This window comes from Erpetoichthys calabaricus, chromosome 2 (assembly GCF_900747795.2).
Source record: "Erpetoichthys calabaricus chromosome 2, fErpCal1.3, whole genome shotgun sequence".
Lineage (NCBI taxonomy): Eukaryota > Metazoa > Chordata > Cladistia > Polypteriformes > Polypteridae > Erpetoichthys > Erpetoichthys calabaricus.
The window spans coordinates 320,040,489-320,328,846 of NC_041395.2; the positions used below are offsets into that span (position 1 = coordinate 320,040,489).

The 288,358-nt window shown below is 38.5% G+C and overlaps 4 protein-coding genes and 1 non-coding gene across 9 annotated transcripts in view; 4 read left to right on the plus strand and 1 right to left on the minus strand.

Annotated features, from left to right (window-relative positions):
- Positions 1–15,957: 15,957 nt before the first annotated feature.
- Positions 15,958–78,779, plus strand: LOC114647280 (protein transport protein Sec24A-like). Of its 2 annotated transcripts, none has more exons than XM_028795944.2 (21): positions 15,958–16,292; positions 27,727–27,777; positions 30,310–30,395; positions 37,481–37,617; positions 39,702–39,804; positions 43,163–43,286; positions 43,813–43,919; positions 47,703–47,815; positions 48,051–48,169; positions 52,542–52,588; positions 55,592–55,798; positions 56,763–56,886; positions 60,214–60,327; positions 60,953–61,126; positions 64,272–64,382; positions 66,989–67,164; positions 70,847–70,984; positions 73,482–73,583; positions 73,866–73,952; positions 78,101–78,204; positions 78,319–78,779. In XM_028795944.2, exons 1-21 carry the CDS (start codon positions 16,235–16,237, stop codon positions 78,431–78,433), a joined length of 2,397 nt encoding a protein of 798 aa, XP_028651777.1. In that variant the 5' UTR covers positions 15,958–16,234; the 3' UTR covers positions 78,434–78,779. The 2 variants fall into 2 exon arrangements, with proteins under 2 accessions (XP_028651777.1, XP_028651776.1); XM_028795943.2 differs by having other exon boundaries at positions 15,959–16,292; positions 60,169–60,327.
- A 10,016-nt stretch (positions 78,780–88,795) lies between these two features.
- si:dkey-228d14.5 (uncharacterized protein LOC796266 homolog) lies at positions 88,796–153,802 on the minus strand. 2 transcript variants are annotated; one of them, XM_028793091.2, is made up of 7 exons: positions 153,543–153,789; positions 111,753–111,800; positions 106,393–106,464; positions 102,744–102,811; positions 95,470–95,600; positions 92,126–92,303; positions 88,796–89,539 (listed from the first exon to the last, which is right to left on the minus strand). In XM_028793091.2, exons 1-7 carry the CDS (start codon positions 153,605–153,607, stop codon positions 89,352–89,354), a joined length of 750 nt encoding a protein of 249 aa, XP_028648924.1. In that variant the 5' UTR covers positions 153,608–153,789; the 3' UTR covers positions 88,796–89,351. The 2 variants fall into 2 exon arrangements, with proteins under 2 accessions (XP_028648924.1, XP_051779472.1); XM_051923512.1 differs by lacking the exon at positions 111,753–111,800 and having other exon boundaries at positions 153,543–153,802.
- Positions 153,803–171,736: 17,934 nt separating this feature from the next.
- Positions 171,737–198,054, plus strand: zgc:110319 (uncharacterized protein LOC796111 homolog). Its single transcript, XM_028795945.2, has 8 exons — positions 171,737–171,896; positions 173,534–173,631; positions 182,971–183,106; positions 186,599–186,665; positions 186,756–186,867; positions 188,683–188,746; positions 196,341–196,515; positions 197,411–198,054. Exons 1-8 carry the CDS (start codon positions 171,775–171,777, stop codon positions 197,480–197,482), a joined length of 846 nt encoding a protein of 281 aa, XP_028651778.1. The 5' UTR covers positions 171,737–171,774; the 3' UTR covers positions 197,483–198,054.
- An 11,682-nt stretch (positions 198,055–209,736) lies between these two features.
- Positions 209,737–288,358, plus strand: part of ccar1 (cell division cycle and apoptosis regulator 1) — a 96,179-nt gene continuing 17,557 nt past the window's right edge. Inside the window, exons 1-20 of one of the 3 annotated variants that reach the window (XM_028795946.2) lie at positions 209,737–209,836; positions 210,517–210,663; positions 246,402–246,577; positions 247,312–247,386; positions 247,683–247,715; positions 248,351–248,541; positions 254,229–254,355; positions 254,461–254,659; positions 260,393–260,522; positions 263,368–263,523; positions 264,034–264,259; positions 264,465–264,578; positions 268,176–268,342; positions 268,973–269,183; positions 270,153–270,236; positions 272,835–273,023; positions 278,085–278,276; positions 281,184–281,444; positions 284,230–284,356; positions 287,112–287,200. In XM_028795946.2, coding sequence (XP_028651779.1) covers positions 210,561–210,663; positions 246,402–246,577; positions 247,312–247,386; positions 247,683–247,715; positions 248,351–248,541; positions 254,229–254,355; positions 254,461–254,659; positions 260,393–260,522; positions 263,368–263,523; positions 264,034–264,259; positions 264,465–264,578; positions 268,176–268,342; positions 268,973–269,183; positions 270,153–270,236; positions 272,835–273,023; positions 278,085–278,276; positions 281,184–281,444; positions 284,230–284,356; positions 287,112–287,200 — 2,850 coding nt within the window. In that variant the 5' untranslated portion in view covers positions 209,737–209,836; positions 210,517–210,560. The remainder of the gene's footprint in view (positions 209,837–210,516; positions 210,664–246,401; positions 246,578–247,311; positions 247,387–247,682; positions 247,716–248,350; positions 248,542–254,228; positions 254,356–254,460; positions 254,660–260,392; positions 260,523–263,367; positions 263,524–264,033; positions 264,260–264,464; positions 264,579–268,175; positions 268,343–268,972; positions 269,184–270,152; positions 270,237–272,834; positions 273,024–278,084; positions 278,277–281,183; positions 281,445–284,229; positions 284,357–287,111; positions 287,201–288,358) is intronic. The other 2 variants (XM_028795949.2, XM_028795948.2) reach the window with 2 other exon arrangements.
- On the plus strand, positions 264,664–264,729 carry LOC114647474 (small nucleolar RNA SNORD98). The gene has a single exon (XR_003715535.1). It is a non-coding gene; the product is annotated as a small nucleolar RNA SNORD98 (small nucleolar RNA).

A 288,358-nucleotide genomic window follows, 5' to 3' on the forward strand; every position in this document is an offset into this window, starting at 1 on the left:
CTGGGAGGAGAGATACACCAAAAATAACAAAGCCAAAAACATTCAACAAGCTTAAAGTAGAGAGGGACACAAGAATTTCAAAAATCAGAGTTTGACAAAGAAAATAAACACATACAATATTTGTTAAGGAAGTTTATCCAAATCATGGATGACAAAAGATGTGTCAAGTGCCAGTATATAACGTAATGTGCTAATGACATCATACGTTGCTTTGGGCAAAACTATACCCCCAGCAACTGAGAATCGTGCCTTAGTGACAGATTCACAAAATGGCAACGGATTAAATAAAGTGCTTAACAAAAATAAAATAAACCTTTCTCTCCTGTATAGAAGAAATTTACAAAACAATTGCCACAACATACTTCATATGAAAAATGACTACTTACTTGTATAATTTGGTACAGCTTATCTATTAGCTGAACAAATGGATTTGATGGTCTCTTCTCATTTCTTATGTTCTTATAAAACTCCAGTGGGTCAAGAACAAAATTTTAATAACCTGTAATTTCATAACAACAGGGGCAATAAAAGTAAGCCGAAGCTGGCTTTTAACTACAGTAGACTGCTGCCAGCATTAATCAAGCTGTTATTTCTCAGTTTCTACCTTTTTTGTGTCATTACAAAATGTGCTTATTAAATTTATATTAGGATTGTAGCAAGCACTTGTGTGTAATGCTGAGATTAATTTTTTGTTATTTTCCTGCTTCTTAACTGTTTTCTCTTTTTTATGTTCTAATTATTTAAGTCTTTCCCCTCTAATTAGCACACAAGTGAATATTTCACTGAAGTAGCTTCTCCTCTTAGCTTTCAGTGTCATTTGCAACTTTCCATGCCCCTTCAGCAATTGTCAGTATTTTAATATAATTAAGGGACAAACCTTGACAGAAATGGGTGAATTAAAACAAAATGGTAAAATAAAGTTAGCATTTAAAATTAGGGCACAGAATTCTAAATTTCTTTCACATGCAAATATAATACAAGCCCATTTTTCTGAATGCAAAACAAAAGAGAATAAAAGCCTATCTAATGAAATAATTAGAAGTAAGACTACCTATTAATTTGTGAAACTGGATGGAATAAAAACCTGCACCCACAGTGGTACCCTAGTGTAGGACAGACTGGCATTATACTTTGCTTAACTTGTCTGGAACAAAGGAACTTGGTTTAGAAAGTCAGGTATGCACTCTCTTAATGTCAGCTAAAAAGTCTCGGTTTCCAAGAGAGGGCCCCTCTTCAGAATGCAGCCTCTGCAGAGACACCTCTTCAAGGCATGATCTGGACATCCAAGCTCAAACAAAGAGCCATAATTCAACAATTTTTGCAACCTTGATGGAGGAACCTTTGCTGAAATAATCAACCAATGAAGATGGATTTATGTGCACCTAAGAAACCAATGGCAAGACATCTGCTCCTTCATTTAAAAATCCTTTGCACAGCCCAAAACTGCACTCTTCTCATCAAGCTCACTGCTCTCAACCTGGTTGTTATTTTGGCTGTCCAGAGCTAGACACTAAAGCCAACAAAAAGTGTGGTCTTAACAGAGTTTGGAGAAATCCGTTTTTACTCTGGTGGGCAACTGTGTTGGACTGGGAAGGGTGGAAGGCTTGTCTGTATTGGAGGTAAACATGGGTGCCAATAGTCCAAACCTTGCTGAGGAATGGCAAGTGAACCGAGACAGAGAGACATTTATGGAAGGCCACACGTTTGTCTTGCTGAATATGGTAGTTGACTAATCACCAGCTTACCCATCAGATATTTATTTTACTGGACCAACATGTTTTTTTGAACACAAAGTGAAACTGCTGTAAAGCTCACAAATAGATGGTACAACTAAGGCAAAGAAGAAGAAGACCTCCTGAACAAAGAAAGAAAGCATTGTGTATATTAAACCATAAGTACACGTGCTTTGATTCAGGGAACTATTACTTGTAACTTAATAAATAGAATAACGCCAACTAATGTATTATGGTATTGGTGACCTTGTGAGGGATAAGTTCTAGATTTTATATTTTTCTTTCTAAATCCAGTAAGAAAGTGCAGAGCAACATCTCTCACACACACAGAAACTCTGTTAAGTAAGATTTGTATTTTCTTCAAACGGCTTTAACCAGACATTTAATTTCACTTAATAAAACTAGGGGAGTCTAAGAAGATTATAGCAACTGTATTGTCATTTGTGATATAAACAATTTCATATGGGATATGTTTTAATTATTTGTCTTTGCAATTTTACTCACAGCATTCAAACATGACACAATTTCCTTGCATTATAAAACGTAAATAATTTCTAAAAAATATTGACAAATAATTTAACTTGGATGAAAAGAGTGACTTCTTCTTATCCGCACACATTTCAAAAAATGTTTATAATTTTCAATAAAATATTCCTTTAATTCTGAAATGAAATCTGAGCTAGACATGTGAATAGTGTTGAAAGAGCTGTGTTGATCCTGTAAACTGGATATAGCCAGATTAGTAGTTAGTATATCTACCTTACAGATCCAGTTTCCTAGGTTGGATTTCCAACACAATTGCTGTCAATTTGGAGTTTCTCTAAAGAAGTAAGTAATGTGTATTTGAGTATTTACCCATATAATTGATAGAGGGAAAACCGACACTGCCTGGGTGGAATAAAGTGCAGACGCCTCATTTATAAAGTTTGCATAGACACAAAAAGAGAGTTGAAATGTGCGCATGGAATTTCCCACGCAAATGTCTGGTTTTATAACAGAAAACCTGACACAAAAACTTGCGTACATTTACGGCCACTCTGACTCATACATACACAATACTTCGGAGAAACTGGGAAATGATGGTACCCTTGATCTAGTAGGGAAATGCAGCCTAAATGACAGCTCGCATGCATAATAATTCGTATCACCAAGCCATTATTATAATGTGTGTTGACCAGACAAACGTATTAAATCTCAAAAGTGAGGACTATGATGTTCAGACTCTATTTTAGTCCATTTTAAGAGGGACAATGCTGTGTATTTGCACTGAAGAACTCTTTTGGTTTTCCATCAGTTTATATTGACTACTTGTTGTCACTTCTCAGGGAACTGGCCAACAGGTCAGGACTATCTCAGCCAAGCTTCATTCCATCATACCTGCTGAAATGGAAGACATTAGCTGACTGAGAAGGTGCTATGTACAGTTTTCGTATAGTGTGGGTGTACTTACATAAAACATAATATATTTTTGCCAACATAAAAAGGTAATCTGCAGCAGAACCTGGTTCTCCTAACCTAAGCGGATCACTTTAGTGCACTCATAATGCAATAAGAGCATTTAACGAGAATGAAGTTAACCATATGCTGTTACATTACAATAATGCACAAGTCATGGCATTATGGCCATGTGGCGCGTTTCCACAAGGGTGCTCCAGCTCGTAAGATCCTCATTGTTGGAGACCCGAGTGGCTAAACCAGGCCAAGGGGTCGCCCACGTAACACCTGGCTGCGGCAGATAGAGGGTCATTTCCAGAGGGTGGGACTGGACCGCGTGTCTGCTTGGGGGGTTGCCAACCAGGATCCCAAGCTGTTTCGTCGTGTGGTGGGTGCGGCAACGCACTGTACCAGTGCATGCTCCCCAACTTCATTTGACTTGACATATGTGATGTCAAGATAAGACTGACAAGCATCATGTCAACATGGCCTAGGTCAACCCATGATTCATTTATTTTGAGGCAAACTAGCTTTGGCAGATGTGACGGTGCAGTACGTGGTGGCTAGCTTGCTGGTAAGGTAACTGGCGGAACTCTCAGTTTTTCAGATGCTCTATACTACTTATTGTATTAACAATCATGTGCCAGGTGATAGTTGGCACCCTACACCTGTCCCAGACCCCCAGAACTCAGAGGAGAGGTGCAATAATGCTGTGCATGATCTTGCATGCTCAACTGCAGAGTGCAAGCAGATGCCCTCAAATGCAGATGGCAGGCTCTTGACGTGCCTTCTCAACTTCCCAATGAACATCTGCAGCATCGTGATTGCATATGTATGAGGCTGATTAGTACAGAGGCGTTTTCATGAACGCACACGTACAAGATCATTGTGATTTATTAAAGTAAATTGTGTATACATGTGCATATGCCAGGTTTTATAATTCTATTTTTTTAGGGCAAGTATTTTCTTGATTTTTGGCATTTGCATATTTTCATGACCAAACCAAAATTTCATTGACTAAACTCACGGTGGAGAGCAAACTGGAATGCCTGTTCCAAATCCCAAAAATCCCTCCTAGTGCCATTTTCCTAATAAAGTGCTGGTGCAGTCCCCATAGATTTTGTTTCATTCTGAAATTCTTCCCTATGATCTTCCTCTGTACAAATAAGGAATACTGACCTAAACCACTATATGCAGCATGTTTCATATCTGCACAAAAATGCCTCCTAGGGGCACTTCAATATCAATCATAGGTATGGTCACTAAAAGAAGTTACACAAGGGGGAGAAGTTTGAAAGAAAACATAGCCTGAAGTCTTCTTCTGTTCAAAATCTGCCGGAAATAGATTTAACTGAGTGAATTTACATACTGGATAAGCACACAAACACACATTCAAGCTTATATATTAGATATGTAGGAAATATATGTGGCTTAATTTGGTAATTTTGCTGCTTTCTTAAACTTCTGTTTGAGCTGCCTTTATTCTCAGCACTAGTTTATGCTGCTAAAAATATTTGTTTTAACTCACTTTTTTTGTTATTTTTTAACATTTACCTACACACAATGTTTCGTTACAAATCAAAGTTTTTTAAATCATGCTGAACACTGTCAATAAGTGGTTGTTCTTAGTCTTTAGGATTGGCACTAACTTTTGTCTAAAATATGAGTAATGCTGAAAATAAATAGAATCGAAAGGACACTATAAAGTGAATTTAAAAATGGTGCCATGAGAAACAATTATATGTGTATAGGCCTGTCACAAGTATAGCAGCATGAGTTGAAACCAATTAAAGATTATGGTGTCACCATGGCCTTGTTGAGGCATTAACATTTTTGGGATGACAGGGTTCCAAAGTCGGAAATAATCTAGCCATGAAATTTTACTTTTGGTTGCAGGGACATCATAAAGACTGTAACTGGAAACATAACTGCCTAGTTCATGACAGTAGTGGTGAAAAGACCTTAATTGGTATGGTACATATCTGTGAGCAGTGAAGAAAGGTTCAAGGCTAAATGCTATTTGTCGTGGCTGTAGGGTGTGGAGAAATACACCTACAAAATTAATTAAATAAATCTGAAAATAAATAAAAGTACTGTGAAATGTGACAAGAAATAAATAATAACAACATAAAAGTGAGAATAAATAAATGTGTCACTAATTTTTGTGTTGCTTATTTCTGTATGTATTTATTATTTCCACATTTGTTTATTTCGGGGACACCATAGGCAACATGAAAAGGTCACTTCACTTGTCAAATTTGAGAGGTCTAGCATGTACTGTTTTTTGATTGGTGAATCATCGCGAGAGCGAACATAAACCTTTGGCCATCAAGTGCCACGTTTTTAAGAGGACACTTCAGATGCAGACTCCTAATGATGATTTTGGAGTTCCTTGAATTAAAAGTGCCCACTTCACACAGTAATTCTGGCCAGCTTTTTCTTGCATTCATATACACCAAGGACATGTAAAGTCATAACTTTGAGCATGCACATGAGCTAAAGGATTTCTAAGTCAAGCAAAGCGCATATGTCCACTCTGCCGGTAATTCACCAACCAAAAAACAAAACGTGTTGGAGCCCGCTCTCTTGACTTTAACAAGTGAAAGTGACAGTTTTTATTTTATTAGGGCTTATATCATGTTCTGTGAGGTGTCACTGAAATAAATAAATGAAGAAATAATTAAATACATAAAGAAATAAGCAACAATATATAAAATAAGGTGAAAGATGACCCAAAGAGATTTGTTAAGTATTTTAGTAGTAAAAGAACAGTTGAGGAAGAGGTGAAGTGCATCAGGAATAGTAAAGGGATATTAAAAAATAAACAAAGCGAAATAGTGAATGCTCTAAACTCGCATTTTTCTGAGGTCTTCACATGTGAAAAAGCAGATTACCTCCCAGCAGTAAAAAGAACTACTAAGGAGGTACTGACGGATTTTGAAATTGTAGAGGGAGATGTACTGCTTAGATTAAATAGGCTGAAATCAAACAAAACACCAGCACAAGATAATAAATATCCTCAAGTTCTTAATGAGGTTAACAAGAACATATATAAACCCTGGACTCATATTTTTAAGAAATTCTGAAGGACTGGAAAATGGCAAATATTATCTCATTACATATAACGGGTGATCAGGCAGATCTGAGCAACTATATGCCAGTAAGTTTAACATGCAACACAGGTAAATTAACAGAAGGTATTATTAAGGGTAAGATTGAGAAAAACATGGCAAGAACTGGCGCTTTACTGAAGAGTCAGCATTGATTCAGAAGGGTGAGGTCATATTTCACCAACATGATGGAATTCTATGAGGAACCAACAAAAGGATATGTTCAAAGTGGAGCATATGATATTTACTTTTACTTTCTAAAAGTATTTCATAAGGTGCCACATGAGAGGTTGGGCATCAAACTAAACTAGAAACAGGAGTTTAGGATGTTGTATAGATTCGTGCAAAACTGGCTAAAACACAGGATGCATAAGGTTATGGTGTTTGGAAGCCATCAGAATTGGCTGATGTTAAGAGTGGTGTTCCACAGGGGTTAGTGATAGGGAAGATGCTATTTTCAATATACAGTATATAAATGAATTAGATAGGAATATAAGTAACAAGCTGGTTAAGTTTCCAGATGATACCAAGAAAGGTGGATTGGCAGGTAATCTAGAATCCATTGAATCATCACAGAGGGACTTGCAGAGAATACAGGCTTGGGCAGATGGAATTTAATGTAAGTAAATGTGGAGTATTACACGTAGGAAGTAAAAATGTTAGGTTTGAATACACAATGGAAGGTTTGAATATGAGAAAGATTTAGGAGTCATAGTGGACTCGACACTATCAACTACCAGACAGTGTTCAGAAATCATTAAAAAGGGTAACAAAATGTTAGGTTATATTGCGCCTTGATATGTAGAGCACAAGTCAAAGGAGGTTATGTTGAAGCTTTATAACACACTGGTTAAACCTCACCTGGAGTACTGCGTACAGTTTTGGTCTCCAGGCTATAAAAATGACATAGCAACACTGGAAAAGGTCCAGAGAAGAGTGACTAGACTCACTCCAGTGCTACAGGTGAGGAATTATGAGGAAAGATTAAAAGAAATGAGCCTTTTCAGTTTATACAAAAGAAGATTAAGAGGAGACAAGATTGAAGTGTTTAAAATTATGAAGGCAATTAGTACAGTGGATGAAGACTGTTATTTTAAAATGAGTTCATCAAGAACACAGGGACATAGCTGGAAACTTGTTAAAAGTAAATTTTGCACAAACACGGGGACATTTTTCTTTACGGAGAACTACAGATATGGAATAAGTTATCAAGTAGTATAGTAGACACTTAGAAATTAAGGAACCTTCAAAACTAGAATTGATTTTATTTGGAAGAATGAAGTGGATAGGGCTGGCAAGCTTTGTTGGCTGAATGGCCCATGCTTATCTAGATTGTCCTAATGTTTTAATATACATATATATTATGTGACACATTTAATTACTTATACTCACATTTTATGTTATTATGATTTATTTATTGTTACATTGCACAGTATTTTTATTTATTTTAATATTTTTTTATTTAATTTTGTCCATATTCCACCATAATAGGGATCTCCTTGGGTTTATTTCCCAGTACACTCATAAATTGTGAGGAACCTCAAAGTGTCTGTGAGGTTTAAATCCCACATTTTAAGCGTATGTCTGCAAGGTTCATTCTTCACCACTATGTCAAGGTAAGCACTGCGATATACAGACCAAAAAGTGGGCTCAGAGCAGTGCAGATGGAGCAGTTGCACCTGGGTCCATGGTGACTGTATACTTGGTGTTTTGCTAGGCTTTGCTAGTAACATGCTGGCCTACTTAACACTGAAATGAAAAGGCCAATAGTGTTATAATTTCAACAGCTCAATAAAGCTCAATTACGACTTACTTAATTGTGACTACCATTTATGTATGGCCAGATGGAAACATGAGGGTGACTTAGGTGCACAACCTGGGGCCCAGATCATGATATGGCCTTAGCAAGTACAAGAAAAAAAGCCTAACAATAGGAAAAGTCTAAGTTTTCACTGACAGTTCAGGCACTCTCAGCAATTCACCATCCAGTACACACCACTATCCTACTTCTATCCTCACGGTTAAAAAGCTAACAAATCTAACCTAAAGAAAAATCTTTAAAAGAACAATATGAGTGAGTAATGCACAATCAGAGCAGGAGTATAATAGGTTCCATTTTATGTACAGAAAAAGACAAATGGATGGTTATACAAAGCAAGAGCTCAGTGGTGCAGTAAAAGGAAAAATGAACGAGAGGTAGAGAAGCAAAAGAGATGTTTTGCCGTAAAATATATAAATAAATAAATGATGATTTGAACAAGCCATAAATACTGCAGTTAAGACTAATGATGTTGACCTTGGTGAAATTCAGGAAATAGCTAATACCACTGCTTCCAGCCGATTGCATCCTGATAACACGAACATACATGTGAACAACAGTGTGGAAGATGATAAAACCACTGCAGGAGAAAACACACACCCAACAACACCAAACCTGAACAAAGGAATCCCTCATATGGTCTATTACTTTATTTGGTGCTAATACTCATATGTGAAACCAAAATACTCAGATATATGTTAACCTTTTACCACAAAATGACATAAGCCTTTTAAAACTGTGTAGGTGATCTTCATTAACTATTCTATAAGAAGAATGTTGATTTTCTGTGGTGTTTTACTCATCAATTATTTTTTACATTCATTGTATGCCCAAATGAACAAAAAAGAAAAGTGAAGCTGACCTGATATTTTATTTTTTTCTACTATTTCCACTTTTAACACTGACATATATCATGTTCATACCGTTATGTTCATTTGCCTAATGGGTTGGTGAAGTGAATTTTGAAACCCTGGGGCCCATGGGAGACTTAATCTGACCTTGCTTATAATATTTTATATATTTTATATATATTATATATATATATATATATATATATATATATATATATATATATATATATATAGTGATAGATAGGGGACGCTCTCACTCCCTTGAACCCTCGGACACCACGCCAGACACCAGGTAAAAGTCCAAATATAATATTTATTTAGACAATAATGCGCACCAAGCACCCTCCTCTCCATAATACTCGTAAATAATAAACAATACACTAATCAATAACACCCCACCACTCCCAGACACGTTGCCACCCTTCCACCCAGCTCAGCTCGTCTGTCTGGGATTTCCCACAGTCCTTTATAGTCCTCAACCCGGAAGTGCTTCTGAGCCCTCAGTCCATGTGATTATCCAGCACTTCCGGGTTAGGTAAAAACTTCTCTTTTTTCTTCAGCCCGGAAGTATATCATTTCTTCCATTCCCGTGACTTGGAAATACTTCCGGGCTATACGGAAAATATAAATCTCTGGGCCCCCATGGTATCAAGTAGGGCTGTGCATTAAAACTCCAATGTCCATGAGGCCCTGCTGGAATTCGGGGCACCTCCATGTTGCAGGGAGGGCTCCATCTGGTGGCCTGGGGGTATTGGCCGTGATGAATGGCCGGCCATATCCCACAATATTATATATATATAATTATATATATATATATATACATACATATATGCAAATGTATATATAGTGACAGTAGGAGGTACTATACCAGTGCTTAACCCAACACAGATGCAGGAGGCACACTTATAAAAACACAAATGTTCTTTATTTTTCTTCACTCGTGTAGAACGTCTTCCCCGCTCCCACGAACCCACAACACAGTCCAAGCACCAAACACAATATTTTACTTTGTCCTCTCTTTCTCTCTTTTTTCTCTTCCACGACAAGCTTTGTCTCCCTCCTCCCGACTCTGGCTCACTGAGCAGTCTCTTCTGGACCCTTATATAAGTCACCTGGAAGTGCTTCAGGTGCTCATTGCCCCACTTCCAGCTGCACTTCCGGGTGTGGTGGAAGAACAGCCAACACGGGCTCAGGAACAGCTGCAGTGCCCCCTGGCAGCACCCCTGGATCCCAACAGGGCTGCAGATAACTCCATCTCCCATGAAGCCCTATGGAAGTCCGAGGCACCACTGCAACCAATGGGGGCTGCCATCTATCGTCCCGGGAAGGTACTGTTCTGCTCACACTTGCTTCCCCAGTCCTCACAGTAAAGAGGCGTCCCGGCAGGGTAAGGACCCTGGCTGTCTGCGACAATATATATATGTTTATATATTTGATGTATGTCATTTATAGAGGTAATGTGTTAATTGTATTGTGTTACTAATTAAGAACACATTGAAATCACTTTAGTTTTTTTTTGTGCGGTGCCTCCGGACTCATTGGTGTGAGAAACCCCCATACCATTCAACTCATCTTAATGTCTAGTTAGACAAGATGTTGAGCTTTGGGGAGTTAATCCTATTTTTGGCCCTCTATACCTAAAAAAAAAAAAAAAAAAAACTTTGTTTTTAGTCCATTTTGGACCATATTTTGCATAGCAAATGACAACCTTACACTAAAGAGTAAACCAATAGGACTCTTCAGCAAATATGATTGGAAGGACTCTGTAATGCGATACAAGGGGTCAAAGTTACTCGTTTTTACAAAACTTTGAAACAACGGAGATCGGTAATATAAGTGGAGTGACGTTTTATGTGATTTTTGAGGTTGGTGAAAATGAATGTGATAATATTTGATTCTTTACCGGTAATCGCAACTCTTCCTAAGAACCATTTCCTGAAGATTAAAAAAATGACAAATTTCAAACATAAGCATGTAGGTTATCATTTTAGATTATTACATGGTCAGTGATTCTGAATGGAATATTATTTTTAATTCTTTACTAGGGATCAAGGTTCCTATGCACCTCTATCAAACCGTGAAAAATTACATTTTTCTATTACAATTGAGAATACTTTGACTATAAACATTTCAATTGAAGTACACACATTATAAATTTCCAATATATGATGCAACTATTTTTATTACTTCTGCATCATGAAGTAAATAATTACATTTCTTATGAACACCCTGAATTAGGACAGCCTACACTGATTCAAAAGTTTTATATATAATTTTACATGGGAGGGTGTGCCTAATTTTAAAATAATAATAAATAATTTTACGCTGTGCTGTGTTGAGCTAATAACATCACTTCAGGAGAGGCTTGCTGAATCAACAAGTTAATCAAAAGGGCAAGCTCAGTTATAGGCCGCACTCTGGACCCCCTGATGATAGTAGCAAAGGAGGGGATTAAAACAAAAACTGAGGGACATTATGAGCAATGCTGCACAACCTCTCTCTGACACACCAACAATGAGGACTTTCAGTCAAAGAATGATTCAGCAGAAGTGTGTCAAGAAACGCTACTGGGCTCCTTTATGTCAACAGCAATGCACCTGCATAATGAATACCTCATTGGGACTGGGACATCCAAATCAGAAGTTTTCTTTCTTTTAGATTTTCTTGCTTTATAGTCATTATGTTGTACGGATGTTGTTGCCACTCCTCCCTGTTAACAACACTTTTCGCAAAATTCGCCTTAATTCTACACATTCTTACGCTTGTTTTATTTCTTTTATTGTACGTATAGTTCGTGGATACAGCTGACTCGAATTGTATGGATTTGGCTTAATATTTACAGATTTTATGGACTCTACTTTGACTGGGAACAGCTGAGTCTGTGGATCACGGGACGAGAACCTACGAACATTTCTTTGTACCTGGCAATCTAGGACCTCGGGATGATCTGTCTCCATGATTATATTAAATTTGCTATGCTGATCTGCTCCCGTTTCATCTTACAGTACTCTACGACTGGGAACTGATCTGATGTTCATACTAATCTGGCTTTTGGCTCCAGGGCGATCACGCCTGAAATTACCAAGCGTTACTGTTTGTGGCTGTGTATTGGAACCTCCAAACCCTGCTACCTCCTCCTGCTATGCTTTCTGCTGCTTGCTATCGCCGCTCACCTACGCTACCACACCCGCCTGTCCTACCGGTTCCGCTGTGCTGTACTGCTTCTCCACTACTATTCAGATAAGTATTGCTCAGTATCATGCTAAAATACTCTCATGACAAACTCCTTCTTATTAAACAGTTTGTCCAGAGCAAATGGTCTGACTGGAACATCCTAAAGGACGCCGGTATTATGCAGCGCCCGAAATATATACACCGTGGGTCAGGTCGCCGCCACCGCCGGGCTGCGAATGAAAAGACCAACGGCAGCATTTGCTCAGGAATACACTGTCCTTCTCATGACCCTGGAAATAGAATTGTCAGTGTGCCAAATTTACATTATGTGGAAATAAACCCTGATCACGGCTCTGTGCAAAAAGAAGCCTCATTAACTAATATTGCACTGTTTAATTCGAGGTCTCTTAATGGCAAAGCATTGGTGCTGTCAGAACTCATCACTGACACCAAACTTGATATTCTGTGTTTAACGGAGACTTGGCAAAAACCAAACGAATTTGCGCCTCTCACAGAGGCGACTCCAATTGGTTTCACTTTCCACACAGAGCCTCGCAGCTCAAGACAAGGCGGTGGGCTTGCAGTAATTGTCAGAGCAGACTTAAACATCAAACGAATCCCAATTGACTGTCCATTGTCTTTTGAGTGCCTGGCTCGTAAACTAATAACGAAATCAGGTCCTGTCTCACTCATTGTTCTTTATCGTCCCCCAAAATACAATGCATCCTTCTTATCCGATCTGATTGAACTTTTGACCCACCTAAGCTCTTACTCTCATAGAATTATCCTTCTTGGTGATTTCAACATCCATATTGACACCCCCACATCTAAACTGAGAAATGAATTCCTATCCTTACTGGACTGTTTTGACTTGACACAACATGTTGATTTTCCAACCCACTCTGGCGGTCATTTATTGGATCTGATCTGCACTTCTGGACTATCTGTTGCCAACATTTACAGCACTGACTTGGGACTCTCTGACCATAAAGCAGTATTTTTCACTGTTTCACTACCTTTCCCTCCTCTTACCTGTAAACAACAAATTTCTTACAGAAACCTTAAAAATATCTGTCCCTCTATCCTTTCTGGACCCATTTCTGATCCTTTACTGTCTTCAGCTATTCTATCAACACTAGATAATCTTGTTGACCACTATAACTCAGTCCTTCATTCAGCATTAGATAAAACAGCTCCTTTAAAACATAAGGAGGTTTCCTTTAAACGCTCAGCTCCTTGGTATAACTCAGAATTGCGATCTATGAAAGCAGCTGGCCAACGCCTTGAGAGAATGTCACGTAAGACTGGCCTCACCGTGCACATCCAGGCTTTCTCTGACCACCAAAGAGCTTACAGAGAAGCACTAACTTCTGCCAAGAACACCCATTACGGCAGAATAATAGAAAGTGGCCATGATAACCCAAGGGTTTTGTTCTCTGTAGTTAATAAACTACTCAAACCCGCATCTGGCCCAACTACCTCTTCTACTGAACTCTGTGAGGAATTCCTCCACTTTTTCCGTAACAAAATTAACAATCTAAATAATTCAACTAACATAAATACATCATCTGTTTATATCTCTCCTTGTTTTCCCACTCCATCCTGCTCCTTCTCTAAGTTCTCACCAGTCACATCTGCGTTTGTTAATAACCTGCTTTGTAAGATGAGGCCGACTACTTGTGTACTGGACCCCATCCCCACCACACTACTTAAATCCTGCCTTCATGCCATAATCCCGACTGTTACAACAATAATAAACTCATCCCTTGACACTGGCTCTGTGCCACTCACTTTTAAAATTGCTTCTGTAACCCCAATGTTAAAAAAGTCTGGTCTTGATGCTGACAATCTTAACAATTTCCGGCCTATTTCCCACTTACCTTTCCTGTCAAAAGTTCTTGAGCATGTTGTAGCTTCTCAACTCACCAAGTACCTAACCTCTAATAATTTGATGGAACCCTTTCAGCCTGGTTTCAGGGTGCGGCACAGCTGTGAAACTGCTCTGCTATGGGTAACCAATGATTTGCTTATGGCAGCAGACTCTGGACAAACCAGCATATTAATTCTGTTAGACCTCAGTGCAGCATTTGACACTGTCAGACATGACATCCTACTGTCCAGTAGGGAGAACATGCTGGGTATCTCTGGCACTGCCCTCCAGTGGTTCAAGTCCTATCTGACTGATAGGTAAGAGTTTGTTAGTCTTGGCAACAGCAGATCCAGCTCAGCGCCGGTCACACAAGGAGTCCCTCAAGGCTCTGTCCTCGGTCCTCTGCTTTTCTGTATTTCCATGCTTCCCCTTGGCCATATTATCTGTAGCTATGGACTGGGTTATCATTTTTATGCAGAGGATACTCAACTCTACTTCAATGTTAAAAGTGGAACTTCATCAGAACTTTCTCAGCTCACAACCTGCCTTAGTGAACTTAAAACCTGGATGGAGCAGAACTCTTTAAAATTAAATTGCAATAAAACTCCTGCAAATTGGGACTAAAATGCAACTTAATAAAATGAGCTCCTTCCCAGTCTATCTTGGCGGTGATCTCATCAGACCTGCCTCTACTGTAAAAAATCTTGGTGTCATTTTTGATTCCTCCCTCTCTTATTTCGCCCACATAAATCACACTAAGAAACTTTCTTACTTTCACCTCCGTAACATATCCCGTGTTCGCTCCTTCCTCTCCTTCTCTAATGCTGAGAAACTTGTCCATGCTTTTATCACATCCTGCATCGATTATTGTAATTCCCTACTGGCAGGTGCCCCTTCTAATCTTATATCACAGCTCCAGCTTATTCAAAACTCAGCTGCATGAGTCCTTACTCGAACCAGAAGCAGCGAGCACATCACACCCATCCTGCTCCGTCTTCACTGGCTCCCTGTGTCTTACAGAATTGAATATAAAATCCTACTAATAACCTACAAAGCCTTAAATAACATCGCGCCAAACTACATCAGTGACCTTCTCCATCATTATGTGCCTGCCTGCCCACTAAGGTCCTCGGATTCTGGCAATCTTGTTGTACCCCTCACTAATCTACACTCCATGTGTGACAGGGCCTTCAGCTGTATAGCACCCAGACTCTGGAATGACCTACCAAAATTAATTAGATAAGCTGACTCCATGAATTGTTTTAAAAAACAACTCAAAACTCATCTGTTCAGGAAGGCTTTTAGCTCTACTTGACTTTATTACCCTTCTCTCAGTTTACTTCTCTGTCAAGATGCTAATGTAACCTGTGTGTGTGAGAGACCATCAATTATGTTGTCTGATTTTTTTTCAGAATTCACTGTCGTAATCTTCTTTGTTTATTTATCTGGTTTGTACAATGCTATATACAGTACTGTATACGCTGCCGCTCTTTATTATATTCTGTAAGTGCCTTGAGCATGGGAAAGGCGCTATATAAATAAAATGTATTATTTATTATTATTATGGTGTGTGCTCTGACCAAGATGTGTGTGTATATTTATTTACCTATTTATGTATTTAAAAAGCTTCTGTAAAAAGCCAACATTTTCCCCCTGGGACAAATAAAGTTCTATCTGATCTCAGTTATTTTTGCACTAGCGCCCATCAAATTCTGCTTATAGCACAGGGCCTCGGGGAATAAACGAATAGTTTTCGGACCTCTTGGTGTCAACGAGTCCAGGAAACATAAAATCAAAACTAACTGATTAAAAGAACCTTTTGTCTGCGCGTGTTTTTAAAGAGTTATAAACTCTTAAACTCGCACATTTCTAGTTTAGAAGCTGAAGCAGATACAGAGAAAGGTCTGATGAAGTTTCTTTTTCTATGATGAGGTGCGCCCACGTCGAGAGCATCGTCGCTAACCAATAGGCTCGCCTCTTAAGGCAGCAAGAGAAAGAAAAAAGATGTGCAATCTAATCTGTACGAGTGAGTGTTAATGCCACAGTTCCTTGGAGGTCGTCATTAGCGGAGGTAAATAATGTACAGTACCTGATAGCCGAACAAAAGAAGCGTGAAACTGCCACCTTAGCAGAAAGTGAAATCCCTCTCCGGCGTGTGCAAGCGCAGCCCTCCCCGAGGAGACGCCAGCAGCGACAGACATCATCAGCTTGGATTCGAGTCTCGCGCTGCACACCTGGCCGTCATGTCCATCTTCCCGCTCTCACGTCCACGCAAACAGCGTAAGAAGAAAGTGCACCCAGGTGAGTTGCTCGTGGGCGACGGCTTAGCGCGCGTGACTGTGAGGCTGTCACCCTGGAAGCGTGTGAACGTTTAATTTATGTTCATAACGACCGCTTAGACGAGCTTTGAAACCGCAGCATGAAAACCGAACGAGTACCTGACAGCGCTAGACTTTCTGTCCACCGTTTGCAGCCTGTGGATTGTATCAAAGAATCGTTGCTATCGGCAGTTATCGGTAGAACGTAGCAATGTAAAGTGTTTGATGTTGCCAGGTTGATAGAGGTCGATCGAGGTAAAAGCTGTTGCAAGCCTTTTAAAATCCACGCGAAAACAGCACTGAATGATCTCTCTCTTGACTTGCTTTACGGCGGGTGCCGCAGTGACTGCGGGTGTTCTTTTCGGTTGGTTTTCTTCATTAGAAGTCACTGTCTGCTGGTAATGGAGCGTTTCGAAAAAAAAAAAATCATTCATTTCAAAGTATTGCCCTGCCTTATGCCTCTTTGGCACGTATCTGCTCAGTGAAGGAAGTTACTTGTTACATTTACATCCTTCAGTTCCCTTGGGCTGTGTTTCTCAATGTGGCGTCCGTGATAAATGTCGAGACGGTCGGCAAAATAACTTTTACAATTTGGTGTATAATTAGTAAAATCACGTATACTTGGTACTAACGGTCCGGTTATTCTCTTGTTTTAAACAGTCACCACAAGGCATCCGATTAGAGTGCAAAAATAATGCCCTTTATTAAACACTATAAAAAAGCGTTCACTGCGGTGGGTTGGCACCCTGCCCGGGATTGGTTCCTGCCTTGTGCCCTGTGTTGGCTGGGATTGGCTCCAGCAGACCCCTGTGTCCGTATTCAGCGGGTTGGAAAATGGATGGATAGAAGAAGCGTTCAACATCGTACAGACTTTCCAGACTGCGGGGGCGCGTGTGGATGTGGCGGCAGCAACGTATCTCACAAAATTGCACACCATAGTGTGTGTGTGTTTATTTATTTATATATCTGTAAAAATCCAAATTTCCACCTGGGACTTATATCTATCTATCTATCTATCTATCTATCTATCTATCTATCTATCTATCTATCTATCTATCTATCTATCCCAACAGCAACACGTCTGCATAATACGACACCGTGACTGTGACAGCCAAGTTAGAACTTTTTCCTTCTTTTAGGTTTTCTTGCTTTATAGTCGTTCTGGTGTACTGTATGTCCGACCAAAGTGTGTGTGTATTAATTTAGTTATTCATTTATCTGTTTATTTATTTAAGTAGCCTCTGTAAAAAGCCAAATTTCCCCCTGGTGACAAAGATCTATCTATCTATCTATCTATCTATCTATCTATCTATCTATCTATCTATCTATCTATCTATCTATCTATCTATCTATCTAAACACCGACAGGCAATCAAAACCAAACCAGCTCTGTCTTGCACTTCAGGTTTTTAAAGGGGAATACAGTCATCTGGAAGGCTAAACTTTTTAACACATGCTGAGACCCCTTGCACCAAGCATAAGCATACAACGCTTACATTCTGAGCCAATAAAAATGATTGTGAAGCCCCGTGTCTCTCATTTTGTATACTGTTGTCAGTCACCTGAGTGTCAGTCACTCATGACTCTGCTCAGTCGCACAGATGCTAGTTAGCTGGTTAGCTAGGCCAAAAAAAAACTTTTAAGTAACTGCTAGATTTTTATGTCAAGCATCAACATTGTCATGTGAAAATAAGTCAATATCTACTAAAAAAGGAAAATATAATTACTGAGTATAGAATTTGGCTTTGTGAGTCCTCATTCTCAGCACTGACTGTTATCAAGACAAAGTACAGGGGTCGATTGCATGTGGAGGATGGTCTCAGAGTCTTCCTATCATCCATCACTCCCAGAATTGAGAAATTATGCAGTCAGAAGCCAATGCACCCATCTCACTAATTTACCCTGTATTTGATAATTGAAGGTTTATAAAAAATGTAATGTAGTGCAGGTCTAAATGTAAACAATCTGGATAGGTGTTTTACTTTCAAGAGTTGCATTTTATGTTAATAAATGATTTGTTTGGTGTTTATAGAGGGGGTCCATCGTTTTTTTTTCCCTTCAAAGGTGTCCCTGGTCTGAAAAGTCTGAGAGTCCCTGCTCTAGGGTCGATTTGAAACTACTAAAACTAGTTCAGGCATTTAAGACTGAAAATGTAACTGATTCTTTTGTTAACTAGCTCTTTATAAACATCCCTCCATTTGTGTTACTTGCTTATCCAGAGCAGGGTTGTGGAGCAACTGGAGTTTATCTTCTCCTTCACCAGATACAGGTCAGGAACAACACCTGGACATGGTCACAGTCCACCGTAGGTTGAGCACACACGTACACTGTGTGGAGAATTTATCTATGCCAATTCATCTCACCTCGGTATTGTTGGACTGTTGGAGGAAAGACATGTAGACACATGGAATATGTGGGGAACACCCAGGAAACTAATTTCAGCCTTCTTATTGCAAGGCAGTGTGGGAATTTGAACATGAGATGGCTTTTCCAGGTTGCCCACAGAGTAGAGTAATTATAGAGTGGTTACCCACTAGAGTAATGGGAAAGAAGACCCTGCTGTAAAAAGAGCAAAATGTCTGATAATGCAAGCCAAACCAATAAGTCAAGACCCTTATCTTGCTATTTTTTATTATCACAACACACCATTGTAAGTCTTAGACATCCTGCACAGCTGAGTAGGAGGACAAGAATACTTCCACCTATTACAACATTAAACTCAAAAAATCATTTTAATTGTGAATAAATATTTCTATTTGTATTAATGAACACAATAAAATTTATAGTTAGAACATTTCCGTCTATATCAGATCTAGCAAAATGCCCTCTTTAAATTTAGCTTCACACAAACCCAGATATTTTTGGCACAAATACATAAACTAAGCTTAATATGAAGCAGTGGTAGCAGCACTTTATCTAGATCCATGATGATGTTTTCGTAACTAAACTAGCTTTTTTTTCCAGCTTCCCATTTTTTCTGAACTGAAAGTAAGTTCTTGGCTCTGCTGTCCCACTCACAGAGAAAACTGGAAATTTTACATGCCCTGACTGCTGACCCAGTAAAATGCACAGAATGTGCAGCTATACTTGCAAACTTATTAGCAAATAAAATAATTGTTTTGCTTTAAACATAGATTTTAGTAGCAGTATATATTGCATTCTAACATATTATCATTAAAATAATTATTGCTAATTAATTATAGTGCAAGAACAATAAAAAAACTATATTTGACAGCTACATAGTTTTTATTTTTGAATTCACCACTCAAAAATATATAAAACTAATATAATAAAAGTTTACATTTTTTTCAGTGTATATCTGTGTGATCTTCTACAGTCAAAGGTTAATCAGATTGAACAAGGTCTGATCGAGAACCTACAAGGACAAGCAAAATATTACAACAGGAGTACAAAGGTCATGGATAAGCTAAAAGAAAAGGTGACACTGTTATGTTGTAACCTGTTCAACCAAATATGATCTGGAAAAAGGCTACAGTCTTGAGGCCTGTCAACAATCGTTCATATGAAGTTTGGCTTGACACTAGAAGCATTCTGAGGGGAAGTCGTTGCCACCTCAGATGGGCCATAACACAAACATAGAAGGCCAGTATGAGATGGATGAGTTAAAGAGATGAACAGAGACCATAGATTGTCAAAAGGTTCAAGGCACAACACAACACTAAAACGTTCACCCAACAGTCTGAATCTTACTATCATTTCATGTGTATTATTAAGCCCCTTAAGTGACATGGGTGAGAAAATCTTGATGAAAATTCTTGATGAGAGAATTTTTTTTTATTGGAAAAAATAAAAATTTGGTGGGAGGGGTAAAATCAATATGACACACTTCTTTCAGAAAAGTATGTCCAGTTTAGTGTAGGGATGAGGAGACATGAAGATTGACAATATTATAAGAAGATACACAAGCCTGCGGTGGGTTGGCACCCTGCCCGGGATTGGTTCCTGCCTTGTGCCCTATTTTGGCTGGGATTGGCTCCAGCAGACCCCCATGACCCTGTGTTTGGATTCAGCAGGTTGGAAAATGGATGGATGGATGGATACACAAGCAACCCACATGACAAGCTGACCGAGACATGGCACATGAATACAGTAACTGCATAATGCTGACACCCAATCACCTTATGGTCATTCTAAGCATACCTTCCAGCGGTCCGCAGCCCACAGCAGAGCTGTATGTTTGAACCCGGGTTGGGTGTTTGTGACTCACAATCACAGTCTCAGACATTCTCACAGCAGATACAGTTTTTCAGTCAATTTGATGCTGTGTTTACATGTTACTGTATGTTTCAGTATCTTTGTTGTTTGATTGTGCTGTCTGCTGTGAGGGTTTGGGGGAAAGGTGGACACAAGCCACTGCATATCAGCAACACAGGGCATTAAACAGTACTGGAAGGGATGCCAGTCAGTTGCAGGGTTAATTTACGAAGAGAGGGAACATTTAAGATTGCCTAACAGGGAGTATTTGAGAATGTGGGGGAAAATTAGCATATGCACATAAATCCATCACAGACAGGGAATGAGCAATTGTGTTATTAAAAACATGAGCAATGAATATGTGAAGCAGCAGTGCTAATGATTGCACCACCAGGCCATTTCATTCTAAGCATAGTAGTCTAATTACTTCATTTGTCATTGGCCCCTTGCTCTTAAACACTCTTTCATTTTTTTAAATTATAGAGATATTAAATTAGTTAATATAACCCTTGGAGAAATGACTGTATTTGATTAAATTAAAAAAATGCCTAAAGTTGTCAGAATTCTAGTTGAGTATGGTGCATAAATATTTAAATTATTCTTGTGTAACACACAAAAAGGCACAACACTGACAAAAAGCAGTCTAAAAGAAAGGAACCTGCTTAAACTATTTTTTCCCAGTGGTAAAGGGCAAAAAATAACCAAACTTACTTTTAAATCTTTTTATGTGGCATAAAGCAGAAAGATTTAGAGGAGTGACTCTGAAGCTTGGACATAGGAGACTAGCAGGCCCTAGTCCTTATCAAACATGCCATTGCAGTGTTTGTTACTTTATCTTTTTAATAATATAACAGTTTAACGAGTATTTGAGTGTTATATACACAAAAGGTATTTAGTTTTCCTAAACTAGCTTGAGGACAGCACGGTGGCACAGTGGTAGCACTGCTGCCTCACAGTAAGGGGACCCGGGTTCACTTCCCAGGACCTCCCTGCGTGGAGTTTGCATGTTCTCCCCGTGTCTGCGTGGGTTTCCTCCGGGTGTTCCAGTTTCCTCCCACAGTCCAAAGACATGCAGGTTAGGTGGATTGGTGATTCTAAATTGGCCCTAGTGTGTGTCCTGCGGTGGGTTGGCGCCCTGCCCGGGATTGGTTCCCCGCTTTGCACCCTATGTTAGCTGGGATAGGCTCCAGCAGACCCTCATGACCCTGTGTTCGGATTCAGCGGGTTTTAATTCCTGTGTTTTTATGATGTGCATTTATTTATTATGAAAGGTTTTGGCATATTATTAGCAAGTTATTGTTTCAAAAGATCATGTGTATTTAATGCTTAAATTAGCTTCTCATTTTTAGCATTATGTGACTGTGTTATTTAAATACAATGTAAGGCACAAGCCTAATTAAGTTAATCTTTTATTGCACATTCCTTATTTACATTGTTATGTAATGGGATGCTAACGCTGCACAGAGTGCCATATCACAGGCACAGTCAAATGGCTGCATTCACACTACATGTACACTTTCTCACACATGGCTAAGTTAGAGATGCTAATCAACTAAACCAGCACACTTTTCTTATGTGAGTGAGAAACTGTAATTTGTGGAAAGGTGTCAAGAAAAGACACCAAGAAAAAAGTGATAGTATGTAAAATCCTCACAGACTTTGAATGAACGAGGATTCACATTACTAATGTATGAATATGAATACATAGTCACATGAAAAAGTTTGGGAACCCCTCTTAATTCTTTGCATTTTTGTTTATCATTGGCTGAGCTTTCAAAGTACCAACTTCCTTTTAATATATGACATGCCTTATGGAAACGATAGATAGATAGATAGATAGATAGATAGATAGATAGATAGATAGATAGATAGATAGATAGATAGATAGATAGATAGATAGATAGATAGATAGATAGATAGATAGATAGATAGATAGATAGATAGATAGATAGATAGATAGATAGATAGATACTTTATTAATCCCAATAGTATTTCAGCAGTGACATTAAGTTTATTGGATTAACAGAAAATATGCAATATGCATCATAACAAAATTAGACAGGTGCATAACTTTGGGCACCCCAACAGAGATATGATATCAATACTTAGTTGAGCCTCTTTTTGCAAATATAACAGCCTCTAGATGCCTTCTATAACCTTTGATGAGTGTCTGGATTCTGGATGGAGGTATTGTTGACCATTCTTCCATACAAAATCTCTCCAGTTCAGTTAAATTTGATGGCTGTCGAGCATGGACAGCCTGCTTCAAATCATCCCATAGATTTTCACTGATATTCTAGTCAGGGAACTGTGACGGCCATTCCAGAACATTGTACTTCTTCCTCTGCATGAATACCTTTGTAGATTTTGAACTGTGTTTTGGGTCATTGTCTTGTTGGAATATACAACCCCTGCGTAACATCAACTTTGTGACTGATCCTTGAACATTATCCTGAAGAATTTGTTGAATTCATCCAACCCTCGACTTTAACAAGGGCCCAAGTCCCTGCCCCACACCATGATGGAACCTCCACCAAATTTGACAGTAGGTAGCAGGTGTTTTTCTTGGAATGCAGTGTTCTTCTTCCGCCATGCAAAGCGCTTCTTGTTATGACCAAATAACTCCATTTTTGTCTCATCAGTCCAAAGCACTTTGTTCGAAAATGAATCAGGCTTGTCTAAATGAGCATTTGCATACAACAAGTGACTCTGTTTGTGGCGTGAGTGCAGAAAGGGCTTCTTTCTCATCACCCTGCCAAACAGATGTTCTTTGTGTAAATTGCGCTGAATTGTAGAACAATGTACAGATACACCATCTGCAGCAAGAAGTTCTTGCAGGTCTTTGGAGGTGATCTGTGGCTTGTCTGTACCCATTTCTCACAATCCTGTGCATATGCCACTCCTGTATTTTTCTTGGCCTGCCAGACCTGCTGGGTTTAACAGCAACTGTGCCTGTGGCCTTCCATTTCCTGATTCCATTCCTTACAGTTGAAACTGACAGTTTAAACCTCTGAGATGGCTTTTTGTAGCCTTCCCCTAAACCCTGAGACTGAACAATCTTTGTTTTCAGATCGTTTGAGAGTTGCTTTGAGGATCCCATGCTGTCACTCTTCAGAGGAGAGTCAAAGGGAAGCACAACTTGCAATTGACCACCTTAAATACCTTTATATCTCATGATTGGACACACTTGTCTATGAAGTTCAAGGCTTAACGAGCTCATCCAACCAATTTGGTGTTGCAAGTAATCAGCATTGAGCAGTTACATGCATTCAAATCAGCAAAATTACAAGGGGACCCACATTTTTGCACAGCCAGTTTTTCACATTTGATTTAGTTTCATACAACTAAATACTGCTTCACTAAAAATCTTTGTTCGGAAAAGACCTCAGTACTCAGATGTTCCTAGGAAATGAAAGACATACAACTGTTATCTTTTTTATTGAAAGTAAATTATTATGCAGGCTGAGAGGGGTTCCCAAACTTTTTCATATGACTGTGTGTATATATATATATATATATATATATATATATATATATATATATACTGTATATATATATATATATATATATATATATATATATATATATATATATATATATAAAATACATATTGTATTGTACATTTGTTTGGGTATAGGTTAAACTTATTTGTTAGCATCATCTGGAATACCACCACATGCATATTTAAGCCTGGCAGAGAGAGGAATGTTTCAGTTTGATAATATTGTTCTTGAAGTAAAGATTCTTTGTAAGTACCGGATTTTCAGTTATGGATTATTGTGGCTCTGCTTCTTGACTAAGGATTTTGATTTTGGACTAGCTCTGTTTATTCTGGGTGGAACATGGGAATACCCTTTGCTCCCTTTTGTATGCTTTCTGAAAATATTTATGTTTTGCAATAAATGTTCCTTATTTTTTAAGAAACCTTTGATATTTTTTTTGGAACCTGAGGATTTTAACAGTTTCCTCTTCTGCCTTCTGTTTTCTCCAATAGTGTAATGAGGCATGACCTTATCTGACTATTATAGTTCCTGATGCCTATAGGCAGAAAAGCCTGAAGCTCCATTATGGAGACATAGGCCTTAGGTTGATGGTAATAAAACAGAAAAAAAACGTGAACAGAGTGCCAGTCCATCATAGGCCTCACCTGCACTCACTCTTGCAAGAGTTGTCACCCAAGGCAAGTTTTTAAGGTATACACAACTTTAGAGGGAGTTTCGGTTTGATCCACTTCAGTTATAGATTGTGTTTGAGTGTTGTCATATCAGAGAACTAGTTTGTTTCAGTCATATTACATTTCAAGGAGAATATTTCACAGTACCTTGTTCCTTTGTTTTTTTAATAGTTGTTTAATCAGTAAAAAAAAAAAAGTAAGAAGAGTAATACTTATTGTTGAAGATCAAGTGTTTTCTTTCCTTTCCTGAAAAGCATGGTCTGCATTAGTGCATTCCTAAACCCAACTAATTCTTAAAAGTAAAACCATTAAATTACACAGCTGAAAAAAGGCAAAACACACTTGAACAAAAAATACAGGAAGGATGAATGATGTTGAAAATACACAAGCACAAAAGGCAAATGTACCTCAAAATGTAAATAAATTGGTAGTTAATAAGAAAACCTATAGCGATTCCTAATTGGTCATGTAATGATTTTTGATGTTTTGTGCGTATTATTATTAGTTTAGGATAATTTGGAATATACAAGTGATTTATTTTTTGTTATTTAAGATCTATTTTATAACGTGGTTATTGTTATGAAACTTGAGAGTTCAGAAATATCCCAAAAATGCCCATTAGAGGGGATATTACCATTTAACCTTGGCTAGTTAGTACTAAGGACAAACACAGGATCTTTGTAGATAAAAATATTTATTATTCAGAAATATGCTTGAAAAAAAGTAAGCTCTGTGGAGCACAAAAGGCAATAAGGAGTTGCCAGCAAAGGCAATTAATAAAGTCCCAATACAAAATCCAAGAGTCGAATGTTACAGAAACAGAGTACAGGTTCAAGAAATCCAGCAAATCACATTAGAAACATTCTCCACACATTCAAACACATCAACTGCAAGGGACTGCGGGATGGCCTCGCCATTCTAAGTTGCCTTGTGGTGATGGGTTGGTGGCTCTGCGCTTCAGGGAAGCACCCACAAAACACACAGTACAAAGGACAAGATGTTTTAACATAAGGAAACTACATCAACAAAGGAATTAAAAATTAGCAAGACAGACAAAAATGTCATTTAATCCCCAGCAAGGGGAGAAACCCTGGCTAAAACACAACATATTTTTGGTTTCCATTTTTGTTACCCCGTGCATTTTTTTCTAGCAGTGCATTCCGTTGCCATCATGTGAATCCAGAAAGCAAGTCATGATCTTATTAACCAGAAAGTATTTAAAGTGAAGATGCACTCCCCTGGCATCCAAGACTCAGGAGTTCAAATCAAAAGATTTCATGGCGGTAGGAGTGTGTGTTTTATATAAATTTAGGTAAAACAATTTCTCTGTCAATTCTTTTTTTTTTAACTTAAATGTCTGGTTGACGTATTAGGATTAGTTTCCTCTCAATTTTGTTTTGGTTAATGGTCTGACCCCAGGTTTCCTCTGATAAAGACTGTTGCTTGGTCTTTTCCAAAAACACAAAATTATTTACTGCATTCCTTTGAAGCAAAACAGGTCAAAAGTGCTGATGATCTTAGCCATGTTCAAGTAATCCTTTGGTAAGGGAAAATGTTTACTATGACATTGTGACCATGCCTGCTCGGTGGCATGAGTCTGCAGTCTTAGAAAAAGGTTGATTTTAAATGTGAAGGAGATTGTGATGGTATAATTTTAGGACTTTAGTGTTGCTTAATAAATAACTGTGTTATTCTTATATTCTGGCACATCCAATGGATAAGCCTAGCTAATGAGGACACACAAGCAGCAACAAGGGGTAGGTGTCAAAGTGCTTTTATTAAGACCATCAAAAAAAATCGTCCAATTAGTGCAGTGCTCAAAAATGCTCAATAAATAATCCCAGAAAAACGTTGAACTGTGGAGGTTAAAAACAAATAAAAATCCATTAAAACGAGGTTAAACATTCCCAGGCAGGCAACTGTCCTTTCAAACTCAATGCTGGTGCACCCTTTTAAAAATGGACATCACTTCGGCTAACCCCAAATGGGACCTTGCAGCTAAAGAGAAGACTAATCAGCAGTTCAGCCAAACTTCTACGCTTGCTTCTAGGCTTGGACCCCTGTGCCATCCGTGGTCCCGGCAGGGCACTATGCTAAATCTTTGACTCCCGCTGCCATGCTTGTGCCCCTGCAGTCTATGGCTACCTGCTCAGGACACCTCACTGAGCCATCCAATTCCCCTGTAACCCCCTTTGCCTTTCTCCTGGCCTTACATGGAGTCGATCCAACCAAGCAGCGTGTCAGTCACTCCAGCTCCCTGATCACTCAGGTGGAGGAGCCTCCTTCAGCCCCTGAGCTTCTGCCGCATGTTTTCTCAAGGGACTTCCTCCCATCTACCTGCCTTCTCTCACTCTGTCTCACCCACTCACACCAGCTTCCTCTGCATCCTGCCTTCTCCTCTCCCATGTTTTAGTCTTCGTTCTTTTGCCTATTCTCTGATCCCCTTTCTTCTTGCTGACCCCCCCTTATATGCATTTGTGGGCACAGCATCTCAATCGCACACTGCAGAAATCAGATGAAGCAACCGAGACAGACCGCGCACCCTCACCTGCAGATGCATCTCGCTTCAATTACCTCACCAACCTCCCACAGCTGTGCGAGCATCCACCCCCATGGAGACTGAACTGGCCATTCAATTATTTATTTAAAATGGACCAACTACTTAACTACAACCCGCTATCCCACATTTGGTCACAGGGGTGCAGAGTTTTTATTATACAATAAATGAGATGTGTCATTCCCATATAGTTCTTCGAAGTCTGTGCCTAAAAAATTAAGAGAGTATTGATTTACAAGCATCCATCACTAGGAAGATTTTTTTTTAATTGTCATTACTAGTTTAGTTTATCTTCATAATATAAAAAAGCATAGTATGCCCAAAGAATAGCCTGAAAAACATTTCAATATTTTTTACTGTACTACTGCTTTACAGTTAGTTACAGCAAATAAGATTCTAGAATATATTGATAATGTCTAGTAATTTGTGGCTTTAATTTGTTGCTTGCATGTTTTTATTCCCTGCCTTGCAGGATTATTTCAGGCTGGAGATCTGCATACTACTGACAGCACAACGCCTTCAGGTGAGAGATTCCATTTTCAGAGTGTTGCTATGGTGCAGGGGACTCCTCTTTTGTAAAGCACACTTTCGGGAATTGAGAGCAGCTAAAGTAGAATGACACATAAAGTCCATCCTTATTACTTTTTTCAATGGCCTCTTACTAATTATAAGAAAAAAAAAATAAAACCTCTCAAATCTCGGCTATGTAGTAATATTTTGTTTTCTGAAGAATTCAAAGCTTTGTTAAGCTTAATTATGCAGAAACCCATCTATCCAAGTATATGTTGAAATGAAAAAGGTTGCATTTAGTTGATAAATTTACATCAGGTTTAACTAGCTTTTATATAAGCTTGCATGTTCATTTGAAATATATATTTCTGTTATTAGGGATTTTCCTGAGGAACTTTGTTGTTTTATAATGAATAGCTATGTATGATGTTCTGTAAGCCTGGAAATTTAGAGTACTGATGTATTACTTTATTGAAAGCAAGGATTGTCAAAGTGCCTAAATACAGTTGCAAAAGTCAGGTTTGTCCTTTTGAAGATTGACCTGTTTTCAAAATAATGAATAATTAACAAACTATCGTTGAAATGAAGATAGCTGTTGATGTTATTACTCATCAGTTGTTGCTGCACCCATCTGTCATATTTCCAGTAGAAGGGTCATTTACTCTACTCCAGGCTTGTAGAAAAAAACGTTGTAACCTTGCTTGTTATTCAATAGCATAATAGAGTATAACCAAAGTTAACTTTCCATTTCAGTGCTACTGTTGTGCCAGAAAATACAGTTTTACTTTTTGAGTTACTGTGTTGTGTTGGCAATATAGTTCAACTAAAGACATTTACAGTATATACAATGGTAAAAAGCATTTGTGTTTATTAGTGTGGAAGATGAATTCCAGTTCAGCAGACTTATTAGAATGGCAAAAAATGCTTTGATAAATGCATTTTTAAGTTTAATTGAAGATTGTGTAAAAATCCAAAAAGAGATCAATTGCAACTGAATAAAAAATGATCAAGTATAGTATGAAGAGCAAAATGAACATAGCATTTAAATAGAATGGGCAATAACCCAGTGTTTGTATTGCCAGATGTGTTTTTTTCCTTCTTTCCTTCTTTCAGACATGCATCTTAAAAAGCAGTGCTATGAAGAAAATGAGTAGGGTTACATCCTGTGAAGCACCCATTATTTGAGAGCATATCTAAAACAGCTAGCATCAGCTAAGGCATGATGAAAAGTAGCAAAACAATTGATATTTACTTAAAGTCCATGATTTGTAAACATTCTTGTAAAAACAAACAGTAAGCCATACACATAAAAAGTCAGCAAATGGTATCTAAAAAGTGCTTAATAAAGACAGATTATACATAGCAAATTACCAAAAATAATAAGTTACTAAACAAACATATAATTACAAAGTACAAACATGATGGTTAAAGAAGACTAAAATCACAATACTGAAGGGACTCAGATGATGACTTTTGCAAAGCTCGGTGGTACTCATACTAGAGTGAAACCACATGCTGAGCTCCCACTGTTTGTTTCCCCAGTTCCTCTTATCAAATGATTACTGTCTTATTAGAGAGCTATATAGCACCTGACACAGACAGTAGAGGCCTGGATCAAATAGCAGACAAAAAAGGAATTGGAACAGTGGCCCAAACCAATTCCTGACAACTTTGGATTCATGTAATAAAAACTGGGAAATAATTTGTGAGGCAGATGTTAATGTCACCTTTGAAGTCCATATAGGGCTTAATTTCAGTATGGGATATAGAGAATTAAATCTATTGTAAAATTGTACCAATATCTAGATTGCAGGGATGATTAAATGAGCTGCTTTTTATCATTACAAAATATTTTTCTAGTTAGTGTTCGGAAATTGTGTTGCCCTGATATAGACACACATCTCTCTAAACATGCAATATGTAATGTGCTACAGAAGCGCATACTTACAGGGGCTGTTGAAACAATACACTTCATTGCTGAAAATGACTCAGCAGCATTGTTAGTAAGGTTTTTGAAGCAAAAAGCAATTTCCTTAGTATAACAATTAAATATGATGAACATAAAATAACAAATCACACATATTTATTTGATATGGTAGCAAATAAGATGCAGTCTTCAATTGTCAGTAATTATTGCATTTAGGGTCAGTTCAGTTGAATGTAAACAGACATCAATGATAGCTAAGTCTGATGACCTACATGATTCACCTTGAAAACAGAACAAAGGTGTTTTATAGTAGTTAAGAAAAAATGGTTTATCTTCAGATGAAAAGTTTGATTTCACAAAGATAGCCTTAAATTTGGGACAAATAAAAAAATAAAATTAATGATTCGAAAAATTAAAGCATTAGTAATTTGTGGCATTTTAAATTTGAATTTGACTTAAATATTACTCTTCTTTAAGTGTGAAACTTTCTCCAGTAAGTAAATTAACTTTATTTAAATGTAAAATCTTTTTTTCCTTAAGTTAATTTTAAAGTGGTATTTTTCATTAATTGCATGTCAGTTAATGCTAATATTATGTCTTTTTCATTGTATTTTGTAGAATTCTGTAGCTGTGTTTTGCTTCAGGCATTTGAACATACAGACATTTCAAAAGCAAAGGGCTCAAGTCAGATCTTTGGAAAACAGGTTTGTGAAACAGAAACTTAATTTCAACCACTTAATTTACTATTTCTTTCTTTCTTTCTTTCTTTCTTTCTTTCTTTCTTTCTTTCTTTCTTTCTTTCTTTCTTTCTTTCTTTCTTTCTTGCTTTCTTGCTTTCTTTTTTCTTTCTTTCTTTCTCATACTGTATGCTTTGTTAATTGTTGATTTGAAATCAACCCTTAATGCATGACCACCAGTCTGAGCAGAAGTATGTTTTTAATGGAGTGGTGTCCTGCACAAGGCTAGCTACTGCTTTGGGGCACATGATTCCAGGTTAGCTTTCTACAATATTTTAATTGACAGATAGATTTAGAAAAATGCATTAATGTATATTTGTTTTACTTTTTAACATATACTATTACAACAAACAAATGGATATTGTATTTTATACAAATTGATGTTGGATAGAAATAATTATATCACATTATTTTATTTGTTTCTTTCTTTACTATATTTATAAAATTATATTGCAATAATTTTAATACAGAGCAATTGAGCATACATTCAATAAAACTATATTTTATATCAAATTTAGCTTTATCACCCTTCCCAGCACTTCTGGTGAGAAATGAATTTGAAAAGCACAATATATAACTACAGTTAATCAAAAGACATGGAAGTTTCTAAAAGTTAACCAGAGACCTTTATGCTTCTTTAAAGAGGACATTAGTAAACTTTAAATAAACTTTAGGGAATTTCTCTGAAGGACAGAAAATTGTGTTGGCTTTTTTTCTCATTTTTAATAGTAGATGAGGTCCTTTTCCTACAGTGATATAGTGAGTGGTTTTTCTGTTAAGTAAGATAATCCTACCAGTGATCAATACAGTGCTGAATTAGTAGTTTCAGTGCTATCTGGCAGACAGGAAAAAGTTTTTTTTTCTCAGCATGGTTTGAATGTGTGACAAGTAGTGACAAGACAGCTATGCTGAATTCACTTTGTCTTGAGTTTGGCTAAAACACTGAAATGTTGGGAATTGTAGCACACTCAGCAAAATGCAATGAAGTGAATGGGGAAGGAGAAACTAAACTAGTTCTGAGTAGATTATAATGGTGCAATGTTCTTTTAAGTGTCCATGAGGGTTAGAGAATCATCTGCAAACTACATTGGACTAATTATTGTGGCCAAAAATGTGACATTAACTGAGAGGCAGCAATGCTAATCATGGTGCCAGCATGCATTCAAGAGTTAGGTTATACTCTTTTTGTCTCCTGAGCTCTTATTCCTATGACTAACTAACACCCACAGAGCCTGTGAGGTAAATGAAATACATTATATACTTGGCGCTGGCTATTCCTGTCACTACCCAATTTGCATTGCATAGTGAGGAGCATAATCCAACAGTTAAGATATGACGTACAATGAATATCTGCACAACAACAAAGTATTTTCATATTTCTCATTATGGTCAGCTAATGTATCCCTCAAATATAAACACTTTTTTTTTTTAAATACTTGTTGATTCAAATCTGGCTGGAGTACTGATTGGGTAGAGACATCATGTGTAAATTATTCATGCATGCATGTCTGAGTTGTACAATATTCATGCATTTATGAAACAGATCAATCAGCGCTTATAAAGTGTGTGGAGGAATATGCTTACAGTACACATACGTGAAAGTTCTGTGCATCCTCAATGAAAATCGGCCAGGTAGTGCAGTAGTAATAAAGTAGTGAAATCTCCATCGAGCATGGCTACTACAGCTCTGTGATGCCAGACTGGCCTTGTAAAGCATCATGGGGCACTGGGGAAAAAAAGTTTGTCTAATCCAGCGAAATTAAGCAAACTAGGTCTCCAGTGATCCCAGTAAATTCTCTTCAAACATGCTATGGCAAATTTCAGCAATCAACACTAACAACAACCCAAAAACATATGGCCAAGTAATACAGGTGTTTGACAATATTACAATTATGGTCTTGGCCAGGATATATTTTGAGTATCCCAAATCGAGACAAGTACATATATTACACAATTTTTTCTTAAATTAAAGCATATTTTGCACAGATTGATGAGAAATGTTTCTTGTTAGTGTCTGGATTCTATTTTTCTCTGAAACTCTGATTGAAATGTCTCTTTCCCAACACTGCCTCAGATCATCTGTGGATGAACATTTTGAAAAGCATGGTGCCTTATAAACATAATGAATCTGTCTTTGTTATTGCATGATTGTGTAGTTTCTACCACCAATATTGAATTGAATTAGAAAAGCAGGTATATAAGAAAAATAGTTGCTGGAAGACTGAAATTGAGATGTAGATTTTCAAAGGATGCAAAAATATTTCCAATATACAGTAGATATATGTAAAAGGTTCCAATAAAAAGAATCCTCCATGTGTTGAATACTATGTATTTAAGGACATTATGACAATATTATTGTCATGCACATTTTACAGTTTCACCTCAGATATGTGATTCACACAGTTTGTAAATCCAAAAATCACAAAAATATTGTTTCACCATCTAAACTTATTATAAGCTTATGTTTATTAAAAAGTGCTTATAATTACTAATAGAAAATATATCACTATATAAAATGTACAAATACAATTGTGAACCCAGCAAGATTTGTTTTGCCACAAGTCTTTTCATTACCTTTTATATAGCTGAGTTTCGACAATGTTAAAAATACAATCAGAGAAGGCAACTCAAAATGTAATGCAAGCAAGTATTGTGTATTGTTTGTCCCAGTCATTTAATAGAGGAAATAAAATTACAAAAGAATGAAAGACAGATATTGAAAAAGCAAATGAAAAGAAAAAAATATTTAATTTAATGTAGTCTTGTATGTCAAAAGAGTGCTGTTTACAATTTACATGTCAAATTCCATTACAACGAATATATTTTACGACGAAATTTTCATTACAACAAAGTATTTTTACGGTCCCGACAGTTTCCCCATAAGACAGTGTCTATAAAAATCGCATTACTACAAAATACATTCAGCAGATACTTTCATTACTACAAAGTGACCTTGAAATGCTTAAATGAATCATCCATAGAGCAGTTAGTTCTGTGGTTGCAGCTCAGTTGTGCACAATGATCCCCGAACAGAAACATTGTACATTTTTCTGTCTTTGACCTTTCCTCATACTGTTTTTTTGCTGTGTTTGTTTTCTATGGTTTTCAGTGATACCTTTTGCTTATTGCTCTTCAACGTTTGAAAAACATCCATTGGAATTTAACTCACTGTCACCCTCCTATAGAAATGGCAGACATGAAAAAACAACAACAGCTCACATTAGGAAAAAAAGTGACATTTTTGCAGCTCTCGATTCTGGCAAAAAGAAAAAAAGATGTTGCCGGTGAATTCAAAATTTTGCCATTGACACTGTCAACTTTCTTGAAAGGCCGTGCAAAAATGGAAGAAAAATCTCGAGTTGCACACCTTGGGCCTCAGTGCAAATGTTTGTAAAGTGCTGCATATGAAGATGTTGAAAAAGCAGTTTTTATGTGGTTCAGTGATGCTTGTTCAAGAAACATTCCTATCAGTGGGCCACTCATTCAAGAAAAAGCAAAGTAACTGTTGTGAGGTTTTTAAACTCTTTTGGGACCTCCCCCAGTGGGACGACACAACGAAGACCATCCCGAAGCGTGATGACTGCGTCTGTCAAAGACTGTTTCTCTGTTTATCCTCACAGCGCTGCAGCGGCTTGCCGCCAAAGCAACTGTGAAAAGATCTCGATGGGTGATTTGGGCATCATTCGCACCATTTCTTAAGGAAATGCTGTGAAATATTTTCATCAGCATAACTTGTAGACAGGAGTAGATGAAAATTAATGTGAAATAATTGAAATAAATACAAACACCTAGACACAAGTTAAAGAAAGCACTACAGTGACAAATTCAGAATCTCATTACAACTAAATATTTTTTAGGTCCCTGGCACTTCGTTGTAATGGAATTTGACCTGTATTTGTATTTTATGAATTCAATTAAAAATGTGTTAATGAATTGACATTATGATAATGTTCTGCATGGTTTCATAAAATAAGGTTTTCAAAAAAGCATGCTGAACTCTGATTATGTGTATATAGGCAAACTCAGTTCAAATTAAACTTCTCAGTGTTTTATTATATAGCTGAATTTTACAGTCTTGTACATATCAGTAATACACTTTCTTCACTCTTTTTTGTCAGTGTCTTATTTAAAACAAAATTGTCAACACTAAGATTTTTCTATTGAGTTCAAGAATTTATGATGATCATAAGTAAAGCTCCCATACAATGATAAATATTTTGATAATTCTCCCACATAGAGATGGGGAAAATATGCAAACCTTGGACACGTACCCTAGTCAACTTACTGTGAGGCAGCAGCGTTATCACTGCGCTACCATGCCATACATATGTTTGTTCTCCTTGAAAAAGACAATAGCGAAGCTGCCGGCTGTCTTAGACTGCTTGTAAGAAAAATGTTAAGGAATGTGGCTTCTTAGTGGATAAGGACTCAGTGGGTGCTTAGACCTTATATGGGATTATCTGCTCCTAGCAGTTTGGAAACAAAAATAAAAAAAAGTTGTTTGGCTGCTAAAGAAATGATGGCTTTTTCAATGATCAAGACATTCTGGCAATTTAGACCATAGCAAAACTGAGATTAACAAGGTAATATTCATATTTAGTATGAACACATGATTTTGTTTACTGAATGTGCTCTTTCAGTCTGAGACATGAAGTTCCACTTTTGTTTACTAGCATTGTACCTTTGAGCTGTAATGAACTAAATAACTGAGGAAAACCAAAATATGTCTGGGATATCTGAGCATCAGCCATCTGGGAGAAGGTTTAGTGTTATCCCCACTTGCTTGCTAAATTGATATTTATTAGATTTACATGCTTTATTCATTGCGGATATCCATTTTTGTATGTTCCTACCTCCTATCACTATTTTTTTTACCCTCCAGAATTGTCCATGTAAAGTTGAGACCATGTAAGTCAACTATGTGTATGAGGCGCATTTTCTGTACTTTTTAAACTGCACGTTTGTCATACTAACTTTTTTTCCATCAATAGAAATTAAAGTTAATACAACGTGTTTGTTTTTAATAAAAATGCTGACATGGTACAGCATGGTTTGTGTGATTTTAATTGTTCTTTTGCTGATTTTACAGTTGACTCTCTGTTAACATTATAATTGTTGTCATGTGTATAGCTAGTAATAGTGTCCAGCATAAGTTTGTAAACTGCAACAAAATACTATTCAAGTATTTAAATTAAGTGCACAATATGAAAAGGCAAATACTGTATGGTAAATAAGTTAATGCCAATGTGGAGTCCTGAAACAGGGGCACAGTAATATAGCTGTACACACAACAAATGCAGGAAGCAAGCAGATAGATCTAAAAGTATACCTAAATAAAGTTAGTGCTTTATAGATGAGATTTTTCAAAATGTTTTTATTCACAGTATATAAACTGCTCAAAAAAATTAAAGGAACACTTTGAAAACACATCAGATCTCAATGAGAAAAAAATCCTGCTGGATATGTCTATTGCTATGGACTGGGTAATGTGTTAGGAACGAAAGGATGCCACATCGTTTGATGGAAATGAAAATGATCAACATACAGAGGGCTGAATTTAAAGACACCCCGAAAATCAAAGTGAAAAAATGATGCAGCAGGCTAGTCCATTTTGCCGAAATTTCATTCCAGCAACTCATAATCGTACTGTTTTATGCTCCTGATGAGATGACAGATGGTGTCCTGGGGGATTTCCTCCCAGATCTGGACCAGGACATCACTGAGCTCCTGGACAGTGTGAGGTGCAACCTGGCGGTGTCAGATGGACCAAAACATAATGTCACAGAGGTATTCTATTGGATTGAGGTCAGGCGAGTGAGCGTGGGGGCCAGTCAATGGTATCAATTCCTTCATCCACCAGGAACTGCCTGCATACTCTCGCCACATGAGGCCGGGCATTGTCGTGTGCCAGGAGGAACCCAGGACCCACTACACCAGCATAGAGTCCGACAATGGGTCCAAGGATTTCATCCGATACCTAATGGCAGTCAATGCGCCATTGTCTAGCCTGTAAAGTGTAGAGGTCTGTGCGTCCCTCCATGGATATGCCTCCCCAGACCATCACTGACCCACCACCAAACCAGTCATGCTGAACAATGTTACAGGTAGCATAATGTTCTCCACGGCTTCTCCAGACTTTTTCACGTCTGTCACATGTGCTCAGGGTGAACCTGCTCTCATCTGTAAAAAGCACAGGGTGCCAGTGGTGGACCTGCCAATTCTGGTATTCTATGGTAAATGTCAATCGAGCTCCACAGTGCCGGGCAGTGAGCACAGGACCCACTAGAGGACGTCAGGCCCTCAGGCCACCCTCTTGAAGTCTGTTTCTGATTGTTTGGTCAGAGACATTCACACCAGTGGCCTGCTGGAGGTCATTTTGTAGGCTCTGGCAGTGCTCATATTGTTCCTCCTTGCCCAAAGGAGCAGATACCAGTCCTGCTGATGGGTTAAGGACCGTCTACAGCCCTGTCCAGCTCTCCTACATGAACTGCCTGTCTCCTGGAATCTCCTCCATGCCCTTGAGACTGTGCTGGGAGACACAGCAAACCTTCTGGCAATGGCACGCATTGATGTGCCATCCTGGAGAAATTGGACTACCTGTGCCACCTCTGTAGGGTCCAGGTATCGCCTCATGCTACCAGTAGTGACACTGACCGTAGCCAAATGCAAAACTAGTGAAAAAACAGATGAGGAGGGAAAAATGTCAGTGACTTCCACCTGTTAAACCATTTCTGTTTTGAGGGATGTCTCATTGTTGCCCTTCTAGTGCACCTGTTATTAATTTCATTAACACTAAAGCATCTGAAACTGATTAACAACCTCCTCTGCTACTTAACTGACCAGATCAATAGCCCAGAAGTTTAATTGACTTGAGGCTATACTCAGATTAAAAACGGTTCCTTTCATTTTTTGGAGCAGTTTATAATGTATAAAGACCAATTTAGGATCCTGTCCCTTTGTTTTGTTGTAGAAAGGCACTGGAAATGCAGGGAAACATTAGTTTTACTTGGATTATCTTCTCTTACTAATACTCACTTTATTTACTTGGATAGGAAGACGCACTACTAACAATTAACAAAGAGGCACTCAAGGAAAGAATCCAGCCTGTTAATCTTCTGCAAGACAAGTCTTTTCTTCCTGAAGACCCCATCTTACTCACAGAAGTGAAGGAAACGAGCTGTGAAACTGAGTAAGGATTACATAGAAAGTGATAAATTACTATAGCTGACAGTCATCTAATGACAAAACACTAGAATAATGAAAGAATATCCTAGGCATCTTATTTTACAAGCAGACCTGTGGCATAGAGGATCAGAAACAGACATGAGGCCTTTGTTTCCAAGATGTCTCTGATCAGAGAAAAACGGTGTTATTAGTGAAATGTATTCCTCATTAGCATATAAAAAGGGAATGGGAACATACAGAGTACCTGTGTTGCCTTGTAGCTTAACATAATATAAAAATGGGGAGACACACGTAGAAGTTGAAGAGTAGAGTGTTATCTAAATAATACTGTACTTCATAATTTGTAGCAAATACCTTTACCAGTTTACAGTACAAGGAATAAAATCACATAAAAAAATGAATAAAATAGCCTCCCTTCTTCTGAGGAGTGGTGAGTTGTTTTGTGAAAAGGCCGCGTCAGAAAGTAAATTCTTGATGTCATTACATGTTATTTATTAATAGCAGACACAACAGAAGGACACTTTAACATTGTCTACATTAATTATGTACCTTAGTTCATGCACATGAATCATGTGCATATGACTGCTTTAAATGGTTATGTTTTATACAAACCTGTCTGAAAGAGAATTTACTATAAATGTCCACTCCATTAAAAGATAAGAAATATCCAATTTTTGAAAACAGTACCATTTTTATTATTGTTTCAGATTTCTTCTCTAAGAACAGCAAAACAAATGGATAGCATTTGCCTTATAAATGTGTTTGTTGGCTGCAACCTTTAGTTACACAAAATAGGAAGAGTTTTGGAATATTACATGAGACAAAAATAAATATGTAAAAAAGCAATACAGTACCTGGCATTATCATATAAAACTGATGGCTGCAAAAATTAAATGAAGGTAATTTAAAGTAGCTCCAGAGGGCTTCAAATATGCTAGTATTCTGGCCATTTCTCTGAAGTGTTTGAGTGAAAGTGGCTAAATTCATTTATTTTGTGATACTGATTTTGTGCATGTCTGTCTTATGTGTTGATGGATTTTAAAATCTAACATTGAGTTCAGGGTACATTACCCCTGTGTGACTAGTGCTTCTGGAATAAATCCCACAAGCCTGAAATGGACTAAGTGGATTCAAAAATGGTTGCATGTATGGATAACATTATTTTAAAACAATATGTTTCTGGCTAGTAGGCATTTTTATTTGTGATGAGGCTATGCTGCTTTTCTGCACGGATACCAATAGATGTTTGTGACTGAATATTATTGTAATATATAAAATCTATATATAAAAAGAGATTTCTACAACACTTACCAATACAAATTGTCAGTAGTTAAACTATTTTGAATAATGCTGTATTTTCCGATTTTAGCAATCACAAGTTTTGATCGCTGTTACGCAGCTGCCCTTTTTTGTATGTCTGTGTTCTTCCTGATATTACCTAGGGTTGCATCATTACTGATGTAAATATTTTACTAAAAAGAAAGTATGTCTCTCAAGTATCTTAGTTTGTTCCCAGCTAATGTTGAAGATTAAGAGAAATTTTAATAACATTGAAATTTTAAAAAGCAGGGTCACATTTATATGGATTGTTATTTGCCAAACATTGTGCCTAATGTGAACTAAGCCTTAGATTGGATGTGTTGTTTGCCTCTTGCTTAGGTCACATGGGAAATTACAGTTAATTGGTACTTCAGATGAACCAGTACTACCATAATTAGAACAGTGGATACGCATGCTAACAGAAGCAGATAAGGCGAGAAGAAACTGCTTGCTTGCGGTGGCTCTTACTGTATGTGCAGAAAGATGCAAGGACTCATATAGTGGCTCTAAGGTTTTAGCCTTGGCACCCTGGTGAATTTTGCACAGTCTAGATAATAAATAAGCATGTGTAATATAGGTAAAACACCCCAAGAAACTTTTGTTAGTATTCTGTTTGAAAGTATGTAAGCAGGTAGATAATGAAGAGATTCCCCAGTTTCCTTTGTCATGATTTCAGAGTCCTTTGGGAAAGATAACGTTTAAGGAAGTGTAATTGAATCAAGGCTTTATATTCTAACCTTCCTTGACATTATTATACTGTAATTATAGAGTCCTTCGGTGTACGTTGACAAGAGTCCCAGACACAGAAGAACTTCTGAAAAAAATAAAGATTCCTTTGGGATTTATATTTTTTCCATTTCAAAATTCAACGGTAAGTATTTCACCCCTTAATACAATTACGGCAAATTGAGACTTTCTCCTGCAGATCAGTCCATCCTTCATCCATTTTCTGATTTCACGTTAAATACAGTACACGCTTATGACAGATAGAGTCTACCTTGACAGGGATGAAACCTGAAATGCCAGTTGTTCTTATGTATCATCCATTTATTTATGGATTTCTGTTCCAACATGATGTACACTCTGGTTGTATTTTTAAAGTCAGGGTTATTGTTTTTAAGTCAATCTTTGCGCAAGATATCTAATTCATGTCATCCACTTGTGTTTTAAACAAGAAAAGTGATTTAAAATACAGGTTACTGTAAGGCGGCATGTTTAATTCCACTTTATGGATGTCCCTCGGTGCAAGCAAAACTTACAGAAGTGAAACTATATATGGAGCAATATCTTGTTACATGGATGAAACCATATGTGTACTACCAACAAAAACTTCAAAGGGCAAAAAGTGCACATATGGTATATTGTTAGTTTGTGTAAACATATTGTCCATATTCAGTGCTCTTCATTTTAGAATACTGGCTATGTAAATGTAGCAATTAGATATAGAATGTATACATATTTACATGTAAAAATGTATTTGTCCCATTTGACTTTGTGCCATAGTACATTAAATGGATTTTTTTTTATAAATCTTATTAAGCATAAAGATTATGCTACTTTTACAATAAGTAAAACAGAATCCGCTTAAAAAACAACCAACACTTGAAACCCCACGACTGTTCCACTTTAAGAGTGAGGTAAACATAAGGCCCATTATAAAATAGTCCCTCATATATTTTTAAACATACATAAGAAAACAGAACAGAGGCCGAGGCTTGTCTGGCTTATTTTAGAATAGTGTTAGAACAACATTAGTAAGTTCTTGCCAAATTCCAAAAAAGGTTTTTCAATGTCCCCCTGCCTTTCCCATTAAGTTATAGAGGGTGGGTTAGAATTCTTCCCATTAACAAAGTAATTTAATATGCGAGTAATGTAGTTTAGATCAGGGGTAGGCAACGTCGGTCCTGGAGTGCCACAGTATGTGCAGGTTTTTGTTCCAACCCAGTTACTTAACGAGAACTCAATTATTGCTGATGAAGCACATATTGCTTAAGTGACATTTTAATGCTTCATTTTAGTGGTCTCGCTTGTTAAGGTTCTCCAACCTTAATTGCTTATTTCAATCTTAAACTGCTGCATTCAGTGTTTTAATTGCTCCTTATTAGCAATAAGATGTAAAACAGGGGTAGGCAATGTCGGTCCTGGTGAGCCGCAGTGGCTACAGGTTTTCATTCAACCCAATTGCTTAATTAGAAACCAATCATTGCCAATCTCAGACCTTATTTAATTTTATGGCTTGTTAGTCTGTGCAATGTAAGGCTTTTATATCGTAGATTTTTTTCCTTTCCAAGGATATCATCCAAATGATTTGAAGCCTAAAACAGATCATTTTCAGTCTGTCACATTTTTCTATTAAGTGTTTTATTAAATCAAACAGTGCATGATGAACACACACAGATGTAATTGGAAAAAAGCTAGCTGGAGAACTGCTGGCTGCTTTGTCTTTTACATCTTATTGCTAATAAGGAGCAATTAAAACACTGAATGCAGCAGTTTAAGATTGAAATAAGCAATTAAGGTTGGAGAACCTTAACAAGCGAGACCACTAAAATGAAGCATTAAAATGTCACTTAAGCAATATGTGCTTCATCAGCAATAATTGAGTTCTCGTTAAGGAACTGGGTTGGAACAAAAACCTGCACATACTGTGGCACTCCAGGACCGACGTTGCCTACCCCTGGTTTAGATAACAACACTGAATTTATCATTACAAAACCATAACTCATCCAGTTTTTCTCAAGACAGTACCATTAAAGGATTAGGAACAATTTTAAGTCCAATAGTATCTGAGAAAGATTAAAATTTTCACATAAAGTGTTGTTCATTTAGGAAAATCCCAAAGTATATTACCTAGCAAGGCTGTGCTTGATGACATAATTCATAGTTAGGTTCTAGTACCTGAGATATTTTGGGTAATTCAATTGAAGAATGTGTATTATGGCTACATTTTATTCCTTCATTAAGATATTGATTGAGAGATCTTTTTCCCCATCGTTGCCAAAGATCATGTACAGGTACACAGTGGGAAATTAGATGATTAAGTCTAAAAACAATACCTATATTCTTCCAATTCGTATCAAATTGTATTCCAGATACTGACTGAAGTTTAGAAAAGTTAGGAAAGTCCACAAGTTTCTAACTTGTAAATAGAAACAATTGTGTTATGTAAGCAGGCTAATTTCTAGCATTTTTGGAGACATAAGTAATAGTTATATTTTGGGCATAAACCCACTTCACCCTTTCTCTGCGCTGCATGTGTAGGTATCCCAACTCTAGGGATCATAATTACTTTCTAACTTTTTAGGAATTTGTCTCTAAGGTAGATTTTTTCAGCTCCTGCCCTGAATATTTGGATAAACAATAATGAAATACTTATTATTATTATTTTTTATTATTATATCGGGTAATGCTGCTGCCTCACAGATCTTGTGTCCCGCATTCAAATCCTGGGTGTTCACCATATGTAGTCTTTCTGTGTCTGCATGGTTTTTTCTAGGTACTCTGTTTTCCCTCCCGCCTCCTGTAAGACATGCATGTTTTTCTAATTGCAGATGTGAGTTTGCCCTGTATATGTCTATGTATGGGTACATGCATGATTGGGTCCTCCCGGGTCCTCCCTGCGTGCAGTTTGCATGTTCTCCCTGTGTCTGCGTGGTTTCCTCCGGTTTCCTCCCACAGTCCAAAGACATGCAGGTTAGATGGATTGGCGATTCTAAATTGGCCCTAGTGTGTGCTTGGTTTGTGTGTGTCCTGCGGTGGGTTGGCACCCTGCCCGGGATTGGTTCCTGCCTTGTGCCCTGTGTTGGCTGTGATTGGCTCCAGCAGACCCCCGTGACCCTGTGTTTGGATTCAGCGGGTTGGATAATGGATATATGGATGGATGATTGGGTCCTTTAGTCAAATGGCTCCCTATCTAGTATTGGTTCTTCTTCTGTGCCTGATGTAGCCAGGGGAGGATATGGTCCCTCATACCCTTGAAATGGATTAAGTGGTTTTAAGAATGTTTTTTTTTCTGCAATGAGCTACAGTTGGACTCCTTGTTAACAATGAATGGCCAAAAGCAGAAAACGCCAAATCCCAATAGTCTTGGACTATTCACTTTATTAAGTTATCAGTTGAAACTAAATTTCTAATTAAAAAATTAGACTACTTAAATATATTTTCTATATATTATCACATATCCCTTGTTTTTTGTGTTAATTTTAATTTATGTATTCTTCTCTTTTTAGTCTACTCTGGTCACTGATCAGACACTGCCACAGTGTCTTGCCTGCCATACCTATATTAATCCATGGGTCACTTTTGCAGACCATCACTCCTGGAAGTGTAGCAGCTGCATGAAACTAAACATGAGTATGATACCTCCTAATCTGGAAGTTATGATAAACATAATTCTGTTGACTGATTGTTTCTTTTACAGCCTTTGCTGCTAATGTTCTCTAATCCTTAAAATGTTAAATCTTGAGCATTGATTTTCTGCATTGTTTTATGTTATGCTTGTACTTCACATAGTTTTTAGAAATGTACCTGTTTGTTTGAAATTATGATGTTACTTTTTTGTTTCATCAGGAGCATACATGTTTAGTATCTGGTTTAAGTTGTACTTAGGAAGTACTACAACACAGATACATGCTAAACATATTAGAAACTGATGAGAATTGCAGTGTATAGTGGCCTGCTGTTTTCAGAGAATAAATGCATTTCTAAATGATAGCAAAACAAGGTTAATATCCCCATTATGTGCTTTTAAATTGCTCATTTCAGATATTCTAAGAATAAACTGTTTTGTCAAAAGTGTACTGAACATTTAATATAAATAAATTATATTTAAAAAATTAAACTTTTTTTTATCTCCAAATACTTGATTTATTGATTTTAGGTGCACCGGAGTTGCTCCATTCTTTTTGTGGCAGCATCCAGGACTCCTCCACACTAACTGGGATGAAGCATGTGGCTGTAGACTTTCCTGCACCTCCTGACTCTGTGGTACTGCTCTTCTGTATCTTATTTGGACAATGACACAATTTACATAATTTTGGCTCTGTATGCCACCACAACGGATTTGAACTTAAGCAATCATTATGTGAACGAAGTGTAGACTTTCAGCTTTAATTCAAGGGGTTTAACAAAAATATCATACAAGCCATTTAGGAATGACAGACATTTTTCTGCATAGCTGAACCAGTCAAAAAAAAATTTCCAGGGGCTCAAAAGTATATGGACATTTGACTAACAAGCTGTTTCATAGCTAGGTGGGAGCATTTCCCTCATTATTTAATTGACTATTAAATAGGTAAAAGGTGTGGAATTGATTACAAGTGTGGGATTTGCATTTGGAAGCTGTCACTGTAAACTTAATATGAGGTCGAAAGAGCTGTCCATGCAACTAAAAATGGTCCATCAGTAGGCTGGTGAAACAAAACAAACCCACCAGAGAGAGAGAGCAGAAACACAAGGAGTAATCAAATTAACCATCTGGTACATTCTTAACAAGAAGGAACACACTGGTGAATTCCGCAACAACAGAAGGTCTGGAAAACCATGGAAGAAAACTGTGCTGGATGATTACAGAATTCTGTCCTTGGTGAAGAAGAACAATATTTAGCTAAATCATGAACACTCTCTGGGAGGTAGATCTATCATTGCCAAGGTCTACAAGAAGACTTCATGGAAGTAAAGACAGAGGGTTTACCAGAAGGTGCAAACCACTGGTAAACCTCAAGCATAGGAAGGATATGTTAGATTTTGCCAGAAAATATTTGAAAAAAACAGTACAGTTCTGGAACAGTTTTCTTTGGACAAAAGAATCTAATTTCAATACATACAAGAATGTTGGAAAGAGAAGAGTATGGAGAAGAGAAGAAACAACTCATGATCCTATAAGTACCACGTCATCTGTGCTACATGGTGGAGGCAATTTTATGGCGTGGTCTTGCATGGCTGTAAATGGAAGTGAGTCACTTGTGTTTATTGATTATATGACAGAATATGGCAGAAGTAGAAGAATGATTTCTGAAGTGCACAAGACACTTCATCTGTCTACTCTGTCTTAAATCTGTCTACTCAGATTCAGCCAAATGCTGCAAAACTGATAGGATGAAACTTCACAGTACAGGGTGACAGTGAGCCAAAACATACTGCGAAAGCAAACCAATTGCTCTTCAAGGCAAAAAAGTGGAATATTCTTCAATGGCCAAGTCAGTCAACTTACCTCAACCCAACTGGACATGGATTTCACTTACTGAAGACAAAACTGATGGCAGAAAGTCCAACAAACAAGCAGCAACTGAAGGCAGCTGCAGTACAGGCCTGGCAAAGTATCAGTAGGGTGGAAACCAAACACTCGGAGAAGGACATGGATTCCACACTTCAGGCAGTCATTAAGTATAAAGGATTTTCAGATTATGTTAGTTTGTCCAAATACTTTTGAGTCCCTGAAAAGGATTGTGTATATTAATGTCTGTTTTTTTCTAAACAGCTCATACAATATTTTTGTTAAACCCCTTGAATTAAAGCTGATAGTCTACACTTCAGTCACATCTTGATTGCTTTGTTTCAAATCCACTGTGGTGCTGTACAGAGCCAAAAGTATGAAAATTGTGTCACTCCAAATATTTATGGACCTGACTGTATTTTTAGAGAAAAAATTCTTTAATGTCCCTTCACACCGTCAAACTCCAGCTAGTGTCATACAAGCAAGCAAAATTTACTTCTAAATAGTAACCTGAGTGAGATTATTAATTTTACTGTCTCAGCAAACATCTAATACTTTATCAGCTTTCTTTCAAGTCTCAGCCTTGCTAGGTATCGTGTATCTAGTCTGTGGTTCTACTTTGTGCCTCTTACTCTTACCTACGTCTGCTTTGTAACTTTGCCAGTTAGCTTGTTATTTTCCACTTTGACATTCTCTTAGCCTCTTTATAATTGTGTCCTCAACTATTTCTTTTGTTTTTCCCAATTAATATTGTGATTTTTGTTTGTTTGGCTAATTTTTTACATATCTCCAACAATATGTCTGATTATATAAAAACTTAAAATAATGTTGAAAATACCCTAAGCCTATAGGGTATGGATGACCTTTATCTTTAGGGCAGCTTCATTCGTTTAAACGTTATCATGTAAGTCCTAAACTAAGACTAATAGGATATTACATCATTCTTGAAGAAGAAAAGCCTATAATTCTTTGAATGGTTAAAGTAATTGAAATCAAATCAAAGCTCCAGAGCTTTCCACTCTTTATATATAGTGTTCCTGAAACAACTCGTGAAATAGCTTAGCACTGTGTATTGGAGGCATGATCATCCTGGAATACAGGAACATTATGAGGGAACCATGTTTGCACCATACAATGTAACTGATTCTGTGAAATGGCCTCATATTCCTTGTCCAATTTGCAGCTCAGTTCAATCATTGGATCGAATGACATTTAAAAGATAGCTGTTATTCCATTTTGCTTTCCCTTCATGTTTAATTGTTGATAAAAATATTGTAGGTTGAAAGCTTCTCTAAGTATAAACCTGTCTGAATGTATAAAAGATGACTAATAAGACCATATTGCTTTTTTCCATTGTGATTCTCATCATGTTATGTGTCTTTGTGTTTTGGCCTTGGATACAAGTGAAAAGGTAGTCCTGCTCTAAATTAGAACAGATTTTGATGAGAGCAGTGGAGGTGCCGATTCACTCCTGTGGCAATCTTTGAGGCAACACATTTGTTGCATTTAACAACTGTCCTGAGAAGCGTCTATCTATTATTGGCAGTGAGCTTTGACTTGCAACCACCATATACATTTAACCATATATCACTTGGCATATGCTGTCATTATTTCTGAGATGGTTTCCTCTTGACACATGAAATAGTTTTGCAGTTATTTGTGACTGATGCACCCACATTTGGACACCAACTATTTGGCCTCCCTGTAACTATGTTAGTTGCCTCGTGTTCCTTTGAAAACACAAACATCAAATTGCTAATTGTCAGACCTCTACTATAGCAGACACATACTGTATTGCTAATTGGCAGCCAGCCCAATAGGACTCACCTTTAAAGCTGCATTTGCAATTGTGATTATTTTTTACTTCAAAGTTAAACTCCTTTTTTATAGGCTCATTCTGTTATTTTGTCCAACTCGTGTAGGTGTGTTGTTATGTGACACTTCATTAAGTTGTATTAGGATTATGTGTACAGGAAAACAATGGTCCCACTGCTAGTGTGCCACTTGTCACTGCTTATTTTCAAGTTCCATTTTCAGCTAGGAATTTTTGCTAAAAATGTGAATGTGTTTATTTCTGTTAGTGTGGGATTCTTACCCAAAGCTTTTAGATTGAATGTTGACTCATACTTGGCTAAGGGTTAGTGGAGTGTGTATTTACATCCCTTCAAGTTATAGTAATGTTTTAGTGTTGGTGGGATATGCTATACTCCTTGTAATCCATTGCAAAATGAACTTATATGGTGTGTAGTTCTAATGTTTACTTTCTTGTTTTGTTGTAGAGAGACTTTCATGTTTGATTATACTAAACGCTGCAACACTAATACCAAAATAATTGACCCAGACCTGTAGTAACTGTTCACAAATGAAAATGCCACATACATTTTTAAAATTATCTTTTATCTTTGCCATATACAACTATACTGTGTACTTTACACCAATGGAATACACTTACACAAATGCATATACAGTAAGCCTTGAGTTACAATCTCATGCTAAAGTATAGGTACTTAGTATTCTAGTAACATTAACTTTTTTTTTTGTATATTTTCCATCAGGATAAAACCCCACAGACAATAAAATACCTGTTTGTATTTGATGTCAGCCAAAATGCTATCCGCACAGGCTACCTAAAGATTATTTGCCCCATTTTACTTCAAACTTTGAACATGTGAGTACTTAAATTTATTGTTCCATTCTGTCATTTAAAAACCTTATTTTTATCATGCTGAAATTTTAACAGAAAAGACTAGAAATTAATTTGTTACAGGTTGAAATTATATCCCTAATTTATTTGTGCCTTATTTAAAAATGAAAAATCTTTTTTAAATCTTCTTTGCTGGGATTTTGTTAAACATAAATAAAATAAAAGATTTCTAATTGAATTTTTTTTTCTTTTTTTTTAGTTTATCAGAAAATTCACAGACACAAATTGGATTTATTACCTTTGACAGTACTGTTCATTTCTATGATCTTGAATCAAGTCATTTTCGTCCTTTGAATTTAGCAAAGACAGACTCCAAAGGTGAGCATTTATTTCTCAAACCTGAGAACTATTAAGTGGTGCCTGCTCTGAAGTAATCATTACATATGACTTGAAATACTGTATATCACAGAGATGGAGAGAATGCTACACAGATGCTTTTGTTTCTAAGAGTTACTCATCTTTGTACAGAATATTTGAAATGTTTGCCTTAAAAGAAAAGTTGGGTTTACGTTTTATTACTTTTTTGCATTTTTATGATATTCTATGATAAGGAGAGTAGTAAGGATTCTGATATCAAGACTTGGTATAAAAATAAATTAGTATGACGTTAGACAAATGGTTTATGGAAATGCTTCAATAGAATTAGCTTCTTAAATCCAAATACAACCCCTACAAAGCAGAGTTTTGAAATACTTCTGTAAATAAACAAAATATCTATCTTATTTGTAAAAGCTTGAAGGGTTGTTATTTATGAATGGAAAGTCCTGTTTATTCTTTAATGATCTGACATTAAAAATGCCGGAGATGTACTCAGATGTATCAGAGGTATAAGTAAATGTAGGATCTCTCTGTTTTTTATATAGTCAAAAATTTCTCTAGGGTAATTGTGAAGATTAGACTAATTGGCAATTTAAAATTGCCTTCAGTGTGAGTGCAGGTCATTGTGGTGGACTGGTGCCCTGTTCAGGTCTGTATCCAGACGTGTGCAGAATGCTGCCAGAGTAGGCTCCAGCACTGCCAAGCTAAAATTGGGGCAGACAGTTTTGAGAACCTTGTGGTATTATTCATTTTCCATATAATTATTTTTGCAAAAGAAAATATGTAAATTTAAATGCTAAATGAGATGTGTGAACAGGTTTTCAATAATTTATTAACGGTTGTTTTACCAGAACGAAAAGAGCCCTGCACTTTGCAAGGATCTAGACTGGCATCAGTAAATTTATGTGCGGGAAAATGAATAATTATATGTAAGTTAATAATATATTCACATAGGTCCACCATCCATTCCAAAAACATCCCCTAACCCTAATTTACGACCAATACTCCTCCAGCCTCCATCTCATTAACCATCCCCCCCTCCCCCACCACGCACACACTGACCTAAGACCACCCCCCACCACTTAATTTTGCTATATATTGCCTTTGGTTCTTGTATGTCTAAGCATTACCCTCTGATGATGGCTCCTGGCAGGGGCTGAAAGCTCAGGAATAAAAACTACTTTATGATACGTGATTCATCTTCTCCCTTTGTGGATCTCCAGCTGCAAATATGCAAACCGTATCACAGACCTTCGCTTCCATTCATATATACCAAAGTTTTGGTTGTATATCATTCATGGCATACACACATACAGTGCATCCGGAAAGTATTCACAGCGCATCACTTTTTCCACATTTTGCTATGTTACAGCCTTATTCCAAAATGGATTAAATTCATTTTTTTCCTCAGAATTCTACACACAACACCCCATAATGACAACATGAAAAAAGTTTACTTGAGGTTTTTGCAAATTTATTAAAAATAAAAAAAACTGAGAAATCCCATGTACATAAGTATTCACAGCCTTTGCTCAATACTTTGTCGATGCAACTTTGGCAGCAATTACAGCCTCAAGTCTTTTTGAATATGATGCCACAAGCTTGGCACACCTATCCTTGGCCAGTTTCGCCCATTCCTCTTTGCAGCACCTCTCAAGCTCCATCAGGTTGGATGGGAAGCGTCGGTGCACAGCCATTTTAAGATCTCTCCAGAGATGTTCAATCAGATTCAAGTCTGGGCTCTGGCTGGGCCACTCAAGGACATTCACAGAGTTGTCCTGAAGCCTCTCCTTTGATATCTTGGCTGTGTGCTTAGGGTCGTTGTCCTGCTGAAAGATGAACCGTCGCCCCAGTCTGAGGTCAAGAGCGCTCTGGAGCAGGCTTTCATCCAGGATGACTCTGTACGTTGCTGCAGTCATCTTTCCCTTTATCCTGACTAGTCTCCCAGTCCCTGCCTCTGAAAAACATCCCCACAGCATGATGCTGCCACCACCATGCTTCACTGTAGGGATGGTATTGGCCTGGTGATGAGCGGTGCCTGGTTTCCTCCAAGCGTGACGCCTGGCATTCACACCAAAGAGTTCAATCTTTGTCTCATCAGACCAGAGAATTTTCTTTCTCATGGTCTGACAGTCCTTCAGGTGCCTTTTGACAAACTCCAGGCGGGCTGCCATGTGCCTTTTACTAAGGAGTGGTTCCCGTCTGGCCACTCTACCGTACAGGCCTGATTGGTGGATTGCTGCAGAGATGGTTGTCCTTCTGGAAGGTTCTCCTCTCTCCACAGAGGACCTCTGGAGCTCTGACAGAGTGACCATTGGGTTCTTGGTCACCTCTCTGACTAAGGCCCTTCTCCCCCAATCGCTCAGTTTAGATGGACTCTAGGAAGAGTCCTGGTGGTTTCGAACTTCTTCCACTTACGGATGATGGAGGCCACTGTGCTCATTGGGACCTTCAAAGCAGTAGAAATTTTTCTGTAACCTTCCCCAGATTTGTGCCTCGAGACAATCCTGTCTCGGAGGTCTACAGACAATTCCTTTGACTTCATGATTGGTTTGTGCTCTGACATGAACTGTCAACTGTTGGACCTTATATAGACAGGTGTGTGCCTTACCAAATCATGTCCAATCAACTGAATTTAGCACAGGTGGACTCCAATTAAGCTGCAGAAACATCTCAAGGATGATCAGGGGAAACAGGGTGCACCTGAGCTCAATTTTGAGCTTCATGGCAAAGGCTGTGAATACTTATGTACATCCATCCATCCATCCATTATCCAACCCACTATATCCTAAGTATACAGGATCACGGGAGTCTGCTGGAGCCAATCCCAGCCAACACAGGGCGCAAGGCAGGAAACAAACCCCGGGAAGGGCGCCAGCCCACCACAGACTTATGTACATGTGCTTTCTCAATTTTTTTATTTTTAATAAATTTGCAAAAATCTCAAGTAAACTTTTTTCATGTTGTCATTATGGGGTGTTGTGTGTAGAATTCGTAGGAAAAAAATGAATTTAATCCATTTTGGAATAAGGCTGTAACATAACAAAATGTGGAAAAGTGATGTGCTGTGAATACTTTCCGGATGCACTATATATATATATATATATATATACAGTATATATATATATATATAGGAGTGCTTGTGTTCCCTTTTGTGTGTTGTATTTGCCCCATTTTTTGACACCCATTGCACGCCCAGCCTACCTGGAATGTGGCCTGTCTCTGAATTGGCTTTCCGAAAATTACTTCTGTTTTTTTTCCCTACAAGGGTCTTTTTTGGGAATTTTTTCTTGTCCTCTTAGGGAGTCAAGGTTGAAAGGCTGCTGCCAAAAACAGGGCCTGTTAAATCCAATCAAGGCATTCCAATAAGTAGCTCTACAATGATTATGCAGTGTAGAATGAGTACCTGCTTAACTTTATCTAGCTCTTAATGTTAGTCATCACTAAACAAAGAAAGTTAAGAATGGTGGCAAATATATCAGTCAGCTAATAGCTAAGGAAAACAGTGATGCTTGGCATTTCAGAGTACACACATTTCACTGTTGAAGGTGGATATGGCATTTGGCATGGACCATTTAAGGAAACAGCCAACTGTGCACCTTTAAGGCATATGTTTCTCAAATTACAGAGATTCTGATGTACTTACCCTCTTGAGAAGCTGTAATTGTAGGGCTTTTGCTTCCTTAAACTGGTTAATTGTTTGATATTTTTCTACTGTACATATATAAACAGCATTTATTCTACAAATTTGTGTTTCTCTGCATTCTCAACAAGTTAAGGAAAACCTTCATTAAACGTGACTGCCTATCAGTAGCAATGTGTGTGCGATTTTTAATTAATTCATTTTTTAATCCATTTAAGGTCTGATTAATAGTTTGATATTGGAGGCATCTATCTTCACCAAAACTTCAACAATAAAGTTTTATTTATGTCTTGCAGATTTATAATGAGAAAATAATTTATTTATTAGACAGCTACTTGCTTAAGATGCCTTCAGTCAGTAAAGATACATAATTTAAAATCAGTCTATAGCAGTTTTTAAAAATATAGAAAGAGAGTGTTTAGAATGCGATTAAAGAGTCCAGAGTTTAAAAATTTAAAGAGACTGAGTTTAAATATAGTCAAAAGGCGCAGGTTGTGGCCGCTTACTCATGTGTCCTTTTGCTGGCAGGTTAATCAGTGTTAGTTCACACAGTTCACATTTTGACTTGGTTTTTTTTTAAGTCCATTTTTTTATTTTATATATATTAATTAAAGGACAGTTCAGTATTGTGAGTTTAAAACATTAAAATCTTCATTTGGCTTATTTTTATGCCAATGCAATTAAGATGTCTTTTCTGTAATTAATAAGACCATAAATGTTTTGTTTCAGCCTGTGGAGAAGAAAAGTTATTGGTGAATCTGCCTGAATATAAAGCGGTATGTATTAACTTTTTCTAAACAAAAATTCTAGCATGAGAAATTGAAGAAGACAATTGTTTGGACATACATGAGGATGCACTTTTTATTTTATCTGTTTTTAAACAGTAACTGAATTTTAAAAATCATACCTTTTTTCAAATGCACTTGTGTTTTCTGTTATTCAGTGTGTCTGTATGATCTTAGTATGGAGGCACAGTATTTATTATGCTGCCTCACTACTCCAAAAATGGGACTGGAATCCTGACACTGTCATTGTCTTTGTGACGTCTGCAGATTCTTGCTTAGTCTCTAGTGTTCTGTTTTTTGTGCTTTGTCCCAAAAATGTACACATTAGGTTAGTTGGCAACTCTAAAACTGGCTAAGTATGAGTAAATGTTGATATCCAAGTGTTGATCGTCTGTATTGGATTAAGTGAGTTCCATATAAAAGTACAGATAAATAGAACCACCTTGTTACATTAGTATCGGTAAATTCCATTGCTCATGAAACTATCATCTGTGCATTGAAAACTGCATTAGTGTAGTGGTAGCTGGTTTGCATCTCCATTACATTGTGACTGGCAGAACCTTTTCTGTGGTACCTCAGCAAACTACAAATCTAATCAACATAAAAAGTATTGGCTAGGCAGGCACTATAACCTCCTAGTGAATAACACATTGGTTTGTTAACCATAAGATGTCCTGTTGAGTTGTCAAGACTGTACAACTAATGCTTCTTCTTTGTTTTTGTTTTTTTAATATTTCATTTTTACCATTATTTTGGTGACATCAAAATTGCCACCATTTTGGAGGGTACAATTGTAGTGCTGCATATTGCTAGGCACAGTAACTCATGGCAGACATGTTCTGGTTAGCTGGTGTTAAGTTAATATTGGCTACAGTTAATATTGGAGTTAATATTGGCTACAGCTTTGGCATTTTTACAATTTAGTGGTCTCCCATGTTGCTTAAAGCCAAGATCATCATGGCCCATTTTCAAGTTTTGTCTTGTTCCAAGCCAGGCCCGTTGCAAGGAGGTTCTGTCCCCTCAGTTTATATTTTTGAACACTTTTTAACTTGTGCTGCATTATTTCAGAACACCATCAATGCTCATCCATCCAATTTACACTAATTCCATTCCGTATTTCAGTGCTGCAAAAATTCATAAAAACAGTGTTTGTAGTTTTGAAACAATCTTTGGTAATTTTTTATTTATTTTCTTTTAGAGTCAGTTGTTTCTTTAGTAAGTGAATTGAGTATCATTTCGCAATAGTTGCAGATATTCCTCCTATAATTTGCTTATTCTGCATTAACAATACTGATGTGTCTGACCAATGCAGACCTTGGAGAGCCAATATGCACTATGACAGCTTAAAAGGAGCTATGCTGAACAGTGAGGTAGCTTAGACTGGAAAAGAGTGAAGAGATGGACGGCACGGCGAGGAGAGTGCTAATCACTGCACTACTAACATGGCAGTTAAATCTGAAGGCAAGCAGTGTCGTGTAGTGGTTAAAGGTTTGGACGTCAAACTCTGAGGTTGTGGGTTCAAGTCCTGCTACTGAGACTGCATGACGATGAGCAAGTCACTTGACCTACCTGTGCTCTAATTTTAAAACCAAAGGAAATGTAATCAGTCATAAAGTATCTAAGTCGCCTTTGATAAAGGTGTCAACCAAGTAAGTAAATGCAAATGTCAGATAAAATGATGCCTCACTTTGTACTCTTCTATGATGACTCCCTATCATACATAGATATAAATTTGACAGATGTGAATGAGTGCATGATTGGATGAGTGTGTCCAGAAAAGAAAGAAGAAGTGTGTCTGTACAGCTCTGTCTGGTGTTTGTGTTTGGGGGTGGCTTACTGCCTGGTCCAGCCTGGTTTGACCCAAAGAGCTTCTGCTGTGTGAGAATTTGGCCCCAGGTCAAATTTACTATTTGATGACCTCTGTCTCAGAAGAACAGTCCTTTAACAATCATTAGTGAATATGACCTGGGCTGTGTAATCCATCCATCCATTTTCCAACCCGCTGAATCCGAACACAGGGTCACGGGGGTCTGCTGGAGCCAATCCCAGCCAACACAGGGCACAAGGCAGGAACCAATCCCGGGCAGGGTGCCAACCCACCGCAGGACACACACAAACACACCCACACACCAAGCACACACTAGGGCCAATTTAGAATCGCCAATCCACCTAACCTGCATGTCTTTGGACTGTGGGAGGAAACCGGAGCGCCCGGAGGAAACCCACGCAGACACAGGGAGAACATGCAAACTCCACGCAGGGAGGACCCGGGAAGTGAACCCAGGTCCCCAGGTCTCCCAACTGCGAGGCAGCAGCGCTACCCACTGCGCCACCGTGCCGCCCCGGGCTGTGTAATGTCTCTATTATTTATGCAACTCAGGTAATTGATATTTGTATTTCTGAATTTTTATGGAAAGTTCTTGAAGGTCACGACAGTCATTGCTCACCATGTTACTCTAGCCAAATCATTTAATCTGCTTGTGTTTATATTGTTATAAACATTTACAAAAGTTGAATGTTATTTTCTTAGAAAGTTTTCGAGTTCTGCTTTATTCCAAAAATATATCATTTGTATTTAATATTTATTTTATGCACAATTTTTTCTTGTGTGAAGATCGTGAGCATAAAAGTAAGTAGTTTATGTCTCTGAATTGTAGACATGTAAAATATTTACAGATTAGTTAAACTTGTTGTACTCTTTAAATAAAAATTCTATACATTGCCACACTAAGTGATTTGTGAATGCCTGTTGGGGTTCTAAAGCAAACGTCTGATGCAATCATTTTGGGATTAAACAAATTTAATTAATCACCAACTGAGTGACTGATTTGGTTATGCTTTATTTTGGATGTACTTTATTAATCCCCGAGAGGGATGTCTTTTCACACTTCACGTCTAAGGGCAAGATTGACACAGGTCATGTTCACCAGCTGATATTTTAATGCTTTTCTCTTGAAGTCACAAAAGCTTGATTGTTTTTTTTTTTCTTTTAAGATTGTAGGTCACTTCTTGGAAGAACTTCCCATATTCTTTGAGGATACTACAGACACCCTCTGTGCTTTGGGTCCTGCATTACAGGCAGCTCAGAAGCTACTTTCACCCACTGGAGGGCGCCTTTCTGTGTTTTTGTCCCAGCGGCCAAATACTGGATGTGGTGCTTTACACATGCCAGGCAGAAGCTGCTGCAAAACTGCTGCCTCGGTAAATTATTTTAAGTGTTTTTTTTTTAATTTGTATAAAAAAGCTTTTATGTTGACATATTGCATCCACTAAAACATAGATGTTTGGAGTTTTTAATCTTATTTTAATAAATATCAAATAGTGATCCTTTATAAAAAAAAGTTAAATTGTTTACCAGTAGTCAAAGACACATATTGTAGACTCCAGCTGTATTAATTAGTCATGTCATTTTTTGAATGCACTGTTTTTGTCCAAAAAGCAGAACAAACCACTCACAATGTTGAGAAATACATGACTTAATGATCCAATATCACATGAAAATAATTGCTATTAATGCAACTATCTCAGAGAGTGCATCAATTACCATACTTGGTTTCTTTTGAGTAAGACCACAATGATTAATATCTCTGCGGTGGGCTGGCACCCTGCCCGGGATTTGTTCCTGCCTTGTGCCCCGTGTTGGCCTTGATTGGCTCCAGCAGACCCCTGTGACCCTGTGTTAGGATATAGCGGGTTGGAAAATGACTAACTGACTGACTGACTGATTAATATCTAATATTAACAGTTTCTTAGGGTATGTAGAATGTGTCACTTTTTTCTTTTCATCAATTGTTTCACCTTTTTTTTTGTCCTATTATGAAATATGTCAGGTTGCTTTATTTTGACATTTAAAGCAGATGATTTAAAAATATCTTTTCTCTAAAATGGTATTTAAAAAAAGATACAGTTTTATGGGCAACTTTTATAAATAATATGTCTGATGTACAGTAATTTATTACAGGATATCTAATGCATGTGTCCCTTAGAACAAAATATAACTATAAAGAGTCACATTCACAGTCTTCTGTTAATTTTAAATCCAGTTCACATGATAGTTTATGTTTTTCTTTGTATAGCAGAATTTTATTGATGGTCTTAAAAGGTAACTAAAAATCGCAAAAACTTCAATTGAACTATAAAGCTAAACGCAATACTGTTTTCTTAGGGCCTTCAGAGACCCTGTGTTACTTCAGATTTCTACAAAGATTTAGCCCTTGAATGCTGCTTACAGCAGATAACTGTGGATCTTTTCTTGCTCAGTCGTCAATTCTCAAACTTGAACTCTTTGTGTGAGTATCACTTCTTAGACATTTGAATATTCTTACATGCAGTAATTATATTGGTTCTTTATAAATAATTCTCAACTCAGACAGTTTAGCACTTTGCTCAGCATGCCTTGTACTTTTGTAAATAAAAGAAACTGATCCAAACTCAACTTGCCAAAGAAAAACTTTAGAAATTTCCAGCTTCTGGAACTGCTGTATAGAAGTTCATATCTACCCATCTTACGGAACTAAAAGACCTTTGCTGCTAGTTGCTATATTACAAGGCATGTTTTGAATTATAATAACATATCAGTGATTTTTTTTCAAATATTCAAACATATATTTCACTATGTTCACTATGTTTTTCATATATTATTTAGCCCCTTGATTTTTAGGTATTTTTTCTTCAGTAAGCATAGTGAAATGTATAAATTTCCTCAACAATGAACGCCATTGTACAGGACATTATACAGTTAGGTCCATAAATATTTGGACAGAGACAACTGTTTTCTAATTTTGGTTCTGTACATTACCACAATGAATTTTAAATGAAACAACTCAGATGCAGTTGAAGTGCAGACTTTCAGCTTTAATTCAGTGGGGTGAACAAAACGATTGCATAAAAATGTGAGGCAACTAAAGCATTTTTTGAACACAATCCCTTCATTTCAGGGGCTCAAAAGTAATTGGACAATTGACTCAAAGGCTATTTCATGGGCAGGTGTGGGCAAGTCTGTCGTTATGTCATTATCAATTAAGCAGATAAAAGGCCTGGAGTTGATTTGAGGTGTGGTGCTTGCATGTGGAAGATTTTGCTGTGAACAGACAACATGCGGTCAAAGGAGCTCTCCATGCAAGTGAAAGAAGCCATCCTTAAGCTGTGAAAACAGAAAAAACACATCCGAGAAATTGCTACAATATTACGAGTGGCAAAATCTACAGTTTGGTACATCCTGAGAAAGAAAGCAAGCACTGGTGAACTCAGCAACGCAAAAAGACCTGGATGTCCACGGAAGACAACAGTGGTGGATGATCGCAGAATCATTTCCATGGTGAAGAGAAACCCCTTCACAACAGCCAACCAAGTGAACAACACTCTCCAGGGTGTAGGCGTATCGATATCCAAGTCTACCATAAAGAGAAGACTGCATGAAAGTAAATACAGAGGGTGAACTGCAAGGTGCAAGCCACTCATAAGCCTCAAGAATAGAAAGGCTAGATTGGACTTTGCTAAAGAACATCTAAAAAAGCCAGCACAGTTCTGGAAAAACATTCTTTGGACAGATGAAACCAAGATCAACCTCTACCAGAATGATGGCAAGAAAAAAGTATGGAGAAGGCGTGGAACAGCTCATTATCCAAAGCATACCACATCATCTGTAAAACACAGTGGAGGCAGTGTGATGGCTTGGGCGTGCATGGCTGCCAGTGGCACTGGGACACTAGTGTTTAATGATGATGTGACACAGGACAGAAGCAGCTGAATGAATTCTGAGGTGTTCAGAGACATACTGTCTGCTCAAATCCAGCTAAATGCAGTCAAATTGATTGGGTGGCATTTCATGATACAGATGGACAATGACCCAAAACATACAGCCAAAGCAAACCAGGAGTTTATTAAAGCAAAGAAGTGGAAAATTCTTGAATGGCCAAGTCAGTCACCTGATCTTAACCCAATTGAGCAGGCATTTCACTTGTTGAAGACTAAACTTTGGACAGAAAGGCCCACAAACAGCAACTGAAAGCCACTGCAGTAAAGGCCTGACAGAGCATTAAAAAGGAGCAAAACCCAGCATCTGGTGATGTCCATGAGTTCAAGACTGTCAAGGCTATCATTGCCAGCAAAGGGTTTTCAACCAAGTATTAGAAATGAACATTTGATTTCCAGTTATTTAATTTGTCCAATTACTTTTGAGCCCCTGAAATGAAGGGATTGTGTTAAAAAATACTTTAGTTGCCTCACATTTTTTTGCAATCGTTTTGTTCACCCCACTGAATTAAAGCTGAAAATCTGCACTTCAACTGCATCTAAGTTGTTTCATTTAAAATTCATTGTGGTAATGTACAGAACCAAAATTAGAAAAAAGTTGTCTCTGTCCAAATATTTATGGACCTAACTGTATGTATATCACCTTATTCGAGCACTTTAGCTTTTACTCATAGCTGTGCTGTGACGTTTGCTGTGTGTGAAATATTTTAAAAGCTATGTTGTCATATGATTTCTGGGTATTAAGCCTTGGATTAAACATGACCCAAGTAAGGCCTTCCAAAGAAATGTTAATAATGTTTACATCATTTAGGTAATGTGTTGTTTTTCTGGAACAACAGACATGTGTAAAATAAGGATTGTTCTAATAAGCAAGAACTGCCAATCATAGTCAGTCCTGGTTATCATGTCATTAAAAAGCCTTTCAATTGATTACAATATTTAATTTTTGTATTCAAAGTTCTGATGGTATATCAGTGATGATAGATAGATAGATAGATAGATAGATAGATAGATAGATAGATAGATAGATAGATAGATAGATAGATAGATAGATAGATAGATAGATAGATACTTTATTAATCCCAATGGGAAACTGTGTGAAAATTTTGTATTGAAAATGTGCTACTGCTCTCTATGTGCAACACATGTATCAATAAACTGCTGTGGAGATTTTATTCAGCTGCTAAACAGAGACTGCATCTTGTATTTTCCACAGTCTAAAGAAAAATATACTTGATCCCTAATTATTAAGAGCCATTAAGGCTGAAAGTTTGTGTTACAACTATGTTTTTTCCAAAAGACAAAAGCTACCCTTCCACCAGCCTCCTTGTTTCTGATCTGTTTCTGTCACTTTTGTTTAAGATATTAATGATAAATGTTTCATAAACTTAAATTGTATATAAGAATTTTATTTCAGAGAAGTTTAAAAATGTACCATTTATATGTTAAACATTCTCCTTTATAAACACTAAGATTTTACTACATAGATATATAAATTTGTGTTTTTTTCTGTATACAGTAAGAGCAGTGCTTCTTTGTTATTATTTCATAATAACAAATCCGAGAAACAAAAACATCTTTCAGAAAAAGATGTTTCCCTTTCTGTTTTGGAAGCAGATCTGTGTTCTTAACAGTTTCATACTTAGAAATTGTGCTTTCCATTTGTTGTCTTTATGGCTCTGAGATTGGATTTACAGAATGTAGTTACTCAGCAGCAGTTCAGTATCTTTGTAGTTTTTTTTTTTTATTTAGTTTTTTAGACATTCCCTGTCTCTCTCATGCATATATCTCATGTAACTAACTTCATTGGTGAAAAGACTTTCTTTCTAGGTTCACAAATGGCTCTCTATACTATTACCCAGCTTTCCACTCAGTTCGTAGTCAAGAGCTGTGTGAGAAGATTCAGAAGGAGTTTTATCTTTACTTAAGTCGCTCTGTTGGTGCTGAGGCTGTGCTTAGAGTTTCCTGCACAAAAGGTATGTCTTCTTTTGCAAAAAAATGTCATGGATTATACTACATTTGTTATATCCTCCACTAGTTCATAAAGTCTTTCTTCATGATGTAGACTGACAATGTATTTAAATCAGAATTTTGAAACTAGTCCAAGACTTGACATAGCAAATCCTCTGTTTCCCTACTTTTAATACTTTTAATAGTTCAAATATTTATTTGTGACATCACTGATATGTCTGTTATATTTTTCTAAAATCACAAGTATCAACCAGGTTTACCTACATTGTTAAAAATTAAACAACTTTGTATAAACAAGTAAAAATATATTCATAGCATACCTTGATTCCTTAAAAGGGCTGGCAATGACAGACTGTTACATACGAAGTTCTGGATTTATGACTGTCCCAGATTCATGTACTATCCTGCTAGTACTACAACTTCTAGAGTTCAGAATACAAATTAGAGCTGCATGAAAAGGAGGGCAGAAATACTTAACTAAAGTAACAAAGGCATCCAGGAATCAATATATAATATTCATACTAGTACAAAAATCCTAATAATGAATGTTTGTTAATAGCCTTTTTCCTTTATATCTGATTGCATTTTATGTAAGATTGATTAAATAGCAGTTTTTAAATTTTGATACAGGGCTTTTTATAGAAAACTGTCTAGGCAACTGTGTCCAGCAATCTCCGGGTGTCTTCTGCTTGCCTACTGTTACTCCAGACACTCAGTTTTCCCTGCAGATGTCAATCAGCAAATGTCTGTTGACCAGCTCCACTCTCGTCTTCCAGTCATGTTTATTCTATACATCTTGCAAAGGTAGGTCATGATTTCAAAGGGATCTATTTGACTGGCAATATAGCATTTATATTTTCAAGGTGAAACTTTCTATCGTAGTTTGAAACAACTTGCGCACAGTAATTTTGTTAATGTGTTATAATGTGTTAAAAGGCCAGAAATATTAAATGATTGTGAAGTACAGTACATTGGTAAAGTGACCCTTATTTTATATAGAAACATTCATATTAAACATGTGATGATAAAACATTTAACAGCCATTATCCAGGTTTGCTAGCTGCCCAGCACATTCCATTTACCTGAAAATGGTTAGGACTGAAACCCCTTATTCTCATATCATCTTCTAACATTATATCCATGTCATTTTCACTTTCCCTCTTGGGATTGTTTTCTTCACCACCATCACAGTACATCTTAAATCATTACACAGTCATTCTCTGGATTTTCACTCCACATTTTCAAACCATCTAAGCAGTTTTTCTGTCATCATACAACATAATGCAAACATATCAGTCTTTTCTCTTAACTCCGTGCTTGTGTTTTGCTCCCTCTTTAGAGCTCATTCTCATTTCAGTTCTTTCCAGTGTTGTTTGTTTTCTACCTTTATCACATATGTCTTAGTCCCATATACCATACAACTCTTACAAAATGCGTAAACTCTTCCCTTCATTACCACAGCAACTTAAACTTTCTTTGACATCTCTTCATTGGTACCACAGTAATATTACAATTTATTCCTGAATATCTAAAATATGTCTTTAAAAAGACTTGAAGTTACTTCATTTGAAAATTTTATGTTCATAAAAATTACTTTTGAACACTTTGAAATCACTTCAGTTTTTTTGTACAACAGTACAAGAAAATCACCAAACATGAAATAAAATTTAATATGTCTTGATGCTTTAAAGAGTAAAGTAAAAGTCGTCTTCAGCAAAAATAATCAGAAGGACTTGAAGTTGTACATTTCACTCCAGGGGTTCAACCCACACCCACCACCCCCCCTTTTCACAAAACCACAAAAAATGGGGAAAGGTAAAATAGGTATGTGTTGGGTCATTTCGTGCCATTTCGAGACTGCTGATCACAAATATGAACATATTTTTGATTTTTTAATCAGTGTTTGTAGACTTTTGAGAGACACTTCAAGAAGGTTAAAGTGAAGTTTTCAAACATAGGCACATGGGCTATAGTTTTAAACTATTTCAAGGGCAGTGATTATGACTATGATGTTATTTGTGATCCTTTACTAAAGATCTAGAGCCCTCTATGAACTTCTGTCAGAAGGTGAAAAATGACAGATTTCTGTTATAATCAAGAATACTGTATTTAGACTTGAAACATTTAAATTGAAGCACACATTTTAATATTTAAAATATCTGATGCCACTGTTGTTGTTTATTATGTACTTCTACTTCATGAAGTGAATCATTACATTTCTTAAGAACAGCCCAAATTAGGGTGCAGCTTGCACTAATTCAGTCCTATTTTGTTTTAAATTACAACTAAAAGCATATCTCAGCTGCGTTTCAAGACATCTCAAAATATATTATTCTATCAATGAAATTTACATTATGTTAACATATCTCAGATTCTGCGGTGGGCTGGCGCCCTGCCCAGGGTTTGTTCCCTGCCTTGCACCCTGTGTTGGCTGGGATTGGCTCCAGCAGACCCCCATGACCCTGTAGTTAGGATATAGCGGGTTGGATAATGGATGGATAGCTCAGATTTTTTCTACATGTCTTTATATAGTGAGTAGCTTGTAGTGTACCTTCCATTCAAAGCAAATGACTCTGATTTTAATGTATCAGCCATTTAAATTCATTCACTGTTAATCACAGTGATCCTTTAGAAGTTTGTCAATTTATACCCAGTACATCATGGACGACTTCTATTGTCAGCTTGAACATACTCTTCAACCCACTTTAAAATTTCTTCCTTTTTGGCTTCTTCCACCTTCGCCACTAATTTTCTTGTATATCACCTTGCTTCACGGCAAGATAGTTTGTTTTCAGTTTTCATTTTTTCTGTTTCTTAAGATGCCTCTCATTCTCTTTAATCACTTTTTCTAATGTTGTCCTTATACTATTTTTCCACCGCCACATACTGCATGCTTTCCATTGTTTTTATTTGGAGAGTATTTTTTGTTTTCTGTTCACGTCAGATAATTATGAAACCTCTACCTGCCTTGTTATAATGGATAAAATAATTTAACTCTCATAGTTATTCCCATGTAAGGCCCAAGAAGCGTAAAGGTAAAAATGTGAAAAAAATGAGCCCCAGGAAGTTTACTTGTAGCAAAGATTTATGCAAACAGTATCATGGCTGATGGTGGTTTATCCAAAGGTCTGATCAGTGTAAATCGGTCTCATTAGCAATAAAATCCCATTATTGTAAAAGAGTGTTTTGTTTTGTTTTTGTTTTGACTGTGGACCAATGTAGCACAACATAATTCTTTGAAACAGAGAATGTCCTGAGACATTTGGTGAAATGACTTCTCTATAAACAGCCAGTAATGGCGATTTATTCATTTCCTTAATCCATTTATTACAGAACACAACCAAAGGAGGCTTTAGGCTTTACCTAAATGCGTTGGGCATAAGGAACAAATCAATTCACCACTGGGCATACTTGCTTACACCCCGACACTCACTCTTGCCAACCCTGCTATCAATTGACAGTCAGTCACAGCCACTTGCCTTTGGGATATTGAAGGAAAGTGTCAAAGCAGAAATATAAATCCTGGTCCCCTGAAGCTGTGAGGCAACAGCAATCACATATGCATCTCTAACCAATAATACAGTTGTACAAACTACTCCAAACTCCAAGCCTAAATATAAGATGTGTCAGTTAAACCCCTAGGCAGTTGATGATATCCAAGATATACATAAACTGCAACCTTCTCTAAACTAGAATGTGGTGCTTTGGTTTTGCATAACCAGCAGGATGCACTACTTCAGACATGACATAAATGAAACTTTCACATTTGGCAAAACCAACAAATTAAGCTGTTTCATTTTACTTAATATTGAGATAAGATTTTTTTATAAAAACAGCATTGCATATTTCTTCTCACGACAGCTGTACTGTCTTTACATTTAGTAGACATTGTCTTAAATATTTTTTTTTGCACAAGGGTGTTTATCTCCACATTTATTTTGCTTGGCAGGGGAGCGACGTGTGAGAGTACTGACTTGGTGTTTGCCCACAGCGAAAACTCCGAGTGAGGTTTATGCTGGGGCAGATGTGGAGGCAATCGTGGGAATTCTTTGTTACACTGGTAATAGCAATAATATACACGTTAATAATCAAACCTGTAGTGATGTGATCTTTATAATATCCACATATCACCACTGAAATGTACTGTTACCATATGTTTGGAAGAAAATATCTTAAAAATGTAAAAATTGCACTTTCCTTCTAAGGGTTTATGTTTAATAACTTTATAATCAATGCTTTTTTCACATATGAAAAAAAATGTAAAATTGTTAGTCAGTCAGTGTAACAGTTGTGTAATGGCTAATGCATTGGACTTTAAGTCAACTTAGGTAAAGGCTTCAGCCAAATATCAAAATGTTGGATTTGCTTTGTTGTGTTGGTCTGTGCCTTTATATCTGCCTTTCCATTACTTTCTTTTGTTGATATTGTGGACGCTAGGGGTCGCTGTTGCCCCGTGAAACCCACCAGACAGACGTCCAGGACACACTTGTAAAAGCACCATGAAGAATTCTTTAACATTTTTCTTCTAATACAGTGCACAAAGCACCACACACTTCACAATTTTCCAATACTCAATAATCAATAATAATAATACAATAAATCAATCCTCCACTCCGAGCAGCTCCGTCACATTACCACCCAACTCCGGCTCTCTTTGCTGGGTCTTCAGCAGTCCTTTAAATAGTCCATGACCTGGAAGTGTTCCTCCCGGGTCCAACTCCACATCATCCGTCCTCAAGTAGTTGTAGTAACAGTAGGAGTCCCCAGGTTCTTTGTGAGCTCCCCCTGGCGGCACCCAACAGGGCTGAGGAAACAAACTCCATGTCCCTGGATGCCCTGAGGGAATCCGGGGAACTGTTGCCATCCAGGGGAGCTGCCACCTAGCGTCCCGGGGGAGGCAGTGTCCTGAAAAGGCTGCCTTCTTCCATTCTTTTCTTTCAGGGACGTCCCGGCCGGACTAAACCGCCGGCCGTCCATCACAACATTTATTATCTTAAACAAAGTGTGCTACTAAAGGACACATATGAAAGGATTTCATAAAGATTATAACAGGAAAGTTTCGAAGTAGTAGTACAGACACAAAAGGAGCAGGTAGATGTGCCTAAAGAATAGTAAAAGCAAAAATAAAAGATGGTATTGCCTCTATATTTTATAAAAACAATTTGGTAAAATTTTGGCAAACTGACTTTAACAGAAACTAATATTTAGATGTTACCATGGAGGGTCTGAAAGCCTTAGCTATTATCACTGGGAGTCCCAAAGCATGAAGTCCTAAAATGACTTCCAGAAAATGCCCACTAAACCCAGGCTTGATAAACAGGAGGATTGGAAGCATGCACTGATACTGCATGTTACCGCACAATGAACCACCTCAGGATCCCAAATTAGGACCCAAGTGCAGCCGTGCAACTCCTCAACACCACATTAGTTCAAATGGAACAGTGTGAAGCTTTTTACAGTGGCTGGAGTGCCAATCCTGCCACCACCCTCCAAGTTTTCCCTGCAAGTTGGAGGACATGCTTGCAGGGCTGGATGAAGGTTAACGTCATAACCAGGACAGAGCAGTGCAAGGTATGGGCCTTGCTCAAGTGCCCAATGGAGTGGAATCACTTCTGGCATTTATGGGATCTGAAGCAGCAACCTCCTGATTGCCGATACAAATCCCTAGCCTCAGAGCCACCACTCTACCTGTTGATAAATGAGAAAACGCAGAAACTTTATGAATATAAAAAGGTTTTATTTACATAAAAGATGCTCTTTAATACTGTGAAACTCCATTTTGCCATTGTGCTTTTCAGAGTTACCTAATCACAAATCCATAGAATGGTCAAAAAACAGAGCAAATGAGGATTAAAAATTCAGAAATTCACAAAAGCACGGAAAAACACAAGAACTCGCCAAAACTACGTAGCACATTTGAAATGAACCGTAAGGAACTATGGGAGACCCTCCTGATTTATAGGGCAAAAGGTAGATTCTGATGGTGTTTGGCAGGTGGTTGTGCCTCTTAGGAAACCACTCGCAAAAGACATGGAACATAACTAAGGCATAGTGCACAATGCATATTATAAATAAAAGGAACATTAACATAATGAAATGACACAAAATGAACAAAATAAACATGAAACAATACTTTAAACTCCAGCCAGGTGAGGAACATTTTCTGAAACATGACATTATCATCCAGAACCAAGGTTCACAAGAGCAGTACACAGCAAACCATCTCCAACTGGCCATGTTTGGCCTCCCTTATAATTGTAAATCATTTGTTTTTTAAGTGCTGATGGAGGGTCATTGAAAAAAAGTGCAGATAGCCATCCAAGCCTATCGAGCTTAAATAATAAGAGAAATGATCAGAGTTAAAAAAAAAATTATGTTTTTAAAAGGGCTGAAAGAATGAGGGAGTTTAACCAGTCATAGCAGGTCAGTCTGATTCATGAAGAGATTATGAAAGCACAAGAAGAACTAGCCATTCACCAAACTCCACTCCATCAATTAAAAGCTCAAGAAATTTTCAGTTTAATTAATTTATTTATCCTGTACTTTTTAACATGTGTTTGATAAAGCATTAATAATTAAACGATTTGTGACAGGGATTTAGTATTACTTTGCCTGTCTGCTTGTTACTTCACCATAAGCCTTCCCTTTTTATCTTCTTCTTTGCAGCAGTTGATTTGTCTGTTAAACACAGCATGGCAAATGCAAAGGAAAACTTGGTGAACACTGTGACTGGCATTCTGTCTGCCTACAGACTGGCAACTTCAAACCAGCATGCCAACTCTCTACTAATTCCCCGAGGGTTACAGCATTTGCCGCTGTATACGCTTTCACTCCTGAAACAGGTAATACTACTGCTACTACAGCTCTTTTGAAGTTTCCCAAAATTCCTTTTCATGACTCAATCTAGCTGCTGGTTGGTAGAAATTAGTAGTCAACTGCAACTTTAAAAAAAAAAAAATATATTTGTTAATTCTTGCGCTTTAAATATTTGATCATCCTCTCAGTTAGAGAAACAGACACATGAAATAAGTAACAAAGTAGTGTGGTAGACTTTAGAGACCTTCAAAACTGAACTTGATGTTATTTTGGAGGAATTAAGTAGATAGGACTGGCAAGCTTTGTTGGGCTGAAGGGTCTCTGTTCTCGTCCACATCTTTCTAATGTTATAAAATGCTTTGTTGAGCAAAAAAAAAACAAGTTTACTGCATAATTTTGATGTTAAATTCTTAAGCAAATATAATCAGTGGCATTTTTGCTATAAGGGCTTTGCTCAGTCACTTAACTACTGTATTGTATAGTTTTAACAACTCTTAATTCTGTCATTTTAAGAATTATTTTTCTAGGAAAATATTACTTTTTCTTAAAGTTAAACACTGCCTGCTTATTTCAAGATGAGGGCCTAGATCTGTTGACCCTACAGTGTTCTTAATTACTGTCTGTTGTGTGTGCACGTGTGTAACCTAAATTTTACACTTTAGTGACAGGGTTTGAAGACTTAAAGAGCTGTGAGTTAGAGACTGAAAATAATATCAGTAATGCATTGAACATAAGACTTTATGGTGAGGGGGCTGAGAGGCATCTTGATGTTCATCCACCTCAGAGGACAACCTCCTGATGGCAATAAATTTCAAAAACCACCACGCAAGTCTACTTTGCTTCTTGTACTTTGTGAAAAAGAAGCCTGCAGTGTCCTAGTGCAGAAAGAACAGACATGCAGACAATTGTTTTCTCAGTTGCTAGCCAGTCTTGTGCTGTCCAGCAAACCTCATTGTTGGAAGCAATACTACCAGACAGCCCGAGAGCCAGTGAATCATGAAGTGTGTGGTGTGTGTGTATTCTTTCTGTGTCACAAGTTCTTTTTTTTATCTCAGAGCCATTTGATTCTAAATTTGAAGCATTGCACTTTCATTTTAAGCAGTTTGTAGATTTTCCTTGGTAGTGGGTGCTTGCAAGTTTACTTAACGTTACGATTATGCTATTGTATTTTGTGACAGTGGGCTGATGGCATTCAAGACCGACAGGGCACCAGCATTGTTTAATTTTTTTGTGATGTGAATTGTGTGTGAAGTTGCTTGATTTGCTAGTCATTAGCAAAAGAGTGACAAGTATTATTAGGTAAGTTGTCAATGTTAGAGAAGTCTGCATGCGTAAAGTAAAAACTCTGGTATGGCCCCATCGGAATTTACAAGGCAAAAACACAACACTGAATATACAACCCCAAATCAGAAAAGTTTGGGATGGTATGGAGAATGCAAATAAAAAAAAAAAAAAAAACGCAATGATTCTTAAATTTACTTTGACTTTTATTTCATTGCAGAAAGTATGAACCCAAGATATTTTCTCTGGTCAACTTCATTTCATTTGTTAATATGAATCTAGTCCTGCATTTCAGGCTGGCAAACATTCCAAAATGGTTGGGACAGTAAAGAATTCACCACTTTCTAAAATGTCGCTATTAATACTCACCACACTTAAAAGATGTTATGGCATGGAGGATACCAAGCGATGAAGCGTTACAGGTGTTATTTTGTCCCATTCTTCCTGCAAATGTCCCTTAAGGTGTGCAACAGTATGGGGTCATCATTGTCACATTTTTCATTTCAAAATTCTGCACACATTCGCTATTGGGGACAGGTAAAGACTCCAGGCAGGCCAGTTCAGTTCAGTACCATCTTCTTCCACAGTCATGCCTTTGCAGTGCGCAGAACGTGGCTTTTGCATTGTCTTGCTGAAAAAGGCATGGACATCCCTGGAAAAGATGTCATCTTGAAAGCAGCACATGTTGCTGTAAAATCTCAATGTACTGTTCAGCATTAATGCTGCCATCACAGAAGTATAAATGACCGTTGCCGAGGGCACTCACATAACCCCATACCGTGACAGACCCTGGCTTTTGGACTTCTTGTTGCTGATAACAGTCTGGATGGTCCCTTTTGTCTTTTGGTCACAGAGCACACAGCGTCCATTCCTACCAAAAAAGATCTGAAATACTGATTCATCTGACCACAATACATGTTCTCGCTGTGTGATGGTCCATCCCAGATGCCTCCAAGCCCTGAGAAGTTTATGCTGCTTCTGGACATTGTTAACATAAGGCTTCTTTTTTGCACAGTAAAGTTGTAAATGGCGTTTGTGAATGTAACTCTGTATTGTAGTGTTTCACAAAGGTTTGCCAACCTTGTAAACCCATGTGGTTATATCAGCTATTGATGAGTGGCAGTTCTTGACACAGTACCGTCTGAGCGATCGGAGTTCACGGGTGTTCAGCTTAGGCTTGCCCCCTTGCCTTTTACATGCTAAAATTCCTCCAGATTCCCTGAATTATTTAATGTTATCATGCACTCTAGAGGGAGAAATTTGCAAATCCCTTCCAATCTTTTCTTTGAGGACCATTGTTTATAAACATTTCAATAATTTTCTCACGCATTTGTTGAGGAATTGGAGATCCTCTGCCCATCTTTGTTCCTCAAGGACTCAGCCTTTTGTACCAAATCATGATTGCGATCACCTGTTGACATCACATCATTATTATTTAATTATTTGACCTTATTACTGGCCCTAATTTGCCCTGCCCCAATTTTGTTGGAATGTGTTGCATGCCTGAAATTCAAGCGTGGATGTATATTAACAAATGAAATGAAGTTGATTTGACAAAACATCTTGGATTCACACTGAACATTGAGATTTTACAGCAACATGTGCTGCTTTCAAGACGACATCTTTTCCAGGGATGTCCATGCCTTTTTCAGCAAGACAATGCAAAAGCCACGTTCTGCGCACTGCAAAGGCATGACTGTGAAAGAAGATGGTACTGAACGGAACTGGCCTGCCTGGAGTCCTTACCTGTCCCCAATAGCAAATGTGTGGAGAATTTTGAAACAAAAAATGCGACAATGATGACCCCATACTGTTGCACACCTTAAGGCACGTTTGCAGAAAGAACGGGACAAAATAACACCTGAAACGCTTAAGCAGTTGGTATCCTCCATGCCATAACATCTTTTAAGTGTGGTGAGTACTAATAGCGACATTTTAGAAAGTGGGGAATGCTTTACTGTCCCAACCATTTTGGAATGTTTGCCAGCCTGAAATGCAGGACTAGATTCATATTAACAAATGAAATGAAGTTGACCAGAGAAAATATCTTGGGTTCATACTGTCTGCAATGAAATAAAAGTCAAAGTAAATTTAAGAATCATTGTGTTTTTTTTGTGTTTTTTTTGCATTTTCCATACCATCCCAACTTTTTCTGATTTGTGGTTGTAATACCAAGAGTAACGGATGTGCTTTTTTTTTGTTATACATCCACAAGCATGTAAAGAAGGGAGTTTCTCAAGAAGTCTTTCATTAAGAATAAGGTTTCATCATATAATAAGGAGGAAGAGGGAGAGGTTGGGAGCATCTGCTGATACAGCACGTTGCCGCACCCACCACGTGATGAATACAAAATGACACTTTTTTTGAACTTTGCCAAAGTAAAATGCAGTATACTGAGCGTGAACATAATTAACATTGTTGTTTCAGTTATTTTATCATACAGAACCTGACCAAAGTTGTGACGAGCGAATGTTTATAATGTACAGCCTAAAGACATTGCCATTAAGTTCAGCTCTGAAAGTGCTGAAGCCCGACCTGTACCGCATCGACCCATTCTTAAATGAGGTGAGCCGGTTGGCATTTTGATATAATGAATAGTAGTAGTTGTCTTTTGTAGTTCTTGTGAAACTGGCATAGTTGCTTGCAGGATTCTTTTTTATGTTGTACATAAATATTATTACACAGTATGTTAGTGTTGCCTCATCAATTTATAGTGGGAAGAAAAAGATGTTTGTGTAAAATATTATAAATGTTAACAAATAAGATTTATGCCATTCAAACCCCTCCATTATAAAAATTCTGTATGTTTCATTTACCTTGATTTAAAGGCATTTTTGGGTTAATCACGATATAATCTTTAAGGCACCATTTCATTGATTTAAAGCAGTTCATATTTCATCATTGCAACATGACAATTAATAAATGCTAAACACATTGCAATCATTTTGAAGCAAATAATTTGGTTAGTGTATAAACATTAAATAATTATTACAGAGATATATAGAAATTAAAGAACATGTACATGGATTATGGTGAATAGCAGTGCGCTAAAAGAAGTTTAATACACCTGGTTTGTTGGTGTAACGTTATGATTTACAATTCTTTACAATTTGAAACAATTCACAGGATTTATCTAACCAGAGCAGTTTAAATCCTCTCTTTGCTAAAGTGCACTGTTGCCTCATAGTTCCAGCAGACTGGGTTCGAGCCTCTGGCCAGTCTGTGCCCGTGTGAAATTTGTACATCCTCCATTTTTGTGTGAGTTTTCTTCTCGCTCTCTGTAGACAATTGGTGACTCCAAATTAGCCCAATATAAGAGACGGTGCCCACAGTGGACCACCATCCCATTCTTATTCAAACCTCAACTTGCGCTTGACGTCGTTAGGATTGGTGGAGAAAAGTGCATGAATGTTTTGATCCATTATGACATCAAACATTGATAAACAACTTGCTCCCACATTCAGATATCTCTGTCAATAATATATTTTTTTATTTAATTCTCTTTACATTGCTAAATGTCTCAGGGTGCTAAACATACTACCCTACATAAAAGCCATCATTAAATACATGGATGGGCAAAAGTAGGTTTACAATGGTTTCGTATGGAAAACAACGTGCAGGTTATTATTGCTACACTCAAGCACACTTTAATAATACAAAGAAGAATGCAAATAATATAAATAAATAATACAGTAATAAATAAATACAAGAATAAGCTGTGTTTCGCATACTCACAACTTTAAACCTACTTTTGCCCACTCCTGTATAATATATTACAGTGAAAAATATACAATTGCATGCATACAAATCTTAAATACACAACCATATCAAATGCTTAGTAGCAAAGCAAAGGGGGGGGGGGGGGGGGGGGACATAATCTAAACCATAGAAAAGCTCAGCTCCTTACACATTTCCTAATGTCGTGCAAGTCAGTTTGCTGTAAACCTTTCCCTAGGTAGTTAATCATCAGAAACTGTGTGCGAGCTGAGGTGGTGATGATATGTGAAACAATGGAGCAAATCCTACCCTTGGACAAACTCTGTAATTATGTCTTCAAGTTGCCTCAGCAGCACATAGAGGTATAGGAGGCTGTCTCCAGCAGATATAAAAAGCTTTAAAGCAGCCTATGACACAGCCATACGTGCCTGAATAAGGAAGTATATTCCAATATAGTTCTACCAAAATACATCCACAACCTTTTTTTTGTTAATGAAGATTTAAGTCTTCGTTGCAGTTTGCACTTGTAGAGAAGTGATATGCAGTTCCAAGTGGCTCCCAGAATGAAATATAAAAATGAAGTAATAGAACAGAACATTAATAATGACATTTAACTAAAATCAGTGGTAAAAAGGAATGTATGCAACCATTGACTTCCACTTTCTCGCAAATCTCTTTATAAGCTTCAGCTGGTCTAAATTCAGCTGCCCACCCGCATCATTACTAGAACCTCCTCTATTCACCATATCACTGCCGTCTTGCAGCAGCTTCATTGACTTCCAGTTAAGTTCCGCATTGAATTCAAAATCCTTCTGTTAACTTTTAAGGCTCTCCACAACCTCGCCCCTCCATTTCTGTCTGACCTCCTCCATGTTGCCTCCCGCACCCTTAGATCCTCTTCCTCCATCCACTTGACTGTCCCCTTCGTCCGTCTTACCACTATGGGGAGCAGAGCATTCAGAAACTCATTACCTCCCGAGCTTAGAAACATTGATTCATTTTCACTTTTCAAATCTAAACTTAAAACTCATTTGTTTAAGACTGCTTTTTCTCTTTGACTACAATTGCTCTGCCTGATTTTAAATTTTGTATTTTTAGTTTTGTTTATAATGTGTGTTTTATCTATTGTTCAGTGTCCTTGAGTGTTTAGAAAGGCGCCTACAAATGAATAAAATGTATTTTTATAATTATTATTATAATCAACTAAGAAGCCTTATTTATTTAGCCAAGTGACCTTTCCCTAAAGTATTGTTCAAAAGCATGATTTAAACCCAGCCCAAATTATAAATGGCTTGTATTTACCAGTATAACAGTCTACCACCTTGCTACATCTCACCTTTTTCAGGACTTTGTGTCACCAGCTGAGAACCAGTTACCATTCGTGCGGCTTCATCTTTCAGCAACAAGTTTTTGTGAACAAGGTGTCTTTTTCATGAACTGTGGCAGTGTAAGTAGTGCCCTACTGTATGTAGAATTGATGGTAGGGCTCAAAAATATGCATAGGTCTTGGTAACCAAATTTAATTTTGCCATTATTTCAAATGTCCATATTTTACTTATTTTCAATATTCATAATGTATACAGTGGTCTGTTCCAGTCCTGTGCTCATTATTTCTGAGATACAGTATGGTCCTCATGTTCCTATACTGGACAAAACTGGTTTAGAAAATGGACGGATGAGTTTTGAGATAATGGAAATCATTCCTTTTATTATTGTGTTTTAATTTTAGGTTTTCTACATTTGGGTTGGACGACTTAGCAAAATCAGCTTTCTGAAGAATACGTCAGGAGCCTCAAACGTTGCATCTTATCCTCTTGTGAGTTGTTTTCCTTTAAATTTAAGATGAATGTTCAGATGTTTGTAGAAGCAGTGGTAAACCAGTAACAGTAGCATGTTTAAAAACATGTGTATGTTTATAAAAATTGTATAAAATTAGTTTTGAATTGTTAATTGACTGAATGGGTGTTAATATTGGAACAGCATTACTGTTTTGTAATAACCAGAATGAGGGACACAATCATGCCACACCAACAGTTCCAAAAAGGATTATCAAAATATAGCTGGAACAGTTAACACATAGAGAGGTACAGTACATGAATCACTTTTTAGAGGTGGGGGCATCAGGCCTACTTTCCACAGGCACCATTTCCTCCTCTGACTCCCAGTTATCTCTGCCTCACACTGTACTGCATTTCACCCTCCAGAGAACTGTTGCTTTATCTATGGGCTGCAGTTTGTTGTGCAGGCCTTTGAGATCCTTGCTGGTTTTATTGTCTGTGTCAAAGAACATTTCAATTGTGGAAAGGTCATCCAGAAATGCTTCCTACCGCAGGCTCATATGCTGGATGTATTACCCAGTGCTAGATGTGAATCATCCTATGATGGACCTTCCTACTGCTAATTGCATAGGAAATGCAAGGTACAAGTCAGGGATATGTTGTGAATGTACAAGATGGTTTCCTAATCCCAGTCAGTTCTTCTTTTACCTACCTAATTGAAAATTAGTGAGCCTCATTTGGGTGCTATTACATTTCTTTATAGGACTGCTGCCCTTTGGTTGTACCCAAATCAAACCTGATCATTTAGTTTGGTTCACTTTTGAAAACTTTTTCCTTCACGTATACACTCATTGTAATTCTTCATGGCATAGATTCAACAAGGTGCTGGAAACATTGCACAGGTATTTTGGTCCATATTGACATCATAGCATCACATAGTTGCTGCAGATTTGTCAGCTGCACATACATGATGCAAATCTCCCGTTCCACCACATCCCCATGGTGCTCTATTGGATTGAGATGTGGTGACCGTGGAGGCCATTTGAGTACAATGAACTCATTGTCACGTTCAAGAAACCAGTTTGAGATGATTTGAGCATTGTGACATGACGTGTTATCCTGTTGGAAGTAATAAACAGAAGATGGGCACACTGTGGTCATAAAGGGATGGACGTAGTCAGCAACAATAATAAGGTAGGCTGTAGCTTTTAAACAAATTGGTACTAAGTGGCCCAAAGTGTGCCAAGAACGTATCCCCCAGTCCATTACGCCACCACCAGCAGCCAGAATCGTTGATACAAGGCAGGATGGATTCCTGCTTTCATGGTGTTGTTACCGAATTCTGACCCTGACATCCAATTGTTGCAGCAGAAATCGAGACTCATCAGACCAGGAAACGTTTTTCTAATCTTCTGTTGTCTAATTTTCATGACCCTGTGCGAACTGTAGCCTAAATTGTCTCTTCTTAGCTGACAGGAGTGGCACCCGGTGTGGTCTCCTGCTGCTGTAGCCCATCTGCTTCAAGGTTCAACATGTTGTGTGTTCAGAGATGCTCTTCTGCATACCTTAGTGATAACGAGTTTTTATTTGAGTTACTGTTGCCTTTCTAACAGCTTGAACCACTCTGGCCATTCGCCTCTAACCTCAGGCATCAACAAGGCTTTTTTGCCCAGTGAAGTGTCGCTCATTGGATATTTTCCCGTTTTCAGACCATGCTCTGTAAACCCTAGAGATGGTTATGAATAAAAATCCCAGTCGATCAGCAGTTTCTGAAATCCTCAGACCAGCCCGTCTGGCACCAACAACCATACCACGTTCAAAGTCACTTAAATCACCTTTCTTCAACATTCTGATGCTCATTTTGAACTTCAGCAGGTTGTCCTGACATTGTCTACAGGCTTAAATGCATTGAGTTGCTGCCATGTGGTTGTTAACGTAAATATCTAATCAGCCGATCAGTTGAACAGGAGTACCTATTAAAGTGGCCAGTGAGTGTCTAATCAGTGATATCCATTATTACAAGTACAGTATAGCTATGCTAAACAAAATTTGCAACAAAACATACTATGCTGAACAGAAAGACTCCATGCAATATGAACATACATATCCACATATTATAAGTTCATCCCAAAATCTGGAAGGAAAAGGAAACCTAGGTAGATAAATATAAAATTAAAAACCAAATAACTCCAATGCTAACTACAGGGCTTAAGAGTACAAATGAACATCAGTCAAAAAGGAAATAGAGAAGATTAACATTGAAAATGTAGAAGTCAATATTAAAGGAATCTTCCATGATTTTAGCAGTACATGATTGGTCAAAGAACACTTGAAGAGCATGAGGAACAGTATGGTCCAATAAAAAAGGAAATAACAAATGACACTGTCTTATTTTTAATCTGTGAAATCATTGATAACATCTCGGTAGCTCCAGAATATATTATTGAAATGCTGAATGATTTGAAGTTTATAGAGAATGAGGCACTATACAGATGATAAAAACTTAATCTAAGAAAAACTGCTGGGATAGGATAACATTAAGTCAAAAGTGTTCAAGGAAGTTATTGATTATATATAAAGCCTTAGCATATTGATTTTAGGAAACCATTGTGGGGATACAGTATTCCTAAAGACTGGAAGGTAAAACCATCGTCCTGTTACTTAAAAAGCTGATTAGCTTATACCTAATAAATATAGTCTAGTTAATTTAACATGTATTGTGGCAAAAAATAATAAAATCAGTTATTAACATTAAACAACATATAGCAAGTAGCAGTTACTGCAAATTTAAATTGATATTGTCTTGGGCATAAGGATTTCCATATATTGAACAGTAAGTACTAACAGACATTTTCATGAAATCTGGTGTCAGAGATTTTGAAATATTACTACAGGGATATTCAAACATAGCCAAGGCCAAGACACGGTAAGGCAAGAAATCAATCATCAAGTTAAACTCAAAGTCAAAAAACAGTCAAAAATCTGATATTTCCCTTTGTTGCTGCAGCATTCAGACACTCTTTAACGTGAATGGCCATCTTTTATATACTGTAACAGTCACCATGACATGGCAACCACATGGCTTCATCCCAGCAAAAAGCTCTAAACTGGCAGCAACCAAGAAAAATGTAATCATAGTGCTAATTTTATTTAAATGTTATATTTTTGCATTTGGGCTGCACGGTGGCACAGTGGGTAGCGCTGCTGCCTCGCAGTTGGGAGACCTGGGGACCTGGGTTCGCTTCCCGGGTCCTCCCTGCGTGGAGTTTGCATGTTCTCCCCGTGTCTGCGTGGGTTTCCTCCGGGCGCTCCGGTTTCCTCCCACAGTCCAAAGACATGCAGGTTAGGTGGATTGGCGATTCTAAATTGGCCCTAGTGTGTGCTTGGTGTGTTTGTGTGTGTCCTGTGGTGGGTTGGCACCCTGCCCAGGATTGTTTCCTGCCTTGTGCCCTGTGTTGGCTGGGATTGGCTCCAGCAGACCCCCGTGACCCTGTGTTCGGATTTAGCGGGTTGGAAGATGGATGGATTTTTGCATTTGGCAAAAAACAGTCATTGAGTAATCAGATTATCAGCTTCAAGCAAAGCTGATTGTTTGTGGGCTGCTTTAAAGATGCAGTCCAAACCTACCATTTAAAATTAGTGTTTGAAACATGGGATGCCCAGTTTTGAAGATTGTCCAGTAGTTCATAAGAAATTTGACAAACAAGAGGAGACCATTCAGTCCATCAAGCCCCTTTATTTAGCTAATAGCTAAGCTGCCCCAGTATCTAATCCAGATTCTTCTTAAAGGTTGTGAAGGTTTCTGCTTCAACTTCACTGCAGCAAAAACAAAAAATAAATATTTTAACTAATATGGTTTCACTAACACAAAAATAATTTCCTTTCAATGGCAATTTGACATTTGCTTAAGCTCCTTTATGGGCTTTTTATTTAATTATCCCTTGTTTGTTCTGTGCTTAACTGTGTCCCAAATTGACATGTTGCTTTAGATCAATTGATGTGTCATCAGCTAATCATCAGACAGCCATAAACCTTATGGATACTTTGTGGTTTCCAGGAGGATTTTGTGAATCCTGTATCAAAATCCCAGAATGCATCAGGCATCAGTTTTGCATTACATTTTATAACAAAAAATGTTGATTTTGGTAGGCTTTTGATGTTTTCTCTTTGACACTGCCTATTTCAGAGTAAGCACTCAGAGGTGAATAGTGTGGCTTCTAAAGTACTTTTCAAGTTTGTGGAATCTCTTCGCACAGGGAAATCCGTGTTTCCAGTCTGCTACATCATAAGGTATGGTCAACCGTATTCAAAGGAGTAATGCAACAGATGGTAAAAGGACTGTATCATTGAATGTAACTCCCCCCTCCCACATAAAAAATGAAAATATGTTTTTGATTTTTTCAGGAGTGACCATTCAAGCTGTTCTGCCTTTGATCACCATCTTGTAGAAGATCGGAGTGAATCCTCCCTCTCTTATGTTGAATGGCTCCAGCTACTGTACCAAAAAGTCTATAAATAAACCTGTCTTCATAGCAAATGTAACAGAAGGTGTCATACAGAATACTGGCTGTCAACTGTTTTGTCTGGAAAAGTAATTTTGAAACATTATCTATTCCTAACTCTTATTTACTGTTGGTGTGTAGTGCTGCTTGTTGTATTTGTATTGTGCTATTATTGATTACACTTTAGTTTAGGTACTACATCTATTTGTCATTTACTCTTATGTAACAAGACCTTAACAAACACTTGTTTGGGTCTTCATGACACTTATAAAGCATCAGTCAAGTGTTTATTCATCTCTGCAATGTGACCTGCTAACAGAACGCCACTCTGGAGTGGTCTGGGGTGGCGTAGCTGAGACACAGTTCACTATGTGGAATGTCCTACCAGAGAGCCTGAGAACACAGCAGATTGTGGGCTGTTTTAAAAAACAGCTGAAGACTTTTCTATTTAGGAAAGCTTATTAACAAGAATGCTATAATTATTGTTGTTTTATCTGTTTTTATCTTGCCTTGCCTTTGTTTAAACTTTTTATGTTGCACTTTGAGATTTACTGCTAATGTAAAGTGCCCCTATAAAAAAATGCATTATTAGATAGATAGATAGATAGATAGATAGATAGATAGATAGATAGATAGATAGATAGATAGATAGATACTTTATTAATTATTATTATATTTAGAGTAAGGCCTGTGAAGCCTTCATATTAACAAGTCATTCTACCTTCATGTCAATATGCCACACAGCACAGAGATGAATAACCAACCTCCTGATGTTTTATGAAGACAATGAAGTTTTGTGTGTTATGAAGAACAAAAGAAGCTTTTGTTAAGGCCTTGTTACATAAGAGTAAATGAGTAAGAGTTGCATTTTTGCAGTACATAAACTAAAGTGTTACCTGTATTCTCACATGTGATGAATATGAATGGGGTCGTCAAACGACTGAAACAGTTTGTCAATAAACGGACCATAACTCTTTTACTGTTGTATTTAACCACGTGTAGGAATTTGAGTGAAAAAGTCACAAGACCTAAAATCTAACAGGAATAGCTAAGATAAGGTTTGATAAAAGCTAAAAATAGGTCGACACCACTTACAAAGCACTGCCAAGTTTTATTCTGAGAATGTGTGATATGGCCGAGTGACATACTGTAACATTTATTTTTTTTCCTAACCCCCAGAATGTTTCCTTCATCTTCGAGTTAATGCAGCACTTTTATAGAACGTGTTCATTTCAGTTGTAGGAGATCATTAACAGGCCAGGCGTATGTACCGAAGGGTGTCAAATTCAGGTGGTCTTTCTGACTTTTTTAACTTGGAAATTAATTTTGTTTAGATATTTGATTTTTTGTTACATATAATAATATCACTCACCTTTTATTTGTCACATTGTTTGTTTCAGATGCTTTTGTCCTTGCCTTGTGCAATTGGTAGTTTGTTACATCATGGACACTATTTTATTTAAGGAGGAGTCTCTCATTTAAACTTTAAAAGAAAAGGTACAATTATTCATTCTTATATATAAAAAAAAAAATCAAAGAATTTACATTTTTACAACCACAAGTCAGGAAACGTTTGGACAGTGTGGAAGATTCAATTAAAAAACAACACCACACAAACACAGTGATTCTTAAATTTCATTGCAGACAGCATGAACCCAGGATATTACATGTTGTGTCTGGTCAACACATTCCAAAAAAAGTTGGGGTGGGGGGCAGATTAGGGCCAGTAACGAGGTGAAATAGTTAGAGAAATATAAACAAAAGACCTGTGTATGTGTGGATGGAACGATGGAACAGTCCACTCTGCTAACTCTCAACCACAGCCACGGGAGTTACTGTGAATTCTATGGAAGATTTTTACTTTCCCTTGCTCTTGAATGCATGAGCTTTTAATTAACAAGCTGCTATATAGGACAGTAGGGTTATGACTCTGGGAGAGAATAAAAATGAAAGGATTAAGGTTCAAAGCAGGAAAAGGTGCCACAAACTCTTGCATACATACAGGTGCTGGTCATAAAATTAGAATATCATGACAAAGTTGATTTATTTCAGTAATTCCATTCAAAAAGTGAAACTTGTATATTAGATTCATTCATCACACACAGACTGATGTATTTCAAATGTTTATTTCTTTTAATGTTGATGATTATAACTGACAACTAATGAAAGTCCCAAATTTAGTATCTCGGAAAATTAGAATATCAATTAAGACCAATGCAAAAAAAGGATTTTTAGAAATGTTGGCCAACTGAAAGGTATGAACATTAAAGTATGCGCATGTACAGCACTCAATATTTAGCTGGGGATCCTTTGACCTGGATTACTGCAGCAATGCGGCGTGGCATGGAGTCCATCAGTCTGTGGCACTGCTCAGGTGTTATGAGAGCCCATGTTGCTCTGATAGTGGCCTTCAGCTCTTCTGAATTGTTGGGTCTGGCGTATTGCATCTTCCTCTTCACAATACCCCATAGATTTTCTATGGGGTTAAGGTCAGGCGAGTTTGCTGGCCAATCAAGAACAGGGATACCATGGTCCTTAAACCAGGTACTGGTAGCTTTGGCACTGTGTGCAGGTGCCAGGTCCAGTTGGAAAATTAAATCTGCATCTCCATAAAGTTCGTCAGCAGCAGGAAGCATGAAGTGCTCTAAAACGTCCTGGTAGACGGCTGCGTTGACCTTGGACCTCAGAAAACACAATGGACCAACACCAGCAGATGACATGGCACCCCAAACCATCACTGACTGTGGAAACTTTACACTGGACCTCATGCAACGTGAATTCTGTGCCTCTCCTCTCTTCCTCCAGACTCTGGGACCTTGATTTCCAAAGGAAATGCAAAATTTACTTTCATCAGAGAACATAACTTTGGACCACTCAGCAGCAGTCCAAAGGCGAGACGCTTCTGACGCTGTCTCTTGTTCAAGAGTGGCTTGACACAAGGAATGCGACAGCTGAAGCCCATGTCTTACGTGGTGGTTCTTGAAGCACTGACTCCAGCTGCAGTCCACTCTTTGTGAATCTCCCCCACATTTTTGAATGGGTTTTGTTTCACAATCCTCTCCAGGGTGCGGTTATCCCTATTGCTTGTAAACTTTTTTCTACCACATCTTGTCCTTCCCTTCGCCTCTCTATTAATGTGCTTGGACACAGAGCTCTGTGAACAGCCAGCCTCTTTAGCAATGACCTTTTGTGTCTTGCCCTCCTTGTGCAAGGTGTCAATGGTCGTCTTTTGGACAACTGTCAAGTCAGCAGTCTTCTCCATGATTGTGTAGCCTACAGAACTTGACTGAGAGACCATTTAAAGGCTTTTGCAGGTGTTTTGAGTTAATTAGCTGATTAGAGTGTGGCACCAGGTGTCTTCAATATTGAACCTTTTCACAATATTCTAATTTTCCGAGATACTGAATTTGGGACTTTCATTAGTTGTCAGTTATAATCATCAACATTAAAAGAAATAAATATTTGAAATACATCAGTCTGTGTGTAATGAATGAATCTAATATACAAGTTTCACTTTTTGAATGGAATTACTGAAATAAATCAACTTTGTCGTGATATTCTAATTTTATGACCAGCACCTGTACTTACACACTGGAAAAATTTAAATTGGCCAGCATCTCTGCCAGTACATGTGGATGAAACCAGAGTCCTAAAAGAAATCCCACAAGAACAAATGTCACACAGAAGGCTGTATGGACTGAAATAGAATTTGGGCCAAAGTACAGAGAGATAAAAATGCTTAATACTTCATTGATCTGCTGCCACAGTCGATAATAAAAAAATAACTGTCCATCCAGTTAATCTTTATTTGAACTACAAAGAGCTTCACCCGGTCCTGGCAACAAACTACCACTCTCTCTCACACACACACACACACACACAGCTGTACAGAGACAATTCAGTTTTATCAATTAGTCTACCACACATGCCTTTGACATAAAGGAGGATCCTGAAAGGAACCCAGAAACCAAATTATCTAACAGCCAAAAATGGACTTTCTGGTAATAAAATAATAAACTTAGGAATTTGTCATTTGCATAGGGGTAGCGAAAAAGCTATAAGCTACAGCAGATCAAATGATGGAAGAATCATTCAGTAAATTATACACACTGTATATGTAGACAGACATTCTGAATTTTACTTAGTCCAGGTCAGGGTTGCAGGGGGGCCATAGCCTATCACAGCAGAGCCAGGCACAGGGCAGGACTCAAACCCAGAGAGAGTGCCAGTCCATCAGAGGGTGCACACACACACACACACCCTGCAGAAGAATTTAGAGTCGTCCATTAACCTAACATGAGTGTCTCTGACACACCAGTAGAATGAGCGGCCTCCAAATAGACCAGGAGTGCTGGCTTCAAACCCCGGGTGGCAGTCTGTGAGTTCCTAGATTATATTTTAAGTCAGGAGTCTAATGTCTCTCACTTTGGTATGGTACTGTTGGCTGAAAAAAAATTGTCTAAATAACCTTTATGTGCTTATTATGAAAAGTGGTGTCAATTGACACATGCCAACACGATATAAAACAAAAGGGTCACGCCCTTAATTTATTGAGAAGTATTTTACAGGAAACTTTTTTTATTTCATGTCAGTAGATACAGCAGAGAAAATAAGTATTGAATGTGTCAATGTTTTTCTCAGTAAATATATTTCTAATGGGGCTGTTGACATGAAATTTACACCAGATGGTCGGTAACAACCCAAGTAATCCACACATACAAAGAAATCAAAACAAATAAGTCCATAAATTGTGTGTAATAAAGTGGAATGACACAAGGAATAAGTATTGAACACGCTTACTGAAATTAATTTAATACTTGGTAGAAAAGCCTTTGTTGGTAATGGCAGCTTCAAGACACCTCCTGTATGTAGAAACGAGTCGCATGCACTGCTCAGGTGTGATTTTGGCCCTTTCTTCCACACAAACTGTCTTCAGATCTTGAAGGTTCCAGGGGTCTCATCTGTGAACTCTGATCTTCAGTTCTTTCCATAGATTTTCAATGTGATTCAAGTCGGCTGATCGTCTGACTGGGCCATTCTAGCAGTTTTATTTTCTTTCTCTGATACCAATTGAGATTTTCCTTAGCTGTGTGTTTGGGATACTTGTTTTGCTGAAATGTCCTCCCTTGTTTCATCTTCAGCATCCTGGTAGATGGCAGCAGATTCTTCTCAAGAATGTCCCGGTACATTTGTCCATTCATCCTTCCTTCAATTATATGAAGTCTGCCAGTATTCTGGGGTGTTTTTGAGGTGATGTGCAATGCCATTTCTCCTCCAAACATGGTGTGTGCAATGACATCTAAAGAGTTCAATTTTGGTCTCTCCTGACCAGACTCTATTCTCCCAGTATTTCATTGGCTTGTCCAAATGTTGTACAGCAAACTTTAAACGAGCTTCAACGTGCTTTTTCTTCAGTAGTGGAGTCTTGCGTGGTGAGTGTGCATAGATGCCATGGCGGTGGAGTGCGTTACTTATTGTTTTCTTTGAAACAACTGGACTTCTCCGCGAGTGGTCTTTGGCTCTTGGACAACTCTTCTGATTATTGTTTTGACTCCTCTGTCAGAAATCTTGTGAGGAGCACCTGGTTGTGGCCGGTTTATGGTGAAATGATGTTCTTTCCACTTACAGATTATGGACCCTACGGTGCTCACTGGAACATTCAGAAGTTTAGAAATACGTTGGTCACCAATGCCATCAGGATATTTGTGAAGGTCTTGAGAGAGCTCTTTGCTTGTACCCATCATGAAATGCTACTTGTGTGACACCTTGGGAATGAGAAACCTTTTTATAGGCCATCAATTAGGACTAAACCAGCGGATATTCTTTTTCACTGACAGGGGGCGATCAGGATTGCTTTCTGAATACTGACAGATTTCTGCTGCTTTCTTGGCTTTTCAGGCGTGTTTGCACCTCCTTTTCTTCATGTATTCAATACTTATTCGCTGTGTCATTCCACTTTATTACACATAAATTATGGACTTGTTTGTTTTGCTTTCTTTGTATGTGTGGATTACACTGGTCAACAAGCATTTTGCTACTGGGAGTCTTTCACCTGTACTTTAACAGGTTTCACTTCCTGACTCCAAATCTGAAAACCGTTTTCGTCCAGCACGTCCCGTTTTTTAGTTATGATGTTCCAGGTCTTGGACAACTAGGGTGACTGGACAGTAAAGGTGGATAACCATTTTGATAAATACTGGTACCACTAGGGATGCCATTGAGATAAAAGAATTCGCCACACACTACTAACAGCTGTGAGTTGTTTACCTTGTCATTATTAATTTTATTTTAAAATTATTAATTTTTAATTAGCAGAAAAAATATTTGTTACTTATTACCAGGTCTTATATGACTCTAAAGCATAATAACACAACTCAGACATGGCGGTGCAGTAGGTCGAGGTTTTACTGTTAAACATAACATTGCATTTCAGGACATTTTGCTCGTTAGATTCACCATTACTTTGAAAATTTTGTCAAGACAATGGACAGAAACGGCGAAGCTTTTCAGCATTTAAGAAATAAGTTTGGTCTCGAGAAAAGTGAAGCCAAAATTAAAGGTGTTTGTGTTGTTCCTGAAATCCGTGAACTGATGCTTGACGATGAGTTCAAAAGGAAACTGAAGCCCACTGAATCAGCCGCATGGGAAGCATTTGTGAAGATTGTCCAGAATTTACTTGGCAGTCACAGAGCAGAGAATAACGCTGAGCTTGTGGAGAACCTGCTGAAAGCGTATCAGCTTATAGGAGGCAGAATGTCCGTGAAGACGCATTTTTGACATTCTCATCTCGACTTTTTTCCACCAAATCTGAGCGATGTCAGAGATGAGCACAGGGAAAGATTTGATCAAGATATAAAGGTGATTGAAAACTGATATCAGGGAAAATTCACTCCGAGCATGATGGGCGACTACTGTTGGTTCTTGCAAAGAGAGACGGATGTGCAGTACAAGCGCAAAAGCGAGTGCCTCCAACATTTTTGGGCTGACCTCACTTTTATATTGAGGTAAATTGACATAAATATGCTTTAACGTGTCTCTGGTATCGTCTTCTGGTTTGTTTTCAGAATAAACACATCAGAACAATTTTGGTGGGACATAGTCCAAACTCCAGATATTATATTGATATTCAAAAGTGTCAATGATGTATACAGTATTTTGAAAATCTGACGTGCTAGCTTAATTCCAATTTCATATGTGAAATCAGTGTAAAAATCTTAATAAAGAGCTGCTCTGAAGTTCCCAGTAGCAAACAAAAAATATTTTTTGTAGACCAGTGTTACTTGGGTTGTTACCGACATCTGGTGAAAATTTCATGTCAATAGCCCCATTAGAAATATATTTACTGAGAAAAACATTGACGCGTTCAATACTTATTTCCCTGTAACTTGAGAGAAATCCAATAAGGAAGAAAAAATGTCTTCTAGAGGTAATCACATCTGTGTGTCTATTTATTAGAGCAGTTTTATAGGATATGCACATATGACCAATATAGTCTACAGTTATGATTCACAAGTCATGTCCAAATTAAGACAGTATCACTTTGAATTATTTATTTAAGGATTAAGATATGCTGAAGCAAATGTGGAGATAAGAAATTCATTCCGCTTTTAAAGTATTTTAGGTAAACTGGGAAACAAGAATTCACGTTCTGTTCCAGTTGTTTCAGGGTCAAACTCCATTTCTTTTCTTATTCTAGGATCATTGTTGCTATGGAAGCAGTACACTCCTTGCGGAAACAAATTTATCAGAGTAAATCCAGATTTACGTCATAGAATTAAGGCTTAGACTGTTCAAGATAGTAACATTTCCACTTATTCATCACCTGTCTGTCTTATGGTCTCTGATAGATATTTTAATTAACGTGGTACTTGCTTGTTTCAATATGTATACCCCTCACTCACTGGGTTATTAATCTCAGCTGTGGTAGTGTCAGCAAGGACATGTGAAGTCCCAGAAGTCATGAAGGTGGCCACCAGTGTCCCTCTGTACTCACGTACGATTACACAGCAGTGCAGCGCTTGGGGCATTCAGAATCCTAGCAGCAACACCCTGCTTCAGTTGCCTTTGCCAGTGCTGTGGTGGGAGATGTTTGACCAGGCCCCGGTTCTTGGAGACGTTCTGAAAGTTTTACTTGCTACATTGCACTCTTAAAACGATTTATGTGATTTAAATAGTTTGTGATGTGAAGTTTAATAATTGTCATTTGTTGAAGGAGCTACTGTAGCAATGCGTGTATGACCTTTATAGATTACTCTGTCAATTTAAATCGTTAAGCCAATTAGGTTAATCATAATTGGAAGGTAAAGCTACTGTAGACCCCCTGGTTTAATCTGATATTACTGATCAAGGGGGTCAACCTGGCATGAAGCACATGTATGTTTTAACAGGCAATGTTTAGCATTTCTAAGAGAATAATTTATGGGAATAATTAAGTTACAAAACTTGAAAGAGACCCAGCTGGTGTTACAGATTTCATGGATTTAGCTTTCTCCTTCAGGGTGGACTACCACAGAGAATTCCTTGCAAGACTCACACAGAAGGCTGAGTCACTTGACCTCCAACAATCAGCTCATTTCTATTTATTTTCAGGGCTTTCACAGATGAAAGGGCAGAAATACAAACACACACCTAGATTACAATACATTTTATCAGCGACTGCAACAAGTACCATCTGCACACGTCACCTGCCACCGGTGAATGCGGAAAGGCCATACTCGAGGATCCGTGATTTCTCAATCTTAAATGATTATTCATTTTCGTTTTCATTTGGATTGGTTTCTACAGAAGAACAAACAGAAAGCTTGGTCTTTATTAATGTTCTTCATCCCATCTCTAGAATGTAGCAAAGTTTACCATCATACATACAGGGTGTGCTGCTGCAGTACACTGTATATACTGTACCTATAGTATGTTTTACTTTAAAAATACTTCAGTCTATTTATTTATTTTACTAATTTTAAAAGTTATATTGTAGTACATGTTCAGGTTTGCACTTTTGTACACACTCATCAGTAATTACTGTCCAAAACCTTACAGATATGAAGTTGTAAACTTGGTTTCCTGCACTCCACACTTCCCAGTTTAAATGCCGCTTTGATTAACCTGCATACCCACCTTCCATATACGCCAGTAATGCAGTCTGCCAGTACAGGTCTCATTTGTCACAAAACATGCCACACTGTTCCACAAACATGTACCCCTCTGGTCTACAGAAAGGTGCAAGATACTCTAAGTGTTCAACTTTCTGATCTCCCCGGTCTTATCTAGACAGACAGAAGTGTCTGTTGGTTCTGTCCCCAATCTTACCGTCCATGTTACACTTGGTTGCATTTTGCAGTGACACATCTTCAGACAACAGTAAAAGTACAGATTTACCTCAGAAGTATGGTATGGGTACAGCAGGTTAAAAATACCAGTCAGCAAAACATCTTACTTGTTAATACTTCAAGGAACTCTCCCCGTCCTGTACACATTAGTGAGGCCGATCACCTGAAATGACATTAAAACATTTAGGGACAGAGTCATTTCTAAAACAACATTTAACTCTCTGATCATCAGTTTTCTCTGATCATCATGTCTGCCACTTGTGTCAGGGTCAGGGAGAGTTGTAGCTTATCTCAATATTAACTGATGCCAGGCAGGAACATTTTAGACCACCAGTCATTTCTTAGTCCTTGAGAACCATTCATCTTTCCAGTTTTGCATTTTATGGTCTCTAAGGATGTGATTAGGTCATCCATTCAGCCATGTACTGAATCCACCAGTTCCAGTCAAGTGAAAGTGGGACAGTCAGCCAGAGCCTGTCCTTTAACTGGGATACTGAGCTCAGAGTAAAATGTGAACCTCTACTTACTGAATTCATTAAGGCCTGTAGTAACGCAAAGACCCAGACGAAGTGACATTCTCTGTCAAAGGCAGTGACACCATAAACTTGAAAAACAAAAACACAGTGAGATGGTGATGGTATACCTGACCTGTCAAGGGAATGTTTCTTCGTGTTTAAGAACACGTTTCGGTACTCTGTTTCCCTTCAGACATATTCACAGTACGTGCTCTTGAGGGTTAAGCTAAAACTCGGTATCTATACAGACTTTGTGCAGCTGGAGGGGTCTCAGGCTTCAGGCATCTCTGCAGTTAATAGCTAACTGGGCCAACCAAACTTGTACAGAAAGCACCCTGTGGCCTCCACAACAAACAAACAAAAATGAAGACTTCAGGAACACAGCAAAAAAAGAGCACAGAAGTCCTGAAGGAACTTTTGTTTGCACTGTTGAGCTAAGCAGTCGCCCTACAACACACATTCATGAAGAAGAGAAGTGCGATGGCCACACAGGAAACAAAACATTTGTGCTCCATGATGAAAGCATCAAAAAGACAACAGGATTTTGGTTAATTTAATGATTACGTTTGTGAATATCTCAAAAGAATCTGGATGACAACTTGACGTAAAGTAGAATTTACTCAGAATGAACACGTTATTACATCAAAATTAATTTAAACACTTGTAAAATGTTCAACGTTCACTTTAGCAGCAGAAAAGTCTCTCCATGTTTTACAGCTGTAGTACATGAACAAAAATACAATTTGTGCCCTGAGATTTAGTCGCATACTGTTGAGTTAAAATTCTATACGTGCCGCTACATTAATAATAAAGAAAGAAGATCCGTAATTCATTCCACCACAGTGACAGTTCCAGTTTTTAGTTATGACCAGTCTGCTTATTTCAGTTCTTGTGAACTTGAGTTGGACATTAGAGCTGGTATCTGATATTTGTTGTGAGTGAGTTAACAGGTGAAAACAGCTACAGGTGCTTTTTGTGCATAGAACGGGACAACGTCGCCAATAAATGTAATGTGGCAGCAGCATCCTTCACAACTGAGCAGGACCTGAAGGAGGAGGCCAGTGTAAGCTGGACAGGCAGCTCGTGTGTCCTTTTCAAGATAAGATGAGAGCCTTTTCCTCGTCATGCTTCTTGGTCAGCACCCATAGCGTAGAATCTGTAAAAAAGTAAAACTCCACGGCAAAGGTGAGAGCAAACAGCTCCATATTTGTGCCTAACACCCACTCAAAAATGGCAGACAGGTGTAAATAATAGGGACTGGGCTGCACAAAGAAAAGGATGTCTGGCACAGTTTTGTCAAGGAAATAGAGCTGGGAATGAGGGCAGGCGCTAGGGTTCTTTTTAAAACAATTAGAAGATATAATGGGTGGACCACATGTTTTATACTGTATGCTGGAAGGTCTTAAACTTTTCCATACACTAAACTTATGTTTGCAACAATGACTTTTCTAACTGATAACTTTCACTCCATTTTGGGAGACCCTTTGTATAATCCACATGAAATCCTTTCATAATTCAGATGAAGAAGTTCACAACTGTAGATGTTCAAATGCAGATAGGTTAGAGCACTTCATCATGGACCTGTCTTTTCAAGTTTGGCAACTGCAAAAGGTCAGTTATTTGTATTTCTGAATTAAAACACAAGATTATTGATGGGATATTGATGTCCAGTTTTAAAATGCTTTTCTCACCTTCCAAGATGGCCACCACTTTATGTAAATAGTGTGACTTCCATTCTTACACCAACATCTACAAGGGATAAAAAGGTACACTCCTATCAACTGCGCCTTCCTTGTAATCATCATCATCATCAAGTGGGAGTTCAGGGTGAGGTTTATAGATGGGTGCAGAATTGGCTCAGGCACAGGAAGCAGAGGGTGATGGTGAGAGGAACCTCATCAGAACTGGCCGATGTTAAGAGTGGTGTCTAGCAGGGGTCAGTGCTAGGGCCGCTGCTATTTTTAATATATATAAATGATTTAGATAGGAATATAAGTAACAAGCTGGTTAAGTTTGCAGATGATACCAAGATAGGTGGATTAGCAGATAATTTGGAATCCGTTATATCATTACAGAAGGACTTGGATAGCATACAGGCTTGGGCAGATTTGTGGCAGATGAAATTTAATGTCAGTAAATGTAAAGTATTACACATAGGAAGTAAAAATGTGAGGTTTGAATACACAAACCGGTCGGAAAATCGAGAGTACACCTCATGAGAAGGATTTAGGAGTCGTAGGAGACTCTAAGCTATTGGCTTCCCAACAGTGTTTAGAAGCCATTAAGAAGGCTAACAGAATGTCAGGTTATATAGCGCCTTGATGCTGATGTGTGGAGTACAAGTCACAGGAGGTTCTGCTCAAGCTTTATAACACACTGGTGAGGCCTCATCTGGAGTCCTGTGTGCAGTTTTGGTCTCCAGGCTACAAAAAGGACACAGCAGCACTAGAAAAGGTCCAGAGAAGAGCAACTAGGCTGAGTCCAGGGCTACAGGGGATGAGTTATGAGAGAAGATTAAAAGAGCTGAGCCTTTACAGTTTAAACAAAAGAAGATTAAAGTTAAGAATTAGTCCAGTGGATCGAGACGGTGACTTTAAAATGATTTCATGAAGAACACAGGGATGCAGTTGGAAACTTGTTAAAGATAAGTTTCTCACAATTGTAAGGAAATTTTTATTTATGCAGAGAACCATAAAAACATGGAATAAGCTCTACCAAGTAGTGTGGTAGACAGTAGAAATTTAAGAACCTTCAAAACTCAACTGACAGCCAATAGTGGGCCGAGTGACAGAACCAGTGACTGTGCAAAGGTGCGGTGAGTTCAGCTGCAACCTCAGACCCTTTTTATCTTCTTTAATTCCATTCTGTTGTGGTAAAACATACAATATCAGACAGAAAAAAGTCTCTCTCTTTTTGTCAGCTCAATCCCCAAGCATTCCTTATTTCATGTTGCAGCACTGTATGTGTTCTATTTACGTGTGAGCACACATTGGTTGTCATATCTCACATGCATACAAACACACCCATCCAACTTGAGCCAAAGTCTGAGGTCCTTGTCAAAGACTGGCTCACCCAGTCACTGGACATGTCGGACTACACAACTGCTGTTCACTGGACCACGCAGTGGCAGTTTCCAACTTGCTAAGTACATAAAGCCTGGACAGAAAATGGCTGGAAAAATCATGCAATGTGACACAGACTTTAGTGGACCCAGGAAGGATTACATGCCTGATTCTTAAATGCATCCTAAGCCACACACAATGGGCACGCTGCACCCAGGCTAGTTACCTCTGGTACAAACCATTCATCCATCTTCCAAACCCAGTTCTCCTGTGCAGGGTCGAGAGGAAGCTGAAGCCAATCTCAGCCAGTGTCTGGTGCTGGACAGGGTGCCAGTCTATCACCAGGTGAACGCATGGGCCAATTTAGCATCACAAGTCCATCGAAGCTGCGTGTCTTTGCACTTTTGTGCAGAAACCGGAATGCATGTGGACACAGAGAGAACCTGGGATGTGAACCTCAGTCTGCTTGTTGTGAGGCAGCGCTACCCCTGTACCACCGTGCCACACCCCTGCTTCAAACCATTTGCTTACATTTACATTTGGCTATGCAGGACTCTTCTGACAGGAAGCCCACCCTGGTTCGTTTTCCAATTGGACATTTCTTGTATTGAAAATGAGCACATCAAAAGTGGTCGAGTTATAAAAATTCTCAGTTCAATGTGACAAATATTATTTAATGTGGCATTTGCTCACACATCTGGACCAAAATAAAGTTTAAATTAAAAAGAATGCCATCCATACAGACCATTGATCATTAACTAGAAAGTGTAGATGTTGAGCTAAATGCAAATTAAAAAAAAGGATACAGATGATGGTGGATAAGATCTGGTTGATGGTTAGTACCGTCCTGATGGGAGCAAGAAGGTGCTCCAGCCCCGTCACGTAGCAGCGGTAGGTCAGCACGGTCTGTATGGTCGTGTAGAGGCAGGCGCACACAAAGTTCAGTGAGGCCCCCAAGTAATGCAGGATCATCAGAGAGGAAGGCTGCAAAAAGGATTACAGAAACCATCTTAGGGTCACAGAAGAGGGAACAACTCCCTCAGATCTTTATGGATTGGTTTCATTGCTAATCAGATAAATGCAAGACAGATTTCCCAGCTGCTCAAAGCACCTTTAATTGGAATTTGTTTTCTCCAGTCCACCAAACTGTGCATTGAATGTTATTCTGTATAGTTCCTTTCCCAGTAATACCATCCCAATGCATTTCAGAATAAATGCTGTACATTCTCACAAATAGGCCTTGTAAGTGACTTGCTGGGGGTCAAATGAGAATTCAGAGGCAAAAGTCCTTTTTGGATATGATCCCTTTAACTCCCGGAGGCGAGTAGTCATTTCTTACAGGAGGATCTCTGTAATTTTAGACCCATCTGAAATTGCTCACATCAGTAACATTTCATGGTCTGGGTATTCACATCTTAATATACTGTATATTAGAGACAACTGTAAGGGGAAAATTGGTTAAACATGTCCTGTGCAATGCCAAAATGTATGTAAAATTCTGTCATTTGAGCAATTTGAATGGGACTGAAGTTACAGATGTCCTCCAGTTATACAGTAATTACTTTACCCAATGCCTGAACTGGTAAAAAAGAACTGTTGCTGTACAGTATGTCTTGTTGTTCATGCTGAATAACTGGAAGTGGGTAGTTTGAAATTCCCTCCGAGGTCCATCAGTACATTGTGTACTGATATGTACAATCAGTACATTGTGCTGATGTACACTATATAGAAATATGGGTGGAGATAGGCGTAGTTGGCAGGATTAGATAGATAGATAGATAGATAGATAGATAGATAGATAGATAGATAGATAGATAGATAGATAGATAGACATAGTTAGCAGGGTTAGATAGATAGATAGAGATAGGCGTAGTTGGCAGGATTAGATAGATAGATAGATAGATAGATAGATAGATAGATAGATAGATAGATAGATAGATAGATAGATAGATAGATAGATAGATAGATAGATAGATAGATAGACAGACATAGTTGGCAGGATTAGATAGATAGGCGTAGTTGGCAGGATTAGTTAGAGAGATAGATAGGCATAGTTGGCAGGATTAGATAGAGATAGATAGATAGGCGTAGTTGGCAGGATTAGATAGAGATAGATAGATAGGCGTAGTTGGCAGGATTAGATAGATAGGCATAGTTGGCAGGATTAGATAGATAGATAGATAGATAGATAGATAGATAGATAGATAGATAGATAGATAGATAGATAGATAGATAGATAGATAGATAGGCGTAGTTGGCAGGATTAGATAGAGATAGATAGATAGGCGTAGTTGGCAGGATTAGATAGAGATAGATAGATAGGCGTAGTTAGCAGGGTCAGATAGATAGATAGAGATAGTTAGGCGTAGTTGGCAGGATTAGATAGATAGATAGATAGATAGATAGATAGATAGATAGATAGATAGATAGATAGATAGACATAGTTAGCAGGGTTAGATAGATAGATAGAGATAGGCGTAGTTGGCAGGATTAGATAGATAGATAGATAGATAGATAGATAGATAGATAGATAGATAGATAGATAGATAGATAGATAGATAGATAGATAGATAGACATAGTTGGCAGGATTAGATAGATAGGCGTAGTTGGCAGGATTAGTTAGAGAGATAGATAGGCATAGTTGGCAGGATTAGATAGAGATAGATAGATAGGCGTAGTTGGCAGGATTAGATAGAGATAGATAGATAGGCGTAGTTGGCAGGATTAGATAGATAGGCATAGTTGGCAGGATTAGATAGATAGATAGATAGATAGATAGGCATAGTTGGCAGGATTAGATAGAGATAGATAGATAGGCGTAGTTGGCAGGATTAGATAGAGATAGATAGATAGGCATAGTTGGCAGGATTAGATAGATAGATAGATAGAGATAGATAGATAGGCGTAGTTAGCAGGGTTAGATAGATAGATAGAGATAGTTAGGCGTAGTTGGCAGGATTAGATAGAGATAGATAGATAGATAGGCGTAGTTGGCAGGATTAGAGAGAGATAGATAGATAGATATACTTTATTAATCCCCAAGGGTAAATTCACATACTCCTCTGTCTGGATCTGTCCTTCTTGGAGGTGCCAACAGACACATTGCACTTATAAGTAAGAGTTGCTAATGTGGTCCGAATGGATGGTATGCATACATCGACTAGAGAGAATGAGGAAATGCTGGTACAGAGTGCAGCACTAATATTCCAGTCTTCTCTCTCTTTCTAGTCAAGTCGGCCTTAATGCGTTTACAGGAAATTCACAGCAAAAAATAAGAGATGTCTAGCTCAACTACTGCAATACCTCACATAAAGGAGCACTGCAACTAAGTTACCGTAAAGCTTAGAAAGACAGGTGCTTAAAAAAAAAAGTTTGTGATCAGCCAATTCACAGATCATTGATGGAGTTTTTAGTTTATAGTAAGAATCTTTAAATTTAGACTGGCAGGATAATCAACCAGAGCGTCAGTGTTCAGCATTGCTGTCTCAGTGCTCCAGAGTCCCGAGGTCAGTCCTGCATATGCGGTGTCCTCCAGTTACTCCTGCTTGCTGTCACATCCTAAGGATTAACAGATGAACTTGTACTGTAACTGTTCTTGTTCCAGTGTGTGTATGAAAATGTGCCCTGCAGTGGATTGCCACCCCACCAACAGCTGGCTCCTGCCACCACACCAGCCTATAAATGTATGCCCTTCGAGACGGGGATTTAGTTTCACTCCTTTCAATGTTTTTAAACAAATGTGTATCTCAGTTGAACATGCCACTATCTGCCATTGTTTAAACCTTCTTTTTTACTTTATTCTCTTCCCGATTGTGTTAGTTAAGGTGAGCGTCACTTCATGTGCCTGTTAACAGTAATTGTATTTAACACGACATGGAGGTCACTACTGAAACATTAAAGAGAACAACTGCCCACTTGCCAACACTCATATTCTACAACTACTGAAACGACTGTGCATAGCAGCTTGGTATGTTCACAATGAAAGGACAATAAAAACTGAAAGGTCATTTGCTCACTGCCGTGTTACTTACGTCGCCTGTATAAAAATAACAACAAAAAGCACCAGCTCCATTAATGTAAGAGCAGAAGAGAAGGAAAAGCTACAAGTTCAGCACTTCTGACAGGGTAGAAACAACAGGGTTGCCTTACATTGCAGTTCCCAGCAATAAACGCTCCCAGTGCCGAGGTGCAGCCCACAGCCAGCCCCACTCTGCTCAGCGCCAGATGGTCGTTGTTTTTGTCAATCATGTGTGCATGATGGAAGATGCAGAAGAGGATGACTGGAAGAGAAATGACAATTGGTCATCAAAACAAAAACACAGATCCTTTGCATTGATAAGCCACAGCAAGTCAACTGACATTCAAAAAGCCATTTTATAGAAACACCCCAGCAAGCCCACCCGACAATAGGGGGGGGGGGGTCACCAGATTCAGTGTTGGGAGACTCCTGTAGGTTGTTATTTCACCAGCTTCCAAGTGTCATTGGGCTCCTGCCTTCATTAGAAAGTCCTTATTTCCCAATTTCTGTACTTTAGTGTCAATCCAGAACACGGGGTTGTATTCAAATGTACCGAGAATTTATGAAAGTTACAATGGAGACAATTTACTGTTTATCTTGAATTTTAAGATTTTCATCATCCTTTTTAGGGTTTTCATTCTGCTCTTTCACTAATGAGCATGCTACGAGTGCGTATGACACTGAAGCAGGGACAGCCTGTAGCATTCAATGTCATGTTTTGATGCGAAATTGAAGAGTTTGATATAATTGGGTTCCATAATGATCTATGCTGGATAACCGCAAACATCAAAAATATCCACAAAAAAACACTCCAGTTAAGTCATGTTGCATAATTTACATGTCCAGTCATTCAGTCACATGCTCAAAATATCCAAATGCATGTATTTTTACTAAATACATGTAGTTACATAAACCATTTCTGGAAAATGCTCTCATTTGAATTTTAGACCCACCTCCCTGCCTCATTCATTGGTCAGGAGTTCAGCCCATTAAGAGCTTATTCATTGGCTGACATTGCGCTTCATGTGACATCAACAGAAAGTGTGCAGGGAGAAACATGTAAATCCATCCATCCATCTATTTTCCAACCCGCTGAATCCGAACACAGGGTCACGGGGGTCTGCTGGAGCCAATCTCAGCCAACACAGGGCACAAGGCAGGAACCAATCCCGGGCAGGGTGCCAACCCACCGCAGGACACACACACCCACACACCAAGCACACACTAGGGCCAATTTAGAATCGCCAATCCACCTAACCTGCATGACTTTGGACTGTGGGAGGAAACCGGAGCACCCGGAGGAAACCCACGCAGACACGGGGAGAACATGCAAACTCCACGCAGGGAGGACCCGGGAAGCGAACCCGGGGTCTCCTAACTGCGAGGCAGCAGCGCTACCCACTGCGCCACCGTGCTGCCCAACATGTAAATCTAAAGATGAAAACTTAAAAGTCAGTAAAAACATTATGAAGGAGAGATTCTGCATCACACTTCAGACATCATATATCTGAAAACCTTCAACAGGCAGGAGGTCAGTTCACTCGTATTGTTTCACGAACCACAGCTAAACACTCCTACGTCACTCCTGCTATGGCTCACCGCTAGGGATGTAAACGTAATAACAGGAGGCAGGTCTACAATTCAAAATTTGTGTCTGAGTCTGTCCCAATTACATGAGAAGATTTTCCTGGAAGTGGTGCATCCAAAATATTGCATTTGGGGAATTTAACAAGGTATTATGGGACAGTGAATGTGTTAGAATACACGTTTACCTGTTCATTTTGCTTACATACTCTTCTTTAATGCAAAAACAATGTTGTTACAAAAAAAAACAAAATTTACACAGGAGCAGCTCGCATGCCCAGGGTCCATTTTAGCAATCCACACCCCACCTGCACGATTAAACAATCAAGTCTCCATTTGCTGAACGCCAAATATGGGAAATATCGCATAGCATTAAACTAACCGGGTGTTCATGGACTGCATTGTTAAAATCATCTCTCTGTTGAGGAGCGAAGTCACCCAGGGGCCTGTGTCGGCCTTAATGTGGGCTAGCAGGTACATATGAATACCGATGAAAGGAGTAGCAAATAATTCGTAATAGGCCTCAACCAAAGGAGGAAAACAAAAAAGTTATATATAACAACAGGTCACAAAAACTAATTTCAAATAATGGACAAATGTTTCCAAGTCCATGTGAAGGCTGAGCCTGCTCAATGGTCAACAAGGGTCTTGATGTTGCAGTCCAGTTTGGGGACTTTAAGCACGGTCCCGCTTCACGTTCTGCCTTTTCTTGATGTCTCTTGTATTTGTTTTAAGGAAGGATAAAGGTGACTGTCCAAAATTACTGTCATTTAAATGAAAGGTTAACTATGTTTATAATTAATAATTGTTAATATGTGCTTTTTCACTTTGACAGATTTCCAAATTAATGTAAAAGAATTTTCAACAAACAGCTGAAGAAGAAAAAACTAATGTGGAATTCATATTCAACATCCCTCTCTGTAACCTCCACATTGACTTTATTTATTACTTTCATGCCTCCCACCTCCAAAATCTCTCCCCTCCTTCATTATTCTTTTTTTGGTTTTGTAATTCTTTACACACCACAGGTTGAGATCTGCTGCTCTACAGAAGCGAAGCCCACCCTCGTACTCCCACCGCCACATAAACACAAAGTAACCCAGTCTCTGCTACTCTTATCACAAATGGAACCGATCTTGGTGGACTCTAGGGGTCCAGTTTTTTTTGGGGACTTTTAGGAGCTTATGGAAAATAGCGTGAACTTGTGGTAAGACATTGCACTTGCTCAGTCTCCCCTCAAAATCGTGGTGACATTTTGATCATTTCAGCTTGGTTTGTGCCGTTATTCCAAAAAAATAAAGACACAAGCAAATATGTAAATAAATAAATGATATAGTAATAGTAGGACTATCACATGTACAGGTACAGTGAAATTGTAATTTGCATGTTCGGCCAACATGTTATACATTATATAATACCAGTAACAGCGCACTGAACACACGAGAACGTGCAGTGGATACACTTGACTTGTACTTTTCATCCTCTTTCTCTGTACGTTTATCATTCGTTTGCTCAGAGGTTGATGTGCTTGCTGTTTCCTGAGCAGATCTTCTTTTCTCCACCCTAGCGGCCCGCTTCTTCTCTTCTTTCGTCGACATCTTTTCACGTTAAAACTGATCGTCAGTGCTTGTGTTGCAATTACTTAGTATGTTTTCCTCAATTTTTTACTTAAGCTGGCACTTAAGTCTTCAATCTGCCTCAAGAATGATTTAAACTATAAAGAGGTAGAGGAAGTGACGGTGAAGGTGGTGGGGAATGAGAATGGCGCATGTACGCATGCGCCAGATGGCCGCCCTGCTGCCCACTGCCGAGACTTGTTTCTACAATAAAATAAAAACAGTAATAAAAATCATCTCTCTGAAAGCGGATAGTAGACGTCAAGTCGTGCATGTGTACCAAATTTCAGGTCAATAGTTCAAATGGTTTGTGAGCTACAGGTGATTTAAAATCCTGGACAGACAAACGGACAGCCACGCTAGCGTATCATATAAGAATGTATATAATGTATAAGCTGCTTTCTAAAAAAAAGTTTGGCTGCTGTATAAAATGTAATAAAAACAGAATGCGATGATCTGCAAATCATGTAAACCCTATATCTAATTGAAAAATATACTGTGGCCTGTAGGGGGTGTAACAGAGCTCTTAACCTCAGACACAACTTCATCCATGCGAGCACCAAGTTCAAATAAACATTTTTAATAAAAAAGGCCTTTTAATAGGCTTTTCCTTTAAATCGGCACAAACACAGTTGTTTCCTTCATTCTCCTCCACTCATGACTCCGACTCCCTGAGTGAGGTGAGGCGGCTCCCTTTATGTCAGGCCTGGGAGTACATCCGGTGCCACAACATTACTCAAGGAAGAGCTTTGGATTCCGGGGTAAGCCCATCAAGTGTAGGGGTACATGCTCTCTACAGCTCCCCCTGGTGGCAGCCATTGTCTGCTTCAAGAGACTACCACTCAGATTGCCCTGCAAGTACATGCATGAGCAATCCAATAAAAGGGGGGCTGCCACCCAGCACATTCGGGGATTGACAGTTTCTACATGTCCTTCATTTATATGGGTCTTCCAGGAGTGAAAAGGTCCATCCATCTCATTTGGGAAGCCTATCCATTCCCAATATACAGTGCTTCTGGAAAGTATTCACAGCGCATCACTTTTTCCACATTTTGTTATTTTACATCCTTATTCCAAAATGGATTAAATTCATTTTTTCCCTCAGAATTCTACACACAACACCCCATAATGACAATGTGAAAAAAAGTTCACTTGAGATTTTTGCAAATTTATTAAAAATAAAAAAATTAAGAAAGCACATGTACATAAGTATTCACAGCCTTTCCCATGAAGCTCAAAATTGAGCTCAGGTGCATCCTGTTTCCCTTGATCATCCTTGAGATGTTTCTGCAGCTTAATTGGAGTCCACCTGTGGTAAATTGAGTTGATTGGACATGATTTGGAAAGGCACACACCTGTCTATATAAGGTCCCACAGTTGACAGTTCATGTCAGAGCACAAACCAAGCATGAAGTCAAAGGAATTGTCTGTAGACCTCTGAGACAGGATTGTCTTGAGGCAGATATCTGGGGAAGGTTACAGAAAAACTTCTGCTGCTTTGAAGGTCCCAATGAGCACAATGGCCTCCATCATCCGTAAGTGGAAGAAGTTCGAAACCACCAGGACTCTTCCTAGAGCTGGCCGGCCATCTAAACTGAGCGATCGGGGGAGAAGGGCCTTAGTCAGGGAGGTGACCAAGAACCCGATGGTCACTCTGTCAGAGGTCCTCTGTGGAGAGAGGAGAACCTTCCAGAAGGACAACCATCTCTGCAGCAATCCACCAATCAGGCCTGTATGGTAGAGTGGCCAGACGGAAGCCACTCCTTAGTAAAAGGCACATGGCAGCCCGCCTGGAGTTTGCCAAAAGGCACCTGAAGGACTCTCAGACCATGAGAAAGAAAATTCTCTGGTCAGATGAGACAAATATTGAACTCTTTGGTGTGAATGCCAGGCATCACGTTTGGAGGAAACCAGGCACCGCTCATCACCAGGCCAATACCATCTCTACAGTGAAGTATGGTGGTGGCAGCATCATGCTGTGGGGATGTTTTTCAGAGGCAGGGACTGGGAGACTAGTCAGGATAAAGGGAAAGATGACTGCAGCAATGTACAGAGACATCCTGCATGAAAACCTGCTCCAGAGCGCTCTTGACCTCAGACTGGGACGACGGTTCATCTTTCAGCAGGACAACGACCCTAAGCACACAGCCAAGATATCAAAGGAGTGGCTTCAGGACAACTCTGTGAATGTCCTTGAGTGGCCCAGCCAGAGCCCAGACTTGAATCCGATTGAACATCTCTGGAGAGATCTTAAAATGGCTGTGCACCGACGCTTCCCATCCAACCTGATGGAGCTTGAGAGGTGCTGCAAAGAGGAATTGGCGAAACTGGCCAAGGATAGGTGTGCCAAGCTTGTGGCATCATATTCAAAAAGACTTGAGGCTGTAATTGCTGCCAAAGGTGCATCGACAAAGTATTGAGCAAAGGCTGTGAATACTTATGTACATGGGATTTCTCAGTTTTTTTATTTTTAATAAATTTGCAAAAACCTCAAGTAAACTTTTTTCACGTTGTCATTATGGGGTGTTGTGTGTAGAATTCTGAGGGAAAAATGAATTTAATCCATTTTGGAATAAGGCTGTAACATAACAAAATGTGTAAAAAGTGATGCGCTGTGAATACTTTCTGGATGCACTGTATGTGTGTATGCCATGAACGATATACAACCAAAACTTTGGGTCTTTAACCTTCTTTCTTTTTCAGAATGGAAATAACCTTTAGCTTATTTTTTCCCTTTGCAGATGCATTTCGACACAGACCCACACAAACTAAATAAATGTAAAATATATACACACATACAGTAGAACCTCTGGTCATGAATGATTCTGAACACTTACAAATCGGGTTACGATCAAAAAGTTTGCCAAAATTTTGCATCTGTTCACGACCAGACGCAAACAAAAACACTGGCGGCCAGTCTCCCTTCCGGTTCGTACGAAGCCAATGATTTCCCTTTCTCAGTTCCCCATTTTCTCCACCGGAACTTGACTCATGCATGGTTAGTTTTCTTGGTTGTTTAGGGTTCGTTTTTGTATCGATTAAGGATTTTTCACACTTTAAATTTTTTTCCCTGCGCTTAAAACTCATAATAAAAAGTGTTTACAGCCAGCGGTTCATAAAGATCTAGCGTGAACTCTTACAATGTTAGTTTTCTCTGTTGTTCAATGCTCTTACATTTAGTTTACTATTACACTGTGCATTCTATGGGATGGATGGATGGATGGATGGATGGATGGATGGATGGGCGTTGTTGGCAGGATTAGATAGAGATAGATAGATATACTTTATTAATCCCCAATGGCAAATTCACATACTCCTCTGTCTGGATCTGTCCTTCTTGGAGGTGCCAACAGACACATTGCACTTATAAGTAAGAGTTGCTAATGTGGTCCGAATGGACGGTATGCATACATCGACTAAAGAGAATGAGGAAATGCTGGTACAGAGTAAAGCACGGAATGGATTAATCGTATTTACATACAATCTTATGGGGAAATTACGTTCGGGTCCAGAGTTTTGGAATGAATTATGGCCGTGACCAGAGGTACCACTGTACTCTATACATATAGGCACAAATGTATATGAGTAGACAACACACCCACTTCTTAAAAGACGTGTGCTACTGCACTGTCCTCATAATGAGGTTTGTTACAGAGAGAGGGTGCTCTTAAAATGGTCTAAATAGGCACGCTTATAGAGAAGGAATTTTTCCTAAACATTCCAGAATTGTTTCATTTGCCCCTTTACACCTTTCATCCACCCACTGATCGATGTTTCAAACTGGCCTGATCCAAAGTGGTTGGCATTGAGGGCTGAGGCCTATCCTGAAAGCACTAGCACAATGAAGGAACTCGTCGTGTATGGTGTGCCAGCTACACTTACTTACCAGTTTAGAGTCACCAGTTAACTTAACAAGCAAGTTAAGGAGAGAAAAAAAACAGAGTACCCAGTGAAACAATCTTTCAAACACAGAGAGAAAGAGAAGACGTTTCAACTCCACACAAGTTTGGGTCTGGATTTAAACCTAAGGATCTTAAATTAAGCTACGAGTCAGCAGCAATCCCCACTGTGTCTCTCCGACTACAGGACCACTGTATATAAAGTGAAGGTCAGAGGCAGCTTCTTCTTTTCAATCTCAGCAGTCTTAGCTTATTTGCATTGTTATAGCCAAATAATGAAAATAAATAAAGAGTCGATACACTTACATAAAGCTGACCCAGCATTTAAAGTTGCAGTGAACAAGGAATTCTCCGGTGCACTCATTCCACAAGTGCTGAAAGGAAGATACATAAAATTAGAACAGAAGCTGCCAGACATGCGCATCTCACTCACATGCCCTGTTCTGGCCAAGTGGCCACAAATGTCTTGTGAGCAGACAACAAGCTGATGTCACATCACCTGCAAATAAGGCCAAGTAAAAACATACCCACATACCTCCAAAGTGCTGGACAACATCAGCCTCTACAGATGAGCACCACTGAGCAAGATGCTAGTCTGACACACAACACTGGTGAATTCAGGCCATTGTCAACCAGCATCTGGACCATGGGCAGGTGATGGAGACCAAACTTAACACGTTTACATTTTAAAAATGTCTCTCTCCCTAGGAGCCCATCTTCTTTCAGCAGCAGTACCAGATCTACGTATACAAGGTGCTGAAAAATTCTTACTTGCATGTCCAACCAGCATGCAGCACATTGTCATGCTTCTGCATCATGACAAACAAGAACGCGTTAGGATTTCCACTTACCTGTGGTACTCTTTAGGTTTCCATGCTATATGTTCATTGATGTTCAGACAAACTTGGATCCACACCCAAACTGCCTATTAAATTTGGAGCGGTAGCATTTCAGCCCAATCAAAGTGCGTGGGTGTTTGCAGTTTTCAATACATTAGCAGCATCAGGTTCAAAACAAATAAAATCTGCACAGGTCGACGGACCATCACAGAGCACATAGACTCACAAACACATCTACGTGAACTCATGTTGGGCCAGTTTAGAGAGAGTATTCAATACTAAAGGATCATCCATCCATCTGTTATTTAAGCAGTGGCAGCGCTATCTGAAGATGAAGACTTAAGGCCACTCTGACCCCATATCTCAATTATAATGTGAATGGATTTGATACTGCCATGTTCTGTGAAGGCCTTGCATAGATTAACATTCTTAACATTCTAGCAGGCCCTGATGGCTACCCTGTAGAATTTTATAAGAAATTCTCCACTCAGCTAGCTCCCCTCTTATTGGCAACATTTACAGAAGATAGAGACAATCAAATACTACCTCAAACATTTCGTCAAGCATTAATCACCGTCTTTCCTAAACAAAATAAGGACTTGTTACAATGTGCATCATACAGACCAATTTCACTTCTGAATAATGATGTTAAGATACTCTCAAAAATTATAGCTAGAAGGATGGAGAAAGTGCTGCCATCGATAATATCACAGGAACAAACTGGATTTATTAAAGGCCGACACTTATCTTCCAATCTCCAACACCTGTTTAATGTAACATATTCACCAGCAAGTCAAACACCCCAGAGATATTATTATCACTAGATGCAGAAAAGGCATTTGATATGATTGAATGGAACTACCTTTTCACTGCATTGGAGAAATTTGGGTTTGGCCCGAACATTTGTGCATGGATCAAACTACTGTATACCAATCCAGAAGCTTCAGTTTGTATTAACAACATTTGTTCAGACTACTTTAAACTAGAACGCGCTATCAGACAAGGATGCCCCTGGTCACCACTGCTATTTGCAATCACCATTGAACCACTGGCAGTTCACTGTCGAAATGCTTATGAGATAAAGGGGATTATCAGAGAAGGACTTGAACAGAAAATTTCTCTACATGCAGATGATATGGTACTGTATATATAAGACCCACAAAATACTGTGCCTGCAGTCTTAACAGCACTAACAGAATTTCAAAAGATCTCTGGTCTCAGAATTAATTTGAATAAAAGTGTGCTCTTTCCAGTGAATTCTCAAGCATATAATATTAGTTTGGACACCTTCCCTTTTACCATAGCAGATCAGTTTAAATACCTAGGGGTAAACATCACAAGTAAACATAAAGCTCTTTATCAACAAAATTTCACCATCTGTATGGAAAAAATTAAGCAAGACTTGCATAGATGGTCAACCCTCCATCTCACACTAGTGGGAAGAATTAACATTGTTAAGATTAATATTCTTCCTAAGCTTCTCTTTTTATATCAAAACATTCCAATATACTTCAATAAATCATTCTTTAAGCAATTAAGATTCAACCATAACCTCATTTATTTAGAACCAAAAACATCCACATATCAAAAGAGCGACCCTACAAAGACCTAAGACAGGAGGTGGCATGGCTCTACCTAACTTTCAGTTTTATTGCTGGGCAGCAAACATACAAGCTATAAAAACCTGGATACAAATAGATGAACATACACAGGCTTGGTCCGCAATGGAAATAAAATCCTGTAGTACTTCTTTATATTCCCTGCTTTGTGCCCCAATAAATGAAAGTTATCACAAATATACTAATAACTCAATTGTGCTTCACTCACTCAGAATATGGAACCAATGCAGAAAGCATTTTAAGATGGAGAATATTTTATCGGTGACACCCCTGCATGAGAACCACCTTTTTCAACCCTCACGAACATTTGGGATTAAATTGCTTAGAGATCTTTAAATAGACAACATCATTGCATCCTACGAACAATTACATTCTAAATTTAAATTTTCCAGCAACACATTTCTTTCACTATCTTCAAATTAGGAACTTTGTTAAACAGAACCTGCCTGATTTTCCCAATCTCCCACCTTCCTCTATGCTGGAAAAAAATATTGCTCAGTCTCGAGGACTCAGACAGCATTTCTGTAATATATAAAAATATTTTACAGTCCCTCCCTTTCAAAGATCAGAGAGGACAATGGGAAAAGGATCTCTCACTCAACATCTCACAAAAGGAGTGGAAGGTAGCAATACAGAGAATTCACTCGCGCTCCATATGTGCAAATCATACAATTATTCAACTCAAAATTATATATCGAGCACATCTGTCTCACTCGAAAGTGTCCAAAATGTTTCCAGGGCGAGATCCAACCTGCGAACGCTGCAATCGAGCTCCAGCCTCACTGGGTCACATGTTTTGGGCCTGCACCAAACTAACATCATTCTGGACCAAAATCTTTAAATGCCTCTCAGACAGCCTTGGTGTCACAATCCCTCCTAATCCACTAACAGTTGTGTTTGGTGGACACACAGGTGGGCATAAAGTGGAGAAGGACAAACAAACTGATCACCTTCACTACACTATTGGCACGCAGACTTATTTTGCTAAACTGGAAGAATCCTAACTCTCCTCTTTTAAGTCAGTGGGTAACTGATGTTTTATATTGTTTGAAATTGGAAAAAATCAAATTCTCACTTAGAGGATCTGTGCAGAACTTTTTCAAAACCTGGCAGGATCTAATCAATAATATTTTAGGATAAGCTCTTAAAGCACTGAGGAAGTAGATTCTCTCCCCATTTCTTTTTCTTCTCCATTTATCTGTATCCGCCTAATAAACTCACCAGTTTTTACTATTTTTAAGTTTTAGTCCGTTGGCCATGTTCTCTTTCTCAGGGTTGGGGGCTGATTTGTTTTGAATCCTATTTTGTTGTAAAAATTGATCTATTTGTATGGAATGATTACAATAAAATCAATAAAATTTAAAAAATAAATTTGTAATCATTTCTGACAGAGGATATTCCTTTTGCAGAGACTTGATCAGCACTTCCAAGATATACAAGTCTAAATATGCAAGTCAGCCCAGCAACTTTCCAAGTTTCCTTTAGCCTTTGACCTACCTTATGAAGGGGATATGTTGTATTGTGCAGCATGACTGGGTCAAATTTAAGTGGCAGGAATTGGTGTACTTCCTACAGAGCAAAAGGAAAAAAAAAGAAAGTGAATAGTTATCAGATTCAAAAACGTAATGGACGGTGCAGAGTGAGAAGAATTTCCTCCCCAATTATTTGACTTCCTGGATTCCAGGCTCAGATTTGGCTACAGGCACACGGTAAGCACATATGAAGAAGTGCAAATCAGCTAATAAAATGACAGGACTCTGCTTAACGTGGGCACACAGCCAAGGGTGGCATGACAAATGCGTGCAGCTAACAAATGCACGCCCAGTCATCACTTCACCCTCTCTAGCGGCAAAACCAACCCTTCTAGTTACTGTGGAGAAAAGTGCAGGAATTTAGTGGCCACTTATAAAAAAAAAAAAAGACAAAAAAAGTCTGTCTCCATGTTAAAATGTTACTAGCCTTGTGAGTGCTACAAGGGTAGCCAAGCGGCCTGCTATAAAAGGGTGGAAATTGTGAGAGAGGGTAACGTCCAGTCCTCCATGGACTCACAACTGCACAGACGCTTAGAGTTGATCTTTTCATCAAATTGTGGTTTGCCGTCACCCAATCCATTTTTAAAATTTTGTCTTATATTTTCTCCAAAAGGAAGACCAAATTGATCTAAATTCAGAGGACTGGGCAGGTAGAACTTATTCAGATGTCCAAATCAAGACATATCCAGGTCAGTAGTTGCTTGTAATGGTTAAGAACAGCACATGGACGGGTGCCGCTTCAAGACTTCTGTGCGAGGGGCCGCAGATAATGTGGTGCCATAAACTGCTGAATACATTTACATTTTTGTTTATCTAGTTTTGTCCTGGGGCGGCACGGTGGCGCAGTGGGTAGCGCTGCTGCCTCGCAGTTGGGAGTTCTGGGGACCTGGGTTCGATTCCCGGGTCCTCCCTGCGTGGAGTTTGCATGTTCTCCCCGTGTCTGCGTGGGTTTCCTCCGGGCGCTCTGGTTTCCTCCCACAGTCCAAAGACATGCAGGTTAGGTGGATTGGCGATTCTAAATTGGTCCTAGTGTGTGCTTGGTGTGTGGGTGTGTTTGTGTGTGTCCTGTGGTGGGTTGGCACCCTGCCCAGGATTGGTTCCTGCCTTGTGCCCTGTGTTGGCTGGGATTGGCTCCAGCAGACCCCCGTGACCCTGTGTTCAGATTCAGCGGGTTAGATAATGGATGGATGGATGGATAGTTTTGTCCTTTCTCTTATTTTATGTGTGATGTTTCTCCTTGTATTAATAGATGGGGGTAAAGGAAATTTGAATGTTACGCAGTAACTGCAATGGGTCGAAGCTGACGCAATACAACAACACATTTGCAATGGCTCATGGGCAGTACGAACACATACAGTGCAGCATTCTGCCATTAGTCTAGCTCAGGGGTCCTCAATCACGGTCCTGGAGGGCCGCAGTGGCTGCAGGTTTTTGCTCCAACCCAATTGCTTAATAAGAAGCCCTTACTGCTCAAGTAACACTTCTGTTTCACTTTCGTTGTCTCGTTCGTTAAGATTTTGAACTCTTATTGCTTATTTTAGTCTTAAACAGCCATATTCTCGGTTTTTAATTGCTCCTAATTAGCAATAACATCCATCCATCCATTTTCCAACCCGCTGAATCCGAACACAGGGTCACGGGGGTCTGCTGGAGCCAATCCCAGCCAACACAGGGCACAAGGCAGGAACCAATCCTGGGCAGGGTGCCAACCCACCGCAGTAGCAATAACATGCAAATGACAAAAGAGACCAGCATTTCCCCATTTAGCTTGTTACCATTTACACCTTTGTGTGTTTATCAGGCACTTTTGGGTTTAATTAAATACTTGGAAGGAAAGTGAAGAGCAAAAAGTGAAGGGCTGAGAATTACTCCTCCATTTTAGCCTTCAAATCATTTGGATGATATCCTTAGAAAGGTAAAGAAAACCTAGGATATGAGAATGACCTGACATAGTAGAGTTAAAGCACCAACAAGCCATGAAATTAAATTATCGGCAAGAATTGCTTTCTAATTAAGCAACCGGGTTATTAGAACAAAAACCTGCAGCCACTGCGGCCCTCCAGGACTGTGACTGAGGACCCCTGGTCTAGCTGAAGCAAAGGTCAAATGAACATGGACGGTCTGCTGCGAGATTTTACTACTGTTAAACAATACACCTTGGTGAGATTTCTTTGGGCAGAGTGCTGCGCATGTTCGACCCCTAAGCAATCGTGAAAGTGTTGTATTGCATCAGCTTCAATCCATTGCCAGTTACCAGTTCATTTCCAAATTGACTTTACTTTTTGATTTGCCCTTGTATATCATAAAGGGGGTGGCATGGTGGCACAGTGGGAAGCGCTGCTGCCTCGCAGTAAGGAGACCCATCTGGGTTCGCTTCCCGGTCCTCCCTGCGTGGAGTTTGCATGTTCTCCCCGTTTCTGTGTGGGTTTCCTCCCACAGTCCAAAGACATGCAGGTTAGGTGCATTGGCGATCCTAAATTGTCTCTAGTGTGTGCGCGCCCTGCGGTGGTTTGTTTCCTGCCTTGCGCCCTGTGCTGGCTGGGATTGGCTCCAGAAGACCCCCGTGACCCAGTAGTTAGGATATAGTGGGTTAGATAATGGATGGATGGATGGATGGATATCATAAAAGATAACACACCAGCCATCACCAAGTTGTACAACATTAAAGGAGCACAGTACCTTACTTGTGCATTTCCTCAGTGTAACGAGACCAGTCCAGCGTGTGGACCCCCGTGTATGTGCAGCAGTGCGGCACCTCCTCATCCACCCCTTGAATACAGACTTTCATGTCATATTTTATGTATATACTGGTGTTGTACATTGGATGAACTGCACTGGGCTCCACACCCTTAGCAGAGTCACAATTTACCTTCTGTTCAGCTTCAGTCCTCTTTGGAATGCTGTTCTACATTGTACCCTTGGTGACAGTCTTGAGTGACAGTTGTCCTTCAGCTGAACCACTGGTTAAACCTGTGTGACCCTAGCACATTATATTTTTAAGTAAATGACTTTAACGCTCCAGTTTTTATTTCATTTTGGGTTACAACTTGAAGTTTAAGTTACAGTATCATAACCTTAATATTTTAAACTCACCTTATTCATTCAAATTCAAAATGTTATTTGCTTTTACTTTGTCATTATGTCCTTTTTGACCAGTCTTTTTATACAAATATTAGATCAATATGTTAAGTCTGCATAGGAAAAACAATTATTATACCAGGAAACTCAAAATTGGAGTAAAAATGAACACTGCTATAGAATAGTGAACGATTATTAACTATAAGTACTTTGTAATTGTAGGCTTGTATTATTTTATTATATAGCCTAGTGTTTGTTTACTTTACTGATAGACAAAGACAATGAAAGGACAAATTAATCAATAATTTATTTGTAACAGGATTATTTATTTATAAAATAACACACCACAGATCCTTAAGAAACAGTAACAAAATCATAGTGACAGAAATTGACAGACCTTTATTTATAAGAAAATGCGTTTTAGATATTTTTGATAATTTTATGATAATTTCTAAATATGATCCAACATACAACAAATGGAATTTTACGTTAGTATTTGACTGAGGTACTGAGCCGGTAAGTGGTCACGTGACAAAAGAACGAACAACTCGAAAGACTCGAGGAATGAACTACAGTAATCCCTCCTCCATTGTGGGGGTTGCGTTCCAGAGCCACCTGCGAAATAAGAAAATCCGCGAAGTAGAAACCATATGTTTATATGGTTATTTTTATATTGTCATGCTTGGGTCACAGATTTGCGCAGAAACACAGGAGGTTGTAGAGAGACAGGAACGTTATTCAAACACTGCAAACAAACATTTGTCTCTTTTTCAAAAGTTTAAACTGTGCTCCATGACAAGACAGAGATGACAGTTCAGTCTCACAATTAAAAGGATGCAAACATATCTTCCTCTTCAAAGGAGTGCGCATCAGAAGCAGATGTCAGAGAGAGAGAGAGAAAAGCAAACAAATCAATGGGGCTGTTTGGCTTTTAAGTATGTGAAGCACCGCGGCACAAAGCTGTTGAAGGCGGCAGCTCACACCCCCTCCGTCAGGAGCAGAGAAAGAGAGAGAGAGACAGAGGAAAACAAGCAAGCACAAATCAATACGTGCCCTTCGAGCTTTTAAGTATGCGAAGCACCATGCAGCATGTCGCTTCAGGAAGCAGCTGCACAGAAGGTAGCAACGTGAAGATAATCTTTCAGCATTTTTAGACGAGTGTCCATATCGTCTAGGTGTGCGAACAGCCCCCCTGCTCAATCCCCCTACATCAGGATCAGAGAAAGTCAGCGCAAGAGAGAGAGAGAGAAAAGTACGTTGGGTAGCTTCTCAGCCATCTGCCAATAGCGTCCCTTGTATGAAATCAACTGGGCAAACCAACTGAGGAAGCATGTACCAGAAATTAAAAGACCCATTGTCCGCAGAAATCCGTGAACCAGCAAAAAATCCGCGATGTATATTTAAATATGCTTACATATAAAATCCGCGATGGAGTGAAGCCGCGAAAGGCGAAGCGCGATATAGCGAGGGATTACTGTAATCAATTCTGTTTCCGGCTCAGACTGAGTTGGTTAAGCTTATGGGGCCGTCACGTGATGAACGAACGACACGAAAAACCCGAAGACTCGAAACAGGTGAATCAATAATTCCAATACAGAAACTATAGGAAGTTGCGCAAATGCGCATGCGCGACTGAACGAATCACTCCCACGAGACGACTCGTTCTTCCCCAGTCACATTAAAGATTCGTTCAAAATGAACGAATCGTTCAAGAACGACCCATCACTGTTATACAAGTCCAGAACTTGTGGGCTGTAAAGTACCAAGTCTCGAGTTCAATCCCCACTGACTCACCATTAATGTCAAATCACACCATCAGTTGTGAAGTGCCTTGGCCGGGTGGCGGTGTGTGTGAATGTCATTTTCAAATTGTTATGACGCTGACTGTGTGTCCTTAAGAGTCCAACTCCACAAGCCAGAGCTCTCAGAGAGTGTAGAGATATGAAAACAACAAAAACCACCTAGCATTCACTGTGAAAGGCACTATATAAAATTGTAAGGAAGAAATGTGGAAGCAATTTTCATTTTCAACTCACTATGGAAAAGAGTCAGGGGAAGAAATAAATGCAAGTAGTCATTCCTCTTAACTTTGCACTAATGTGAAGATAAATTATTAAAAATACAATTTTTGTAACGGCTGATGTTTAAGTTCCTTTCTAGATAACGGATGGGGTTTGTGAGTGGTGTTAGCTGAACCTTCCCATCTTCATCATTCTAGTTGGTATTCATATGTAATAAACTACTTACCAGTTGTGAAGTGGGCACACATGGTGATATGCCAGAGCCAATCCATACCTAAAAAAAAATGAAATAAGTATTATTTTAAATACAAAAAACAGCATGAAAAATAATATGTTATAAAGACTTACTTGTTTTATTCTAAGATCTCACTATTTGCAGTATCTGAGCATGGAAGTTTATCAAATTGTCAAACCAGTTTAAATCGGGGCCGCAGTCCAGAGCGGGTCAATCCATTATGCAACTTCTATCACCCAAGGGCTGCCATTTATGAAATTCAAGTGGTGCATGCACAGAACCCTCTCCATTCCCCCTCCTGTTCGTGCTATGGACACTGAGGGGCGCCATTTTAATAATTCAGAGACCATGTGCTCCAGACACAGTGAGAGACCCCTCACCTAGCTGCCTAGGTCTCCATATGGGCTTTCTCCGGGATTGCTCCATATCACAAGGCATGGATTGTGGACTATCTTACAAACAGACCTCAGTATGTGCATCTCGTGAACTGCAGGTCTGACATTGTGGTCAGCAACACAGGAGCGCCGCAGGGGACTGTACTTTCTCCGGTCCTGTTCAGCCTATATAAAGTACATCGGACTTCCAATATAACTCGGAGTCCTGCCACATGCAAAAGTTTGCTGACGACACTGCTATTGTGGGCTGCATCAAGAGTGGGCAGGAGGAGGAGTATAGGAACCTAATCAAGGACTTTGTTAAAAGGTGCGACTCAAACCACCTACACCTGAACACCAGCAAAACCAAGGAGCTGGTGGTGGATTTTAGGAGGACCAGACCCCTCATGGACCCCGTGATCATCAGAAGTGACTGTGCAGAGGGTGCAGACCTGGGAGTGCAGCTGGATGATAAATTGGACTGGGCTGCCAATACTGATGCTCTGTGCAAGAAAGGACAGAGCCGACTATACTTCCGTAGAAGGCTGGCGTCCTTCAACATTTGCAATAAGATGCTGCAGATGTTCTATCAGACGGTTGTGGCGAGCGCCTTCTTCTACGAGGTGGTGTGCTGGGGAGGCAACATTAAGAAGAAGGACGCCTCACGCCTGGATAAACTGGTGAGGAAGGCAGACTCTATTGTTGGCATGGAGCTGGACAGCTTCACATCTGTGGCAGAGCGAAGGGCGCTCAGCAGGCTCCTATCAATTATGGAGAATCCACTGCATCCACTAAAGAGTGTCATCTCCAGACAGAGGAGCAGCTTCAGCAACAGACTGCTGTCACTGTCCTGCTCCACTGACAGACTGAGGAGATCGTTCCTCCATCACACTATGCGACTCTTCAGTTCCACCCGGAGGGGTAAACGTTAACATTATTCAAAGTTTGTCTGTCTGTATACCTGCATTGTTATCACTCTTTAATTTAATATTGTTTTTTGTATCAGTAAGGTGCTGCTGGAGTATGTGATTTACCCCTTGGGATTAATAAAGTATCTATCTAGCTAGCTATCTATCTATCCATCCTGCCAGCACTGGGCACAAGGCAGGAAATAACATGTAGGCAAAAGTAATGTACCCAGCACATCTTTGAGGACATGCGAGGAGAAGCCACACTCGACATGCAAATGACTGGGGACAGGACGCTGGATAATTGAGGCTGTTAACTGTGTCATTGTGCCCTCCCTACATGGAGGTTTACATTCTGAAGGAACACTGGAAGAATAAAATAACAGCCTCCTTTGAAACCATTTTATCGTAGGCATTTTCCCCATCATGACTCAAAACAGGAAGAATCAAACTAGAAAGTGCAAAAAGAAAAGAGAGAGTGAGGTTGGAGCATCCCTTGAAGTAAATATCAAGTGTTTCTGTAATGGACTGGGGGACCTCTGTGTCTTAGGTTGTGAGCCGAGAACACTTGATTAGAGCTTTCTTAATCTTAGATGTGATCAAGATGTGTGGGCAGCACTAAAGCCTGTATTCATGGACACTGGCGTGGAGCTGAATAATGCAGCACGTGTGATACAGAAGGTACCTTTACACCCCATGAAGGGGCTCAGTCACCAGAGCAGGGGTCTCGAACTCTGATCTTGGAGAGCCACAGTGGCTGCAGCTTTTCACTCCTGACACATTCTTACTTCTTAACCAATTACTAAGGCTCATGGGACTGACTTTGTTTGCCTTCATTTTAAGATTAAGAATCCTCAATTGTTACTTTTTTGCTTAGCTAGCACTCACACAATAATGAGGCCCTGGCCACACTAGCATTTAAAGATGCAGGCACTAGTCTCAGTTTTTGCCTTTGTTCTCATAAACCAGGTATTTGTAACCCCCAAAAACAGAGACTTTTGAAAACACTCACCAAAGCGGTATACTTCTAAAAACGTTGGCTCTACATTGTGGTGTGGATGGGAGAAAATGCAGTTTCACCTTCTAATTTGTTTGTGCTTATTACATAGCCCTGCCCTTGGATGCTGCACATTACAACATCCCGTTCCCTGACTGGTCATCCTTCACAGAACAAAACCATATTCCAACATGGCAGACACAGAGAACTTGCTTTCCATGGCACCTTTTGTTTTGTTTACATGTATGCTTCCAACACAAAAGGCAAATAATGTACTGGTTACTACAGTTTTGTGATAAATTCTGTAGATGGCAGCGTTACTGTTCTTTCAAGAATTTTTTTGGCAATGTCCACATACCCTGCACAGTCAAACATCTTTGTCATGCGTCTTTCGGGAAGAGATAAATGATATGAAAACACTACTGTGGACCAACATCATTTTCATGTAAAAATGCAGTTTTTAAAATTAAAACATAGTATTGTGGACATAGTCGGAGATGTAAAGCAAGCCAGCTGATATAGTAACTTGATTCCATTTGCACGGATGTCTCCTTTACTTATCATATGCTTGAATATTTGAAAAGAAAACAAGTGAACATTTGAAAAATAAATTGGTGAGCTCTGGTCCACACAATAATTTGGACTGTACTCTCGAGAAAAAGAAAACAGCCTTAGAATAGTCTGAGAGTGGCAGAATCGGGGCGCTAAGAAGCCATGAAGTTAAATTACAGTGCATTTTTCATTCATGGCAAGAACTGACTTCTGATTAAGAAACTGGTTGGAGTGAAACTGGGTGCCTTCTAGGAATGGCGTTTGACTGCACTAGACCATCGCAAGAAGTCTAACAGAGCAACCAGGATAATAAAAAAAATGAACAAACTCTAAACTCCAGTGTAAATGGGAACAGAGACGCATGAATACTAATGCACTACAACTACTTACATTTATTTACTTTGCAGACTTTTATCTAAAGTAACTTACAAAGGAGGTCAATATAACTGAGGAACATCACCCTAGTGATTGTTTTAAACAATTGCTACAGGGCAGCTTACAAAAGTTATCATCACAAGTGAAGAGCTATAAAGTTAGAATAGCCAAAAATTCTGAATTTAACAATATTACAGACGACCACAGAGAAAACAAACATTCATTAACAAGAGCACAGAAGGGTTTTCAATCACACCTTAGACCAGTGGTTCCCAACCTTTTTTTGGCCATGCCCCACCTAGGCCTCTCTAAAACCATGATGTCCCCCATTGTAACATGTACCTTATTCTTACCAATTCAAAAAGTGAACTCCTACTCATGTGGAGGAAGCCCATCATGTCATTAATTTGGTCTAAACAAGCTTCCAAAGAACATGGAAACAAAAGAGGGAAAGGATAGTTGAAGTATTGACAAAGAAATCACTAAAATTGTTAATATATATATATATATATATATATATATATATATATATATATATATATATATATTATATAACATGGATATGAAAATAACAGTGTAGCCACCGAAGTATAAGGTGAGACCAAGCATGGGTAAAACGCGTGTCGAAAGAAATCTCTCAGTCCAAAAGTTTGTTTTAAAAATATTTAGTGAAAGTTAAAAGCAAATAATCCACACAAATATAAAAGAAAAAATAGTTACACACGTAAAATAAAAGGCAAAAAAAAAAAAAAAGGAAAAATGTACCTTCTCTAAACTTAGCTTTTCTTGAGAAACTTTAGTTATTTCTGTACTTAAAAGTTCTTTACTACTGCTTCTTCTTTACTTAAAGATTCTTAGTTTCTTCTTCTGTACGCTTTAGACGTACAGCTACGCACTTAAATAAATCCCGTTTTATGAGTTACTTCGCACACTCAAAAGGCCCGTAGGCCCGTTGGCACGAGCACGTGCACAGACACAGTTTAAAACCATATGCCTTCTATACCTTACACATGGCAAGGCTAACTGAGAATAAGGTTTAGTCAGAGCAGACAGAAATAGCTAGAATATACCAATTTTACTCAACTTATGGGGGTTACAGGAACCTCCCATAGATTATGATTTGTCATCTAGGAAAATATTTATGAATCTTATATAACTAGGAAAATGGCTCTTGCATACAGTTTTGAAAACATATACAGTGGTGTGAAAAACTATTTGCCCCCTTCCTGATTTCTTATTCTTTTGCACGTTTGTCACACAAAATGTTTCTGATCATCAAACACATTTAACCATTAGTCAAATATAACACAAGTAAACACAAAATGCAGTTTTTAAATGATGGTGTTTATTATTTAGGGAGAAAAAAAAATCCAAACCTACATGGCCCTGTGTGAAAAAGTAATTGCCCCCTTGTTAAAAAATAACCTAACTGTGGTGTATCACACCTGAGTTCAATTTCCGTAGCCACCCCCAGGCCTGATTACTGCCACACCTGTTTCAATCAAGAAATCACTTAAATAGGAGCTGCCTGACACAGAGAAGTAGACCAAAAGCACCTCAAAAGCTAGACATCATGCCAAGATCCAAAGAAATTCAGGAACAAATGAGAACAGAAGTAATTGAGATCTATCAGTCTGGTAAAGGTTATAAAGCCATTTCTAAAGCTTTGGGACTCCAGCGAACCACAGTGAGAGCCATTATCCACAAATGACAAAAACATGGAACAGTGGTGAACCTTCCCAGGAGTGGCCGGCCGACCAAAATTACCCCAAGAGCGCAGAGACGACTCATCCGAGAGGTCACAAAAGACCCCAGGACAACGTCTAAAGAACTGCAGGCCTCACTTGCCTCAATTAAGGTCAGTGTTCACGACTCCACCATAAGAAAGAGACTGGGCAAAAACGGCCTGCATGGCAGATTTCCAAGACACAAACCACTGTTAAGCAAAAAGAACATTAGGGCTCGTCTCAATTTTGCTAAGAAACATCTCAATGATTGCCAAGACTTTTGGGAAAATACCTTGTGGACTGATGAGTCAAAAGTTGAACTTTTTGGAAGGCAAATGTCCCGTTACATCTGGCGTAAAAGGAACACAGCATTTCAGAAAAAGAACATCATACCAACAGTAAAATATGGTGGTGGTAGTGTGATGGTCTGGGGTTGTTTTGCTGCTTCAGGACCTGGAAGGCTTGCTGTGATAGATGGAACCATGAATTCTACTGTCTACCAAAAAATCCTGAAGGAGAATGTCCGGCCATCTGTTCGTCAACTCAAGCTGAAGCGATCTTGGGTGCTGCAACAGGACAATGACCCAAAACACACCAGCAAATCCACCTCTGAATGGCTGAAGAAAAACAAAATGAAGACTTTGGAGTGGCCTAGTCAAAGTCCTGACCTGAATCCAATTGAGATGCTATGGCATGACCTTAAAAAGGCGGTTCATGCTAGAAAACCCTCAAATAAAGCTGAATTACAACAATTTTGCAAAGATGAGTGTGCCAAAATTCCTCCAGAGCGCTGTAAAAGACTCATTGCAAGTTATCGCAAACGCTTGATTGCAGTTATTGCTGCTAAGGGTGGCCCAACCAGTTATTAGGTTCAGGGGGCAATTACTTTTTCACACAGGGCCATGTAGGTTTGGATTTTTTTTTCTCCCTAAATAATAAAAACCACCATTTACAAACTGCATTTTGTGTTTACTTGTGTTATATTTGACTAATGGTTAAATGTGTTTGATGATCAGAAACATTTTGTGTGACAAACATGCAAAAGAATAAGAAATCAGGAAGGGGGCAAATAGTTTTTCACACCACTGTAATAAGATAAATATAAAAACTTTAATTACAGCTTTTTCTGTAATATTTTGATCATTTTATATTTTTGTTATACTGCAAAATTTTATAATCATTGTTACAATTCATATTATTGTAATGGTAAAAACGATTTCTAAGTAGAAAAACCCAAGCCGGATGTAAAATCATAAATTAAAGGGTTCTTCGCCATTCCTTCTATGTTTATATAAATATATAAATGTCTCTGTAAAAAATAAAAATAAAAATTATTTATTTTTTTGTATCATTTTTAACAGTGAATTTGTTTGTTCATTTTATAAATTGTTTTAACGTACCTAAATTCTTGAATTTCCCCCCTAAAAAAATCTAATTGCCCCCCAGTTGGGCATGTGCCCCACGTTGGGAATCAGCTCCTTGGACACAATGAGGGAGTCAGCTGTTCGGATGGAGATGGGCAGCTAGTTCCACCAAGTAGTTGATACATATGATGATACGTCTGGAATGAGATTTGATTCCACACATACATAAGGATAGTCTGTCAGTTCTGCGACCCAAATTCAAGAAGTTAGGTGCCAAGCTGAGGAGCAGAACTGACAAGGTAGTCTTCTCCAAAGTTCTGCCCGTGCCACGCACCAGTCCAGGTAAGATTGAGGAGATTAGAAGGCTTAACACGTGGCTCAAATCTTGGTGCAGGGTAGAAGAGTGTAGGTTTATGGGGCATTGGGACTCCTTTTGGAACAGATGGGACCTGTTCCGCCGAGACGGGTTATATTTGAACTGGAGGGGCACCAATGTATTGGGGAGGCGTATGTGTAGGCTAGTCGAGAATTGTTTAAACTAGGGAATGGGGGGGGAGTTTAGGACAGGCCAGGTTTAGATCTATACATGGAAAAAGAAACAATGGTGTAGAAATAGAAATGCATAGTAAAGTAAATTCTAAGCAAACATTTAAATGTAGAAGGAGCAACACATTAAAAATAGCTTGCCTTAATGCTAGAAGTATCAAAAATAAGGTAAGTGAGTTGGAGTTGTATGTAGCAGAGCATAATTATGATATTATAGCAATAACGGAAACCTGGCTAAATAACAAAGATGGGAATGAGAGTAACATACACATTTTTAGGAAGGATAGACAGAACAGAAAAGGAGGTGGGGTTGCTGTTTATGCGAAACAGAATTTAAATGTAAGTCTTCTTCAGTTGGATGAGGAGCCCCATCTTAGTGAGGACATGTGGCTTCACCTGGAAAATATTAGGGAAAGAGGTCTTATTTTAGGAGTGTGTTATAGGCCACCCAATTCAGACGGTAATTTCAACACACATCTTTTTAGTAATATCTGGGATTAACTGGGATAATTGCTGGGAGAAGCACAAGAGCAGGAGTTTTTAGAAGTAATCCATGACTGTTTTTTAAACACAGCATGTTAAAGCACCAACACGGGGTGAAGCCTGTCTGGATTTAGTATTTTGTAATAATCAGGATAGAACTGAGGGTGTAGAGGTGATTGAACCATTAGGGTCAAGTGACCATAATGTAATACAATTCTCAGTATTTTGTAAGAGTGCAGATGCAAAGACTAAAATTGTTAAGTTGAACTTTGGTAGGGCTAATTTTGAGCAGATGCGGCAAAGTCTAAGTAGGATACACTGGGATAAGCTTTTAAGTGTGGAGACAGTTGAGGAGCAGTGGAACAGGTTTAAAAACGTTTTACATGTAATGCAGGACAGATACATACCTAAATTTGGAATTAATAGGAAACTAAAAAAAACTCCACGGTGGATTAATAAAAATTTAAAAAAGAAGTTGCAAAGGAAAAAACTGCTTTATAAGGCATATAAGACTAATGACTGCAAAGTGAATTGTAGAGCATATGAGAACATGAGGGCAACCATTAAGAAGGATATCAGGAAGGCTAAAAGACAGTTGGAGAGGAATATAGCAGATAAGGTGAAAGAAGACCCTAAGAGATTCTTTCAGTATTTTAGTAGTAAAAGAACAGTCAATGAGGAGGTGAAGTGCAACAGGAATAGTAAAGAGGAATTGAAAGATACAGACAGTGAAATAGCGGATGTCCTAAATTTACATTTTTCTGAGGTCTTCACGTGTGAGCAAGTGGATAATCTCCCAGAGGTAACAGGGACTACTAAGGAGGTACTGAGGGATTTGGAAATTGCAGAGGGAGAAGTGCTGCTCAGATTAAATAAGATCAAATCAAACAAATCACCAGAACAGATCATATTTATCCTCAAGTTCTTAAGCAGGCTAGAGAGTACAGATATAAACCCTTGACATATTTTTAGGAAGTCACTGCGCACTGGAGAGATTCCAAAGGACTGGAAAATAGCAAATATCATCCCATTATATAAAAAGGGTGACAGGGCAGATCCAAGCAACTATAAGCCAGTAAGCTTAACATGCATCACAGGAAAATTAATGGAAGGAATTATTAAGGATAAGATTGAGCAACACCTGGCAAGGACAGGAGTTATTAGGAACAGTCAGCATGGGTTCAGAAGAGGGAGGTCATGTTTTACTAACATGCTGGAATTCTATGAGGAGGCAACAAAAGGATACAATCAAAGTGGAGCATATGATATTAAGTATCTGGACTTTCAGAAAGCATTTGATAAGGTGCCACATGAGAGGTTGGGCATTAAATTAAAAGAAGTGGGAGTTTTTTAGATGGGTGCAGAATTGGCTCAGACACAGGAAGCAGAGGGTGATGGTGTGAGGAGCCTCATCAGAACTGGCCGATGTTAAGAGCGGTGTTCCACAGGGGTCAGTGCTAGGGCCGCTACTATTTTTAATACATTATATATATATATTGTCACACATGTACGATTAGGAGGCAGTCAAAGAGCCTAAAGGTGAGTGAAACATCGCGAGATAAAGGGATATCACGTGGTACTTACCTGAACTCTTTTTTCCAACAGGACACAAGAAGAGAATTAATCCCGCAACTTCCGGGTTTTCAAAATGGCCACGATGACGTCACTTCCGGTCACTATTGATGACATCACTTCCGGCACCCACAAACCACATCACTTCCGGTTCCTGTTGCCACATCACCATTTTGCCAACCATTTCCAGTCACATGTTTTTCTGCTCTATAAAACCACCATTTTGTTTTCAGTTCATTGTTCATTGTACTTTCAAGACTTTGAATCGCTTCATTTTTTCAATATTGTCTGTAAGACAATGTACGGGGACGGTCCCCAAATCTTTATTTTGTATTTGTGACTTTCTTATTGATCAAAATTGGCGTAGTCGGCAGGAGTTATTGTTCAAGATGTCTGAAGAACAAGACCTGAATAGCGTTCTCTCCATGATCATGGGAGATTTACAGTCCCTGAAAATCCAGATGGGGGAAACCAGGACTCAATTGGCGGAATCAGAGGCTCGTTCGGCCGCTAGGATACGGACGGAGGTCGCTCGGGCACCATCCATTGCTTTGACTACCCTTACTGAGTCGGATGACATTGAAACATATTTTTTGATCTTCGAGCGTACCGCTAAGCGGAACGCATGGCCGAGGTTGGAGGGGGCGTACCAACTGGCTCCCTACTTGAAGGGAACGGCGCAGAGAGCCTATTATGATTTAACTGAGGAGCAGGCTGCTGATTATGACGCTCTCAAACTAGAGGTCTTTAAACGCTACGGCGTATCTCCGGAGCAGCAGGCAAGAGAGTGGAGGGAGTGGCGATTTGACCCTGAGAGGCCATTGAGAACCCAGGGCTTTGAAGCCTGGGGAAAGGTCTGTCGTTGGCTACGGCCTGACGTCAATGACTCTCATAAAATGGCCGAAATTCTGGCGTGTGAGACCTTTGTTCATGCTCTCCCCGAAAACATAGCCCAGCAAGTCCGGAAACACAATTACGAGAACATGGATTCTCTTATAAAAATTGCGGAGCGTCACTGGGCGGCTTGCAAATCGGGAAGATCAGAACGGTTCTCTCGCCGAACCCAACAGGCACGTGGGGCAGCTCCTGAGCCCCCCCAACAAGCTCCTGAACCTGCCGTCCGTAGAAGGGATAGACCACCTAATCTTCCTCGCTGTTTCAAGTGTGGGGAGGTTGGACATCTGTCTCCAAACTGCTCCTTTGAACCAATGGATTGTTCGTTGGTAAGGGGGGAAAGGTATTGTGCCACCGTGAGTAACCCTTTGTCTCTTCCTTGCACAGGTGCAGTTATTATAAATGGCAGAAAGGTAAGGGCAATGTTTGATTCCGGGAGTAACATTTCTATTGTTGCTACCCGTTTCGTTTTACCGCAACAGTGGACTAAAATAAAAACCAGTCTAAAATGTATTCACGGAGATATCCGGTATTATAAAACAGCCAGATGTATTGTGACTGTAAATGGAAATTTAACAAGTATGGCCATGGCTGTGTTACCAGAGCCTCCTTTTCCAGTTATACTAGGTAGAGACTGGAATGAAATTATTAGTGGTAAAAACGTAACTGTACCGAGAAAATATTTAGGCTTAATGATGGAACAAACTGATCTGACTGCCTCCACGTCATGTCCCTCAGTAGCACGGACGGATACTAGCACCCAGTGCGAAGAAATCAATGTCCCATCGTCCTCTACGGGAGCTAATACAGTTAACGTGGAGGACGTGGAGGCAGTAGCCCCTCCCATAGAGGTCGCACAAGACCCAATACAAGCGTTAACGTCCCAATTCCTTCTAACACCCTCATCCTTTAAAAGAGAGCAATGGAACGATGATTCCCTAAAATTTGCTAGGAATACTATAGTGTCCACCGAGGGTTATACAACTCTGAATCCCATGCCACCCACGCCGTTCTTTGTTATTAATAATGATCTGTTATACCGAGTGGCAGAACACGGGGGTGAAGTGCGAGCAACATTGCTAATCCCACGCACTTTTCGGCGAAAAGTGTGTGAATTAGCACATGCTCACCTTCTGGGAGCCCATTTGGGCTTCGATAAAACTTTAGAGAGGATAAAACTCCGATTTTATTGGCCGGGAATTAATGAGGAGGTCAGGCGATTTTGCACTTCCTGTCCGGAGTGTCAACTTCGCCAGATTCCCAGGCGGACTCGAGCTCCTCTTGTTCCCCTTCCCCTTATTGATATTCCATTTGAAAGAGTCGGAATAGACCTCGTAGGACCATTAGAACCCTCATTGAAAGGATTTAAATATATTTTAGTATTAGTTGATTATGCCACTCGCTTTCCAGAAGCTGTTCCTTTGCGCTCAGCTAATACAAAAACCATCGCACGGGAATTAGAGGGGATATTCGCTCGTGTTGGGATCCCCAAAGAGGTTTTAACAGACCAAGGGACTCCTTTCACTTCGGAGACGTTCAGGGAAATTGCTAAATTACTCCGTATAAAACATCTGAAAACGTCAGTCTATCATCCCCAAACTGACGGGTTGGTGGAACGTTTTAATCAAACATTAAAACAGATGTTGCGTAAGGTAGTTAGCGAGGATGGAAGAAACTGGGATCAGTTGCTTCCCCTCGTGTTGTTTGCATATCGGGAAGTCCCACAGACCTCTACAGGTTTCTCTCCTTTTGAATTATTGTATGGAAGACAACCCCGAGGGCTTTTGGATATGTTAAAAGAAGGATGGGAAGAGGAGGTCCTCCCTATTTCAAATGTTCTCGAATATATCGCGCAATTACGCGATAGACTTGAGAAAATTAGACCTATTCTAGAAGATAATTTAGAAAAAGCACAACCAGCGCAGTCTCGTTATTATAATAGAAACACCACCATTTGGGAGTTTGTCCCGGGTGATCGTGTAATGGTGCTCGTCCCAACATCCCATTCAAAATTGTTGGCACACTGGCAAGGTCCTTATGAGATAAAGGAACGAAAAGGACTCGTCGACTATTTGGTTAAACAACCTAATCGTCGACCGAGTGAAAGAGTGTATCATATAAATCTACTGAAACCATGGAAGGACAGGAATGTTGATCCCTCCTCCGGACACTCTAGTTCCTTTTTTATGTCATGTGCATATCTGAATTTTGGTCCTGATTTGACATCTGAACAACGACAAGATCTCGAACGGGCTATCTTGTCTGTCCCTAAAGTTGTGGACGAGACACCTGGACGTACTGCGTTGGTTGTTCATGACATAATTACGGAACCAGGGGTGATTGTCAGAGAGAGACCTTATAGGCTCCCGGAGGCAAAGAAAGCGGAAGTAGAGCTGGAAATTAGACGAATGCTGGAACTAGGGGTTATTGAAGAAAGTTATAGCCCTTGGTCTAGTCCAATTGTCCTAGTTTCTAAACCTGATGGTTCGTGGAGGTTTTGCAATGACTTCCGACGACTAAATCAGGTCTCTAAATTCGATGCGTATCCCATGCCGCGAGTGGATGATTTACTTGATCGGTTAGGGAACGCTCGATTCCTAACTACTCTTGACATGACTAAAGGGTATTGGCAGGTTCCCTTAACGGACTCCGCTAAAGAAAAAAACGCTTTTAGTACGCCCAGCTGACATTGGCAATATAGGGTGCTTCCTTTTGGTTTGCACGGGGCACCAGCTACTTTTCAACGTCTGGTGGATACACTGCTTCGGCCCCACAATTCCTATAGTGCCGCCTACTTGGATGACGTTGTCATTTATTTCGGCACATGGAAGGATCATGTATTGCAGGTTAAAGCAGTTCCCTCCGCACTAGCGTCAGCCGGACTTCGCATCAACCCGAAGAAATGTTTCTTCGGATTGAGGGAAGCCAAATATTTAGGCTACGTGGTGGGTGGGGGTACTGTTAAACCACAATGTGATAAAATTGATGCCATCTTGAATTGGCCCCGTCCGATGAATAAGAGGCAGGTTCAAGCATTTTTAGGGCTGGCGGGTTACTATCGTCGTTTTGTACCGCACTTCTCTGAAATTGCTACGCCCTTATCAAACTTAACAAAGAAACGAGTGCCTTTAAAAGTGGTGTGGGATGATGCGGTGGAAAAAGCATTCAGTGACTTGAAATTGGCCCTTACATCAGCACCGGTGTTGAAATCTCCCGATTTTTTTATTCCTTTTATTCTCCAGACCGATGCATCGGCCACAGGATTGGGTGCCGTGCTGAGCCAATGTGTCGACGGTGCTGAACACCCCGTTATGTACCTCAGCCAGAAATTGTTGGAACGAGAGACCAAGTATGCTACGGTGGAGCGAGAAGCCTTGGCGATCAAATGGGCTATTACATCTCTACGGTACTACCTACTGGGATGCGAGTTTACTCTGGTGACAGATCATGCCGCTTTACAGTGGATGTCTCTCCATCGTGTCTAACCCGTGCATCACTAGGTGGTTTTTGGATTTACAACCATATCATTTTAGTGTCGTTTATCGTAGGGGTTCCTTGCAAGCCAACGCAGATGCTCCGTCTCGTGTCCACGACCTCGCGGTGCAGGTCGCCCGACCCGACGGGTCTGGGCTGAGGGGGGGGTCATGTCACACATGTACGATTAGGAGGCAGTCAAAGAGCCTAAAGGTGAGTGAAACATCGCGAGATAAAGGGATATCACGTGGTACTTACCTGAACTCTTTTTTCCAACAGGACACAAGAAGAGAATTAATCCCGCAACTTCCAGGTTTTCAAAATGGCTGCGATGACGTCACTTCCGGTCATTATTGATGACATCACTTCCGGCACCCACAAACCACATCACTTCCGGTTCCTGTTGCCACATCACCATTTTGCCAACCATTTCCTGTCACATGTTTTTCTGCTCTATAAAACCACCATTTTGTTTTCAGTTCATTGTACTTTCAAGACTTTGAATCGCTTCATTTTTTCAATATTGTCTGTAAGACAATATATGGGGACGGTCCCCAAATCTTTATTTTGTATTTGTGACTTTCTTATTGATCACAATATTATATATATATATATATATATATATATATATATATATATATATATATACAGTGGTGTGAAAAACTATTTGCCCCCTTCCTGATTTCTTATTCTTTTGCATGTTTGTCACACAAAATGTTTCTGATCATCAAACACATTTAACCATTAGTCAAATATAACACAAGTAAACACAAAATGCAGTTTGTAAATGGTGGTTTTTATTATTTAGGGAGAAAAAAAAATCCAAACCTACATGGCCCTGTGTGAAAAAGTAATTGCCCCCTGAACCTAATAACTGGTTGGGCCACCCTTAGCAGCAATAACTGCAATCAAGCGTTTGCGATAACTTGCAATGAGTCTTTCACAGCGCTCTGGAGGAATTTTGGCACACTCATCTTTGCAAAATTGTTGTAATTCAGCTTTATTTGAGGGTTTTTTAGCATGAACCGCCTTTTTAAGGTCATGCCATAGCATCTCAATTGGATTCAGGTCAGGACTTTGACTAGGCCACTCCAAAGTCTTCATTTTGTTTTTCTTCAGCCATTCAGAGGTGGATTTGCTGGTGTGTTTTGGGTCATTGTCCTGTTGCAGCACCCAAGATCGCTTCAGCTTGAGTTGACGAACAGATGGCCGGACATTCTCCTTCAGGATTTTTTGGTAGACAGTAGAATTCATGGTTCCATCTATCACAGCAAGCCTTCCAGGTCCTGAAGCAGCAAAACAACCCCAGACCATCACACTACCACCACCATATTTTACTGTTGGTATGATGTTCTTTTTCTGAAATGCTGTGTTCCTTTTACGCCAGATGTAACGGGATATTTGCCTTCCAAAAAGTTCAACTTTTGACTCATCAGTCCACAAGGTATTTTCCCAAAAGTCTTGGCAATCATTGAAATGTTTCTTAGCAAAATTGAGACGAGCCCTAATGTTCTTTTTACTTAACAGTGGTTTGCGTCTTGGAAATCTGCCATGCAGGCCGTTTTTGCCCAGTCTCTTTCTTATGTTGGAGTCGTGAACACTGACCTTAATTGAGGCAAGTGAGGCCTGCAGTTCTTTAGACGTTGTCCTGGGGTCTTTTGTGACCTCTCGGATGAGTCGTCTCTGGGCTCTTGGGGTAATTTTGGTCGGCCGGCCACTCCTGGGAAGGTTCACCACCGTTCCATGTTTTTGCCATTTGTGGATAATGGCTCTCACTGTGGTTCGCTGGAGTCCCAAAGCTTTAGAAATGGCTTTATAACCTTTACCAGACTGATAGATCTCAATTACTTCTGTTCTCATTTGTTCCTGAATTTCTTTGGATCTTGGCATGATGTCTAGCTTTTGAGGTGCTTTTGGTCTACTTCTCTGTGTCAGGCAGCTCCTATTTAAGTGATTTCTTGATTGAAACAGGTGTGGCAGTAATCAGGCCTGGGGGTGTCTACGGAAATTGAACTCAGGTGTGATACACCACAGTTAGGTTATTTTTTAACAAGGGGGCAATTACTTTTTCACACAGGGCCATGTAGGTTTGGATTTTTTTTCTCCCTAAATAATAAAAACCATCATTTAAAAACTGCATTTTGTGTTTACTTGTGTTATATTTGACTAATGGTTAAATGTGTTTGATGATCAGAAACATTTTGTGTGACAAACATGCAAAAGAATAAGAAATCAGGAAGGGAGCAAACAGTTTTTCACACCACTGTATATATATATATATATAATTTAGATAGGAATATAAGTAACAAGCTGGTTAAATTTGCAGAGCATACCAAAATAAGCAGATTAGCAGATAATTTGGAATCTGTTATATCATTACAGAAGGACTTGGATAGCATACAGGCTTGGGCAGATTTGTGGCAGATGAAGTTTAATGTCAGTAAATGTAAAGTATTACACATAGGAAGGAAAAATGTGAGGTTTGAATACACAATGGGCAGTCAGAAAATCGAGAGTACAACTTAGAAGGATTTAGGAGTCATAGTGGACTCTAAGCTATCGACTAACCGACAGTGTTCAGAAGCCATTGAGAAGGCTAACAGAATGTTAGGTTATATAGCGCCTTGATGTGTGGAGCACAAGTCACAGGAGGTTCTGCTCAACCTTTATAACACACTGGCGAGGCCTCATCTGGAGTACTGGGTGCAGTTTTGGTCTCCAGGCTACAAAAAGGACATAGCAGCACTAGAAAAGATCCAGAGAGGAGCGACTAGGCTGAGTCCAGGGCTACAGATTAAAAGAGCTGAGCCTTTACAGTTTAAGGAAAAGAAGATTAAGAGGTGACATGATTGAAGTGTTTAAAATTATGAAGGGAATTAGTCCAGTGGATCGAGAATGTGACTTTAAAATTAGTTAATCAAGAACACGGGGACACAGTTGGAAACTTGTTAAGGGTAAATTTCGCACAAACATTAGGAAGTTTTTCTTTACACAAAGAACGATAGACACTTAGAATAAGCTACCAAGTAGTGTGGCAGACAGTAAGACTTTAGGGACTTTAAAAACTCGACTTGATGTTTTTTTGGAAGAAATAAGCAGATAGGACTGGCGAGCTTTGCTGGGATGAATGGCCTGTTCTCATCTAGAGTGTTCTAATGTTCACATCAACAGACACTGTTCACTGGCAGATCACTGGCAGAAGGAGCACAGCACCTCAGCAGTGTCTCCAGGTACACATGTGCTTACCCACGGACTACTGTGTAGACAATCATTAAGAAATTGAACTTATTCTTATTGCGCTACTACCAGAAAGCCAATGTAGCAACGTGAAGAGAGGAGTAACACAAGCCCATCTTGGAACGTAATCTGGACTGTTCAACAGTAAAAGACAACATAGATAGATAGATAGATAGATCTTTGTCATTGTCACTTTTACAAAGGAACAACGAAATTGAAGGTGCAATCGACTCAGTGTGAGGAAAAAACACAATCTGAGTCGGAGAGCACACAGCCGCAGCGTCTAAGCGCACTGCCATAGTATGTAGAACTGCCTTCTAAAAAAACTGACTGCTAAAAACAAGGAGTGAACAGTACAATGAAAAAGTACATCACTGTTGTATTAAAAGCAAAAGACTTAAGGAAAAACGTAAACTTGGATATTTTAAGTGAATTATAACTAACTTTAAATTAAGCTCTTGCAGGAAGCATAAAATACATAAAACATCCAAGCAAAAAAATGGAAGAGCAAGTTGGAGAATCAACATAAGTGCATATACCAGTGTGACCTTTAGCATTGCAACCTCACAAGGGCACTACTGGTCGGGTTTTGTTTCCTAACCCATATAGAACAGAAGTCAGTAAATACCTACAAGAACATTTTTTACATTGTAGTAGTTGCGCATTTCTGTGTGAGCTATGCTCGTCTAGGTCCATATGGTCTAGTCCAGGGGTGGCGAACTCCAGGCCTGGAGTGCCGCACTGGCTACAGGTTTTCATTCTAACCCTTTTCCAAATCAGTGACCAGTTTTCACTGCTAATTAACTTTTTCCCACATCACTTTAATAGCCCTGTTAGAAGAGTTCAGCCCTCTGAATTGATTCCTTTTTTCATTAAATGACAGCTAAGCAGAAATGAGATATGAAACGAGCCAACAGATGACCAGCTAAACTGAGGTTTCAAACTCCAATCAATTTCACTCCAATCATTTTCTTAATGAGAAGCCAATTCTTGCTGCTGTTCTCATTCTGCCACAAAACTGTTGTTTTTCTGTTCTTTCTAAGAGCAACGTCAAAATGTTTTGGTGACCTGAGAGATCAGCCTTACCAAGACCATCACTTCTCTTTAATTTCAGATATTGTGTGATGGGCACAGGGGAGCTGGTCATGTGATAGCTTGTTTTGTGTCTCATTATTTATTTGGCTGCTAATTAAAGAAAAAGAAACAACTATGGTGCCTGAGTCAAGTTAATTAAAAGAAGTAATCAGCAGCAAAAACTGGTCACTAATTAAGAAGATGGTTAAGAATGAAAACCTGCAGCCACTGCAGCCATCCAGGCCTGGAGTTCGCCACCCTGGTCTAGTCAATTGCATCCATAAATGGCTAACACAGTACACCACTTTACTACTTCAATTGAACTTTTGAAAAGCCCCAAAGTCTAGATATTAAGTTGTATCAAAAATAATCCATCCATCCATTCATTTTCTTAATCTGCCTTTCCAGAGCACAATCATGGGGAAGCTCCAGCCTATCCCAGCCAGCATCGGCGGAAGGCAGGGGCAACCCCTGGACCGTGGTACCAGTTTATTGCATCTCAAAAGGTAATATGCATGGAACATTTTGACCCAGCCATCTTGCAGCAGACCCAGCCCAAATAACTTTTTGAAACGTCATATAGATGACCAGCATGCAGATGGCCAATACTGTTATGTGCTGTACGGGACATGTAATTAGATCCTCACACATAGAGTCACTTTTTCAACATCTATCCGTCTATCCCCCACTTATCCTGAGCAGGGGTATGGGGAAGCTGCAGCCATTCCCAGGAAGCATTGGACGCAAGGCAGGAACAATCCCTTGGGGAGTTGTAATTTTATTGTAAAGATAAGAGCTATTTGTTCAGAATCTAAGTTGAAAACAATTGCTAATCCTTTGTGAGCAAAGTATATTAAAAACTTTGCCTACGAGAATAATCTGAACTTTTATTATTTCCAGGCAATAAAGTCGCTAGGAATTTCTCTTGATGTTCCAGCTGCACACATAAGGTAAAAACAATTAAACAACCCAATGTACAAAACATGACACCATCACAACAATATATAGAGTAGCAAAGCCGGATCTAACGGTTTTGTCGGTTTGTCACACCGAATCACGTTGCAAACTCATGAATGTGGAGTGGGAAATATTAAGTAAAACTTATTCATCATGCCCGGGCGCTCCGGTTTCCTCCCACAGTCCAAAGACTTGCAGGTTAGGTGGATTGGCGATTCTAAAATTGGCCCTAATGTGTGCTTGGTGTGTGGGTGTGTTTGTGTGTGTCCTGCGGTGGGTTGGCACCCTGCCCAGGATTGTTTCCTGCCTTGTGCCCTGTGTTGGCTGGGATTGGCTCCAGCAGACCCCCGTGACCCTGTGTTCGGATTCAGCGGGTTGGAAAATGGATGGATGGATTCATCATGCACTATTAACTACTGCATTAGCATTTGTACTAAAACACAAATACTGTATATAAAACAATACAGTACAATAGAACAGCAGTAATATATCAAGTAACTCATTATTATATAAACAGAAAATAAAAGAATAAACATAATTTAGTTTCAGGAAATGACAGATGGAGAAGAGGTTGAGTTTAACCACAGTGATTGCAGTAGGAATGAAACTACTGCAAATATTATAAGCAAATATATCCATCTGCTCATCCATTTTCTGAATGTTTTCCCTATTACAAATTGGCAGTTTTGGGCATAAGCAAATCCTGGATGCGATACCAGTTCATCACTGGGCACACTGATGAGTGCTTATCTTTTCTTGATATTACAAATGTTAAGACTGAAATAAATATTAAATCAGCCTAGGTTTTTTTTTTTTTATTATTTATTTCAAATTACAAAACAAGAGCAGCCGTTCCCTGTGGACTACATTTTCCTCCTGCATTCACCATTTCTCAAAAGGACATTTGGGAGAGTTCCCCTAATTCCTTATTGCATCTGTGAGAGAAGGCAGCTGATCCTGTGCCGCAAGCTCAGAATCAAGTTTCAAAGCAGGACTAACAGGGCAATTGCCTCATATTGTCTTTTCTAGATAAAACCAGGGATGGATGCACTAGGAAACTAATAAAGTTTAAGTTTCAAGGCCCCTAATCCTGGAAGGGGACCCCAGAAGCAATTTTCATTTTCATTGCCTCATAATTCAAAAACTGTAAAAGGCATAGGAAATGTTTATTCATACCAGTCACTTTGACATGCAAGATAATCCAGTACAGCAATTTTATTAAAAATATGAAATTCCAAAGAGGAATGAAGTGGCAATTGGTTGGCCATGTGCATGCATCAATACCCCAATGTTCAATTTTTCAGTTTTCAAAGACCATTGAATTCCATAACCATCTTGATCTAAACATATATGGAAAAGTAATGATTCCCCTAATACTACACCACATCGCACTATTCTGCCAGATAGATAATAAGGATTGATTAAGTGAATTGAATCAAGTGATAACAAAGCTGCAGTCATTAAACTGAGCCATGGCTTACATCCAGAGTCTTAAGGAGCAGCATTTAGTGCAAAAGACAGAGTGCATCTTGGGAGCGGAGAGCTGCTCTGTCCTGTCCTGTCAAAATCTCTGCTTTGAGGCTGTTTGTGAAAATGTCAATTTTCTGTGGACATTAGAGGGAGGCTGGGGTTGTCCACCACTGTTCTCTTGGTTTTCATTTTATACTGTATCTTAAATTAGGGTGTGCTCTTGCCTGTGGGTCAGTTGGGGGTAATACAGTAGATTCAGAAAGTATACAGATCCTTTGTGGATTTATTTTATATGGATACACTGGCCACTTTTGCCCATCAATCAACAATCGATAATCCCTAGTGACAAAGGTTTGCAAATTTATTAAAAGTCAAAATTTTAAATCTCTCCATCGTAAAAGTACTCAGACTCTTAATTCAAAATTTTGAAGAAGCTGCTCTGGTAGCAATTACAGCTCTGGCTTTTCTTGCGTAAGTCTCTATAAGCATTGCACACCTGGATTTAGGCAGTTTACTCCATTCTTCCTGTCAGATCCTCTCAAGTTCCACTTTATTGATTAGAAGAATCCATAAACTGCCATCTTCAGGTCTCTTCACAGATGTTCTGGGGTTTAAACCTTGGCTTTGGCTAGGACATTCAGAGATTTGTACGAAAGCCATTCCATCATTGTCTTGGCTGTATGCTTCAGGTCATTGTTGGGCAGAAGGCAAACCATCTGAGGGAAGGCTAACAATCTGGAGCAGGTTTTCTTCAAGATCTCTCAGAATTTGGCTGCATTCCTCATTCCATCAATTCTGACCCACTGTTATACTATGTGTTTTTTATTTAAGTTTAATGTCACTGTTCTCTGTGCCCACTGTTATGGATTCATTCATACAAGCACGGAGGGGCACAGCATCAGCAGTTAGAATTGCCGAGCCAAGCACAGGACTATAGAGAGTTACAGACAGCTGGAGAATTGAATGGTCAGCCTAAAGCCAGACTAGTCTATTTCTGTCTTCTGTCAGCACAGAAACCTTTCCTTGTTGGGAGAAAGGGAACTGTATGTGGACATTGTACTATTCCTGTGTGTTTGAAGGTGGGGTTTGAGTACTTTCCTGCCCTTGTTTGGATCAAGAGAAGGAGCCTGCACATGGAGCAACCAGTATATAAGAATGGACACCTACAGCCAACACTTTGAAGCTTCCGGGCAGAAGAGTACGTCTTCTGTCCGAAGCCGAGCAGAAGATTATGTCTTCTGTTCGGTGAAAATCCTTTCAGCGTGGCGACGAAAGATGACAGACTGCATAGGTCAAGATTCCCACGGCTTGATACGTCCGTCATAAGCTTCCTGTTTGTAATACCACGTGAACCCGTCAGTAAAGAGCTAGATCAGCGGTGGGCAAATTCATTCCTGGAGGGCCGCAGTGGCTGCGGGTTTTTGTTCCAACCCAGTTGCTTAATTAGAAAACAATCCTTGCCAATAATTACATTTCATGTCTTGTTAGTGCTTTAACTCTGCTATGTCAAGTCATTCTCATATCCTAGATTTTTTTTCCCATTCTAAGGATATCATCCAAATACTTTGAAGTGTAAAACGGAGGAGTAATTCTCAATCCTTCACTTTTTTCTCTTCTCTTTCCTTCCAAGTATTTAATTAAACCAAATATTGCACGATAAATACACTCAGGTGTAAAGGGTAACAAGCAAAATGGATAACTGCTGGTTTCTTTTGTCATCTTATTGCTAATAAGGAGCAATTAAAAACCAAGAATGCAGCTGTTTAAGACTAAAATAAGCAATAAGGGTTCATAATCTTAACGAGGGAGATAACTAAAATGAAGCAGAAGTGTTTCTAGAGCAATACGTGCTTCTTATTAAGCAATTGGGTTGGGACAAAAATCTGCAGCCACTGCGGCCCTCCAGGAATGAATTTGCCCACCCCTGAGCTAGATTATCCTTTTTGTTCTCGTGTAATCTTTTAACCGTCATATTGCATGCAGGGGAGGGATAATACCTTTTTATTTAAATTCAGGTTAATTAAAACGCCGCAATTGAAAAGAACACATTTCCAGAGAGCTAATGACTCTTAAGAAAACACCCACTTCCCCTTCCCTGCTGCTGAGAAGCACCACCATGCTTCACTTTAGGAATACTATTGGTGCCTGGTCTTTGGCAGACATTGTGCTTAGTGTTCTGCCCAAAAAGTTCAGTTCAGTTTCCCTCTCATCTGACCAAAGAATCGTTTCCTAATGCTCTTGGAGTCATTTGAACGCTCCTTTGCCTTTTACTGAAGAATGGCTTCTGTCTAGTCACTCTACCTTAAATGCCCGATTCATAGAGTGCTGCTGAAAACGTTGACCTTCCAATTGGTTCTCCCATCTCAAGAGAGAAGCCTCTGAAGTTCTGTTAGAGTGACCATTGTGTTGTTGGTCACCTCGCTGAATGTGGCCTTTCTTACCTGATTACTCAGTTTGGACAGTGAACTCTATGAAGAATTCTAGTTAAAAATATCTTCCATTTCACAATTATTGAGGCCACTATACTCCTGTGAACACTCAAAGCTATAGAAATCGTTTTATCCACTTGCCTTGATCTGTGCTTTACCACAGTTTAAATGCAGAGGTCTGCAGAGAGTTCCTTAGACTTCATGGCTTAGTTTTTGTCCAGACATGTGATGTGAATTGTGGATCTTCTATACACAAGTGCACATGTGCCTTTCTACATGATGCTCAAATCGATTCATTTTGCCACAGGTTGACTTACATCAAGTTCTGCATACATTTCAAGGAGAATTAAAGCAAAAGCGATGAACTTGACCTTAATTTGGAGTGTCACAGCAAGGGCTCTGAATACTTATACTAAGGAAAGATTTTACTTTTTGATTTATTAAGAAACTTGCCAACCTTTCTGAAAACATATTTCCACTTTGTCATTATGGGTTATTATGTGTAGATTGATGGAAAATAATGGCAATGTTATCCATTTCAATTTAAGTGTGCAACAAAATAAAGTGTGCAGAAATTGAAGGAGTCTGAAGACTTTCAGAATCCTTTGAGAGAGAGCAAAATCTGAAGCCCTTCTTAAAAACTACTTTGTGGGTAGAGACTTACAAGGGGCTTAAGAGTGCAGTTCTTGATTTTTTTTCCTTCATATCACAAAGGATTTGAATATTTTCTTGTATGCTCACTTTGGCTTATTATTTCTGTTATTCACAGTTTGACTTATTTTTTTAACTCCTTGTAAACCTACCTCTGATCAGATTGTTTTATTATAGGAGTTTTATTTACATTTTCTGGTGTAGTTATTAGGGCGGCACGGTGGTGCAGTGGTAGCGCTGCTGCCGCACAGTAAGGAGACCTGGATTCACATGAGTTTGCATGTTCTCCCCGTGTCTGTGTGGGTTTCCTCTGGGTGCTCCGGTTTCCTCCCACAGTTCAAAGACTGGATTGGAGGTCCTAAATTGTCCCTAGTGTGTGCTTGGTGTGTGTGGGCTGGCGCCCTGCCCGGGATTTGTTCCAGCCTTGCACCCTGTGTTGGCTGGGATTGGCTTCAGCAGACCCCCGTGACCCTGTGTTAGGATATAGCGGGTTGGATAATGGATGGATGGATGGTGTAGTTATTACAAAATTGCATTTGACAGGCACTGAAATTGAAAAAGTAAGACCACAAAGATTTGAACATTGGGACCAGGAAACGAGAGAAAATGAAATCTGAAACCAGCAAAAAGTCTAAAGCTAGAACAAGTAACCAAACAAAAAGTACCAAAGCCAGGAACACCAAACCAAAATTGAAATAAAAAAACATGCAAAGTCCTAACTCTGGACTAAACATTTTCAATAGTTTAACACACCCAAAGATTTTTACTGGTAGCAGTGTATTTCCATCATAAATATTGCTGGTACAATGGCATCACATGGTAAACATATTGGCAATTGTTTAAAACAGTATGGCCACAACCATTAAAACAATACAGAAAATGGCAGCACCTATGGGCAAAATCAATAAACAAAATGGCAGTGTAAAAATATTACAAAAATAACAATAAAAAAACAACATTGATAACACTAAGAAAATAAAGTTCATAGTCCAATATCCCCAAATGACAACATGCAGAACTCCCAGTCTTCAGTGTAAGGTACAACTGCTAGTGATTGAATTTCACATGAGATTTGGACTTACTTAGACTTCGTGTCTCTCACACAGTGCAATGTATTTGGGCAACAAGCATTTTCCATCAAGTCTGGTCCCTAGCCATGGCAGCACACTTGTTCCATTCTGTGCCGAGGGCTGCTAGATCTTGTAGAAAAGTCAAAAGAGACTTCTTCACATAAAATATTTTAGCAAGACAGTCCAACTTGACTATGAAACTCCACTGATGAAACCCCCAGGTGCTGCCTATATCATAATACAGAATCTACTTTTGACATTAGGATGCTCTCATGTCACGTATTTGAATTAGCACAGTTCCCTACAGAGTCCTCTTCAGATGTTTTAAAACCGTGCACAGCCATAGATGCATGTACTTTATATATGCATCGCTCCTGAGCTCTCAATACCACACACCAGGTCAAGAAATCTCAGCAGAGGCTGCAGCGAGTGAGAATCCCTCCTCTCATCCTCACCACCTTCTACCAGGGCACTACCCGAGAGTGTCCTGACGAGCTGAATCACACCCTGGATATGAAACTGCAGTGTGCCTGACAGGAATGCTCTGCAACTTGTGGTGAGGATAGCTAAGAGGGTTATCCAGGTCTCTCTCCCATCCATTGCAGACATTTTTAAGGATAGATGTAAGAAAAAAGTCCTCTGTATTGTGAAAAACTCCTAACAGCCCTCTCATGAACTGTTCGAGCTCTTGCCATCTGGTAGGAGATATCACTCTACAAAATCAAGAACAGCCAGAATGTGCAATAGTTTCTTTCCACAGGCAGTAAGATTGCTAAACTCTCTGTAACATGCACATAACAAGCCAGTTTTTATACACATAATTTTTTTTAGCCATAGTATTGGATTATTTTACATAAGTATTGGTTGGACTTTGGGAATTTAGCACTGTCTTGGTTTTTTTTTCCTTTTCACCATTTTATATATTTTTCTAACACAATTTCATCCCATTGTGTTTTATATATGGCTGGAATGACACATTAAAAACTTGAACTATGACTATTCTCCATTTTCATCAGCAGGCCATGACTTGTTTATTTCAACTATAAAATACCAGACATGCTTTAAAAGAAAAAATACACAAAAGGGAATTTCTCATGAATTCTCTTTTTGTAACACAGAGGTTGTAAAAATGTAAACAACTTGGTTATGAAAAACAGTAAAATATTCAAACAGCAGGTTTCAGAGCATTCTGAGAAATTAAGCCATAAATTAGACCGGACTGCCAATACTGATGCGCTGTGCAAGAAAGGACAGAGCCGGTTATACTTCCTTAGAAGGCTGGCGTCCTTCAACATCTGCAATAAGATGCTGCAGATGTTCTATCAGACAGTTGTGGCGAGCGCCCTCTTCTACGCGGTGGTGTGCTGGGGAGGCAGCATTAAGAGGAAAGACGCCTCACGCCTGGACAAACTGGTGAGGAAGGCAGGCTCTATTGTTGGCATGGAGCTGGACAGTTTAACATCTGTGGCAGAGCGAAGGGCGCTCAGCAGGCTCCTATCAATTATGGAGAATCCATTGCATCCACTTAATAGTATCATCTCCAGACAGAGGAGCAGCTTCAGCAACAGACTGCCGTCACTGTCCTGCTCCACTGACAGATTGAGATCGTTCCTCCCCCAAACTATGCGACTCTTTAATTCCACCCGGGAGGGGGGGGGGGGGGGGTAAACGTTAACATTTAACATTATACAAAGTCATTGTCTTTTTCTCAACTGCATTATTATCATTCTTTAATTTAATATTATTTATTGTATCAGTATGCTGCTGCTGAAAAATGTGAATTTCCCATTGGGATTAATAAAGTATCTATCTATCTATCAACCTACATACTTCTGAGACTGTTGCTAAAGATCCCTTAACTTTAGTAGTCAACTACGTAGAGGCAAGATTGTCAGAAGGATATGGAAGTGTATGCAGCACTATGGTAATGCATTTCAACAATGATGTCCGACTTGAGTTGACTTAACTTTCTCAGCTGAGATTCCAGCCCAGTTGTGGTCTCTATGGAGGCTTCACATTTTCTCTCTGCCATCATCCCAAAGTTTTCTCAATTTAACTCTGCATGAGTGAGTGTGCCCTCTGATGGACTAGTGCCCATCTTAAAGATGTGAAGATGAATTTTGATCCAGAATTTAGCCTGCAATACTCGGGATCAGAAAATTGAAGGATAGAAAAATAAATAAATGGATTACCCAGCAGCTGCTTATTGGCACAGCAGGAGTCGCATCTGCCCCACTGTAATTGCACCCTCATATGATTCCTTGCCAAGATGTGTGATATGAGCTGGATGTCATTCAACTGAAGAGTTTAAATCTGCCCATTTTGAGAGGGTGGTTATGAGTGTAAACCCTATAATGAACAGGCATTCCATCCAATATCAGTTCCAAACTTTGTACCCAGGTACGGGTCCTGATCAGAACAGAACCAGATGGAGTCTCAGTATATTGATCACTAAGGTTTTGTAGATAGATATATAGAACTTTATATGTCCCAAGTAGAGCTTTCACTTTTACAGAACCGCAAGAAACATCGAATGAGTGGCAGGTAGTTAGCATTTGACTTGGATGACATTTGTCCCAGTCAGTGTCCTGAAAGTGCACACCTTTGGTTACATAAACTGTGCCTCTCTGTGTACAACATACTCCACAATTTACAAGGCACACGTGTGAAGGTCTGGGTCGACTCCACACTATCCGTTCCATCTAGAAGCCTCTTGAGCCCAGATCATTGACAGTCATGAAATCAAGATGAGCCAGGCAAATGAGGACACAAACATCCAGCCAAGGGGTAAAGTACAAAAATGAGAAGTGCTTTTGTTAAAAATAATCAAAAACAAAACAGTACTCAAATAAATAGTGCACTGCAGCCAGTTGTTCAATATATAAATAATTCAATAAAATGAAGTACTTGTTGTGGTTAAAATCAATTCAAATTAATACTCCATTAAAAATGTTAAAAAAGTTAAGCACACAGGCAGGTATTGTCTCTTACTTTCTGGACTAGTCTGTGGTACATCACTTTAAAACGGACATTTCCTCAGCTTACCCCCAAACAGGATCTTGCAGTCAAGGAGATGCTTAACTGACCGTCACAGCCAACCTTCTCTACCAGGCTTGAGTGCCTGCAGCTAATGGCTCTCAGCAGGGCGCAATGCCAAACCACATTGCTCCTAGGCCCAGGTCCCAGCACTGCACCCTTCCAAGCCTCCTACTCACACTGCCAGGTATGGGTCCCTGAGGTCCATGGCTCATACACAGGACATCACGCCAAGCCCTCCTTTACATCTGCAGCTCACACGGACTCTCCCTAGACTTGCACAGCAAGTGACTCAGCTGGAGTGGCCTTCTTCAGCACCTGAGGGTCGCCACACACTCCCCTAGGGTCTTCCTCCAAGCTGCCAGCCTTCTCTCTCCCCATCCTGTCTTTATCTCTCCTTTCTTTAACCTTCATCTCCATTCTGTCACTTATTTGTTCTTTTATCTCCCCCCATATTCCCCCCCACTATGGAGGCTCCTCCTATACTCAGCTACCTACTTGGACGCAGATGTGAGGCGGCAATTCTTCTGCGGCACCATTGAGGTGCTTGATTGATCCGTCCGCCTTTGTACGTGTACGAGGCCTGATCTGCCATTGCCTCAATTAACCACGGAGTGAAACACACTCACACACACCTGTGTCCAGCTGGAGCCTGCACGTTTTGGGGAAATGCTTATTTATTTATGGATGGATGCACTGCATTTTCCAATCACTGTTTGACTTTTTAATAAAAACAGTATCTACACTTTTGCACCCACCCTTTGCTATGCAAGTCTGTCCTCATTTGCCCGGCTCATCCTTGGTTATGTTATTGACGGTGGTGGGTTCAATAACCTCCCAACGGCAACAGGGAGTGTGGAGCCTACCTGCACCATCACAATATAATTTTAACTTTCATAAATGGCACCACGGTGGTGCAGTGGGTAGCGCTGCTGCCTCGCAGTTGGGAGACCTGGGGACCTGGGTTCGCTTCCCGGGTCCTCCCTGCGTGGAGTTTGCATGTTCTCCCCGTGTCTGCGTGGGTTTCCTCCGGGCGCTCCGGTTTCCTCCCACAGTCCAAAGACATGCAGGTTAGGTGGGCTGGCAATTCTAAATTGTCCCTAGTGTGTGCTTGGTGTGTTTGTGTGTGTCCTGCGGTGGGTTGGCACCCTGCCCGGGATTAGTTCCTGCCTTGTGCCCTGTGTTGGCTGGGATTGGCTCCAGCAGACCCCCGTGACCCTGTGTTCGGATTCAGTGGGTTGGATAATGGATGGATGGATAAATGGCACCAATAATGGATTAACAAGCTCAGGCTGTACAATTATGCATATATTTGGCAAGGACACACTGTGACACCAGTGGTAAAGAGGCCACCCATGGCTGCTACCCATGTTACCCATACCTAAATCTGCCATTGCAGGTTATCATTTAATTGGATGTTCTTTGGCAGGAAAACTTTCCAGTTTGAGGCTCAAAAGCAGGTTAGGCCATACCAGAATTTTCCTTGTGGTATGCAGATTTCACTAGTATAAACAGAGACTAGCAAAACTTGCAAGTTCACGCACCTTTCATGACGCTAAAAAATCAGTTAATCTGTGGGATGTTGGTGCCTAGTTTGTCTCAGTTGGCATCAGATCATCATCATACCCACCAAGATCACCATCAGCTGACAAAATACAGTTTTACAGTGTAAGTATTACGTAAACTTAATGTTTCCTGAACACATACTGCTCAGGAAAGTCTGGACTATGAACTGCCTGAAGGAAAAGGCAACTCCTTGTGATGCCCAGGCTGCTTGCATCTGGAAAACATCCTTGACCCCAGGATATTGATAGTTATTGACCAAGATGGACTAGGGCCAACGACAATGCATTTACAACAAAGAATGGTGCAAAACTTGCAACGTGCTTTAATTTTCCTTCAAATGTTCAAACAATAAAATACTGTGCTAAAAGGTTTATAAATAAATTATCCATATTAAAAATCAGTATCCAGTGGATTCTCAAAGTCATAAATAATTAATAAAAAACCCAAACAGAGGTTAAAATATTGTCAGGGTCTGTTCATTAAAACCAGTATGAGCTTTGGTGCAGCAATATTTTGCATTTACAAACTAGTTTTACCTTCATAACATATTTGAAAATTACAATTTGTGTGCTGGCTCAGCTACTTGTTGTATACGAACTCCTGAATGAAAAATCATTATTAAAACAAAACAATAAAATTCTGCCATTTTCTCCCAGGGACATGCCATTCATTCTGTTGAGCACATTATACACTTGAAAATCCCGAGTTAATGTTTAGGGGCATCTGATCCACCACCATCAAAAGAGAATAACTCACTCTCATGCAAAAGTAGACTATGACCTTGGATTTGGAGGTGGCAATTCACCACCCAACTACAAATCAGTCGGATGATATCAAGAAAACATCACCCGCAAACAGTAAAAATACTCTACAGATATGGGAACCAGAGATCCTGGGCCATACTTAAACAACACATGGGACAAGGTGCCCCCAGTATAACATCACAAACTTCTGTAGAATTACAGACAGGATTGCGTGATGCAAGGTTATTATAGTTTTGCTTTTTTATAGTAGTTTTTATTTCTATAATTTCTTCTGACCTTAATTGGAAATTCAGTTTAGTTTTAGTTTTCCTTCGTCATGTATTTTTAGTTTTAATTTAGTTTTTATTTTACATTTCTATTTTATTTTTAAATATATTAGTTTCAGTTTTAGTAATTATGCTACGGTTAAAGAGCTACTATGGAGTTTAGTTTTTGTGTCACAATGAGACAGAACTGTACACTTAACGGGTTTGGATACGAGTTTAATGTTAGTGGAAGCTTACTACACTACATGACACAGTTTACTATTTGGTTTTGTTTTTGTCTGATAAAAACAAGCATAATCAAAACCAGGTACTGAATATGAACGATTTTACACAATTTTATAATTTTTAAAATATTTTCTGTCATTTGTGCTGAACAAATCTGCGCTGTCTGTTGGCACTTTTTTCCTTTTATTGCCCAGAATGGTCCAATTTGTAATGAAATTTAAGTGAATTTTAAGGTGTGAGGGTTTTTTACTCTAAATGTCTACAGCACACCACAACATATCCTGCTCTAACGGCAATGTGCTTATAATGAATGCCTTCAATATTGCATTCAAAAATCTCAAATATTGGGCTTTGTTATTTTCTACCAGCTATATTGATCACTGATTCCATCTCAGGCACAATTTTTAGACAGAATTTTGCCACCTGCAGGCCTGAAAAGATATAAAAAAATAAAAAGAGATTCTACTGTGTTCTGACAAGTGTGATCATGAAAATCATGGGGGCTTAGGAATAGGGCTCTTAGGCTTGAATGAGTGTGCAGACCCCACCTAGCTGTATTGAGGGGAACATAGAAAAACAAGCATGTAGTATGAAGGTTAGGGGCAGTGAGACTTGAATATCCCACCATAAGAACAGTAAACCCTCAATGAGCAGAGTAAGAGCAGGTAATAAGAGTGTAGAGGGGCACAAAATGACAGAGACAGCATCTGAGATTAGGAACAATATATACATTATTTTAACCTGTTTATGCAGAGCAGGATCGCAGGAACCTGGAGCCTACCCCAGCAGGTTTGGATGTAAGGCAGGAAAAATCCAAGGTATGCAATATGTATGATATGACTGATGTTAAGAAAAAAAAGAATATGATATTTCAACTATTTTGAGAGAGAGAGAAATTTAAAAAATGGTGACAAATATTTTAAAACATAATTCTGCTACTGGATTATTTTCACAATATCAGGTATTTTGAGCTGTGAATATGAACTAAAACAGATAAATTAATAAATATAGCATAAATACAAAAACACATCACTTGGCAGACTCACTTTGCCTGCCTACCTACCTGTAGTTCAATAGAGACATTGCCAACTCAGGAATTTTACAAGGTTTGTATCGCTTCATTGTTAAACGACATTTTTAAAAGAAAAAGTGAATGGTCAGTAACAACATGCTGATCTTGTATGATGACTGTTCGTCTCTTGATCAATGCCATTTATTTTAAAAAATCGGGAGTGGTCTCCCCTAGACTTTCTCGTGTACTCAGATATGGGGATGGATATCTGAGGAATAAACCGTAAGACAATTATATTATTATGTTATTTAAAGAACCATCAACAACAAATCAAATTAATATTGAACAATTATGATAAAAGTAAATTTGAATAAATTGGACTCTGCAGCTGCATGAATAAAAAAAATAATCGAGAATGTGTTCAAGTAATGTACCAGTTCCGGTTAATGGATTTGGCCCAAAAGTAACAACCATATGCTGTATTTCATCCATCTATCTAGTTGCATTTTTGAGTTATCGTGTTTACACACACACACACACGCAATTCCAAAAATTGTATTTTCAGACTCCGGGAAGTCTGAAACGTCAAAATTCATCAAAATCTCAAGGTCTAATTTTTTTCATGATTACTATACTTTATGCTTCATATACTTTGTGTGCAAAATGGCAGGTGAATTACTGTCAACAAAAAGCAGTCACCTAAGGGATAAACTGAAACGCTACTCCCTTGTGATTTTTCTGTACATACGGTAAAGTTTTTGTTGACCAGCACTTTCCAATTTCAAGCGTTTGAATTACATCTTGATATACAAGAGCAATGAAAGGTGGCACGTAAATCACTTTCTTTTCCACAGGCTTTACACGTGTATTCAGTTCGCTCGGTCACCGCAAATGCCGTGTGAACAGCTGCCCTCCATCACCAGCTGCTGTTCACTGGATGAATATTTGCGGGCAGCTCATGGTGGATGACTTTCTGTTTTAGAGTTAAAACTTACAAGGGTTAAAGACTAACGGCAAGAATATTAATTCAAAAATGAAAACTAAAATTATTTTAGTAAATTATTATTTTATTTCAGTTAGTCTTTCCAGCTACTTTGTTTCGTTTAGTTTTAGTTTTTCATTTCGGTTTTAATTATTTTATTTGAGTTTACGAAAATGTTTTTTTTTTTTAATAATAGTTTCAGTTTTGATTTTAGTTTTTGTTAACTATAATAACCTTGGCATAATATGATTTGACTTGACTTGACAAACATCTTAAATACAATCTGCACATTATGTGCATCACTTTTGAGGTTTAAGTCCCTTTTAAGAGAGACAATGCTACATATTTGCACTGAAGAAAATTTTTGTTTTTTGTCAGTTTATATCAGCTACCTGTTGCTACCATGATGCCTGGTGTGATGAAAGCCACTAGTTAACTGGCGGGGCACTACATCCAGTTTTATAGGGTATGGGTGCACATACTTAAAACATGTTTTTACCAACATAAAAACGGCAATTTGCACCACTATCTGGCTCTTCTAATGTAAATGGAGCACTCATATTGCAATAAGAGCACCTAGCAAGAATTGGGTTGCTTTTGTTAACCATAAGCACTTACAGTACATTCCATTAACATTCCACAAGTCATCTGTGATGCCAAAATTAGACTAACAAACATTGCAGTTCGGTGACCAGAGTCAATCCGTGATTCATTTATTTTGAGGTAAGATAGCTTTGCCAGAGTGTGTTGGTAAGGTAATTGGCTGAACCCTCAGTGTATCAAATTGCCTTTACTATTTATTGTAATAGCAATAATGTCATTATATGTGCCTGGAAATAGCGGCCACCCTCTCTCAGACAATGGCATCTTACACCTTTGCCCGACTAAGAACCAAGAGCACAAAGGAGAGGTGCTATGATGTCACACATTATCTTAGTTGCGGAGCACAGCCAGATCCTCTTGAATGCAGGTAGCAGGGTCTCGATTCATCAGAAAGGAGAGGCTGTTTTACCAGCCAATGAAGTTCTGCAGCATCATAATTGCTTATGTATGAGGCTGATTAGCATGTTCCATATATGGATGTTTCAGCATGGTGTTCAAGACATGTTCATGTATGCGTATTTGCACAGTGACAGGTTAAATTGTGTAGAAAATGTGTAGAAATGTATGTACGACAGATTTTTAAAGCTTTTTTTTTTGGTATACTTTTAGAAATGAAGCAACAGGTCACAAAAGCCAAACCAAACAGGCCAGGCACTTAAAGAACCCCACTAGATGTTATAAGTAACCCATTTTCCATCATCACATCACATGCTCTTGTGATGTATGGTGTGTTTACCAGGTCACTGATACACAAGCGAAAAGCCACTTTTACTGTACAACCCTCATGTAAAATATATTTGTTATGTGTAAAGAATTGACTTTTGTTTTACACTGTACAAATAAGTGGAAAGCCCAAAACACTCTTTGCAACATCTGTACAAAAAAAGGCAGTCCCTTGTGCAAATTGTAAAAACTGCACAAATATTCTGGGGAAAAAAACTGCACTCTAAGCCTCCTTTTTCCAATCACCTGATTGGAACGGTTGGCAACATTACTGCATTTACTGCCATTGATATAAATCAATTGTATTAGATAAAAAGTATAAACATTTAATTTGAATCAACTTAAAGTTACTGCGAAATGGCATATTTTACAAATTTTGTTTAAAGTTAAACTAATTACATAATAAATTATATAAAAAAATACTTTTGAGTAATGAATACTGGCAATCCATCCCATGCCAGCAAACATTGGGTGCAGGGAGGAACAATCCCTGGATGGGGCACCAATCCATGGCACACTGAACACACACACATTAGGGCCAATTTAAGAATGCCAATCTACCTTACCTGCATGTCTTTGGACTGTGGGAGGAAGCCCACACAAACATGGTGAAAACACACAAACTCCCATCATGGAGCACATGAGACACGAATGCCAGTCTCCCTGTTATGCTGCCACTGTGCCGACCTGTAATGGTAGTATACTCCAGAAATGATTTCTCTCTTGATACTGATATTTAAAGCAATGAAATCCATTTAAGTTGTTTACACAAAAATTTTACTTGTAAATTTGATACCCAAGTAATACAACTCAGTTCTGCTAGAAAAGTACAGTATACATAAAATGTTAAACAAGCTAATCTTTCCATTATATAAAAAAATCCTGGGACGAGACTTTTTCAGAGAGATACTTTCAAGTCCCGCGAGACAAGACTTTGTACCAAGAGATTTAACCACACCTGGGGCCAGAAATAAAAGACAAAGAGTAGATGACAAAGTAGAACGTCGTAAAGAATTCAAAAACGTTGGCGCAATACACATGCAGAGCAGGCTAGAGATAATGAACGTACGTATGAGAAGATCATTCCTCCCCCAAACTATGCGACTCTTCAATTCCACCAGAGGGGGTAAACGTTGAACATTATTCAAGTTATTGTCTGTTTTTTACCTGCATTTTTTATTACTCTTTAATTAAATATTTTTTGCTGCTGGAGTATGTGAATTTCCCCCTGGGATTAATAAAGTATCTATCTATCTATCTATCTACTAATATTTGAAAGTAATGTGATAGTAAAGATCACATTAGCGCAAACAAATGGAAATTACTCGGTGAAATAACGGAACAGCGAAAAGAGATGGAATATATTGTTTGGATTTAAAGTTTAAGTCGGAGACTTGTAGATCATCTAATTCATGTTGCCATCAGGGAAAAGTAGTGTTTTTTTCCACCCAAAGAAGAGGCGTATCCGCAAGAATTAAAAGATTTGTTGTTTGGTGAAAGTGAAATCCAAATACGCGAGTGGCAGAGATGCAAAGTGGCTGGTGCGTAGTGCAGGCCAGGGGGTTGGCGAGCCCCCTAGTTTTAGGTCAAATCAATTTAAATTAGATGGTTAATAGGAATCTATAGGAAAGGTTCATTATAACGAAGACACAAATGTAGAGAATTATTGTCACTGGTGAGGAATCGCTGGCTGGCTACAAAGTCCCGGGGCATCATGTATAAATGGTGCGTATCCACAAAAATGTTGCATACACCCATTTCCACGTTAACATTGCAATGGACTAAACTTGGCATAAAGCCATGTACATTCTCACACCAGCTTGATCCATTGCGTACACAAGTTTTCGGCTTGGTTCTGCAAACTAGCGGCACCAAGCATCAAAGCAGTGCTGCTGTTCCTGTACAGTTTCCCTTTATTGTTTAGATTCACATCCCTGGCTTTATCAAATACACTGAAAATAACCGCATATCGTTTATAAATTTAAGGCATCTAATTATAATCATTTTGTAACAATATAATGGTCCACAGAATGGCCAAACTATTCCAAATACCACAGCTTCTTTAGTGTTGTTACTTTTAGTGCACCACTCACTACCTCAGCAATGCGCACAGTCTATTTGAACTTTTCCCATTCAGCAAATGCTTCAGAGCCTTTCCTGCATGAACCTTGCAGTTCAGAAACAGTTTCATCCCAAGAGCTATAAAACGCACTCAGTTGATCAAGTGCTCCCAGTAGAACTGTTTGTACAATTACCTCACTGTAAACTTGCACTACAGTTGTAATATTGCACAACCTGAGCCAATTTATGAACCATTAGCACTATCTGTACTATATATGTACAGTATATTGTACCTATGCTTTCATAGTGTATTTTTCAATATATTATTATTGTTATTTTATCATTTAATAGGAAAATAAGATTATGGAGGATTTGCATATTGAATCTTATTGCACCATACAATAACAATAAAGGAAATAACAATTCAATTGAAGAGAGCACGTATTTACAGATGATGATGACTGGCTTCTAAGTCAAATTAGATTTCCAAGAACAATCTTCTTGGAGCTCTTGATATCATTTTTAAGATGAAATGCATTAAAGTATGTATATTACATTATACAGATACATTTTAACTTCACTTAAATAATGTATACTCTTAGTAACTAAGCGTGTGGGCAAAGTGGTGAGCGGTAGCAATGAGCGGGCCCCGTCCAGGGATTGTTCCTGCCTCACGCTGTATGCTTGCTGGGACTGACGCAATTCTGGATGGACAGATGGATGGAATAATTGAATGTGTACTACGAAGATATTTCAATGTTCCTTAAAAGTTCTGAAGAATCTGCATTCTAAGCTTACAGATGGCTTGACATTTGTTACTGAACTTACTGTGTAGCAATTGGTTACTTGAAGAAAAGAAAGGACAGGAATTGGGGGTTAGTACATTTGATAGAGATGCTACAATTATTTCATCAAGCATCCTGCACGGGAGCCAGCTAATTAGTACCACTGCACCACCATGCCCCCTTGTTTAATACATGCTTAAATTCATTTCACATGAACATGATATCAAGTATACACCTTAGTATTAAAATTGCTCATAGAGTTGTAATATCATGAATGTAATGTATTTTGTGTCCTGCTGGTGTAAGAGAAAGCCTGTTTAATAAGCACGTACTTATTCATTCTCATAGAGCACATAGACAAAACACATACAATATAAAGCATTTAACATGCTACTTTAGTTACAATGGGATATGAGAAACTCTAGTAAATTAAACATTGATTTTAAGTTTAAGTTTATGATGTTCTACTTTAATGACAAAATATACTATGAGATTGGAGTGGACATGGATCCCCCCCACCCCACCCCACTGTGTTGCTATTTTTTTCTTCCTTTTCTCTGTACCCTAACATGCTTCCATAGGACAATCAGATGGTGGGCAACGACTCGCCTTTTTACTGCAACTTTGATATCTGACCACTTTTTATTTATTTATTTTTTTTTATTTCGGCACTGGCGACTTCTGAACTTGAACTTTCAAGTTTCTCTGCACTCTGTATCACTCAATCAACTTCCTTTTGTTGTTTATACCACTGCTTAAGCCAACAAATAGTACATTTTTCCTTGCCTAAACTTCACATTCGCCTGAATTTTTTTTTTTTTTTTACATGCTTTTTCCATTGTCTTTTAACCAAACACTGAACAGAAAAGGCTACTTATATTGATTTGCATATTAAATATATGAAACTCTGGGAGGAGTCGGGGTGGGGTGGCAGGCAAGTGCACATGTGTTACTTTTCACGCTGAATGGGATTTATGTAGCGGAAGTACGTGCATGTTGACTTCCGCATGGTTTTGTGCATCTCAATTTTTTTGTGCGTATGCACATCTCCACTTTTGTCCATACGTCATTTTTTAGAGTGAATACGACACACGGCGTTATCTATGAGGCCCCAGGACTTAGGTTTAGCTGCACTGAAGGGAATGCCCCTTATTCGGCTTAGGAAGAGGGTCTCAGACTTCTACACTGCATCAGGGAGGGTATTGAATTACACAGCGGAAGACTCTCACTCTCCCTCAGTTTTACCCCACACTCACTTTACGTTAGCACATGAAAAAGACACTATAGAGAATAAAGAAACAGTAAATGCCAAATTTTCAAGGCTCCCTTTCTAAGTGCTAGCTTTTATTTCTAAATACTAGATTCAAGTCTCAAAAAGTATAATAAGATTGTAGTCCCTTAAAAAGAAGGTTGACTACAAAAGGGGAGAGAAAGACAAAAAATGCAAAATTGTATTACGGTTTCTGTAACAGCAATTATTGAAAAAGCTGACACCACCATGAACTTAAATATTTTATACAGTATTTTTAAGTCTCAATAAACTAGATGTGCTACCAGTCTAAGATGGGTTGAAATCTAAACGATCAACACAGAACTCGGTTAAAGTTTGCAGTGCACCATCTATTGGAATGTAAAGTATTTTCTAATGCATGTAGTAATAAAATGCATTTCATTTTTCTTTCCCAAAGACAGTGCATCACAAACATTTGAACATTTGTGATGCACCATCTCTTGGCATGACAAATGCAAGCATAGGTCTCTGTTACAGGCCATTTAGTAAGTGATTTCTGAAAGCATTGTTCAAGATTGTGATGTGCCATCTGTTGAAATGACAAATCCAATGCATTACTACAACTATCTGTGATATGCCACCTTTTGCAAAGCCAGTGACATAGCAAACGAACACACAGACAGACACTTCTCTTTTTATTGAGGTGGACAAGACCCAAGCTATGTTAGCACTAAAAAACTGCACATGCACTCAACATTACAAATCTTCAAATGTATGCCACCATAAGTAGGGTCCAGCTGCTTCCCTCCATTGGTCTTAAGCTTGTTATAATACTGTACACCCAGGTTGTACAATTGGCTTCACACAGAAGTGGTGGTCCAGATAAGAGACAAGGAGCTAGCAGGCAGGCACCAGCAACCCACTGCATGCTGCAGTTGACCTCACTAGAACATTAGAACACTCTAGACGAGAACAGGCCATTCAGCCCAACAAAGCTCACCAGTTCTATCCACTTATTTCTTCCAAAAAACACAACAAGTTGAGTTTTGAAAGTCCCTAAAGTCTTACTGTCTACCACACTACTTGGTTGCTTATTCCAAGTGTCTATCGTTCTTTGTGTAAAGAAAAACTTCCTAATGTTTGTGTGAAATTTACCCTTAACAATTTTCTGTGTCCCCGTGTTCTTGATGAACTCATTTTAAAATAACAGTCTCGATCCACTGTACTAATTCCCTTCAAAATTTTAAACACTTCAATCATGTCACCTCTTAATCTTCTTTTGCTTAAACTGTGTATAGGCTCAACTCTTTTAATCTTTCCTCATAATTCAACCCCTGTAGCCCTGGAATCAGCCTAGTCGCTCCTCTCTGGACCTTTTCTAGTGCTGCTATGTCCTTTTTGTAGCCTGGAGACCAAACCTGAACACAGTAGTCAAGATGAGGAGTCATCAGTGCATTATAAAGGTTGAGCAGAACCTCCTGTGACTTGTACTCCACACATCAAGGCGCTATATAACCTGACATTCTGTTAGCCTTCTCAATGGCTTCAGAACACTATCAGGAAGTCAATAACTTAGAGTCCACTATGACTCCTAAATCCTTCTCATAAGGTGTATTCTCGATTTTCCGACCGCCCATTGTGTATTCAGACCTAACATTTTTACTTCCAATGTGTAATACTTTACATTTATGGACATTAAATTTCATCTGCCACAAATCTGCCCAAGCCTGTTTGCTATCCAAGTCCTTCTATAATGATATAACGGATTCCAAATTATCTGCTAATCCACCTATCTTGGTATCCTCTGCAAACTTAACCAGCTTGTTACTTATATTCCTATCTAAATCATTTATATATATTAAAAATAGCAGCGGCCCCAGCACTTACCCCTGTGGAACACCACTCTTAACATCAGCCAATTCTGATGAGGTTCCTCTCACCATCACCCTCTGCTTCCTGTGTCTGAGCCAATTCTGCACCCATCTAAAAAACTCCCACTTCTTTTAATTTGATGCCCAACCTCTCATGTGGCACCTTATCAAATGCTTTCTGAAAGTCAAGATAAATAATATTATGTGCTCCACTTTGATCGTATCCTTTTGTTGCCTCCTCACAGAATTCCAGAATGTTAGTAAAACACGACCTCCCTCTTCCAAACCCATGCTGTCTGTTCAGAATAACTCCTGTCCTTGCCAGGTGTTGCTCAATCTTATCCTTAATAATTCCTTCCATTAATTTTCCTGTGATGCATATTAAGCTTACTGGCCTATAGTTGCTTGGATCTGCCCTGTCACTCTTTTTATATAATGAGATGATATTTGCCATTTTCCAGTCCTTCGGAATCTCTCCAGTGTGCAGTGACTTCCAAAAAATATGTGTCAAGGGTTTATATACATACTCGCTAGCCTCCTTAAGAACTCAGGGGTAAATATTATCTGGTCCTCAGCAATTCTCCCTCTACAATTCCCAAATCCCTCAGTACCTCCTTAGTAGTCCCCGTTACCTCTGAAAGGTTATTCACTTGCTCACTTGTAAACACCTCAGAAAAATGTAAGTTATGGGCATCCGCTATTTCACTGTCTGTATCTCTGGCACTCTGCTGTCAGTTAATAAGTTTATCAATGCATTTTTCTGAAGCTGGCACTTTTCAGTCCAGGGCTGTAAAGAGTCGGAGGCTAACCTGCCAGGAACCAATTTTGTAAAGAAAGCCAGTCGCAGCTGGGCACAGTCACGCATTAATTGACAATTTGGTGTTACCAATCACCAGCCTCTGGATTGGACATCAATGCTGTAAAAAAGGTGTACTACTTTAATTTAATAGTTAAATGATTGGTTAAAATAAATCAGAAGCATAGACCACTGCACTAGAGAAAACACACGTAACTGCAATATTTCCATTTTATATGGAATAAATGTCTGCAAATATTGTTTTAATACATCATCAGAGTAAGGCAAAATAATCCAATAAAAATACACTTAAAATTAAAGTGATATGGCAGCTAACACTGTTTAAATGTAAATATACATACAATTACCATTTTCAAAAACGGTTAAATTAATGGCATTAGATAGATAGATAGATAGATAGATAGATAGATAGATAGATAGATAGATAGGATACTTTATTACCTTTCTTCTGTAAAAAGATTAATGTATTTTAAGAAAATGTTTACAGTCTAACAAATGTCCATAAAGTGAGTCTGTACAGTTTGAAATTTGCACCACAGCTGTGCCTCCCTACTCCACCTATCTATCCAAAAATAATTTAACAATACACGCATCATATAAATTTCTAACCTCCTTAATCCAGATCAGGGTACTGGAGGTTGCTGGAGCCTATCCAAGCTAGAATAGAGAATAAGGCAGGAACAAACCCTGGACAGGGCACCAATCCATTGCAGGGTGAACAAGCACACACCAAACACACACTAGGGCCACTTTAGCTCTGCCAGTTTTCCTAAGCTGCATGTCTCTGGTTAGTGGAAACCCACACAAACATGGGGAGAACATGCAAATTCCACACAGGTAGGATCCAGGATGTGAACCTGTGACTCCTTAGTTGCAAGGAAGCAGTACTATCACTACACTCAACACAAATAAATAGTTAAAATAGATCCACTGAAAAATGACCAAAATTTCCTCCACAATGTAATAGCCCCTTGCGCATTCTTCTATAGTGCTTTAAGCATGGGAAAGGTGTTATCTATAAAATAAAGCATTTAGTTTATATTGGGCTAAATTAACATCACTAAACTTATCAGCTAAGTGTCGCGGAGATGTGCTCACTCCAACACTATTGTGTATGAAGACAACACTGTAGAATATAGCAGCAAATAGTTCTAAATGACCTGCAAAGCTGACCACAGATTAGATCACTGGATAAACCATGTCACATACTGTATGAATGTTAAGCTAAAATGTCAATAATAGATTGTGGGACTGAGGTGTTACTATCTTCATGTTATTTCGTATTATACATCGGGGCCATGCGTTGTGTGAAAGACGGCGTAAACCTTCGCAAACAGTGCAGTTGTAGTGCGATATTTTGGGATGTTCGACAGAATAGCTCCGCAAAGTTTGAAACAAACAGTTCAGTCAGGCAGCTGGACTTTCTGGCTTTCGTTCTAACAAAACCGTTAAACTGGATATTCGGAAAGTTCCACTATAAAATGTCTAAGTTGTGGCCAAACCATCGTACTTCGTTTTTTTTCTCATTTTGACGTTATCATTTAAGAGTGAGATACCAGAAGCTCTGCTACCCGATTTTACTGAACACCTAAAGCAAGATGCCCCGTTAAAAACATGGAAGAAAACCTCGATCTGGCATCTAATGAAAAGTATTACAAGCAAAACAGAAAAAATGCTGTTCTTACACTGTCCATTGTCCAGCGAAGGTGATTAGAAATAAGAGAACGGGGAACACCAGCCAGAACCCCATCTCCGACGTGAGCTGGACAATCTCTAACCGACCAGGCTGCGGCGTGGCGAGCGGGGACACACCCAGAAGCTAAATGAGCGGCAGCTTGCGGTGACAGGTGCGGCGGTGCGCTGCAGGCTCAAACATTAACCAGAGTCCGTGTTTGCGCTGCCTCGGCTCTTAGGCGGAAGCCTGCAGTTTCCTCCAGTGTAGTTGTTGCGGCATCCTGTGAGCTTCATGGAGTTCACATGATGTGCCGTCTATGTTGTGATAGCGAACTGCACTAAAGAAAAGTACATGTCATAATCGAATCACAGTGCGTTTTATATTGTGTCCTTCTCCCTTAGGACAATTGTGTCATTTGTTCATATTTAGTCTCTCTTAATCATCATATTCCATAAAAGATTGTATATACGGGTGACTTTTATGGGCAACAAACAGACATTTCCCTCCATGGGCAGGACCGCGCAATTCCTCAGTCAGACAACACTCGCCAGGAAACTTTGGAGATTAACCAATTCTTCCAGTTAAATTCTGAGAAGACACAGAGGGGAAAGGTGCAAATTTGGCACTGTCGGGATCTGAAGCCAGTACTATGGGGACACCGCGCTGTAAAAATTGACGCTGTCCTTCGGAAGAGAAATAAAACCGAAGTCCTGTCTCTCGGAATCATTAACTATACTAGTACCGTATAACCGCAACTGAAGACAGGAGAATATATCCGGTATAATCGGAGGTGATCCTGGTGGCTAAGTGCCGTTGCCGTGAAAAACGGAACAAGATCAATCAATCAATCCATCCATTTTCCAACCCGCTGAATCCGAACACAGGGTCACGGGGGTCTGCTGGAGCCAATCCCAGCCAACACAGGGCACAAGGCAGGGAACCAATCCTGGGCAGGGTGCCAACCCACCACAGGACACACACAAAAACACCCACACACCAAGCACACACTACGGCCAATTTAGAATCGCCAATCCACCTAACCTGCATGTCTTTGGACTGTGGGAGGAAACCGGAGTGCCCGGAGGAAACCCAGGCAAACACGGGGAGAACATGCAAACTCCACGCAGGGAGGACCCGGGAAGCGAACCCAGGTCCCCAGATCTCCCAACTGCGAGGCAGCAGCGCTACCCACTGCGCCACCGTGCCGCCCCATATATATATATATATATATATATATATATATATATATATATATATATATATATATATATATATATATATATATATATATATATATATATATATATATATATATATATATATATATATATATATATATATATATATATATATATATATTCGAACTAGCCCAATAGAGTCATCTGAACTAATCGGCAGTGAGTCCCGTTTTTACTTCCTCATCGATCTGCCCAGCTGGCCGTCTGATTGCCCGTTAACGGGGGCGCGCAATTACTGCTAGGCTCCATCTCAATTAAGGACGTGTAGGTCAACTTTCCCCTCTATTTAAACAGACATGGAAAAATTTACATTCGCATGCTAACCTAATAAAAATTATGGCAAGTAGCGGCATTGCAGTTATTGTAAACGTTATTCAATTCAGCCGAAAGGCCCTGAAATCTAAAGTCTATAGAAAGTTATTACAAAGACGAGTACACCTTAGTAGAATCGTACATTAATTGTCTCTCTATAAGTCATTTTCCAATACTATAGTAACAGAAGAGTTGATGTCTCTCATTCATTGTGTGCCTAGCTTTTCCTAATCATCAAATGAATCCAACAGTTACCAAAGCATATGAAATGCATAGAGACTGGACAGTATACTTAATAAAGAATGTCTCCTTCCAGAGCAAACTTCACAGTAGAGCATAAGCTCTATATAATACATCTTGTGAGGGATCTCATATCTCATCTGGAAGACACCCATAAAGCGGGGTTGTTTTTTATGTTATTTTTTTCTTGAGTATCTGTAACCAAGCGTTTTAGTAAGTTTGCACTGTACATGACAGATAAAATTTTATTTGATACCTCCAACACTTCAATACAGCATGAAAGAAACTGGCAGTATCTTTCAATGTGCACTTTTTGAAATGGTGACCAAGTGATTTCTTAATTATAAACACTGATGCTCCATTTTTTACTGAAGATACATGGGTAAATGTACATTGATCAATAGTTTTCTATTTCTTATATAAGGCAGTATAAATATTGCCATGTATGATTTGATTTTCTATGGCACCATGGCGAAATATCAGTTCTTTAATGGCATTTTATGGTTCTTTTCTGGGGTGTGTGGTTTCTCATGGAACTATTGCTTGAAAAGTTGGAACAAAAACCTGAAGCCACTGCAGCTCTCCTTGGCCGATGCTGCCCACCCCTGTTCATGTGATGGGTCTTTTGGGAACCAAAAATAGTTCCCCTATGGCACTGCTCTGAAAAAAAAACACTTTTAAACTCTCGCTGCCTACAATCACTTTGGCTCAGTTCAGATTTTCTTGTTATTATATCCTGTTAAGTAGCTTACTAGACATTAACGATTTCTGTTTTATCTGTACATTAGGAACCTTTTTTAAGCCTGAAGAAGCAATTTCATATGCGAGGATCTTTCCCAGAATGAAATTGTTCTGTGTCAAGCAAATGTTCTATGGGGAGCCACAGGACCCTGTAAAGTGCCTTTCATTTTTGCCTACTACCCCTCCTGGGGCACAGGTCACCCACAGGGGGTCATCAAGCATCTCTGTCCTGGGCTTTTCTCTGCAGCTGGTTCCAGTTCATCCCCATGGTCTTGATATCCACCTCCAAATCCCGGCACCAGGTGTTCTTTGGTTGGCCTCTTTTCCGCTTTCTCTGGGGATTCCATGTTAGTGCTTGTGTGGTGATATTACTTGCAGGCTTTCGCAGGCTGTGTCCTATCCAGCCCCAACACCATTTCTTGATTTCTTCTTTTATGAGCAGCTGGTTTGTTCTCTGAAAGAGTTCACTGTTGCTGATGATGTCTGGCCAGTGAATGCAGAGAATCCTTCGCAGGCAGCTGTCAATGAAAATCTGCACTTTCTTGATGGTGGTCGACTGTAGTTCTCCATGTCTCTGCTCCATATGGAAGGACTGCCTTAATGTTGGTGTTGAAGAGACTTTGGTGTTGACTGGCAGTTCCTTGGGACTCCAGATGTTCTATAGTTACACAAATGTTGCTCGTGCTTTATGTGACGTCGGCATCTGTGCCGCCCTGCTTGTCAATGACAATGCCCAAGTAAGTAATGGAATCCACCTCCTCTAGTGCTTCACCATCCAGCATGCTGGATGCTGACTGCATTTATTTTGAGAATCTTGCTCTTGCTCTTGTGTGTGCCAAGCCCCACTTGCACAGAGGTGGCTGATATGTTATCAGTCTTCTCCTGCATCTGCTGTTGGGTATGTAACAACAGTGCTAAGTCATCTGCAAAGTCAAAGTCTTCCAGTTGTGTCCAAGGTGTCCATTGTATCCCCTGTCTTCATGATCAAGTCAATCACCAATAGAAAGAGAAATGGCGAGAGTAGACAGTCTTGTCTGACTCCGGTCCTTACTTTGAATGCCTCTGTGAGGTGCCCGCCATGGACCACTTTGTAGTTCAGTCCCTCATAGGAGCACTTGTGATGATAGTGACAATCTTGGCTGGCACGCCATAATGTCTGAGAAGCTTCCAGAGGGTCTCCCTGTCCACGCTGTCAAAGGCTTTCTTGTAGTTGACAAAGTTGATGTACAGGGACGAGTTCCACTCTATTGACTGCTCAATGATGATGCGCAGTGTTGCAATCTGCTTCTGTGAAGGATCTATCCTTATGAAATACAGCTTGCTGGTCTTGAAGTTGGGTGTCAACTTGGTCCCTCATCCTATTCAAAATAACTCTGTTGAACACTTTTCCTGGTACCGACAGCAGTGTGATCCCTCTATAATTACAACAGTTGTTAAGGTCACCATTCTTTGGAATCTTAGTGAGGTACCCAACTTTCCAGTCTGCTGGCACTTATTCCCAGATCATCTTGAAGAGTGTCAGAAGCATTTCCACTATGGTTTCTATGTCTGACTTCAGTGCGTCTGCAGGAATGTTATCTGGCCCTGACACATTTCTGTTTCTCAGTTGTTTGATAGCCTTCCTAATTTCTTCTCTAGTTGGTGCATTGCAATCTATGGGCAGGTCCATGTCAGCCTGTTCGATGTCTGGTGGGTTTTGTGGTGCTGGCCTATTCAAAAGTTCCTTGAAGTGTCCCACCCATCTATTCTTCGGTTGCTTATCACCCGTGATTGGTCTTCCCTCTTTGACCCTCATGGGTCATACTGGTTTTCTGTACTTTCCTGCCAGCTTCTTTATGGTTTTGTACAGTTCTTTCATGTTACCCTCTCTTGCTGCTTGTTCTGCTTCTATTGCCAGGTCCTCTATGTATTTTCACTTGTCTGTTCTGATGCTCTCTTTGCTTGCCTGTTTGCTTCTGTGTACTCTGCTTGCACTTTGGCCTTCTCTGCTCTTTTCCCACTGTTGTTGATCACCATCCTCTTCACTTTCCTCTCCTGGATCTTGCACAGGCTGTCCACTGAGATCCATTCCTTGTGGTGGTACTTCTTTGGGCCACACACTTCCTGAAATGTTGACATTGATGTCTCCTTTATCTCTTTCCATTTATTCTCTGGGGTACTCTACTCTTCTTTCAGCAAGTCTTGTAGTACTTGAAACTTGTTGCTGAGTGCGGCTTTGAATTCTTCCAGCTTGCTAGTCTCTCTCAAGAGAGCTGTGTTATACTTACGTATTTCCTGCTGGGTGTGCTGTCATCCAGTTTTGCTTCAGCTTCAGCTTGGCCACAACGAGGTGGTGATCCAAACCCACATTCACTCCTCTCTTTACTCTCACATCCTGGATTGATCTTATGAACTTTGCATTGATGCAGATGTGGTCAATCTGGTTTTCAGTTATGTGATCTGGCAATACCCAAGTGGCTTCCCATGATGTCTTCATACACAGTGTTGTCTTTTCCGATCTTAGCCTTGAAGTCCCCCATTAGAATGTTAATGTCTCTCTCTAGGTACATCTCAATGATGGACTGCAGTCTGGCGTAGAACTGGTCTTTGCCTGCCTCCTCACAGTCATTGGTAGGCACGTAGCACTGTACAATGTTCATGTTTATCTTCTTCTTGGTTGAGAAGGATGCTGTGATGATCCTTGAGCCACAGGCTTCCCATCCTATGAGAGCACTCTGAGCTACTTTAGACAACGTCAGTGCTACGCCTTGGGTGAGGGGGGTATTATCCATTTCATTTCCAAAGTATAATATCATGTCTCCTGAGACTAGTCATTTCTGTCTGGACTGTGTCCATCTGGTCTCACTGACTCCAAGCAGTGTGAATTTGTAGTTTTGCACCTCTGCTGCTACTTGAAAAGTTTTCCCTCTCTCATACAGTGCATGGTTCTCACATTCCATGTTCCAATATAGGCTGCTCTGATTGAAAGAAGGGTTGTCAGTTTTGTGACGTCCAGAGAGTTCTATCTTTCATCACATGGCGTCATAAATCTTCTTGTTGAAGATCCACCTCTTCCCAGAGCTGAGTCCTATTGATCTCTTGTTGCCATTTTTGTAGTTAAGTTTTGTTTAATGGGGTTGAGTTGCTAGTCCCACACCCAACCCTCCTCCTTTCTCAGCAGGGCTTGGAACCATCCATGGCAGAGTAAAAGTGCCATTACAGAACCAATATTTGTAAGAGTGTGGGCACCTTTATAAAGCACTACAGGCTCTTACTGTACCCATTTTTTCATGTGAAAGGGTTTTCTCTCTGCTACTATCAAGCAGCAGACCCTCATGGGTTTCAGAAATTGGAGAAGGGAAATTGAATGGTTATGGCCTCTTTACCTGCAGAGTTCCTCCTTTCAGACAAGAAAGAAGTGAACTGATGTGTTTACTTTCTTCCTCTCCTTTTATGTAGAGTCTGCAACCATGTGACCATAAAGGGTTAGTCTCTGGCAGCTTTCCTTGACCTAACTGGATTGTTTTTTTCCACCTTGGTCCTTCAGAATTCGCAAGGGGCATTCTCATCACCTGTTATTTTATAGACATGTCCTGAGAAAGAGAAGAACATGTTTTGAGGTATCTGGAGAGCTCTGTGCTTGTCCCTTGGTAATTCCCTTTGTTTTCCCTGTGCTCCCAGCTCAGACTTCACAAGGAGGAGGAGGAATGAACTGGGATGTCCACTGGAGTCCAAGTTTTAGGGTAAAAACTGTCAAAAAAGGAACTTATAGGTAGTGGTTTCCTGTTTGTTAGGATGCCTTATCCTTTTGCTTTTACAATTTTTTACCTTGATTTTTCATTAAGGTTTTGATGCATTATTTATTTGATGTCTTTGTTTCCAGCCCATGTGCCCCTAAAATATTAGTCTTCATCTCTTGGTCTTCAGTTATTTCTTGTTATTTTGTGTAGGATTTCCCCCACATTCCCAAACACATGTATTGCTTTCCATATTGGCCCTGTGTGAATGTAGGTAGGTGTGTGCATGGGTGGACCGAGACAGACTAGTATCCTGCCCATGGTAGGTTCCTGTCTTTTGCCCAGTGCTGTCAAGATGGTCTCCAGTCTAAAGTGGATTTTAGTATGTTATGTGGTGTGAACTCCATACAACTAAAGTGAAATCACATGGTGATTTTTAAGTTGCTATAAACAAAATCCTCAGGTAAGTAAATAAATTTAAACAAATACAATGGGAACATTTTAATGTCTACATTCTGTCATATCTACATGTTAGAAACACAAAGACATGCACTGAAAAATAAATTATACAGGAGGAGTGGTCAGAGATGGTGTCCTAATAATACCCATTGATGAGATGTGGCCCAGTGAGGCTGGAGCTCGATTACAGCGTTTGCAGATTGAATATTGCCCTGGAAACAATTTGGACAATTTTAAATGAGATAAATGTGCCCCATAAAAGATTTTAAGTTGAATGATTGAATGCTTTGTGCATATGGAGCTTGAGTGAATTCTGTGCATGGCTGCTTTCCACTCCGTTTCTGACATGCTGAGTAAGAGATCCTTTTCCCACTGTACTCTGGGATCTTTTAAAGGAAGGGACTTTAAAATGTTTTGATATATTATGGAAATGCTGTCTGAGTCTTCAAGACTGATCAATATTTCTTCTGGAAAAGAAATAGGTGTGAGGTGAGGAAAATTGGGCAGATTTCATTTAGCAAAATTTCTAATTTGGAAATAGTGGAAAAATTGTGTTGATGGGAAGCTAAATTTGGAATTTAATTGTTCGTAGAATGTAAAGACATTATCTATATACAGATCTCTTAATGATTTAATCTCATACACTTTCCCAACATTAAAAATTGTATAAGTTTCAAAGGGTGGAAAAAGATGGTTATCATGAAGAGGCGCCACAGATAAAAGCTTCTCTATCAAGAAATTCCTATTTTTGTTCCATATTCTGAGTGAGTGAAAGACAGTTGAGTTGTTAGTATATTGATGATAACTTGTATTTACTGGGGTACAAAGCAAGGAATATAAAGCAGTACTGCAGGAGTTTATGTCTATTTTGGACCCAGCTTATGTGTGTTCATCTATTTGTGTCAATGTCCAGGTTTTAATAGCTTGAATATTTGCTGCCCAGTAATAAAACTGAAAGTTAAGTAGAGCCATGCCATCTTCTGCTTTAGGTCATTGTAGGGTCGCCTTTTGAATGCATGGATGTTTTGCATTCCAAATAAATGAGGTTATGATTGAATCTAATTTCTTAAAAAATAATTTGTTAATGTATATGGGGATGTTTTGAAATAGTAGCAGAAGCTTAGAAAAGATATTTATCTTGACAGTGTTATTTCTCCCTGCTAAAGTGAGATGGAAGGTAGACCATCTATGCACGTCTTGTTTAAGTTTTTCCATGCAGAAAGCAAAAGTTTGTTGAAAAAGAGCTTTATATTTACTTGTGATGTTTACCCCTCGGTATTAAAACTGATCTGTGATGATAAAAGGGAACATGTTCAATCTAATGTTGTATGCCAGAGAATTTGCTGAAAAATGCACACTTTTATTTTAATTAATTTTGAATCTAGATATCTTTTGAAATTCTGCTAGCACTGTTAGGGCTGCAGGCACAGAAATTTGTTGGTCTGATATATATAATACCATATCATTTGCATATACTATTTTTTGCTCAAGTCCTTCTCTGATCTCAGATGCATGTCGAAAGTGAACAGCCAATGGCTCAATGGTAATTGCAAATAGCAGTGGTGACAGGGGCCATCCTTTTCTGTTACCATGTTCTAGTTTGAAATAGTATGAAATAATGCTGTTAATACAAACTGAAGCTTCTGGGCTGGTATACAGTAGTTTGATCCATGCACATACAGTATATTCGGACCAAACCCAAAATTGTGCAATGTGGTGAATGGGTAGTCCAATTCAACCATATCAAATGCTTTTTCTGCATCCAAAGATAATAAGAGTGTTAGACTTTATGGTTGAATAATCCGGTTTGGTCTTGTGATATTACTGAAGGAAGTACTTTCTCAGTCCTTCTAGCTAGAATTTTGGAGAGTATCTTAACATCATTATTCAGAAGTGAGATTGGTCTGTATGAGGCACATTGTAATAAGTCCTTATTTTCTTAGGAAATTTGGTGATTAATGCTTGGTAAAAAGTTTAAAGTATAATTTTATTGTCTCTGGCTTCTATAAATAATTGATAATCTGGTATTAAAACATGAAAATGAATGGTTACATTATAGTTGTCCAGATTTCAAGGTGCAGAATATAAGTAATAAATAACTTGTGTATAATAGTATGATTTTAATGACTGTGTACTTACTTAAACCAGATCAGAAAATGCATGGGTGGATAGATGTACAGTTTAATTGTTCACAGAAGTGGAAAATTAACTTCTCTTACACTCCCTTTGATATAATATGCTGTAACTTTATTACTCTTCCATTCTTATATAAATATGTTCCCTTCTACTGAAACAGTGTTCAGTTTGGACATGAATAATACAAAAAGAATGTATTGCTCTGCGGTGGGTTGGCACCCTGCCCAGGATTGGTTCCCTGCCTTGTGCCCTGTGTTGGCTGGGATTGGCTCCAGCAGACCCCCGTGACCCTGTGTTCGGATTCAGCGGGTTGGAAAATGGATGGATGGATGTATTGCTGTTGTTAACTAAAATCATACCAGTTAAATGGAAACCCTTAATCTACATATATACAGGTAGTACATGTTCTTTGATATCATGCAGTAGGTGGCATGGTAAATACACAGAAAGATTAGGGCAGTAAAGAGATAAGTTTAATCAGACTGCCATGAATGGCTGACCACAGCTTCAGAATATAAAAATCTATAATCTTATTTAAAAAACAACCAGAGTGCAATATATTATAGGGGCTATGTGAATCAACAACTGATCCTTGCAAATATTCATCCCTGAGAAGTACACTAGACAGTCTTACAGTAAAATGTTTGAAAAACAAGTTCATATATTTATGGATATTTTATTTCACTTATCTCAGTTACTGCTTACCATCTATATTTTGGATAGCAATGCCACTACACTTTTATTTTGTGATTTGTATCCTTTCTGTCTTTTGACCTTCGCTTGAATTATAATTGCACATCACCTTGAATAAATGTGCCTGCTAAATAAAGGAAAATAATGGTAATAACTACAAAGTTTAAACTGTATTGGATGCATAGATCAATACTGGTATATTAGACATCTTAGCCATCTACCCAAACGTCAGAGGCACTAAGAGATTATTAAGCTAAAATGGCAATACCTGATGCAAAGGAGTGCCACTTACACAGTGGTCATAAGTGCTTTCTTTATATATCTAAATGTTTTGCATTTGACCCTGAAACACAGAAAAACTAATTCATCGCATTGTTTGCATGTTCCTCATTCTTTTTGAAAGTCCTGTCATTTACCCCTCACATGTCTCATTAAATACAGTAAATTCTCAAACCCCTTTTGTGTTAGCCTGCTTTCATGAAGTTTCTCAGGGCTACACATTACTCTGAATCTTGAAAAAAAATTAACATTGTTTTAAATCATGCAGAATGCAAATTTATTTTTGCTTTTGTTTTTTTGGTTTGAAACTTATTATTTGTATTTATCATTTGGTTTTGAAACAACCACAGCATCATCTTTGGCACCACCATTATTAAGAATGGTTACTATGACGTGAAGATCTGTTATAAGGAGGTGAGGTGTCAAAGGCACGATATTTAAACTAGCATTGTGTGTCCTTACTTTTCCAAATGTAGTGATACTTTCTAAAGCTTGGATCTCCTAGTTTCGAACACTTTACCTATTATGTTTGCCTTATGCTGAGTAAACATGCTATCAGACAGATGGAAAATCTGAGTTTTTTAGTCAGAAATTTTACATGAATGCCCTATGAAATTGGAACTGTGAGTCAAACAATTCAGAGAAAACAATGTTACCATTTAAATGTCTAAATGGTTTTAAGCTTTCTGTGTTGGATATATTGGATATACTGTATCATTTGAGCCTTCACCCTTATCTAATTTGACAGATTATCTTGCTACAGCAAATTTCAGAACAAATCTACTGAAGGTGGGATCCTCTGCAAAGCTGTTAGCAAACCACAGGCATAAGGTAGCTCCAGAGACATCTATCTGAGGTGGACACCTTGGAAGCTTGCTCCTAGATTTATAGGGTAGAACACCATTCTTAAATATATTGGTTTGGTGACTTATAATATTAACTCTCTCATTTCATTTTTAAATTCTTCTGTTATGCCCCAGTGCCTACAGCCAGTGAGCAACTATGTCTGTTGTGACATCTTGTAGTTCATGGCCAGAATGCACCAGTAGCAAGCAAGGATGCTTACACGACTTTCTAGTGCAAAACAGTTATCAGTTGTTATTAAAAACAAACTAATTAAAGTGGCACATTGCATTCAATAAAAATATCCAATAAATAAGTAGAATCATGCCAATAAAATTACTGTCTTCAAAAGTACAATAAATACTTTTATTCCATTACAACTGCCAGGACACCAAAACAAATCCCTCCTACAAAGATCACAGCATCTCGTTCTGTCACCTCAGTATCTGCAGAACCCTTTAATCAGCAGAGCAAAATTATCGCATCACCTCTCCCAATGAATACCTCCACAGAAATCCACAACAGCCATCAGCCCTGCTCCCTCACATATCTCGGCAGAGCTAATGCGTTCCATCCTGATAATCTTGATTCTGAATACATCCCAAACTGTTCTTCTCTTAATCAACCTTTCTCTCCTTTTCATTTCCTTTTACATACCTCTCCTCTAGCACTTACCTGTTCCTCTTTATACATGTTTAACTCCAGCTAACGAACATCAACTACTGCACTGCTTACCTAGTAATCAACAATGTGCAGTCTGATAACCAGCGAGGGGTTAAGTCATTAAGAAGTGCTTTTAAAATACCAAAATCAATAAATAAATTATACATTTAAAACACCCCATTGCACGACTTGTCACATATTCCTACAAATCAAATTCCACATTTGAAACCAGTTTCTTCCAGTTCTTCCAGAAAGCAAACAGTTGATGGAGAGAGTGAATGAGGTTAGGTCAGGTCAGGTTGGGGAGCATGCACTGATACAGCATGTTGCTGCACCCACCACATGACAAAAAAGCTCTGGATGCAGGTTGGCAACCCCCCCAGGCAGACACATGGTCCAGTCCAAAACATTTTGTCCAGTTCCCACTTTTCTCCATGTAACCATAGGGAGTGTCTTCTTGATCATTTTGTACTTACGTGGAATTACAGAAAATGGTACAAAACATAATTCAATTCCAGTTTGTAGGGTGTGAAGCTTATCCTGAGCATCGGTCTAGTGCACAGCACACACAGGGTCAGTTTAGAATCACCATTTAACCTAACACACGTCTCTGGGAAGTGTGAGGAAAACTGAAGTACCTGGAGTAAATACAACATAAACACAGAGAGTTTGAGCAAACTCCACAATTAATTCATTCATTCATTCATTACATTTATATAGCGCTTTTCTCAGTACTCAAAGCGCTATCCACACAGGGAGGAACCGGGAAGCGAATCCATAATCTTCCACAGTCTCCTTACTGCAAAGCAGCAGCACTACCACTGCGCCACCTGTGAGGACAAAGACAGTAACTGAATGAAACCCAGGTAAGTAAATTCATGAGGCAGCATTCATAACCATAGACCAACCAATTTAATTTAATGGAGTATTTTTTTTATAAAACACTAATATTTATTGAATTCAGTCATTATAATATATTAAGAAAAACAATTATTTGTAATGGTCACTCTAATACTCAAAGTCAAGTCAAAGTGAACTTTATTGTCATCTCAAACATATACAAGTATACAGCTAGACGAAATTGCGAAGCTCAGGGTCCACAGTGTAACAACATGACGTGCAAATAATAAATTAAAAATAGAATTAAAATTTAAATTTAAAATTAAAACACAAACAAGACAAGACATTGTGCAAAGACAAGACAAAGAAGTAGCAGCAATATTGATGTGTAGTTAGCAATGTGAACATTGATGCAATGTATGGTATTTGCAATCTAGATACATAAATATAGTCAATAGATATATAATATAATAAATAAATAATAGATAATAAATATAGATAATACAGAAATGATAAGTGTGTGATAATAGTTGTTTAAGACATGGGTAAACAATGACAGGTCAGAATGTTTCACAACAGAAGGATATCAAGAGTGTCAAAATACTTAAAGGTCAGTATGAGATTATCAGTTCTTCTCTACATGCACACTCGTCTTTGCAGGAAAGTGGCTTGCATGTATAAAAGTTCTGTTTCTAGAGGTGGTTGAGGCCGTGTGGAAGATCCCAGGGGGCAGCCTGGTGTTAAGGAGTCTAACAGCTTGGGGGTAAAAACTCTCCTGCAGCTTGTCAGATGTGGCTTTGATGCTGCAGTATCTTCTCTTGGATGGCAGGAGTGTGAAAAGTCCATGTGAGGGGTGTAAGGGGTCCTGCACAATGCTGCAGGCCTTGCGGACGCTACGTTTTTAAAATATGTCCTGTAGTGAAGGGAGAGGCACCCCAATAATGTTCTCTGCTGTCTTCACTATCCTTTGCAGGCGCTTGCGGTCAGATATGTTGTAGTTGCCATACCAGACAGTGATACAGCTGGTCAGAACACTCTCAATGGTGCCTCTGTAGAAGATGGTGAGGATTCAAGGGGGAAGACTTGCTCGCTTCAGCCGCCTCAGGAAGTGTAGTCTCTGCTGGGCTTTCTTGATTAGTGATGAGGTGTTATGTGTCCACGTAAGTTCCTCAGTTATGTGCACACCGAGGAACTTGGTACTCCTAACAGTCTCCACATCTAAACCGTTGATGCTAAGTAGGATGTGGGCAGGATGTGATTTTCTGAAGTCCACGATTATCTCTTTTGTCTTGTCAACATTGAGAGATAGATTGTTGTCTTCACACCATGCAGACAGCTGTTCCACCTCATCTCTGTATGCTGTTTCATCATCCCTGCTTATCAGTCCCAGCACTGTCGTATCATCCGCAAACTTGATGATGTGGTTGGTGTTGTGCGTGGCTGTGCAGTCGTGAGTCAGCAGGGTGAACAGCAGTGGACTAAGCACGCAGCCCTGCAGCGCTCCCATGCTCAGTGTGATGTTGCTGGAAGTGTTGCAGCCCATCCGAACTGACTGGGGCCTCTCTGTCAAGAAGTCCAGGATCCAATTACAGAGGGTGGTGTTCAGGCCCAACCTGCTCAGTTTTACAACCAGCTTTCGAGGGATGATTGTGTTGAAGGCAGAGCTAAACTCTATGAATAGCATCCTGACATATGTGTCTTTTTTATCCAGATGTGTCAGGGAGAGGTGAAGGGCAGAGCATATGGCATCCTCAGTTGACCTGTTTGAGGGGTATGCAAACTTACGAGGGTCAAGGGAGGCAGGGAGATTAGTCTTTATGTGTGACATGACTAACCTTTGAAGCACTTCATTATGATTGGCGTAAGTGCAACTGGTCGGTAGTCACTCAAGCATGTCACTGATGACTTCTTCGCCCTGGTATGATGGTGGTCGACTTGAAACATGCTGGGACTGACAACTGGCTCAGAGATGTGTTGAAGATGCCTGTGAAGACACCAGCCAGTTGACCGGCACATTCTATGAGCACAAGACCAGATATGTTGTCGGGCCCTGTAGCTGTGCATGGATTGACTCTGGGTAGAGTCCTCTTCATGTCAGTTATGGAGAGACAGAGTACCTGGTCAGTGGAGGGAGGTGTTGCTTTTCTCGCAGGCTTTTTGTTCTGTACCTCAAACCGTGCAAAGAAGTTGTTCATCAAATTGGTCCAAGGGGTGGGGGTCACTCAAAGAACAATCCATAATTTGACTCTCATGAAAGTTCTAACTGAATCTAAGAAAATCTTGTATTGAACAGGGACATCAGAACCTATTTCTATAATAATAATAATAATGCATTTTATTTATAGGGGCTCTTTACATTAGCAGTAAATCTCAAAGTGCAAACAAAAAAAAAAGCCAAACATGGGAGGGATGTTATCTGAGGAATGCCTGTTGGCCAGGTGACCCACGTAGCCCAGTCAAGCCAGACCAAAAGTATCAAATGGAAGAGTGAGAGTAAGATGACAAGCAAGATTGTTCAACAGTTGAACCTCAGTTTTATGAGGAACCTCAGTTTTATGAGGAACACAGTGGATTCTGTCCTGGACGTGTGTTATGAATCCTGCAAGGTCAAAACTCAAAAATCAAAGTCAAGTCAAGTTGCTTTATTGTCATACCACACATATACATTATTAAGCACACATGGTACGAATTAAAGTTTCCCAGGACAACGGTGGAACATACACATAAACACAGGGCAAGTGCAAGAAAAATAACTAACTGCACTATGCTATACAATACATAGATAAGTAAATAATATGTAAATGAAGAGATAGTTATAAATTAAAACTCATGAAAACAAAAACATGAAAAATAATAATTCATAAACACCAAAAATAACAATAAAATGGAAAACACACATGAAGCAGGAAACAAATATGGACTGATACATAACAGTCATAGTCTTAATTTACGATCAAATGACTAATTGATATCCTCTAAAGCAGGGAAGGTTTAATTATTATTATGTTAGATTAAAGAACATTTTTGATAGTTACCAAATCTCATTATGTTCCAGAGGCTAGAGAATTATAAATGGCTGTCATTCACTGGTTTAATGTGGTTTAGCTCTTATTTATCAGACTGCTTTCAATATATCCCAAAATATGACAATCACTATAGTTTGAAGTTAGAAATTGTGTCATTCAGGGCTCCACATTGGTGCAAATGCTGTTTATTAAAAAAAGGAAAAGGGCTACAGTATACACTAATTAATAAAACAAAGAAAAGATTCCATCAGTGTTGATATTATTTTTGCAAAATACAAGCACGTTAAGAAATTCTATGCATATACTCATTATATTTATTAATTAATGGATTAGACAGAGAAAGTAACACCTTGTCATGCATTTAAAGTAAGACACCCTTCAAACCTTGCTATTGACAGCAGCAGCTCTCTGTTATCCAAGCCTGAAGTACTTTTTTTCCATGTATTTATTTCACCTTATACAGTTTCTTGTATTATGAATTTGTTAGTTTTCGCATACCCCGTGGGGTCAGAGCGCAGGGTCAGCCATTGTACAGCGCCCCTGGAGCAATTACAGGTTAAGGGTCTTGCTCAAGGGCCCAGCAGAGTAGGATCTCTTTTGGCAGTGATGGGGATTCGAACCGCCAACCTTCGGGATACCAGCACAGATCCTTAGCCTCAGAGCCACCTATCTATGTTTGAGGGAGGAAGGGGTTGTTGTTTGTTTTTATTATATATATATATATATATATATATATATATATATATATATATATATATATATACACACTAGCTGTACCCGGTGGCTTCGCCCACAAAGTAATGAAACAGGAGAAACTTTAAAAATCAATAGACGTTGGCACTTATCTGATCGTGTTCAGCTCTGACGGGAAAGCGTTCCCCGAGTGGGGAGAAAGGCACATGGCCGTGATATCTATGGCAATCAGCAGCTACCCTCTAAAACACATGGAGCTCTGATCTCTCTCTCAAAAATGCCAAACGTTACTCCTTAACAATCTCTAGATGATAATGTCTGTTGAATAACGGTGGCAAGGTGCACTCCAACACGTGGCTAGACGTAGACCAACTCGAACAGAGGCTGGCGAGTGAATGAGGAAGGCCCCGCCCCCCTGCTCTCGGCCTACAGCCTCTCTCTTGGGTTTGCATAAATACATCGGTATGGCAAGTAAACTATGGTACTTACCGCGATGAGAGAAGTCGCAAAATTAACCGGAAAATTGAAGCAAATTATAGAAAACAGCCACGTCTAAATCCGTTAAGTAATTCTCTCGTGAAAAGCGGACAGACATACAGACAACGCGTTTGGACCACAAAATTTTCAAAACCGTTTTTTAACAAGCACTTATGGGCCAAGGGTAACCTACATTCCAAATTTCAAGTCCCAAGTCCTCATGGTTCGGGAGATTTCGTGATAAGTGAGTCAGTAGTATATATATATATATATATATATATATATATATATATATATATATATATATATACACACACACACTTCTTTTGAGCGTCTGTCAATTTTTTATTTCCCGTTGGGGACAAAGATCTTTTTCATCTTTTTCTGAATAGTAGAGTGAGATCATAAATAATGATCCATTACTGCCCACCACTGGATGAAGATTTTAACTCTCTCCTAACCTTATTAACCTAATTTACTTACATAGTTTTATGGTATTTTTGACAATATTTAATAAATAGTATTGATTCAGACCAATTTAACTTTCCCTGATTTTCTGACTGTTCTTTCATTTTACCCTCCTTTGTCTTGATACTCAAGATGATTTGTGTTTGTATTACAAATTCTGTGTTAATAGTTTTTCTCGTAGTATTTGTATTTTTGTATTTTATTCTTGTTTATTGTCTCCTATTGTGTTTAAATGTCTTGTATATTTTTCTTCAATTAGTGTTTTTAGATTTAGATATAGTGAGGAGTTAAGCAAAATGACAACCTAGTTGCCTCGAAAGATTGCATATTGTACTTTTTCTAGTTAGCCAATAAAAGGTGTCATTTTACTTGGCCACATCCATAATAGCTAATACGGTACAACACCCTAGTACTATAGATTAGATTTACAGTATATCTAATGTTGTAGATGCCCTATTCTTTAATTTCTGTGAAGGTATTTGAGCATGGGAAAGGTGGTATATGTATATAATTTTATTTTATATATTTTATTAAATTTAATTAATATTTAATTTTTATTATTAATATGCCCAAACCTTAAACCTATTAAAATAATTTCTTCCTTTCTACCTCAAGGACACTTTTTTTTACCGAAAAAATTACTTCCCTTATCACCTTTCACTGAAGCCATTCATTTCTGTTGAAAAATCAATTCATTTGATATTCTAATTGACTTTCTAAGTTCACATTTTAACATAATTGCAGAGGCTACTTGTTATGTTATGTTATTAATTTGGACAGTAGGTGGCACTGTACAATGATATAAATAATATTAATAATAATTCGTTACATTTATATAGCGCTTTTCTCAGTACTCAAAGCGCTATCCACAAATAGAACTGGGACAGAGATGGGAGGTGAGTTCCCAGAAGGAGACTGTAAGACTGAGGTCTTTCTGTAATAAAGAAGGTATTTGGAGATTACAACCTGGAGATTTCTTTGTGCACTGATCGATACAACAAAACTATTACTATTACTTAAAGAGTCTTTTTACATCAGTATAAATTTGTATACTTATCTTCCAAAGAATTATTTAATAACTGTCTCTACTGTGAAAATAAGCACATTTTACTTTTATCTTCACTTACTGAATCAATTGGTTTCACCAAATACCAAGATATTAGTCATACTACGTACCATTTCCTCAAAAGCAGGACAATGCCTCCATCTATTGGACGTTAGCGGGACAGAGCTCACCACTCGCGTTTCCAGTTGCTCGTATGTCACATGATCAGAAAATATAGCTATCCCACTTTTTGCCTTTATCAAATAAATATGTAAAACACACTTTAACATGTAAAAATAACGATTACGTTTCTAATCATTTGCCTAATTGTCAGCGGAGTCGCTAATCGCTGGGTTTTTTTTTTTTTGCATTTATGAACAAGAATTGTAAAGACGACCTTCGGATGGCCCTAACAATCAAAACAAAAATGGCAGCGTGCAGAAGTCGTCACTTGCTGCTGTTTGCTAATCGATTCCCGATTGGATTTCGCGGCGGGTAAGTTTTCTCATTGATATTTTTTTGAAGTTATTTTTTAAAAAGCTCTTTTCATACATAACTAAACGAAAGCTTATGACTGCTTTCAAAAATCTAGGTGACTGTTCCCATCTGAAAGCTAGGTGACTCCTTACATTTTCAGTCTACAATAGAAAAGTACATTACTGATTTATGTGATAAATGCATACTGCTTCTATCTTTTTGGCTGAATATGATTTCGTTTTCCTCATTCTCATCAAAAACAAAATAAGGCGAGGTTGTGGCCCTGAATACTGTGGACCCCCAAACAGCTTTAGGCTGTTCCCTGTCCACAAAAGCTCCATTTAAGGAGGCAGTAGTGTGTCCCCCCCCCCCCCCCCCCCCCCCCCCCCCCCCCCCATGTCCACAGAAATCATAAATACATTATTGACTTTACGTACGTTAAGAGACATACTGTAGCACTATGTGCCAATACGGATTCAGGAATTCTGCCGCTGGCTCTGAAGTTGCAAATTTGCATGATAAAATTCCAGGTGATAGTGGTGGTGTCTCCTCAGTGCCGTTACATAGCCCTCCCTTCGAAGCTGCTGTCCCCAACAAACACTTCCAACTTCCTTAAAACGTGCACAACTCTTGGAAATGGCGAAATGGTCTTCTTTTCCATTGCGGTCTTGCAGTCAGTGACAAAAGCACATTAGCAGGGGATCTGAGAACTTCACTGTTAGGTTGTGCACTTCTGTGTGGTGTGCAGTTGATTACAAGCGAGTAGATGAATCTCCTTGTGTGGTGCTGCAGATGTTCCGGTCTTTTTGGCTGTTTTCTTTCACTGACACTGCAAAGGCCATTCAAGGTCAACGTCTCAGTGTTCAGGCTCTTCCATTGCTGCTCTGTAATAGCTCACCTTTTTTGGCCATGCACTTTTACCACCTGACCTTCTTCACACAGCTCACCTGTGGTCTGCGGCAACTCAATCTGCCACACTTTTTTCCTAGCTTCATGAGTTCGAAGTTCCACTGGTGTCCACATGCCCTGGCCAGTGGATTTTAGCAAACAAAGAAGCATTGGTGAAGCTGTAGAGGTAGCTGACTCTTGGCTGTCTTCCTCCCTGTACTGATGCTGCAATCGGCACTCCAGATCTCAGCTTTGGGGCTGTCCAGCAACTCCTCAGAAGAGCCAAGCAAGTCCATTTTAGGTCTTCACAGCACTTGGTACTTTGCTAAGTTGAACTGCAGGTTCCATTCTCATTCTGCTTCTTCTCGCCTTTGCCACATAAGATGGAATTCTGTCTGCAATATTGCAGGCTTGCCATTTTTATTGGAAAACCTGCTGCTGGCTCTGAAGCTGCTCAATTGCATGATGGAGTGCCAGCTCATAGTGGTGGTGACTCATTCCTGGCTGATGCATCAATATTGTTGTTTAGTATGGTTCTGAATCTCCTCCTTGCAGACTGTTAGGTCATTGTTAGTAATCAGTCCTCCCACTGTGGTGGGACATTAACAAAATTTAATGACAGAATTTCAGTGATCAGATTCAAAAATAAAACAAACCACAAATAGTCCACCATAACAAATATGTGTTTTATAGGAGGAATGCTTGTTAATGATTGTACATTCGTGATTGCTAGCATATTACAAATTATTACCTTTTGTTTTTTAAAGGTTAACCTTCAAAGCTAAGCAGTTCCTTGCACTTTCAGCTCAAGAAACCAGGAAAGGTGCTGGATTTTTAACTACTTCAAAAATCAACTTTTTTATAGGTTTGTAATTCTCTTTTTGCATTTTTATGTGTGTATGTATTCATAGGAGTTAGTGTAGGACTGCATCAGCCTGCACCAGCAAAGGAAAAAAATGTTAAAGCTTATTTCCACACTGAACAAGAAATATGTTTAAAGACACAATGCTTTGGCTATATAGCCTTCATCAGGAGTGCAACTGAAAAGGAAAGAGCAGATAACACACATAGGTGCGTAGGAAAGGGATAAAGCCAGGATTGATAAGGAGGTGAGAGTAGATGTGAAAAAAAAAAAAAACTGCCATTAGAAAACATGAAGGGAGAGATTAAAATATTAGTTGTGATGCCAGGCTGAGCTTAGCTTATGCCTTCTTGTTTTCTTTGAAAAGTGTCTTTGAAGCCCTGTGAAAGAACACAAACAGAGATCTCAGTGTTGTTATGATCAAGGTATGTCAAAGTGCTCTACAATAGGCTTTGTAAGGCCTTTGATTTTAACTGTCTGCCAGCCATCTCCCTGTTTCATCTATGGAGATGGATAGACACTTTCAACAAGAAATGCAGTAAATAAGATTTTTAGACCAGTATGTAGCCCATTGTTTAATATTGAATTTACCAGAGGAACCAGACACAAGGGTATTATTGATGACATACACTCAGCAACCACTTTATTAGATACACCTTGCTAGTACCGGGTTGGACCCCCTTTTGTCTTCAAAACTGCCATAATTCTTTGTGGCATAGATTCAGGAAGGTGGTGGAAACATTCCTCAGACATTTTGGTCCATACTGATACGACAGCATCACGCAGTTGCAGTATATTTGACGGCTGCACATCTATGATGTGAAATCTCCTGTTTGATCTCATCCCAAAGGTGCTCTGTTGGAATGAGATCTTATGACTGTGGAGGCCATTTGAGCCCAGTGAACTCATTGTCATGTTCAAGAAACCAGTTTGAGATGATTTGTACTTTGTGACATGGCACATTATTCTGCTGGAAGTAGCTATCAGAAAACAGGTACACTGAGGTCATAAAGGGATGGATATGGTCAGCAACAATACTCGGGTAGACTGTGGCATTTAAACAATGCTCATTTGATGTTAAGGAGCCCAAAGTGTACCACGAAAATATCCCCCACACCATTACACCACCACCACCACCAGCCTTAACCATTGATACAAGGCAGGATGGATCCCTGCTTTCATGTGGTTGATGCCAAATTCTGACCCTACCATCCAAATTTCACAGCAGAAATCAAGACTCATCAGACCAGGCAACATTTTTCCAATCTTCTATTGCCCAATTTTGATAAGCCAGTGCGAATTGTAGCCTCAGTTGCCTGTTCTTAGCGGACAGTCCATGTGGTGGCCTACTGCTGTAGCCCAACTGCTTCAAGGTTCGACATGTTGTGCGTTCAGAGATGCTCTTCTCATTTGTAATGAGTGGTTATATGAGTTACTGTTGCCTTTCTATCAGCTAAGACCAGTCTGGCCATTTTCCTCTGACCTCTGGCATCAACAAGGCATTTTCACCCAGAGAACTGCCAGTCACTGGATATTTTCCCTTTTTTGGACCATTCTCTGTAAACCCTAGAGATGGTTGTGCATGAAAATTCCAGTAGATCAGCAGTTTCTGAAATCCTTATACCAGCTCGTCTGGCACCAACAGCCATACCACATACAAAGTCACTTAAATCATCTTATTTCACCATTCTGATGTTTGGTTTGAACTTCAGCTGGTCATCATAACAATGTCTATATGTCAAAATGCATTGTGATTAGATATTTGCATTAACAAGCAGTTGAGCAGGTGTACCTAATAAAGTGGCCAGTGAGTATATCTGTAAATGACATATCGTCTACTTGGAATGTGATTCGAGCACTGATTGATGGCATAACCAACTGGTGGAAAAAGTCTAGCTGATGGGGTCCAGAAATTCCAAGAACTTGATGTTTTCAGAGGCGGGATCACTCTTTTCCACACTGCTGGTGTCTGCTGCAAAGTGTGCTTTGAGATGAATCCAGTGAAAAAAGTGGTTAAGGCCACTTTGGACTTGTGGGATTCTCCGAATTTTTTTCCCCCAGAATGAAAGTCAAACTCTTGCTGAAAAGTGATCATTCATCTTGTAAAAGAGAGAGCTCAGTTGGTATAGTTATGACAAGATTACTGTTGGAGAGAATGGAGGAGGGTTTCTTCTCTGGCTTGTTTTTCAATAACGAGTTGAGTTTGATAATCCTTATTTTTGTTTGAAAAGTCATAGTGATGTATTGATTGTACAGATTTCATTTCATATTGATTCTTGGAACACTTCCTTATATAATTATACCTTTTTATATTCACTGTTGTTTCTTCTTGCAGTCCTTTCACTTGTATTTGGAATAACCTCCCTTTGACGTTTGTCATTAAGAATGGTGTGCCATCCATAAATAGTTTTAAGTGTCTGCACTATTGGTCATTAAAGAAACCGCAGGATAAGGAGCTCTGGGGAGAAAAGCAGTTAAGTGCCCCTAATTGGAACAAGAGTTTCAGGAGTAAAGTATACATCCTGCTGTGTCAAACTGGCGGAACTCAATTTCTTTCTCTTCTGTCAATTATATTAAAAACGCTTTCCCGCCTGTCCGCGTTATTCAGCCTTGACAACTCCTTTCCACACCGCTCACCCAATCGTTACTTCTGCTGTGCAAACCCTTTCTCCATACCAACCAGTGACACTTTCAGTGCTAACTCTACCTTCAACGCAGTCTGTTGTAATGGCAGGGCATAATAGCAAATAATCTATTCAAGAACGTCCAATTTTATATTGCGATAGAAAAAGTGTGGCAAGAACTGATAAATGAACGTCGAAAAAAAAAATGAACAAAAAAGAGCAGCATAAGAAGAACCGTCAAATAAATGAAAGAGAGGAAAATATCCCAAATAATATGCGAACAGAAATTCAAAAAAGAAACGTTAATAGTCTAGAATGTAAGTTAGAGGATGAAGTAATTCTTAATATTGTATCAGTCTGGAAAAGAAAATACAACCAAGGCAGTGTGTCCTCTAAAGCCATGCAAATAGGGTTGCTGAGAGTGCTGTGGAGAGGGGCAGGCAGAGGAGCCACATCTGCCAGTCTTAAATAAAGCAGCCACTGGGATGCTGGGAGCGAGAAATTATTAAGAAAGTCGCGTTAGTTTTTTTGGCAAGAAAAGGGGGTCTGCAGTGGGGAGCGAGTTTGAGAGATGTTTGACACGCCGTTTTTTTTTTTTTTTCTTCCAAGTTTGCATTGTCCAGTTAAGGCAGAAGAGTTATAAAACCTTTGTTTTTGGACTGCTACAGCCACATGCCGGTGTATTTTATTTCTCCCTCCTGGAGAGGGACATTGCAATATTGTTTTTGACGAGGCGTTAATGTTATTTCATTTTATTTTTACTTTTATTATGTTTTATTTCTTAAGTTTTTCTTTTTTACATTTTATTATTCGTTGATATTTAAAATAGACAGTAGTGAAATACTCAAGTAACTGATTTTCTCTCAATAATAACTAAGGACCAAACTGCCTTCGTCCCACACCACGCATATTCGTCTATATACCATTTATTTAAATACAATCGCTTTCTCTAACGGAGGAGCGACCCAACGCCCTTCGATTGGGGGTTGGTGAGTGAAGAGAGCAGGGGGCAGAGTCACCTAGTAGACTTACAGAAGAAATCAACCAGACTTGGGTCTTTAAAATACTGAAAGGTATTCCTAAAACGGATCCAGTAGCAGTAATTTATTCAAATTTGGAGTCAGATTCCCAAGAGCAAATTATTGGCAGGTACATTTAAGAGAGAGATATCTCTTCCTAGAATTCTTCTTCACTTGAATGGTTGTGGGAACCTAACACATCAAATCATTTTGTGCAAATGGTTTTTAAAGTTGTGGACCTGCATATCTCAACTTTATGCAAATTTGAACTTTAAGTTACAGTACTAGGTAATGTCTTATATGTCTTTTGTAGTCTTTCACCATGAAACCTATCAACAAAAAGATTCCGTCTCACCATATCATTTTTAAAAGAAGTACATTTAAAGTAACAGTTGTCTTCCACCTTGCTTATTCCACAAATCCCCGATTTTCACTATCCTGTTTGCTTTCACCGTGTCAGCTAAGAAGTAGAACTTCCCAAAATTTTACAGAAAAACTCTTTATTTCCGATATCTACACTTACTATAACAGCATCCAGTAAACCTCTTGCACAGTTTCTACACCACCACCAGTCTATTTGTAGGCAGGCTCAGGACAAAACTTTAGCATCATTTTCACATACAAAATAAAGTAGCTAATTTACTTAAATTTAAAGTTAAATGTACTTATTAGATGTGCTCTGCAAATGGTTCCCATCAGACACCACATATTATGGCATTGCCCTCAAGTTAGACTTCTGGATGTATTGCATGCATTTAAGAATTTTACTGTACTCTGTATGTGTGACAATATTACCACTACATCCTATATACATATACTAGCAAAATACCCGCGCTTCGCAGCGGAGAAGTAGTGTGTTAAAGAGGTTATGAAAAAGTAAAGGAAACATTTTAAAAATAACGTAACATGATTGTCAATGTAATTGTGTTGTCATTGTTATGAGTGTTGCTGTCATATATATATATACATATACACATATACACACACATATACAGATATATTATATATACATATACACATATATTTTTTATATATATACTTTATATATATATATATATATATATATATATATATATATATATATATATATATATATATATATACACACACATACATACATACATACATATACACACATAGATGCACTTACAATAACATAGAAATCAATATAAACAACATTAACATCATTATCATATGAGAATATGAAGTAATATATCCATCCATCCATTTTCCAACCCGCTGAATCCGAACACAGGGTCACGGGGGTCCGCTGGAGCCAATCCCAGCCAACACAGGGCACAAGGCAGGAAACAATCCTGGGCAGGGTGCCAACCCACCGCAGGACACACACAAACACACCCACACACCAAGCACACACTAGGGCCAATTTAGAATCGCCAATCCACCTAACCTGCATGTCTTTGGAATGTGGGAGGAAACCGGAGCGCCCGGAGGAAACCCACGCAGACACGGGGAGAACATGCAAACTCCACGCAGGGAGGACCCGGGAATCGAACCCAGGTCCCCAGATCTCCCAACTGCGAGGCAGCAGCGCTACCCACTGCGCCACCGTGCCGCCCCGAAGTAATATATAAGAAGCACATTTCATATAAATATAAATTATTAAACAGTAAAATCTTCTTCTATAATTTGCTACCGTGGCTTTTCGTTGGTCTGTCCAGGATTTGAAATCACCTGTAGCTTGCAAACCGTTTCACCTATTGACTTGAAATCTGGTACACATATAATACGTCACGTCTGCTATCCGCTTTATGGGTGATGATTGTATTACTCTTTTTATGTTTATTTTATTTTAGAATCAACTCCTATCTGCGCACACCAGGGTGGCCGTGGGCAGATGCGTATGGTGTATTCACTCCATGTTATCGTGCATTGCGCTGTCACTGGTATTTTGATAAAAGAATTTGAACAATATATAAGAAGCGTATAAATTATTAAACAGTAAAACATTAACATTTAAGAAGTAAAGTTACATTGAGTACTACTGCAGTGCCTTCGGGTATACCTCATTTTTTGTTTGCCCATTACATGCTTAAATGTATAAATTTTTTGGTGTACCTACCCGAGAACACGCGACATATAACCGACCGTGGGAGAAGCATGGATTTTAAACACGCGTTGAGTTCATCTGCTGGTCTCCCTTTTGGAATAACTGGTAATGTTTGACTAAAATCTACAGCGAGTAAAACGACATTACCTCCTTTTTTTTTTTTTACGATCTCTGAGATCTTGCTTTTTTCGGTTCAAGGCTTCATAAGCTCTTTTATGTTCCATGGTGTACTTAATAAGTACTAATTATCCCAAACCATCATCTTTGAATGTTGCAAGACTTTCGCCTTGTATGTAGATCGGGGTAATTACATTCATTGCATTCCTAGTCTGAATCACAATCTGATTGTATGGGTGGTTACCTGGCACTGTAGGGTTGCCACCCGTCCTTTAAAATACGGAATCGTGCCGCGTTTGAGAATTAAATTGCGCGTCCCGTTTTGAATCAATACTGGACGGGATTTATCCCGTATTTTTTTTATCATTTTTTTTTTAAAGCAGTGTGTCATGCAAATCATCCCACACGCATTTTATGAAGATGCCTCCTTTCCTACTTTTGATTGGGTAATACTTGATGTCATCGTTCGTTTGATTGGTCTTTTTAACTGTCCAGTGAGGAGGGCGTGTCTTTTAAGTACAGTCTGCAAAGTGTTGGCACTGAGATGTGGCGTCAGCGCCATAGTTGAAGCCCCTAACGTTGCGGTCAGCAAGTCGGCTAACATCCGCCATGTGCCGTCTTTCAGTTGCGAGAAGCAGATCATAGAATGGTTGAAACTGTTGCCCCTAACGTTGCGCCACGGCGTGTGGTTCGTTTATACCTCGTGTCTTCTCATTAAACTTTTATCTCGCGAATATGTTATTGCAATCCGCAGCGGGAGCGTTTCTATAAACTTAATTTAAACTTACGTTTTACACCGTGCTTTGTTTCCCTTATGAACATGCTTGTATGCTTAACTCGCTCCGTTCTCAATTGTTTAATTAATTTTTTGCTCTTCGCTGTTTGCGGCTGTTCCTCCATTTCCCCCTACTTCGTTCTTTTATCTCGCGAATATGTTATTGCAATCCTTAACGGGAGCGTTTCAATAAACTGATTGAAAATAGTTTTGCATTTACCTTTTTAGTAAAAGGCGAGCTTTTAAGCCTGAGAAATCACCCCGTAAATGCACACGTTTAATTGGACATGTGTTAATATGTATGGTTACACAGTATTAAAAGACAGTGAACAACGTCAGTTACCTTTGTTCCCACGTTTGATAAAAGGTGAGCTTTTAAGCCTGAGAAATCACCCCGTAAATGCACACGTTTAATTGCACATGTGTTAATATGTATGCTTACACAGTATTAAAAGACAGTCAAAAATTAACGTCATTTACCTTCGTTCCCGCGTGCGACTTGTGCTGTAAATCTCTTCCTTGTTTTTAGTTCACGTGATTACGTAGGAGGCGTGATGACGCGATACGTGACTCCGCCTCCTCCATTACAGTGTATGGACAAAAAATATGTTCCAGTTATGACCATTACGCTTTGAATTTCGAAATGAAACCTGCCTAACTTTTGTAAGTAAGCTGTAAGGAATGAGCCTGCCAAATTTCAGCCTTCCACCTACACGGGAAGTTGGAGAATTAGTGATGAGTCAGTCAGTCAGTCAGTGAGGGCTTTGCCTTTTATTATTATAGATTACTGTGCTGTCAGAGGCCTTTGAAATGTCAGCATGCGCCCATTACTTTAATACTCTATGGCATTATGCCAGATGAAACACTCATTCACACCTACTGTAACTCCCCTTATATTGGTAGTGTGCAAACTAATTTTGATCAGTTAGAAGACTATTGCACTACACTGTACTTCACCAAGGCATATCCAAGACAATCTGATACTGGTGAAAATAAATTGTATAGAGTGGTGATTAGTTCAAATATTTCTGAAAATTTGGTGTCCTGTCTTGGATATAACACTTCTTTTTCAACCTCCAGAGCAAACTTTAATCTTTGATATTTCTCTTCTGCTCATTGTTTCTTTTATTTTAACATTTTATTTTTATAAATCAGAACAATACAATGGCATGCTGCTTGATCAAACATATAATAACAACATAACAGATACAACCAATACAGTAATCCCTCACTTATCGCAGGAGATAGGTTCCAAGGCCGACCGCGATAACTGAATTTCCGCGAAGTAGGGACACCATATTTATTTAATTATTTAATGTGTATTTGGACGTTTTTAAACCCTCTCTGTATTGTTTACAACCCACCCTTTACTCTATTAATAACAGGGACAACTGCTAAGCAATATGAAATCGGTAGATAAGTTTACACTTACTGTATAGCGAAGTACACGTAGCTATATATGACATGATGATAGTGATGAATATGCTGCGCAGTAAAAATGATGACGATGAAGGTGATAATCCCCTGAATGCAGTAGCAAGAGCACGTTAATGCTGAATGAGTGAGATGAGACTTCCTGGTTAATGCAGCACTCCGTCGCTGAGCCAATCAGCAGCACACAGAAACTTAACTGCGTGCTCTGATTGGGTAGCTTCTCAGCAATCCGCCAATAGCATCTCTTGTATGAAATCAACTGGGCAAACCAACTGAGGAAGCAAATACCAGAAGTAAAAAGACCCTTTGTCCGCAGAAACCCACGAAGCAGCGAAAAATCCGCGTTATATATTTAGATATGCTTACATATAATATCCGCGAAGTTGTGAATCCGCGAAAAGTGAACCGCGAAGTAGCGAGGGATTACTGTACTTCAAAATTAATACAAATAAATGAGTGAAGAATAGAAATATAAAGAAAAGAGAAAAAAACAAAGTTAAACAAGATTCAACCTCCTACTCAATTGCTCTTTAGTATGCTGTCTAGTGGGTGCTGCAGGGCTTGAGTGAAATTGCATAAGAAATTACAATCCTAATATTCTAGGCAGTCATACTGTATCTATATTGTGTTCTGCTCTGGGCAAGAATGTCCAGTTAGCTGCATTATGTCTTTTGAATATCTTTGTATGCAGTGAGTTGTGAGGCTACGGGGTTTTTTTCACTTCTGGGATTTGTATTAAGCTTTTTAAGTTTTTTTTCTTGGTTGCTAATAAGCCTAAGGCATGTTTTGTATAATTCTGGTGTTTATTCATGTTCTGCATGTTTTTGGATTTTTGCGTAATTATAGTTATGTTAATTCAAGCTTTAGTGTGTTTGACAAAATAAACAGAGCTATTTAAGAATCATATTTTTTTTGTAACCAATTTTTTATTGAACTTGAAATGTATACAAAGGTATTTAATCATTTAAGGCTATAGCAGAGGTAACAGCATCAAAAAAGAAATAAACCCTAAAAACAGAATTATAACCTGTCAACTCCCTCTGCTCCACCCCACCAACCTCAGCTCTTTAAGAATCAAATCAAGTTGTGCCTTTGGCTAATTGGCCCCTCTAGATCGACCCAGTATCAGTGCCATCCTTTGAACTTGTACTTAAAGATATGCAATGCTCGCTCTGCATCCCCCCCTCCTGGTTTTAGTGGAATTTTTGTTTTGTTTGTTTAACTGAATTGCTGAAGGATAATGGTAACATGGAGTTAAGGAATATTTAAATATCTTTGTTTTTTTTTTGTTTTTTTTTTAAGTCCGACACTTGCTCATTCAGACCCAAGATACACCAAACCCCAGTAGTTTAAAATTTCTTCCTGGACAGAAAGTTCTGGAAAAAGGAACTGTGGATTTCAGAAGTGCAGAAGAAGCAGAGAACTCTGCCTTAGCAAGGTAAGCAGTGTGAGCCAACATATAGGTACAGGCTGGGAAACTGCTAATCCTTTGCTACGTTCTAAACCCGACATTTTGGTTTTTATTGTTTTCACCTTTTGTACTTACCATTTAGAACTTCAAACTGAAATGTATCACCATGTGTGTATGGTACTATGAAATTCTTACCATAACATTTTCCACAGAGGAGGAGGAGGAGTAGTAGTAATGCTTTACTGACAACAGATGGCAAATATGACATCAGAACATATACTGTATACAAGAAACAATCTTGTACTCGGTATGAGTAACTGTGGAGTAGCTATACCTGCTAACCTCAAGATTACTGTTGTGTATATACAGTACAGTACAATGACATTCAGTGCTGCCTCTAGCCTAACTAAAAGCCCCAAGTGTAATCATCTTGCCCCACCCCCTTACCACCATTGTTACTTCAATCTCAAGGGCAACTCTTAGATTTGGACTTCAGTGCTATTTAATGGAAATGATATACCAGTTGATTTGTTTCCTATATAAGTAAAAGCCGAATTATTAGTAGTAATAGCAGTAATGATGATAATAATAATAATAATGGTCCAGGGTATAAGTGTGCTGTTACGCTTTGTTTCTTGGTATAGCCAACAGTATCACTTGTGACATGTGATACAATGAGAACAAAAAGAATTTTACTACACTAATAATAGTAAAGAAAATAATATAAAATACAACCACTACTATTACTAATATATCAAATACTACTAATAATAAGAATAAAAACTACTGATATTTCTTAATGCAGTGAATAGTGTCAAAATGAAGCCAAATATTTAGATTTTTAAAAAATGAACATGTGAATATATCACCTACACTTATGAATTTATCTAAACATTTGTCTTTCCAGTGACGCCAGATAGCAATAAGGCATTAACTAAATGAGTTTTGTTAGCTCTTAATAAAATAAACCAACAGCTGTAGTTAAGCTGAGCTAGTTGCTCTTTTGTATGTAAAAGTTGCTAGTGCATTGCTTTCCCACAATTGAGCCAATAACTAGCTAGTAAGCAAGAGGGCTATTGCTGAGTGTGTTGGTGAAACTTGCAAACATGTCCTGGGTGTAACAACACTCGGAGCGCTTCATATGGTGACTAATGTTAGCAGCCTTTAACAAAGTGTAGAGGATCTAAGGTCTCTATGGTAGTAGTAAGTAATCCTAACCATGTGACAGCTACTGTTGGTACTGTAACATCAGCTAATATCTACTAAACACTCAATATCAACACTATCCCACATAATGCTACTCCATCTGCTAGCTTTAATGTATTGGGAATTGATGTAACATTAGCTAGCTTGCTGGAAGTTGGACAAATTTAAATTTTTAAACACAACTGCAAGTGCAACACAAGCTGCTTCATTTTGCTGTTTTTTTCTCTTGTCTGCACTCGTGACTGGTGTTGACTAGAAGACACAGTCAATGACATTAATTTGACGATTTGTGAAACAGCAATACAGTGATCCCCCACCTATCGCGGAAGTTACGTTCTAGACCCATCAGCGATAGGTGAAAATCTGCGATATAGAAAGACCATATCAATAAACTTTTTTTTTTTTATAGTTTAAGCCTTGAAATACCCCTCCCACACGCTTTAAACACAAGTAAACTTATTAAAACACACTTTGTAAACACATATGATATGTGGATGTTGGGCTAAGGATATGAGTAACATCTACTATAAAAAAAAAAAAAAATCTTGGCAGGGAGACATAACGTGATCTTCTTGGAAGACAATTTGACGTCCCGCGAAACAAGGCAGTGAGACAGAAGGACAGCTGCTGTACAGGCTTTTCAATGATTGATGCGCAGAGCGACAAGCAGAACACGCACCTTGGCAGAAGCAGCACAAAGCCAGTAGCTGATCCGTCCACATCTCCTTAACGTGCATTCAGCTCCCACCCTTCACAACACGAGAGGGAGAGATGTGAAGTGGCAGGAGCGTTGCGCAACTCCAAGGGGGTTGAGCGAAGCGATCGAGACCTGATCATCTCGGAGAGACACTTTGACGACACGCGAGACTAGACATTACAACCTTAGGAAGCAAAACCCGTGAGATGGTGACTTTTGCACGTTACGCCCTACTTACAAACAATTTAAAACAAGTTCACGGATATCTAACCTAGCAGTTGTTGGAATGCTTTTGGCAGACACACTTGAGGTGCTCCCAGCTCTTAAAACAATGACAAGCAGAACATGCAGCTCGCCAGCAGCAGCCAGCAGATGATCCGAGTGCATCTCCTTAGCTTGCATTCAGCCCTCACACCCACCCCCCCTTCAGAATGCTAGCGGTAGAGATGCGAAGTGGCAAAAGGACAGCTACTGTACAGGCTTTTAAATGATTGACGCAAAGTGCGACAGGCAGATCACACAGCTGGCCAGCAGCAGCAGCAAGACAGCAGCTGAACCAATCATATCTCTTTAGCGTGCGAACAGCCCCCCCCCCCCCCCCCCCCTTCACAAAGCAAGCAGCGTTATAAGTCCCACGAGAAAGAGATTTAACCTCGCCTGGGGCAGGAAATAAAGGACAAATATTGTTTTTACAAAAGTTTTAAAGTAAAAATGAAAATAATGCATATGTAACAATTCCCATGAAAATAGCAATCTCTTTAAATTGTTTATCCGGTAAACCAAACCCGGGGGTGGGCGAGCAGGGGGCGGAGGCACCTAGTAATAATAATAATAATAACTAAGCTCTAATAATAATAAGAACTACGATATAGCGGGGGATCACTGTAACCCCAAAAGAGTCAAGCTCTTATGTAATATTGTAGCCACCAGGGGGCACTGCAGCTCTCCGAACACCCGACATAAACCTGCTCGGACACAAGTTGCCAACAAACAACTGGATTTTATTGTGGGAAACCCTTCCAGTGAGCATTTCCCATGCCACAATCATAAAGCATAGCCGTCTGCTAAATTGTTTTATCTTCTCTTTGCCCTTCTCCTCTGCTCCTCCAGTAAGCTTTGTTCACTTCCTCCCGACTCTGGCTCCCAGACTGAAGTGGGGCTGCTCCCTTTATACAAAACCCCAGAGTACTTCCTGTGTCCTAAAGTCCTGTCCTGGGAGCACTTCTGGGTGAAGATGGAGCCCAACCAAGTAGGGCTTGTAAGTTTTCTCTGTACCCCTTGGCAGCACCATGGAATCCAACAGGGCTGAGCCAAAGAACACCAGTTCCCATGATGCTCTGTTGGGAATCTGTGTTGCTGCCACAACCCAGTAGGCTGCCATCTAGCGATCTGGGGGAGACAATGCTTTATGCGCACTATCTTACCTGGTCTTTCACTCTGAGGACATCCCAGCTGTTCCTCACAATGTATATACACATTTTTTTTTAAATGGAAAGACTTCTTCCTGTTTACGGTTTTCAGAAGTGTGTATTTGTAATTGTATGTAAATAGCTTTTTAAAGTGTTTTTTACCAATATAAAAATCTTTTTTCCTTTCTTTGTGTTTTTTCTTTTAAGGGAACTGTTTCAAATAGAAGGAGTGAAAAGTGTGTTCTTTGGACCAGATTTCATTACTGTGAATAAGGTATGCTGTCATGGTTTCCTGAATATGCTGCATCTCCATCATATAAAGAACACTTTTTAATGTTTTTTTCTTGGTACATGATCCAAACAGATTGGTGATGAGGTAGATTGGAGGGATCTCAAGCCACAGATTTCTGAGGTCATCACTACATTTTTAGAAAGAGGAGAACCTGTTCTGACAGAAGTGCAACATGCTGAAAACTGTAAGAGTTATTCCAGTTACTATAAATGTTAAACATTGCACATCATTTTTAAGTTTTGTTAATGTTTTTTCTTTATTGGTGAACTAGCAACTAGCACCTACCACATTGTGGGTTCTAATTATTCATTTGCTGCTCCCTGGTTATGCCAGAGAAACTAAAACCCAAAATCATGTAAAGTATTTATTTTTTCCTCTCCAGATGTGTGTGTGTCTGTGTCTGTGCGCGCGTGTGTGTGTGTGTGTAAATATGTACAGTCTATGGTAAAAGGAGGTGATATTGTTTCTGTGTCTATGTACACTTCAAATAGTGTTAGGGAGTCATGGATGTCAAAAATGGTATATGTATTACACAGAATAAAATACCTTTGAATGAAAAGACATGATAACTTTTAGCACAAAAAAATCAGTTAAAGAGGAAAGCTGTTTGTTCTCTGGAACTGTCCGACTGTCCTCTTGTGTGGCCTGTCCATTTGCCCATCAGTCAAGCTCATTGATTCTGTCTTCTAATTTGATGTTTTTGTTTATGTACTATGCCCAATATGTCTAGCTTCCCAACCTGAAATTTCATATAAACTGCATTTTATGCAGATAGTACTTCCCAGTGGGACAAGGTTAGGGTTTCTTTACAATTCATTCTGGCTTTCTTGTGCGGTGAAAGATTACTTGATATAGTGACTACTGCCTTCTGGTGGCAACCATTTTCCACACTTGAATATGCACATGTCCACTCGTTACCTGCTTTAGATGTTCATTTCTTTCTTTTCTCTCTGAATCGCCCATATTATATATCCTGTGGTGACATTTTTGTGATTAAACCATTGCCATCTTAGCAAATTTTCAAATGTTTCTGGACTGCAGAAGATGCTTCCATTTTTTTCATTCAGATCAGTAGTTTTTATTGCAAACTGTCATGCTCAACAGTAATATTATACTTGAAATGTTTTAAAGCAAAGTTAGTAATTTGCTAGCTTATATCAGGGGTGGCCAGTTTTTTGTTTCAACCGGAGTTCGACACCCGTGAGGTAGAATGTGGAGGTAGAATGTGGTGCTCCAGGATCGGAGTTGGTCGCCCCTGGCTTATACCTTAAACTATTGTCAATCTAATATCTACCAATCATCCTTTATTTAACGTATCAATGTTTGTATTAAAAAGCAAGCACCATTATTGGCATGTGCCTTCTTCTCTTTTCCATACTCACACAGGGGCCTGATTACCCGGCCTGAATGACTTTCATCATGTGGGAGTAAACTCCACATAAAGAGAGTGTGCAAGCTCCACCCATACAATAACCAGATGTGGGATCTGAACCCAGGATTCTGGACCCATTAAACAGCAGTGTTAACCACTGTGGTACTATACCACACCAAACTGAATAATATCCAATATACAAAATACATGAAATGAAACACTGACAGATATTTCTGAAGTCCTCTTGGCATCTATAGCACGTCTGATAGATTTATAGCAAGTAATATCCAAAGGAAGTATACGTATTCAGGGCATTTAAAGTATAAAGCTAGAAAACAGTGTACAGTAAAAGAGAAAGAAAAAGCAACAGGTAATAACAAAAGGAAATACAGAGATAAGAGCAGTTTTAGTATAAAACTTTTAAGTGTGAGGAAAAAGGTAGTCTAACAGGGTAATTTGATAAATCTAGGGTAGAGCTTTTGAGGCTAATGATATTAAATGTTTACATATATATAGAAAATTGGGGAAGGAAATAACATTCCTTGACCATTTTAGGGGTTCACATATATTTTATAAATATCAGCAGTAAATCTAAAACTGTTACATTGTTAAAATGTTTATTTTTAGCTCATTCTGAAGAAGATGATGAAATTGTTTCCATGATTAAGGAGCTGTTAGACACCAGAATTCGGTAAGAGACATAGTGTTTATACAAATGTGCAGCAGTTTTCTTTCCCTGAATCAATGCCTAATGTATGTATTGTGCTGTATTTTTGTCTTCTAGTTGACATCACTACGGTTTCCTGCATTATTTTTTTTCTACTTAACACATGGTAGAGCCTACCTTTATTTTGTCTTACGACTCTTAATGTATAATGGAATTGGACCTGTCACTTATAGTACAATGCATTTACATGCAAGTTGATTGTGTGACTTTAAAATGCTCCTTGTTGCACCCCACTAGGAGTCAGTGCCTCATGGAAGGGTTTTCTATTGAAAGGTGAATACTCTAGATTCCCCGGAGTTAGAGCTGTGGTGCTAATAACAGAGAAGGAATTGCTCAAATTATTTTATTATAACAGATTTCCTTATAAATGTTTATCTAACAATACTATTTCATACAGTTCAGTTCATGTTTGCCATTTTGTTGTTCTTTGCAAGGTCCAATTGTGTGATTGTTGTAGCTCTACTGAAACATGAGTGTAGGGTTAGAATTAGCAAGAGAAAGGTATTTTCAAGTTTAGATAATTGGTGAATAGGTCCTGTGGTAGCTTTTTTGAATATGAAATAAAAATCAAATAACAGTATTATATTTTTTTTTGAAAATGCTAATACAGTAATATAGTAGTAGATGTTTATTACAAAGTAAAATTTTTCTGTTTATTAAACTGTACAGTACGATATTTGAAAAGGTCCATCCATACATCCATTATCCAACCCGCTATACCCTAACTACAGGGTGACGGGGGTCTGCTGTAGCCAATCCCAGCCAACACAGGGCGCAAGGCAGGAACCAAACCCCGGGCAGGATGCCAGCCCACCGCAGGGCACACATACACACACCAAGCACAATTTAGGATCGGCAATGCACCTAACCTGCATGTCTTTGGACTGTGGGAAGAAACCGGAGCAAACCCACGCAGACACGGGGAGCGAACCCAGGTCTCCCAACTGCAAGGCAGCAGCGCTGCCGCTGTGCCACCGTGCCTCCTATTTGAAAAGGTTTACAGAAAAATCTATATAAAGTACATTGTCAGGGCAGGACAGGAGCCAACACGTGAAATCTGTTAAATTTTGAAAGCAAGGTCACAGATGCACCTCACATACACAATCTTGAAGAGTTAGCGATATTGTTTTGACAGCTACTATCGTATTGCAACCTACTTCTGCCATCACAATCATTGAGACATTGAGTGTTTGTCTTCCTCTGTTCGATCTGCTGCTGAGTACATAGGTAATATAAAACTTGGTTTTCTTTTTGATTTTAATGCTGCCAAAGTTGTTATAAAAAACATAACTTAATTCAAAAGGACATTTTCTATGCAGTACATGTCTGTCTGAGCCAAAAACTCACAAAAGCCCAGCATTTTCCTTATTATGCTTCACTCCTCTAGTTTTTGTAAATCCAATGATAAAAATGTGAAAAACATTAAAATAAAGGAGTTTAAACAGTTGTTAACCCCAGGTGGTGTTTTGAATATACAATAAGTGCAAGGCAAATTCCTGGATGTTCACTCCCTAATGTGTCTTATCAGTCAATTTTAAAAGTAAATGCCTTCCCTAAGGAGTTCTGTGACACATCTGTTCATCCTTTGCAGTTCTGGTGCAGATCAGTCTTCAGCGTGTTGGCCTTTAAATTCCTTCGTTCCTTGTTTAGTTGCCACCATTGACTCATTAGGTGAATTCACAGCACTCCAGTTATAGAAATATGTACAGTACTACATAAGCAATTGCATAACAGGTTACCTGCAAACAAAACTCTATGTTGTTGGCCTTTGAGGCAGCATTTCAAAGACAAAGACATATCTAAAACTGGCAAATGAAAAGAAAAGGTAATATTGGCAAAAAATTGGAATCACTCAGAGATCCACTGTCCAATTTCTGTGTTCTTTGGCCATTTTACCTTTTCAGTGTTGCAGATAACACTGGTTTATGGCATATAATATTTATAGAAACTACCAAATAAGAACCTTTAAGGCATCTATTTCTCTAATAACAGACTGTCATGTACTTATCATCTTGTGCAGTTTTACATCTTAGATGTACCCCCTTCTTTTTCTATCATGGTTAGATCAGTTTGCCCTCTTCTCTCAAGACAGCAGTTGACATCTTTTGTAATTTTTTTTATTTTCTTGGCAAGCTGTCATTTGGGGTAACATTCAAATTGCACAAAGAACAGACTGATGTGTTGTCTAGAGAAATGTATTTCATTTTAGCCATTTTTGAACCTAGAATTGAACTTTAGGAATGCCAGTACCTTGCAACCTACAAAAAAAGACAATTTATTTACTTAAATAGAACAATACTTTTCAGTTGTGCTAACACAATTATAAAGGTTCCTCTAATAACCAAGTAGCATTTAAACATGATTAATTTAGAGGATGGGCTAAGAGAGTTTACCTTTAGGACACTGGTACAATGGCTGCTGAAAATAGGACTTTGCAATTGTATGTGAGCAATAAATTATAAATAATATAAATTATAAGTAAAGCGGTAGTAGCCATTTGCAACATTATTAATGTCTTAACCCTTTTTAAATAAATGTCACCTTGAGACATCAATTTGGTGTAAACAGCATTTAAGGTCAAAATACTTCTCACAAGTTTTGTGTTGTATTTATTATGATTTTTAAAGTGTATTTGCCAACAGATACATAGGGATATTAAAGATACCTGTGATTTTCTGAAGAACTGCTTAGCTGTGATGGGCAACATGAGCCCAATAATAATTTTAAATAACCTTTCTTGATTTAGTTAAAGGTCATTAGCACATACAAAATGTTATGTCAGTCACGATTAAACGTAGATAAGCAAAGCATCCCTTTGTTTTGCTGGTCTTTCCAAAAACTTACACAGCTACTTATCTTCTTCTAAATTCCTTTTTATGCAAAACATTTTAATATGCTTCAGACAATAGATAGATAGATAGATAGATAGATAGATAGATAGATAGATAGATACAATACTATATATGACTGCATTCCTTTAAAGTTATTTTCTGTGGTGTTGCTGTACACCCTGTGCCTAACAATATATAAATATCAAGAACCTATTAAGGAGTAAGGCCACTAGAACAACTTTACTCCTTTTTGAATATTGTCATACATGTCAAATATTGTCTACATTGCACAGTTCTTCAAGAAAAGAAACCTATAGCTCTTTGAGGGGTCTGCTTCTCACTATGTGCTCCAGAACTTCCCATAAAGTTTCATGGATGTTTAGATCCAGTGATTGGGGAGGTCAGGAAAGGTGTCAGGGATCACAGTGAAATATGGGATAATGATAAGGAAACAGTATTTGCAGCAAATTTTCCTTGGACATTATACCACTATGCAGAGCAATCAGTGGACATAATCACTTCCAATAGATGGCTGTCAAATCATTGCAGACCACCTATATATTTACTAAATGTCATTCAGTATTGTTATTTGAAAGCATCAATTGGGATTCTTTATCCATAAACCTTCTGGAAGGAGGAAATTGTATGTAAGATGACTCATCACACCATATTATATTTTTTATATTACTCAGTGGTCCAGGTAATGTGCTCCTTACACTAAGTTATGCATTTTTGTGTTTTGGTCTTGGATATAAGCGAAGGTTAAAGTGGGCTGGTGCACACAGTTACAGAGTACTGTCACTTCTCAGTTTTTAGCAGTTGCGTACCGGAAGTGTTTTCAAGCATACCGGGTCATGTGACAGATACCCACGCTCCCTTACCACCCTACACCCATCGGTTGACTGTCAAAGTATTGTGCGTAGTATCCCAAGGGGATACAACGGCCCACCTCACTCTTCGAACCACTATTAGTCAGTGTATCGTGGAGCTGGAAATTCCACAGAGGGAGAACATCCTCTTAACCACTCTTCAGTCAAATGTTAGTCAGTGTGTCACTGTTCTCACAGCTCCCGCTTAAACAGATTACCAGCACTTATGTATATCCACTTCTGGGACTGGAAATAAATGGTTTCCAAGTGACAACCTTGCCATAAATTCCAACTTTATGAACCTTACAACATACAGTCAAAGTAAAAAGTATGTGAACCCCTAGGAATTATCTATATTTATGTCTAGTCTGTCGCTGAAACTGCTCCTCTGCCTGGAGATGATACTGTTCAGTGGATGCAGTGGATTCTCCATGATTGACCGGAGCCTGCTCAGCGCCCGTTGCTCTGCCACAGATGTAAAACTGTCCAGCTCCGTGCCTACAATAGAGCCTGCCTTCCTCACCAGTTTGTCCAGGCGTGAGGCGTCCCTCTTCTTTATGCTGCTGATAAAGAACAATATTAAATTAAAGAGTGATAACAATGCAGGTATACAGACAGACAATAACTTTGTATAATTTTAACGTTCACCCCCCCGGGTGGAATTGAAGAGTCGCATAGTGTGGGGGAGGAACGATCTCCTCAGTCTGTCAGTGAAGTAGGACATTGATTATCACTCTTTAATTTAATATTGTTCTTTATCAGTATGCTGCTGCTGGAGTATGTGAATTTCCCCTTGGGATTAATAAAGTATCTATCTAATTCCCATATAAAACATGGTCGTATCTTCATGTCAGTCACAATAATGAACAAACACAGTCTCCTATAACTAAAGATACACAGATTTTCAGAGAATGTTTGACCAAATTGAATAAATCATGGATGGCACAGTGGTAGTGCTGCTGCCTCGCAGTTAGGAGATCCGGGTTCGCTTCCCGGGTCCTCCCTGCGTGGAGTTTGCATATTCTCCCCGTGTCTGTGTGGGTTTCCTCCGGGTGCTCCGGTTTCCTCCCACAGTCCAAAGACACGCAGGTTAGGTGCATTGGTGATTCTCAATTGTCCCTAGTGTGTGCTTGGTATGTGTGTGTGTGTGCATGCGACCTGCGGTGGGCTGACGCCCTGTCTGGGGTTTGTTTCCTACCTTGCGCCCTGTATTGGCTGGGATTGGCTCCAGCAGACCCCCCATGACCCTGTAGTTAGGATATAGCGGGTTGGATAATGGATGGATGGATGAATAAATCATCAAACTGTGAAACTGAAGGTTGGAAAATGTAAGTGAACCCTAAACTAATGACTTTTTAAAAAGCTCCTTGCAGTCGAAATTTAGCACACCTGGAGTCAATTTAATGAAACAAGTTCAGAGGTGTGGCCTAGAATTGCTTTGATTGATAAAAATCACTTTAAAGTTTGAGTTTGAGCTTTTGACAAGAAACATATCCAGATGGGATCATGCCTCGCACAAAAGAGCTGTCTGAAGAGCTACGATCGAGAATTGTTAATGTACATAAGGCTGGAAAGGGTTACAAAGTCATCTCAAAGATTTTAGATATTCATCAGTCTACAGTTTGGCAAGTTGTCTATAAATGGAGACAATTTGGTATTGTGGCTACTCTGCCTAGAAGTGGGTACCCTGCCAAGATGACCCCAAGAGCACAACGCAAAGTCAGCAATGAGGTAAAGAAGAACCCTAGAGTGACAGCAAAGGACTTAAAGAAGTCATTAGAACTGGCTGAAATCTCTGTTCATGAGTCAACTATACGCAAAACATTGAACAAGAAAGGAGTCCATGGCAGGACACCAGAACGTCATTTGGCGTAAAAAGAGCACTGCATATCAACATCAAAACATCATCCCTACAGTAAAGTATGGTGGAGGGAACATCATGATTTGGGCCTGCTTTGCTGCATCAGGGCCTGGACAGCTTGCCATCATTGAGGGGAAAATGAATTCACAAGTTTATCAACAAATTCTCTAGGATAATGCGAGGGTGTCTGTCCATCAACTTAAGCTCAGAAGAGGCTGGGTGATGCAACAGGACAATGACGCCAAACATTGCAGCAAATCCACAGCACAATGGCTTCAGAAGAACAAACTCCGCCTTTTGGAGTGGCCCAGTCAGAGCCCAGATCTCAGTCCTATTCAGATGCTGTAGAATGACTTGAAGAAAGCCATACACAGAAGACAACCAAAGAATATGGAAGAGTTAAGGCAGTTCTGCAGGGAAGAATGGGCTAAAATTCCCCCCGCACGATTTGCAGGTCTGATCTGCAGTTACAGGAAGCGCCTGGTTGAGGTCATTGCTGCCAAAGGAGGGTCAACCAGTTATTAGATCCCAAGGTTTACTTACTTTTTCCACTACCACTGTGAACGTTGAATGCGTTTGTAAAATAAAGACATGAAAGAGTAGAATTTTTTGTGCGTCATTGGCTTAAGCTCATTGTATATATCAGTACCTGTGACTTAGATGAAGATCAGATCACTTTTTATGACCAATTCATGCAGTAAACCAAATAATTCCAAAGAGTTCACATACTTTTTACTTTGACTGTACATTGTTTTTGAGACCAGTTTCCTAAGGTCCTGATCTAACTCTTGTGGGGAAAAAAAACTACATGACATACACACAACAAGAACAATATAAAAATAATAATCTTTCTTTCCTTTGCTACATACCGCATGGCTTAAGTAACATATATCATTTTTGGGTGGAGGTTTCCTTCAGTTTCTCTAAAATTAGATCAAGATGAGTTTTTAAGGTCCACAGAGTGCAACTTGGTAATTTATTCCATGTCTGTGATTCTCTGAGTAAAGAAAAACTTTCTAATGTTTGTGTAAAATACATATATAACATATTTTCATCTGTGTCTCTGTGTCCATGGTGAAGAAATTTTATCCAGTCCACTAATTTCCTTCATATTTTTAAACAATTTAAACATGTCACCTAACTCTTTTAACCTTTGCTCATAGCTTCTGTAAAGTTTGATCAATCGCAGTCCTGGAATCAGTTCAGTTTCTCTTTTCTGTAGTTTCTGTAATGGTTCTTTGCCTTTTTTGGTAATATGGACACTAAAACTGCTTGCAGCACTCCAGGAGAGATGTCACTCATACATTATATAACTTAAGCATAGCTTTCCTAGATGTGTACTTCACACTTAATGCTGTATAACCAAACATCCTATTAGCCTTCTTAATCTCCAATGCACACTTGATGTAGATAATGATAAGTCCATTACGACTTCTAGAACCTTCTCTTAAAGTGATAGTTTCAGAGCTCCTCTTATGTATTTAAATCTAACATTTTTCTTCCTGAAGTTTGAAAATTCACCATAATATTGGAAGAATGTGTTCACGTGAGGTTGGTGCAGAATCCTCTTTAGTTTTTCTTGAAGTCTACAGAGAATCCCATCAATCAATTTAAACTGTGTATATGAAATAGAGAATGGTTAATTTGACAGGAAAGGTCACAGGTTGAGACAGTACATATCTGACTTTCAGTGCATCTGCACTTTTGAGATCGACATGGTTTTGTATTATATAGTCTGTGCATTTTTTGTATGTAGCAAGTTTTTATACATATTGTCAAATTTTGCATTAATTAAGCACAGTATATTTCATACTGTATTCATTTTTTTGTACTACAGTTATTGGTCTGTGGGAGATATGTACTGTAAGTAAAAATCTATTTTTTCTATGGACACAGAGCTCTAGCAACATGTGAACAGCTGAAAATAATATTAACACTCTTAGTAATACAGCTATTGTAAAGTATGATTAAATCATATTTGCATGTCATTATAATAGGCCAACTGTTCAAGAAGATGGTGGAGATGTGATTTTTAAAGGATTTGAAGATGGAGTAGTGAAGTTGAAATTAGTGGGCTCTTGCACTGGATGCCCAAGTTCAACAGTGACACTAAAAAATGGAATTGAGAACATGTTACAGTTCTACATTCCAGAAGTTGAGGAGGTTGAACAGGTAAGGCAGTTTGTGTGTGTGTGTGTGTGTGTGTGTGTGTGTGTGTGTATATGTATATATAATATAAAAATAAAGAGAGAGATATATACACACATTATATACAGTGGAACCTCTGTTCACGACCATAATTCATTCCAAAACTCTGGTTGTAACCCGATTTGGTTATGAACCGAAGTAATTTCCCCCATAGGATTGTATGTAAATAAAATTAATCCGTTCCAGACCATACGAACTGTATGTAAATATTTTTTTTTATGTTTTTAAGCACAAATATAGTTAATTAAACCATAGAATGCACAGCTTAATACTGAGAAAACCTTGAACAACAGAGAAAACTAACAGTGCAAGAGTTCGCGCTATAGGGCTACGAATCGCTTGCTAAAAACACTCGCGCTGCCTGTGTGTGTGTGTCTCTCTCTTTCTCACACGCCTGTGTGTGTGTGTGTGTGTGTGTCACGCTCTCTCTCTCGTGCCGTGTGTGTGTCGCGCTCTCTCTCTGTCTCTCTTGCTCGCTGCACAGGAAATGCACAGGGAGAGACTGAACATGTACAAACTGAAAGGGAAACTGGCTTGTTCGTATACCGAGTATGTTCGTGAACAGATGCAAAAGTTTGTCGAACTTTTTGGTCGTAAACCGATTTGTACGTGTTCCGAGACGTTTGTGAACCAAGGTTCCACTGTATACATACGCACATTTTTTTTTTTTTTTTTTGTCCATTTGGTTTTTCATCTCAGACTTTTTAAGTTAACTAGAAACAATGCATTTAGGTACAGTTCATCTCTGAATACTGTCTGAAAACCAAAAAGCCAAGTTTGAGTTTTTAGCAAATACAGTATTTGTAAAATTCAAAATAAGATAACACAAACGTTTTTTCCTATCTCTTCCTTCTTTTAGGTTATCGAAGAACTAGATGAAATTAATATGAAAGCATTTACAAAACTGGAGAAGAAAATTCAAGAATCTTAAAACATTATCGTGAAGTATCAGCTGACTGGTAGCTGAGTTTTGCTTACTGTTCTTTATTAAAATCCTGCTATGTTTTGGTTTTATACATGATTAGTTGATAATGCAGTTTATTTTAAATGTGCGTACTTTGTTCTTTTTTCTTTTAATTCACTTGAATGTCAAAAATATGCTATACCGAATACACCATGAACATGCGGTTTCTTTTTTCAAAACTGTATATAATTGTTTTCAGTATTTTTTAAGTAAATTCTTTTTAAATATGGCATTATTTTAATGACTTCTTTAACATATTTTTTTTTAGCTCAGCTCTGAAGTTTAATATTGCACAGCTATTGTACTGCACACATCTCTGTCACATCTAGTGTTTTTAAACAGTGTATTTTGTAGTTGTCCTAGCGAAATACTAGATTAGACAAAATGACATAATTTACCCTGTAAAATATAGACAATTAGGAAAATATGTTGAATGTATCACCATAGTTTTTGCATTTAAAAAATGTTTAATGTATATATCCATGATTCGAGCAAATGTTACTATTGTATTTTTAAAAATAAACTCTAACTCCAACTCATTTTTTTGCATATTGAATGCAAAGAAAAAAGACTATAGATTACATGTCATTCTGGATGCACTGCAAACTTTGAAAAATAATTCTTGAAAAAATTGTTAAACCAATATTTAAAGAGCCATTCATCAGGTTGTTGCATAACAGTTTAAGTCAACCTTGTTCTTAAGGCAATTCTGTGGTGTCTCTTTCATTGAAATAGTAAAACACACACTAGAAGCAGAAGCATTAAACATGCACATGGGTGCCCCAAGGATAGGTGCAGTCACCTACTTTTCTCTCTGTACACCACTTCGCTGGGCTCCATCATCCAATCCCATGGTTTCTCATATCAGTACTATGCCGATGATACATAGCTGTAACTGTCGTTCCCTCTGGATAACAATATGGTATCAGCTAGAGTCTCTGCTTGTCTTACTGATATCTCATCCTGGATGAAGGACCGCCAGCTACAGCTCAACCTGACAAAAACAGAGCTTCTTATGATCCCAACTAGCCGGTCTGTTCAACTCCTCATCTCTGTACCTCTTGTCTCATTGTTGCTAACACCTGACAGGTCAGTTCCCAACCTTGGTATTTTTTTTTCTCACCACATTTCTACTGTTTCTCATTCATGCAGGTTTACACTGTACAACATCCACAAGATCAGAACTTTTATATGACGGAGCATGCAGCATAATTTCTGGTCCGGGCATTGGTCTTGTCTCATCTGCACTGTTGTAAGTCGCTCTGGATAAGAGCGTCTGCTAAATAATGTAAATGTAAAATGGACTACTGCATCTTGCTCCTGGCATGAGTACTCTCATGTGCAATGAAGCCGTTGTACATGATCCAGAATGTAGCCGCAAGTCTTGTATTTAACCAGCCGAGGCAGCACATTGCACTCTGCTCTTCAAGTTGCTGCATTGGCTCCCTGTAGCAGCACACTTTAAGTTCAAATCCCTGATGCTTGCCTGCAGAGTAGTCAATGGGTTATCACCTGCGTATATGTAGACAATGGTGAGGTGCTACACTCCTTCTCGCCACACTCAGGTCAGTCAGGGAACAGCGTCTGGTGATGTCACCTCTGCATGGTATCAAGTCTCAATCCAGACTCTTCTTGTGTAGTTCCTAGCTGGTGGAACGGGCTGCTCATCTCCATCTGAACTGCTGACTCCCTCATTGTATTTAAGAAGCAATTGAAGACCCATCTGTTCTGTAAATATCTATCAAATTGAAAAGAGAAAAAAATACTAAAAACTTTTACAATATTTTTATTGTTGGTCAATGTGTTGTTTAAGGTTAATTGCTGTATTGATTGTGATCTATGATTATAAATTAGTTATTGCATTTCTTCACTTGTGGAAAGCAACTTATGTTACCTGTCCTATCACACTTGCTTAACAAACAGGCCGTATCCCAATATTACTCTATTATGTTTACTTCTTTTGTAAGTCACTTTGGGTAAAAGCATCTGCCAAGCAAATAAATGTACCGTATATACTTGTGTCAGGGCTTGATTTTACCGTATAATTTCCTGTATTTTATAATGTCGGTTGTATAAGTCGAATGCAGAAAACTCATGCCATTGGTCCAAAAGATTATAGTATGCTAACACCCACCTGAGAGAGTAACCACGGAACACCCTGCCTTTTTTTTTTTCTATGTTGTGTTATGTCTATCTCACACCCTTATACACCTTTATCATAAGAGCATCCCTTATCTATGATGGAGCGTTCAATCAGAAGAAAATATGAAGCTGGTTTTAAATTAAAAATCATTGAAGTGGAGAAATAAATTGGTAACTGTGCTGCTGCAACAAAATTTGATGTGTCTGTGAAACTGGTGCAAGATTGGAGGAAGCAAGAAGATGTAAAAAAAATGTGTCGTATTTTTGAATGAGTGTATAAGTCGGGGTCTGATTTTATGATCGATTTTTTTGGGTTTCAAGACCCAACTTATACGTGAGTATATATATGGTAAATGTAATTACAGTACATAATACATAGAGAAAGATACAAGTCTGTTTAAAGAAACCGTAAAAGCAGTTCCAAAATGAGTAAACCCAACAGAATCTGCCCATTAACAGCATTATTGAGCTATAGCCAGCTGACAACAGATGAGAGAAAAACAAAAACTTCCTGGAGAAACTAAACCTGTCTAGGGGTCCATGGTCAGTTGTACCAAACAACGTCAACAGTCCATGTAGCTCAAGTAGCTGTCCACCCATCTTCTAGGCAGTCTACAATAAATCTTTCCATCCTTTGATGCCAAGGCTGGCAGTATCTCAGGTGTCTTTCCCATGGGCAGAAACACAGTTTGGAAATACAGTAGAATAGTGGTACCCGGTACAACTGCAGGATACCAAGAAGAAAAACAGAATAGAGGAGGATTAATAATGCTTCATGGTTATTGTAATACGTATATTTTTGTGCAAATGCCTAAAAAACAGAGATTCAATGTGCACAGGTAATTAGCAGCTCTAACTGAGGTATGCTAGTCTAAAGCAGAGAGTCTTCAGCCTAAATTTAAAAACTGGGACCAAAGGGACACCACTTATATACAGTGCATCCGGAAAGTATTCACAGCGCATCACTTTTTCCACATTTTGTTATGTTACAGTCTTATTCCAAAATGGATTAAATTCATTTTTTTTCTCAGAATTCTACGCACAACACCCCATAATGACAACATGAAAAAAGTTTACTTGAGGTTTTTGCAAATTTATTAAAAATAAAAAAACTGAGAAAGCACATGTACATAAGTATTCACAGCCTTTGCTCAATACTTTGTCGATGCACCTTTGGCAGCAATTACAGCCTCAAGTCTTGTTGAATATGATGCCACAAGCTTGGCACACCTATCCGTGGCCAGTTTCGCCCATTCCTCTTTGCAGCACCTCTCAAGCTCCATCAGGTTGAATGGGAAGCGTCGGTGCACAGCCATTTTAAGATCTCTCCAGAGATGTTCAATCGGATTCAAGTCTGGGCTCTGGCTGGGCCACTCAAGGACATTCACAGAGTTGTCCAGAAGCCACTCCTTTGATATCTTGGCTGTGTGCTTAGGGTCGTTGTCCTGCTGAAAGATGAACCGTTGCCTCAGTCTGAGGTCAAGAGCGCTCTGGAGCAGGTTTTCATCCAGGATGTCTCTACATCACTGCAGTCATCTTTCCCTTTATCCTGGCTAGTCTCCCAGCCCCTGCCACTGAAAAACATCCCCACAGCATGATGCTGCCACCACCATGCTTCACTGTAGGGATGGTATTGGCCAGGTGATGAGCGGTGCCTGATTTCCTCCAAATGTGACACCTGGCATTCACACCAAAGAGTTCAATCTTTGTCTCATCAGACCAGACAATTTTCTTTCTCATGGTCTGAGAGTCCTTCAGGTGCCTTTTGGCAAACTCCAGGCGGGCTGCCATGTGCCTTTTACTAAGACGTGGCTTCTTTCTGGCCACTCTACCATACAGGCCTGATTGGTGAATTGCTGCAGAGATGGTTGTCCTTCTGGAAGGTTCTCCTCTCTCCACAGAGGACCTATGAAGCTCTGACAGAGTGGCCATCGGGTTCTTGGTCACCTCCCTGACTAAGACCCTTCTCCCCCGATCGCTCAGTTTAGATGGCCGGCCAGCTCTAGGAAAAGTCCTAGTGGTTTCGAACTTGTTCCACTTACGGATGATGGAGGCCACTGTGCTCATTGGGACCTTCAAAGCAGCAGAAATTTTTCTGTAACCTTCCCCAGATTTGTGCCTGGAGACAATCCTGCCTCGGAGGTCTACAGACAATTCCTTTGACTTCATGCTTGGTTTGTGCTCTGACATGAACTGTCAGCTGTGGGACCTTATATAGACAGGTGTGTGCCTTTCCAAATCATGTCCAATCAACTGAATTTATCACAGGTGGACTCCAATTAAGCTGCAGAAACATCTCAAGGATGATCAGGGGAAACAGGGTGCACCTGAGCACAATTTTGAGCTTCATGGCAAAGGCTGTGAATACTTATGTATATGTGCTTTCTCAATTTTTTTATTTTTAATAAATTTGCAAAAATCTCAAGTAAACTTTTTTCACGCTGTCATTATGGGGTGTTGTGTGCAGAATTCTGAGGAAAAAAATGAATGTGATCCATCTTGGAATAAGGCTGTAACGTAACAAAATGTGGAAAAAGTGATACGCTGTAACTACGCTGATCATTTCACAGATTTGGGGGCCTCTAACTAAAAGCTTGACCACATGTTGTTGTTTTATTAAACCGTGGAATATTAAGTAGGCAGGCATCCTGAGATCTTAAAGCAAAAGTTAGTTTGCCATTTTTAAAGTTCTTTCTTCACAAATGTGGTATATATGCATTTGCTGCTCAAAATTGTGTTCTAAAGTTAAGAAGAAGAAAACAACATTGCATATATGCATTTTTTCAAGACACTTGAAGCATTTGTCATAGTGGAGGGAGCCATTTCAATCACCCCAATGTGCAGCATTACCTGGAAGACAAAACAACAACCATTTTGTGCGAGTGCACTCACCACACATTAGTTATTGAGTAGTGAAGGTGTGAGAAGCATTAAGTGTTTTCTACAAATAAAAAAAAAAAAGCCTGCACTGGTGCTTTACAATGGAATCAATGGGGCACGAAGCACCACTGTACAATAAAAGCCTAAAAATTACTGAATACATCTTATTTGAGTTTCGCTAAAAGAAAACAAGCCTTTCATGTTTCTAACAAATGTTTATTTCAATAATCATTTTATCACATATTCCTGCTACTATTTTTCTTGTGAGAAGAAAGAATGTTCTATTCGCTTGGGTGAGTTCTCACATAAATACCATGTGCCTTGAATAGTAAACTGTGTTTTGGTCTTTTGATAGGAAACCATGTCCCAGATGGGTAAAAGGTTATTGCAGAAAAAGACAAATGCGGGTTGTGCACAGCTGGTCTTCTTTTGAAATGGCTGAATCTCATAATATTGGTGTTTTTTTTTTTGTTTTTGATCAAAAATGACAGGTATAAACTATTTTACAGTGTGTGTGTAATCACAATATGTGGTAAATAAATGGATTAGTAAGTATTTATGCTTTATTTTCTGGTGGTGCTTTGTGTCCTATTGCCTCTGTTGCAAAGCCCCAATGTGGGTAAGATATTTTTAAACATTTCTAGAAAACGCTTAATATTAGAACACAATTTTACATGGGAAATATGTATATACCATGTTTGTGAATTAATAAACTTTTGACTTGAAAAACACCAAACTTATCCTTTAATGTGTACTTTGTTTTCAAAGTAGTAATAATTCAGATAGGTAAGCAGAGCCTTAGCCATTTAAAGCTTTATATGTAAGAAGGAGGATTTTGAAATCAGCCCTAAGTTTAACTGGATGCCAGTGTAACAACTTGAGAGCAGGAGTTCTGTGATGCTACTTACCAGTTCTTCTAACGACTCTTGCCACAGCGATTTGCATTATGGAATTGGAATAAACTGCATATAGAATGGTTTGAACAGCCTGTGAGTAACATGAGACCCACGTAATTGTTTATCTTTTTATGTTGTGGCCTGCAGGAGGTGCACCAGCTCCCCAAACCCAAAACAGACAGATGCAGCCACAAGTTCAACAACACACTTGGCTCTTATTTTTCTGTGGGAAACTCTTTCCTTTCGTTTCCCACTATAACAACAACAGCATTTATTTATATAGCACATTTTCATACAAATAATGTAGCTCAAAGTGCTTTACATCATGAAGAAAGAGAAAAAAAAGACAAAATAAAAATTAAAATAAGAGAACACTATAAACATAGAATAAAAGTAAGGTCCGATGGCCAGGGAGGGAGGACAGAAAAAACAAAAAAAAAACTCCAGATGGCTGGAGAAAAAATAAAATCTGCAAGGGTTCCAGGTCATGAGACCACCCAGCCCCCTCTAGGCATTCTACCTAACAGAAATGACATCAATAAGTCCTCATTGTATTCAGGGTTCTCATGGAAGGACTTGATGATGACGGTCACGTGGACTTCTGGTCTTTAATCCATCAATGTATGGACATCATGGTGCTTTGATTAGGTGGTGGTGGTGCAGATCGCCACCACAGAAAACCGGAAAGAGAACAGAAGAGAGAGTAGGGGTTAGTACGGATTTTGGAGCCACCATGAATAATAATGATAATTAATTGAAAATACAGAGCATCAGGATTAGACTAAAATGAAGCTATGAGAAAGCCATGTTAAAAGTAATGTGTTTTCAGCAGTGTTTTAAAGTGCTCCACTGTATCAGCCTGGCGAATTCCTATTGGCAAGCTATTCCAGATTTTAGGTGCATAACAGCAAGAAGGCCGCCTCTCCACTCCTTTTAAGTTTAGCTCTTGGAATTCTAAGCAGAAACTCATTTGAAGATCTAAGGTTACGAAATATAAGATGTAGCGAGATTATTTAAAGCTTTATAAACCATAAACAGTATTTTAAAGTCAATCCTGAATGACACAGGTAACCAATGTAGTGACATCAAAACTGGAGAGATGTGCTCAGATTTTCTTTTCCTAGTTAAGATTCTAGCAGCTGCATTCTGCACTCGTTACAATCGATTGATGTCTTTTTTGGGTGGTCCTGAGAGGAGTGCGTTACAGTAATCTAGTCGACTGAAAACAAAAGCATGAACTAATTTCTCAGCAATGATATAAGAGGTCTAACTTTTGCTATATTTCTTAAGTGAAAAAATGCTGTCCTAGTGATCTGATTAATATGTGATTTAAAATTCAGGTCACAGTCAACAGTTACCCCTAAATTCTTTATCTCCTTCTTGACTTTTAATCCTAATGCATCGTTTATTTCTAATAACCTCATTATATCCATTATTGCCAATACCTAAAATTTCAGTTTTCTCTTTATTTAGTTTGAGAAAATTACTACTCATCCATTCAGAAACACAAGTAAGACATTGTGTCAGTGAATCAACAGAGTCGGGGTCATCAGGTGCTATTGAGAAGTACAGTTGTGTGTCATCGGTATAGCTGTGGTAGCTGACGTTATGCCCCGAGATAATCTGACCTAACGGAAGCATGTAAATCGAAAATAGCAGCGAACTCAGGATAGAACCTTGTGCAACACCATAGAGAATATCATCTGTCATCGAAGTATAATTACCACAACTAACAAAGACTTTTCTACCTGCCAGGTAGGATTCAAACCAATTTAAGACACTGCCAGAGAGGCCCACCCACTGACTAAGGCGATTTCTAAGAATATTGTGATCAATGGTATCAAATACGGCACTCAGATCTAAGAGAATGAGAACAGATAAATGGCCTCTGTCTGCATTTTCCCGCAAGTCATTTACTACTTTAACGAGTGCAGTTTCTGTGCTGTGATTTGTTCTGAAACCCAACTGAAACTAGCCAGCATGGTACCAACGCACAATAATTACAGCACTTTATCTTCTCTTTCTTTCTTTTCCTGTCTTTCTCTTCCACCTCTACTCCTCCTGGCAAGTGTCGTCCTCTCCCTCCTGACTCTGGCTCCTGGTACAGTGGCAGTGGGCTTCTTTTATCCGACACCTGGGAGTACTTCTGGTGGCCAATTTGCGTGGTCTGGAAGAACTTCTGGGTGAGGCAGAAGCCCAACAAAGTAGGACTCCACAGTCTCTGCAGCACCCATGGAACCCAACAGGGCTGAGCCATCAAACTCCAATACCCAGTGTGCCCTGTAGGAAACTGAGGCACCACTGCAACCCAGAGGAGCAGCCATCTAGCACTCCAGCTGAGAGGTAATGCCCTATGTCTGCTCTCTCCCCTGGACCTTCCAGTTCATAGGTGTCCCGGCCAGGTCTGCCACAATGTTTTGAGTTTTTTTTTTTGTTTCTCCTGCAGAGTAAATAAGATAATCCAGAAATTAAAGTATTTGAATTGCAATTGAAAGCCACATTTATACGTGGATCTCATTTCTTACATGATTCAGGTTTTCTGAATGTTTGAACATTCAGATTTGATTTTTTGAAACTCTTGAATAAAGTACTGTCAATTTTGTCTGAATTTGTTCTATGGCATGTGCAAAATAATAGCTGTTATCCAAATGTGCAACGTAATCTGTAGATCTTCTCTGATGAAGGCATTCGCCATGTCAATGTGGGCTTATGTGTACGATGTTGATGCTCAACCAGGTTGAGCTTCTTTGGTTATGCTTGTTCTACCTGCTATAAACCTGTCTACCCCCTTTTCACTGAGTCCTGCTATTTTCACTTCACACTGAGCCAACATCCTTCAGTGAATTTTAACAAGTTTTACTCTTTCTGCTCAAAGAAATCTCAATACGCCATGGAGTTCAACAGCAGTGCAATCCCACAGTATAGTGTCCAAATTCATCTGACCTTCGCTTAAACTAAACTACTGGCAGAGCACAGTGCAGTGCGTGTTCAAACTACCCATTAACCATCATGAACGTGTTGTATTGTGTCAGCTTCGACCTGTTGCGGTTACCACGTAATTTTCAAATTACTTTTCCTTCTTATTTAAAAAGGGAAATCGGCAAGATCCAACTACCTATAGGCCAGTAAACTTAACATACATCACAGGTAAATTTATGTAAGCAATCATTAAGGAAATGATTGAGCAGCACATGGCGAGATCAGGAGTGACAGCAAACACACAACATGGGTTCAGATGGGGAAGGTCATGTTTCATTAATATGCTGGAATTCTATGAGAGAGCAATAAAAAAAGATAGGTTTAGAAAGGTGCATATGATATGATTTATCTTGATTTTCAGAAGGCTTTTGATATGAACAATACTACATGAAATATTAGTGATTAAACTAAAAGTTTAAATTCAGGGCATATTCTGTAGATTGGTACAAAATTGACTCACGTACAGAAATCAAAGGGTGATGGTGAGGAGAACTTTTTCATATTTATGTGACATTAAAAGTTGTGTCCCTCAGAGTCACAGGTGAAGGAGCACCTGCCTTGTTTGAAACTGACACAATACAGGATGTTTCCCACAGCAGCGGCTCTTAGTGACAGTGACCTATCCTAATATGAAAAATTCCTATCCTGTGCTTTATAACTTTATTTCATCATACTAATAATCGCAGCTGAAAACACTAATTATCGCTCACACCGACCACCAGAGAACAATAAAATGCATAATATATAATCCAAAGTACCGGTAATTATTAGTATCGAAGAATTTAAATACTAAATATGAAATAAAATAAATTGCAATAATGTACATGCTAACCGAAATGTAGCAGTATCGAAACAGAAATCGGCAAAAGGCAGTTTTGACCAAATTAACGTTGTGTACTGACAACTAAAACAACTTGATGACGTAATATGGTATATTATATAGGACTACAGTTAGGTCCATAAATATTTGGACAGAGACAACTTTTTTCTAATTTTGGTTCTGTACATTACCACAATGAATTTTAAATGAAACAACTCAGATGCAGTTGAAGTGCAGACTTTCAGCTTTAATTCAGTTGGGTGAAAAAAAGATTGCATAAAAATGTGAGGCAACTAAAGCATTTTTTTAACACAATCCCTTCATTTCTGGGGCTCAAAAGTAATTGGACAATTGACTCAAAGGCTATTTCATGGGCAGGTGTGGGCAAGTCCATCGTTATGTCATTATCAATTAAGCAGATAAAAGGCCTGGAGTTGATTTGAGGTGTGGTGCTTGCATGTGAAAGATTTTGCTGTGAACAGACAACATGCGGTCAAAGGAGCTCTCCATGCAGGTGAAAGAAGCCATCCTTAAGCTGCGAAAACAGAAAAAACACATCCGAGAAATTGCTACAATATTACGAGTGGCAAAATCTACAGTTTGGTACATCCTGAGAAAGAAAGCAAGCACTGGTAAACTCAGCAACGCAAAAAGACCTGGACGTCCACGGAAGACAACAGTGGTGGATGATCGCAGAATCATTTCCATGGTGAAGAGAAACTCCTTCACAAGAGCCAACCAAGTGAACAACACTCTGCAGGGGGTAGGCGTATCGATATCCAAGTCTACCATAAAGAGAAGACTGCATGAAAGTAAGTACAGAGGGTGCACTGCAAGGTGCAAGCCACTCATAAGCCTCAAGAATAGAAAGGCTAGATTGGACTTTGCTAAAGAACATCTAAAAAAGCCAGTACAGTTCTGGAAAAACATTCTTTGGACAGATGAAACCAAGATCAACCTCTACCAGAATGATGGCAAGGAAAAAGTATGGAGAAGGCATGGAACAGCTCATTATCCAAAGCATACCACATCATCTGTAAAACACGGTGGAGGCAGTGTGATGGCTTGGGCGTGCATGGCTGCCAGTGGCACTGGGACACTAGTGTTTATTGATGATGTGACACAGGACAGAAGCAGCCGAATGAATTCTGAGGTGTTCAGAGACGTACTGTCTGCTCAAATCCAGCTAAATACAGTCAAATTGATTGGGCAGCGTTTCATGATACAGATGGACAATGACCCAAAACATACAGCCAAAGCAACCCAGGAGTTTATTAAAGCAAAGAAGTGGAAAATTCTTGAATGGCCAAGTCAGTCACCTGATCTTAACCCAATTGAGTAGGCATTTCACTTGTTGAAGACTAAACTTCAGATAGAAAGGCCCACAAACAAACAGCAACTGAATGCTGCTGCAGTAAAGGCCTCCTGGCAAAGCATTAAAAAGGAGGAAACCCAGTATCTGGTGATGTCCATGAGTTCAAGACTTCAGGCTGTCATTGCCAGCAAAGGGTTTTCAACCAAGTAATAGAAATGAACATTTTATTTCCAGTTATTTAATTTGTCCAATTACTTTTGAGCCCCTGAAATGAAGGGATTGTGTTAAAAATGCTTTAATTGCCTCACATTTTTATGCAATCATTTTGTTCACCCCACCGAATTAAAGCTGAAAGTCTGCACTTCAACTGCATCTGAGTTGTTTCATTTACAATTCATTGTGGTAATGTACAGAACCAAAATTAGAAAAAAGTTGTCTCTGTCCAAATATTTATGGACCTAACTGTATATAAATCGCAGTACCGGACAGATAATGTTCAGTAGTTTAGAAATTCATTTTAATGTCAAACAATAACCAGTACATAAAATTTATTTCATGAAACGGCCGGCCCATGACCAAACCAGAGTCCGCAGCCCACTGGGCATTGCCCAAATGCCTTAATGGCCAGTCTGCCCCTGGCACAGACCTTATGAACTCGAGGACTAACTCCATCTGGTCCCACAGTTTTTCCTGCGTGTAGCTTCCTTAGTTGTCCCCTCACTTGGCCATCAGCTGAAGTGGTAGCAGTTGTTGATCTAGCAGGGATAATATGGGGGGACTAGTCATTGAAGAAGGTGGCAGTGGAAAGGAAAATCTGTTAAAAATTGGTTCAGGATGTTAGCTTTGTCCATATCCCCTTTTACCACCAGTAACAGTATCACATCCATAAAATGAAATAAATGAATTCCACTCCAAATATTCACCTGTTTACAGTGAATATTGAATTTTACATTAAAACCATTTAGAAAATTAAAAATAAGAAAGTTAAAAGAACCATTCACGTGCTACATTTTGAAATTAGCATGTTAAATTATGTGAAATTGTTCATGAGAATTAGTTAAGTAAGCCGAACTCTGTTATTGACTGTGTATTTCATTATACTGAGCGGCTTACTCTCAAATTTTGATGTTATTGTTTTGTTATTGGCTATCAATGAAACAATAAACCCGAACCTGCCTAGACAGCCTCGCGAGAGTACATGTGCGCTTGCTCAGAGGTGGCGCATGCGCTTTTGCGTTATGTGGAGATTAGTCCGAACCGGTGCGGCACGAATGTGTAGGGCGACGGGGGTAAGCAAACCAAATGGTTTAAAGCTTTTAACCTTTTTTTTGTATATTTAAATTTCCGTATACCTTGTTGTTATTATGTGTTCATCATATTATTATATATTGGTGTAACGTAAAGCATAACATTCACGCAAAGTTTTGCAATGAGCACTTGCATAGTTACCGAGTGCACCTACAGGCCCGGGGCCGAAGCTCCCCCCTCCTCTCTCTTGGTAAAGAAACAAAACACCAAGGCCACATTGCTGATCCAGAGGCGGGGGCGTTACTTGCTGTTTATTAACGACACTAGGCTGTAGACATTAAAACAATTCTTACGTTTGTGTCGCGCGCAGTAGACAATAAATGAAAGAAATAAAAAAACACATACTCGACAAAGACAAAGCGATACCCCTATGGATCAGAGAGCAAGTCGTGAGACGATTTGAAGCCGGCAGTTCGTAGACATCGCAGCAAGCACAGTGTATAAATTCACATCGGGAGACCCCGAAGCACGGTCTCCCCTCATTTCAGTTGCTGTTTTGCCTAACAATGCCGCGCTGCTACACTAAATAAGCGCCAGCTTTGAACAGAGCTAAGCCGTGTAAAGTAATCTCGAGCCAGACTGCACAATTCCCGGCGACTTCTGATTGGAGCTCTTGTATAGTCAAACTGCCAATTGAAAGGGATTTTTTTTCTTCAACCAGGTTGATTGGAGTTGAGCAAACTTCACCCTGTCCGCTGCTGCACCATGGCACAGTTTGGGGGTCAGAAAAACCCACCATGGGCTGCCCAGTTTGCAGCCACTGCAGTCTCCCAGCCGGGACAGTCCCTTGACATAAACAGCTTGCACTGTAAGTATTCTGACTTGCCTTTGTATTATTATATGTTTTGTCAACAAGTTATTTCTTACTAGGTTAAGTATGCTCATCCAGTGTACAGTATTTTTAAGAATATTATTTAGCGTTTAGGTCTGGTTGGTTTATATGCTTTGTTTTAATGCAGTGTATGCAAATATGAATTGAAATTGATTTACGTTTTCGTTGTGTGTATGCTCTTCTTGGTGTACAATTTAAAGAAAACATGAGTTTTAACAAGGGTTCCCTGCAGTCTGGCAGGTTACGAGTAAACATTATGCGACGCTTTGAAAATTTCTGTTTGAGGAATAATTTGTATAATTAAACTTGTTAATGGTGTAAATAGCACCAATTAAATCTGTTTAATGGATTTGCCCCTGGTACTCTGATTTGTGCCCACATTAGAAAGATGTGCATGTTAAGTTATTTAGGCACTCTACAACAGCCCGGTGTGATGGAATCCGGGCTGGATTAAGACCCCAAGGGTGTGAAGTTTGTAAGGTCCCATTTTACCTCTCCTCCCTGCCTCCACAGAAAACATCCCCACCAGGCAAATGTATATACAGTAATCCCTCACTTATCGCGGGAGATAGGTTCCAAGGCCAACCGCGATAACTGAATTTCCGCGAAGTAGGGACACTATATTTATTTAATTATTTAACGTGTATTTGGACGTTTTTAAACCCTCCCTGTATTGTTTACAACCCACCATTTACTCTATTAAAAACAGGGACAACTGCTAAGCAATATGAAATCGGTAGATAAGTTTACACTTACTGTATAGCGAAGTACACGTAGCAGCTTGTAGGCGGTCATGACGTCGTCGACCTTGTTGCAAAGATTCCTAAAGCAGATTCCATCCAGACTACTGCCTTATCACGTCCACTTGCAACTCGTTTTGCACCCTGGTTAAAGGACACTGCGGCCGTAGATCTTATATGCTTTTCCTCCTTTTTAAATAAAAAGAATCGATGTCCTGCAGCGGTGTAGCTGTTCCCTTCCTTCAACATATCCAAACCTTTTACCTTTTCTGCAATCATTTGCATCTTCTGTTGGTGCTTGGACACGGCCCCTGAAGCATTAGCACGTTAATGATGAATGAGTGAGATGAAACTTCCTGGTTAATGCAACACTCCATCGCTGAGCCAATCAGCAGCACACAGGAACTTGACTGCGTGCTCTGATTGAGTAGCTTCTCAGCCATCCGCCAGTAGCATCTCTTGTATGAAATCAACTGGGCAAACCAACTGAGGAAGCAAGTAAAAAGACCCATTGTCCGCAGAAACCCGCGAAGCAGCGAAAAATCCGCGTTATGTATTTACATATGCTTACATATAAAATCCGCAAAGTCGTGAATCCGCGAAAAGTGAACCGCGAAGTAGCGAGGGATTACTGTACTCTAATACTCTATGAACCTCATATATGATAAATCATGTACAGAGATTATAAAATAAAAAAATGAGATTGACCTAAAATGCCCTAATTCGGGTTGTTCATAAGAAGTGTAGTGATTTACTTCATTTACTTATTAATAAACAAAAACAGTTGTGTCATATATTTGAAATATTAAAATGTGTGCTTTAGTTTAAATGTTAAGTCTTAATATTGTTGAAATGTCATTTTTCACCTTCTGACAGAGGTTAATAGAGGGCTAGATCCCTAGTAAAGGAACACAAATAACATCATAGTCATAATCACTGACCTTAATGATACCCCACTTGCACATGTTTGAGATTTGTCATTTTTAACCTTCTGCGATTGGTTTTTAGAGGACTAGGACCACTGCTGGTAAAAAAAATCAAAGTATTCTTTTAGTGATCAGCAACCTCATAATAGCATAAAATGACATTCCACATGATTATACCAATAATAAGGACTAACATAAACCCCTCATATCCGTTATGGGGTGAACCCCCGGAGATGGTTGATGTGGCATGCACCACTTCAAGTCCTTCTGATCATTTTTGCTAAAGACAACTGTTGGTTTACTGTCTACCATAATGGTGTAGTTTCCTGCACAAAATAAAATTGCCTACAAATTGAATTTATATTGAATCTATGGGGACAAAAATACAGGGTGGGGGGGGGAAATGGCAAAAAGCTTGATGTATTGCATAACTAGACATCAAGATGAATCCAACATTAGATAGATAGATAGATAGATAGATACTTTATTAATCCCAATGAGAAATTCACATTCTTCAGCAGCAGCATACTGATACAATAAATAATATTAAATTAAAGAATGATAATAATACAGGTGAAAAAAAAAAACAGACAATAACTTTGTATAATGTTAAATGTTAACGTTTACCCCCCCTGGTGGAATTAAAGAGTCGCATAGTTTGGGGGAGGAACGATCTCCTCAGTCTGTCAGTGGAGCAGGACAGTGACAGCAGTCTGTCGCTGAAGCTGCTCTTCTGTCTGGAGATGACATTATTTAGTGGATGCAGTGGATTCTCCATAATTGATAGGAGCCTGCTGAGCGCCCTTCGCTCTGCCACAGATGTTAAACTGTCCAGCTCCATGCCAACAATAGAGCCTGCCTTCCTCACCAGTTTGTCCAGGCGTGAGGCGTCTTTCCTCTTAATGCTGCCTCCCCAGCACACCACTGCGTAGAAGAGGGCGCTCGCCACAACTGTTTGATAGAACATCTGCAGCATCTTATTGCAGATGTTGAAGGAAGCCAGCCTTCTAAGGAAGTATAACCGGCTTTGTGCTTTCTTGCACAGCGCATCAGTATTGGCAGTCCAGTCTAATTTATCATCCAGCTGCACTCCCAGATATTTATAGGTCTGCACCATCTGCACACAGTCACCTTTGATGATCACTGGGTCTATGAGGGGTCTGGGCCTCCTAAAATCCACCACCAGCTCCTTGGTTTTGCTGGTGTTCAGGTGTAGGTGGTTTGAGTCGGACCATTTAACAAAGTCATTGATTAGGTCCCTATACTCCTCCTCCAGCCCATTCCTGATACAGCCCACGATAGCAGTGTCATCAGCGAACTTTTGCACATGGCAGGACTCCGAGTTGTATTGGAAGTCCGATGTATATAGGCTGAACAGGACCGGAGAAAGTACAGTCCCTTGTGGCGCTCCTGTGTTGCTGACCACAATGTCAGACGTGCAGTTCCCAAGACGCACATACTGAGGTCTGTCTTTAAGATAGTCCACGATCCATGCCACTAGGTATGAATCTAATCCCATCTCTGTCAGCTTGTCCCTAAGGAGCAGAGGTTGGATTGTGTTGAAGGCGCTAGAGAAGTCTAGAAACATAATTCTTACAGCACCACTGCCTCTGTCCAAATGGGAGAGGGATCGGTGTAGCATATAGATGATGGCATCTTCCGCTCCCACCTTCTCCTGATATGCAAACTGCAGAGGGTCAAGGGCGTGTTGAACCTGTGGCCTCAGGTGGTGAAGCAGCAGCCTCTCCATGGTCTTCATCACATGTGATGTCAGAGCAACAGGCCGAAAGTCATTCAGCTCACTAGGACGTGATACCTTTGGGACTGGGGTGATACAAGATGTTTTCCAAAGCCTCGGGACTCTCCCCTGTTCCAGGCTCAGGTTGAAGATGCGCTGTAGAGGACCCCCCAGCTCCGATGCACAGACCTTCAGCAGTCGTGGCGATACTCCATCTGGACCCGCTGCTTTGCTGGCACGAAGTCTCCTCAGCTCTCTGCTCACTTGCGCTGTTGTTATTATGGGTGGGGATGTTTTTCCTATGCTGGTATCAGCAGAAGGATGTGTGGAGGGTGCAGTACTCCGAGGTGAGAGTGAGAGTGGGTTAGGGTGGTCAAACCTGTTAAAAAAGTTGTTCATTTGGTTTGCTCTCTTCACGTCTCTCTCAATGGTGGTACCCCGCTTCGAGCTGCAGCCAGTGATGATCTTCATCCCATCCCACACTTCCTTCATGCTGTTATTCTGCAACTTATTCTGCAAATTATATCATATGTGGGGATTTACTCGTACTGTTGAGTCAGGATGTACCAGATTAAAAAAAAAAAAAAAAAACTGAAACAATTTCAAAGCGTTTATAAGAAATTCTTATGAACACTCAGCCCTAAACTTTTTTTTTTATCAGGTTAAAGGATAAGTTTGGTATTTTTCAAGTCAAAGTTATTTCTTCACAAACATGGTATTTATGCATTTGCCACATTAAATTGTTTTCTATAAATTAAAAAAAAAAAAATTAACAGCTAGAGTTGGCATTTTAAAATGAACCCCGTGTGGGGCTCAGAAAGAAAATAAGAACAAGACAATTGTTGCGCATGATTCATGTTTCTATTACACACACATTGTAAAATAGCTTATGCGTGTCATTTTTGAACAAAGAAACACCAGTATTAAGAGATTCAGCCATTTTAAAAGAAGGCCAGCTGTGCGCATTACCTCTGCGCATGTCTTCATCTGCAATAAACTTTCACCAATCCCCCAGGTAGAGGTTTACTCTCCAAAGAGAAAATCACAGTAAACTGTTAAGCCGTATTATTGGTTTTGTTTTGATTTACTTCCATATTTCTGTGAGACCTCACACAAGCAACTGGAAAACATACTAATCTCGAGAAAAATACAGTTGTGCTTGAAAGTTTGTGAACCCTTTAGAATTTTCTATATTTCTGCATAAATATGACCTAAAACATCAGATTTTCACTCAAGTCCTAAAAGTAGATAAAGAGAAACCAGTTAAACAAATGAGACAAAAATATTATACTTGGTCATTTATTTATTAAGGAAAATGATCGAATATTACATATTTGTGAGTGGCAAAAGCATGAGGGGGCTGGACGGTCTCATGGTCAGATTTTATTTTTTTCTCTCCAGCCGTCTGGAGTTTTTTGTGTTTGTTCTGTCCCCCCTGGCCATCGGACCTTACTCTTACTCTATGTTAATTAATGTTGTCTTATTTTAATTCTTACCTTGTCTTTTATTTTTCTTCATTATGTAAAGCACTTAGATCTATATTATTTGCATGAAAATGTGCTATATCAATAAATGTTGTTGTTGAACCTTTGCTTTCAGTATCTGGTGTGACCCACCTTTGCAGCAATAACTGCAACTAAACATTTCCGGTAACTGTTGATCGGTCCTGCACACCGGCTTGGAGGAATTTTAGCCCATTCCTCCGTACAGAACAGCTTCAACTCTGGGATGTTGGTGGGTTTCCTCACATTAACTGCTCGCTTCAGGTCCTTCCACAACATTTCGATTGGATTAAGGTCAGGACTTTGACTTGGCCATTCCAAAACATTAACTTTATTCTTCTTTAACCATTCTTTGGTAGAACGACTTGTGTGCTTAGGGTCGTTGTCTTGCTGCATGACCCACCTTCTCTTGAGATTCAGTTCATGGACATGTCCTGACATTTTCCTGTAGAATTCTCTGATGTAATTCAGAATTCATTGTTCCATTAATGAAGGCAAGCTGTCCTGGCCCAGATGCAGCAAAACAGGCCCAAACCCTGATACTATCACCACCACCACCATGTTTCACAGATGGGATAAGGTTCTTATGCTAGAATGTAGTGTTTTCCTTTCTCCAAACATAACGGTTTTCATTTAAACCAAAAAGTTCTATTTTGGTCTCATCCGTCCACAAAACATTCTTCCAATAGCCTTTTTGTGATCTTTAGCAAACTGCAGACGAGCAGAAATGTTTTTTTTGGAGAGCAGTGACTTTCTCCTTGCAACCCAGCAGTGCACACCATTGTTGTTCAGTGTTCTCCTGATGGTGGACTCATGAACATGAACATTAGTTAATGTGAGAGAGACCTTCAGTTGCTTAGAAGTTACCCTGGGTTCCTTTGTGACCTCACCGACTATTACACTCCTTGTTCTTGGAGTGAACTTTGTTGGTCGACTACTCCTGGGGAGGGTAACAATGGTCTTGAATTTCCTCCATTTGTACACAATCTGTCTGACTGTGGATTGGTGGAGTCCAAACTCTTTAGAGATGGTTTTGTAACCTTTTCCAGCCTGATGAGCATCAACAACTCTTTTTCTGAGGTCCTCAGAAATCTCCTTTGTTCATGCCATGATAAACTTCCACAAACGTGTTGGGAAGAGCAGACTTTGATAGATCCCTTTTCTTTAAATAACACAGGGTGCTCACTCACATCTGATTGTCATCCCATTGATTGAAAACACCGGACTCGAATTTCACCTTCAAACTAACTGCTAATCCTAGAGGTTCACATACTTTTGCCACTCACAAATATGTAATATTCAATCATTTTCCTCAATAAATAAATGACCAAGTATAACATTTTTGTCTCATTTGTTTAACTGGTTTCTCTTTATCTACTTTTAGGACTTGAGTGAAAATCTGATGTTGTTTTAGGTCATATTTATGCAGAAATATTGAACATTCTAAAGGGTTCACAAACTTTCAAGCACAACTGTAGTACCTAAAAAATGTGACAAAATGATTATTTCCAGATTTCTCTTTGTTGTCACAAACGTGTCGGAAACACGGAAGCCATGTTTTATCAACTTTGTCCATTAACTTTGCCTTCCTTTTTTTTTTGTTCCTTTGTGCATTACAATGAATGTAACAGGTAAACTGAAAAGTGTAACATCATATCTATGATAAATGAACTTTCTTTTGCAAGCACAGTTAACAAACATCTGTTAAACATTCCTAAAGACTTGTGCTGCTTTGTGGCAAAGTGGTGATTTGTAGCGTTTTGGGTCCAAAGAAGGAACAGAACGGGAATCCTGTGTTTGGGTTTGGGATTGTGTGCTGTGTCTTATCATTGTCTGCCATGTTGTTATTCACGTCTATATTGGACTGCACATTGCTGGTAAAGCTGCTAGAAGTGGTGATACCAGCCCACTTCTCCCTATTTCTAGATTAGTCTCAACTGTAGTTCCAATGGCATGTTCAGAGTGCTTGTTCAGATTCTTTCATTATTATTACTATTATTAATATTAATGTTTATGCAAGTCAGGTTTAGTTTTTCCTTATCACTGAACCATTGGGCTCTCATTTTGTATGGCCATGCACTCGGACTGTTTTTCATTTTGTGACAGATTAACACATCAAATGTACAATCTCATAAAAGTGACAGACAGCTACTCTGATTGTGGCCCTCCATATCAACTAACCTGGACTCACATTTTCCTTTTTAACGCTTTTTATTTAGGTCTAACTGTGTGGGTAGGTGTGTGTGCAGCAAACCATATCGTTTTGATTACCTGTACTGTCGATAAAAACGCACTTTTCCTGTTAATTGGCATTTTATTTTTGTCACATATGTGAAGGCCCATTTTCAACTAGGGCCCCAGGGTGAACATCCAAGTCACTCTAATGGTAGATTCAGCCATGCATGAAATGGCTCACCATTCTGACGGTTTCTAACTTTGCCAATGCAGGCGAAATCCCTGAAATTGCATGTTTCTGTAGTTCATGGAGTTTGTATCTTGTGATTCTGTCCCTCCTTATTGAATAAAACTAATAGGGAAATTATTGTAGTTGAGCCAAAATTCATTCTTTTTGCCTGGCAGGCAATTTTGGCTACTATTCTGGCTAGGGATAATGTCTTGTTCACTGTACTGTGTCAATTGTGTTCACACTGTACTGTTCAAAACACTTAAGTACATTTAGGTACAATTTCTTAGGCGCAGTGTTCTTGTGTTACAATTTTTATGCTGACTGTATCTAGTCCCCGTGTTTACAAGGGGGCAGTGTGAAATGATTGCCAAAAGCAGCCTGCAAGTGACATGACTATGCCACTAGGACAATGCAACAATATAAATTAATTGAAATAGGATGCATTTTTTCCTATCCATAAGATGTGTAATTTTTACATTGCTGCTAAACATTTTTCAAAATTTGTTCGTTTTTGGCTCTTTTTAATCTCTCCACCAGCTATTACTTTAATCAGTGTTTCTCAACCTTGGTCCTGGGGACCCCCTGTGGCTGCAGGTTTTTGTTCCAACCAGATTCCTAATCAGTGACAACACCTGATAGCACTGATCTCATTTAATTAGCTGCTATTATTTTTCTTTTATTCTACAATCAGAAAGCACAGCAGCATGATTTTTACATTTATAAGACACTTAGAAATGTTTCTGCTTTTGCTATAGATTTAAATGCTTAATTCTCTTTTGTTGATTTCATCATATTTTGCCCTTTCTCTGTGCAGTTTTTCCCCTTTGTTGTATCTTATTAATGAGAATTAAAAATGAGCAGAGCAGACACGCTAGCAAACAACACTGAATAATCAAAGGCTGCAACTACTTTAGCATCAGATCCACTAATGAGTAAATAATGGATTAATTAAACAGAACACCTGGAAAAGTAGAATGAAAATCAAGATGAAAATATTGTTAAAAAGAAAAAAATACATTATTCCCTATTAACCTCTTGGTACATTTTAATATATACAGTATATGTATATAATATATAATTTTTTTTTCTTTTTAACCAAATTTAGTTTTCTAATTTCTATATTGTTCCCAAAACACAGAACTTGGGAAATAACAGTTCACTTAATTAGCCCAGGAGTCCAATTAAAAACAGAAGCTGGTTGGAACAAAAACCTGCAGCCACAATGGGTCCCCAGGACCGAGGTTGAGAAACACTGCTTTAAATATAGTTTTGTATCTGCAGTATTCATCTTGGTTTGACTGCACAGTGGTACACTTTGGATGAAATTAATTGTAACATATTCTGCTGACTTCTGGGTTAACTACAGCTTTTCATTCATCATTGTTTTATGTAGAAACGGATGACAGCTTCACTGTTATGTCAACTTCAGAAGTCTTATCTTGCATTCTTTATGGCATGTCAGAGTTGAAAATGTGTAGAAAATGACATTTATGCAAGTAGGCGTCTTGGTTCTTGTTCAAAGACCAGAATCATTGTCTGTCTTTGTTGTTTACATAATAGGTTTCTGAAAATGTCAAAATATATATTTCTGTTATATGGAAATTGTGCTTTCCAAGAGTAGTCTTGTTCCCCTGTATATTAAGTGGAATGCAGTAGTTTGGTGAATGTCCTAGGCTTAGTTAGGCATAGATGATAATATGTTTAAGAATTGTATGCTTGGTGTAAATTTATTAAAATTAAGTTAGGTTGTGACTTATTTCAGCAGAGTGTTAGCTTTGAATAATGCTCATAGTAAACACACTACTTTTATTTTGTATTACTTTTGTAGGTGACGGGTAAGAAAAAAAATTCTGATATTTGTTTTCTAAGCTTCTTTCTATAAACTGATATTGTGTAGAGTTGGGGTTCTCAAGTTTAGTCGTGGGATATCACAGTGAATGCAGAATTTTATTCTGACCAGTTTCAAAAATCAAATTTCAAGTCTTGAATTCCAATTGATACAATTGTTTAATTAGCTAGCATTTTTCCTGCTCTAATGTTGTATTTAGATTACAAGTGCTCTTGTATGATATTTACATGTAAAAGAAATTTAGAAATTATTTTTTCTCTAGCTTTAAATGCACAACTTTCTTTAATATTTTATGTCACATTTTTCAGTGATGTTTGGTCCCTGAATTGTATGCAGATACTGATAATTACTGATGAGCAGCGAAGACACAGGTGCAAATAACACTGAATGCTTAAAAGGAACAGCTGCCTTGGTGTCATTCACTTGCTAATTAGTAAGAAAAGCTATAAATAGTCAGGACTTTAAAAAAAAAAAAAAAAAAAAAAAAAAGTAATTCACCTCATTGTGACACACACACAATATTGCAACATTCCAGTAAAAACTAGCAAACCAAATTTGAAATTTCTGAATTGACACAAAAACTGCTGCAATTGGGAAGTAACAGATTGCTTAATAAAGACATGAGTCCAGTTAAAAAGTAGAATTTATATGAGATAAACACCAGCAGTTGCAATGGTTAATAGTACTCTTCAACCATGGATATTAGAGCACACATTAATGTTTTTGGTAGTATACCTTGTCCTTTGGGGACCGTGGGACATGGCTCATACATTGTTAATGGCCTTTCCCCTTCTAAGTCACAACACATGGCTGCAATATCTTGGGTTTTGATATTGTAACACTGCTAAACAGGGGGATAAATCTCTTGAGAATTACATCTCCTGTTGGTTAGAACTAGCCATTCCTCTAAAGTGGCCATGGCAACCTGTCATGCATTTACACATAACCCCTTTATCAGTAAGAGTTTAGAGTTCTTCCTTGTTTGTATTGCATGCTTCTAGCCCTGTACATAGCTTTTGCCACACAGCTTACAGACTCTGCTATTTAAAGTTATCCTAGAGCAAGTGTGTGCATCAACAACGGTTTCAAACACCGTAAGAGAAAAGAAAGTAATGGTCTGCAGCTGTGAATAGATTCTTTCTTATTACTCTTCACCATCCATCTCCAACTAATCATCTAATGTTTAATCCTAAAGCATTCCCCTGAAGGCAAACTATCAGCAGGGATAACTGCTAATCTCTTTGTGGGCAGGTAGCGTGTGTTGCTGACGTCTTTCCCTCTATGTGATAGCTCTACATCCGACAATTCATGAAAAGTGTTGTCTTTCCTTTAGTTCTGAAAGTTAGTATTCACTACTGTCCATATGTGATAGCTCTACATCCGACGATTCCTGAAAAGTGTTGTCTTTCCTTTAGTTCTGAAAGTTAGTATTCACTACTGTCCACAATGTATGGCTTCAGACCACTTTTATAGCTCTTAGGTGACACATCACTGCAGTACATCTATGCAGATAACCATTTTTAAAATTGAGACATTCTGGGTATTTTCTTGAGCTTAAGTTCTTGCCTTCTATAAGGTTATAGATGCTCTGTACTTTCCCTGTCTTGGCCCATTTTAATTTAAACAGCCATCCTAGTCACCCTAAAGTTCCTGCCTCAGGTTTAGTCCACACAAGCATGGATACGTTTGAAAGCTGCATATTTGTTTCAGAAGTCTCCGCCCACAGAATTATTTCATGATTGTTTTCTAAAATCATTAACTGTAAATCTTTTCCAATGGGCAATGCACCATTATTATTATTATCGACAATAAACATGTCCATGGAGCAAAACCGAAGTTAATCTTAATGCAGAATGAACCAGGAGAAAACAAAGAGCATCTAAAGAAAACACCACACCTGAGTTTGTCTGGGCACTTGAAGTAGCACAACTGCTTTTAAATGTTATAAATGATTATAAAGTAGCCAAAGCTACGGCAAATCACCACTGGGTGTTCTGCTAAAATAAATACAGCAGCATTGTTAGGGTGTTTCAAGGTGTAATACTGCTGTGATGCTGAAAAGTTAGGAAAAAACTATCCCATGGTAAACTTTGAATAAGTAATTATCAACATGACATTGGTACATCGGTATTGTTGAATTTGTACACTTTGGAGCAGTGGTCCTTAATCACAGTCCTGGGGGACCTGCAGTTTCTGCAGGTTTTTCTTTCGAATAGTTTCCTAATTAGAAGGCAGTCCTTGGTGATAATTTAACTGTTTGGCTTGTTAGTGCTTTCATTCAGCCAAGATACATTTTTAATTGCACTGTAGTGTTTCCTTCTTTGAGAACATTATTGATGTGTGGACAAGGTTGAGAGCATGCGCTGATAGCGTGTTGCCATACCCACCTCATGACAAACCACCTGGATTGGGACTTGAGTGCAGCGGGTGACACCTTAGCACCACACTAGGTGGTTTTTTTTTTTTTTTATTATTTATTTATTTATTTATTTATTTATTTTTAAACGGTGGCTGGTGTGCCAATTCTGCCACTAAATCCTATGTTTCCTATGTAAGTTGGAGGACCTGCTTGCTGATCGGCTGAATCACTTCTGCCATTTATGGGATTCAAACCAGCAACTAGATCCACCACTCTGCCCATGTATGGACCAGAACAGATTTAAACTTGCATTCCTTCCAGTTCCCCTCTCATTTATTTCTAAACATTTTTTAACACATATACAGTGCATCTGGAAAGTATTCACAGCGCATCACTTTTTCCACATTTTGTTATGTTACAGTCTTATTCCAAAATGGATTAAATTCATTTTTTTCCCTCAGAATTCTGCACACAACACCCCATAATGACAACGTGAAAAAAGTTTACTTGAGGTTTTTGCAAATTTATTAAAAATAAAAAAACTGAGAAATCCCATGTACATAAGTATTCACAGCCTTTGCTCAATACTTTGTCGATGCACCTTGGCAGCAATTACAGCCTCAAGTCTTTTTGAATATAATGCCACAAGCTTGGCACACCTATCCTTGGCCAGTTTCGCCCATTCCTCTTTGCAGCACCTATCAAGCTCCATCAGGTTGGATGGGAAGCGTCGGTGCACAGCCATTTTAAGATCTCTCCAGAGATGTTCAATCGGATTCCACTCCTTTGATATCTTGGCTGTGTGCTTAGGGTCGTTGTCCTGCTGAAAGATGAACCGTCGCCCAGTCTGAGGTCAAGATCGCTCTGGAGCAGGTTTTCATCCATGATGTCTCTGTACATTGCTGCAGTCATCTTTCCATTTATCCTGACTAGTCTCCCAGTCCCTGCCGCTGAAAAACATCCCCACAGCATGACGCTGCCACCACCATGCTTCACTGTAGGGATGGTATTGGCCTGGTGATGAGTGGTGCCTGGTTTCCTCCAAACGTGACACCTGGCATTCACACCAAAGAATTCAATCTTTGTCTCATCAGACCAGAGACTTTTCTTTCTCATGGTCTGAGAGTCCTTCAGGTGCCTTTTGGCAAACTCCAGGTGGGCTGCCATGTGCCTTTTACTAAGGAGTGGCTTCCGTCTGGCCACTCTACCATACAGGCCTGATTGGTGGATTGCTGCAGAGATGGTTGTCCTTCTGGAAGGTTCTCCTCTCTCCACAGAGGAGCTCTGACAGAGTGACCATCGGGTTCTTGGTCACCTCCCTGACTAAGGCCCTTCTCCCCCGATCTCACAATTTAAATGGCCGGCCAGCTCTAGGAAGAGTCCTGGTGTTTTCGAACTTCTTCCACTTATGGATGATGGAGGCCACTGTGCTCATTGGGACCTTCAAAGCAGCAGAAATTTTTCTGTAACCTTCCCCAGATTTGTGCCTGGAGACAATCCTGTCTTTTAGGTCTACAGACAATTCCTTTGACTTCATGCTTGGTTTGTGCTCTGACATGAACTGTCAACTGTGAGACCTTATATAGACAGGTGTGTGCCTTTCCAAATCATGTCCAATCAACTGAATTTACCACAGGTGGACTCCAATGAAGCTGCAGAAACATCTCAAGGATGATCAGGGGAAACAGGATGCACCTGAGCTCAATTTTGAGCTTCATGGCAAAGGCTGTGAATACTTATGTACATGTGCTTTCTCAGTGTTTTTATTTTTAATAAATTTGCAAAAATCTCAAGTAAACTTTTTTCACGTTGTCATTATGGGGTGTTTGTGTAGAATTCTGAGGGAAAAAAATGAATTTAATCCATTTTGGAATAAGGCTGTAACATAACAAAATGTGGAAAAAGTGATGAGCTGTGAATACTTTCCAGATGCACTGTACTTAATGGTGCATATGAACAGGTTTAAAAGGAAGCGCGTTAGCTGGAAAGCTGCTGGTTTTTTCATTATTTGCATTTCAGTATTAACTAATGTCTGGTTAAGAAAACAGATAATTAATACTGAAATGGATCTGCAAAAAACTAAAATAGGCCATTAAGGGTCCTGAATTTGTAACAAGCAAGATAACTAAAATTAAGCCCAAAATACATACTGCTTTAGTAGTAAATAAATGGATTCTAATTAAAAACTTGAAGTGAAAACCTGCAGACCTCCAGGACTTTGAGGACCTCTGATTTGTGGTGTAACTAATATTTTGTCTTTGATGAATGAAAAAACTAACAAGGCATAGAGTTAAATACCAGGTGTAATTATCTGCAAGGACTGAGCTCTAATTATAAAACTGGCTGGAATAAAAACCTACAGCCACTGTGGTCCTCCAGGACTGTTATTGAGAGTGTTTTAAAAAAAGTTTTCAGAGCTCTAAAGGATTGTTTAAATGTGGATGTAATACCACAAACATTAACAGAAAAATTCAAATTTATCTGAACAGTACTTCTCAGTGCTTTGCTGCCATTTTCCAGTGGCTGAAAAGAAGAGATGTTGATAACTTCGTACTCATTTATGAAGATCTGCAGAGTATGCTCCTTTTCTCTCCCCAACTATACCTAATTACACATCTCACTTTATAATAAGTGACATATCTATCTTTTCATTTTCTCTGTATGTTGACCATCAGTTTCTTGATGTGCTTTTGGGACTGAGCTGCAAATTGTTGTGAATTCACAACTTGTCTGATAGCCTCCATTGATTTAATGGCAAGCTGTAGTTCACTTTCAAGTGGGGCTGTGTAGTTGCAAACCTGCTGTCACAATGTTTTTCTCCAGCTGCCACATTTTCTCAGGTGTGCGTTCACTTTAAGAGCTGACATAATGAAATGTCAATGTCCCCTTTTTTAATACCCTGTGGTTAATTTAATATCTACATGTTGTAGGTGTCAGAGGAGCTTCTGCATCGTTATGTTGGAGTGTGACATCTGTCCACCCCCTTGAAGTTGAAACAGTAATTTCTAAAAGCCTGTGATTGTAAAGTTATGCCAGTGCTTGTTAGGACCACCTTGGATCTTTAAAGTTAACATAATACAGTATGAGGTCTAGTTTGGTGATCTGGAATCAACTACAAATTAGGAGCAAGCATGAGACTAAGCTCTAGTTGCCTTGTTGACAACTGTCCGATCAAGTGTTACTATTTTAATAAAATTTGAAAGTATAAGAAATGTATGTTAGAAAAAGCTGATCCATCACTAATTTTGGCATTGTATTACTATACTCATTTTGCGGTATATTGCAGTATATTACAGATCCCTCTTTAAATAATTTTCAGGATCAGTTCTGCTAACCTATTTGTATTTTTGAATAGTTATCTTGCTTCATCATTAGTAGTACAGAGAGGCATTTTCTTCTTTAAATAACACCCTTGCACAACACATTTTGGACAGATTTTGCTACCACATTCCTTGCATTTGGATCTAAGTTGTGCAAAGAACAGCTTTTTTTTTATTATTATTATTTTTTTTAATACTTCAAATTCTCTCTAAACAAGTAAGCCCACGATTCGCTAGCGAATCGGAAATCCAAGAATGGCAATCAGTTTCTGTTCCGTCTGATATCTGGATGGATGACATATCATGGAGGGTGGGTGTGTCTGGGGAAATGTCATTTAATTACATAAGCATATCTGTACTAAAGCGGTTTCGTTTTGTGGAGACGTGATTTCGTTGCCTCTGCTGACACCGACTGCTGGCAGAGTGGAGCACAGCATGTTTAGTTTACAGGTTGTGGTGTTCGTGTGCCAGCCACTGAGTCTGGGAAGCCGCTGGGTTAGAGTCTGTGACCGTTATGTGATCTATATTACTGGCACAGTGGATTAGAGAAAGTGTAGCTCACAGGTTGTGTTGTTTGGGCGCCACCTACCGACTCTGGGAAGCCACTGCGTTTGACTCTGGGGCGTGCGCCACGGCACATTGTTGTGTTACTTGGGCGCCACCTACTGACTCTGGGAAGCCACTGCGTTTGACTGTGGACTCTGGGGCGGGCGCCAAACTGAATGACCGTTATGTGATCTACATTACTGGCACAGTGGATTAGAGCAAGTCTAGTTTACAGGTGGTGTTTTTTGGGCGCTTACAGGTTGTGTTATTTGGGCACCACCTACTGACTCTGGGAATCTGCCGCATTTTGGGAAGCCGCTGCGTTTGACTGTACAGGTTGTGTTGTTCGGGCGCCACCTACTGACTCTGAGAAGCCGCTGCGTTTGACTCTGGACTCTGGGGCGGGCGCCAAGGCCGCAGTGCGCATCCGCCTCGGTGTGTCCGCCGTGCATATATTAACTGTGGTTTAGTAAGATAGATGTACTGTTCTGCTCCTAATCCCTTTCTGGTTCATTCTTAAACCTGAGATCCCTGGCCTAACTGCTACCTTATGCTACCATTATTAAATATTTGTCACAGTAAACAAAAGCTGGATTTCTTTCTCGAGTAAACAATGAAAAAAATAACTGTTATGTGCCATTTTCATTTGTTATAATAGTCTGTATTTTTTTTTTTTTTTGTAATTTTTATAAAAGAGCTTTAAAGTGCATTTTCATTATTGACAATGCTCATGTTGGCCAATGTGCAGTCTTGGGTGGCTTCTAACTTAAAAAGTAGGCATAGTGAAGAAAATAAATATTTTAAGACCACCTGCAATACATTTTTGCTGTAATCATATAAAGAGGACAGAAGAAAAGAGTTTAGTTTTGTCCAGTATATAATTCCTCAGTAGCAGGGAAGTATTAATTTGTGTTCAGCAAACCTAAGGTATTATACATCAGCTGTAGAGTTTTCTTGTTGTTGTCATTTTTATTTTATTTGAGACTACTAGAAAAAATTAAAATAAAGGGGTGCATTTAATGTGTTTGAGCAGCCATCAGCGATTTTTGTCTATTTGTTTGTGTGTTACAGTTACATAGGAGCACTGTAAAGTTTTTGCTTCTTTTAAGCAACTGTGCACCATTCAAATACACTTCATGCTTTATTGACACACAACATGTAAATAAATGTGCACAGAAACAACTTCACTCCTGTCTACAGCAGGAAAATTTCTATTTCCTACTGCAAAGTATTAATTTGGGGCCAGCAAAATGTTTGCTGAATTATGGCCCACAATGTGTTAGTCAAGGGCTAAATATAGTGAATTAGGGTTTTTTCTCTTTGCCAGAAACGGTAATCCTGTGATCAATTATGCTGATGAAACCTCATGTATGTTAATTGTAGTTCACTAAACTTTTAAATGTAGTTCTAGTTAAATTTTTAAGCATATTGCAGCAGGCAAACTGCAGCTGATTTTCTTTGTATTCAGGTGATCTACCATATGCCCAAGTTTCCTATTATTTCAAAGGGTATAATATCTCCATTTTTGAGAGCCTTTTTAACAAGGCGATTCTCCTTTTAGCAATCTCCACTAGTGCACAGCTTGTTCCTAATCTATGTACTGTTTTCAGCATGACTGGAGTTTGTCCACCCCCTCACTGGCTACTGTTTTGGCGCACACAGTCTAAAACAATAAACTGTAGCTTACAAACAGTGAGGCAGATTAATTCAGTTCTTAAAGGTGAATTATTTTAGTCCTTAGTCTCGATCCTCTGCCTGTAACACTAATATAATGTACTGAGAAAAAAAAAATTTTTTCAGTCTTTGCTGGAATGTAGATCTCAACTCCATGGCAATATATCCACAGTCAACTGACTGAACCCCTTAGTTCAGCATTGTGCATACCCTGTCGTAGCCAACTATGCAGCCAATAATCAAAGGACTAACGTGTTTTTAGTCAACTATCTAGTCACAGAGCACAATTGAGTGTTAAGTATCCTAGAATAGTGAGTAAATGACAGGGCAGGCTTGTTTATATTCTTATGTGATGAGCCAGCCAGAAAATGGAAGTGGTGGGGGGAAAAGAAAGATAAAAACTTGTCCAAAACCTTTGTATTAATAGGTTGTTGTACTGTGTTAGCCATTATGGATGGAATGAGAAGTCAAGCAAAATTTCATGTTTTTTTGGCTAACTGAACAGATCACAATATGCAAATTTTCGAGGTAGCTAAGGTCTTGTGTGAAGAAGGGGCATGACTTCTCATTGGCCAAAATTTATAGTGTAACTAGTTTTGAAGAAGTGACAGAATAATCTTTTTCGGTTGTGTATATATTAGATTGGAGTCTTCCAGTAGATTTGAGCTCAGGCTAAACTCTCACAGTGGAAATATTCTTTGGTCCAGACCCTGGCTTACATACAATAACAAGAAACGCTACCTTGTTAACTCTATGGGCAGTCTCATCGAACCACCAACCCATTAGTAGGGGAGTAGTTGTTGCTGTAGCGGATTGGCTTCTTCTGATGGTGTCTGATGTCACTCCTTTCAACGAGCGTATTATGGGACTCGGATTATGGCACTCCCTGAGTGCCTTGTCTGTTGTCTCAGTGTATGCTCCAACCGTGGTGAGTGATGTCTCGGCGAGGGAGATATTTTATTTGCAGCTTCGCTCGGTGGTTGATGGGTGCCCACGTGGTGACATTCCTCTGGTCATGGGTGACTTCAATGCAGACACTGACAGGGCTGGGTATGAGGATTGTCTCTGTCCCTATGGATCTGGTGACCGTGGTGAAAGTGGCTCCATGTTCCTTGACTTTGCAAACGGTCATGGGCTGCAAATCGCTGGATCCTGGTTCCAGTGCCCAGAACCGCATTGTTGGACTTGGTACTCCAATACTGGTGGTGCGGTGAAGGAGATCGATGACATCCTCGTTTGGCAGACGCTGGAGGCTCTTGGAAAACTGCAGGGTCTACAGAAGTTCCCAGTTTGTGAATTCTGACCACAGACTTGTTGTTGCTACTCTTAGGATCCAGCTTAGGTCCGGTAGGTTACCACCTACTAGGAAAATGAGTCTGGACTTGGCCAGACTCCAAGACCAGGCTGTTTCTAATGAGTTTGCTTGCAGTTTGTGTGAGGAACTCGCAGATTTGTGTGCAACTGCCGATCCTAATGTGATGTGGGAGACCTTCCGTGACAAGACCCTGAAGGTTGCTAAGGGTTGTGTTGGTGTTACCAGTGTTCCCAGAAGGAGTTATATCATCTCGCATTGCACCCTGGATATCATTGAGAGGAGTCGCAGCGCACGGCTGAATGGCAACTCTGGTCTGTACCGGGAACTGAGAATAACGGCTACAAGGGCTCTGAGGACAGATAAAGAGGCATTTGTTAGAGGAATATGTGAGCAAGTGGCACACCATCTGTGGTCTAGTGACCTGCTTACAGAGGAATCGAAGCATTACGCACATCCAGATCTATTCCTCGGAGAGTCGCAGTCAGGGTGGCTGATGGGACAGTCCTTATGGATGACACTGCAGTTGTGACCCATAGTGCTGGGCGTTAAACCGGTTCATACCGAAAACTGTTTTTTATTTTTTTTATGATGTGGATTTTTCTTATACCGCAACACCGGTTTAAATTGCCTAAACAACGTTCGGAACGTGGCACAGCGGGAAACTGTTTAAGTGGGGACCTTTTTCACTGCTACACTGCTAAACACAGATTTGTTGCACAAGGGCTCTTTTTCACTGCTACACCACCAAATAGTGGGCGGTAGCATAGGTATGCCGCGTGGTGAAAATGGACAGAGAGCATTCCGAAACTGAACTAAAAGTAAAGTTGAACATGTGATGAACAGAAGAACTTTTGCCGAAAAAAAGGAGTCACGTCCGTCGCCTGGAGATACTTTAGTTTGAAAAGGTCAGATGTGTAAATACTGTTTCTATACTACTGGATAATACTGCAAGCCAACTTGTACTTATTTTTGTACTTGCTAGTGTATGTTTTGCTTGTATTCATTCTGCGATGTGCTATCGACTCATTCAGAGATGGGCGCAACTCTGAATGGATGGCATAATTAAACATGTATAACGAAGATATTTTTAAAGTTCTGAACACTCTGTCAGCTAAGTTAATAACTAGTTTTAATTTCACAAAGACGTTTATCGTGTGGCGATTGGTAATTATTGTGTGGTTTTGGTAGAGAGCAGGAATATCATGAAATGAATGGATTCTGTGCGGTGATTGCTGCAGGCGCCTGCTCTTAGTGCGGAGGAAGTCAGTTAAAGAAGCGTAGTGATTAACGACTGGGTCGGGGAACACTTCACACAAAGTATTTGATGTGCTGCATTAACTTGTGACGGGGTTTGAGAAAATCTAGTAAATTAAATATTGATTTTAGGATGAAGTTTAGTTTACAACATTCTACTTTAATTATAAAATAAACTGAGAATAAAGTGGAAATGTTGACTTTAATCTTGACATAGTCAACATGTCGAATTTATTCTCGACATTTAGTTTGTTTTTTTTCTTCCGTGTCCATATTTTTTTTTCTTCACAGTGGCCCTAATGCGCTTCCATAGGGCTATACCACAAACAGCATTATAAATGCAAGTTGCAGTTTTTATTATTTATGTATATAGCTTAGCTTGAAGCAAGGTCCATATTAATGCAGTTTGCCTAAATGATGGTACAGTTGGTAAGATGTCATCACCAAGTTGCACTTGTTTTATTTTATTTTAATTTGGTGAATACTGTGTAATGCACCTGGGCTTGTAGCCTTGAAGTAATGGTGCAACTATCAGTAATACTATTATGTATTTTATTGTTATTATTTATTAGTTTAAATATTATGCAGTTTAATGATGGTAAAATTGTTTAAAAAGTTTCTTTAATGTGACAGTGAACGGAGATTGTTAACATTAACAGAAAGTGTAGTTGGTTTACTAAAAATATTTACTATTTATTCCTTTTCTAAGACGTGTTCAGTGCAATCCAACTTTTGACAAACACCTCTGGATATTTTACTAAGTCTAAATGCCTCTTTGGATGGTTGAAAATATGTTGTCAAAATCCTAGTTTAAGCTTTTGCAAAATTTGTTCAATTAAAGGTTCTATATTTTGACTGCATCTGTCATGCAATGTGATTCCTTCTCTTTAGTGCCACCCCCTTGAAAACTATCACTTTATGGGGCCATGCAAACCTGGATTAATACTTGTGTGCACATTAAAATGTCTTTCTGTACGATGTTCAATTCTCATAACAGTCTAATAGGTTATTCTTAGCCAGTCTACTGAAGTAATTGCAGTGGAAAATGTGGTTAACATCCACTCATGCATGGGGAAAAAAATACCGTCTAATACCGTGAAACCGGCAGAATTTAGAAAACTACCGTGATATAGAATTTTGGTCATACCGCCCACCTCTACGTGCTCCCCAACTTGACTTGATTTGAGTATCTTTAAAAACATGGCACTTTCAATGAATCCTATCCAACTACAATTCGAGCTATACGCTAGAAAAACGGAGACCTTAAAGCAACTTATGATCACATCAGGAAAAATTGATGAAAATAAGCAACAAGTGCTTCTCTCCAGGCTGACTTAGCACAATAAAGCTTTCACTGATGTGGAGGTATTAAGAGTTCATTAACAGGCATTTTCTTGAAGGTTGTTTGGTTTTTGAATTTGCACGTCAAGTACCTCAGTCAGCCGCAACTGCTGAACATTATGTTAATTTTTGTTAGAGAATGTCCAAAGTCCGGTGGTAGTCAGGTTTACTGAGTGGTTATTTATATCCTTAGGCATTGATGGGGAATTTTAGCATAGCATGTAATAAAGAATGATATAATCATCGCGGACTACCTTATTTGTGCATGTAATGAATTTATTCTCTGCCATTTTCTGTTCAGTATCCAAAAAATAAACGCTACTTAGAACCAATGGTAAAAATAAAAATTCAGACATTTATTATTATTTAGGATTTTTTCATTTAAAGCTGCTTTTGTAACAACTCACTTTTCAAATCATCTTTGACACTTTTCATCATTTTGACAAATTTGTGACATTTGCTTCTGGGAGATGTATGCTTGAATAAGTACAGTTTGGTCCATAAATATTTGAACAGTGATACAATTTTCAGAATTTTGGCTCTGTGTGCCACCACAGTGGATTTGAAATGAGGCAATGAAGATGTGATTGAAGTCTAGACTTGCAGTTTTAATTTAATGTGTTTAACCAGAACATTGTATGAGCCATTTCGAAAACACAGCCATTTTTATACATTGTTCTACATTTTCAGGGACTCAAATATTTGGACAAACTAACATCATGACTATAACAATCATTTTAAATACTTAGTTGAAAATCCTTTGGAGTCCATGGTTGCCTGATGTCTGAAACCAATGGCCTTCTCCAAGTGCTGGGTTTGCAGCCTAGTGATGCTTTGCCAGGCTTTTACTGCAGCTGTCTTCAGGTACTGCTTATTCGTTGGACTTTCTGCCTTCAGTTTTGTCTTCAGCAAGTGAAATGCATGTGCAATTGGGTTGAGGTCAGTCGAGTCACTGGGTCAATATAGAATACAGTACACCCCCAAAATTTGCGGGGGTTAAGTTCCTAGAGCACCTGCAAATTGTGAAAAACCACAAATTTTGGATGTAGTTAAAAAAAAATGCATATTTTTATAGTTTAAACCCTAAATATTCCCCCAAAACACTTTAATTTCAAACTCCGCTTAATACATTACCTAAAAATAAAGAATGTAAAGGTAAACCTGTATACTATGCTGCTATGTCTCCTGCAGTGCTAGAATGTAAAATACTGATGTTACCGCTATATGCACTTTAATTCATACAAGTGCATTTTCATTGCCAGAAGCCTTAGAAGATGCAGGGTGTTTCAGCGGCATCTTGGGGCTTTAACCCTTAAACTGCCACATACTTGGGGGTTAGTGCATCCCTGGACGCCAAATACTTTTTTTGCTGTACTTTTTAAGTAAACATCACAACTCACAAAGAAAAAATGAAATTTTAATGGAACACATTTTTTTCCTGCAAAGAGAATCACAATTACTGCAACACTGATCATTTTACATACTGCTAATGAACTGTAAAAACTATTTAAAAAAATTACTGGAATAATATGTACAAGATGCAACTGACACCATGGATGAAATTCAGTAAATCACTGAGTCAACTGCGCTTGAACTGGCTGCATGCAAACACACAGAGGTAAGCGCTGATGCTTGCAGGCTAGTCTAGTGCAGCGGCTCAATCCCAGGGACAGTGAGGCTGCAGTGCTGCAGGGTGTCACGCTTGGGTAACAGAATTGCACAGAAACACAGGAGATTGTAGAGACAGGAACTTTATTCAGGCACTTCAAACAAACATGTCTCTTTTAGAAGTAAAACAAGCTCAGTATGCAGTTAGTTTTCGATTTAAAGAATAGACAAACATGATAGGGGAGCCCAACGGGAGTGGGACCCCCCACAGGAGAAGAGGATGTGTGCTGGAGGAGAGAGAGAGAAACAAAGCAGTCAGCCAAAAGGGACAGGTGCTGTTCAGGGGAGTGAGTGAGTGAGTGAGTGAGTAGCAAGAAGCATATCACACAACAGAGCAGCCGCAAGTAAGGGAACAATGTGAAGGTAGTCTATCAGCGTTTTTTAAGAGGGTTTTTTTGAGGAGTGTCTGTGTTTTCTAAGGGTGCGTTCGGCCCCCCTGCTCACAAGGGGCTGGCAGTGGTCATCAGCTGGCTGCTCAATGAATGTACGGCACTGACTGATCAGCTCCTGACTATAGCCGGTTGTGGCGGTTTAAGGGTTAAGAGGAACAAAACGGAAAACACAACACTCAGCTGGAGATGCATCACAGTCCATCAGCATCGAGGAGAAATGAATAACGCTGTAGCAGTCTGGTGCTGCTAAGATTTACACCGTTGAGAAGACTGCGATTTATTTATTTTTATGGTGGAGATTCCAGGGACGCACCCAGCTTTGGCCCGACTCTCATGCACTCACAGAGACAAAAACAAAGCAAACCGGTAATCAAACGGCAAATAAAGAATGTAATGAAAACAATGATACCACCCCTGTTCCCCTTACGGCGATTACACATTAAATACAACAAAGCACAAACAAAACACACGCAGCAAATCATGAAAAACGTTCATGAAAAACGGCAACGGATGAAATGTAATGTTGAAAATAGATAGTCCAGAGATCCGCACGTTGAATGGGAATGTAATGATAGTTCTACCGCTAGTTCCTGAAATGGTGAAGACTGGTGGACGGGTTCAGGAGCGCTCCTTTCTTTGCAGGATGGCCATGAATCCACTTACGGTCCTCTTGTACACAGGCAGACAGTCCAGACGTCAACCACGAAACGATCCAGGACAAGATGAATAAGTACAGGTAACCCAACAGAAGACACAGAGAGACAGGAACTTGAAACACAAATTACAAAAACTTGACATCCTTTGACCCCAACAGCCTCAGCAGAAGACCAAGCGGAGCCACTACAGGGATTGCTGGGAGTTGCAGTTTCAAATTCTATTGGCTACTTTCACCATCCCAAGCCGTGTTTTCCTCTACAGTTGCATCCTGTTCTCTCTACAGTACAGTATCGCCACGAAAAAAGCCGTAAAAATTGGGGAGGATATTTGCGGTTTCCGCTCACAATTATTAGATAGATTCTAAGGAAGAATCTACAAATGACTCAGGCCGCGAACTCTGAACCGCGACTTTGCGGGGGTCTACTGTATTCCACTTTTTTGCCTTGAAAAGCATTTGGTTTGCCATTCCAGTATGTTTTGGCTCATTGTCCATCTGCATTGTGAAGCAGCATTTGGCTGAATCAAAACAGACAGTAATACGCTGTACACTTCAGAAATCGTCTTGCAACTTTTGTCAAGTCATATCATCAATAAACAGTGACCGACTTCCATTGGCAGTCACGCCTGCCTATGCCATAACAATGCCCACACCATGTTTCCCAGATGATATGCTTTTAGCTCACCAGTGTGTTTTTTTTTTTTTTATTTGACCACTCCTGGTGTTTCTGCTATGCTATGTTCGGACAGGTTATTTCGCCTGACAGATACATGCTCCTGCAGAGTTTTATTAATTTCTGTGACAACCAGCAGCAAATCCCGAGGGGTGAGCCAGGGTATAACCCCCTGTATAAAGTTCAACTTCTTCAGAAAATGTTTGTGGCAACATGTAAACATTATCATCAGCCTGGCCGTGATTTGTCTGTGGATGAATCAATGATCAAATACAAAGGGCACCTTTTTCCTACCAGTATATGCCAGACAAACCTAATATATATTGAATACAAGATTTTGCATTGGCAGAAGCAAGCACTGGTTTCTGCCTGAAAACCATAACATGCACAGAAAAATACTCCTTTCCTAGAAAGGACCGTCCCTTGACAAGTCAAGATGTGCAGGACCTGTACATGGGTGCTAACTTAATGGGTCATGTAGTGTAAATGGACAGTTTCTACTCATCTCCTAAATTGTTTCTGGAGTTAGAGCATATTGTTGGAACATATGGCACAGTGAGCATGAGCAGGTGATCTATACCTTGACAGCTGAAGCCAGACAAGCTAAAAATAAAACAAGGTGACAGTCCAGTTTTTGGTAGCAGTGGCATGCAGTGTTGTGTATGAACTAGTTCAAAAGAGTGCATTCATTGAATAAGCTCATTTTTCTAAGAATGGTGAATTTAACGTAACATATTTGCAAGTGTAGAACTTGAACATGAGCTTGTTCAGTTTTATGTGACATTGTGGATATGATTTAGGTCTAGATTAAATGTTTTGCCTTACCCTGTAATGTAGGGGTGGAGCCGAATCCAAATATAGTATTTGGATAAGTACAAATAGTGGATTTTTATGAATATTTATTTCGTATGAATTTTTTTGCCATTTATTTGTATTTGGGGAAAAAATCAAATCAAATAGGCACTGTCTGTGTCTGCCTGCTTGTGCTTAAGCTGCACTTGATCAGATGCTAGGATTGTATGCCTACGGGTACAAGCCCACCAAATGGTACCACACTGTGCATCATCGCATGTGTGAGGCTACACTGGTCAACAAACAGCTTCATAATGTTCAAGCAGGCAAATAGTGACAGCACCATGACTGTGGCAGATTTCAGCAAGAAGGTGGTTGATGCCATGCTGGCAGAGTATGTCGCAGTGCCTAAGGCAAAGTGTGGAAGGCCATCGCAAAGAGCGGTTCCAGACAGGCTGACTGAGCACCATTTTCCTGCAACCTGTGAAGACGAGGTAACAAACCTGATTGTGTTGTGTGCAGCAACAAACAGCTCAAAAAGAGGCACTAGTGCAACACATATTGCAAACAGTACATTGTGGCAGAGCATACAATTGTACACTTTGAACGTTACCATACTTTGCAGGACAATAACATGTAACAGGTATGTAATATGTATGTGACATCACATAGAATAAACTACATTATACAACACAGTGACATTTGTCATAAATAAATATTTTTGTTGATTGGTATGTGAAACCATTTCTATGTGTGCTTTTTAGAAAACAGGGTTTTTTAGAAAAATATTCGGGCCTGGGGCAAAATAAAAAAAAAAAAAAATCATCCCTAAAAGAGTTAATAGTTAATGAGGGACCTGCTCACACCTGGCTATGGAACAGCTTGTCAGTCAATTGTCCAAATGCTTTTTAACCCCTGAAAATGGGGGGACCATGTATAATAACAGCTGTCATTCCTAAATGTCTTCAATATTTCTGTTCAATTTGAATTAATGCTGAAAAGCCTACATTTCAATCATGAATTTTTTTTTATTTCTCATCCAATGTGTGGTGTGTAGAGCCAAAATTATGAAAATTGTGCCACTGTCTAAATACTTATGGACCAACTGTATATGGAGGAAAAACCTGAATAATAACACTTGCTGAAGGGTAAGATTTAATGGACAAGTCAAATAGGGATGCTGTAGATGGATTGGTACATTTTCACTAAAAAAGACTCTGAATGGTAAATTGACCGATCACAAAAAACGATCTTTTCAGCCACACCTTTTCCAATCTTTAACTTAATTTAGTTACAGTGCTATTTTAAGCAAGGTATTGTGGTGGTTGAGCCAGCACATGTTTATTTATTTTTCCAGAGGCGATTGCAGTATTAGCCTTTACATTAAAGAAAGAAATATAAACCAAGTAAGAGGAATCGGAGAAATCATCCTGACAAGAAAAGCTACTTTAATGAATCTAGACCTGTTTATTTTGTCCTTCAAAATAAAACTGACATTATTTGAGTTTAAAAAGTGAGTTTGTTTTAAGTGCAGCAGCTTACATTTTTAATTGGAAAAAGAAAAGATAAGGAAGAATTTAAAATTACTGCTTAGTAAGCAATGGGCTTGTTAGCTTAACAGCAAAATGTATCCTTTATTTATAAACCTGTTGCGCATGTTAATGTTGTCTACTTGATTAAACAACTTATGAACTTTTCATACATTTGTGGCTTTTTTAAAGATTTATATTATATTTATTATTTGTTGCTGTGTAATACAGCATAAGTTTTGGTAAGAAACAAGTACTACATAATTAAAATGGTAATCTCTATTTATAATTACATTTCAAGAATTACTGATATCTTGCTGATACACTGAAGAAAAAACACTCAAACTCTTTGTATGTGTCTGATTTTATTGATGCCTTACAGCTACAGATTCTCCATAATTTTAGCTGAAACAAATATGTTGGGGAAGATGGCTAGGGGCCAGAGGAAACATGCATGTGGGCTGTCAGTTGATTATTGTGGTATTAAGAATATTAAACTAAATACTGTAAACATATGAATATTGTAGTCATTTTTGTTTTCACTCTTATTTATTCATATGTATATTTTCGTTTGTTAAATAAAAATTCAAGCATTTATATATATTTAAGCTTCTTATCTTTTAATGCATTTAAACTAAAATAACATATTTCTAATGTAGATAAAGTATAGTTTACAGTGATCCCTCGCTATATCGCGCTTCGCCTTTCGCTGCTTCATTGTATCGCGGATTTTATATGTAAGCATATTTAAATATATATCGCGGATTTTTTGCTGGTTCGCGGATTTCTGAGGACAATGGGTCTTTTAATTTCTGGTACATGCTTCCTCAGTTGGTTTGTCCAGTTGATTTCATACAAGGGATGCTATTGGCAGATGGCTGAGAAGCTACCCAACTTACTTTTGTTTCTCTCTCTCTCTCTCTCTCTCTTGCGCTGACTTTCTCTGATCCTGACGTAGGGGGTATGAGCAGGGGGGCTGTTCGCACACCTAGACGATACGGACGCTCGTCTAAAAATGCTGAAAGAGTTGCTACCTTCTGTGTGCAGTTGCTTCGTGAAGCGACATGCTGCACGGTGCTTCGCATACTTAAAAGCTCAAAGGGCACGTATTGATTTTTGACTGTTTGTTTTCCTCTGTCTCTCTCTCTCTCTCCCTGCTCCTGACGGAGGGGGTGTGAGCTGCTGCCTTCAACAGCTTTGTACCGGCGGTGCTTCGCATACTTAAAAGCAAAACAGCCCTATTGATTTGTTTGGTTTTCTCTCACTTTCTGACATTCAGTGCTCCTGACGCGCACTCCTTTGAAAAGGAAGGTATGTTTGCATTCTTTTAATTGTGAGACAGAACTGTCATCTCTGTCTTGTCATGGAGCACAGTTTAAACTTTTGAAAAAGAGACAAATGTTTGTTTGCAGTGTTTGAATAACGTTCCTGTCTCTCTACAACCTCCTGTGTTTCTGCGCAAATCTGTGACCCAAGAATGACAATATAAAAATAACCATATAAACATAAGGTTTCTACTTCGCGGATTTTCTTATTTCGCGGATGGCTCTGGAACGCAACCCCCGCGATGGAGGAGGGATTACTGTACACCAAATTGAGAAATTATCATCCAAAATTTATCATTAGATTTGGGCATACAGATTCCTCCTCCATCGCAGGGGTTGCGTTCCAGAGCCACCCGCGAAATAAGAAAATCCGCGAAGTAGAAACCATATGTTTATATGGTTATTTTTATATTGTCATGCTTGGGTCACAGATTTGCGCAGAAACACAGGAGGTTGTAGAGAGACAGGAACGTTATTCAAACACTGCAAACAAACATTTGTCTCTTTTTCAAAAGTTTAAACTGTGCTCCATGACAAGACAGAGATGACAGTTCTGTCTCACAATTAAAAGAATGCAAACATATCTTCCTCTTCAAAGGAGTGCGTGTCAGGAGCACAGAATGTCACATAGATAGAGAAAACAATCTCTAGCAAACAAATCAATAGGGCTGTTTGGCTCAAGTATGCGAAGCACCGCGGCACAAAGCTGTTGAAGGCGGCAGCTCACACCCCCTCCGTCAGGAGCAGGGGGAGAGACAGAGTTTGTTTTTCAGTCAAAAATCAATACGTGCCCTTCGAGCTTTTGTGCAGCATGTCGTTTCAGGAAGCAGCTGCACAAAAGATAGCAACGTGAAGATAATCTTTCAGCATTTTTAGACGAGTTTCCGTATCGTCTAGGTGTGCGAACAGCCCCCCTGCTCAATCCCCATACGTCAGGATCAGAGAAAGTCAGCACAAGAGAGAGAGAAGAGTAAGCAATCTAGCTTCTCAGCCATCTGCCAATAGCGTCCCTTGTATGAAATCAACTGGGCAAACCAACTGAGGAAGCATGTACCAAATATTAAAAGACCCATTGTCCGCAGAAATCCGCGAACCAGCAAAAAATCCGCGATTATATATTTAAATATGCTTACATATAAAATCCGCGATGGAGTGAAGCCGCGAAAGGCGAAGCGCGATATTGCGAGGGATCACTTTATATATTGCCCATATTTGGCAAGCCTGTGACTTGAGCAATATGGAAACTTTTTGGTTTATTTTATCAGAAGGAAACATAGTGTATGTTCATTATACAGTTTATAAAGGAAATTAATTGATATACACTTTTCATTCATTCTACTACTGACTTCTAAAAATGTAGAACTAGAAAAAAGTAAACATGAATAAAATGGTACATATAACTAAAATTTACAATATGAAAGTTTGGATAATGGATGGATGGATGAAAGTTTTTTTTTTTCTACTTTTAAAATATCTGTGACAGATGTTTGTAAAAGAAGGTACATTACAAATTCAGTTTAGTAATGGAATTATCCTAATTTTGATGAAAGGGTCACATTAGCCTCATTTAAAGTTGTGCTGGGACAGTTTAGTTATGTGTATCAGAGCCTATTTGTAACCTTTTTTTCCCCCTTAACATTAAATTCACCTGGCACTTTTGACCCTTCTTGATTATTCCTTGCTACAACTGAGATTGCCCATCACTGCCCTAAAATTTAATTCGTTGTAACTTTTGCATTTAGTGCCACAAATATAAACTAAGAATATTAATTAAGGCTTAAGTTTAGTATATCTTCATTGAAGCCTTTTTCATAAATGGAGGGTGGAGGAATATGGTTCAAAATGTGAAAGCAAAAGCCTTAAAACTTATTGAATACATCCACTTTAAAATGGAAAAATATTTATATTTCAGAAAATATGCCCTCCCAATTTTCTAAGGTATGTCAATGCTGAACAAAGGAAATTAGAAGCGGTACATTTTATCATAGGCTCTTAACACTTTTTCCTGTGTTAAGAATACGTTTTTAATTACTTGTCTGTTCACAGAAATTGACATGATTGGAACTTTAATGTAAATAAGGAAGTAAAATAGCATGAAACTATACACGTGTCTGTAGCTGTTAACATTGTCCTTCTGTTAAAATAGTTTGAAAGTATGCATATCCATGATGTCAAAGTAAAAAGAAAAAAAATCAAGTGTGTACTGTTTCTGTCAATTTCTAATTATAATCACAGTACCTTCAGGTTATCTCAACAGTAGTCTAAAGGCTTACCGTAGCTTCACCCTGCATATTTTCTTTCTTTGCCTCTTTAAGTTTGGCATCTTCCTTTTTTCCCTTCTTGTCTGCAATATGCATTGTGATCTTAGGAAGGTCAAAGAAGAGGGTGTTATCCAGAGATGGTGTCAAATGGTGCAGACTGTAACAAAAGCAGAGCTCTTGCAGTGCTTTTACAGAGACTGGAGCTGACTATCCAGAAACAAGTACAACAGTCGAAATGCATGGAAACTCTTAAGGATCCAAGCACAGAAGTCTTGTTGGAAGAGCCTTTTAGTTCATATATTTCTAAGGGATGTGCCAAAAGACTAAACCTAGCAAAGACCAGACCAGGAATAGGAAGACATTTCCAAATACTAGAAAATAAATCAAAAGTGCCACTTGACAAAATCCCAATATGCTGAAACAGTGAAAGCAAAAAGGTCCTTAACTACCTAAAAGATGTTTATTTTGTTTTCTGAGTGAATCCAATACATGGATAAAGCATTTGCTGCATTGCATTTTTAAATATGGAATGCCTGATGAAGTCACCCTTGGCAATTACGATCATAAAACTAGCACAGGATGTCCTTGGTGTATACAGTATGATTAAAGCAATGTAAAACTATCACAAAACAGTAGTGCCTACAAGAAAAACAAACATAATGGTACAATATTAATTTTTACCCTCATAACTATAAATAAAGGTTTGCACAAGCATTTCATAAACTTACAGGAAGTGCAATTCCAACAAACTCATATTACCATCAGTACAGTGCAATGATGTACAGAAATGTATCCTTGCCTTCATATTTGGAAATACTGTTGGTGTAAAATTATACCTTTTGTCCAAATCCAGAGAAATATTTTACCCTTTGCACTCAAATCATTCTTAACAACAGCAACTATAGCATTCACTAAGCAAGAACTGGCACTGTGTCCCTGGGGACATAAAGATTGTTGCAGAAGGGTACAGGCAATGAGGTGATGAGCCCAGTCTGGCTTTTAAAATAGCAGACATTCACATAAGTGACATGGATACCCTGTTTTACGATATGAGTGCACTTTCAAGATGTGAATCAATATACAATCACTCTTGAGTGCAATTAGTAAGATTTATACCGATGCCTCATAGGTCACATTTTAAACTGCAAGGTATTTAATAGTAAATACTTAGATATTTCCTGTAGCAAATTAATTTATACCATGATTATGAAAATCTTACTGTGACTTAAAAATATAGAACTTATACTTTAAATATTTATGGCTATGTATGTTTTTGGAAATTATCATAAAAATGTTAAGGGTGGTCCCAGAATTGCAGGTTCAGTGTGCAGCTGTTACCACATGTAGCTAATATTCTACCAATTTATTACTCTACTGGCCAGATTACCGTAGCTTCCTGTTTAAAAATATTTTTTTTTCAGCCAAAAAAAGTCTGTTGCATTTGACATTTGTCTGGAAACTTAGGCTATCAATCGATTTGTTTTTCTTGATTTTTTTATTTTGTCTTTCTTTATACCTATTTGTGTACATTAAGTATTTTCTCTAATGCATCGAATGTACAAATGTTTATTTCTTTGCTAAAGCACTTCGTAATTTTATAAAACTTGTTCAGTTTTATGAATTTGGGCTAGCTTAATATAATGAATGGCACCATTCAAAGATAGTGTTTGATATAGTAATTTGGAGATTTCTGTTATTTTCCTAATATGGTAAATTGTGTAAGTTGATTAAATGTGACACAGTATATATGTGTTAATCTGTGTGCTTTTTCTCCAGCTGCTAGCTGACCTCATATTGATTATCTAAACCTTTTAAATGACCATCTCCCAGTATTTAATACCAGATCAATTTCACAACCATCGAAGTTTATCCTTGAATTAGGTTTCACAAATCCTTCTAAAAAGAATTCCTTTTGGATTTGTTGTATTAAAAATAACTTTAATGCTCTTGAGGGTGCCCATGAGTTCCTTTGCTGAACATAAGGTACAAACTGATGCTCTGTTATTGCGTCACAACAGATTGTTGTCTAACTTTGGTTAAAACAAGAAATCATCTCTCATGGTTGTGCATTATATTATAGTCAAAACAGAAGAAAAGCTGTTATGTATGTACAAAATTAATTCTGATTAAATTCAATGTAGAACTAACAGATTTTTAAAAATAAGGGTCATAATGCAGAAACTTTGTGCTTTTTTATTGCTTTCTTTTATCAGTTATGTAATATGTAAACCTCTTTTGCAGCAGTGGTTTTTACAAAACATTAATGCAGACAGTGTTCATCTAGAGAGCTTGTTTTTTTTTAAATTTGCAATTCAGAGAAAGATTGTTGCTAAATTGTACAAGTCTGTTCTATATTGGACATACCCTTGATAGAGTGCATTAATTATTTTCATCAGATTTTATCTAACACAAAAGAATGTGAACACAACTCTTGTTCTGCTTGTACAGGGCCAAAATGGCATTCAACAGCAGTAGCCTAGGATCCCAGCACTTTTGAAGCACTTTCCCACATGTTACTATGAGGTACATGATCATAAGTGCACATTGGTTGGCAGGATTGGCAAGGTTCCATGCTGTGCATAATTTTGTGGATTTGTTCTGACGTCTATCATAAGTTGCATGTTAATTAGGAATTTCACACTTTTTTGGAAGCAGAGAATTAAAATGTCCAGGTGAAATGTAATTTCACACAAAAATAAATGCTCTTTTGGTTTTTCAGCCTTGGCGCGCTTTTCCCTTTTTAGTCAAGAATGTTTTGTATTTCTGGGGAAGGCTCAGTCCATTTGAGATCTTTGTCGTGAGACAACCATTTTACTTAACTGTGCACAACACAAAATTGTTGAAGTCTGTCTTGTTTGTTTCTTATGCTTCCTGCAGCTGGTAGAACTATTGGTAATTCAGTGCTCTTGAAACATTGAAGATGACCACACACACCGTCCCAACCATATTTTGCTGCCTATTGTTTCTTAGTTTTGGTACAAGAGCCTCCTAATGAGTGATGTGTGAAAAAGGTCAAATTCTGGAATCAGCTAAATAAATCCCCCCTCTATTTCCTTGCATTTTGGGAGCACCACCTGTACACACTGATTTAAGATTCAAACAGCTAAATTTGTTTTAAAAAAAGGAAAAAAACTTTAGGCGTGCACTCGGGATGTCCTCACCTCTAGTTTGGCCAAGTAATGGGAATATGCATAACATTTTTTTCCTTAATCATGTCTCTCTGAAATCTGACCCACACAAACAGAGTTGGGCAGCTTTACACACATCTGTGCTTTCCTTCATTGTGACACTGAAGCACAAATCCATGGACAGATCTGATATTAGTTGGTTGCTGTTGTCTTCAGGCTCTCTTATTATGGATTAATTGGATAACTGAAGTCTTTTGAGTTTCTTTATAACTGTGTCTTTGTTGGTGACACGAAAATACACTCCTTTAATATTTCTACATCAGAAACTATTTTTCAGTCATGTTGAGATCTTTGTAGTCTCAAAATTTGCATCTGACACTTGTTCATTGAGTGTATTGTCTACGTTTTTGTTCATTTAGTGAAGTTATAACTACAGTTTTAATGTATTGTTTGGTAATAGAATATTAATGGACAAGAGCTGACATTGCATATTTTGTGAGTCATGTTATGAGTAGCAGGGCAATATTTGAATATACAGTTAGGTCCATAAATATTTGGACAGAGACAACGTTTTTTTTTAATTTTGGTTCTGTACGTTACCACAATGAATTTTAAATGAAACAACTCAGATGCAGTTGAAGTGCAGACTTTCAGCTTTAATTCAGTGGGGTGAACAAAACGATTGCATACAAATGTGAAGCAACTAAAGCATTTTTTAACACAATCCCTTCATTTCAGGGGCTCAAAAGTAATTGGACAAATGAAATAACTGGAAATAAAATGTTCATTTCTAATACTTGGTTGAAAATCCTTTGCTGGCAATGACAGCCTGAAGTCTTGAACTCATGGACATCACCAGATGCTGGGTTTCCTCCTTTTTAATGCTCTGCCAGGTCTTTACTGCAGTGGCTTTCAGTTGCCGTTTGTTTGTGGGCCTTTCTGTCTGAAGTTTAGTCTTCAACAAGTGAAATGCATGCTCATTTGGGTTAAGATCAGGTGACTGACTTGGCCATTCAAGAATTTTCCACTTCTTTGCTTTAATAAACTCCTGGGTTGCTTTGGTTATATGTTTTGGGTCATTGTCCATCTGTATCATGAAACGCTGCCCAATCAATTTGACTGCATTTAGCTGGATTTGAGCAGACAATATGTCTCTGAACACCTCAGAATTCATTCGGCTGCTTCTGTCCTGTGTCACATCATCAATAAACACTAGTGTCCCAGTGCCACTGGCAGCCATGCACGCCCAAGCCATCACACTGCCTCCACCGTGTTTGATGAGCTGTTCCACACCTTCTCCATACTTTTTTCTTGCCATCATTCTGGTAGAGATTGATCTTGGTTGCATCTGTCCAAAGAATGTTTTTCCAGAACTGCGCTGGCTTTTTTAGATGTTCTTTAGCAAAGTCCAATCTAGCCTTTCTATTCTTGAGGCTAATGAGTGGTTTGCACCTTGCAGTGTACCCTCTGTGTTTACTTTCATGCAGTCTTCTCTTTATGGTAGACTTGGATATCGATACGCCTACCCCTTGGAGAGTGTTGTTCACTTGGTTGGCTGTTGTGAAGGGGTTTCTCTTCACCATGGAAATGATTCTGCGATCATCCACCACTGTTGTCTTCCGTGGACGTCCAGGTCTTTTTGCGTTTCTGAGTTCACCAGTGCTTGCTTTCTGTCTCAGGATGTACCAAACTGTAGATTTTGCCACTCGTAATATTGTAGCAATTTCTCAGATGGGTTTTTTGTGTTTTCGCAGCTTAAGGATGGCTTCTTTCACCTGCATGGAGAGCTCCTTTGACCGCATGTTGTCTGTTCACAGCAAAATCTTCCACATGCAAGCACCACACCTCAAATCAACTCCAGGCCTTTTATCTGCTTAATTGATAATGACATAACGACAGACTTGCCCACACCTGCTCATGAAATAGTCTTTGAGTCAATTGTCCAATTACTTTTCAGCCCCTGAAATGAAGGGATTGTGTTAAAAAAATGCTTTAGTTGCCTCACATTTTTATGCAATCGTTTTGTTCACCCCACTGAATTAAAGCTCAAAGTCTGCACTTCAACTGCACCTGAGTTGTTTCATTTAAAATTCATTGTGGTAATGTACAGAACCAAAATTAGAAAAAAGTTGTCTCTGTCCAAATATTTATGGACCTAACTGTATGCAAATAAATATTTCTAATATGAAGTATGTGTCAATAATTGGTTCAGGTAAAAACTGTTAAATAAACTTTCAGTAAATTTTCAGATAAAATGTGCATTTTTCTTTTTCTGTTTATTTAAGAAGTCAAAGTCTCATTTCATTATTTTCAATTTTAGCCGCTCTAAGCGTCCAGCAGCCATCCCTTCTTGGAGCCTCTCCTGGAATATATTCTCAACAATCTGCCTTAGCAGCTGCCAGCCTCAACTCGCAGTCTGCTGCTAGTTACCAGTTATCGCAACAAACTGCTGCGCTACAGCAGCAAGCTGCTGCAGCTGCGGCTGCTTTGCAACAAGTAAGTAGTCAGCATCCTACCTAAGAAAGCCTTATAACAAAGTTAGCAGACTTTTTCTGACAAATATTTTTTAAACTTTAATGGTCTTCTTTTTGCTGCCATGACATGAATACATCTTGAAAGACAACTTGATGCCATAACATATTTAGTTGCGTAGAATTTAATTTTCCAATCTGCAAATCTCTAAATCACAGGTTCCGTCTTTAAAAATGGGTCACTTTAAGATGGTGCATGAACCCTTTAATCTGTTATTTCACTGTTAAAGAACAGTAACATGCACTGATTTTTGTGTTACCTTGTAAAAGTTTAATAAATTAATATGACCTTTTTATGTCCCCAACATTTAAACACAAAATGGTAATAAAGGTCCTGCTACAGGCATGTTTGTATTTGTTTAAAGACAAGTACCGTGCCATGCAAAACTAAATGTTAAATTTAGTACACTGGAATTAGAAGTGCATATCTTGCTGTTTTAATATTGCTTTTATATTTATCGCCCTAAAGTTGTGCAACTGGAAAATATGAAGGCTTTTTGAACTCCTTTTTACAATATTCTGTGCATTTAACCCTTTCACTTTTTGTGTTGATGCTTTCCTAATTCATCCAAAAGCTAATAACACTGATGGAATAAATCTTTTAAAAAAAAATCTCCTTTGAAAATGTACAAAATATGTTTTCGTTTTTGAATTAACTAACTATTTTGATGGCCTCAATACATGTTCTGTGTCTTGCAGCAGTATCAGCAACAGCAGCAGCAGCAACAACAACCACCACCACCTCAGCAAACTCTGTACAGTGTCCAGCAGCAGGTATGGTGTGCAAACATAAATTGTGCAGTGTTAAATACAGTGCTGCAACCTAATAGCTGTTGATAGAGAGAAATTATGAAGAGTTTAGTCATTTTTGACTTTTTCAGTAGCAAAATCAGTTTAGTTTATAATTAAAATACACAGTGTCATGTTCATGTAATAGTTGACCTTCTAGTTTTATTTTGCTGGGCTAAAGACGGAGTTCCACAGTCCTGAAATGGATTACTAAGTTTGAAAATGAATGAATGAAAGGATGGATATTAATGAGCAGTATTTTATTTTTCCCTTCTTATTAGTTACAGCAGCCACAGCAAGCATTGCTAACTCAGGTAAGGATACAATAAAATAATCTCAATATAATTGTCGTTCTAAAATCCAGAAATAAACATGGTAACAGTAGGTAATTTTAAGAATGTGTTTCTAATATCTGTAAAACTTACGCTGTTCATAACACATCACCTTGTATGTTCTCAGCTGTAGATTTAGTACTTTTCTTTCCAATTGTGATTGTTCAAAACTTGATTTATTTAGGACAAAGAATTTTGCTTTCCCTTTAACTTGTTCTTCAGTGTTTGTTACCTTGATGTAAGACTTGTTTCTAGCACAATTTTCTTATTTATCCTTGCCTCTCCAACCATCTCTTGGCATATATTCATATGATGACTAGTCATTGATTTTTCTTTCATATGTGAACTTTATCCCCTTGATTTCTTGTGTCCTATTGAGTATAATTTTCATATATATATATATATATATATATATATATATATATATATATATATATATATGGGTGTTATGAACCTGGGCAATCGTACATTGCATGTATTTTGTTTAGAAGTTGTTAGTCAGAAATAAAGTAAATATTTATTGCACTGTATATAACACATTATTTGTGTGTAAGATGATTTGTGTCTTTCTTTGTTTTCTCATGGTCTAACGTACAGTTTGAAATTATAATTTGCAGCCACCTGTTGCTTTGCCTACCAGTCTCAGTCTGTCTAATCCACAGCCAGCAGCACAAATTACAGTCTCCTACCCAGCACCCAGATCCAGTCAGCAAACACAGCCCCTGAAACAGCGTGTTTTTACTGGTGTGGTTACAAAGTTACATGACACCTTTGGGTTTGTGGATGAAGATGTCTTCTTTCAGCTTAGGTTTGTAATTTTTTCTTGATGATGGCACATATTGCAGTTTAGTCATTTTGCTGCATGGTGCCTTTTCTGATAGTGTTTTTTCTACTGAAACATTTTGCAGTTGTGTTGGAGTAAAGGATGCATTATGGTTTTTTTTTGGGTAGGATTAATTATTTTAAAACCTTGCCTTTTTCCATTGATAATTGAATTCCAGTCACTTAGACTTGTGCCAGTATCTCAGTAGAACAGCTTTCTGAGTCAAAGTAATAGTTTATTTACAACAGCAAGAAAAATTAAACCCATATATAAATAAATGGTAGTTACATTAGCAGTTGTCGCTGCCTTGCAGTTTTAGGGTCTTGAGTTTGATTTCTGAGCTGTTAATGTTCTGTATAAAGTAAGCATGTTCTTCTGCATTTGGTGGGTTTTCTGTTAGGGTTCTATAGGTTTACTCCCACATAGCCGCAACCCAATGTGAATTAAATGGCTTAGAAAATGAATTATTCTGTGTGTGTGTGTATATATATATATATATATATATATGTATATATATATATATATATATGTGTGTGTATATATATATATGTGTATATATATATATATGTGTGTGTATATATATATATGTGTATATATATATATATATGTGTATATATATATATATGTGTATATATATATATATGTGTATATATATATATGTGTATATATATATATGTGTATATATATATATATATGTGTATATATATATATGTGTGTATATATATATATATGTGTATATATATATATATGTGTATATATATATATGTGTATGTATATATGTGTATATATATATATATATGTGTATGTATATATGTATATATATGTATATGTATATATGTATATATATATGTATATGTATATATGTATATATATATGTATATGTATATATGTATATATATATGTATATGTATATATGTATATATATATGTATATGTATATATGTATATATATATGTATATGTATATATGTATATATATATGTATATATGTATATATATATGTATATATGTATATATATATGTATATGTATATATGTATATATGTATATGTATATATGTATATATGTATATGTATATGTATATATGTATATGTATATATGTATATATGTATATGTATATATGTATATATATGTATATGTATATATATATATATTATTGTTAGAGCTATAATTTCCAAGTACTTTTTGCTGTTTAAAATGGAGACACACGGGGGTCAATTCTGGGCATGCAGATTTATCAATAAAATTAATTTACTACATTTGCAGATGATATTGAATTAGGTTGACCTTCAGAAAAATCTGTGGCAAAAAAAGGTTAAAATATTTGAAAGAGAAAGTAAGAGTTCGAAAATGAGTACTTAATGAGGGAAGCCAGTTACACTCCTCACTATCTCTTATGATGGACAGTGTAATAGAATATTGAGTTTGTAGCACTCTTGTTTGTTACAAGTCAATGAAGTTTATGCTTAATCTGCATAAAATGTTTGAAACCATATCTGCAATACTGTTTTTTTTGATCAGCCTGCTAATTCAAATGATATAGTGGTACGGTTAGTCTAAAGAGGAACTAATAGACTATTGTGCTGCTAAAAATGTACATTAGTGTGCACCATGGTTTCTTGTCTTCCACCCTCAAGTAATAGGGATGCTCCAATCGATTGGCACACCAATGGAAATCAGCTGATTTTTTTTTTTTTTATTACTAAAAAAAAGACTTGATCAGTGATTATTAAAAAGGATGATTGCAAAAAACAATATTTTCAGTCCCTGCTTTTCTAAGCTGTTATGGTAATTTAGTTGCAGTGTTCCTTTACACAAGGTATTGCAGTACTTGAGCCAGCACACATCTTTTTATTAGCACACTTCTTCCTGAATAAACAAAGAGCAGTGAGTAGAAGCTTGTTTTTATCAGTGAACAAGAGGCTTTTGGTATATTAGCCTTTATGTTAAAGAGCGTGGAGTTCTTCTTCTTCTTTCGGCTGCTCCCGTTAGGGGTTGCCACAGCGGATCATCTTGTTCCATATCTTTTTGTCCTCTGCATCTTGTTCTGTTACACCCATCACCTGCATGTCCTCTCTCACCACATCCATAAACCTTCTCTTAGGTCTTCCTCTTTTTCTCTTGCCTGGCAGCTCTATCCTTAGCATCCTTCTCCCAATATACTCCGCATCTCTCCTCTGTGCATGTCCAAACCAACGCAATCTCGCCTCTTTGACTTTGTCTCCCAACCGTTCAACTTGAGCTGACCCTCTAATGTACTTGTTTCTAATCCTGTCCATCCTCGTCACACCCAATGCAAATCTTAGCATCTTTAACTCTGCCACCTCCAGCTCTGTCTCCTATTTTCTGGTCAGTGCCACTGTCCAACCCATATAACATAGCTGGTCTCACTACCGTCCTGTAGACCTTCCCTTTCACTCTTGCTGATATCAGTCTGTCACAAATCACTCCTGACACTCTTCTCCACCCATTCCACCCTGCCTGCACTGTTTTTCACCTCTCTTCCACAATCCCCATTAATCTGTACTGTTGATCCCAAGTATTTAAACTCATCCACCTTTGCCAACTCTACTCCTTGCATCCTCACCATTCCACTGACTTCCCTCTCATTTACACACATGTATTCTGTCTTGTTCCTACTGACCTTCATTCCTCTCCTCTCTAGAGCATGTCTCATCAACCTGCTCCCTACTCTCGCTACAGATCACAATGTCATCAGCAAACATCATAGTCCATGGGGACTCCTGTCTAATTTCGTCTGTCAACCTGTCCATCACCATTGCAAATAAGAAAGGGCTAAGAGCCGATCCCTGATGTAATCCCACCTCCACCTTGAATGCATCCGTCACTCCTACCGCAGACCTCACCACTGTCACACTTCCCTCATACATATCCTGTGCAACTCTTATACTGTACTTCTCTGCCACTCCCGACTTCCTCATACAATACCACAGCTCCCCTCGAGGCACCCTGTCATATGCTTTCTCCAGGTCCACAAAGACGCAATGCAACTCCTTCTGGCCTTCTCTATACTTGTGAATTTCCCATCGGGATTAATAAAGTATCCATCCATCCATCCATCCATCCATCCATCTATCTAATCAACACCCTCAGAGCAAACATTGCATCTGTGGTGCTCTTTCTTGGCATGAAACCATGCTGCTGCTCACTAATCATCACCTCGCTTCTTAACCTAGCTTCCAATACTCTTTCCAATAACTTCATGCTGTGGCTTATCAATTTTATCTTCCTGTAGTTACTATAGTCCTGCACATCCCCCTTATTGTTAAATATTGGCACCAGTACACTTCTTTTCCACTCCTCAGGCATTCTCTCACTTTCCAAGATTCCATTAAACAATCTGGTTTAAAACTCCACTGCCATCTCTCCTAAACACCTCCATGCTTCCACAGGTATGTCATCTGGACCAACGGCTTTTCCATTCTTCATTCTCTTCATAGCTGTCCTTACTTCCTCCTTGCTAATCCATTGCACTTCCTGATGCACTCTCCACATCATCCAACCTCTTCTCTCTCGTTCTCTTCATTCATCAGCCTCTCAAAGTACTCTTTCCATCTGCTCAACACACTCTCCTCACTTGTGAGTACATATCCATCTTTATCCTTTATTACCCTAACCTGCTGCACATCTTTCCCAGCTCTGTCCCTCTGTCTAGCCAATCAGTACAGGTCCTTTTCTCCCTCTTTAGTGTCCAACCTCTCATACAACTCATCCTAAGCTTTTTTTTTTTTAGCCTTCGCCACCTCTCTCTTCACCTTGCACCTTATCTCCTTGTATTCTTGTCTACTTTCTGCATCTCTGTCTATCCCACTTCTTCTTTGCCATCCTCTTCCTCTGTATACTCTCCTGTACTTCCCCATTCCACCACCAGGTTTCCTTTTCCTCCTTCCTCTGTCCAGATGTCACACCAAGCACCCTTCTTGCTGTCACCCTTTCTACATCTGCTGTAGTTTCCCAACTGTCTGGTAATTCTTCATTACCACCCAGTACCTGTCTCACCTTCTCCTTAAACTCAACCTTGCAGTCTTCCTTTTTCAACTTCCACCATTTGATCATTGGCTCTGCCCTCACTCTCTTCCTCTTCTTGATCTCCAACGTCATGCTACAGAACACCATCCTATTTTCTCCTGCCACTTTTGACTCTTCTGCATAGGATGTAATCTACCTGTGTGTGTGTGTGTGTGTGTGTGTGTGTGTGTGTGTGTGTGTGTGTGTGTGTGTGTGTGTGTAATATATATATATATATATATATATATATATATATATATATATATATATATATATATATATATAAATAAAAAATATTTGTTGTTAACATTGCAACATTACAGGAAAAACACAAATAATGTGACGGCTTATAATTATGAGAAGAATTTTCTTTTATGTATTATGGATAAATATTTTTGTAAATATTTTATTAAAGTATATTTTAAGGAAATTTTATTTTAGCATTTTACGGTCACTAAACAATAAGCCTATGGAATTTCACCTGTGGTCTGTAGTTTAATTATAAACTATGCACTTTAATTTAGGATGCAAGACTTCTATTTGTCTGGATATGCGAGAGATTAGTGTAAAAAGTTTTTTAATGGGATAATTAAAAAAAAAAAAAAAAAAAAAAATCTATATTGGAATCGGCTAATCGAGTAACATGAAATCGGTGGTCGGTATCGGCGTTAAAAAAAACCTGATCAGAGCATCCCTATCCTGTACAGTGGAACCTCGGTTTACGAGTGTTTGCAAGATAAGCTAAAATTTTTAATAAATTTTGACTTGATAAACGAGCGAGGTCTTGCAATACGAGTAGTACGTATACACTTTGTCTGCTGAGCGTCATGTGATCACAATTGAGCTGATGGTTCTTCTCTCTCTCTCTCTCGCTGCGGGATTGTGGACAGTCGTCTCCTATTCTCTATCTGAGTCGGCGTGCCTCACTCATATAGCCAATATCCGTACGAGCGTATACTTTTTACTACAGCATTGTGACTGTGTGTGCGCGTGTGCTGTGACGTGCGAGTCCCCGTCTTGCACCCCAGAACACGAATCTGAGTCCCAGTACTTTAGCAACACCAGTTTTATTCAACAGCGTGGTTATTTATTGTAGCAGGATCTGCCACTCTCCTATACACACACAATAGTCAGGCAGGGTCGTGGCCAAGTAGTACTGTGCCCTGCGCATTTATAATGTTCCTTGTTTCTTGTATCACCCATCGACGGCAGGGGCGTATAGCATGTCCGAGATCTTTTCGGATTCGCTTTTACGGCAAACTGCTACAGCGCTGGGAGACTGCGATTGCTTTGGGACGCTCTTCCGCGTGACGTCCCGTTGGGTGGAATCCCACAAGAGTTTAGAAACTCACTCACACCAGCCATGATTCTTTTCAAAGGTAAAGTGCAGGTTAATTTGTTTTATGTATTTTTATATTTTGTATTAATCATTTTTATATGAATAGTTTTGGGTTGTGGAACGAATCATCTGAGTTTCCATTATTTCTTATGGGGAAATTCACTTTGCTTTGGACTGTGAGCACGATTCCGGAACGAATTATGCCCACAAACCGAGGTTCCACTGTACTATATACAGTATTTACTGATGAGACATGGTTACTGTTACCTTTAACTAAGGGTTAAATATATTTAATTTTTTTCTTTAGTGCTGTCAAAGGCAAAACACCGCAGGTTGGTGATCGAGTGCTGGTTGAAGCTGCGTATAATCCAAACATGCCATTCAAATGGAATGCACAAAGAATACAAACTTTGCAACATATGGCTCCGCAGTCAGTAAGTAGAGTATTAATCAAGTGGTTTTTAACTGAGATGTTTGTCTTGCTTAAAAGTGATTGGCATTGCATGACAGTGTCACTTTCTCTGTCTCTTTTTTTAAAGAGCCAACCTCAAGGCCAGCCTTTACTCAAGACTACACCAACAATGTTGCAGTCTCTGCCTCCAACAGCTACCTTTAGTGTTCAGGCCCAGGCCCAGACACAGCCACCTGCATTGCTACAAGCTCAGCTCTCTGCTGCTTCCCTTGCTCCATTGCTGCAGAACCCTCCTCAGCCCTTACTGCCCCAGCCACCACAAAAAGGTACGTCAATATAAGCCCTTCCTAGCCTAGATCAATCCTGTACAGTATTCATACTGTTTTACTGTATATAAATGCATACTGTTTTACTGTATATAAATGATGGATTGGGTAAGAAACAGAGAATGGCCATGATGCCATTAGTCAGATTTAAAAATGTCAAATAAGAGTTAAAATCTGTTGTATAACATCAAAAGTAAAACTAAACTTAATGTGTGTATGTGTGCTATGATACAATGCAAACTGCAGAGACAAAAATCTATTTGTAAATCCCCTTTCTTTGAAAATAACCGTTACTCTGTATTTATATAATGACACTAGGCAGTGATTAAATTAGTTGCTTATTTAGCCTCAGCATTTTTACAGCTGATGTTTTCAGTTACATTAATTGTATAAACAATGCATAAAATGCACAGACTAATATTATTTGTCTTTGAAAACTAGTAGAATGTGGCTTGGTCTACCTTATCTACGTATATGTTTGGAGACCCTACAGAAAACAAGCTGTTTTAAACTGCAGTTGTACAAAAGAATGTTTTTCTTCAGTTCAAAAGTTTCAGCCTGTTTATATCCCTTCCTCACCAAGTACATTTTGTAGTAATACTAGGCCATGGGGATGTTTTTTTTTCTCTTTCTTTCTTTTTCCCCAAACTCACATTTCTGACTTGTTGCATTACCAGTTTTTAATTATGGATAGAATTTGGAGTTGTTTATTTTCCATTGGTCCATAACACAAGCAGGTTTGACAAACGTGAACAGGATGATTACACTGATATAGTACCTGAATTCCACTCAGAACCCCAAATTCCCCTTTTTAAAAAAGTGAGAAACTAGGTTGGTATGATGCTAGATAATCTAGTATTCCAACTATATTTGCAGTATGCAAAATAATATGCGGATGCTGAAATTTATCTCCATACATATTTTTTAGAATTCTTTCAATTTGTATACTGGTTATATTTCTATTTGTGGACCTTTTAATGTTGTTTATTCTTAAGTGATATTAGTGTTTTACTGTTTGTTTTCCTTGATGTGTTTGTGCATGTAAATGTTGTAAGACTACGTACTTTTACTGTTATGTTGTATTTGTAAATCCATACAAGTGCTTTAAATATTCTCTCAGTGAGGAGCACTTTATAAGAAGCTGAATAAATTGATTACTCTGGAACTCTGTTGGTAACATGTAGTATTTCTAAGGAGTACAAAAAGTTTAGCTTAAAATTTCACATAATATACTTTGAAGTAAACTATGGCAACTCATTAAAGAAGGTTTTTTGTGTGTGTACTACCTTTGAGAGAAGAAGCCCAGACCACATACAAAAAGGGCCTTTGTCTTATATACCATGTATGGAAAGTCCTTGTACATAAAAGTTTACTTTTACCCTTTTCATACAGATTACTTGAATTTGATACAAGTCCACGGTTTTCATTTACTTCAAATTTCCATTTGAAGGATGAGGTTGCTTTATTTAAAGTTGATGTCATATGTTTACCATAATTGTGTGATTTTTTTTATATCTAACAAGTAGAGATACAAAATAAAAACTATTTAAATGTTTAGCTGATTTGAAGTTGAAAGCCATTTAGGAAACTAAAAAAAAGCACTTAAACCCCTATCTCCTTCTAGTTCCTCCCTGTCTCCCAAGTCATAATGCACGTTACAGAAAAAAACAGATTTCATCATAGCCTCCTTGAGGAACCACAGGTCAGTTGTGCACAATATGCACAACTGTATCAAATCAAATGTTAATAAAAAGCAAGCAATGACTATCCCATGTAAAAACAGGTTGTGGAACCCTTCCTTGATGGTTCTCCTCATTTTGCGTACTCTGATAACATGCATGTCAGAACTTGCAAATTCAGTAAGTTTCCAACACTGACACCTTTTATAACACAGGTAGAGATGCAATTGTAAAGTTACAGTTGAGCAGTGAGCAAACAAAATAGAGAGAAAGCATACTTTAGTCAGACTGAGTGTGTGGCAAACTAAAAAAAAAAAAGTGTCAGAACTTTCTTAAATTCAGTACATAATTTGGTATACACAATAAGCAGCATTTATAAAAAAAATTTTTAAAAATCATAAATTGACATTTATCATCATATAGAGCAGCTGTTGATGTTTGAGAACTTGCTGCTTTAACACTAGAATTACCAAAGCCTACAAATAAACTCGTAAATTCGGCCCACCTTAAATCACTTTGCACCTCTCCGTCAGCAACTTTTGTCCTGTAAATGAGCCGATAAAGACAAGCAGCAAGCAGCCTGCTATTTATTCCATTCCCGCACCGCCGCAGAACGTGCACAAAATTCTCCCAGCTCATGCCTTGATTATTTGGGATTGAAGTGCTGGAGTTTTATAGTGGAAATAATAGATTATTTGGAACACATACATTTCATGTGTGTTCAGTTTCTACAATAATCTGTGTAAACACATTTTTAAAACAGAAACAATTTTCATATTTTAGTAATAAATGACAAAATGTAGGTATAAACTATATGATGTGTGAAGCCTGAAGTCTAAAGAGCAAATAAACACTTTCACAAAAGGTTCAAGGATGACACAACAGCTTTCGTGGCGTAGCAGTAAGAATTGCTGACTTGTAATCAAGAGTCCTCGGTTCGATCCTGACTGCCTCCTATATTTACTGTTTTCAGTAGTGAGCTGCTGTTATTGTTAATATTACACAATAAGCACATACATTTGGTTTGCGTCTGTAACAGCCGCTGTACGTTTATAGCACTTTTTTTTTTTTTTTTCACTTATATTCTCTCAGTCACGATACATACTACTGCACACCCCCCCCACCCAGGGATCTGATGCGGTCAGTTTTTATTTGAAACTGGGAATAACTGTAGATGTGAGTGGTGTTTTGAGACAATGGAACTGGACATTCTCTCATCTGTATGGATCAGGAAAAGCTGACATACAAATGCTGGTGAATCTGCTTTATTCATATATCACCGTCACTTGATTTTTTTTTATTTTTTTTTTTTTATTCAGTTTTATTGAGTTTTCCTGCTCACGCTGAATTAGTATGCACCTTATGGTCCCGTGATGTCAAAGCCGCACTGACAAAAAAAAAAACCACAGAGACATAGGTATATATGATATTTGGAATTGTTCATTTTATGACCTGTATAGTACATTTCAGAAAACATTGTGGCACGGATGCAACATTATTCATATTATTCATATTCATTCGCATAACATCTTGCGGTTGTAATCAGTGACCACGTGTTTGGTTTTTTTCCCCCCGATCTTGCCAGTGCCCACATGTTGCTGTATGGTGCTGTTTCTTTTGTATTCCAGGACATGCAGAGGAAAGAATAGTACAGAGAGGTCAGTTCAGAACTATATGCAATCATCAAATTCAAATGTTAACAGTTCACACACATACACACACGCAAGGACCGTCCTTCCTACATTTACGACATGTGTACCTGTTGCAGTGTACACACTTCTCTCTATGATGTGGTTTGTATTACACACCTGAAAGAAAGAAACAATATATGTGACATTTTGAAGAAATCATTTTATGACCTGAATAGTACCAATTAGAAAACATCATCGCACTAATGCAATATTATTTGAAAATGAACAGCGTTAGATCGGGTGTGAATTTATGCTGGAGCTGTTATTTAGAGCCAGATCAGGAAGGTTGGGGGGGTTTAGCATGATAGTGATTGAGAGAATAAACCTGAAAAAAGCTAACATTTACAAGTACCATAAATTTATACCCAATGTACCATATATTTGTCTCTCTCTTTTTCGCCCGGTGCTGAGTTGACGTCATGCACCAGAAGGCGTGAGCTTATTCAGTGAGAGCAGGAACACTCGGCTGGCCGGTTGCTGTGTGCTATAACAAGCTTGACCTGGCGGCGATGAACGCACATGTACTGTGCGAGGCATGTATGGGGTCCACTGAGAAAAGAAGAGTGTTTATGGCTCACCTTGCAGGGGAACTTCATCATCGCATCTTACTAGAAAAAGCGATGGAAAAAGAAAAGGGGGATGCAACATCGACAAGCTTCTGTTCCAAGACAGCCGCTTTCCCCAGAAAAGTAAACTGAGTCAGTGTCAGGTGCCCTTTCAGTGTAATAGGAATCAAAGCATAGAGAGAAGTGTGTACATTGAAACAGGTACACATATCGTAAATGTTGGAAGGACGGTCATTGGATGTGTGTGAACTGTTAACATTTGAATTTGGTGATTGCATATAGCGCTGAACTGACCTCTCTGTACTGTTCTTTCCTCTGCATGTCCTGGAGTACAAAAAAAACAGCACCCAATACGGCAGCATGTGGGCACTGGCAAGATCGGGGGAAAAAAAAACAAAAAACGTGGTCACTGATTACAACCGCAAGATGTTATGCGAATGAATATGAATAATGTTGCATTCGTGCCACAATGTTTTCCGAAATGTACTATACAGGTCATAAAATGAATAATTCCAAATATCATATATACCTATGTCTCTGGTTTTTTTGTTTTTTTTTTGTCAGTGCGGCTTTGACATCATGGACCATAAGGTGCATACTAATTCAGCGTGAGCAGGAACACTCAATAAAACTGAATAAAAAAAAAAAATCAAGTGATGGTGAGATACAAAGAAGGCAGATTCACCAGTGTTTGTGTGTCAGCTTTTATCCGTCCAGATCAGAGAATGTCCAGTTCCATTGCCTCAGAACACCACTCACATCTACAATTATAGTAGTATAATATGTAGTCATGATATGTAGTATTCTTCAGTAAGGGAATGATCACATTTTTTAATTGTCCTTCCTTACACAAATCAATTATGGGAGGTAAACGCAGTTTGAGTTAATGAATACTGTCATTTACTGTATTGCCATATCTAGTTAAGTAAAGTTCACATCATCCATTGTTCCAATTCCTTGTTTACTTTATTTTTTCACATGTTGAAGAAAATGCAGTGCTGTTCATTTACTCGCCTTCCAATGTCCAAACACCAGCCACCGACATAAGCATAAAACATTCAAATAATTGTTGAGCCCTTCTGTCATGCAAGCAGACATTCTAGAGGCATATTAGTGTGAATTTCCACTGCTCAGAAGAATATGCCAAAATTAAGATGAACATTAAATCTGCCAATTTTGAATTGATGTAATTTGACACTTAATTGATATTTCTGTGTAAATGTTTCTTTACAGAAAACACTTACCAGAGTTCTTGGACTTTAACATCCCTAGTGGAAAGTATACTTAACAATAAATTTTAGAAATAGAAACGAAAGTATTAACAGTTTTAACCATAAAATGTTTCTCTCTATTAATTCACATCTTGAAACTTCACGTATATTTAAGTGTTTATTCAACGATCTTTCACTAACTGGAAGACTCTGACATACGTTTCCTCATCACCTAAGAAGAGGGTCACTGGTAACTGGTAGTTTTTTTTTTTTTTTTTTTGTTTTTTTTTTTAAATATCAAGATAAAGAAGTTTTCTTTATACCAGCAACTACAAAAATGTTAAGAATGACTTGCCATGTTACATCACTGAGCCTTACATGTGTGAGGCAGTCAGGAAGTACTGTAGCAGTTTAGAAAACTTAGTCTTTTAGTACTGTGAAGCTCAGGATTGCTGATGACTATTGATGCATATGTGGTAGGACAGATTTTTCTCTATAAAATGTTATGCAAATTTTTCACTTTAGAGTGTATTGGCATAGTTTTTTTTTTTTTTTTTTAATATTCTTTTTTTATCAATTTTTATAGCAGGCCTGCTACAACCTCCTGTACGTATGATCCCCCAACCACAGCCTGCACGAAGGATAGATCCTACACCTAGACTCCCTAGCAGGAACGACCGAGGAGACCCCATTGGAGCGAGAAAAGAAGACAGAAGGTTTGTGTATTTTATATATGTATATATCTAAAATAAAAGTTTTTAAGAATTCCAAAATTAATGCCAAGGACAAATTCTTGTATTATTGGTCTGATCATAAGTTTATGAAATATGTATTTGTAATCTTTGGGAGATAACACCCATCCTGTTATTTCTTTTAATTTTCAGTTTTTTTTTAAGTTTGAAAACATTGCACCATTCCAGCAACAAGAGCAGAGTTGATACTGATAACTTGAAAATTATTACTTCATTTTCTATGTATTTTTTTTATAGAATGTATCCTACCTGTACATTAGATTTCAGATAGTTTGTCCTTTGTAAAATAATTTTATATTTGTTTAAATAAACTTATTTATTATTTGTTTCAAAAAATTGCAAAATTAGAAACATTTGTAAAAGAGGTAGCTTTTAGTAAGATCCTAGCTAAGATAACCAGAAAATAGGAGGTTGATTATAGATACAGTACTTAGATGATTCTTTTTTTTTCCAGTTGGTAAAACCTGCTCCATGTTATGTGTGTGAGAGAACAGTGTATTGGGGAGTGCAATAAGTGCATTAGTGTTTCTCCCACACTTTTTTTTTCTTTATTACAATGATGTAGTCCACTACTTGCTCCAGTGAATATTAACTCATGAAGGATCTCCAGTATAAAGTTGTAGAGTTGGTGAGTCAGTATTTTTCACAGAAGATTTTAGGTGGTACTTCACTCCATTTCCTTAATAGAGAGTAATGCTACATAACAACATTTGAAGTTTTGTCTGAATACCAAGTGGGAAAGTAATTTCATCCCCTGGCTTTTTCTTTCTTTTCTTTGGTAAAAAGAAAATGTCTTTTCATTTCAACAATACCAATAAATAAAGATTTATTTAAGTATTATTTAAATCATGCTCTTGTGGTTAAGGTTTTCTTATAGTGATTTTAAATCAAAATAAAATAAATCACTCTAAAGAAAGATAAGCAAAACATAGCACTGCTGCAACCACTACAGCCAGGCTGACTTGGGACTCCTTGGTACCTCCTCAGGTAGTTTCCCAAATATCTATCTTACATGTGGATGTATGAAAACCACAATATTCCCCCTTTTCATTGGCTCAAAAAAGTCAGTTAGTTTGAAACAACAAAAAATGGCCTTAGAATGGCCGATAAATACATCAGTCAACATTTATGGTCATGAGAGCCATGCCAACAATGGTCAGTTGTTGCATCAGGACAGCTCAGTACACATGTAAGTGATGTATATCTTTAAAAAGCTAAAAAATATCTACTTTTATAAGAAATTTGAATCGTTTTCATCTATCAAGCTCATCAGTAATTAATAAAGCTGATTATAAACTTGTAGCTAGGTATATAGGGACAGCAGCATTAGTAAAGATCCTCCCACCCCAGAGCATTGTTGCATCAAAATAAAGCCAGAATAAACATGTAAATCTATAAAGCAGTCTGTTGCCTAGGGGCTATACATAAATAGAAGTTACTCTAAAATTACATGACACATCGATGAATGTGACATGTCACTGTTCCTGAGAATTAGTATCTTGATATAGCAAACTGATTTATAATAGAAATAATTACTACAAAGGATGGCAATGTCTGCATTGAAACACAAGGTCATTCTATTGCAACAGTGCAGGTCCATATGATTAAAATATTGTTAGAGTAATTTGGAGGTTCCTGCTTATGTAAAAATTATAAGAAATTTTGTTATAGTATGATCTTAGCAATTGAAGTTTGTAGCTACATGAAGACATTGTCAAAAGAGCTCTTGGAAGCTTGTTTATGTCCGTGAATCTGGCAAGGATTTTAATGCCAGTTATAAGCAGCTTGGCTTTCAACAATATGTCAAGGAAGTCCATCGTGCATGTGTGGAAAGAGACTGCACAACTCTGACCTGCATGTGAAGTCCAGAAGGAAGAACATTCTGCTTCAGAAAAAATGTGAATGCGCAATGTGCCAGATAGCATCTAGGTCAAGAACAGAACTATTGAATCTGTGTGTTCTGGGAAGGTGAGAAAAAGGTGGGACTGTTGGGCTTTAACTTTTCTGTTTTACGGTAGGGCCTTGGCAACTTGCAAAATAGTCAAACGTAAATTCCTTATTCTGCAAAGAAGTACTTGAAGAAGATGTGAGACCATCTGTTAGAACACTGAAGCTGAACATTTTGTGGTCCTTGCAACAGGCAATGATTCAAAACACTTAAGCAAATCCATAAAAGAATGACATGAATGGTTCTGGGATGGTCAAGTCAAGGATGTGACTTTAACTCGGTAAAATTGATTTGGGATTACTTGAAGTGGGGAGCATATGCAATAAATCCCGGAAACCTCACAATATTGAAGTTCTGCAAGGAGGAGCGATGAAAAAGTTATACAAAAGTTATTCCTTCCAAAGTGAGCAAGAAGTGTGCATATATTTTTCACAACTGTTGCATTTCTGACATTTTTGTTGAATGAATAATTGCAAAGAAAACATTTTTAAATTAGATCGCCTTTATCGATCAATGAATCTCACATGTCATAAAATAAAGTACGTTAAAGAATATCCACCTTTTAATGGGATGTACTTGCTTTTTCATTGCACCGTATGTGGAGTATGCCTGTTTACCATGTGATATAATAGTAAAAGTGGAGTATCTGGGTAAAACGTCAGACATGGTAGTTGTGTGCTTTTTTTTTTTTCTGTGCTCTTCTAGTTACATGGCTAGAAAGGGAAATGAGTTCCACTGTGATGACCATATAATTAAAAAGAAAAATAATGATTGATCACAGAAAGAGTGCAAATGTATGATATGAAAAAAGGGAAGCAGTTTCAAAGATTTGTAAAATCACTCCTAAATTTACCTTATTAGCCGTGAGAGAGACAGAGAAAGGAGACGGTCTAGAGAGCGCTCACCGCAGAGAAAGCGTTCAAGAGAGAGATCGCCACGTAGAGAACGCTCACCAAGAAGGCCTCGCAGAGCAGCTCCACGTTATACTGTGCAGTTCTCAAAATTTTCTTTGGACTGGTATGTATATCTGTAAAAATATAAAAGGTTAATTTTGTATCAGATGTGCATTTTTATTTGAGAAAGAAGGAGTCGTGTGAGAGAGCATAGTATAAAAAAACAAAATTCTCCGTTGTTAAATGTAGTTGCCCTGTCTGACCCAAAGCCATCTTTAGTTTGATAAACTACTTTCACTAATATGGTAAGTTCGTCATTAAAGTGTAAGTGGAAAAAACATTGTTTTTGTTCAGTGTGAGTTCACTTGCAGGAGTTCAGTTTTGAGGATGTATGCTGAAGAGAGTCTGTCTGCAGAGTCTTAGCTTATACCTTAAACAGAGTTTTATGTTGTGATGTTTCTAAATTAAGTTTGTTACTTATGTTGTATAAATAAATATTTTCTTTTTGTTTCACTCAAGTTCTGACATGCAAGGTACGTGTAGTGGCGGGGCTGCTGATGAGGGTTTCTGTCTCATTGTCTACAAGTTTTGAGTTTGTATAGAACATCATTTTCTTGTTTCTTTTTCTCCTTAGCGTTAACTGTGATATGATGGAACTCCGAAGACGCTATCAAAATCTTTACATCCCTAGTGATTTCTTTGATGCAGAGTTTACATGGGTGGATGCTTTTCCAATTTCTCGTCCCTTTCATTTTGGAAACTACTGTAGTTTCCACATTATGCACAAAGAGGTGGAGCCCTTAGTGAAAAACACAGCTGTGCTTGATCCTTCAGACGCTAATCACTTGTATAGTGCAAAGGTGTGATCATTTTGAAGTATTCATATAGAGTACAAGTTGTGTGTCAAAAATGTGATGGAGGAAATGCCACTGCACAGTTATGGATTAAATGTGTTGATACCAAACATTGTACTTTTTTTACCCCTTGTAGAAAAAAATATCAGATTATTAAACTACTCTTGAGGCTGACTTCCAATCATGACTGTTGGCTGACTGTTTTCTTCAGGTGATGTTATTGGCAAATCCCAGCCTAGATGATCTGTATCACAAATCATGTGCCCTTGCTGAAGACCCTCAGGAGGTTCGAGAAGCTTTCCAACATCCTGCAAGGTTGATCAAGGTACTGGAAGTTTGTCAGTTGAATGAATTGTGCTCCTTTGTCATCTTGAATTTTTTGAAGCCAATCAAAGGCACATTTGAGAACTGGGAAGTAATGTTTAAAAACCCATTCCATTTCTGAAGCAAGTTGTGGAATAAAACATACTGATCCCTCTTGTCTATATACTGTTTACTGCTGAGGATTAGAAATCTTTAGAACATGGAATATTAATGTGCATCCAGTAAATTGTTTTGCAATTGTTAGTAGAGTTACATTTATAAAGTAATTATAGCAAAATAGTTCTTTCATTATCTGTGCTATAATTTCCATAATGGTTAGTTAACCAGTTAACAAATTAGTCTGTGATTTTAAAAAAATGTGAAGAATTCTTAAATTAAGTTTCCTTTAATTGTGCATTTTTCAGATTAGTCTTGCCAAGAAAAAGTTAAAACTAAAAAAGTTGTTGTGTACAGATCAGGAGATAACTACGAAAGTCATAGCCGTTCATCGGTATTTTTATTCACAAGATATATTATGGAGTCAGCAATCCCTTGACTAGTTTGGGACATCTATGCGCGCTGGATGGCAATGCAGGGAAGATATTTGTTAAATAAACAAGCCAACAGCAGCTTTGAAAAAGCCACTAGGTTTTAAGTTATAATTGATAAATCAGCCCAAGCAAGTTAAGGTAACAAAAAAGGCAATCCTTGCTCAGTAAAGCCATCATTGACTTCTATTTGAAGAACTTTTTGGGGTTCTTGAGCTGTACGTTTTGTGAATGATAGGTTTATCAGGATGTTGTTATAATGAATATCATTGGGAGTGACTAAGGAAAATATAAAAGGTACCCACAAATGTGTGCAGAAATTGGTAATGCATTTTAAAAACCAAAACTGGAAAGAAATGTCACATTTTACAATGAATACTTGCAGCTAAAGAACCTTTACACCTGCTTACTATTCAGGGAGTGGATGCAAGAGGTGGTGTACTTCTGCAGGTACTTGGGGTCCACAACAATGAGCAGTCTTTGAAAACGTTTGGTCAGACATCCATTCAACAACTGAGTAACAAAGTTATTATAGTTTTGCCTTTTTATATTAGTTTTTATTTCTATATTTTTTCTGATCTTACTTGGAAATTCAGTTTAGTTTTAGTTTTTCTTCATCGTGTAATTTTAGTTTTAGTTTAGTTTTTATTTCACAAAGACATTTCTATTTTATTTTTATATGTATTAGTTTTAGTAATTATGGCATGAAGCTCTAAGGAGTTTAGTTTTGTGTCTCAATCAGACAGAACTGTATACTTAACAGATCTGGATATGAGTTTAATGTTAGTGGAAGTTTACTATCTGGTTTTGTTTTTGTCTGATAAAAAGAAGCATTATCAAAACCAGATACTGAATATGAACAATTTTACAATTTTTAAAATACTTTCTATGTTATTTGTGCTGAACAAATGTGCGCTGACTGTTGGCACTTTTTATCTTTTTTTTTTTTTTTTCCCAAAATGGGCCAATTTGTAATGAAATTTAGGTGAATTTTAAGTTTGAGGGTTTTTTTACTCAAAATGTCTACAGCACACAGCATTTCCTGCTCCAAGACAATGTGCTTAGAATGAATGCCATCGATATTTCATTCAAAAATCTCACATACTGGGCTATGTTACTTTCTACCAGCCATACTGATCTCTAATTCCATCTCAGGCACATACAATTTATAGACATAATTTTGCCACCTGCAGGCTTGAAAAGATATAAAAAATCAGAAAACAGATTCTACTGTGTTCTGTCAGGTATGATCATGAAAATCATGGGGGCTTAGGAAGAAAAGGGGTCTTATGTATGAATGAATGTGCAGACCCCACCTAGCTGTATTGAGGGAAACAAGGAAAATAAAGCATGTAGTATGAAGGTTAAGGGTGGTGAGACTCGAATAGCCCATGTAAAAGAATGGTAAACCCTTAATGAGCAGAGTAAGAGCAGGTAAGAGGTGTATGGATGGGCAAAAAATGGCAGAGACAGCATCTGAGAATAAGAACAACAGTATACATTATATAAATGTGTTTACCCAGAGCAGGATCACAGGAAACCGGGAGCTAACCCCAGCAGATTTGGATGTAAGGCAGGAAAAATCCCTGGTATGCAATATGTATGATATGGCTGATGTTAAGAACAAAAAGAATATACTATTTCCACTATCTATTTTGAGAGAGAGAGAAAAACACTGGAAAAAAAATAATTCTGCTAATGGATTATTTTCACAATATCAGGTATTTTGAGTTGTGAATATGAACTAAAAAAAGATAAATTAATAAATATGGAATAAATGCAAAAACACATTAGTATATTTAGTTTTTCATCACTTGGCAGACTCTTTTTGCCTACCTACCTTTGTCTGTATCGCTTCATTGTTAAACGATGTTGTTAAAGCAAAAGTGATTGGTCAGTAACAGTATGCTGATCTTGTATGAAGTCTTTTGATCAGTGCCGTTTTATTTTCAAAAATCAGGAGTGGTCTCCCCTAGACTTTCTCATATACTCAGATATGGGGATGGATATTTGAGGAGTAAACCGTAAGACAGTGATTATATTTTTTTATTGTTTACATTAAAGAACCATCAACAACAACTCAAATTAATAATATGTTGAATAATTATTATTAAAGTAAAGTTGAATAAATCGGACTCTGCAGCTGCATAAATAAAAAAAATTGAGTATGTGTTCAGGTAACGTACCACTTTCAGTTGATGGATTTGGCCATCAGATCTACAATTTCGGTGTAACAACCATATGCAGAATTTCTTCAATCTATCTCCTTGAACTTTTGAGTTATTGTGTTTACACACACTCAGACGCACGCACGCACGCACACACTCACACACACACACACACACACACACACAGATAATTCCAAAAAAACTGTATTTTTGGACTCGGAGAGGTCTATAACGTCAAGATTCATCAAAATCTCGAGGTCGAATTTTTTCATGATTACTATACTTTATATGAGAAAGTAAAAATGATTTCTCCTGTGCAAAGTGGTGGTGAAATACTGTCAACAAGAAGCAGTCACTCAAGAAATAAACTGAAATGTTACTCACTAGTGATTTTTCTGTCCATATGGTAAAGGTTTTGTTGACCAGCACATTCCGATTTCAGCCGTTTGAATTGCATCTTGATATACAACAAGCGCAAAGAAAGGTGGCACGTAAATTGCTTTCTGTTTCACAAGCTTTACCGTGCCTGCATTCAGCTTGCTCTATCATCACAAATGCTCTGTGAACACCTGCCCTCCGTCACCTTCCGCTGTTCACTGGATAAATATATGCGAGCAGCTTGTGGTGGATGATTTTCTGTTTTAAGAGTTTAAAGTTACAAGGGTTAAAGACTAACGGCAAGAATATTCATTCAAAAAGGAAAACTAAAAATATTTTAGTAAATAATTTTATTTCAGTTAGTCTTTCCAGCTACTTTAATAGTTTCGTTTAGTTTTAGTTTTTCATTTCAGTTTTAATTATTTTATTTCAGTTTATGAAAATGTTTTTTTAATAATAGTTTGTTTTAATTTTAGTTTTCGTTAACTATAATAACCTTGTGTCTGACGTATTATTTTTTCTTAGTTTTTAGTTGGCATGAAGGGAAAGGATGAGGCTATGGCTATTGGTGGGCACTGGTCTCCATCTCTGGATGGCATCAATCCTGAATCGGATCCCTCTGTGCTGATAAAGACAGCTGTCCGTTGTTGTAAGGCTCTCACAGGCATTGATCTAAGTTTATGCACTCAGTGGTAAGTATAATTGTAAATGTTTATGAAAATAGCTTAAGATCAGTTTTTTTCTTTGTTGTCATTGAGTAGTTTCTGAAAGCAATATTTTCTATATTTTACAGGACACTGCATGCTTTATATATTGTTTTTCGTTATGTTTAGTGTTTTGCAGGTTTTTGATTTTTCGGTTCACTCTGCTGATATTTTATTACTGTTTGTTTTTATTTTTTAATGAAAGAAGCTGTGCACTAATTTTGCTATTTGAAGAACCTTGTTGGAGAAGAAAGAAAGCAGCTTACAACATCAGCATTTGGTTTTTCCTTTTTCTTTTTTCCTCTTTTTTTAATTTCAATAACGTTCTTTTTTTTTTGGTTTTTTTTTTTTTTTGCATCTTTGGTTGCTCAGACTTTTTCAATGGTGATTGTGCAATTACTTACTCCTTTAAAGAATGAACAATCTAAAGTGCCCAGGTTCCTATTGTTCTTCGATGGAGATGTTTGTAAGAAGACTGGAAGAGGCACTTTTACAGTTGTCTAGAAAGAGTAGTGGAATTTGTCTTTTAAACAGCCTTAGTGATCTATGAATGTGGTAGGGCTATGTGAGATGTCTGATAGACTTTTTGTTTCCAATACGCTTCTTCCCTTGCGACAGGTACCGTTTTGCAGAGATTCGCTATCATCGCCCTGAGGAGACCCACAAGGGGCGTACAGTTCCAGCTCATGTGGAGACAGTGGTTTTATTTCTCCCGGATGTTTGGCATTGTCTTCCCACCCGCTCTGAGTGGGAAACCCTCTCCCGTGGATACAAGCAGCAGCTGGTCGAGAAGCTCCAGGCTGAACGAAAGGAGGCTGATGGAGAACAGGCACTGAACGCTAATCCCTTTTTTCTTATTTCCGCTTCTCACAGGCACAGGAAACACAGGCACAAAAAAAAAAAAAACACACATCATTGCACACAAACACATTACACATTGTGTATATATATATAAATATATATCGAGGGAGAGAGAGATTGGGAGGAGTGTAGACAACATTACCAAACTGTATCCAGCAACTGGTAAAACAGCTTCCAGCTGACTGGTAAACATTTGTGTAGTTTCCAGTCTTACTGAAGTCTCTTCATGATCATATTTAAAGTATTGGCTTTCTATTAGGAGATTTGGAAGTTTGTGTTCTTATTATTCAATTTATTTTCAATTTTTTTAGGATTCTTTTGTAGCTGTTTTGGAGAAGGTTCGCAAACAAAATGTAGCTGGAATCTGGGGACCAGTTGCTGAATTTGAAAGTAAATTATTTCTGAGCAGTGTTTATTATTAAAATAAAATCCTCCCATCTGCAAAAAATTCTAAATTCTGTCTTTCATATATGTCCCATTGGTCCTGGTGTGGTCCTCTGCAATTGGGTTCTATGTAGAGGCTTTAAAATATTTGGTTTACAGGCCAGTTCCCTGAACACAAGTTCTGAAGAACAGTAAACCACGTGGTGGTGGGGAAAAAAAAATGAAAAGTGGAGCGCACACTGATTGGCCAGGGCACCCAATCGTGTGTGTTTATCTGCTTGATGAGTCATCGGAAGTTTGTCATTGCTCTTCTTTTTGTGTTTCACAGATCTGGCTTTGATTGGCTGATGAGTGGCATTTGATCAGATTAAGACAATAGATTTTTTATTTAATATAGCAGTGGATTTATCTAATCAATAACCTATTAGGAGGAGACACTGAGAAACAGTTCTGACCTTACTACTTGCACGGATCAACCTAATGTTTCACAATAGATGACAGGCTTATGCTAGAAAATGTGAAGCTTAATGATTATGTAACTTTCTTATCTTAGGAAGAGGAAGAAAAGGATGAAGGGGAACTGAAAGAGATTTCTACTCCAACTCACTGGTCAAAACTGGACCCCAAGTCCATGAAGGTACACTCTACGGAGTTCTGCTAGGGTTCATAGAAGCTGAATTATTTTTAGAACTTTTAGCATTCATTTTTCTTTTCTTTCTAAAATAGCACTATATTATAGTTATTGCATTTCTCTGTTTATGTTAAATTGAGTGTCCTTTTTCTTACAACTTCACCACATAGACCATAAAGAAATATTTTTTGTTTTACAAACCTTTTAGCTTTAAATATGAGCTAACCTTAAGGCAGGGGTCTGCAACCTTCACTATCAAAAGAGCCATTTTGCTCCCTCTTCCTCCAAAGAAAAATAGTCTGGAGCCGCAAAACATAACACAGCTTATAAACTTTTAAAAGTTTTAATCTTTTTTTAGATTTTACATGTTACAACCACGGAATACAACAAACAGAAGTGCAGTGTGCATGTGTAGGCCTACTTTGAAATAAATTTAACTGAACTCTGCAGGCCTATTTGAGTCCTTCCTATACCTGTATAAAATTAAAATAAAAACTAGCCCACTTTAATATAAATAAAACATTTAGCTGTAGCTTAGCAGCTTTAAAAAAGTAAACATAAAATTCCATTTCAGTGTGCTCTCATCCTCTTCAGGTTTCCCTCTCAGCCAGCAATCAACTGAAGCACCTGAACATACAAAAAAACCGACATCAGCTCCGGGTCTGAAATAAATGTGTTTTTTTTTTTTTAAATATTAGCCTATTAAATGCTATTGTTCTCACCTGTTTAATGTGACTTCTGTTTCTGAAGTTCGCTGCAGATCATCTCTAGCACTTTGAGCTACTTTTTGTATGAAAATGTGCTATATAAATAAATGTTGTTGTTGTTCTATGTCGGGGCTATACGATGTGACTTTGACCTTCACACAGGACTGCAGGCTCATGTGTGAGGTGGGAGAGATATTTGGACTTTATGAAGTTCATTCTTGAGAAAACTTGCTCACATAAGTATGTTGAGCCAAAGATGGACAGGACTCCAAATGCATATTTTTTCATGTTCATATATGTTTCGGGAATGGCACTCCATGTATTGAAAACAAGTTTGTCGGGTTTGGGGAGGTTTTCAATATCAGTCCATTTGTGCTCTTTAGCGAGAGTAGCCTTCTGACGGGCGACTTCTTCAAGATCCGCTGTCAGGCATTTGAACTTGGACACCCATAAATCTTTATCCGCTATGCGGCCAGTTCAATTTCTAGATCGGGCTTACTTACTCCTGTGAATGCGGATGTGTTCAGCAGGGATGGGTCGATGTCCAGGGAAGGAGAGAGTGTTTTTTTTCTTTCTGAACTCACTGAATCTTTCTCTAAATGCAGCTTGCATTGCAATAATTGTACGGTGGAAATAATCACAATTTATGTGAATGTTCACTGCTTTGAACTCTCTCAGGGAGGGGAAGTGAGAGAGTGTACCTTTCTGTACATCTCTGGCAAACACTGTCATCATGCGCTCAAACACCAAAACATTTAAAGTCAGAGAATAGATGCTCTGATATTTTTATGAACGATTCTTTCATGTATTCTCCGTCTGTGAACGGCTTACCCCTCCTTACGGTCTCTTGAGCTGCCACAAAACTAGCAGCTGTAGTTGATTGTGGAGAAGTGATCCACTTTTTGAAAGTATGTTTGCTCTGTTCAGCTTTCCGTTGCAGTTCCGAAATTGCTCTCTTTCGTTCATCTTCACTTGGGTATTTTTCAGTGAATGCTGAGTGCTTGTTTCGAAAATGTCTTTCAACGTTACATTTTTTGTTGTTCGATAATTTATCGCCACATATTAAGCACACCGGTAAGCCAGCGTCGTTGGCGGTGAAGGCAAATGCTTCTGTCCACGCAGAATTAAACTCTGTTCTCTTCTGGGATTTTTCATTTTTGGGATTTATTCATGGTTAGTGCAGGGGTCGCACACTCCAGAAGCCACCTGCAGGTAAAGGCGAGGGCTATGGACGTAGATGTGACGCATATTTTAGTTGACAAATTATAAATAAAAATTAGATGTTAAAGTGTATAACAGTAGTAGTAGTAAATAAACATTATATATATTACATATATTATATACAAATTAAATTAAGAAATTGCCGTTATTCATTTTCATGTTTTTTTTTTTTTTGTCAAGGCCAAAAGGAGCCATTACAAGGAGGCTGAAGAGCCGCATGCGGCTCCAGAGCCGCGGGTTGCCGACCCCTGCCTTAAGGGGTGGATGAGAGAGGTGTTATTTCTAAGAGTATGCTCTTTACACCATTTAGTGCAGTTTTATGCTGATTGCAGCTTTAAATATTTTAAGTGTCATGTTTGGGAGAAATATAATTGTTTTAGAGACCAAATAATAATTTATATATGTTTGCCACACAGAATAGGCATTTCAATTTTATTTCTAATTTATCTGATTTTATTGTTATAATTTCTGCTACTTTTAAAGGTTCAGTAATGCCTTGTATATAAAGAAAATCATTCATTCAGAATCTTCCATTGTGACTCAATTTTTAAATTGTGTCATTTCAATAGATTTACACAGCACCTTATGCCTTTAGGCATTATTATACCCAATAAATAGTAAAATCAATTTGTTAGGTGGAACTATTAGTCACATTTAGGTGTTTTGTACCCTAAAGGTAAATGATCTTCGTAAGGAACTGGAAAGCCGCAGCCTTAGTTCAAAAGGATTAAAGTCTCAGTTAATCGCTCGTTTGATGAAACAGCTGAAAGTGGAGGAACAAACAGATGAATTGAAAGAACCAGAAAAAACAGACAATACAGAAGAGGAGGAGGAAGAACAGATGAAGGCAGAAGAAGACAAGGAGGTAATTGTATCTTTAGTAAAGAGTATAAAAAATTAACCCAAGCGGAACAGCAGTTATTGTTCTGAAAGACATAAATGTTTTCTTTTTATTCTTTTCTTGCTCAAATTATTGTGACTGAAATTCATTTGATGTTTCTGTTTAACACTAGAATTACCAGAGCCTACGAAAAAACTCGTAAATCCGTCCCACCTTAAATCGCGTCTTAAATCCGTTTGCACCTCTCCGCCAGAGTCCTTTGTCATCTAAATGTGCTGATAAAGCTACTAGCAGCCAGCTATTCCATCCCCCCACCGACTTAGAATGAACTTCTCTCCTAGCTCAAGCCTTGCCTTGATTTGATTACCTGGGATTGAAGTGGAGTTTTACAGTGGAAATAATTCTAGCGTTATTTGGAATACACGCATTTCATGTGTGTTCCATTTCTATAGTTGGCTGTGCAAACACATTTTTAAAACAGAAACGTTTTTCATATTCTAATAGTAAATGACAAAATGTAGGCATAAACTATATAACGTATGAAGCCTGAAGTCCATATATCAAAGAAACACTTTCACAAAAGGTACAAATAAAAGAACACGTGCGCCTTCATTCAAAAAAAAAAAAAAAAAAAAAAAAAAAAAGCCGCGTTAGCATGCCACATTGACACTCTTGCTACAACTGCCGCTGTGGTGTAATGGTATCAGCGCCTGACTGGGAATCAGAGGGTGGCGAGTTCGATTCCGCACGGCTCCACTTCGAGAAATTAACTGCTCTTATTCTTACAATTTTAGAATAACAATATAAATTTGATTTCAGTCTGTAACAGGCGGTGTAACTTATGATACTGGTAAAGGTTAGCTTTTTTTTTTAATTCACTTTTCATTCTCGCAGTCACATTCAGAATCAATCCATACAACCCCATCTGACACAGCTGGTTTCACATAAATAAAAGTGTACTTTTATTCAAGACTATAACCGAAGAATAAAGAAAGCAAGTTACAGTTGGTGGTTGATACGACAGCTTGCGTGGTGCAATGTTAAGAACTGCTGATTTCCGATCCGTGCTATATAAAATCATCACATTCAAATATTAACAGTTCCCACACACCCAAGGTCCGCCATTCCTACATTTACAACATGTGTACTTGTTGCAGTGTACACACCTCTCTGTGCTATGGTTCCTATTACAGTGAATGAGCACCTGACACTGTACTTTCTTCCCTGGGGGAAGCTGAGGTCTTAGAACGGAAGTTTGTTGACGCTGTATCATCTTTTCTTTTTCCATCGCCTTTTCCTGTAAGAAGCGACGACGAAGTTCCTCTGCAAGGTGAGCCATGAACACTCTTCTTTCCTCAGCGGACCCCGTGCATGCCTTATACAGTGCGTGTGCGTTCATCGCTGCTAGGTCAAGGATGTTGTACAACACAGCAACCGGCCACCTGCGTGTTCCTGTGCGCACTGAACAAGCACGCGCCTTCTGGTCCATGATGTCAACGCCACGCTGGGGAAAAAAGAAAGACAAATATATGTGACATTTTGAAGAAATCATTTTATCACCAGAAGAGCACCAGAATACTTCGTCACACTAATATTTTTTTCATTAGCATACCTTCATGTGGTTGTAGTCTGTGACCGTGTTTGTTTTTTTTTTTTTTATCTTGCCCAATCTCCACATCATGGTGCATTGTGCTGAGAATGCAGACAGACTTCATCTTTTTGGGCACATACACTGTCAGCATGGCACTGGGAGATCTAAACACCAGCGTGGAGAATTGTTCGTGTACTGAACTGACTTTAGCTGCAGGTGGAAGTTCCCGTCGCACTTTATTCATGGTGCCAAGCAGAGTTGTATTGCGGTGCAGCAGTCTATTAGCCAGCGAAAGTGACGTGAAGAAGTTGTCTGTTGTTACGGTTCTGCCTTTTTGGATTGCGGCAGATTTGGAGACAAAGTACATGTGCAATGCCACTCCTTATTTAGGAAAAGATCCCAGTCGTCCCACGGGAGAAAGACTTTCCGAGTCTGTGGTCATAAAGCTTATGGAGCCATTTCTGGACAAAGGCAGAACCGTAACAACAGACAACTTCTTCACGTCACTTTCGCTGGCTAATAGACTGCTGCACCGCAATTCAACTCTGCTTGGCACCATGAATAAAGTGCGACGGGAACTTCCACCTGCAGCTAAAGTCAGTTCAGTACACGAACAATTCTCCACGCTGGTGTTTAGATCTCCCAGTGCCATGCTGACAGTGTATGTGCCCAAAAAGATGAAGTCTGTCTGCATTCTCAGCACAATGCACCATGATGTGGAGATTGGGCAAGATAAAAAAAAAACAAAACAAACACGGTCACAGACTACAACCACATGAAGGTATGCTAATGAAAAAAATATTAGTGTGACGAAGTATTCTGGTGCTCTTCTGGTGATAAAATGATTTCTTCAAAATGTCACATATATTTGTCTTTCTTTTTTCCCCAGCGTGGCGTTGACATCATGGACCAGAAGGCGCGTGCTTGTTCAGTGCGCACAGGAACACGCAGGTGGCCGGTTGCTGTGTTGTACAACATCCTTGACCTAGCAGCGATGAACGCACACGTACTGTATAAGGCATGCACGGGGTCCGCTGAGGAAAGAAGAGTGTTCATGGCTCACCTTGCAGAGGAACTTCGTCGTCGCTTCTTACAGGAAAAGGCGATGGAAAAAGAAAAGATGATACAGCGTCAACAAACTTCCGTTCTAAGACCTCAGCTTCCCCCAGGGAAGAAAGTACAGTGTCAGGTGCTCATTCACTGTAATAGGAACCATAGCACAGAGAGGTGTGTACACTGCAACAAGTACACATGTTGTAAATGTAGGAATGGCGGACCTTGGGTGTGTGGGAACTGTTAATATTTGAATGTGATGATTTTATATAGCACGGATTGGAAATCAGCAGTTCTTAACATTGCACCACGCAAGCTGTCGTATCAACCACCAACTGTAACTTGCTTTCTTTATTCTTCGGTTATAGTCTTGAATAAAAGTACACTTTTATTTATGTGAAACCAGCTGTGTCAGATGGGGTTGTATGGATTGATTCTGAATGCGACTGCGAGAATGAAAAGTGAATTAAGAAAAAAAAGCTAACCTTTACCAGTATCATAAGTTACACCGCCTGTTACAGACTGAAATCAAATTTATATTGTTATTCTAAAATTGTAAGAATAAGAGCAGTTAATTTCTCGAAGTGGAGCCATGCGGAATCGAACTCGCCACCCTCTGATTCCCAGTCAGGCGCTGATACCATTACACCACAGCGGCGGTTGTAGCAAGAGTGTCAATGTGGCATGCTAACGCGGCTTTTTTTTTTTTTTTTTTTTGAATGAAGGCGCACATGTTCTTTTATTTGTACCTTTTGTGAAAGTGTTTCTTTGATATATGGACTTCAGGCTTCATACGTTATATAGTTTATGCCTACATTTTGTCATTTACTATTAGAATATGAAAAACGTTTCTGTTTTTTAAAATGTGTTTGCACAGCCAACTATAGAAATGGAACACACATGAAATGCGTGTATTCCAAATAACGCTAGAATTATTTCCACTGTAAAACTCCACTTCAATCCCAGGTAATCAAATCAAGGCAAGGCTTGAACTAGGAGAGAAGTTCATTCTAAGTCGGTGGGGGGATGGAATAGCTGGCTGCTAGTAGCTTTATCAGCACATTTAGATGACAAAGGACTCTGGCGGAGAGGTGCAAACGGATTTAAGACGCGATTTAAGGTGGGACGGATTTACGAGTTTTTTCGTAGGCTCTGGTAATTCTAGTGTTAAAGAATACTTTTAAAACAGTAAGATATAATTTATGTACTAACATAAACAGAAGAGACCAACAAAAGTGCAGAACTTAAAATATGTCATATATCCTTTAATAAGGAGGTGGTCTCATAATTATCTTTTGCACATTTGATGCCTTTTTTGATTGGTTTAGCGCTGCAGTGTCCCAAGCATTAAGTCTTCATTATGGCTTTTTCTGCTCAGACTGTCTGGCATAATCTATTTTTAGTGAAAAGATGATCAGCTAGAATTAAATTAAAAAATGGCTTAAATTGCTTTGTTTTTCTGTCATAATTCTGGACCAGAAAGTATTCAGGCCTAATATTTTTTTCACATAAAAATGAATGAGATTTTGATCAGTTTGACTGGGAAGGTTTGTATCAATCAGATAACCTAATGCTGCCCCCTGCCTCTCAAATATTTACATAAACTATTAAAAAAATGTAAATATCTGTAAGTGTTCTTTCCCCTGTTCAGTACTTGGTTGAGCCATCCTCTTGCAACTTTTATAGGTAACTAGCTGAAATACCCAGTGTTGTCCGGGAGGAAAATAAAGTGTTTTTTTTTGTTTTGTTTTTTTTAATTGTTTGAGAAAAATATAATTAAAAAAACCCCACAACTTTAAAAATAAAAATAAATGAACAAACAAAGAAGACTCAATAATGTGCTTGTTTTACAGTCTTGTGTGTATGTTATCATCCAGTTGATGCTCGTAACCGGCCAACTCTATTTAATTTCAAAAGCAACAGGGGCGCGGCGGTGCTCAAACATAAAGTAGTCACCTCCATTTCGCCCTCTGGTGGTCGTTCCGAGTGTCAATTGGATGATAACATGCATTATAAGATCGCAAGATCACCCCCCCCCCTTTCCAGAAGGGGATGGGTTAGGGTTGATTTCACCCTACAGTATTGTTATTCGACCAGTGAGAAACATGTGTACCAAGTTTCATGAAAATCGCTCCAGCCGTTCAGAAGTGATGCTGGAACATACTACATACACACAGTGACATATATATATATATATATATATATATATAGATATATATATAGATATAGATATATATATATATATATAGATATATATATAGATATATATATAGATATAGATATATATATAGATATATATATATATAGATATAGATATATATAGATATATATATAGATATATATATATAGATATTGTTTCTGGATATGTTTCAATTAAGATTTGCGCAATCGCCATTGCCCTCTCTGTCATTTAATAAAGTACCATAATGAATCAATTTCAGGAGGAAGAAAAACGACGCCTGGAAGAAGTGGAACGCCAGCGAAGAGAGCGTCGCTACATTCTACCAGACGAGCCTACAATTGTCGTGCATCCAAACTGGGCTGCTAAGAATGGCAAATTTGATTGCAGCATCATGTCGTTGAGTGTTCTGCTAGACTACAGACTCGAAGACAATAAAGAGCATTCTTTTGAAGTAATTGTGCTGCTTTTGTTTTACTTTTCTTGCCAAAATTAATTTTCTTTCCCATTTCTTAGTAGGTTGCACTTACTGCGCAAGCTGCCATTCATATTTTATGTGTGCCACATCTTAATTTTCTGCTGCTGGGCTTTCAGAGTCCAAATTTCTTAAGAAAACTATACTTTACATGGATGAAACAATGAAGCAGAAAGATCAAGCACAAGTTACAAAAAGCCACATCTAATTTTTAGTAACCTCTATGGTTTACTTGTTAATTGCAACAAGTTAGTTTTGATCACAGCTGAGCTTGTAACTTGTCCTGTAAAAAGATCGTGAGAAAACAGAAATGTGACTAATGCCCAATAACTGCAAACATTTAAAGTCAGAAGGATAAGTACCATGAACATTTTCTTAGTTCTGGGAGATCTTTCATAGTCCTTTCACTAAGACACATTAGGGAAATAACCACAGGAACAAAATTTATACCGGTAATTTATAGATTGTATTACATCCTGTGTTTTTGCTTAGTGTTAACAAAGCAGTTCTGCAGGAAAATTGACCCATTTCTTGAATGGGATCGAGCTGATGCCAATTAGACACATTTATTGCACGCAATTTAAACATTTCCTGTGCTGTGCCAATTCCTATTTTTGATATCTGTAAATATGTGATTAGCCAGAATTTTTAATTTTACATATGGCCATTTTGCTTGTGAAATGTGGCAACATTTTTCTGTGGGTGGATTTTGTAGCTTTCAGTTACATATGTGTAATAAAATCTTGACTAATTGAGACTGCACTTTCAAATCTTCAAGGAGATTGAATTAAAGATAACAACAAAAAATGCATTCAGATATGTAAAATGCTATTTTAAATAGTCAAAATGTAATTGACAAAAATAATAATTTAAATTACTCAAAATTACAGAAGTCTATTATTTGAATTTTACTAGCTTGAATTTAATTGTAGATATCTCTGATTTTTACTACTCAGACTGTGATTAGATATCTCAAAGTAAAATCTTAATATAAATAAACTGAAATCTCTCAGTTGTGTATATCAAAAAGTGCGTTGTAGATATCATTATCCATTTGTAATTGCATTGTTTACCAGACAAATGTATATTGTAGATTATGTCAAATCCAAAATCTGACTGATAAAAATACTTCACAAATCCTATATATAATTTTGACATAATAGAATACATTTAAGTATAATGAAAGGAAGCAATTAAATATTAAATGGCTTGATGCAAGCATCCCTAGAAAACAGTTAAGGGTTTCTGTTAAAAAAAAAAAAAAAAAAAGATTGTTTGGTAATTTGTTGTAACTTTCTTGTCAGGCTGCAGCCTGAGTAAGAAAAAATAAATAAATGCATCAGAAAATGAGGTTACAGCGCCACTGCCACAACACCAGCTTCTTTGATATTACAAAACCATATATCGAAGAGGAATTGTTGTGAGTTTACAAGTGATCTTGTAGACTTGCCAAAAAAGAGACAACTTCAGGCTTCCAAAGCTATGGTGTTAAAAGCAACTGGCCAAGAAGAATATGTAAAGTTGCCATACACTATTGGGCAACTTATCTACTTGATCAGCTTCTTTAAAAGAGAAGGTTGTGTACAAATAATAGCTCAATGATTTCATTTAATTTGGTGAAAATTTCTAAAGTGGCTAGTCTGACCTAAAATTTTGGGACTAGAGGACTACTGATCATTTCATGTCCTAAAGTAAATTTTGTTAACTCTAGGAAATGCACTCCTGTAATTTACAAAAAGAATGTGTTGAGTGAACAATTTTTAATTATACTTTGTGTATTTTCCCTATGTGGGACCAGTGTCTATTTCTGCTATTATTGCCACATGTGAGTATAGGTAACTGGGAATTCAAAATAGAATGTTTTGGTAGTTTTTTAAATCAAGTGGTTAAATTATGGTGGCTAGCAGAATACTTTAGTTATCTGTAATATTTCAGTAGTACAGTGGAACCTCGGTTCACGACCATAATTCGTTCCAAACCTCTGGTCGTAAACCGATTTGGTCATGAACTGAAGCAGTTTCCCCCATAGGATTGTATGTAAATACAATTAATTCGTTCCAGACCATACGAACTGTATGTAAATATATATATTTTTTAAGTTTTTAAGCACAAATATAGTTAATTAAACCATAGAATACACAGCGTAATAGTAAACTAAATGTAAAAACATTGAATAACACTGAGAAAACCTTGAACAACAGAGAAAACTAACACTGCAATAGTTTGCGCTATAGTGCTAGGAACTGCTGGCTAAAAACACAAACAATGCACGCTACGAACCGATCCCTGTAAACAGAAGTGAAAACAAAATCAAGCCCAGTGCATTCTTTAACTGCCTTCTCTACCTTATGAGTCCAGCCCCTCTCTCTCTCTCTCTCTCTCTCTCTCTCTCTCTCTCTCTCTCTCTCTCTCTCTCTCTCTCTCTCTCTCTCTCTCTCTCTCTCTCTCTCTCTCTCTCTCTCTCTCTCTCTCTCTCTCTCTCTCTCTCTCTCTCTCTCTCTCTCTCTCTCTCTCTCTCTCTCTCTCTCTCTCTCTCTGTGTGTCGCGCGCTCTCGCACAGGGAGAGACTGAACATGTACAAACCGAAAGGGAAACTGGCTTGTTCGTATACCGAGTGTGTGGTCGTGAACCGAGGCAAAAGTTTGGCAAACTTTTTTGGTCGTAAACCGATTTGTACGTGTACCGAGACGTTCGTGAACAGAGGTTCCACTGTATAGGCTTACTTTTGTCTATGCATTTGTCAGATTTAGCGTAACATTTTATCTACCATGCACTTATTGGTGTATTTGTAAATGGAGTGATAGATTCTCAGTTGTGATTTTTGAACCCACAGTTTTTTGCTCCAGTTGTTTTTAACCACATACATGTTAATTGTTTACTTTGCAGGTATCTTTGTTTGCTGAACTGTTCAATGAAATGCTTCAGAGAGACTTTGGTTACCGCATATATAAAGCAGTGGCATCCCTCCCTCAGAAGGATGAAAAGACAGATAAAAAGGAAAAAGTTAGAAAAGATGATAAAAAAGATACAGAGAGGAAAGAAGTAGATAAAAAAGATTATACCAAGAGTAAAGAAAACCGTGATGAAGACAACGTTGAGCCGATTGCTAAAAGAAATAAATTATTTGAAGAGAAAGAAGAAAGAAAGGTAATTAAAGTTTGACTTTATTATACCTAGCAAAGTTTCAGATGTAATTATTTTTAACTTGTACTAATTCTTGCATGTGTTAATAAGAAAAATAATAATGGTCTACCAGGATAAAATAGACTAGTATTTTGTTTTCTTTATTACTGTTAATGACTGACATTCCATAGGCCAGTACCACACTTCAGACAAATAAAAGGGGAAATACCATGTATATTTGTAACTGCTTTCATATAAGATGACTACTAAGTAAATTTTCTATCTATTATCTAACAGTATGAAGCATAACACCCTTGAACATGCAACATGCTATGAAGTTTGCATAAAGATCAAAAAAAAAGTGTTAGCATTTATATGAAACACCAGTGTTTCACCAAGTATATGTAGTAATTTTCTTTAGAAATAGGTAGCAAATTGATAATCAATAAATTTCAACACTATCTTTTATGCTGCATTGTGACTAAAATGCTTAAGGAAAGTCAAAAAAAATCATGTGGCCAACACGTGATTTTCTCTATATTTGCAATATGAGTACAGTATATTTGTATTTAGTGAAGATTATGCACAATGTAGTAGTTGAATTCTGTTTGAAAGTTCTAAACTTTATAAGCTCAAAGTTCTAGCTTTGAATTCAAAATGAATAAATGTCTGTCTTTCAAAGTACTATATGCATATGCTAATTTTTGTGAACAGAGGTTTAGCTGCTGTTGATGTTAATGTTGAAAACTTTGACCTTTTAAAGCTCAGAGATGAATAGTTGGAAAATTCACCCCAAACAAAAATAATCAGCTGTTAAGACTGTAATTTGCCAACAACATTTCATAACAATGTCTATTCATTCTCGAGTTATGTAAAGCTTTTACCAAAGATACATAAACACACACAGTCATGTAAAAAAGTAAGGGCACCCCATATAAACTGTTGCCTTTTTCAACATAATTGAACAGGCAAACATTAGATCTCCATGCAAACAGTGTCTACAGATAAAGGTAACATACTTGAAGAAATTACACATCAAATTGACATGGTGCAATCACTCTCATAAATTAAATTTACAAAAATGCAAATTTGTCACTTGGTAAAAGTAAGTACGTCCCTACGTTTATCACCACTTTTAAATCCATAAAATCAGAATGAGGTATTGCAGATTAGGTGTCAATGGTTTGGACCTCTCTCCGGACGTATGCAGGTGGAACCTGCCTTATTTAAACTGGTGTTCACTTTGCTGTTGATGTGTGTTGTGTCATAATACCAAGATTTAAAGGTCTCTCTAATACCCTCAGAAAGAAGGTTGCAGATGCATACGAGTCTGGCAAGGAATTAAAAAAAAATTGCCAACTTATTTCAAATCAGTCATTCCCACTAATAAGGAAAATAATTTACAGGAGGCAAACATTTCAGTTGACTGCTAGTTTGACCAGGACTGCCCAGCCCAGCAAATTCAGCACAAAAGCTGGCTGTTTGGTACTTAAAGAAGTCTCCAAGTGCCCCAACATTTCATTGTGGGATCTGCAGATAATCTGTCAAAGTGCATACATCCGTAATCAGAAAACTATTGCAGAAATTTGACCTGTATGTAAGGTGTATCAGGAAAAAGCCTTTGTTGTCCCAAAAGAACATTGGAGCAAGTCTACAGTTTGCTTTTGAACATGTACACAAAGATCATCCCCTCTTGAACAATGCTGAGGACAGATGAAGCAAAGATACAATTGTTTGGACACAGTAAAAGCAGACATGTTTGTTGCAAACCATTGACAGCATTTCAGGAGAAAAACCACATACCAGCTGTGAAGCAAGGTGGTGGAAATGTAATGGTTTGAGGCTGCTTTGCTGCATCAGGGCCTAGGCAGCTTGCACTGACTGAGTTAACTCTGAATTCTGCAACATATCAAATAGTGTTTAAGGAGAACAAGAGGCCATCTGTCCGAAAGTTGAAGTTGACCAAAAGTGGACCTTTCAACATAGTGATTCAAAGTATACTAATAAATCCAGCAAAAACTGGCTAAAAATGTAAAATGTAAACTTAACATTTAACCCACAAACTTCTTTCAACGAAAGGAATTTTCAATGGCAGAGAGGTCAAAATTTCACCAACTCAGTGTCAGGGGCTGGTAGGCAGTTATGCAAAATACCAACAATATGTTGTATCTTCTAAAGGGGACAATGCCAGCTTCTGAGGCCAAGGGTGTACTTACTTTTTCCCCTGTAGACCATTACATCCATTGATATTTTTTGTTGAAAATGCAAATTTTCCTTATTTTTTTTTTTCAGGTATGTCACATTTTTCTGTTGGCACTGTTTGTATGAAGATCCAATATTTGCCTGTTCAAATATGTTGAAAACGTCAGCAGTTTTCACACGACTGTATCAATCCAGAAATGCTCAAATGGGTTCTAGAGATATCAAAACAGGTTTTTTCTTTTTTTTTCCCCCATGAAAACAATTCGGTAAAATTAAAAATACATTTTTGTAGTTTTCATGGTCATTTAGTTCTGCTTTTAGAAAGTGTGAAGAGTGCTGTATAATTATGAAAGCTCTAAAACGTAATAACTCTTGGTCTTTATGCTGCAAAGTCTGTACTAATTGACTTGCTTTGCTCAAAATGACCAATTTCATCAATATTTCTTTATAGTTTGAAAGATAACACACGTTTCAGTACCATTGCCATTTCTTTCTTTTCTTTCATTTCTACTCTCACAAGCACCCACTATCATATTTCACAAACTCTGATTGATATAACTGCGCAGAAAATGTATAACTGCAATTCATTTCATCTTTATATGAGAAGGATGATAAAGAAAAAAGGAAGGAGGACCTGAAAGATGAAGATGAAATTGATGAGGAAAGCAATAACGCCACTGCTGAGGAGTATGACCCTATGGAAGCTGAAGAGGCAGAAGATGATGATGAAGACGGTAGACTGAATATGTTTTTAATTTTGTATTTTAAAGTCTAGATCACTTCCCACTGGAGGTTTGCAAAGTTTAAGTTAGAAAATGGCATACCTTTCAGGTGTATTTTGCGACAGTTTTATTTCATGTAAGAAGTTGGGGCATCTCACATATTTTACTTTAAGCAGTGGTCATATTTTTTGATGAAATATTTTTGTAGTAATGACTCACATTCAAAATAATAGTGATGATATAATGCACTTGTGCTAGTACACTACATCAAATACATTCCTTTTAACAGTACTTTATAGTGTAGTTAAAAAGGAACACAAATAGCCTTCCGATGGCTTAGTAGCTTTTGTAGACGCAGATTCTAATTTAAGTGATGTAAAAATGGCATTAATGTGTGTTGGGGGAGGGTCTGTGACTAAGTTTTTCAATTTTCTTAAATGTTTTTGAAAGCATGTCCAATAGAGTAGTACCCAATAATTAGCTGAAAAATAACTATTACAGTAATCCCTCCTCCATCGCGGGGGTTGCGTTCCAGAGCCACCCGCGAAATAAGAAAATCCGTGAAGTAGAAACCATATGTTTATATGGAAATTTTTATATTGTCATGCTTGGGTCACAGATTTGCGCAGAAACACAGGAGGTTGTAGAGAGACAGGAACGTTATTCAAACACTGCAAACAAACATTTGTCCCTTTTTCAAAAGTTTAAACTGTGCTCCATGACAAGACAGAGATGACAGTTCCATCTCACAATTAAAAGAATGCAAACATATCTTCCTCTTCAAAGGAGTGCTTGTCAGGAGCACAGAATGTCACATAGAGCAAACAAATCAATAGGGCTGTTTGGCTTTTAAGTATGCGAAGCACCGCGGCACAAAGCTGTTGAAGGCGGCTGCTCACACCCCCTCCGTCAGGAGCAGGGAGAGATAGAGAGAGACAGAGTTTGTTTTTCAGTCAAAAATCAATACGTACCCTTCGAGCTTTTAAGTATGCGAAGCACCTTGCAGCATGTCTTTTCAGGAAGCAGCTGCACAAAAGATAGCAATAATCTTTCAGCATTTTTAGATGAGCGTCCGTATCGTCTAGGTGTGCGAACAGCCCCCCTGCTCAATCCCCCTACGTCAGGATCAGAGAAAGTCAGCGCAAGAGAGAGAGAAAAGTAAGTTGGGTAGCTTCTCAGCCATCTGCCAATAGCGTCCCTTGTATGAAATCAACTGGGCAAACCAACTGAGGAAGCATGTACCAGAAATTAAAAGACCCATTGTCCGCAGAAATCCGCGAACCAGCAAAAAATCCGCGATATATATTTAAATATGCTTACATATAAAATCCGCGATGGAGTGAAGCCGCGAAAGGCGATGCACGATATAGCGAGGGATCACTGTAATACAAAATGACAAATACTACCATAAAATTACCCTATGAAAGGAGAAAAGCAACTGAAATATATTCCCCACGTAGCTATTAATTTTCATTAAAACACTGTAATTCATTAAAATGATATACATAAGTGAGAACTTGGACAAGAACAGTTCACATTTAGGTTTAGGATGAGAGCACTTGGGTAGAAGAATCTATCCTAAAGTACCTTGTGAAAAGGTTTTTTTTTGTTTGTTTGTTTTTTTGTTTTTTTTTGTTTACCCAGGAAGTATCCTAAATCTTCCAAAAAATTCCACAGTGTTGTGCATGGCGTTTCAGGTGTAATGCAAAGGTAGAGCAAACAAGCTCCTTATAGAGATGAATGTCAGTTTTATATTTTACATAAGATTTTAGTTATTTTGAGTAATAAGTAGATACATTTGATCTCAAAATTTCATTATATACAGGTTTAAATTGACTATCCAACAGTTCTGAAATACGTGTCTAATTTTTGCATCATGGTTTTGTAAACAGTATAGATTTATATTTAATAGTAATATATTTCATAATCGATTTAATTTGTTTGTGTCAGTAGTGGGGGGGTATGATAAAACTCTGTTTTCTTGAATCAGACACTTGTACATTCTCAAATAAGCTTCATGCAATTAAGTCGTGGTCAGGCGGGAGACATCCCAGTAGTACCCAGTGCAAGGTGGGAAACCATTCTGCATTAGATGCTGCTCTATCACAGAGCACATCTCATCACATACTGAGTTTCCACCACTGTCATTGTATTTCCAGCTAACCTAAACTGCATTGTATTTGGGAATGTGGGAGGAAAACCCACACAGGCACAGGGAAAATGTATAGACTCCACTCGTACAGGATAGAAACACTGTGCCAGGGATTTCTGTTTGAGTTTTAATTTTAATATCTGCTTCACATTTTGTTTGGTTTTCTCTTTCATGCAACTTAAAATATCTCTTTTTGCCCAAACTGTTTTTTTTCCCATTTTGATTATTCATAATGTGTTTTATCACAACTGTTGTGAAATTTGTGTATGAATTTTATCTCTTTTTAAGAAAGTTATGTCTTTGGTAATAAATTTTCCTCTATCATGGTTATTCATCACATGCTATTTGAGGCAATTGGTAATTAAAAATAAATAAATAAATGCCTATATATATTATTTTGGGCAAAACAAAAAATGAGCAGCTAAGTTACAAGAATGATAAACATTAATGATTTGGTTGAGCTGACATTCAGTGTGTTGAAGAATGATCGCAGTCTAATGTGATTAGGTTTTTAATGTCACAAGCATGTACCTTTAGATTTGTGTTTGTCTTTTGTGAAAAAAAAAATTGTTTGTTGAAAGTAAAAGTATTAATTGTCTTTCCTGATGACTACAGAAAAAGAAGATGAAGAAACAAATGGTAAAGACAGAAGAGATTACAAAAGAGATGAAAGAAAAAATAAAGAAAGGTCTTCAAAAGATAAGGTAAGCATTTCTTAGCGTATTAGACTATCAGGTTAATCCTCAAAATATATGCATATAATTACAGCCAGACTATGGTATTAGGCAGTACTGTTGGATGTTTGTTATTTTCTTATTGCATTTCAATTACAAATTTTATTGAAATTTTATTGATGTACATTATTTATTAATTTTAATTGTATGTTAAACCATTTAGAAATGTTTTAGTAGTACATGTTTCTAGAAGAGCTGAATAAGGAAATAACTAGTCTTGCTGAAGCCAAATAAATACAGTATCTCACAAAAGTGAGTACACCCCTCACATTTTTGTAAATATTTTATCATTTCATAGGACAACACTGAATATATGACACTTTGATACAATGTAGACAGTGTACAGCTTGTATAACAGTGTAAATTTGCTGTCCCCTCAAAATAACTCAACACACAGCCATTAATGTCTAAACTGCTGGCAACAAAAGTGAGTACCCCCCTAAGTGAAAAATGTCCAAATTGTGCCCAAAGTGTCAATATTTTGTGTGGCCACCATTATTTTCCAGCACTGCCTTAACTCTCTTGGGCATGAAGTTCACTAGAGCTTCACAGGTTGCCACTGGAATCCTCTTCCACTCCTCCATGACGACATCACGGAGCTGGTGGATGTTAGAGACCTTGCGCTCCTCCACCTTCTGTTTGAGGATGCCCCACAGATGCTCAATAGGGTTTAGGTCTGGAGACATGCTGCGGCCCAGTTTCCGAAGGGATGTCACAGTACATGTTGGCATTCATGGTTCCCTCAATGAACTGTAGCTCCCCAGTGCCAGCAGCACTCGTGCAGCTCCAAACCATGACACTCCCACCACCATGCTTGACTGTAGGCAAGACACACTTGTCCTTGTACTCCTCACCAGGTTGTTGCCACACACGCTTGACACCATGTGAACCAAATAAGTTTATCTTGGTCTCATCAGACCGCAGGACATGGTTCCAGTAATCCATGTCCTTAGTCTGCTTGTCTTCAGCAGACTGTTTACAGGCTTTCTTGTGCATCATCTTTAGAAGAGGCTTCCTTCTGGGACAACAGCTATGTAAACCAATTTGATGCAGTGTGCGGCGTATGGTCTGAGCACTGACAGGTTGACCCCCCCTACCCCTTTAACCTCTACAGCAATGCTGGCAGCA

Excerpts from the sequence above, each read along its gene's own strand:
- LOC114647280 (XM_028795943.2), top strand. The coding sequence starts at position 16,235 with ATGTCCATCTTCCCGCTCTCACGTCCACGCAAACAGCGTAAGAAGAAA. Across the intron at positions 37,618-39,701 it reads GAAACGAGCTGTGAAACTGA|AGTCCTTCGGTGTACGTTGA; the intron begins GTAAGGATTACA and ends CTGTAATTATAG. Across the intron at positions 64,383-66,988 it reads GGGAATTCTTTGTTACACTG|CAGTTGATTTGTCTGTTAAA; the intron begins GTAATAGCAATA and ends TCTTCTTTGCAG.
- si:dkey-228d14.5 (XM_028793091.2), bottom strand. The coding sequence starts at position 153,607 with ATGGGGTTCTGGCTGGTGTTCCCCGTTCTCTTATTTCTAATCACCTTC. Across the intron at positions 102,812-106,392 it reads CAACATATCCCCTTCATAAG|CACTTGTGGAATGAGTGCAC; the intron begins GTAGGTCAAAGG and ends TCTTCCTTTCAG. Across the intron at positions 89,540-92,125 it reads GATCTTATCCACCATCATCT|ACATCCTTTTCTTTGTGCAG; the intron begins GTATCCTTTTTT and ends AAACTGTGCCAG.
- zgc:110319 (XM_028795945.2), top strand. The coding sequence starts at position 171,775 with ATGAACAAGAATTGTAAAGACGACCTTCGGATGGCCCTAACAATCAAA. Across the intron at positions 186,666-186,755 it reads ATTTCATTACTGTGAATAAG|ATTGGTGATGAGGTAGATTG; the intron begins GTATGCTGTCAT and ends TGATCCAAACAG. Across the intron at positions 188,747-196,340 it reads CTGTTAGACACCAGAATTCG|GCCAACTGTTCAAGAAGATG; the intron begins GTAAGAGACATA and ends TCATTATAATAG.